A 241469-nucleotide genomic window follows, 5' to 3' on the forward strand; every position below is an offset into this window, starting at 1 on the left:
TTTTCTGACATACACACCAGTCAAAAGTTTGGACACACCTTCTCATTCATGTTTTTTCTTTATTTTTATAACTTTCTACATTGTAGATACATTCTGAAGACATCAAATGTATGAAGAAAGATATTTGGAATTATGCAGCAAAGAAAAAAAAAGATAAATAACTCTAAATATCTCTTATAGTTTCGATTCCTGAAAGTAGCCACCCTTTGCTTTGTTGACAGCACTGCAAACCCTTGGCCTTCTCTCGCTGAGCTTCATGATGTCGTCACCTGAAGTGGTCTTCACGTCACAGGTGTGCCCTGTTCACTTGTGCAATTTCTTGCCTTCTTAATGAGGTTGGGACAATCAGTTGTGTTGCGCAGCAGTCAGGTTGGTACCCAGCCGACAGTCCTATGTGACAACTGTTAGAATTCATATTATGGAAAGAACCGATCAGCTAAGTAAAGAGAAACAACAGTCCATCATTACTGTAAGAACTGAAGGTTAGTCAGTCTGGAAAATTGCTAAAACTCTGAATGGATCCCCAAGTGCAGTTACAAAAACCAACAAGCACTACGACAAAACTGGCTCACATGAGGACCGCTCCAGGAAAGGAAGACCAAGAGTCACCTCTGCTGCTGAGGATAAATTCATCTGAATCAAAGGTCTCAGAAATCACAAGTTAACATCCACTCAGATTAGAGCTCAGATAAATGCCACACAGAGTTCCAGTAGCAGACACATTTCTACATCAACTGTTCAGAGCAGACTGTATGAATCAGGCCTTTATGGTCAAATAGCTGCTAAGAAACCACAACTAAGGAAAAGCAACAAACAGAAGAGATTTGTTTGAGCCAAGAAACACAAGGAGTGGACATTAGACCAGTGGAAATCTGTGCTTTGGTCTGATGAGCCCAAATTTGAGATCTTTGGTCCACCTGCCGTGTCTTTGTGCGATGGAGAAAAGGTGAATGGATGGTCTCTACATGCATGGTTCTCACTGTGAAGCACGGCAGAGGAGGTGTGATGCTGTGGGTGTGCTTTACTGGTGACACTGTTGGGGATTTATTCAAAACTGAAGGCACACTGAACCAGCATGGCTACCACAGCATCCTGCAGCCACATGCCATCCCATCTGGTTTGCGTTTAGTTGGACCATCATTTATTTTTCAACAGGACAATGACCTCAAACACCGTCCAGGCTGTGTAAGGACTATTTGACTAACAAGGAGGGTGATGGAGTGCTGCGTCAGATGGCCTGGCCTCCACCGTCACCTGACCTAAACCCAGTGGAGATGGTTTGGGATGAGATGGACTGCAGAGTGAAGGCAAAAGGGCCAACAAGTGCTCAGCATCTCTGGGAACTCCTGCAAGACTGTTGGAAAACCATTTCAGGTGACGACCTCATGAAGCTCATCGAGAGAATGCCAAGAGTGTGCAAAGCAGTAATCAAAGCTATTTAAAAGAATCTAAAATATAAAACATGTTTTGAGTTATTTCCCACTTTTTTGTTTACTACATAATTACATATGTGTTCATTCGTAGTTTTGATGCTTCAGTAAGAATCTACAATGTAAATAGTCATGATAAAAAAAAACATTATATAAGAAGGTGTGTTCGACTGGTAGTGTATTCCTGTTGCAGGGCAACTTTGTTCACTCATGCATTATGACACCAGCAGTTGCAAAAGCCACCTGCTAAAGTGTTCAAGGATTCTTAGAGACATCTTTTGCTGAAATTGGTGGACACTGGTTTAAATTATTAATTTCAAATAATGCATGTTTATGCATCCACAACCTTTTTTTCTTGAAAGCCTTGAAGAGGTCTTTAGATCTCAATGTGACACTACACTTAATTATCAAAGAAAACACCTGATCCTAGAGGTCTGTTAGTGGCTTGAATAAGATTTGACTAACAGCTAGAAAGGGTTGATTGCATGTGTTATTTGTTTGTCAATGTCACGCTTATCTGTAAGCTGTATTACTATACAAGTACAGGTTCACAGTTCTCTCCATAATGCTCACAATTCAATGCAAAATGCCCAGTGATTGTTTGGGATTTAATTTGTCTGCATGTCCTCCCTTCCAGGTAGGTCCTCCCAATAATAGTATGACGTAAATAAAATGCTGTTGTCATGGGTGTGCTGGGTTTCAGGAAAGCAAACAAGATACTATGCTCTGGATCTTATGTAGTAGTTGGCTAATGATAGCTGAAATTAAACCCAAAGTAAATATGGGCAGGTTTCAAAGGAGCAGTTGTGAAAAGCAACCATATTCCATATCTGTATTTTGATTAAAAAAATATATATTTACTTTAATGTCTTTTCTGTTTGTCTTTAAATGAATTCAACTATTCAAATTTATAAGCTGAACTAAAACCTCCACCACCAGAATAATGGCTCTCAGCACGTTGCCAGTGGGTTTTATTCATGTCCAGAGCTAGTGTGGTGACTCACTGAGACAGTTTACAACTTAATTGAGCTTTCCCTAGCCAAATGATTCCATCTAAGCTTTTGTTTTCTGTAGTGCCATGCTGGTGGGCTGATTGGCATGCAAGTCATTGTGATGTATTCAATCCAAAAAAATGGGGGCATCATAGGATTTGGTTTATAAATAAAACACAGTTGATCAAAGATATTTGTTGGGGTATTCTTCTTGTATAACTATCATAGAATATTGCTAATGTCATTTTTGTATGCCCTGTGTGTTTGGCTCTTAGGCAAACCCCCACCCCCTTCTGTTATCCAGGTGTCTGGATAAGAGACGCACGCTCTGTGAATGTACACTGAATCTTTAACAGTCCAGCGACCAAAAAGAAACAGCCAAACTTCATTCAGCTCGGTGCTTTTACTTCTCTGTGTTTCCACCTGGGAGATTTCTGCAGCTGAGAAGACAGAGTTTTATTGCACACCAGAGTTGTTTGTTTGCATTCTCATGACTTTTTTTTTCTTTTTATTTCAGTTGACTAAAATGCTATTTCACAGTGAATTGCTTTGTTTTGTCTTGGTAAACTATTATAACCTTATTGCATACATGGAATTGCGACTATTACCTCTGTAGAGGCTCACATACAGATGCAATTGCCAGTATTCATATATCAGTACTAGTATCTTTTCTTGACATTGAATCATAGTTAAAAAGAGTTTCAAAATAAAAGTTGAATCAACATCACAAATGTTACTACAATGCTGGTTTGATGTACATCTTCACTGTCTTCGAGATATCTTTGTCAGACTTTTCTAGCAGGAGAAATTTTGATAGAATAAACAAAACAACTTAATGGGTTTGAAATGCAAACATTGGGGAGAGATAAATGATATTTGTAATGCTCTGAGATGATGGTGTGTGTTTGTTGTTGGGTAACGTGTCCGTTCTTCCTCTGAAACGCATAGTCAGCTAAGTTGAGAACACAGTTCCTTTTGTTTTTTAAGTTTCTTTCCCAAATAACCAGCATGTCAGTATTACTTAATGATTCTAATTTTTTGTTTTATGGTGTTTTGCTTTAACGCAGACTCAGCAAGGCCACAGTCAGAGCCACCATTCGGGTAATTAATCTTAGTTAAAGGAACTGAATGTGTATGCTCAGTTTCCGATTTGTAATAGCCTCATATAGCTGATGCGAGAGGAGGAAGAGTCGGGCGTGTTAGCATTCACCTGCGCCTTAATGGATGCAACAGTCAGGAAGCTGTGACCTCAGAGGTCAGTTTTTTGTTTTGTTTTTTGTTTTTTTGGTGGGGGAGCAGAAGCAGGTCAGCAGCAGTCAGGCTCTGTAAGCTGTGTTAGGCTGCTAAATGGCAAGCTGCATCACTTTTATCCCCGCTGAATGAGTGATGGACTGAGCAATGGGGCTGTCTGGTCTGTTTATGACTGACAAATGTTGTTAACCAAATAAGAATTTTGTCATACATTTTTATGGGCATATGATTAATGATGATATTAAATTATTGCCCTGCCCTAGCCTTTGTTAAACTGAATGGCCTTTCAATTCAACGTGACTCTACCTTCTTGCTGTTATTTAATTTCCTGTGGTGGGACAATTTAATTTTGAAATAATTAATCACTTGGGTTTTATTTAGCTGCTCTGACGTCATGTTTTTTTTTAAAGTTTCTATGGAGGGTGTGTAATATAAATATATACATGCACTGTTACTGACACTGACTAACGTCAGTAGACTGAATGCATCCCATTCAGAGATTATCTGTTTTTCCTACAAACAAAAATTACTTTAAGATTAAGTACAATGATAATATAAAAGCATGGTGGTTGTATAGTTTGCACTTTTAGCTCAAAGCGAGAAGGGTTCAAATCCAGGCTGTGGCCTTTCTGTTTGGAGTTTACATGTGATTCCTGTGCTTGTGTGGGTTCTCTCTGGCTTCTTCCCAAAGTCCAAACATATCCATGCATTAGGTTCATTGGGGATTCTAACACTTGGCTGTAGGTGTGAATTGGTTGGATGCACCTCACCTCTCCCCCTACATTATAAAAGACTGGATAGGCTCCTGCAACCCTGAAGTGGATAAGAGTAGAATGAATAGACATTGGTCTTGTTGTGAAATAAACACCCCCATGTTGTAAATATCACTTTACACACTAGATGAACTGTTCTTCATCTAAGTCTCTAAAAATAAAAATGTGGATATAAATCTGGTCGAAAATCTGTACCATATTTATAGATTTAAACCAGATGTAAAGTATCGATACAAATGCTGTACGTGTCTACTTTGCCTTTCCAGAGCCAGAGACAGTCCTGAGATTCAGGTAAACAGCTTTCCCAAGACTCTGAGGCATTGTTTTCTTCTCTATTCTTCTCAAATCCACCAAATCTATGCCTCTTTAATTTTTACTCAGTTTCTGCAGGAGCTTTGTGCCTGCTTACGTGGCAAGGCAAAGCAAACTGTGGTTCTAATCAGTAATACTTTCGCTCCCTTAAAGGAGGAGACAAAATACTGAAAAACATGACAGCTGACTTTGAATTGAACCACGTAAACAAGTTGTTTGCAGGGTGAGTCATGTTTAATTGAGTGAGATAAGTCTTGCTGCTCATTTGACTGTTGCTTTTTGTTGGAAACTATAGTTCTAACGTCAGCATATCAGCAGTCAGCAGGATGAATGAACGTATTCAGTTAGCTGTGTGATAACAGCTAGCTGAATACCTTCATCCAAACGAACCGTTTCATTTCTGAGAAACAGAACAGCTTCATTATTTAATTTATTAGGCATTCAGAAAAGTTACTGTGCGTGTTCACACGACAGCGGACTGTCACATGTAGAGGATTAGGCTTTGCTCAGACTGCAGCAAACCATGTAATAGAAAAGATGGTGTTTACTTTATAGAAGTCAAATTTATCGGACATATTTCAAGTCTCCATGTTTTGTTTTGTTTTTGATGCATAAGTGATAATTAATCTGCACAGTGAAAGAAGGTAGTTATAATACTCTCAAATGACATTTGATCTGGAGGTCCTCGCTTATCATTGTGCTGATTGTGAGTTCAGAGAGAAAGAGATTCAAGGCTATTGTTAAACCTGGTTATTATACTCAGGTGAGAGTGGGAGCTGATTTCTTGCAATCCAGCCTAAGCTTTCTCTACTGAAATTCACCCAAATGGTAGAAAAGGTTGCCCAAATTACCACAATCAACCGAAGATGCCTTTTGCCTAAATAAAAAGGAGGTCAGTTTTGCAGAAAAATGCCTAATCTTAGATACCTGGTCCCCAGTCTGATTTGGAGTTAAGTGCCAGGATTGTAGCTTTAGAGTATAAGACCTGCACTCCTTTGATTTTCACCACATCTTTACCACATTAAAGGGTATCTGTAAAAGATCACATCAGTTGAGTGCGGTTGCGGTTGTAGCTTCCAGCTCCTTCTAGAAGTCCTTTAGCAATGTTATTTTTCCCATGTGGGTAAACGGCTTGTAACTGTTAGGCAGTGTAGACTGGCCTTCTGTACTAGATATGTACAGTATGGAGAGTTGGAGTAGTTCCCCGCTAAGACCAGAAATGCAAAACCTTTCGACTCTTTGCTTGTCAATCCCTGAGGGAGGAAGAGAGGGACACAGCGAGTGAAAGTGAGAAAGAGTTTTGCTTCATCTGCATGGCTCTGCTCTGGCTTTCCCTCTCAACAATTAGTCATTCCTGCACTCGTCTGTCATGTCCACTAATCTCTCCCACTCCCCACTCTGTTTTGCTGCCTCTGTACCTTTCATTAAAGCGCACTCTCCACCACAGTCACCACAGTGCCTTTGGGTGACTTCTGGTTTCCTGTTTTCACTTCTGTCACACTGTTTTCTGTCCTTTTTGCCCCCCTCCCCCCAACACACACACACACACACACACACACACACACACACACACACACACACACACACACTTTGTTTCTCATCTGTGCACCCTCTTCCCCCATCTTTACCTGTCCATCACCCTCTCTGTCTCCCTCTATAATGGCTTCTTGTAGCTCATGTCTTCATGAATCCTCGGTGTCCTTGTTAGTTCTAGGTTGCCCTTGCTCTGTGGTATGTGCATGGTCCTCAGTTTTGTGTGTTCTCTGCTGCTGCCCCTAATATTACTAGACCTGTGTTATTCAAGCCCTGCAGCATACACACACACACACACACACACACACAGAGAGAGAAACACACCCGTCCTCAATCACCAAACAAACTCCTTACCATTGCAGTATGTCTCATCTTTGTACCTGCAGCATGTGAACGTAAATCTGTGTGTGTGTGTGTTGCTGTCTCTGTGAATTAGTTTTCGCTTTACACCATGTCAGGAAGAAATAATGCGTAATGCACTGTCAGCAGGTAATGGGTAAGGGAAAACGCTGTTTCCATTATCCACACACTTATAGACTCACATAAACACAAAAACAGGGGGATTTTTTTTCTCTTTTTTTGCAACTGTGTAGTAAAAAATGAAAATGCCAAATTAGCGCCATTGCAGGGGTTGCATTAAGAGAGTTTCTGCTTAAACCTCTCACCCACCCTTCTTGCTCCCCATCCCTTCATCCCTCTCACTTTTGGTTTGGCCTCTGCACTTTTATTGATCGCCTGCTTTATTAATGCTCTCCTCTAACTCTGTAGATTTGTATTCTTCATTTTTTCCTCACTTTTTTTTTCTATTTACTTTCTTCTTTGCTGAGGGTAACAAACATTATTTTACTTCCCCCTGGCTAAACCTTAATATTAGAAACAAGCCCTAGAGTGTGAAGAACAGAGCTGCACAACCAAAGCCAGTTGCAGTTTTGCCAAGCACACTGGAACACAGAAATGAAGTCCAATCACATACAGTCATCTGAAAATGTGGAGTCACAGGACTTTTTGCAGTACTGTCAAAAATTAAGTACATGTAATTATTCAGCAGCTTGCAAAACCACCTTTAGCAGCAATAACTTCACACAATCCTTTCCTGTGTGAGACTGTTGTCAGTCTCTCAGTTCATTGCAAAGGAGCTTTGGCTCATTTATACACATTTATACACAAGGTCCTTGCACAGTTTTTCACCTGCATGTTTTTTCAGCTATTCTGTCGTAGATTTGCTAATGTGTTTGGGATCACTGTCTTAATGTATGACCAAGTTTGGGTAAAGCCTTAGCTGACAGGCAGACGTCCTCACATTTGACTCTAGAATACTTTGGGATACAGAGGTCATCTTTAGGTGCCCAGCTCATCTTTACAACTCTAAACCTGCTAATTGCTATTGGTCCTTAATGTAGGTGTCGTAATTGCTGTCTGCAGACTAAACAATAAAACTTTTGTATTTGTCATTAAATAAAAATGTTCTGTTTCTAAATTACTGACTGCGTTCTACTCTGTTGTTGCCCTTATGCCTCATAGTTGTTGTGCAAAGTTCTCTCCAACCCAGGTGTTCTTTTCTGAAACCTCTGAAATTGTTTTGCTCATTTTTGCTGTTAGAGCTGTACCCTCTTAACTGTTCCCTTACACCTCTGGGTTCAGGACTAATGTTAGCTGATGAGCACAGTTACAAAAAAAGCAGCTGCAAATGTATTCGGTGGAGCCTGCAGCAGAGCAGCAGATTGTTTATCATGATTTAAAGAATGATTGTAGAGCTTTGTTACAGCTCATAGAGTCAGCTAGAGAAGAACTACTTGACTTAGAAAAAGATATCAAGAAATATTGAATGTTTGATTTTGATGTTGCTTTCTTAATTAATTCATTTTATGGCTCTGAAGATAAGAAGTGTTTGGCTGTACCACAAGCAATATTTAAATAGGCAAGAACTGCTAGTTCTTCTGTTTTCTATTAATTCTATAAAATTTAGCCTTTGTTTGAAAAATGCCTGGACATGTGACATGTTGTCTGACCAAGAAATACAAGTTTCTACCCATTTTTAATGGCCACATGAAAAGCAAGATTTAAAAAAAGAAAGTGATCATATCCCAGTAGTCGATTGTGTGTGTGTCTTTGTTCTCTCTGCACAGTGAATTGCATAGCAGGTACAAACAGCTCTCAATTTTGGACATTTTTTTTGTCCTTGAAGGGTTCATGATTTTGCAATCAGTTTTGTTCATGGTAAGTGACAGTGATAATGACAAGTAGTATACTGCCTACTTTCACGCCTCCGCACAGCTGGCCAGTCTCTGCATGAAGTGCTTTTGCTTGTCTAATTATTGGTTTTGAAAAAAAAAAAAAACCAAACAGTTTCCTATGATATTCAAATCACGTAATAGCTGCAAATCACACGTATATGTTGAAAGTGAAACAGTTACTTAGCAATGTTGTTAATCAGCTTTTACTACTCCTTTTTAAGTATCACAGTATATTCTCATAGTGCCAGATGCCTACATTCACAGACATCGTAATTCTCTTGAGACTCTTTGTTTTGAGCAATCTCTTAATCTCATACTCTTACTGAACTCAGTGCAGGTCAGGAATGTAGTGCGGAATAATTAGTGGTAATTTCTGTTTGTTTCCTTAAATAATCAAAAAATAATCTGTTTTGATATTCAGTATATTTTGATATTGTTTCATTTATTGTTTATTGTTCTGGTATTGCTTATGTACCTTATAGATACACATATATGATAGATCTTTTTTAACCTCCACAAAGTTCATTGCTTGTTACTTTTAAGCTGGACTGCTGTAGCTCCTTATTATCAGGTTACCCTAAAAACAGAGTAACTAGATTACCATCAGTGACAATAAAGACCATATTTCTCCCATCTTAGCTTCTCTTTGTTGGCTCCACAACACACATAAATTCTTTTACTTATATGTAAAATCTTGAACTCTAAGGACCTTTCATATCTTCTCCCTCATCTCTTCAATCTCATAGCAACATCCTGTCCCAGTAGAGTTCAGACTGAAGGTTTACTTGTATTTGCTAGAGTGAATGGGAGGATAAAGCCTTCAAGGTATTGGGGTCCTCAACTGGAACCAGCAGTTGGGTTTGGGACACAGACACATTTCTGGTTTTAAATTTGGCTTCCCTTTTTGATACAGGTTACAGTTAAGGCTGGATCAAGTGGCCCTGAGCCATCCCTTAGTTTTGCTGCTGTAGACTCCGGCTGCTGTGGGACAAGATCTCCTCAGATGCACTGTGCATTTCTCCTCCACTCCCCTCCACTGCATTTGTTGTCTGTAGTTTGTGACAGCACCAGGCTCAGGCTTGCCCATACAAGATTTTCTGATCAATGGAGTTTCTGCTCTAATTTGGCATTTTTGGAAAGATTTGAATTTTTCTTTGAACAATGAAAAATGATGGAATAAATATATTGCATTCAATTTTCTGGGTTCACTGTTGCAGCTTTATAGTGAACGTTCTTTTGATTATTAAATGTCTCTCTTCTGTCTCTCTTTTCCCTTTCTTTCGACCCTTTTCCTCCAGCTCCATGCTGTCCCCCCTCTATCAGGACCATGGTGGTTCGGGGTTGTGGCCTCAGACTTCATCCTGTTCCTCTTCCTCTCAGGGCCTTCACCGGCCACTACGCTGCCACCCGCCACCAATCAGCGGGAGCAGCGTGGGCCCCAACCCCACATACTATCATACTGTGTATGACGTTCAGGTGGAGCATTACAGCGAAGTGCCCTTCAGTGGTGGAGGTGACAGCTACGGGCGTCTCTCCAGCCGGGACTCCATGTCCCTCGTTACCAGCAACAATGATCCCACAGTTCCACTGATTCGCCGGAGGGGAGGACTGGTGGATCACCGGGATGTCATCTTGGCACACCAGGCGCACAAGCTGCACAACACACCACAGGCCAGGAGGAAACAATGGGAGTGAGTAAAGCTTATGTTCTGAGATCAAAATAGGTTGTGAACTGGGAGGACATTTTTCTTCGTTTAAGTTAATCTTGAACTTTTCTCAGGGTTCCTCCTGGGAAAACAATTACACTATATTTTTCAATATAAGTAATTTTCTTATGTGTCTAAAAATAATCATTTTTTTCTATCATTCTGGTGTGACAAGCTTTAAAAACCACTTTACCCATCAGTCTTGGCTGGCCTGTGTTTCACTGAATTACAAACTCAAATATGACAAAACTGAACCCAGAGCTGGGGGTTCTGTTAAAAAGAATATTTTAAGAATAGTAACTAAAATTGCTGTTCAGGACTTGTATTATTTACTTTTTTAGTGTCCAAAGGTTAAGACCTTTGACTTTTGATTGAAAATACACCTTGTTTTTTGCATTTGGCACTAATCAGCCATAATTAGCCTATTCTATCCGAGTATCATGCTGTTCACACTGTCAGTGAAGAAGGTCCTAGCTGAAAGTCCTTGACTCCTGAAAGCTGGTAACATGAACCTGACCCTTGCCACTGCTTAACTAGTTTTATATCTTTTGAATGACGCTTTGAACCGTTAACAAACAGCATGCCTACGTGGCTGCAGAACTGGCCATACTTGACTATTTTGTAACTCTGACTTTCGTAGTATGCAGTACTCAAACCGTAAGTTAATATGCCATAATTTATTATGTTGACTGGCTCAAGCATTAATTTAAGAGCCCAGTGTTTTATGTCCTGTTTCTGGGAACAAATGTAGAGCTTAAAACATAATGTACCTAATAACACTGATAGTAACTGAGGTGTGGAATCAGGTAATCAGCGTTTCCCTCTGTTCATGTCTTTCCATGCCTGCCTCCCACCCTCATCCTGCTTTCCATAGAGACATTTTTTTTAATATTCTGCACACCTGCACGTGAAAAACACAGCTTATCTATTACCTACCTAACACAGAACTCTGCACATGTTATCTAGAGAGATGGAAAATCCAGAATACATATTTACTATTCTCAGTGCTAACTGCATTAATCATATTGAGGATCTGTCTTATGAAGGTCCCAGTTCTATAATTATTTATAATTATGTGTGTGGTTAATAACTTCTGGATGGTGAAGCACTTTAATTATTTTTTCACCATGTGATTAACATTCATACAATCCTACAATCATGAAAAAGAAAATAGACTCTCTTTCAGTTCTAAGGTTTCATATATCTGGACATAATAAAAAATCATCTGGTCATTAATAGGTCATAAAATTGGGTAAATATGAGCTCAGATGAACAACAACACATGATATTGTGTATCAATCCTAAATATTTCCTAATTTCTTTATATTTTGGTGGGAAAATTGGAAATAGTTCCAGCGATATATTGAAATATGTGCAATCATAGATGGAAACAACATGCAAGGCAACAACAGTTTGCACAATTCTAATGAGTTTGAATGTCAATATAAATAGGACCACCTTTATTCTTTAACACAGTCTGAGCTCAATTAGACAAGTTTTCTTGTCATTTCTTTAAGTAATCTTCAGTTCTTCATGCTTCTTTTGATGTTGGCTACCTTCTGTTCTGTTTTCTGTCAAAATGATCCCACAGTAGTTCAATGATATTCGTGTCTTGGCTATGGGGAGTTCAGTCCATGACTGATAGTTTTCCACTGTGTGTTTTTCAGTCCAGATATGGTTTTACTGGATTGGCGGTGTAGTTGAGATCACTGTCATAGTGAAAAATGAAGCTGTTGCAAATCTGATGCTTCCTAGATGGTGTCACGTTGTAGATGGCTGTAAACACTCACTGTTGTGCCTCTCTCCTTACCTCCACTGTACACGTCGACAAAGATTTGAACCAGAAATTCCACATTAGGATTCATCACTCCATAAGACTAGTTGCCACCGATTTTTAGTCCAGCTCTTGTGTAATTTGGCATACATTAGCCTTTTCTTCCTTTTTCTCTTCCTTAAAAAAGGCTTTTTGATGTTTTCCTTCCACTGATACCATTAAAAATCAGGCTTCAATGAACAGTGATCAACTGAATGGTCAGAGACATCAATAAAGGTCCTGTGTCAGGTCTTTAGTGGATCTGTTTTCCTATTTCTTAAGGACATGTAGGTAGTTTCTTTCGGACCTTCCACTTCTTTTGTTGTCCACTTGTCCAGATTCCTCAAATTTCTAATGATGTATACTGCCACCATGGTGAGCTACACCAGCACTTTGGAAATCACCTTGTTGGTGAAAAAATACTATTTTATGCCTGTCAGACTGTCTGATCTTTGGTATTTTTTGTAGACTCAGCTAAAGAAATGTGAACAAATTATCTGTTTTTGCAACAGACTGCTAAAAACAAGCTTCCTAACAATACAGTTTAAAATTTGTTCTTTCCTAAATTGTCTGTCATGTCTGCCACAACACCAAATCATCCTTTGGGTTAGGAGGCTTTTTAATGCTTGAATGATTCATGTGTCAGTGTTAAATGACTAAACAAACAAAGAAACAACCAAAGATTTCTGGTCAGGTATCAGGACTGGACTGAAAAGGCAAGGCCTGAAAGCTCTTCAGAAAGCCTGGAGAATTATTGTTTAAGACCACTTTTTTAAAAATTAAAATAAAGTCCTTGGAAGCAACATTTAAAGAAATAAGGGGTGCCTCAAGAATTTTGCACAGTACTGGATATTATCATTTTTTATTTATTGGAAACTTAATCAAATGCAAAAGCAGGATGTGGAAATACTAAGTACACCTCACGTCTCAGCAGATTGTAGAAACCACCTTTAGCAGCAATAACTTGAAGTAATCATGAGGTTGTATTTACACTTTTCATTTTAAAACACATGATTTGATTAATGCAATTAGCGCTGACAATACTATAATAAAAAAGACGTGTAAAACCTTAGAATTTAGATATTTTACACTAAGGATAGAGAAGACTAGTAAAACTGGGAATGCATTAAATGGTCATTCGGCCAACAAGATAGAATGTAAATATCTGTTACCAGATGGACACATAGCTCTTATATACATACAATACATACATACAAACATACAAACTGAGGGGATTGTTTTTACTGTTTATGTCTGTGAAGGTTCTCAGTCATCCAGGTCATCGTAGTCAAAGGAGTTTGCAAAGAAAAGTGTCTGGACTTCTTTAAGTTGCTTGAAGACGTTTCACCTCTCATCCGAGAAGCTTCTTCAGTTCTACTAAACTTTTACTGTTTATATAGACATAAACAAATATAACTGTCTACAGTTTGAAAGGAAAGTCTTAAACAAGATATGAAGAATATCTTGTCTGTCCCAGTATAGCCTGATCATGTACCAAAACATCTAAAGATTTATTTCATATTCTTTACAAGGTTGTTCATATTAATTTTTGCATTTCTTTCTAGAAATAAATTAAGAGGTTTATGTTTATTTTATTCATGCTTTTAAAATAATAATAGAAACCAGTTATATGATTTTCGGGATCTTGGTTACACTAAATCTGGCACTTTGGCACTACAATTTTGCTACTTGTGCCATATCTCTCACTTGCAGTCACTGGCAAAAAAAAGAGTGTGCAGGTTTTACTTGCAATCAAATCCTGCAGCAGCTGATTTGACTGAGTAACACCTTCAGAGAAGAAGCAATCAGTGAAATGAAAGCAAGTGCAGTTGCCACATGTACATGCAGACTCTTTTGTCACAGTGGCTAGAACGTGTTTATGGATTGGTGAAAGGATGACACTCAAATCAGAAAAAAAGATCTTTAATGAGAATTTAGAGAGAACAAAAAGTACTGCCCAGCTGTAACATGAAATTAATCTCAATACGAGGGAAACATGGGGAAAGACATAGAAACCTAAAAACGTCAGAGGAACGACACAAATTAGATACCCACACCAGGGACAGGAGTAACAAGGCACAAGTGAGCTCAATCAAGATAATTACACGGATGGGAAAAGGAACAAGGGAGTGAAGTGAAAACACCAAATACCCATGATCGCCAGGACAAAGGAAAAGCTAAAAATACAACACAAACCAAAGATCATAGAAGTTGCAAAATTACAAAGATCTTTACCACATGGCAGATAATAATTCAAAGCAGTTACTCTAATCATTACCTGACCTGACCTTCTTACCACCCATAAGGCAAAAGTTTCCTTTTTCCATCACATGTCCTTGAGCCAGCCAAGTACTGAGATCTGTAATAGAGGCAGAGAGCGGTGACAGACAGGGTCTTATTCTGCCTTTTTGGGTTTTTTGTTTTTTTGACAGACAAACAGGCAGAACGATGGGCAGGCAGACAGCTGCTGACCCAGTTGCAGATCAGACCAGGTGTGTCAGCGAAGCCTGAGGGGGCGAAGCTGATTTTTATTAGACATGACAGGTTAAAGCCCCACTTACCCTGTCACGCAGTAGATCTGTGGATGGAAAGATTGCCGATGGGCAGGATAGATTTTGTTACCCTCTGGTGCTGTGTGTCTGTCACTCCATCTCTTTTAATGCCAGTCTCAGAGGTAGCGCACGTCTACTAGCTGATCACACCCGAATGGCAAGTAATGCAACAGGACCAACAGCTGTATCATCTCATCTATCCTCTGCCATTACTCCCCTCTAATGGTGACTGAGAGCGTGTTTACTGCTTCTGGTGCATCACCTGTCTGCTGGCTCGCTGTCTTTGGCATCAGTTCAGTTAAGTGAGTTCATTTTTGGCACAATACCGAGTTCTATGTGTTGCCAAAAAAAAAAGATAAAGTCATTCAAATGACACTCCTCAATTGAATAAAAACCAGCAACAGCAAGAGAAACAGAGAAATAGACAGAAAAATATATGTGAGCTCTGAATAGAAACAGACATGGTTGAATTTTAACACAGCTGTGTCAGTCTACAGCTGTGTTACACACACAGACCAGAAACTGCAATTCCTGGAATAGTCACTTAGTGCTGGCCCCAAAAGCCTATTGATCCCAAGGGGCAATCGTAGGGGCTGAAAGATGAATTCAGCATTCAGGCAAAAACTGTAGGGGTCAGTCCCATGTTAAAATGTCCAGCTTTACAATGTTAAAAACCACATTTAAAGCCTGATACACTTTTGATCTCTATGGATAGTTATTATAATTATTAATAAGTCATACATCTAACCAATTTTACCAACCAAGCTATTTTACCCATGTAAGGTTTATAAATATGCCACATATCTGTAATTTTTGGTCTTAATTTGCACTTTTATCAAATGTTTAGTGGACACTGATGAGCTAAATGAGCTAAATCCTGACCTATATTATGGTGACTTAAGAAAAACTTAGTGGATCAACAAAGCAGAGGGTAAAGACAAATCATGAGGCCTTAAAGCTATTCATATAGCTAAGTTTAGCTAATTATCTAATATTTATGTTTATTCATGATATGCTATTTTAATTTAATTTTTCCAGCACAATAAAGCATTGTTTTTTCTCCAAAGCCAGCTTTGAAAGTCAGCTGAGACACTGCCCTGGCCAGACCCCTCTTACTGTTGGCTGTCACTAGCACTCCGTTACTGTACATGTTTTTTTAGGCTCTGACATTGTTTAAGGTCACGGCTTGTTGAGAAAGTCTGTGGTTTGAAAACACAAGGCAAAAAGACACAAAGGCAGGGTCTGAAGGAAGAGTTGTATATTCTGACCTGTCAAGAAACACTAAAACATCAGATAAGCTTTTATTTTTGGAATAAAAAAAAATAAAAGAACCTTGACATCATTCATTTCTAAATAAACCTAAAGTATGCGTCTACCATGTCGTGGTACACATTGTGATTTAGAAATTAAAACTCAAGATAATTTTATGTCACTGGAATGAGAGGGAATTTATAAAAGAACTGACAACTGGACAGTTAAAAATTAAGATTCATCCAGCAGGAAATGTTACCTGTGTATGAACTGATTTTTCTCAAGGTGCATTCTTAGTTTAGATGGTTTGGAGATAGTACGGTGGCCCTGAGAGGCCAAATGGACTGCAACTTAAGAAGACACCAGCAATAAGAAAAACGCTGCAAAAGCACACAAAACACAACAGAAATAGGAAAAAACACAAGGGAAGTGTTTCTGGGGAGACAATAACCCGATGGACCAATTGCAGGAACCCAAAACATGGTAGGTGTGTTTTATCATGATTCATATAATACTGATGATGGATTTTTAGGCTAATAGTTAGGCTAACACACGTACCTCTCATCTTTTCTTTCCTCACAAAACCGATAGATCCTCCACTTCTTTTAAGTGTCTCCCACCGCAATTCTTAGCATATTTTGGTTCTTGCAACTGGTCCGTCGGGTTATTGTCTCCCCAGAAACACTTCCCTTCTGCTTTTGGAAATCATTTTTTTCCTATTTCCGTTGTGTTTTGTGTGCTTTTGCAGCGTTTTTCTTATTGCTGGTGTCTTCTTAAGTTGCAGTCCATTTGGCCTCTCGGGGCCACCATATTGATAGTGTATATCCTGGATGAATATACAGCTTTCAAGCAGGAGAGAAAGAGGAACCACAGACAAGGACATGCAGAAGGTCAGTGTGACAGAAAAGAGTGCTAGATATAGGGTGAGATGACCCCCAAAATGACTGCTTTTGTCACAAAGGCATTAAGACATGGACACCCATGTCAAGACTTCCAAAATCAGAACCGATCAAGATGGACATTATAAAGATATGGGACATTTAGAGTTAAGATTATGTGTAGAAGTCCCAAGAAATTTGACTTACAGTTTATTATCTTTTCGTGAGAAACAGTACACAATGAATGATTACTCAGCAGGCTGTTTGTATTTAGTCTATAACTGTGATCTAGGTGAAGATCAGACCACATATCATGAGTATTTCCTTTTCATAGCTGATGGATATGCGACAGTGAATTGGAATTCAGGTCACAGGATTCAGAGTCCAGAGTTTTAACCACTACACCAATAATCATTACTCAGAACAATCATAATTTCCTCTGATTAGCTCTCTGTCTATTAATCAGAAAACTGTTGTTATTCTGAATTTCTACGTCTTCAAGCACTCCTTGTTGGTCCTTCTAACAGGATGAGAGGGACGTGACAAAGAGTAGTCTGTAGTGTTCCTCATTAGTATAGTAGACAGGATTTCTGGCTATCATGATCAGTGTTTGATAGGGAGTGAGTTTTTGCTTTGACCATCATAAAAAGCAGACATCTAAGCAAAAGTATCCATACTGTTGTTTCGTTCACACGCATTAATCAGTAAATAGGAAAGAAAACATTTAGATGAATATGTAAAGTAATTATTAGAAAAGACCTCAACATTTAGGCTTATAGACTTATAGCACTGTATAACTTTTTCAGTCCATTTCTGCCATTTTGTTAACTTTGGAAACAAAGTTTAGAAACTTACTTACACAGATTATTATGTCTTTGAAAAACATCCTTTACACACACAACTGTTTGTTTTAATTTCATGTAGGAATATCATGTTTGTTTATCTCTTAAGAAGCAGTTTAATCGATTAATCAAACAGGCATTCAGCCCAGGAAAGTTCATTGCAGCAGCACATCTCAACATGAAAATAATATTTTTAGCAATTCTGTAACCAGAGACACCTGTGGTGCTGCATTTTCTGTAGGTGACATTAATTATGGCTAATTAAAATCATCTGCCTGCTGCTGTGTAAAGACAGCAGAGAGTTCGGGGATAACACGAGAGACTTGTCCCAAAAATGGATACAGTGAAACGTCTATCACCTATAAATCAACGTAGGGTACGTTAATAATGCAATGAGTTTTATCTCCATAGACAACTTTAACTTAGATTATCTTGATTATGTGTACTATGTGAAGCATCAGTTTAGAACAGATAAGCCTCTCTGTAGCCATGTAACCATGGTTACAGTGTTTGTATCCATTTGTTGTTTGCCAATACTTAGCTTTGCCAGATTCTGTGATTTTTCTAGTGATTTTGTGTTTAAAAGGAAATGACAACAAATGGGAGCGCTAATCCAAGTGATTTAACAGTGAAGCTCAAAGCACCAAAATTAAAGTATAATTAAGCACAGAAATGTTTCCAGCCCCGTCTCTCTCCTCCTAGATTTCTTCTCATTTCTCTTCTCTGCCTTTTCCTTAGTGGCAGCTATTTGCAGTGCCCTCACGCCAAAGCTGCAACACCATGCCAAAATCTGTCACCCCAACACCACAAACACATACTCATAAATCATTTCGTGTATGTGTGTGTGTGTGAGATGGTGTGCTCAGGTGGAACACTCTTCTTTCAGGAGCATACTAATAATCTGCCTGCATCTCGATGTAGCTGAGGCCTCGGTCACACAGGCCTAGAGACCCCTGGCCCCTGGACCCCCTCGCTAGGGGAAACGTGTATTCACCATGGTTGCTGGCAAATGGTTGCTGGAGGTTGCTGGTTGTAACTGGATGAAAATTGGTCACAAAGAGGATGCTGCACTAAAAACCTCCTTGCCATTGCTCCGATCACTTGGAAGTTGCTTCTCCTGGAAATGGACAACATTCACTTTCAATGTAAAAGCCGCTCCTTTTGAAATGTGATAGCTGCAGCACTAAGGCGTAACTTTTGCTTTGAAAATCAACGGTATCTGTTTCCGGTTTGGCATCCTCACCTTTCACAGATACACCACCTGCTTAATGAGTAGTTTGTAGATAATTTGCCATGTGCGCACAAATTAGGAAGGACTGTGGAAACCTGCTAGTAACCAAAGCAATGACACAGTTTTTTGGGAGCACCTCTTGGCCAGTTTTGCAGTTGTTACATAAGAAATGTATTAAATATCACATTACTTGCTATTCTTAAAAGTAATGCAGTACATTACTTAATTATTTGCCAGAAAAAGAAATTCATTACACTACCCATTAGATTACACTTGCTGTATTCTATCAAATTACCTGAAACAATATAAACCTATAGGCTGCAGTCCCACATACCAACACGAATCTCTATCCTAATGATGAAACAGATACAATATGAAAGCCTGACTACAAGCCTGACTGCTCATCACTGCCTTTGTTACCTGTTGAAGTTCAGGGTCTGGCTGCTGAGCTGAGGTTGGTTGATTGTAGGATGCCAGGGGGTCACTGACAGATCTCTAGGTCTGTGTCATCGAGGCTTTAAGAAGTATCTTTCATCCCAGCCGGTTCTGTTCTGTGTTGGCTCTTGCTGTTGCTCTCTCCACATTATGAGTTCTTCATATGTGCTTGGAAGCACCAGGAAGTCCCAGAACAGTGAACAGAATGAATGAAGCTTGAGCAATCAGTTTCACAGTGACAGCCAGCATCTTCTCACAACCAGTCAGGGAATACATGCTATTCCATCATGACTGGTTGTTGCCAAGGAGTAGCTGACTGGTCTCTAGTTCAATTTCCTTTTGTTCATTCACGTTTTAATGTAATTTAGAGAAGCAATTCAGCACTGAGAAAACTAGCTTAAAATTCAAGCTAGCATATGTGTGCAACATTCACAGGCAAAAACATGTAAAAAAAAATCCAGTTTGTTTAAAATCAAACTAGGGCTAAGTGAAAAAGAGCAATATGTAACAAGTTTTTATCGATTACACAACATTTTGAGTTTTATCGCTGGTTGGAGTATGCTATGGTAGTTGATCGTCATGTATGAAAGCTACAGACATACCACAGCCAAAGCACTCCTTTATCCTCGCTGCATTCATGTTGCAGATAAAAGAAGGACATAAGATATTAATTTACACCAGCGCAGATTTGGGCTTTTGGATTAGCAAAACTGAGTTGTTTGTTGCAACTAAGACAGACACAGTCACCTCCATGAGACTTCTTTAATGGCATAAAAATCAAACACATTATAACCTGAATCCTTTCAATGCCACCAGTGAGTATGATCAGGACGATAATTCCTCCAAAACATATTTGATAAAACAGCAAAGAGCAGAGGTTTGATGTTTTGGAGACGGGGTTATTTGAGGGGCAGATTGTGGATGGGTTTTATAAAGAAGGGAAAAAAGTCAGATGTACCTCCCCATCCCTGTCTCTCCTTCAGCGGCTGGCTTTCTGTTGAGTTGTATTAGTGCCAACATCAGTCAGTTTGTTACGCTGGCTTGACGACACCACTCTGCTGCCAGCTGCACTTCTGACTGGAGAGTGCACATCATTCATTTTAATTTTTACCCCTATTTTTTTCTTCTACGTCACCTTTTTCCATTCATCCATCAGTCCTTCTCTATCCAGTCTTTTGCTCCTTTTTCCTTCCTTCCCTCCCCTTTTACATTTCATCTGATTTATCACTTCTCAGTGCTCATTTATCTAACAGTTTTTTTCTATTTTTTTCCTCTCCCCTTACTATCAGTTTGTGGATTTGTGTTCTGATTTGATCTGATGTTTTTTGGTGCTCATGTGATGTCACTGAATGTCTATAAAAGACATTAATGACATTTGTCTCCAACCAAGGTTATTAAAAGTACTTTCCACAGTTCAGCAGCTACTTCTAATGAAACAAGCTGTGTGAGTTGTATTTTAATCATTACTTTAAAGCGTTTTCACAATTCAATACACTGACTGCCTGCATCCCTTTCAGTTGTAAAAAGGCCGGACAATTCCCAAGTTGGAAATTCTGATTATTTGTAAATTACTTTAGTGTTTTTCTGTGTCTCTTAAGAAGCATTTAGGACTACAGGCTACATAAAATCTCTTATTTGACCAACATCAATTTTTCACACATGTTAAATATATTAGATTTTAACAAAAGAGGGCTTAGTCCACTCACAGTTGCAAAACTTCACTTTTGCAACTGTAAAGCTGCTGCATCTGACTTAAGCTTCAGTCACACAGGTCTAGAGATCAGCTGGTAAGCCTCTGGCAACCCGAGTTGCTTGGAAAAAATGTATTTTTCCCAAGCGGTTGGTGAGTGATTACTGAAGGTTAAAGGCTGTCCCTGAACAAAATCGGTCACGAGGTTGCTGCACCAAAAACCTCATTGTGATTGCTTTGATCGTTAGCAGATTGCTACAGCTGCACATAGTTTTCATAGAAGACACCAAATACTCACCATTTATTCTGGAAGCTGTAGTGAAACTTGAAAAATTCAATTTTCTTTTATTTATACAACCACAACAGTCACCTCAAGGCGCTTATTGTAAGGTAGACCCTACAATATTACATACAGAGAAAAACCCAACAATCATATGACCCTCTATGAGCAAGCACTTTGGCAACAGTGGAAAGGAAAAACTCCCTTTTAACAGGACGAAACCTCCAGCAGAACCAGGCTCAGGAAGGGGCGGACATCTGCTGCAAGCGGTTGGGGTGAGAGAAGGAAGACAAGACAAAAGACATGCTGGGGAACAGAGCCAGAGATTAATAACAAGTGTGATTCAGTGCAGAGAGGGTGTATTAAGACATACTGAGTGAGAAAGGTGACTGAAGAAGAAATACTCAATGCATCATGGGAATCCCCCAGCAGCCTAGACCTTTTGCAGTATAACTAAGGGAGGATTCAGGGTCACCTGATCCAGCCCTAACTATATGCTTTAGCAAAAAGGAAAGCCTAATCTAAAAATTAGAGATAGTGTCTGTCTCCCGAATCCAAATTAGCAGCTGGTTCCACAGAAGAGGGGCCTGAAAACTGAAGGCTCTGCCTCCCATTCTACTTTTAAATACTCTAGAAACCAGAGAGCGAAGTGCTTTCAGACTGCCATTAAAGTGTGACACAACCCAAAACCCAAAAACTTTTGTCTTCAGAATAAAAGCTGTCTCCATTTCCAGTTTGCACACAGTGTCATCATGTCTTTACTGCGTAGTTTGCAAGTGTTTGCAGACAAGCCGGGATCTTCAGGAAAAATTACTGGCAACTACTGAAATCTGTTTGTGACCAAAGCAATCCCAAGGACATTTTGGTGCAGCACCATATACCTCTTTCTAACTAATTTCACACATCGACTAGGTGGATGCAAAGAACACACCCTGGTGGTTATCAGTCACTGACAGGTATCTGGACCTCTGTGACTGGAAGCAGTGTTATATCTTTTGTCCCTGCCTGTTCTATTCTGTGCTGATTCTTGCTACTACTTTCTCCACTTCATGCTTCCTAACAAATGCATATTCAGGGGTCAGTATGTCCCAGAACAGCAAACCAAGCTAGTTCACCAATTACTTAAATAGCTTGAATCCTTCTTTAACCATCCGCTTGTTTACTGAAAAGGTTTTCTTTTAAATCTTAAAAACGATTAAAATTAAAAATAAAAAAAACATGAAGAAATAAAAGACTAACCATAAACACCATACATAAAAGACTGCTTTAGAAATCTGAAAAGACAGTCTGGTTGTGCTACTGTACATAGTTGTTACAAACAATGAAAAATGATTGCACTCCCAGATTTCACAGCTTCGGCCTCACAAGACCTCCAGCTCACGCTGGGCATATAATCTCTAGAGCTCTCGCAGTCTACAAGCAAAACAGCATGTCTGCAGTGTAGGTAATTAACATGCTGTCACAATTACAATCTACAACTTTATTTAGATCAAACTTCTATTCATGTATTTTTTATTGTGTGTGTGTGAATTGAATCAGGTTTTCCCAAAAAGCTTCCCCTTCCCCAGGGAAAGGTTCAGTAGTGGAACGGGACTCATACATGCCTTCACCTCTCTGTCTCAGTCTGCCCCTCTCCTTCTGTTTCTGTTTATATAACCAACATCCAAACCCTCAGTGACTCACCCCACTGTCTATCCTTCACTCTACCTCGACCTGCCAATGTCCAGAGACACACGCAGCCTGAACCGCACTAGCAAGTCAGTTTGATCAAAGGGCTGATGTTCCTTTGACTGACAGCCACTCAGAAACACAAGAGGGAGTGTACTCTGGCATGAGGAGTAGGTGATGGAGTACTCAAGTGGGAAGCTGCTGCCCTCTTGTGCCCGTGGTGGTGAAGTGTGAAGTCGTTATCAGTGACGTGTGTGTTTGATTTTATGTGTCCAGAAGAATAAATCACAGCTCCTGTGTGTGTGTGTGTGTGTACGGGTTCGTACTATCCTGGAGGGGACCAAAATCTGACTTTTACTATCCTGGTGGGGACTTTCTGCACCGTGGGGACCAAAATGTGTGTGTGTGTGTGTGTGTGTGTGTGTGTGTGTGTATGTGTGTACGGGTTCGTACTATCCTGGTGGGGACCAAAATCTGACTTTTACTATCCTGGTGGGGACTTTCTGCACCGTGGGGACCAAAATCCAGGTCCCCTCGGGGTTGAAAGCAATTTTCACACTCAAAATGCGGTTTTACTGTCAGGGTTACAATTAGGTTATGGTTAGGTTTAGGGTAAGGGTTAGGGTTAGGCATTCATTTTTAATGGTTAGGGTTAGGGTAAGGGGCTAGGGAAAGCATTATGTCAATGGGATGTCCCCACGAGGATAGCAAACCAGACATGTGTGTGTGTGTGTGTGTGTGTGTGTGTGTGTGTGTGTGTGTGTGTGTGTGTGTGCGCGCGCGCGTCACGCTGACACATACTCTGACGTAGATGGGCTCCATGCCCACACAATGGATACGATTTAGGGAAGAAAAACCCTTCCAAGGGTTCAGAGCTGTTGCAGTGGGCTGTGTCTGGATGTGCTGAGGGAGGCAGCAAAGTCAGGGCTTGTGGCGACCCACTAGAGGGCTCCACTCACCCCCAATCTTGGAGGAGGGGTTCTAGAGCTCCTGTGTCGTGTGCCCCATGCCTCCATAGGCTCATGTTACAGTCGTGTGAGATTATAATTCTGACTTGAATGTGTGCACAACTTTACTGCTACTTCCAGTAGTTCTTGTGTTAGTCACAATTTTGCTCATATGAGTTAGGTCTGGTTTGCTAACAGGTGAAACCAGAGAAGTAAGTATTTAATAAAAGCTGAGTCAACTGTTAAAGTGGAATTTATTGGGCCTCTGTAGTTGTTTCTGCTAATTTGCTGAGAGGTTTCTGGGTGAGACAGTAGCTATCAGAAATGACTATTTTTTCTGACTAAAAACATGATTGTTCTTAAAAGCAGAGGTGTAACAGTGAGACTCTTTGTGCCGTATGATTGTTTAGTTCTTATGTTATAATAGTGAATACTTGAATTTTGATTAATGTTTTTTAATATCACATTTAATACAAAAGCAAACAGTACCCAGTTAAACACAAAATAATGTTCTAGTGAGTTTAAAGCTTCTTATCTCTCACAACACACCGTAGCGCAAAGTTATATGTTTACATATTTTATGCGATAAAAAAATCCAAATGTTTTCATGAAGATGAAATTCTCAGTCAAAAGTGTGAAAGCTGTCACATCACAGAAAACATGTTGACCCTGCAGCACTTTTACACATGAAAAGATGAAAAGAAAGAAGAAGAAAGATGGTGATGTAGTAAAAAGAAAGGGAGAAATACAAACGAAGGCAGCAGAGAAACCAGAGAAAAGGAAATTCATTACATGTGAAACAGAGCTGATTGCTCTCTACACTAGCAGGACCCTGTTTTTAGGTTTTTGCACCTATTTGCAAAACCTTATGCAACCACAAAGTGTCAGCAGAGGACCATCACAGTATCCATCCATGCTGAATCAACACAAACTCTCACTGCCATTCACTCTGTCATTAGATGCAAACACAGCAACTTTAGACTTCATGTACTGCAAATGCTAAAGCTGATAACACTTTTTAAAATCTTAATTATTAGCAGCTTATCATTCATGCTGTAAATGGTACAGCAGCAAAAATAAAACATAAAATAAAATAAAAGCTCCATATTTTCACCATCAGTCCAAGATAAACCAGTTCCATCAATCACATTTGGCTGCTACAATAGGAAGATTTCAGGTGTAAGATCTAAGGTTTGTAATCTGCAGCAGAGGCTTTATAGTTTTTCTGCAGAGAAAGCATGAAACCTCAGCAATTTCCTTCCCCAAATAAATAGAAGGTTTGGAAATCATTGATTCGTCCTTTATTTTAATGAGGAGAAGTCCACTGGGAGGGCGTACACGCTCTCTGAGGATTAAACAGTGCACAAGACAGCAGTTTAAACAAATATCGTCTTTCAAAACACACAGAGGAAAATACATGTACTTCACGCATTAATACACGCCGTCCTACAATATGGAAACAACAAACCGTGCCATGTGACTCCATCTGTCATGCATTTTTGATTCAAAATTTATAGTTTTTCCACAGTTGCTTTGGCTCACTTCTCACATTGTTTTTGAAGGTCTCAGCTCTGCCTTCTGTAAAAAAATAAAAAGCTGAAACTGTCACTTTATTGTTCAACTTCTCTGATCAGCCAATCACGGGGCAGCAATTTAATGCCTTTAGGCACATAGTCATGGTCAAGATGACTTGATGAAATTCAAACTGAAGGTGATTTAAGTGAGTTTGACTATGAGGCAACAGTGCTCCCCAGGAAACATGTCTGTGTGGCCACACTGTGGGTCACTTCAAGTGAACTGTGGGGATGTGTGGCCAGGGAAAACCCACAGTGGGCTTCAGAGCTCCTTTCTGTCGGCAACCCATAGTTGGCTGCTCCATAGCAATCCCATATAGGGGCCCAAAAGGACAAAACTGCTGTGGGTTCTGTGTGAGCGCATCCATTTGGGGCCCACATCAGACAAGTGTGGATTTGCCCCACTCACACAGGTGGTGTTTTTGGTTTTTTTGTTCAACATTCTGACCCAAACATCATACAAGCTGGTGGCGGTAATGGACCTTGGGGCACACCTGGGCACCACACTGTTGGGCATGCTGTGAATACACTGCAGCAATAGACCCCACTGTGGGCCTCTCTCTGTCTGGGCAGCTTTCTTACCAGTACTGGACAACTCACTGGGGGCCATGTAGATCTGCCTATAGTGACCCACCATAGTAGTTTCCATTTCTGCTAAATCCTACAGGCTGGTCCTTTAAGACAGTGGCCTGCCTCCTACGTTGTTACCTGTATAAACAACTTTCCACTTCCACTTTTTATACTATTACAGTGGTGGTGCTGTAAATCAAACTGGGGACTCAAAGGTGGAGGATTTTGGCTCTATCCCAGCAGAGGTCAGTGAGAGGATGGTTTATTTGGCTATTTCATCTGCACTGTTTCCATTAGAGCACACTCACATTTTAGCTTGTGAAAACAGGTTTGCCTTTTCAGCAATTTTTTTTGTCCACTGAGCTTTAAGTTTAGATGTACTCTCAGAATCATTGTGCTACACATAAATATTATAAAATGATATCCTCTTTGAGGTGATTTTCTTTTCTTTTCTTTTCTGCAGAGAAAAAAAAGGACCACTTTTTTTTTTCTTTTTTTTTGCTGGAAGTCTCCGCGTCTGAAATGATTATTGCAGATGCCGGGTGTGTGGGTTTTGTTGTGTCAGCCTGGATGGACAGCTACAGCCAACACAGTCAGCCTATCAATTAGCTAATAGTCTTAGTCACAGCTATCTTCCTGTAATGACACAGCCATTTCTCTGCCTGGAGAGAAGGAATTGGAGGGGGTGTGTTTAGTGTTGGGCTACTCTGCATGCAGGCATTTGGCATTTGTTTCCTTAGCAAAATTGATGAATTTGCTTTTATCTGCAATCTAAAAGAGCAAAGTGCTAATCTAAATAGGGCTTAATTATGGCTCTGTTGCTGACCTGCATTTAGTCATCTCATATGTTAAAAAAATGGCTTAGATGCTGAGTGTGAAATCTGAGATGTCAGAAGTTTTTAGAAGTTGTGTTTTGACCACAAGATAATTTGAACTAACTGGGCAGCACAGTGGTGCAGTGGTTAGCATGGTTAGCACCTCACTCAACAAGGTTCTGGGCTCAAATCTATCAGCCAGCTGGGGCCTTGCTGTGTGGAGATTTTATGCTCTTTTTGAGCCTTTGTGTCCTCTTGCCTTCATCCCACAGTTACAGCTAATATACACCCTATACATATTAGGTTCATTTGTGACTCAGTGGATAATCACACCAATCACAGCTGGGAAAAACTTCCTTTTAACAGGAAGAAACCTCCGGCAGAATGGATATTCAATATGTAAAACTTTGAGGTCAAGTTAGTAAGAGACATATAATCTTTTTGGTGACATCGCATGGATTGCCTTGTGGTTCAGTTTGTCCAGTTTTCTTTAAACTATTCAGAATTGACAATGAAACACACTTTTTTGACTTGTGTGGTTGATTTTGTTCCCCTTGAAAAGTATGTAGTAACAAGGATTTTGAAAACAGGTCCGTAGTAGAAATAGTAGCAGTTGTAGCTTTCATTACTGTGTCTCCTTACTGATTTTAAAGATCAGATGTTACTGAATTCTGTGACAGTTGAATCCAGATAAAACTGAAATCATTGACCCAAAACAAGTTTCTGTGAGTACTGGTCTGTATAAATCCATCTGTAAGACATCTTGGTGTTTTGTTTGATCGTACTCTGAATCTTGATTATCCCATTCAGTGTTGACCGGTCACGCCTTCAAAACTGAATGTTGCTGACGGTGAATGCTGAACGAATGTCGCTGTCAGTTTCACGGCCGTCTTTTAACGTATTACCAATGAAGCACTCAGATATGAACCTGTTGTTGCATTGAAAAGGTTAACAGAAAAATGACTTTGTACGGCCTCCTCAAAGAAATCCAACGCCTCGGCCGCCAGATCTGCTTTTTACAGTTGAACGACTGCCAGCTACCCTCATTTAGTGAGGGCACCTCCCTACCCTTCATGCCTCAGCTTTTTCTCAATGAAACCTTTATACTAAGGACATTCATAACACACATACATATGGCTGCATTCACTTTATGCTTGATAGATTGATGTGGTAAATGACTTTATACTTCCAGTGGCCTGCCAAGCTCGAAGCAGCTGCACTTAAGCAAGACTTTCATTATTTTTTTAAAATTATAAAAAAGATCTGCCTGTGTTCTTATATAAACATCATTACTCAGGTCGCGTTATAGTGACGAGCCAAGAGTCATGGGCAAAACTGGCTCCCAAACAACAAACAAAGCCAGCAGTTTTCCAGCATTCACTGCTTTCATTGATCACTAAGCATTTTTTCACTGCTATAGTTCATGATTCCTGCTGGTCTCTGAAGCAAACCTCCTTTTCTTGGGCAGGGGTAGCTCAGTAGGTAGAGTGGTTGCCCCATGATCGGAAAGTCAGGGGTTCAACTCCGCTGAACGGCTACCCTGAGGTACCCCTGAGCAAGGTACCGTCCCTACACACTGCTCCCCGGGCACTGCATTGGTGGCTGCCCACTGCTTCACTGGGTGAATGGGTTAAATGCAGAGGAGTAATTTCCCTACAGGGACTAACGCATTATTATTATTTTTCTTTCTGTGTTTAATGTTTGAACTCAATCGAATTATTTCCTGTTTTATTTGGTAATTATACTTTGCACTTTTGCACACTTTATTTACTTCTACTTCTTCTCATCTTTTTTCCCCTTGTTTCAAATGTGCATTTTTTACTTTTATCTGCTTCTGAACATGATAGTGCTTACCCACTATCCAAATGAACACCAGCATGTACAGAAACCAAGAGCTGAGGAGAGCCAGTTAAAGACAATTAAAGAAGACAAAAAGCAGACAGCAATGAGGACCAATGAGAAAAAAAATGGATGACAGTTTATGGAGGTATTTTAGAGTGAAGAGGAGGAAGATGTCCAAAGAGAAGGAATGGAAACGAGGTATGATAGTAAATGGGAGGAGAGGGGACATAGAGCTTAATTCAGTAGTTAGGAATGAAGGAGGAAATGAAAAAAGAGAGAAAAATGTTAGAAAGCAGGAAGAAAAAGAGTGGAGGCTAAAAAGATAAGAAAATAGAAAGATGAGGGGGAGGAATGGAGAGAAGGGAAACAGAAACACAAGGAGAAATGTGAGGATACAAGAAGGGGACAGAGGGGAGTGCAACAGAAGGAATAAATGATAAAGGAAAGATCTGGTTTACCTCTGTGTCCTGCTCTACTTACTGCAAACACACACATTTGTACTTTTCTACTTATGAGGACCACATTTTATCACAAACTATATGTGTAGGAACTACTCTACCCTTCAGCATAACCTAGGAATCACCCATTTAAAATCAAAGATTGTGAAGGGTAACTGGAAACCTGAGCAATCAGGCATTCAGACGAGTTATAAATGTGACTGCAACATTTGTTTTCTTGCATCAGATGCAACTCTGAAACTCTAATAGTTTCTAATAGCCAAACTAACAGTCCTAACCCTCTAACAGACCTCTGCATAACTAAGAACCAAATAAAATGTCCTCTTGTTCCTTGAAGCCTACACTGTGAAGGTCTCAGAGAGACAAAAGTACAAGACACACATACTGTGCAAGAGTTTCAGGAGCTAAAAATAAGCGAGCTAGCTTGTTCTTGGAGAAAACCAGACTGATTCAGTGATGTTGGCTCTTTTGGGGCCACACCATCTGTTACAGGACTCTGTGTTCTTCTTGTCGTTTCACAACTCTGGGGAAACTGTCTTAAAATGTGGGACCAATGGTACTGTATGATGGATAACAACGGAAAAATATTAGAGTCCCTGAAACCTTTACACAGTGCTTTTGATAAGGTAAAAATGGCATGGCATCATAAAGTGTATCGCTAGCCTCCTTAAGGCTGGTGCATGTGACCAAATGAGAGGATGTAAGCATCAATGGCATCACCCTTTGCTGGTCTGGATGTACAGTTCTCTTGATTGGCAGTTTCCTAAATAACAGTGCTCACTATGAGGTTTGCAGATTTGTCTTAATTTCTGAAAGGAGAGATTAGAGTGTGCGTTTCAATACTTTGAGCACCACAAACCGAGCGCCATCTGCAAACACACACATATCAGCTGTTGATGTCTGCCTTCTCTTGAAGACGCTGGAGGCAAACTGTTAGAAAATAATCTAGATGGATGAATAACACTTAAATTTGATTTCAGAGTCAAATGTCCCTTTCGCACACAGATAACAGCATACTGCTTTGGAGACATGGAAATGTAGAAATGTCGCCACACATCATGTCAGCACAGGCTACGCTCGCTGTGATTGGTCAGTCCTGTTATGCGTTTCTGGATACTTCTTCTTCTGCTCCTGTTTTATTTTTTTTAATCAGCAGGAAGAGAATGGAGAGATTCCCCACCACCAGTTTGTGTTTTGAAGGCAAAATATCAAATCAACACAGGAACAGACACGTAGGTATAACTGTGGTTTTTGTCCTGTTTGACGCACATTGAAGCTTCATTTTCTCCATCATTTAGTCAAGCTGTTGCATTCCAGCTCTACACACACTCATGGCAATATACTGAAAAAGTATCAGGCCTTTTTTTCCCCATTCAAGCCACCTCCAGATTCACAGAGCACCTGAAGCAGGACACAGGAACAGCATTTTATGTTTTTTTAATAAAAGCTCTCGTGCAAAGCTCTCAGGCTGATTTCTGGTCTCACTATTGCCACGTCATATGCATCACATCAAGTGCACCTTACTCAGAGCTGCTCATTTATCAAAAGGCAGTAATTCACGTGAATGAAATAGAATCACTGGTCAGTTATGAAACCTTTATTTCAAAACAACAAGCGTATCCAGTTATCATTAACAAAGACACGCAGGATGCAAACTGTCCATGAATCTTCTCTGTGCTCTTTCTCTTTTCTTCCTGCCCGGCAGCTCCATCTATACCACATCCATGGTCCAATATATCCACATTTTGTAAACCTTCCTTTTCACTCTTGCTGCTGCCCTTCTGTAACAAATCTGCCCAACACTCAGTTCCACCCACTTCCACCCTGACTCTCGGATTAAAAAATATAATGATGTAACGATAATTAGCAAACAGTTAAAACAATTAACTTGCCTTTAGTTAACAATAGTTATTATGGTCTGCAATTGAGAATATAACAGCAGGATGCAAAGAGCGTACCATCACACAACATAATAATCATACACACACACACAAATACACACCATATAGTGATGGTACAGTGAAAACAGGCTGTTCTTTCCCCCTCCCTCCCTGCCCTCATATCTCCTCTCCTCCTCCTTCCCACCTTCACACTATCTCACTCTGTCCCTGTTTTCCTCTTTTTCACCTTCGTCCACCTCCTTATCATACCCACTCAATCGCTCGCTTTCTCCTCTCCTCCCCTCGTCTCCATTTTGTCATTTCACTATCTCTCCTCTCTCATGTCCTATCTGGTCCTATTTCCTGCTTCCTCCATGCCTCTCCTCACCTTCCACTCACCTTCTTTTCATCTCATTTTTAGCGCCTTACTTTTGGTTTTGCCCTCCACATCTTTCCTGCTTTCTTTATGTTGCTTTTGTTTTTTCTTCTATCATATACTTTTCCCCTCTTCTATAATCTTTTCTCATACCCTCTCTCTCTTTTACCATCTTCTCTTCTGTTTTCTCCGGTTTTAATTCCCCAATCTTGACTTTCTGTCAGTTTCTCTCCTCGTTTTGTTTTCACTCTGACTCTGGAGGCATTCGATGAGTGAAGGAAAATTGTTCACAAGGGCTTCTTCTCATGGATATGCTTTTTTTTAGTGTTTTATAATTATACTTGTCTTCCTATCTGCCAGGCTTTGGTGATGACACCTATAACAACTGGAAACCATCCGGGAAGTGGAAGGTTTATTCCACCACACGGTGCCATAAATAGACTAAAACTCAGCAGAGTGCTGCAGTACTGCTCTTGAACCTACTACCCACTGAGACATGGATGATTCAGATTGTGAATAAAGTTTGAAGAACAACTAATTGGGCCCTGGTATGGGGTTTCATCCATCCACCACTGGGTCTCTGGCAGCTGCCCAGTACAAACTGTACTGCAAAAAAAATCACTTCACAGCCGCAGACTGTGTGAAAAGGATGAATGCAGCCACCATGACGTCTAACACTGGTTTGAAGCCTCAAATTTAGTGCCATTGCTGTTGCTAGCTTGGCTTCTTTGAAGCTAGCATGGGCGGTATTTCAACGATACCTTGTAAGTTGTCAGCAAATGTAGCGCTAGCTGGCTTGGTTAGCAAGCAAAATTCATACTTTTACCACAATGATAATTAAGGGGAATTTAATGTTTAAGTAAAAAGCAAACTTAAAGCAAAATACACTTATTTGAGCACATCACCATGCATACAATCTTACAATGAGCAAGATAAAACAGCACACTTTGTCAAGTATAACTTAAATTTATACTTATTTATTTATCTATTTATTTACTTTTGAGGATAAAATATTTCCTACTTGTTGGGAGATTTGGGATCGCTGTTGATATGTCAGTCCTCAACCTTCTCATGCCAACAAACATGCTCCATATAAAGGCACCAAAATATCACAGTTTCCTGACTTTTGGAGTACTAAAGCATCCCGGTGCCTTAAATCACCCTTCATAAGGTCTTCTCCATGCTCCCAACACACACCCACACAACCTGTACTCACGTTATCACCATTATCACTATTCCTTGTCCAAACATATCAAATATATTTGAGCCCAAACTGATCCCTGACCTCCTGACTGCTCCTCAGACCTGATTCTGAGATCTACTCTTACTCACTGTCACTCTCATCAAGTTCACTGTGAGGGTGTCCTGCCATAAAAATGTGTCGATTTCCTGTAGGTTGGTACAAGTTCATCTTAGTGCATGGTTTGACTACTTATATATGGCTTATATATCACTAAGCATGGTCAAAAATGTTAATAAAGAGGTTCTTCTGAGGATCCCGATCGCGCACATCTGAGTCGGACGATCAGCTAGGTATTAAATCCTCCAAGTGCCTGATAACAAATGTCTTGGAGCAAGGAAGAACCCCAAACAGTCCCCAGAACAAGAGCAGAGAACCACAGCTTTAGCTATTGCCCCCAGGAAAAGTGGCCTCACTGCAGCTTTGTCCTGAGGCAACAAACCAAAAGGATGTTGTTTTAGTAAATAAATTAAATCAAAACCCGTCTTTAAGCAGACAAATATATTTCTTTACATAGTAATGCATGAGCACATATATTTTAATATGGTTACTTCAATTTTAACATGTACAAAAATGATATCACTCCTCGTAGTAGCTGGCACCGTGGCCTTTGCAGCTTTGGTTCCTGGAAGGATCTCTCTCCACCACCACTCCAAGGGTCAAACCCTCTTCCACTCTTAAATTTATTGAACAGTGACACATGTTGTGTCATTAAATGAAATTAAATGACTGAAAACTTTTAAGAGACAGTATAATAACCAAAACTGCAATTTTCTGCCACAGAGAGTTAGGATTATTACACAGAGTTTCTCAGTGACTTTATATCAGAGGTGCCGGGAAATAGCCAATTACATGTATGCATGAAATTAGGAGTAGCTGTCTGCAGCAGACTTTGTAGTTAAGTGGATTCTTGCCGTCTCTCAGCCTCAGTCTTTCATTCTGGACTGTATAAACATGTCCCATTAGCGTGTGGTAAGATATTAAATTCACACTGAACTCTGAGCTGACCCACTTTGGTTATCTAACTCCATCCATCTACCTTTTCATCTTGCTCTGTCTTCCCCTGCTTCATCGCCTTCTGTGTTACAAAATACCTACAGTGGCTTGCAAAAGTATTCGGCCCCCTTGAACTTTCCCACATTTTTGTCACATTACAGCCACAAACATGAATCAATTTTATTGGAATTCCACGTGAAAGACCAATACAAAGTGGTGTACACGTGAGAAGTGGAACGAAAATCATACATGATTCCAAACATTTTTTACAAATAAATAACTGCAAAGTGGGGTGTGCGTAATTATTCAGCCCCCTTTGGTCTGAGTGCAGTCAGTTGCCCATAGACATTGCCTGATGAGTGCTAATGACTAAATAGAGTGCACCTGTGTGTAATCTAATGTCAGTACAAATACAGCTGCTCTGTGACGGCCTCAGAGGTTGTCTAAGAGAATATTGGGAGCAACAACACCATGAAGTCCAAAGAACACACCAGACAGGTCAGGGATAAAGTTATTGAGAAATTTAAAGCAGGCTTAGGCTACAAAAAGATTTCCCAAGCCTTGAACATCCCACGGAGCACTGTTCAAGCGATCATTCAGAAATGGAAGGAGTATGACACAACTGTAAACCTACCAAGACAAGGCCGTCCACCTAAACTCACAGGCCGAACAAGGAGAGCGCTGATCAGAAATGCAGCCAAGAGGCCCATGGTGACTCTGGACGAGCTGCAGAGATCTACAGCTCAGGTGTGGGAATCTGTCCATAGGACAACTATTAGTCGTGCACTGCATAAAGTTGGCCTTTATGGAAGAGTGGCAAGAAGAAAGCCATTGTTAACAGAAAACCATAAGAAGTCCTGTTTGCAGTTTGCCACAAGCCATGTGGGGGACACAGCAAACATGTGGAAGAAGGTGCTCTGGTCAGATGAGACCAAAATGGAACTTTTTGGCCAAAATACAAAACGCTATGTGTGGCAGAAAACTAACACTGCACATCACTCTGAACACACCATCCCCACTGTCAAATATGGTGGTGGCAGCATCATGCTCTGGGGGTGCTTCTCTTCAGCAGGGACAGGGAAGCTGGTCAGAGTTGATGGGAAGATGGATGGAGCCAAATACAGGGAAAACCTCTTGGAGTCTGCAAAAGACTTGAGACGGGGGCGGAGGTTCACCTTCCAGCAGGACAACGACCCTAAACATAAAGCCAGGGCAACAATGGAATGGTTTAACACAAAACATATCCATGTGTTAGAATGGCTCAGTCAAAGTCCAGATCTAAATCCAATCGAGAATCTGTGGCAAGATCTGAAAACTGCTGTTCACAAACGCTGTCCATCTAATCTGACTGAGCTGGAGCTGTTTTGCAAAGAAGAATGGGCAAAGATTTCAGTCTGAAGATGTGCAAAGCTGGTAGAGACATACCCTAAAAGACTGGCAGCTGGAATTGCAGCAAAAGGTGGTTCTACAAAGTATTGACTCAGGGAGCTGAATAATTACGCACACCCCACTTTTCAGTTATTTATTTGTAAAAAATGTTTGGAATCATGTATGATTTTCGTTCCACTTCTCACGTGTACACCACTTTGTATTGGTCTTTCACGTGGAATTCCAATAAAACTGATTCATGTTTGTGGCTGTAATGTGACAAAATGTGGGAAAGTTCAAGGGGGCCGAATACTTTTGCAAGCCACTGTATGTCATGGCAGATTATCAACATGTGTTTTGTCCATTTTCTTTCTTTCTGTGCCCCCATCCCTTCTCCTCTTCACTGCCCCGCTCTCCTTTCTAATGAAACAAACTCAAAAACCCTCCCTGTCGCCCAAATTGCATGGTTGCTTTTGGACATGAGCAAGATGCATGAGGGGAGAGCAGCACTGTATATTATCATTGTCCTGGATGTGTTCTTCTTCTTCTTATCAGTCAGTGTATTGGGAGTCATAATTTACTCACTCACTCGCAGCGAGGAGCAGCGGATCTCACATGACAGCCTCTTTGAAATGATTAATCGCATTTCCTCCACTTATACATCATCTAAAGTAACAGAATAAACTCAAAGAACACTGACGGGATGTTACGCGTGACGATGGACTGCAATTCCATTTCAAATGGCATGAGTTCAGGGTAAATTCTGTATTTACTCTTTCTCCAAACTATTTCTCGTCTTCACCTGTGTAGCTATGGGTGGCCATTTCTCTAATGAAGCATATTTATTGGAGTGACTTGACATTTATCCAACTTGATATTTAGCCCCTTGGTGGATATTGGACATTGTGGCCATATGGAACTGACATCCTTGACTTGCCTTTCCTTTGGCCATCACTCAGTTTCAACATATTGTGCTGCACTAAAATTAGGACTGTTTGTTTGTTTGTTTTTACCCGAAAGCTTTGTGAAAATGCAGAAGTAGTGTGTGAGTGTAAGTACAGCCTATGATTGTAGCTTATAGAACCACTTTTAGCAGCAGTGATTTAAAGCAACTGTTTTCTGTGTGACTTTATCAGACTCTCAGGTCACTGTGGAGGAGTTCTGGTCCACTGAGTCACTGAGGTTTGCAGGCTCTTCTGGTCTCACCTCAGGGTTGCAGTCACGTTGAGGTCCATTGTAACAGCTTGAGTCTTTTTTAAGCAATTCTGTTGTAGATTTGCTGGTGGATGGTATGGGGTCTTTGTGTTGATCTGCTGTGTGGTTTTCTCCTGCGCGTTGTGCATTATAAACAAGCATCTCCACTTTGGTCTCATCTGTCCAACGGACATTTTTCCAGAAATCTTGTGGTTTGTTTAGATGCAACTTTGCAAACCTAAGGCATGCTATGTTCTTTTTAGAGAGAAGATGCTTTGTCCTGGTGGGACTTCCAAACAATCCAAGTCATGAACTTCAACATTTACGATCCTAACTGAGGCCTGTTGAGTCTGAGATGCAGTTTTTGCACTTTCTCAGAGCACTGCACGGTCTTACTTTGGGGGATATGTGCTGTGAAGGGATTAGGAAACATTCAACATACTTGCTATCTCGTGAATAGTCTGTCTAGCTGTAGAATGATGGACTTTGGATTGTTTAGAAATGCCCTTATAACCCTTCCCTGATTGGTGGACAGCAACAGTTGCTTCTCTACGATCATTGTAGATGTTTTTGCTCCTTGGCTTTGTGTTGCCTGAATGCACCAAACCAGCAAACTGCCAACATTTCTGCTTTTATACAGGTGTGTTTGATTAGCAGCACCTGGTACTTATGTAAGCAGTAAGGGTGTATTTCTGGAAATGCATTTTTGATTTTTTTGATTTGATTTTTTTGAATAAATCATGACAGTGGTGTATGTTACATGTTGTTGTTCATCTGCGGTTGAATTAACCTAATTTCAAGACACGGACAAAATTAATTTCATTTTATTAGCACCTTGAGGCGAATGTTGTTGTGATTTGGTGCTATATAGATAAACTGAACTGAATTATATCCTGATAAAACCTTTGAACTCAAGGAGGGTTTGCTTTCATTTTCACGTGACTGCGTGAGTAAGGATTGATTGTTCTCATGGAATATGTTATTATATTTGAAAAGGCTTTTACATCATAAACCTGCAGTATTCAAACACCTGCCAATAAAAAATACAAAGACTTAAACAAAAATAAGCTTTAAATGTTACATTTAAAAAGACAAAGAGACAGAGATTAATGATTCTAGTATTGATTTTTTATGCCAGACATTATCTTTAACTGACAACAACCAAAGTAATAAGAATTAATACATGCCAGCAAGAAAATGAAGTAAATACAAAGAATGCAATACACAGAATATTTATTTACAGGAAAAAATGTAAGTTTAAGCATGAAAAACATAATTTTGTTTTGATCTAGTTATGAAGAAGAGTTTTTATAACTAGATTTTACAAACAAAAACAAAGACTTTTAGATTTTTAAAACCTGCCTTTGATTCAAGGTAAAACAAAAAAAAATTGCAGGTTTTTTTCTTTGTTTAACCAGATAACAGTTAAAAACAATGTTTATACTAGATAATATAAAGAGTTTTGTAAAAGTCTTTCTGTAGTTGTTTTGGAGAATATGCCCTTTGTTTTGTTAAATTAATATAATTTTATATTTTCCTTGCTGATTTCTTTTAAGACCTCTGTGTTCCCAGTATTTTGGGTTTTTTTGTTTGTTTGTTTTTTTACTCTTCAGACGTGTTTGCAGTACCTGAATCTTGTTATCATTATTTGTTTGGCATATTGCCTCCTGTCCTGCATTTGGAAGTAATGCAAAGTGAGAAACATCTTAGCTGGGTATGTTGAGCCTAACATCACAAAGGTGGCTAGATCACCATGATTACCACAAAGCCTGGTTCATGTTCACTTCAGTACTTCTTTCTTTATTCTGAACTATTCTCTCTTAAGTCAGAGAATATTTGCAAACATACTGAGCTGTGCATTGATAATAGCACTGAATGAACCGATGATGTAAAATCTCATTAGTGTAAACTGTATGCCTTACAACGACATGGGAATTGATGTGCATTCAGGTAATGATGCAGAAAATGTAGAATTATGCTCATGTTTAGTCCTGATGGTATACAAAGTCTGTTTTACACTGCATTTAATTATAAAATGTAAAAAAACGCCGCTCACAGTCAGGTCCTTCTGATCTCAGGCATCTCTTTTCTGCTGCTTTCACTCCCTCCCTCCCTTTATTTCTTTGTACTTGTCTCATAGTGCTGATTCCTAGACTGGAATGCTTACTCCACACGCCAGAGTCGGGCCCATTAGCTGAGACTAGCACACTCCTCTTCCTCCTCACTTCCATTAACCAGCCAATCAGTTAATACAGGTTGAGTCGCCATGAGAACGAGCCAAAAAAAAAGAGCAATCATCTAATTAGCTTGGACGCTACATCAGCTCTCTATATCTCTCTCTGCCTATCTTTCTGCAGAAGCCCCTACCAACGCCACACACACATACACACACATACATGCACACACACACACGCAATCACCATTCTTTCTTTCATGCACACACACTTTCACATTCACAGTAATCCAGAGCACTGAGAGCTGACATGTCCTCACACAGGCTCTTAAATTATGTAGCACCATGTGACCAAATGTTACAAAATGCTTCTCTTTATCACCTGCTTTTTCATTTTTGTTCTGTTTGGTTTTCCGTGTGTGTGTGTGTGTGTGTGTGTGTGTGTGTGTGTGTGTGTGTGTGTGTGTGTGTGTGTGTGTGTGTGTGCGTGCGCGCGTGTGTGTCCATGGTTAAGTCTGCAGAACAAAATCAGTGCAGAAGAATCCCTTTTGTTGCTTCCTGACATGCAGACATACAAGTTTGCAACAAAACAACTGTACTGCTCTGAGTTATCATCCTGTTTTATCTCTGTGTTTGGTCTCCACCACATCCTATAAGAAATATGTGGTTCCCGATGTACTAAACTTTCTCAAAGTTCTTCTGCTGGTCTCAATGTTTGTTCATAATTTGAGTGCGGCACGGCTACTATACAGTAGGAAGCAAAATAAACAGGCTTTCTGTGCTGTAGTTATTTCTTTTTAAAAGTCTGCTTATCATCTAAAACGGGATGATTTAAAAACAACGCAACAACCCAACCCTGTTGTTTCCCATCTACATGATACCCCTAATTGAGGAGATCTTTAATTCCAGAAGTACATGCCATATTTGATAGCATTTCAGAAGCTTTTCACAGCACACCAGTTTTAACTGTGTTTCAGGTTTCCTGCCAGAGTAAAAAGGCAAAGTGTACTTCAGGACTATTGTATTTCAGAATCTCCTCCAGTGGGTGAACGTGTGCAGATTATCAGTTAAAGGTCAAAGAAGGATTATTAGAAATGATGCCAATAACTGCTTTCATATGTGGATGGGTGTCTGTGTGTGACAGAGTAGGTTTCTTAGCCCTTTATCGTGTGCTGGGATGGTACTCTGAGTTCACAAATACACACAATAAATGATTAAACTAAACCTACATTCTTGCTGGTTAGAGACCCCGTTGTCACTTCTGGTTTCTCTTTTCTCTGTAAATGTTGCTTCATTTTTCAAAGCTTTCAGTATCCAGGGCAGAGGTTTGCTGATTGTGCAGGTTGTTTTTATCACCAGCCTGCCTGATGGTCCCATAACAGTGCACTCACACCTGGAAGTTTCAAGTCACAATCATTAATGATGTACTAGGATAAGAGCTGCTTTGAGGTTTTTGTCATTAAATCTATGTTTGGAAACCAAAGTTATGATACTATGGAAAAAAAAATCTAAATAATCTAATTATTTACTATACTTTAAAAAAAACAATCATTTAAATGGACCACCATGGCTATATATGAGGCATGTTACTGCATATGACACAGAGCAGCTCAAAGCAGCTGAATTCATTTACAGGCTCTGCTTTAATTTTTAAAAGTAAATGTTCTCACATTTTGGTGGGTGATAAAAAATTTTCATGTTCAGTTTGGAACCTTTTTTTTTCCATTGCCTGGCAAGTTTGGACTGCAGGCTGGCCAGTTTAGCAACTAGACTCTTTTAACACTGAGCAATGCTGGGGAAAAAAGCATGTGAGTAGGAGTGCTTCCTGCATTCAAATTAGTTTTCATTTGAGGTGCTCTTTGGAAGTGATATCAAACTCCTATTCCAAAAAAAGTTGGAAATCTCTATTACAGCGCTCATAAATCCATGTTTTATTCACAATAGAACACAGAAAACCTATCAGATGCTTAAACAGAGACATTTTATTTAAATATAATAATAATAAAACTATAAGCTGGGGATGAAAAAGAGTCTCTCAGAGAGGCAGAGTTTCTCAGAAGTAAAGATAAGCAGAGGTTCACCAAGAAGAAAGAAGAGAGGTGACGATCAGTGAGCAGCAGTATGCGTTCATGCTGTGAAAGAGAACTGTAGATATGATTTTTGCTTTGGGAGTGTTGATGGAGTAGTACAACAACAGAAGATTAAAAAAAACGTGTTTTTGTGGATCTAGAGAATAGGATAGGCTTACAGATGAGGTCAGGCAGCATTCTCTGTGGACTATGATTTTTGCAGAAGGCATTGTGATCTGCAGAAGGTGGAACAGAGTCTGTAGAGGTGGAGGTATGCTCTGAAGAGAAGAGGAATGACAAACAGTATGTGTGTGACTGAGAGGGAGACAGACGGAAAGGTGATCATGCAAAAAGAAGAAATAGTGAAGATATTAATTTATATACCGGGAACTGACCATCCAAAGTAACAAACAGTGCATAGGAGAGGGGAAGAGGAGAGTTACGGGATAGCAGTGAGACCTGCTATAATATATAATTTGAAGACAGTGGCACTGACAAAAAGACAGGAAACAGAGCTGGTACTGTTAAAGATACTATAGGCATCATGGACGAGAAGTCAGTGAGCCAGAATTGGGCGTTGAAGAAGGAGCTGCCAGGCAGGAGGTAAAAAAGAGGAAGACCTCAGAGCAGGTTGATGGATGCAGTGAAGAAAGATATGCGGAGGGTTGGATCCACTGTGATGACCTGCAAATCAAGCAGCCAAAGGAGAAGAAATATGTCATATTATAAAAGCTGACATGATTCTGTTTTTAATATGATTTCTATGTTTGATTGTGAATAAAATATGGGTTCATGAGATTGGCACATCATTGCATTCTGTTTTTATTTATATTTTACCACGTGACTACACCTGCAGCTACAGCAGTCAATGAATAGAATGAACTGCTGCTGGCTCCAGAGGCCTGACACTCAACTTTTACTTTAGTCAATGATGGAGGACATCTTTTCAGCCCAGTCTGTCTGGATTGCCATCATTTAGAATGAAAATTCCAGTCTGCATTCAAGAGAACCACTTCATATTCAGATTCAGCTGAATACAATGAATCATTTATAAAGCAGAATTGTTTGTTGTTTCTCAAGTACCTCGCTCGGACAAGTTGTCACGATGTCTGCTCCAAAGTAAATCTAATTTTAGTGTAAAACTCTCACTGCCCGCGCTCTCAGTTAATTATACCCTGTTTTCATTTTTTCTGATCAGAACGTGAACGGGCCCTGATCCTTCGCTGTTGTTTTCTCTCTACTTCTTCTCACACAGCTCTGTTGCCTTGGCCTGCTGAGTGAGATCAAAGAAAGGGCGGGGGGATAGAGAGTGAGGGGGGGTCGTCATTTCAAGGGGGAGGTGCCAGGGCTTCCTGCGGGGGTAGCCTGTGTGAACGCTCCCTGAATGACAATGCTGCGCATCAGGGCCTCAGCACGACTCCCTCAGCAGCGCGTACACACTCACCCACACACACACACACACACACTTGCCGGAGTACAGCCTGGAAAGGCTGTATGGCCATGCAGCAGCAGCAGCAATAACCGAGACATGCCAGGGTGCAGAAAGATTTAAAAAAAAGTGTCCAGCCGTAACCTTCCGCTCCGTCTGTCCTCATCGTGAATAAGTGATAGGCCAGCGTGTCATGTGTCATCTGACCCACGGCGTTGTTTCCGTGATTTCGCAAAAACACAGCCAGACTTGTCCACCAGCCCCAACCCCACCCGAGCATTTCTCCACCACCACCCACCTCTTCCCGACACACACTCTCTCGCGCGCTGTTAGTAGCCGCCAGTCTGCGGGAAGCAGATGACGAGCAAATCCAGTCATGCAGACATTATGACGTTGAAAAGGCATCTTGGAAATACTAGCATAACTCGGAGCTAGTAGCGTGGCGTGTACATACATTATATGACCTCAGGGTAAGACTGCAATCAAGCTAGAATTAAAATAAATAACTTAATCATCTTTAGGGACTATGATAAAAACACCCCCAAATGAGTTTTATGTGTAGCATTTTATTTATTCACGAGATTTATTTTTGTCTGATCCATACTTTCCCGTGAACGGCTGAACAAGTCCACCGACTCGCTGCTCCTCTTTTTACTTTGTTTCGCATTGTTTCCATTTGATTAGAACATGGCTGCATTAAACTGTAGCACCAATCATTTCTGCCTTTCTCGATAAAATAATTGGCTAGTTTTTCTTACCTAATATCACCAGTCTGTGAAAATCTCCAACTCAAGCGAGACTGCTGACACTCAGTTCCTTGCGTGCAATTTCCATATGATGACCAATCCTGCATTTGCACACACGGGAGAAAATTAAACTCCACTGTGTTGCATTCCCTTTCCTGAAGTTTGGTGAGACTTTTTTGGCTTTGTCTTTCACCGTTTGCCTTCAGAATCTTCCCCAAAATACACCATATGGCCCACTTTCAGTTCTGCGCGGACTGTTTTGTTGTTGTTGTTGTTGTTGTTGTTGTTGTTGTTGTTGTTGTTGTTGTTGTTGTTGTTGTTGTTGTTGTTGTTGTTGTTGTTGTTGTTGTTGTTGTTGTTGTTGTCGTTGTTGTTTTGTTTGTTTTTAGAAGAGATTCAGACCTCCTAATGATGGGTGGTTACCTGCCAAAGAAGCTGGTAAAGGAGACAAACAGCAAGCAGAACTTGCAAATAGTTCTCAGTATTTAACAGATGGCAGCAGGTACAGTAACTAACCCACCCTGAGCAGTAATCTCCTTCCAAAGGAGTTGGGTTGGAGTCTGGTGCTTTGTACTGTTGTTTCAGCACTTTGGACAGCGCCAATAGGCCTTTGGAAGCGTGTCAGTGCCTATTTCGGGACCAAGGATAGCATTAAAGTGCTTAAGTGACCAAACATCGTATTTTCTTTACAGACCTATAAATAAAAAATACCTTTAAAAATTACTTTGAATGGAATTCCTTCTTTTTCCTGCTCTGGAGAGGTGACAGCTTGGTTGGTTTAGCCCAAGCAAACAGATTGCTGAATCGTTTCAAAGACAACTCAGATGCCAGAGCCAGACTGACAGACGGCCTGGAGGAAGGGAGGATTGAAGGGAGATAAAAACTCTTTCAAATTGTCCTTAAAATAACTGTACGTTCACAAAAAGCAAACACTAAATTCCCAGCTCTCCCCCTGGCAATTAACATGAGAGGTATTATGCCCACAAAAAGCATAATCACGGTAGATTTTGTTGTTGTTGTTGTTGTCCGCGGAAGTCCATTCGAGTTTAAATTTATTGTTAGACTTGGCTTAGTACAGGATTACATAATTGTTTGTACAGTTGGATGGGGGTAAAAAGCAGTTGCATAAGAAATTTTTTGATAATAAAATAAATAATAATCATCCTTGTACATACTGAAAGACTCCTACTTTTATTTGCTGGGAGGCTAGACTGAAATTGTCTGGAGATAAATTCCTTGTATATGCCCCAAGCTCGTCTGTGCCCATGGCAAAACCTTGTGCTCAGCCGGGTGGGTTTGAGTAAACAGTGAACGAGGCGAATTGGACTGCGCCGTTGGTGCTTTTGACACTTGGCTACTGACAATGGAAGCCTTCCCCATGTGTAAATTCCAGTGATCCTAACATGGTGGTTTCATGATTATCATTTGTATAAGCTCGTGGGAAATCAGTCTTCCAGAAATCTGTCTTATTTTGGCCTTCCTGATTTTATCTTCACACAAGTAAAGTTTTTCACTCACTGTGCTGAAAGTTAAGGCGAGAGATGCCGTACCTAAAAGTGTCGCCCGTACTTCTCCGTCGTGCGCTATGGGGAGTGGGCTGGAGAGGGGGAGGCTCCGGGGAGGCGCCGTGCGTCGTGCGCTGCAAGGCTTGGCCTCCGATATGTGCGCGGCGCTCGGTTCCCGTTTGACTGATCAGATGCTCAGCGCGCGGCTAAACACCGACGGCTGACTGAACCCAGGAGAGCCACTGAAGCGCTCGGCTGGTCGTGTTTCTTCGTTTCCACGACTGCTCTCCACGGAAATACAGCCTCCGGACCCACTGCGCGTTGCCTCACGTCCCCCTTGGGGGTCGAGGGAGGAAAGAAGTAAAAAAAAAAATTAAAAAAAAAAAAAAGAACGATAGGGAGAGACTCCTAGAGAGAGGGAGAGAGAGAGAGAGAAAGAGAGAGAGAACAGACGCTGGGCTCTGGCTCTGCGGGGCTGACCGCTTCTCTGTGGTTCGGGGAGCCTCGAGGGCGATGCTGTTGGGCGGGGATCTTACACAGTTTCTGCCCGGTGGCGGAGGAGAAGATGCGAGCTGCAGCTACAGAACACCCGCAACGCCACCGTCGTGTTTTCAGACCAAGAATTGATGATGGTGATGATGCTGCCTCCCCCAGCGCTCTTTTTCTGCTCCTCCGGATCCCTTTCGCCCGGGATTCTTGTTCTCCCGACACTGGATTATAGATGATTGCTGTGGACACTATTTTTTTCTTTTAATTTCATCAACTCTTTTTATTTTCCGAAGCGAGGCGCAGGGAAAAGACATAAATTGGCAGTCTGAGGACCGGTGTATTTTAAAAACGTTTTATATATATATATATATATATATATTTTTTTTTTTTTTTTTTTAATAATTTTTTTTTTGCGTCTCCAAGTGCGTGCAATCACGCCCAAAATCGGCGACCGACGCCTTGGCGGTGAGGAGGAGGGGGGAGAAGAAGAAGACGGAGGAGGAGGGGGAGGAGGGATGCCGCACCGTCCATCACCAAATATCAACAAATGTCACCAGGCTCGGATTTTGGGGAAGCCCCCCTCGGCTGGCGTTTGCGTGTAACCCGAGCAGCAGTGTGGTGGCAGTGAGAGGCTGCAGCGGGACTTTCTGCCGCGACATATCAAACGTTGCAGATCTATGGCACAAAATTAAATGAATTATTAAAAATTTCATTCGTATCTATTTCTATTTTTATCACCGCCGGGAAAAAAGGAGGTGGAGGAGGACTTGGGAAGAGGGGGGGAAGACAACTGCAGATCCTGTCAAGATGCACTAGGCTGGTGAGAGAGGGGGGGAAAGACGCAGTCTCAAACTAGGATAGCCTACTTAGTGGAGATGATCGCAATATTTACTCAAACGCACAGCTATGCATCTTTATGGCGTTATTCTAGGATGATCGGTGTTTTGTTTGCCCGATGAAATGCAAGAAGCGATTCGCTCCTGGAGAGGGTTTTCCTAACCAAAAAAGATAAATAAAAATAAACACACACAAACAAACAAACAAAAAACAACATCAACAAAACACGGAATGTCTTAGAGGGAAAAACGCCGATTGTGTGACAAGAGTTTCCCTTTTTTCTCACAAATTTCTGGCCACCACTTAAAACCAATCAGGTTTTTTTTTTCTTTTTCTACAAGAGAACTGATTTTCTAGAAATTCCAGAAATACATCCCTCCGTTTCCCATTCATATTCCAAACACACGATCACAGACACCGTGCGCTCTCCCTCTCCTCTTCACCCTCCCCTCTCCTCCTCCTCCTCCCCCTCCTCCCTCCCTCTCCAATCACAAATGGAGGTATCTTCTCGGCGCTGAAGATCTGGGAAGGAGACAGAGCTAGAAGGAGAAAAGAGACTCGAGATAAGCCAGAGAAAGCCCAACTCCATTCTGCATGTGTGTTTGGAGCCGAGGCTGATGGGGTGGTGGCATGTGGAGGTGTCACTCTGAGGTTCCCCCCCAGCACCTTCCTAACCTCTGGCGTTTGGTGTCTGCAGAATGGCGCGTTTTGGAGACGAGCTACCCAACAGGTATGGAGGAGGAGGAGGAGGAGGTGGTGGTGGCGGTGGTGGCGGGGGTGCCGGCGGACAAGGGGGCCCCGGCCGTGGCGGCAGCAGGCAAGGGGGGCCCCCCGGAGCGCAGCGGATGTACAAGCAGTCGATGGCCCAGAGAGCCCGGACCATGGCCCTGTACAACCCCATACCCGTCCGGCAGAGCTGCCTAACGGTCAACCGCTCCCTCTTCCTCTTCAGCGAAGACAACGTGGTGAGGAAGTACGCCAAAAAGATCACCGAATGGCCATATCCTTTCATAGCAATGCCAAGCAGACTGCCAAGGTATCGCCGCTGTTATGTTGTGTGGTGTGGTGTGTTAGAGTGATTGGCTAGGTGTGGCCTAGTGTGGTGTGGAGTGGATTGGTGCTGAACTAGCCAATGGAGGATGGACGCCAGAGCCGGTGTGGTGATTTGCAGTACGATGTACAGTGTGTGTGTGAGTGTAATATGTGATGGTTTCCGTTTTCTCTTTGCAGTACTGTGAAGTGTTACATGCTGTGTTGATCTCCAGTATGTGCGGTGTGTGTTTTGCGGTACTTCGCAGAACACATGATTCCATCTCGTTCTCTCTTTTCGCTTTCGCTGCTGTTTCCTAACCCTGCTGGCCGCAGGCTTATCTGAGTCCACTGATGGAATGAAAGATGATGTTGATGATGATGGCGGTTGTCATGACACCGGCAGTCGCAATCATGTTGATGCTGCTGCTGATTAAGATGCATCTTGAATAGAGCATTTAGCTCAAACCTGTTACTGAACTCGTGTGTGTGTGTGTGTGTGTGTGTGTGTGTGTGTGTGTGTGTGTGTGTGTGTGTGTGTGTGTGTGTGTGTGTTTTCGGTCGTTGTAGTCAGAGCTGAGTGCTGATGTCAGCATTTTGAAGGCTTAAGCACCATGCAACCAGAAGGGAGAGGAAATGACTCTCTCCTACTCTCCCTCTCTAATTACTATTGACCATATATGGGTGGCCTATGGCTCATCCAACAGGACAGCATAGGAAAAAGCTGTAATTGTCAGGACAGGTCGGTCTGCTACTGTTGGAACACTCTCATGTAGCCCACTATTATATCTTGTGTATAAAAAAAGAAAGGAGATGAAGCATACAGTACAAGTTTGAGACTTTTTAGGTAACTGACAGGAAATGAGTGGACTGAGTCTTTTTGAAGTGGACCAGCTATGCTTTTTCTTATTTCTTACATATATTTTTCCTATAGGAGTAAAGATATCAGCACTAGCAGCATGTCCAGAGTGCCTAGCGCATGTTAGTTGGATAAGCGGTTCAGAAAGTGGATGGATGGATGCTGTAATAACGGTGGATAGTTTCAGGCAATGTGATCGGCACATGTGCAAGTATTCTCTATGAGCCAAAACCTCAAGTTTCGGACGGTCTTTGCACCCTTGGCCCTTTTTTATGTCAGAGAGAGCAGAGCATCTCTAATCTAGCACCTCTGGCTGTTATTAAATAAGCCCCGCCCACCTGCTGTTCACATCTTAGTGTTGCAAGGGCCAACTGACCAGAGCAAAATAAATAAATGAATAAATCAGCTGTGAGGGGAGTGGGAAACTGAGCTAAAAGCGCTTGTTTCAGACAGAGCTGAACTGAGGGGCTGCAGGAAGGCCTAGTATAACATAAGTAAGGACTATTTTTAAACTGTGACTCATGCAGAGCTACTCAAGTCAAAGAATAACAATTAGCAAAATGGAGCTCCTTTAAATCGAAACTGATATAGCATCAGTGACGTCACGATACAGCATTTTCAGCAGCTGCAAAGATTTTAAAGACAGAAAATAGAAACACGCATCCAGGCTGACTCACTATACTATTTTCTTTCTAACCTGGAGAGGCTTATTTTTCTTATTCACTAGTCCACCACTTGTTTTCTTAATAAAACAATAAATTATTTAAAAACAATGTTAGCTAATATTGGGGGGGGGCTCTTTGCATGTTTGAATTGCTCATAGTACGATTTTCTAGTTTCGAGTATGTTGTTACTTAGACCACCTGCCTAAATTCCATATTCAAATCATAAAATCATAGAAGAAATTTAACACTACATATAAAAACATCTTGGAGATCAGCTGATTAATTAAACTGCCAAGGCTTTTGCCTGTATTTGATAAAGCACTGCGGGAGTGAATAGGACATTCAACAAAGACCCCAAATCGTATTAGAATCAGTGATTTAGTAATTATATGGGATGTAGACCACTAATCCATACAGATGCATAAGTTATGGCTCAAACCTGTCCAGTAGTCCTGCACTGAAACAGCCTAGACACAGGGTTCATTTGAGCAAATCTTTTTTTCAACTCCTCTGTTGTTTCTCACTTTGCTGTTAGTCACTTTTAGTTGGAGGCAAGATCTGCAAATCTGCCATTTACCAGTTTTTGAAGAGGTATAGTTGGAGTTTTGGCAGTTGCTTCACTCCAAGTGTAAAATGCAGTTTAGACAGAAGGCACAGGAATGTTTTAGAAGCTTTTATGTAACATTTTTATAACATTTGTTATGCTTTTATGCAGAATTAATTTTTCTTCACTATGTTAGCATTTTAGAGACCAAATAAAATGGTTGGTTGGTTAATTCAGTGGTTCTGAAACCTCTCCTGCAGAGTTCTCATTCAGAAATGAGGTTATTTTCAATCCTCTGATCCCAACTTCCATAGACTCACTTGCAGGCACATCCTTTCCTTACTAAAACTTGTTGTGAAAGATGGGAAGTCTCTTATTTGCTTTCTCACAGTCAGTTGTTAAAATTTTGAGTAGAATTCAACCTATATAGGAATTTTAAGACTTACACCAATATTTGGTGGTTTTAAAAGCCAATATTCTGAAATATTGTCTGCTATTTTTTTTCTTTCAGACACACGAATCATAACCAGATTTCCCTAACATTTGTTATACGTACTTATTTATGTTCCCGTTTACACTTTGTTGCTATTTATGATGTTCCAAAATCACGTTGCCACCAGGGATGTTGCAGAGAAACTATATATGCAACATCAACACTCTGCACATTGCTAAAAGTAACATAAGCCTATCGATACGTCAGTCAGGCTCTGATTTTAAGGAACATGCTGAATTTTGGTCTGTCCTGTTTGTGGTTTTTTTTCTTTTTTTTGTAATTGTTTTTTGTGGTCACTACCTTTACCTGGCATTTCTTTTCCAAACTCGTCCATGCCTTAGTAGCGATGCAGAACCACGATTCATTTGTATTCAGCCCACAAGTTTGGGAACCACTTCGCAAATTAATCCATGAGAAAAAAAACACTAGTTTCTGCCCCTGTAATGAATAAGCCTTACCATAACAGCATAAAGTTCCCTTTTTTGTATTAAATGCTTTGATGGAAAGACAGTATGCGTGGAGAAATGACATCAAGTGTCAAATTTAGTCAAAGAGGCTGGCTGATGGTGGGAAAGGGTGACTTACCCCAAACACATCACCTACCTTGCCCCTAACACCACAGGTCTTTTATGGTGGCTTAGAGTATGACATCCCTCATGGGAATTCTTCCATCTAGTTTTTAGTGTTGTTTTTAATAGTTTTTGCAGTACTTTTTACAGCATGATTGTAACTGTTAGAGGGGAATTAGTGTTTTAGCTCATTTAAAAAGAAAAAAAGAAAGGAAATAGTAATTTTCATACTAACTGAGAGAATACAAAGTAACTACTCTCACAGGGCTTTACTCGCTGAGCTAGTCTATTTTTAGTAGGTAAATGATGTGAGAGCCAGGTCACATGAGAATGTGCCTGTATGAGAGAAACAATTCATTTGTGGTAGTGATGCCTGTGGTGTGTGTGGTGTCTGTGTGTGTCTGTCTGTGCGCAAGTTTTATTATCGTGCTTTTATGCTTTCAAAAAAGTCTGATCACTAATATTCTGCAACAGAAATGGTGAAAGAGCTCTTTTTCATTACAGTCTAAAATTAGACAAGTTAGAATCTGTTAAAAAAAGAAAGTGATGAGATGATGATCAGTAACACTCCCTTCACCTGTTAGCAGTTTTAATGTTGTGTACGTTTCCTATAATCTGGTCTCACACTAAGCAATTAGTGAAAATAAAATGACATATAAGATACCCAGTGGAGAGCGGTGCGTGTTCAGAGGGTGAGGGGGGAGGTAGGATTTATTAGACGAGAGAGGAAATGCTGTGTTTTGGCAGAGTGCCTTCATAAAAGTTCTTCATATTTCTGCCAAAATGTTTTGGCTGTTCTGCTGGAATGAAAACATTTTATTTATTTATTTTTAGGAAATCCATCATCCTACAAAAATAGCTGAGTTTGCTCTCACTTTACAGCTTTTGATTCACCTAATGTGTGCTGGTTTCAAGTGGAAAATGTTTTTACCATTAAATAAGGCATTTTTAATGGTGTTACTGTGAAATGAACATGGGAATCATGTCCAGGATAATGGGCAATAAAGTTTCATTCTATATCCAAAATTCTTAAAAATTGTTAAAATGCAAATTTAGAAACAGGGGGAACAAATGATAAGCAAAGGATTAAAAATATAGCTTTTAGAAATAACAGTTAATGTCCAGGCACCATGAATGGGGGCAGTACCACAGGACTCAGGACTTAGTGCGGTGGCATGGAACCTCATAGGAACAATCAGACTACATTGGTTTCCCCACAAGAATCAGCACAATAGATACTTTAGGTTTTAAAATACAACCATAATTAAAATCATACCATTAAAAAAACATATGACTTTCTTTAGCATGAAAAATTGTGAGGTTATTTCACTGATTGTAGAATTTATTTTAAGTTGTAAAAGCTAAAGTCACCTGAATCATTGGTAGATTGTTTGTTAGATATAGGGATTTAATGCATTTCTAACTACATACAGTGGCTTGCAAAAGTATTCGGCCCCCTTGAACTTTCCCACATTTTGTCACATTACAGCCACAAACATGAATCAATGTTATTGGAATTCCACGTGAAAGACCAATACAAAGTGGTGTACACGTGAGGAGTAGAACGAAAATCATACATGATTCCAAACATTTTTTACAAATAAATAACTGCAAAGTGAGGTGTACGTAATTATTCAGCCCCCTGAGTCAATACTTTGTAGAACCACCTTTTGCTGCAATTACAGCTGCCAGTCTTTTAGGTTATGTCTCTACCAGCTTTGCACATCTTCAGACTGAAATCCTTGCCCATTCTTCTTTGCAAAACAGCTCCAGCTCAGTCAGATTAGATGGACAGCGTTTGTGAACAGCAGTTTTCAGATCTTGCCACAGATTCTCGATTGGATTTAGATCTGGACTTTGACTGGGCCATTCTAACATATGGATATGTTTTGTTTTAAACCATTCCATTGTTGCCCTGGCTTTATGTTTAGGGTCGTTGTCCTGCTGGAAGGTGAACCTCCGCCCCAGTCTCAAGTCTTTTGCAGACTCCAAGAGGTTTTCTTACAAGATTGCCCTGTATTTGGCTCCATCCATCTTATTGTGGCATTGTGTTATATGGATGCTATGATGGAGGTGTAGTGTTACATACAAAAGGACTATAATTCAAGCAATCAAGGTTTTCAGCGATGAATCCCACATGGGTGGGTTTAGTTTTATAAAGAATGTTAAATATCAGGGTTAGGATTATGTAATCTCAATGTAATTTTCGATTTCTTTTGGTAACTCAGCAAAGATGTAGTTGCGATTCAAAGCTTTGCAGATGACTGCATCTTGTCACCAGGGGGCAGCATCAAAAATATGTGGAACAGCTGGCAAGAAGGGCTGATGTTTTTTGTTTGTTTGTTGGTCCTCTGGCTAAGCTTCTGTTGTGGACAAGACAGAAGTCATAACAGACAAAGAACTTCTTGTAGTGGAGTGAAACCAAGTGTTAAAAACAATACAGACTCTTCACCACAGACATTTGTCTGCAGTTCCCACATCTGCCAAGGATGCTTTTGTTTACCTGAAACAGTGAGAAACAATAGTCTTTCCATATTTAAGTCTCTAAAAATAGAAATACACCATTAAGTGAAAATTTGTTTTGACTCATGTGAAGCTATCAGCAAATGAGATCACATTTATCAATGCCAATGGCATTGATAAATGCCGTTGGCATTGATAAGTCCTGGTATGGGCCCATCATTAAGTTTCGCTAATGATTTACTAACCTACATGTCTAGGTTACCACCTTACAGTGTCCTGTCCCATTCAAGGGTGATGACAACAGTACATTTTATATGCACTTATTCACATTTTCACTAGAGGTAACTTAACTGTGCACAGGTAACAGTGCACAAATTACTCATGGGGTCGATTTCAGTGCATTTTCACCTGCTCAAGTGTGACAAATAAACATACTCATTTGAGTTTTCTGTCCAAACATGCACCATGTGGAAGCATCTTTGTCTGTTTTTACTTTATATCAGTTGATTTTTTTTTCACTGGAAAACATTTTCAAATGCAAAGAACATCCACTTCCTGATTTAAAAGTGCAGTGAGCATATCCCAGCATGCTGCCATCTGCACAGAGCCAGGCTGTGTTGGCTGGCAGGCGCTGTGGCTTCTTCCACCAGAGACCCAGAGGACTTCATTATACCTCCCTCCCTTTCCTTTGCCTGCATTTCCCCATTCCCTCTCGCCCTCCCTCCCCCTCTCTCTCTCCACACTCCTTTCATCTCCTCTTCTCCACTGCACTTCTCTGCCTGAAATCCAGTTTTAGATCTTCTGTCCTCCATCTTCTCTCTTTTTTGCCTTTTCTTTCCCATTTTATCTTTACACAGCTGTCACTCTGAGTCTAATTTAGTTTAATGTAGGGCCAATATCACCAGAGTATGCAAAAATACATATAAGTGTCATAAGTTTTTGACCCAAATGTAGCACAGACTTAACAGAATTTGTGTTTAACAGGATAAATTAAATGCAAATGAATGCATATTCAGGAGTTGGGCATCACATCAAGAAAAAACAATCAGTGTTGTGAACTCCCTTGTGCGCTGTCGTTAAACCGCCGCAGACAAAGAGGGTGCTACAAGATGATGTAATCGAATAGTGCCAGTAAACAAACCAAAACTCTGTGGGAAACATGATACAAATATGGCATTTCTGTCCTTTCATGTAATCATTTGGGGGAGTCACTGGAGACAGCACCTCCATAGATCCATCTAGTCAGATCCAGTGTTTTTATCTGTGCAGGGTGGTTTTTCAGTTTCCATCTGTTTCATTTCATTATTTTTAATCAGTACCTTTACTAAAGTGACTGGTTTGTCTGGCATCATGACACAAAACAGGAGTTTCTCTGTTGAAAAGTGATCTGTCCAATAAATGCCATAGGAGAGCTAATAATTAGCTAACAAACATCATGGACGGGATTAAAAGTATTGTTAAGTACTCCTTAAACTGTTTAGAAAAGATGGATGCGGTTTCTGGGTCTAAAAAAGTGAAGCCAGTGTAGAAGTTACAGCGTGTAAAATTTCATTTCTCGATGTCAGTAAATTAAACCCAACTGAATTGTTTTCTTACCCATCCCAATTCAAGTTCATGGTCCTAATGAGGGTAGTTGCTGTAGGACAAAAATGTTTTAGTCAGCCTAGAGAGAGAGAAAATATTAACTGTAGACTGTATTCTATAATGTCCACAGACATCTAGTGTGTTTCTTAAAGAAAACAAATATATACACAATATACTTTTACCAGATTTTTATAATGTCAACACTTAAATCAAGAAATAAAAGACAGATATTTTGTGGTATTCTATGTTTTACTGCTGAGTAAACTTAAAAACTCTGGGCAGTTATCTGCTAGTTAGGTGCTATCTGTGCTGTCAGTCCACTGCTTACTTCAGGTGTCAATGCCCAGTGAGAAGAATCCATATCTATTTACTCTGGAGGAGGCTATAAAACTTTGTCAAAGAAATCCAAAAAGAGTCAATGAGTCAGTGAATCTCACTTCTATGCGATGGCAGCAACACTGTGGTGAGTTTTTGAGGACATGCTCAACTTTCCTGTCGGTAAGTGCTGCTCTGTTAGCCTATGTTAGCCGCTAATAGCCTGTGTTAGCCGCCCCTTAACCTGTGATAGCTGATGTTAGCCTCTATTATCTGCTGTTAGCCAGTGCTAGTGAAACTTTCTTTGAAGTGGCTGTAACATTGTGGGACTCGGACATTTAGTGAATGAATTCTCATATAATGTTTGAATATAATCAAGCTGTTCATTAGAGGGAAAGTGTGATTTGTAGAACACTGAAGCATAATGTTAGCTGCAATAACTTATCTTATAACCAGCTGTTGTTATTTAGCCAGCTCATTGTCAGCTGTTTAACTTGCTGACAGTCAGGAATAAATACATGTTTGTGCAGATTTGCATGTGTTAGAGCAATGACATCAATTAAGGACATGAGGCTTGACGTGAGAATACAGAGGATAACATTTTATTAAGATACCAGTCATTTTGTTACTGCTTTGGTGAAGGGGACCCCTTGATGGATGATAAAATTTGCCTCTGAGTGTCTTGTCCTCTTCCTTTGGCATACAGGCTATGTGATCAGTCAGTGATGTCCTTCATGGCCACTGTATCTGAGATGGCAGGGCAGTATGCCGACTTCCAGAACCCGGCATCCACTCATATGTGTTTTTAATAGATTAATTCCAAGAGAACACATCCATTTGTTGGAAAACATAATTACACACTAATCAATGTATATTTGTTACAATATGCTTTTTTTCTATTAAATGAACTCAAAAAAGGACTGACTGTACCTTTAAAGTTACATTCTTTCTAATAGTCAGCAAGGAGCAACTAAGTATAAAAGAACAGCCTGGGTTCCCTTTAACCATGCCATCAGTATCCATGCCATGAGTTTCTGAGTTAACCATCTCAATTGCTATTTTAATTTTTTATTTATGATAACATATTTATCACTTTGTAATTTATGGCTTCTATTGGAGTCAGAAAGACAAAATAACAAGAAATGCCTTAGTCTGGTCCTACTTTGTGACTGACAAGTCACTACTTCAAGTGTGCACTCACAAATTTCATCGGCAAGACATGATGGCAAAAACGCATAGCTCGAGGCTTCACGTCAGGATTTCACTAACAAATGGGTGATGGGACAGTTTAAATCTAATATTAAAAAAGAAAAAGCAGAAGTGAAGTTGGGTTGGAGGAAACATATTATCTGGTAAGCCCCAGACTACGGAAGCATATAGCTGCCACCCAGGTAAAAGAAAAATAGAGCTATATCATGTTATAACGTAAAAACTTTATTGTTCTAACAATATACTTTTCATGTTTGTACAATATACCATCATGTAAGTAAAATATACTTTTCACATTTGAACAACATAATATAATGTTATTACAATATACATAACTATCACATTATAACAAAAAAAATTCACGTTCTTACAATATGAATACTATTTTGTACGAACGTGATAATTATATAATTTGAACAATAAAGTTTTCACGTTATATGTTTTAATTTTCGAACATGATATATATGTTTGCCTTAAAACATAGTGGATGACAGTGCAGATCATAGTTCGAGAAAATGGCTCGTTTATCGGAATTAGTTAAGTTCTATTTTATGCTTGGATTGAGGCATGGGGAGATTTTGTTATAACGTGATAATTATGAGTTGTGAAAAGGGCTGGCTGTAAACAAAGGTAAAGGCGCACTAGATTTACCTTGCAAAACAAATTTAGAGCTTTCTACTGAAAAGTGACTACAAAAAGTAATTATCATTATTATCTTGTTTTCATAGTGGTTTAAAGCTCAAATCATAATTGAAATTAAAACCAGATCAGTCGCTCATTTTTCAGTCCTAGATCTGGATTGGATGGCCTCCTTTTTTAATATTCAAGAAAGCAACTAATACTTTTTTTTAGCTACTGTTTGGTTTGTTACACTTTATATCACATTTAATGCTTCAGTTACACATGTTATTCCTGATATTACGACAGCCAGTGACATTTATATTGGAGTGACCCATTTAGTTTTTCCTAAACTTGGCAAGTAAGAAAATGTGTCTCTATATGTTGTCAAAGCAGCATACCATCAAACAAGGTGACAGTGTTGGAATCTCTCTCTCTCTGTCTGTCTCTCTCCCTCTCTATCTATCTTACCATCTGTCCAGGGCATTTGTTGTCTGTGTGGGTTTCACACTTTCCCAGCTGGGTCCTGGCCACACTGCCTGGTATCATGTGAGGGAAAGATATGTGGGGAGAGGTAGCAAGTGTGAGGCCTTGAGAGAGATTAAAGAAGATTAAAGAAAAGATTAAAGACAGCCCCCACCCCTCAGCTCCCCTACCTCCACCCTAACCCCCCCCCCCCCACCCCCCCCAAAAAATATAAAACAGCGATCAGTCAGTTCACCTGTTCACCATATTGTTAATGAAATATCAGAACATAGTTAAAATTGCCCCGAAGAAATCTCACGTAGATAAATAACACAATGTTCCCAAGGACTGTCTGTCTTTTTGTTGTTCAACTCTAGTTGATCAACAACTAGTGATCTAGTGATTAAACATTCATCTGAGATTGCAGTTGTCTGAATCTGTGTGTAAATGTTCGTGTGCAAACGTTTTCATCCATAGGATTCAAAAGCATATAAAATGCTTGTCTCAATCAATAATATTGTCCCAGGTGGAAGGGAAAAGTTCAAGCTGTTTCAAGCACTGTCACTTTTGCCAATCAAGACAAATAAAATATAATAATGTAGATGGATTACTGTAAAAGTGTGAAAATGAGTGAAAATACTGTCATTTATGAAATTATTATATCTCAGCTTAAAGAAAGCTAGGGTGGCTGTGGCCCAGGTGGTAGACTGCTAATTAGAAGGTCTATGGATTGATAGGCAGGTCCTCCAGCCCGCATCTCAACGTGTCCATGGAGAAGTTGCTGAACCATCAGAGTGTGTGTGTGTGTGTGTGTGTGTGTGTGTGTGTGTGTGTGTGTGGGTAAATTAGAATGTGCTATATGTAGAAAGGATGTAAATACATGGACATTTAACTTGTGTTGTTGAGACCTTAGCATCTCTACGTACTCTTTGACATGATACCAGGTTGCCATATGAGTATGCACAATCTGTAAGAAAGGGGCAAGATTTTGGGTCACTGAAGCTTTCTTGGTTCTGTTTGTAGTTCTGTTTGATTGCATTCAGGTAACCAGTAAAGAGGGATAGCATTTTATGAGGTTGGACTGTTTAGCTATTTAATTTTTTCCTTATTTATCCCCATTCATAAACCTTGACAGGCAGTTGGAGGCGGAATTGGCCTAGAGGCTAATTAAACACACGGGCTGATGGCTTCCCAAAGATCTTCTCTGACTGAGAGGTTGACAAGTTTACATCGCTACTGTGTTATTATACAGAAATAAACAGGAAGTCTGTAACATGTACACTATTTGGCTGAAATCATTTTGGTTTAACACTTACACGTGCAGAAATAAACATGATCTGCACACACACACACACACACACACACACACACACACACACGCACACTGATGCATCAGCTCGTGGTTTGGCTTCATCTTTCTGGCATGGACCAAGCAGATCTGTTCAGATCAGTCACGGGTGATGAAGGCTCGCATGGCTGTGTGTGTGTGTGTGTGTGTGTGTGTGTGTGTGTGTGTGTGTGTGTGTGTGTGTGTGTGTGTATGTGCATGTATGGGTGGGGGCAGGTGATACTGTAGCACCTGTTCAGCAGGATCACTTACCTCAGGGGGCTTTGCTGCATCCCAACACACACACACACACACACACACACACACACACACACACACACACACACACACACACACACACACACACACACACACACACACAGTCACAGTCAGTGCAGCCCAGTGGTTGGCAGGAAAAAAGCACCATTTGGGACATTCACGCTCCAGTGTGCAATCTCTCTTTCACTGTCTGCCTTTCTCTCCCTTGTTTGCCATAACACTGCCTGGTGACATAATGGCACATTTGATAATGCTGACACTATTACATTACAATAAAAAAAATAAGGTACCAAAAAGGAAATATGCTTGAACAACAAAGGGAAAAAAAAGTGTGCGTCTTTTAAGAAAAATACAAAAATGGAGCTAAAAAAAGAGAAACTTTTACTCTTGATAGCATATATAGTGCAGCCCTCCATGAAAGTTCATCTTTACTAGATACAGCATCCTGACAGACAAGCACCATAGTAATAGATGTTTTGACAGAACTCTACTCAAGATATGTGATCCTCACAGTCAATTCTCTCAATGTGTGAGTGTGAGTGTGTGTCTGTCTGGATCTCACTGTGGTGAAATGTGATGCCCCTGCTGTCCTCTCCTCAACTCTGAGTGTGGGCTCTCTCTCATATATTTGTGCGCGTGTGTGTTTACATGCATGTGTTTGATATCTGTTGCATGTCATGGACAGATGTGCACTTTAAGAAGTCAAGATATAGAAACTAAACAAAATGCAAAAAGCGAAAGAGAGACACTCAATCACTGAGTACCCTGTAGAGTGGGACAGTGGAACAGTGGGACAGTGGGCTAGAGATAAAGAGAGGGGGTTGTGTGAAGTAGGAGGAAAATGGTGAAGAGAGGAAAGAAACCAATTGAATGAGGGGAAAGAAGTGCATACAGTGATGGGTGAGAGAAGAGGAAACAACAGCAGAAGTGCAGAAAAGCAGTGACAGAAATGTGAACAAAAGGAGAAGAAAGAGTTTAGTGAAGACAAATATTACTGAGTAACACATTGACCACACTGGAAAAACAACAGCTGTGGGTTTTTCAGAGGTATTTTATATGCACTGCTTAAAAAATGAAGAGAACACTTAAATTGCACATCAGATCTTGATGAATGAAATGTTCAAGTTGAAAATCTTTACTGACATCATTGTGTAATTTTCTGAGAACAAAATCATGTAACATTGGTCTGTTGGAAACCATATCAACTCTTTTATGAGCGAATTGAAAATCCCACCCAAAAAATCTTAGATGATTACGATGTCATTGAAAGCAGACATCTCAGCTGTGCATCTGTGTCTTTGAGAACAGAAACCCAACCCAACTGCTGTTCAGACCACCGTTCTATGGGGGGCATCCAATCAGAGAAAGATTGGTGTAAAGGGAGGAAGAAGAGAGCTAAAAATGGTTGTTACAGAAACTGGATAACACAGTGGATGCACCAAGGTCCAGTATAAGATAAATAAACATTATTACAATTGTAAATCAAAATAAAATGCACAAAAGTTGTGTAATGTCACTCCTTTTATTTTGGCTTTTTGCCATTAATGAGCAGTAGAATGAGAGGAAAGTATGTAGAGTGAGTGGTGGATCAGCTGCAGTAAATAGTCTGGGTCAAAATCGAACCCAGGTATCTGCAGTGAAGTCACAGCTGTTAATGTAATCAAGACCTAAACCTTTAAGCACCAAAACTACTGGTTAGGCTTAGGAAAAAATAAATAGTTTTGCCTTTAAGTATCTCAATAGCTGATGTAAAATATCTTTTTAGAAAGTACTTTGATGCCTAAACCTAACCAAACAACAATTCATGTGAACCAAGGCCTCCATGTTGAAAGTCCTGTGCTTGATTTGTGCCACAGTGTCTCCATCTCCAGGGCTGCCTCTTTAAACTACAGTGATTGTAAATGTGAAAACACTTGTATGTTGTTCTGGAAGCGACAGGCAATCAAACTAACATGTAGGTGTGAGAATGTGCTGAACAACTGATATGATGCATTATTAGCTGAAAAACACAGAAGTTGACACGATTAATTGGAATCAATCAGATTGTTGCTGTAGTGACGGCTCAGTCCTTTCATGATCCTGTTGGAATTAAAAATTCCACTTGCTGTTTCAGCCTGGTCTCTACAAATATCTGACAAAAGAAATAAACTGCAGCTTGTATTAAGATCATTAATCAAAACCATTTCAGCTTTTCATCGAGTAACTTGGCTACAACTGATATGATCTACTGCTGGCAACTCTTGTCATTTACCACCAGTGAAAATGATGGTTGAGAAAAAAACTGCATGAAGAGAGGCTGAGAGAGGCTGAAAAAGAGAAGATAAAACAGAGGTAGACAAAAAAGATAAGTGAAGGTGGAAAGTAGGTGGCGAGTGGTAAAAAGACAAAGAAAGGGCTAGAGAAAATAGAAAGGGACAGAAATCTGGAGAAAGAAGGACAATTGGGGAGCTATAGTGTTTCCCCCCATGTTGAGTCACTGATCTACATTCAATCTGCACTATGTGAATTATTGATTGGCCTTTAGCCAGCCTGCGTGTGTGTGTGTGTGTTTTTGTGTGCGTGAGAGAGAGAAGGATGTGTTTGCTGAAAAGCACAGTGGTGTTTTCGTTTTTTGCATTTTTATTCTATTGATGCAGAACGGGGGACAGGTAGAGGTACAACGGAGCAGACTGATGGACACACCTGTGCTTGTTCGCACCCCATCTCATTCATCCATGCACACATGAAGGTGTGCATAGAACACAGAAAACATATACACACATACACATACTGACAGATGCTTAGAACAAACCAAGGAGGCAGCACTGATATATAAATACGAAGCGAGGAGCTCGCGTTGAGGGAGACTGGGACTCTTTAAGCCAACCCTCTACATGCTGTCTTCTCAGGCCAGATGAACCCAACATTACCTCGGTCTACCTCACAAGAGTGGTTTCAGTTTTTACATTTTCTGAATGTTTGGATTCAGCATTTCTTTAGTACACCTGCACAATGTCTGAACTTGCACATCAGGAAATAGATGTTATTACTAGGCAGTTTCTCAGTGTGGGTGGCGTTTCTATATTTGTAGGCTGTTTCATCTCCCGCTCTGTAGTCTGCATCTCAGGTGTCCAAATGATGTCTTAGTCATCTTCTGAAAAATCCATTATTCATTTGTTTATGGGAGGCGGTTACAATTGGCGGTTCGTTGTTGATTTGGGTAAAGTGATTACCCTGCGTTAGTGAGAAGCAGAGAGAGAGAGATGGAGGATGTAAAGAAGATGGTGTGGAGGAACTGTAAAGTGAAATAGAACATGATGTCCCTGAAAGGTTTTTCATCTGCTCCATGCATAAACCTGAGAGAAATCAATTTCCACGGCAGAAAAGGGTCACGTGGAGGGCATGTAAATCCAGATAGGGAGTAGTTGAATACTTCAGTGTTAAGGCAAAGTTTGTTGGAGCCTAGGGAAAATAATTTTTGATAATATTGTTGCTTCATATTTGTATTTTTTTCTATTTAGTTTGTTCAAGCAGTCAGACAGACTGGTATTACTGGACAGTATTATGAGTCCTGCAATATTACTTTTTAAAAAATATAAAGTACAAGTTCATGCCATTTAAGGTGTAAACAAGTCAGTTTGTGAAATTTCTTCACTTCAACTGTGAGCAATAATGTTGCAGAATGGAAGGATTTAGGAACCACGGCAACTCTGCCACAAAGTGCAGGATATAACATAAAGATACAGAGCGAGGTCGTCAAGTTAAGTGCACGCTGCTGACTCTTTATCCAGAGTTCCAAACCATTAACATCTGAATAAAAACTGTGTGCCGGTGTTCTGAGAAACCGTTGTACTTTGGCAAATCATCCTACCCGTATTACAATTTGATGGTGACTTCTGACTAAACCTAACCCTAACCATAACCATAACCATAACCATAACAAATATTTACAATGGGTAAAAAAAGAAAGAAAGAAAGAAGCAAATTTGGGTTTTGTGTTGTGTGCATGCGCAGCGTATGCACAGAAACAACGGGTAGGATCGTTTGTGAGGTAGGATGGATTCCCAGAACACCGGGAGCTTGGTAACATGGGTTTCCATGGCAAAGCAGCTCCTGTAAGTGTAATGTAAAAATTCCCAGGTATTTCTATCAATACAGTGTATATATAAATTAAGTTTCTTATAAGTAGAAGAGGATGGATGGATGGATGGATGGATGGATGGAGTTATGTCTCATTGTGTGTTATGAGCTTGTTTGTAAGAGTCTATGGGCAATCAGAACTGGTTGTTGCTGGTTACTAGTATGGCGATTAATGTTGCCTCATTCAGATTTGAATGGATCACTTGTTCTAGACATCTTTTTTAAAAGAAGCTTTTCACCCTTCTTTTTTTGGACAAACATTCATTATTATGGATGCTTGTGCACAACTTTACAATTGTTTTATTTCATGCCATTATAAACCAGCTAAATGAACCATATTGTTTTCTAATGAGTCATTTTTATGTCTGAAACATGATAGTAAGTCTAAGACGGTTATGCGACCAATAGAAAATAAGAAATAAGAACATTTTTGAGCAGTTCTCTTCTTTGCCTTCAGATTTGTGATTACTTATTGTTTTTTCCTGTCTATTGAGACGGCACACTGAATTGAGAAGTAAGCAGTTTATTTACTTTTGGCTTCAGGAGATTGTAATGGCATCTTTCAGCTGTCATTTCTGGAATTTTCTAGAATATTTATTGTGTGTGTAAAGACCAATAATGAAAAAAACTCAAAAGCATTCCACAAATGCAATATGGGTTCATGGTGTAGAAGAAGACCATCCCTCCCTCCATTCCTGCCAGTCTGCTACTAATAGTTATTTTGCCAAATTAATGAATGGTGGTGTCAGGAAATGATCACCTTAATGATTCTAATTATTGTAATTGCGCTGCAATTGAACATTATTCGAGGTTTCAGATAGATAATGGGACGAATGGTGTGCTGTGAGTTTGATATGTGAGGGCTGTGTGGGGCTGGGGGGACAGAACTACAGAGTGAGGATATTACATAAAAAGAAAAAGCACTGCCAAAGCTCTCAGCTGCTTCTCTTCCTCTTACTCCATCTCCTTTTCCTCTCCAGTCCTTCCTGCCGGTCTCCCCTCCTCCCTCTTCCTCCTCTATCTCTTCCTCCACTTACACCCCTCACGGCTCTCCTCTGTTTTGCTCTCCTCATGTCCCTCCTCCACCACACCCCTCCGACCCCTTTCCATTTTCTCTCTGGCTGCTGTCAACTGCAGTGTGGAGAGCAGATTGGAGCAGTGAGAGACAGTGAGGGATAGAGAGAGAGAAAGGGAAGAAGATATGCAGAGAGAAAGTGAGGAATGCGCAGTAAAGGGTGTGTGTGTGTGTGGATGTCTGTGTGTGTCTGTGTGTATGTGTGTGCTTTAAGAAAAAATAAATAAAAAGTAAAAAGGGAATGAAGGAGTAGTGACGGGCTCATCGTGTTTGATCTGAGCTGGTTTCCACCCTCCTGCAGCCCAGGGCACCTCTCCCCAGAAACAGGGCCAAATGTAGGCAAATGTGTGCATGTAGCCTACAGTTCACGTGGGCAAGTGTGTGCAGGTGTGATTGATGCATTCCTGTGTTCTTGGCATTTGTTTGTGTTTCCAAGTTAAAAAAACAAATTTAATGGAATAGGAGTGTGCATATGGCCTGAAACAATTTGATCTATCTATCTATCTATCTATCTATCTATCTATCTATCTATCTATCTATCTATCTATCTATCTATCTATCTATCTATCTATAAAAAGTTATCAATGCTGTGTTAGTTTTACATTGGATGTAACAGGACACAAACATTCCAATGATTCTCGATGATCCGTCTTGGGTATCAAGATGTTTTTTTGTGGCAAATGAGAAGCGAGTCATTGTTTGTTTTTGGCCAGCAGCGGTTTTTTGCCTTGGAATTCTACCATGGATGCCATTTTTGTCCAGTTGTTGAATTATGAACACTGACCAGTTCACTCCTGGGAATATTCACCACTGTTCCAAATCAATAACGTGTCTCAAAGTGGTTCACTGGAGTTCCAAAGCCTTAGAAATGTCTTTGTAGCCATCTCCACACTGATGAATGTCAGTAACTTTGTTTTTCAGCTGTTCTTGAGGTTTTTTAGATTTCTTGATTCAACACGTCTTGCAGTAATGAGGTCTGGGTGTGGTTAGTGAAATTGAACTTGGCTTTTCAACTCAGGTTGCTTTGTGCTTTGCATAAGTGTGCAGTCGTCGGAATTAGTACGTCCAAAGCTGAGGCCATGGTTTTCAGGCAGAATGAGTTTCTGATTCAACTGAAGGATGGAGGAAAAGTAAGGGATATCAGCTGATACATTTTTTGAGCATCTGCACTGATGGAGTCATTGTGCTGGTCTGCTGTGGTTAAGAGAAAACTGAGCATTGAGAGCGCTGAGAGCTGAGAATAAGATCGCATTTTCAAGTGGCGTAAATGAGCTTTCTCTGAAGAGAGTCTGAGCTCTCCCTTAGAGATAGGGTGGGAAGTGCGGTCACTTGGGATTAGCTCATAGTAGAGTCACTGCTCCTTTGTAAGAAGCCAGATGACATGGTTCAGGCCTAGGACAAGTAAGGTCATTGAAACGAATCCAACTAGAAGGAGACTCCAGTGCAGACCCGTGTGTCCTGGGTCTGCACTGGAGTCTCCTTCTAGCCTGCTTTGGAGCTCTTTGGAAGAGCTAGGAAGAGGGAGGCAAGGGCATCTATGCTAAAGTGCTGCTTCCAGAAGCAGAAAACAGACAGTTCTTTCATCACATGAATGCAATTTGAAATATTCCTTTAATGGTCATCAGAATCTTTCACTGAAATAGTTTTTTTGTTTTGTATTTTCATCACCAAGTGACCCTTAGATTAGATAACTAAAATAGGAAGAATCTTGGTTTAAGGGTTTAAATCAAATTCACATTACATTTTTTTTATTTGTCACAACCATGCACAGTACGACATGTGGTGAAATGCTTACTGCTGTGCAATGCCCGACCATTAAATCACAGTAAGAATTGACTGTAAGATTTACAGATTACTACAGAATTTACAGATTTTAACTCATAAATTTACAGTAAAAAGATTGTGCAAATAACGAATTATGAAAGAAATTATAAGAAGTGTGCAAATAGTGTGCAAATAAACAGAATGCGTGTGATGTGTGTGAGAGAGCCCAGTCCTACACCTGGTTCAGGGCCTGAATAGCCTGGGGAAAGAAGCTCCTCCTCATTCTCTCTGTTTTGGCCTTAAGGGAGTGGAAGCGCTTCCAGTGAGAAGAGTCCATTGCTGGGATGGGAGAGGTCCATCATAATATTCCTGGCTTTGGTCTTGCATCGCTTGGTGTAGATGGACAGCAGGTCAGGAAGCTCTGATTGAATGATGTATTCGGCTGAGCGCACCACACTTTGCAGATCTCGTCTGTCCTGCTTGGTGGTGTTCCCAAACCAGGTGCAGACGTTTCCCGCCAGGACGCTCTCGATGGCGCAGGAGTAGAAGTTCTTAAGTGCCCTCAGTGGCAGATGCAAGTCTCTAAGTCTTCTGAGGAAGAAGAGACGCTGGCGGTCTTTCTTAACCAGGGTGTTAATGTGACAGGACCATGACAGGTCCTGAGTGATGTGGACACCCAAGTACTGGAAACTGTCCACTCTCTCCACTGGCGTACCACTGATGATCAGGGCTCATAATTCCTCCCGCACTGATTGAAGTCTTTCTGTGAGGAAGTTGAAGATCCACTGACACAGTGATGAGCTGAGTCCTAGATCCTTCAACTTGGTGAAAAGCTTAGAGGGAATTATTGTGTGGAATGCTGAACTGTAGTCCACGAACAGCATCCTAACATAATTCCCTCTGCCAGTGTCCAGTGACTCAGGGATTTGTGGAGCAGGTGAGCTGTGGCATCGTCTGTGGAACGATTAGTCCGATATGCAAACTAAAGTGGGTCAGTGGTGGCATGAAGTGAAGAAGTGATGTGATCTCTTATCAGTCTCTCAAAAAGGCTCCATAAAAGTTTTGAAGAAAACAGTAACTTCTCCTGATGTTTTACTGCAAAAACAATAAAAGTGAGGAAAAATCTCTCCATTAACTTTTTCACGTTGATCTTTAAACTTTGGAAAATGTGGAGAAAACAAACGCAAAGGTTTTGTCATTACAGTAGGTGTTAGCATTTGTGAAATCAAAACATAGTGCCAGGCAGTGAAGCAGGCTGGCACACTGCAACATCAGCAGGCCTGCCCATCAGACTGACAACCAATCTGCCACATTAGTGTGTCATTTGGCCAAGCCAGGGGGATTGGCCCTGTCATTCTGAGAGGGTGGTCCCTTGGTTCAGCATGGCTGTCAATCAGCAGGCCCCAAGGCAAAGATGCTGAGGAGGATGAGTGGCTAACAGAGAGGAGAGTCACACTGTGTCAGAAGGGAACAAATGAATAAGTGACATGATGCTTTCTTTAAGTAGTGAGGGAGGATTTAATGGCCTCTGAGTGTTTTGGAAGGGTATAACGGTTTGCCAATATAGTGAGTGATTTGTGATTAGTTTGTGTTTTCTTTCCACAACGAACTTCAACTGTAAAACCTGAAATTCAAATCTATTTTTTATGGGTTTTAAAGAATGAACCTGTAAAGTGTAGTCTTTCTGAGTTAGGTTAGCTTGTTTTTATTGTTTGTGTGGCCCAGGATGGAGGGAACTTGGAAGGAAAAGAACTGAAGAAGCAGCAGCATGATAGCCGCACCCCACTGACAGAGGCTAATAACCTCTGAGGTCGCTCTGGGGCAAAAGAGGTCAAACAAACTGACCTTGTCTTTATTAGCTACAGCACTTCAATGTAACAACTCACTCTGCCTCTTCTCTTTTTCTGTGGATCTTCTGCTCAAACTGTTACCATTACAGGACATGAACATTATTTAAAAAAAAAAATGAAATAACAGAAAAATTAAATCTAACTGTATTTAACATCTGATTACTGTGGGCTTTAGTAAAATAATATGACAAACTTAATTTTTGTTTTTAGAGAACTGAGTTCAATTCTTCATACTATGTGACTGAAACTCTGTCACAATGTTCTTTGTAAAGGATTGTAGTTACTTTAATTGAACTGGTGGGCTGGATTGTCTCATCAGTGTCTGCACACAAAGTCACTTATCTTAGTCTATCAGCAGGCCTGCTACATTAGCTGAGGTCACAACGTCAATACCAGCCTCAGATCCCCTGGTCAAAGGTCATCTGTTTGAAACGGGGGGGATGAGACATCGATGTCATTAAGTCTTCCAGGGTACTCTCCAGTCACAAAGCTGTGGAGCGCTGGTACGGTGGAAGGGACGGAGAGGAAGAAGACTGATAGTGAAAGTGACTGAAGGTATTTATATTCATTTGCCTTTGAATTAAAAGAGCAGCGATGCATTTCTAATAAATTTACTGAAGCTGTTTTGGGAGAAAGTGCATAACATTTTGCAACACTTGAATCAGGTTACACATAACTGGGATGTAACATTTCATCTTGCACCCTGGCCCTAAATTGATTTTTCCAGACCAGAGCTATCCTATTTTTGGTTATGACGCTTAAACCCTCTTCTCTTTTACCAAGTGACATTTGTGAAAATTATAAGCAATCAGATGCAGATTTTTATAGAGACCAGTGTCTCTCCAGAAACATCCCAGAGTGTCCTTGTATGGCATTATTAATATTATTATTATTATTATTATTATTATTATTATTATTATTATTATTATTATTATTATTATTAGATGTCATTCTTTAAGTTATATAAACTGAAATGTTTCTGGAGATTGGTGGGGGGAAAACTACTTTTTTCATTTTATTACAGTGAAGAGATTATGTGTTAGGAAAAAGTGGAAAAGAGACAGAGAGGAGAGGACATAATTATAATTACAGCCTTTAATCCTCTGGATACACACATACACACACTCCTATACCCACACTGGGCAAGCTTTTAATTAACTATTTGGCGACAGGGGACTCTGGTATTGGGCTAATTATTTGAACCACACATCCCTGCACTTGTCTTCTCCTCTTAAATGCTTCCAGAGAGGCAGACAGGTATTTTTTTGAATTTTTTTTTTACTCTGAGCTCACCTGGTAATTGAAAGGTTTTGTGTGTAGATCAGTATGCCCTGAAATCCCTTGAAGCTGAAGTCAAAATCATCGGGGACAACGAGCGAGCTAAAGTTAGGCTTCTTTTCTGCTGCAGACTTATCCACAGTGTAATAAGGATTTAGTGTAAAAGGAGGACAAGGAGGCAGAATAACCGGCTCTCGTCTCCTTATTAAAGGTTTTAAAGGCTCCCCGACTTTATCTGTGGACACAATTCAGCTCAGTTTTAACACAGTCATATTCTAAGAGGGATTGTGTTTGCCGCTGGAGTTTACAACAGAAACACAATGTGAAACATGGTAGAACACAATGAACAGACAATAAACAGACAATCCCAGGCAAAATGTTCAGTGTTACTGCCTTTACTCATCTATTATCTGTTACTATATTTTTCATTAAATATTTTGACAAAATTGAGTGGAAACATGAAAATATACAACTTCCTGAATAATAAATAGTATTAGTCTGCAAATGTGTTTTTAATAGCTGGATTAATATACCAAGCTTGTGCTGTATTTTGTTAGTCCTGTATATCAGTGTTTCCAGACCTTCTTTTAATAGCCTAGATTTGTGCTTTCTTTATTGAGCCCTACTTATTTTTTTCCCTTTTGCTTTTCAGTTCACTAACCAATGTGATTTAATAGAATGTCTACTGAATCAAATGCACGCCACTCGCTAACAGTTTTATGCATTAATATTATATACAGAAAATTAAGCCATATACAGATGGCCGTTTAAACCTTTGTTAGTAAAAGACTAAAGCTGTGTTAAATGATTTTTGAAACAAACTCTCAGAAACACCTCTGTTGCATGCCTTTCTGTTTACACATTGTATCCTTTCTAAGCGTTAATTGTCAGGGTTAATTATATTGTTTGGAATGTTTTTTGCTCTCAGACACATCTATAAATGTGCTGTTGCTCAGTTTAACACTACTGGAATACACCAAATAAACAAATAAATAACTCATCTTCTGTCACTGCGTATCCATACAGAGCAGTACTGTGTTTGAAAAGGTAGAAACCTGTGACTAACTCTTTGTGTACTAAGTAATGTAACCATTGAATGTATAAACACACTGGCTTCTTAAATATTGCTGTGATAGGGTTCCAGTGTAACATTCACATTGATTTGCTTTGCACGATGACTGTGACTTCACTACATCTCTGTAGCATTTATACCAGCACTTGATTTATGCTTTAGCTGGAAATTTACACTATAGCTACATCAAAACCACAAACCCCCCCGAAACCCAACGCCGTAACCTGTGGCATAACCTGACATGCACCTCCGAGGAACTATGACTACACGACAGCTTGACGCAGTCCGCAGCTATTGTGATTGACCTGTTGAGTGCCAGCGATTCCAGCGACAGAATAATTGTCATCATCTCAGTAAAAGGAATGATAATAATAGCGTCAATATAAGGATTCACAAATGTCAGCAAATTCCTGGAGGAACATTCCTGAGAGTATTTGAGGTATAAGTATGTGAGGAAATGTTCACAGGAGTGGAAAAGCTTGAAAGACAAAAATTTTTGTTCCCAAACCAAACTATACGCAAAAAAAATGATGGGGAAAAAAGATCCAGTATTTTATTTCTTTCTATCATGGCTGGCACTGCATATAAAACATCGGGACAAGACCACATGATAATTAGTACATAACGCACCAGCACAAGCATAAATGCTGGTAACTAAGTTGGCTGCTGACTTAGGTTATGCAACAGAGGGTCTACAAAGATTAAATGTATAAGTCTAAATCAGGCCTTAGTGCACGAGTGCACTGCAGTATTCTCCTGAATAATAGGTTCTGGGGCAAACTGCAAGGAGGTGTTTGGTTCAGCACTGTGTAACTGTTAATAAACTATTTCAACTAGAGACAGCAAGCAATCGCCTGCAACTGCTTACCAATCAGTCTAGGAGTATACATTTTCCCCTAGCGACAAGTGGTTGCCAGGGAACCGGTTGCAGACCGATCTCTAGGATTGTGTGACTTGGGCCTTACATGTTGCTAGGCAAGGGCCATGAAGACATTCAGTTGCGCAATAAATATAATAAATTAAAAATGACATCCCGTACTTCTTTTACTTAAAAAAGTATAAATGTGTCACATTAAGTCATTACTATGCTGTGGATTTGATGTTTTGTGAGATGGCAGGGGCTGACTAGCTGGAAGTAATGTTTACCTTGTTCACAGGTTTAAATAGAAATATTTCATAGCCGATACTGCTCACACCACATCTCTCTGTACTGTATACAGTTACACGAATGCCTCTTTGGACTGTTCACTGATGGTGATCAGCTGACCTTAAAAGCACTGTTAGAAATTGTTTAAGTAATCTGACTAGAATAAGAATTCATCACGTTTGTGTGACGATTGCGTGATGTTAGATCAAGAACAAATGTGATTCCAGTCTAGTAAGCATCAAATATCTGTGTCCATCAGTGTATGTGGATAAGTGTCTGTGGGAGGATTTGTTACACGTCTGACTGTGAGTGTGCATAAATGTGTCTGTGTAGGTGTGTGTATGCATATGTGTGTGCGTGTGCATTAGCGTGTTTCCATGCATGTGTGCGTGTTTGCCAGTGGAAGCAGCAGTCAGGTGGATGCAGTCTGTTTCTAAATCAAATCTCTATGTGATTCACTGGGTTGATGAGTCACCACAGCAGCACGAGCTCAACCAGCCTTGTCTTCCAGTACATCCCCTCAACCGCACACACAGTTAGTACTCTGTGTATCCTGTTCTATGTTTGTTCCCAGCTGTACATTTTTTCATGTGTACTCGCTTGTGTGTCTGGTTGAGTCTACACCTGTATGCGCGTGTGTGTAACTGTGCTAAATAATGAGATAGTGCTCTATTCTGCGCATGCAATTTGGTGACTAATGTAGAAGCTGCTGATGTCATGTGTTTGCTTCTCCTCATTTCCTGGACATTCATGATTTATCAGCCAATCACCTTGGGCACACAAAGACAGACGCAAAGACATATGCATGTGTGCACTCATTATCCATACACCAGTGAAATGGTGCTGGTGGTAAAATGTACCGGACATAAGCTGATGATGTGATGCTGCAAGTTGCTTTTATTCAACGAACCATGAGTAATAAGGAAGGGCAGAAAGTGGAGTGGTGTGTGGAGAAGTGGGATAGTGTGTGGTTCGAGGATGCAGTGTACAAGAGCGACTGAGAAGGTGTGAAATTAAACTAGTAACAGTAGTAGTTGTACTACTGGAGCCGTGCAGTAGCATGCAGCCTCTGTATCAGCAGACAGCCGAGCTAAATGCATCAATCAGAGTATAATATATACATGGAACCTCCAGTAAGCAGTTTACACATGGAGCTTTCTTGAATGTGCATCAAAAGTAAGCGTGTAATGGAAGAATTTTCAGGGACATACACTTCGTCATTTTCCCTACTCATGACTACTTGGATAAATAAAGTTTTAATAAAATTCAAAAAATTTAAAAAACAAACAAAAAGGAATTCAGAGCAACCACAACAGTGAAAAGAAGATTGTCATTTCCTTCCACTGCAATTAGAGTTTGGCAGCATCGTTCTGTACAGGTGGGGAGGCCCTAGCATAGAACCAGGCAGGCATCAGAGGCAGATGATATGATTTTGCAACAAGAAAGCAGAAGCTGGGTTGCAAAGAGGGTTGCAGGGGAACAGCACCATTCCAATTAGATGATTAGAAGATGTCAGTTGAGCCTTCAACTGATATAGGCTGACTTCAAGATCAGCTCATCTTCTGGGATTGTGGCTTGGTTTAACTTCATAGCCTGCTTGAGCTGACGCTATGCTCGATTTGTTGCACTGTTTCATTTTTATTCTGCAGTGTAGTCATTCAAGACCATGATCTCTGTAGTGCACATAATATGGAGAAAAATAGATGTGCAAAGTAAAAAACGCGCTTGTAATTGTGTGTAGCTCTTATGGGAAGTTAGTCTGAGGAGTAATAGCCATTACACTGCCTGTGTAGACACTTTCTGTAAGACACCCTAGAACAGATATATAGAACTTAAAATAGTTAAAATGGTTTCTAAAGTTCAACTTTCATTACATTACTGCTAACCATTTTCTAAGATTATAAAGGAAACATTTTAGTTGCTACAAAGGTTTCTTGAGACTTTTTAACAAATATCTCACCAAAAAGCACTTGATATTCAATGACTCTAAAAAGGCATTTTTATTTATTTATTTATAAATGAATTATTCCTACTGTATAATCTTTGTAAAGGTTATCACACTACACCTAAAATATATACACATTAGGGAAAGGGAATTAGGAAAACATCAGGGAAAGACTGTTGGAAGTATACAAGGAAGCATGTTAGACACTTGTACACAAGCCAATCTCAGCTGTTAAAGGAGAATTAAGCTGCCATTATACCCGCCGCACCGTCATAACACAGATCCAGCCATTTATACCTGTCGTTAAGGTGCAAGAAACCGCTGCAGATTTCTTCTAAATGATAGATGTTGCCACTAATATACACACTGATAAAGAGAAGAAATAAAAACTGGAAACTAAGACTTTGTCGAGCATATTTTTGCAAAGTTCCTTCCACAAACTGAACTTTTCAAACAGTTGTAACATCTCCCTCTGTGTGTTGGTATATCTCTGAGCTTCTGTGCAGGATTAATAAAACTTCGGTAAAAACCGACACAATCATACACTTGTGTCCTCCACCCAGCTGCGACAGCCACGGCACAACGCGCCAAGTTAAATTAAGAGGTGCACGACCAGCCGAAGCACCACAAAGATTGTGTCTCGGGACACAATGATGTGATGTAAAAAAGGTCGTGAGACACCCGCAACACAAGTAATGCGGCAAGCATAGAAATGGCCTTATGTGGCCATCCAACAGCAGAAATTTCAAATCTGGCATTGGATAGAATGGATTCCTTTCTTTTGTCAGATTGACTCTATCTTGAAAGTAAGCCTTGCTGGGGCTGATGTCGTAAGAGAAAGTGGCATCCACCACACCATGGTGTATGAAAAGATAAGTGGCATGTTCATCAAGCAAGCATGTCATATGTGGATCACATTTTAAGCCTTCATATCTTTTCAATTATACATCTTTTAATTGCCAGTTCGGCACAAATTATGGGCTGTTAAACTAGCCATGAAGATCAGAGAGTAGTTGGATTTTGTAAACTGATGACAGCAGACATGATCATTTTTTTAGAGAACGGCAGCTAGGCTACAAATGACACCGTGGTGGTTTTTCCATGTATTTCTGCCCTCGTAGAGAACATCATCTTCTGTAGTATTTATATAAAATCTTACAGCAGGTATGAGTGCATATTTATGTCTGTATGTGAGTGTCCACAGGTGTGGAGCAAGTGACAGTGAAGGAAGGGCTGTTGAATGATTTGTGGCGAAGGTGAACGTTGTGTATTTGTGTGAGGCTGTAAGTGTGTGTGAGAAAGAGAAGAGAGACTAGTCGCTCATCGCTTCTCCTGACAGGTTTATGACTGCTGAGCTTGCAGGACGCTCTTTACACATCAGATCTGTATGTGTGTGCGCATGAGTACTTTATGTGCCTGTGTGTGTGTGTGTGTGTGTGTGTGTGTGTGTGTGTGTGTGTGTGTGTGTGTGTGTGTGTGTGTGTTTTTCACTGGCTTTGACCCTGCCCAGTCTACATGTAGGTCTGATGGAGGACAAAAGCTCAATTTTAATCTATATTTTACATGATTCATGAAAGGAGGCAGTAGTTAGCGAACTGTTTTACAATCTCAGGAAGGAGGTGGATGCACAATAGATTTTCTCCACTTGCTCTTATAAACACTTGGAGATTCATTCTATGACAAGATGGTGGTAGAAAAGTGAGAGCTTTTTTTTTAAACCTGCCATAGCCTATATATTAATAATCTATCATAAGCTATACTAGCATCATGTGTTCTTTCACTTCCTGTTACATTCTTTTCAATGCCTGAAACACACTCATAGCACTTAAAGCAACAAAGGCGGAGCAAACCTATCTATAATTTGCCATTATATTATTCTCAAATTCTTGCTAACCTTACAGAGAACCAGCAAATAAAGATCTTTTGCATCTCTGGCATGGGTCTGGACACCACTCCCCGTGAAATATATAATCCTGTAACAATGTATGCAGTGCCTGCCCTTTTAAACAACCACATATATTTCATGTTTGAGCATGCACTCTATTGTTGGTACTGACTGCGCTTCAACTGGCTGGCAATGGAGCTTTGTTAGTGTGCACATTCATCACTTGAAAGGTTTATGAAGCAGCGTTGTCAGGATTATGTCAAGAATATGGAGTGGTCATGTGATCAAAAGATCAGTATTTCTGCAGTGTTCATTTTGTATGTAAAATTGGTACCAAGTGCTTCATTGTGTGATGCAGAGGCCTCCTGACCAAGTATACCAGTTGAGAATGTATTGTTTCCCACACATAGATATTTAGTGCTCTGAGATATCGCAAATTTTGGTATCAATCTGATACCAAGTAAATACAGGACCAGTATTGCAATGCCAGTACTTAACTGGCACCTGCTTTTCTTTTAAAGGCAACTTATGCTGGGGAGAGCAGTGTGTCATGACTTCATCAATCTGAAAATTGTGACCACATTTTAATGACCACTAAATCATGCCTTTTAGCTTTTTGTGTATTTTGAAACTTTGGGTTTTGTCTCAGAATCACTTTGGGTCAGCGTCTGTTGTGTAAATGTACTATAGGCTATAAATAAAACAGTTAACACATAAAGGACCAGACATTTTTCATGATGCATATTTGAGGGATATTTTTTCAATGTTGGCATCCATTGAAAACAACAATGCAATTGATTTAGCAGTGGATAATCCCCTCACTTCTGTTTTGAAAGTTCAGTTGCTGACATGCGAATGGTTCCTGTCCCTCCATCTAAGGTTTCCCTTACATTAGGTTAGGTTAGATTGCTGATATCACTGAGCTATAGTGAATCTCTTGTCCTGTGGTTGGATGAACTCCGTCTCCACTGTCTTGGTCTGCATCTGGCGACTGTAATCCTTGTTCTGGTTTGGGAGCTTCTGCTAGCTGTAAGGCCAATGCAAGCAGAACCTCAACCTCCAACAGGCTGCTGTGAGGCTGAGCTCACCAAGGGAGCAGAGCAAAACAGGGACTCAAGTTACATACATGAGATCAGGAATTTACTGAATAGGGTAGCTGATTATTGCTCCATTACAAAGTATTAAATGATATTATTTATTTGTGTATGTAAAACAGCATGACTGCTCTTCCTTTAGTGCACAAATGCTCGTGCAAGGGCACATGTACAAGCACTCTCTGCTTAACTACTGCCACAAATGTACTCTATTGGAAACACTAAAGTGAGAATGTGTATTTGTCTGACTGCAGAGCTAATGGAAAGGGACAATGAACCTTCTCCAATAGCCTAGCAATAGACAGGAACACCAGCAGTGGCCATGGTAACCACAGCCAGAGATGGCAATGGCTGTATTCATAGCTAACGCAGTGCTGATGCTAATTTCAGTGTGACTTCATCACGTGAATGCCTTTAAGGTGGATATGTTCTGCTCCTTTGGGGTTTTTCTTGCTGCTGAAATATCTGGTGCTGCCATTTAGACAGTCCATTGGTATTTTCTTGCTGGAACCAACAGTTTAGCTGGTGGCTCAGTGAGCATGCTCAGGGCTCTCGCTCTCACACATACACACACGTTTATGCACACATACTGCAGCTGCTTCAGCAGAAGTAAAATGGAGAGGCTACATGTAGCAGTGTGTGTGTGTGTGTGTGTGTGTGTCTGTCTGCTGACAGTAACCTACTTTTATGGAGCCCACTCACTCAGAATGATAAAAATACTGCAATTCTTCCTCCTCCATTTTCTTTTTCCTTTCAATCTATCTTTAACTCCATCTCCTCTTTCCTCCTCTCTCCATCCTCCGTCCCATCACTCCTTCCAAGTCTCCTTTTTTCTAATCCCTCTTCTTTTTCCTGTATCACATTTTTTATCTCCATCTTAGTCTAGGTCTTTCAGTCTCTTTGCACATTTCACCCTCATATTTTTCACTTCCCTTTCTCCTTAACTCTAAGGAAAGGAAGCAAAAGATGGAAAGAAAGGAGGCAATGTAGGTAGAACCGCGTCTTCTGGCGCTAGTCATCAAGATTAAAAGGGAAAAGATAGAGACCTTAAATCAGACAGGATGGTGTGAGACTGAGAGGGAGGGAGGATTAAGAGAGGATGATGGTGGAGAGATGTGATCCTTTTGGCTAGGAAAAAAAAGAAAAGGGGTAGGGAGTGGAGAGCTGCAAGTTGGTTTTTTTTTAATTAAACGTAAATGATGGACTCTAGGTTGTTGGACGCTATATGTTGATGCTGAGTCTAAACTACTATTTAACACTGATGAAAGGAAGTTAAATTGTAGCTAAAATTTCAGAAGAAAATTAAAACTAGAAAAAACAACAATGGAATGCTTGGTTGTTGATTTGTAGCTTCTTACGCCTATAAATTGAACCAATACACTAGAACAACGAAACCCTCCAGTCACTCATTTCAGTGTTCTTGTTCCATTTAAATCCTCACTAGAGCATTGTTAAAACTGCTGTAACCAATGCCAACCAGTGGGTTTTGTGTGCTTCTTAGCTTTTTATTGCACATTGTTGGATTGTTAAAGCTGCATCATAATTTTGGTGGAAATGCTTAAATGGCCTAAAAAATGTTTTTGCTTAGTAGAACAAATGGCTAAAAAGAAAAGTCACATGAAAGTGTTTTTGTCCTCTGCAGCCTGTAAATTTACAAGCCACTACATTTAATAATTCAGAAGATGACTAGATTGTTAAAATAGAACAGGACTCCAGATGATGGTTGACCTACAAAAGAAGCCGCTCAAGCAAACACACCTGCCAACGTTACAATCGTCAAAGAAAGTCGGACTGCTTCTTCCGAGTCTCGTATTGCAAATAGTTTTGTTTTGTTTTTTTAAAAAAGATCAACTGATTTAGCTTTTAAAATTAGCTTTGAAAAGTGTCATCTACTTTTTTTCTTGATTTTCATCAGTCGATACATTTGTTTTCTTTCATTAAATTATTGGCCGCTTTCGTTTAATTCCCATGGCAATAATTAAAATCAAATCTACTCTAATCTAATCTAGCATAATCTAATGTAGTTTCCGTTTCTGTTTGTGTGAGTAAACTAAACAGAGGAGAAATCTGATTGAAGATGATTTCACTGGATTAAGATCATATTTGAGTGTGCGCTGTTGTGACATTTTGTCATTTTAAAGTGGTGTTTTCAACCAGAAGCCCAACTAAAGCAACAATCAGAGCTGGATCAGCAGTTGTGTGTGCTATAAGATCTCTATGCGTGTGTGTGTGTGTGTGTCACAGTTCTCGCTCCCTGGAGAGGAGACTCTTTCCTTCAGTTGCATCATGGGAGATGCTGCAAGTGTAACTGTGTGTTTGTTTGTGAATGTGGTCTGTGTGAATAATTTGTGTGTTTATGCATGCTTGCGTGCGTGTGACATTTTATTTGTGTGTGTGGTTCACATTCTGTGTGGAAACGGTGGGTACAATGGCTCCGCTTGGGCCAGAAAGAAACGAGAGAGTGACGGGCAGCAGACGTCGTCTGTGAGCGTGTGCGAGAGGCTGCAGAGAGCGAGAATCTATGCAGTTCTCATTACCAGCCTGCAAAGTGGCACAGCATATATTCTGCAAAGAAAAAAATCCAAAAAGGCACACACACACACAAACAAACACACACACAGACACACACACAAGCTTCTTCCACAAATCAAAAAGAGCTAGGGTCAGGCGAGAGAGAGAGAGAGAGACGCACCCTTTTATCTTTCACATGTCTATATATAGCGATTCATGGTGGAGAAGAGTGGAGCAGCATGGGAGGGAGGGGACGTTGAGGTAGAGGAGGAGAGGATGGAGAGAAGGCAAGATGGCTGAATTAGAGTGGAGCATAAGGAAAGAAATAGAGTGATTTTTTTTTCGTGTGTGTATCTGTGTGTGTGATTTAAAAGAGGAAAAGGAGGAGAATGCTTTCAACCTGCTGGTACCATCCTCAGGGAACAGAGACAAGGAAAAGTCAGGTGGGGGGACAGACACACAAGGAAAGTGAGAGGCCTGCCGGTAAAACTGGACTTCAGTGGAAAATCTGCAGGGTAGAGCGAACCAAATAAATAAATCATAGTAAGGCAGGCAGGGAGCTGAGGTCACTATTGTAGTGGCAGACTGGATGATCACCACAAACATACCACAGCTCCCCCCATCACCACCATGACACTCTCTGTGGTATTTTAATATTTTTGATTTAGCTTTTGCTAGTGGTGCAACGGATGAAAAAACTCACGGTTCAGATCGGATCACGGTTTTAAGTCACGGATCGGATCAATTTTCGGATCAGCAAAAAAAGAAAAAAGACAAGAAAAATTTAACTCGTCATTTATTTATTTAAGTATTTTTTGCCCATTAAAAACATTCAACTCAAGACTCATTCCACACAATTATGTAAAAACAAATTAAGGTGCAATATACCACTCCGCTGTAATATAATGAGGGGTCATGGTCACGTAGCTTTACGTTGCCCTGGAGGTCCACCCATCTGTAGGTAGGGCAACAGAAGATGCCTGTGACAGTTCAGCCATAACTTTAGACTTTTCCTGCTCATACATGCTTGGAACGATCTTGTCACTGAAGTGGATGTGCAACGGGATATCATAGCATGGCCCAAACACGTTCATTATATGTTTAAACTCCTTGTTTTGCACATGTCTGTAGCTTTTGTAATAGCTTTAGCCCGGTCCGATTGGGCAGCAAAGGGCTGCTTAAATGCCACTAACTCCTCTGCTCCTCCACTTGGTCTGCTAGTGCTGGCCATGACTATCGCTTGACAGACTGACCACGCACACCATACACATACTTTTTTTTTTCTTTTTCAAATCTTCAGATCACGTGAGTGCCGAGAAGTGGGATCGGTTCAGATCATGGATCAACAGTGATCCCTTGGACCACTAGCTTTCCCCATTTAAGATTTTTGGATTGGCTTGTGGTTTTGTGAAATTAGAGCAAAAAGACGACAGCAATCTCCTTGCAACAAATACAAATTGGTTGCATTGAAGTTTTTGGAATTTTGCAACTGATTGCCGCAGCAATGACTAGCTCTTCTCCCAGTGGTTGAGTGTTTAACACCCTCAACTTCTGGGAGGCCACTTTTGTGGTAGAAGTCAACCTGTCTCCAATCAATCACAGTCAACTCACATTGACCTCTGTCACAAAGATCAGGACATGTTTGCAAATAGTTTCCGTCTAATTTCTAAACGTAGACATGTTGAAATCAATCTGAGTTGCTCTGCACCAGTGGGCACAATTATGTGCTATGTATCTCTCTTCAATAGGAGACTCGACTCAAATATTCCAACTTGCTGTACTTTGGTTACGCTGTAAAATATAAAAGGTTGCTGAGGATTTTGTCATGTTTCACTGAATCTCTGTTTCAACTCCATGACTGACTGGACTCTGAATGTAAGTAGCTAATGTGAATTCTTGTTTAATGTGAATTTCTGTGTATGTATACAGCAAAAGTCTCTTCAAAGATAGCTACTGACTGCGAGTGGTTGTAGACATTGCCCCCATCTCAGTCTCATTTAACAAGCACTTATTTATGTGCTCTGGTGATACCTACCTAAGTGTTTTTACAGTGTCCTTTTAGGCTCTTGGATTTATGTGTTCTCTAATTTTCACTTTGCCTCCCTGCAATTTCGCCTGCAAGTTGCATTCAGGTTCACTCCACTTGAAAAATGTGAAAAAAGTGCAGAAGAGACTCTTTTGACCTTAAGTAGAGTTAAAAATTAGAAGATGTGTGTCTTTGCATGAAATTGTTAAATGCTCTTTATAAACTCTAAAGTGTTTTTCAAGGAGGATGGAGAGAGACAACGTGAGAGAGAGAGAGAGAGAGAGTGCTTGCGTCACTCCCATAAAGGAACTGACTCTTGCTGAGTTGGGTGCTACACTGTTTCATTTATTTGATAAAGCTTCATTTGGTGTGATTTAAAATCTCCCCCTCATCAGGCTCGGCTCCCCTAAAGCACAGCCTCAGCCTCAGCGCCACGCCAAAATGCCTCATCAGCTGAAAACACACACAGCCTCCCCGCGCGCATGGGTGTGGGCATGTGTGTGTGTCTGTGTGTGTGTACAATGCAAGCTGGTACTCTGGGACATTTTTCACTGGATGACTGAGACGGAGGAATTTAAATAGGTGTGGGCGGTTTTATGGAGGTTTGGGGTCGTGGTGTGTGGACAGATGAAGAATTTTGAGCAGGTTAATAGTTTATTGTCTACATGGACAAATTTCTTTACTACAGTGGGTACATGCATCCATCACGTAGCTGTGAAGGTTCCTTTTCAAAAGCATAATGCGAGTTTGTGTATGTAAAACAGTAACTGTGACCAGATTGCATGTATCGCCAACTTTTTGTGGAGTCAGCCACCATGACCTATAGTGACAGGGTGTAACAAATGTCGGGGAAATAAGTTTTTTGTTTTTTGTGTGTGAAAAAGAAAAATATCAGCTGATTTATCAGAGTATCACACTTTTAACCTTCTTATAAATTAAAAGAAAATATAAAAGATGTTATGTTATTTTTGCCACATCCAGCAAAAAAATGACACTGATAATGCAGCGGTCTAAAAAACTCACAAAATTTGTTTTAAATACAATACATTTGGTATTACAGAGTTAAAAATCCTGTTTTTGTCAGCCTTTAAATTAACCAGAACTGGTTAGTGGTCTTTGGATGTAAAACATATGCCATAAAATGACTAATGTGATATTTATCTCATTAGGGCCCAGTTGTCAGGTTGAGTGAAGGAATTTAAAACAACTTAAAACTTTTCATTAAATTATAATGTCAATAAAACTGGGAGATACTTTTCCATAATTTAGCAACAATAATCTAAATGTCTCATCAAATTGTCTACAGTGTTTTGTGCACATAAACTTAGACATAGTCGTAGGTCATCAGGGTATATTACCGGCTGTACAAGTGTATTTAGAAATGTGTGTTTGGGGGATAGTTACCTTTAAGAAGTTCAACGATTCTTTAGGGGTTAACAATCCGCTCATTCTTATTTTGAAAGACCTTTGCTGCAGGTGAGATAGTCCAGACCACTTCCTGTCTGATGTTTTCCTACCAGCACACTTACCGTGGCTGGGCTGTTGATTTCATGGCCCTTAGCATCGTTAACCTTACACTTACAATTTCTTTCTAACTTTTCACTGAATTTATTTATGACATTGTTATTATATGATTTTTGTTCTAATGTAGCAACGAGATGGCTATTGTAAACTTCATTGATTACTTCTATTGTGATTGTTTTCTGCAAACTTATTTCATAAAGTTTTTTATGTAATTTGTTTGTTTGGTAATTGAAGAGACACACTGACGGTAATACAACTGCTCAATCTATGGCTCTTTTTTTAAAATGACTTAAATTATTAATGAACTATCCAAATTGTTGCCTTTTTTCTGCAAATTGTCTGCAGTACCTGCCAGTCCTCTTTGTGTCTGTTGCCTAACAGTTTGCTGAGAGCTTGTACTGTACAAAAATCCAGCCTTCACTGCCTAAGAGTGCTACAGTAGTAGCTACTATTGCTGCAGCTTTTGTTATACCCACACTGCAATTGCATTGTGAGTATAGTAAAAGCTCCTACTGTAGTAGCAGTATTAGGGAATAATGCATACTATATTACAGCAGCAGGACAACATGATATATTCAGATTGTGTAGGTTTAGAAATGCTAAAGAAACCTTTTTTGCAATAACTGTGTGCGTGTGGGTGTGTGGGTGTGCACGCGCGGTCAGTGTATTTGGCAGGGTAGAGCTTGTTTGTGGCCATCAGAAAGCCATTTTAATTAACAAGAGAGGAGCACACACACTCATTTTTGCAGTGCTCACCAATAATACCCTTGCCAGAAATTTCAGCTCCTTAATTGCTTCCGATTCACCTCTTTTTTTTCTCAAAAGATGAATAGAGTGATGTGTCAGACAGAAAGAGGTAAAGTAAGACAAAAACAAGGAATGGTAACATTTGGAGGAGACTAAGGAAAGAAGGACATGGAAAGAGAAACATTGAGGATAAAATGAAAAACACACAGAAACAGAAAGAAAGAAAGATCTGAAGGAATGGGAGGAAATGAAAGAGAAAGACACACACACACAGGCAGAGTGTTACCTCCTGCTTTCAGCAGGTTGTTAGGCCAGCAGAGTGTGTGTCTGCTGAATAATAGATGGTGTGGCAGGCTAGCATGTAGTCGTCAAGCACATACACATGCACTCTCTGCACTGAATTAGATTATTGAAATGAAATACATTTTAAGGTTATCCTAAAAGTGAAGGAATAACTTAAATATGAAGTAACCATGTTAAAACACTTACACACTGTGAAGTGCTGTAAATCCTGCACTTAGATTAACAAAAAGCTCTTTTCTACAGATATGGAACCAGTTCTGCCTTCAGCACCTTTAATAACCAGAGTAGTCATTTGAGTGGTTAGGACGTCATGGCAGGCAGAATCTGTGGGGTACATCTGGACATCGTCTGGTTTTAACATCACGCTCCAACTCTGCAACTCTTTTTTGCTTTTTTGTTTCAACACCTGTGAGCAGAACTGTTTCTGCATTAGATACTGGCCTCTCCTTTGTGATATAGTGGCAAAAGTGGTCTCTCACATGGCGCACCAAGCACAGCAAAGAAACACAAAGTGAAAGCGCAGTGTTCCTGTGACAGGGGAGCGAAATGTTGCAAAGCAGTAGGATACCATCCATACATTTTGGTTTTCTAGGCCTAAGATAAGGTAAAGTTAAATGAAAAGTGGTTAAACCTATTTAACAAGTGTCTAGGTTTGTGACAGCTGAAAGGATGATTGGTACTGATATGGTTTATACTGCCACACACACAAAAAAAATCTTTGGTGGAAGAATCTGAATCCGTCTCTACATTCTCCATCTGTCTTTCCAGTAGCGCTGCCGTTCTCCGCTGTAATTTGGCCAGTGGACTATTATTAAATTGACTACTCATATGATGTTTTCCATGTAGAAGAGAGAGATTTATGGACTATTGCTGGTGATATTATTTTCATTTTTGCATCATATAATTAGAACTATGACCAAGAAGAATGCAGCTCCTCTACTGCTAAATAGTGCTCCCGGAGGCTAATAATATAATAGGTGTGAACCCCTTAAAGAGCCATAGTGGGTGTTTTGTCTTTGACCAATATAGCTTTGTTTAAATTACAGCCAGCATACCAGTTCATCAGGTGTACTGCCTACCACTACTACCACAGCTACCCAGTGGTTAAATAACTGAACATCTGGCCAAAGCACTTTTTCACCAGTAATAAGATTCGACTTTGGAAATGAAGCTAGAGTTGTAGTCTCCCTCTTACCGCTGCACCTTTCACAAGTATAGGTGTGTGTGTTGTGTCAGCCAGCCAGCATGTGCCATGGAGTTCAGCGCCGTCTTGTTAGTGTGTACTCCGTAGACCGACCTGTCTCATCCTCTCACGTCAGCCGTTCGCCTCTTATCCTTCACACACACACACACACACTCGCACACTGATGCACAGAGGCTGTCCTGCAGGCCATAGTGTCGGTGTCAGTGTTGCATCTGGTAAACACGACAATGGGCGCATACTAGCGCACGCACGGAGAGACAGACACACACATGCAAGCTAACAGGATAATGACTGGACAATTAGGCACAGGCTTGATCTGTCTAGATGTATCCAGTCATCTTAGCCCCTCCAGCAGCCATTACTCAGGCATGGACACACACACACACACACACAAAGCGCAACACATTCAAACACACTTGACTGGATGGAGCACTGTAAAAAGCTGGCTGCTCCACCAGGCAACCTTTGTGAGTCAGGCTGTGTGTGTGTGTGTGTGTGTGTGTGTGTGTGTGTGTGTGTGTGTGTGTGTGTGTGTTGTGGTGGGAGTTGGAATTTAACTCCCATGTACTGCTGTAATAAAGTGACTGTTTTCGGTTTGAATTTCATAATGTCAGTCACTGTTTCTTTGGCGTTTTCTTCTGCAGAAACAAAACTGTGCAACGTGGTGTGCTGACAAAGCAAATCAATCTTCCCTCGGGCTTTATTGGTTTTCTCTTTCGGCAAACTGATGGGTCTGAGTTTGAAAATGGAATATCGAGAATCGTACACGGAAGTACTGCAGTATTCGCGAGGCATACGCAATATTATTTGGCTTTTTTTTGTTGTTGTCTCGCGTTTATTGCTGTTCTGTAAAATTAAAGGTTGTTGAAGGTAAAGTTCAAGGTGGTCACACTAGGGTTGTCTTGTTTAAATAAAGTTTAAGTACAATAAATAATATAATCACAGTGTAATGCGCTGCAGTGGCACGTATAAAGGCATGGTAAAATCAACATTAACTGAAGTTCATGTCCAGTTAAGTGTATTTACAAAGACGGTAAACAAGCAGATGAGTCACACGGTGCTTTACAGAAATGGTAACAGACACAGAAAAATGGACACAAACAAAGGGAAAAAGCTACACTGAAGAAAAGCCCTGCTTTCTATACGATATGTAGCAAAATTCCTATGTATTTGTATTTGTACTTTATTTATCATAATGTTTTAAACTGTCTTGAGCGCCATCTCCCCTTTTATTGTCATTGCTGTTCTTGTTATTAGTCTTTATTCATTTGAATTATTGCTCCCATCTTTATATTTATTTCTAAATGTTCTTAAATACTACATCTTCTGTTGTAGTATTTAAGGACATTGCAAGACCAAAGAATTCTACTTGTTTTACTTGTTCCAATAAAGCACTGAGATTTGCAGATTTACATTTCCTTGGCTGTGTGACATTACAAAGAATAGTAAATATGTAAACAGACATTCAGAGCAACAGAAAGAAAAATGTCACCTGGCAGGCTGGACTTCTTTTCAAATCCATTGTAAAAATGTTTGCAAGTGTCAGTGGCTGTATCTTTGTGGTGTGAATGGTTGCAGTGTTGTGTACTGTATATGAGGTGCATGCTTCTTCCTGGTGCTATTGGCTTTAACCCCAGCTGTACTCCATTTGAATGGATGATTCTCACCACCATCATTGCAAACTGCATCGTCCTGGCTCTGGAACAGCACCTTCCCGATGGAGACAAGACGCCTCTGTCCGAACGACTGGTAACGCACATTTTACACACACACACACACACACACACACACACACACACACACACACACACACACACATTTAAATGTGGTTCATGTACATGTGCAACATATGCATACATATTCAGTGTGCGCACAGATGGAAATACATACACATGGAGACCGTTGAGGTACACTGGACACACTGATACCAAATATGCGAGAGCTCACTCACACAGGCTAAAAAAAGAAAAGAAAAACAGTACATTCTCATCATTTTTATCACATCATTATTTCTGATGTGATCAGGCCTGTGAATTGAACTTTGGAGCAAACTGGTACATTTCTAACCATGTTGGCTGATATTGTTCTCAGCGCTTCATAGGTTTACACCGATCAAGTATAACATTATGACTTCCTGCCTAATATTGTTTTGGTCCCTTTTGCTGCCAAAGCAGCCCTGACCCGTCAAGGCATGGACTCCACATGACCCTTGAAGGTGTGCTGTGGTACCTGCACCAAGATCTTAGCAACAGATATTTTAAGTCCTTTAAGATGCAAGAAGGGGCCTCCATGGATCAGACTTCTTTGTCCAGCACATCCCACGAATTTAGATCTAGCGAATTTGGAGGCCAAGTCAATACCTCAAATTCGTTGTTACACTCCTCAAACCATTCCTGAAGCATTTTTGGCAAGGTGCATTGTCCTGTTGAACGAGGGCACAGCTATCAGGGAATATCTTTCCCATGAAAGGGTGTACATGGTCTGCAACAATGCTTAGGTAGGTGGTATGTGTCAAAGTAACGTCCATATGGATGACAGGGCCCAGCATGCACAGCAGCCTCTGCTGGCTTGACATCTTACCAGGTAAGCAACACACACCCGGCCATCCATGTGATTTAAAAGACAAAATGATTAATCAGACCAGGCCACCTTCTTCCATTGCTCTGTGGCCCAGTTCTAATCTTTGGTGGTGCTTTCGTCAGTGGATAGGTGTCTGCATATGCAGCCCCATACACAACAAACTGTGATGCTCTGTGTATTCTGACACCGTTCTGTCAGGACCGGCATTCACTTTTTGGGGCAATTTGAACTACAGTAGCTAATCTGTTGTATCTGACAACACTGGCATTCACGTCCCACATGCATCAATGAGTCTTGGCCACCCATGAGCCTGTTGCTGGTTCACCACTGTTCCTTCCTTGGACTTACTGACCACTGCAGACCAGGAGCAGCCTGCAAGAGCTACAGTTTTGGAGACGCTCTAACCCAGTCTAGCCATCACAGTTTGGCCCTTTTCAAACTGGCTCAAATCCTTATGCTTGCCCATTTTCCTGTTTCTAAGCTCTCCTCAGCTTTGAGGACCACATATTCACTTACTCCCTGATATATCCCACCACTAACAGATGGCATGATGAAGAGATAATCTCTGTTATTCACTTTACCTAACAGCAGGGATAATGTTATGCCCGATTTGTGTAAAGAATTTTTAGGCTGCCATTAAAAACAAAAACCCTAAAGAAAAAATCTCTCTGACCCTTTTTCTCTCTTACATTTCACTTTTCTATCTGCTCTTCCCTTCTCTTTGTGTTTCTACTCACATAACTACCCATAACTTCACTTTTTATATTATATTATATATTATATATATATATATATATATATACACATATATATATATATATATATATGTGTATATATATATATATATATATATATATATATATATACACATATATATATATATATATATATATATATATATATATATATATATATATATTTTTTTTTTTTTTTTTTTTTTTTTTTTTTTTTTTTTTTTTTTCCCCTTTCCATCCGTTTCCTCTCCCCTGCAGGAGGAGACAGAGCCCTACTTCATAGCCATCTTCTGTTTCGAGTCTGGAATAAAGATCCTGGCTCTCGGTTTTGCGTTACATAAGGGCTCCTACCTGAGGAACGGCTGGAACGTCATGGACTTTGTAGTTGTCCTCACCGGGTGAGTCCACAGCTCTCATTTTAGTTTTGGATTTATTTTAGCGATGTTCTTCTAAGTGGGGTTAAGATTAGGTTTTATTTTCTTGTCTGTGTTTGTGCCTGTTTGTGTTTGTATAAGTGGTTCCTAATGTGTACATGCTTTTGGACACTGAAATGTGTAGGCTGGGTTTCCATGGCTACCCATTTCACTCGAGTTCCAAGTTTGGTGGGGTAATCGCATGGTGAGGCTTTGTTAAAATTTGTTCCTCTGGAGTGAATAATTTGGGATATTTGTGTGGGGATTCATACATCTGTAATTAGCCTAAAGTGGACATTTGTCCTGCTGTAATTCTCCTTTCAGTTTAATTTCTGCTTGGGCATTTATCACAAACATTTCAGCTTTAAAAAAACAGCAGTGGGTCCACATAACGACACTAGTGTCAGCCAATTTCTCTTCATTTTCTAACCTGATGGCCGAGTTTTTACAGTTAGGACAGAAAATGTTGAAATATTGTCTCTGCCAAGCGTTATAACTGAATTGCCAGGTTGTTACATTCAGCTTCCATCTTGAGTCTGACACTCCTCTGCTCTAACTGATTTCATTCGGGCAGGAATTCGATTTTCCCAAATCAATCACTAGAGACCAATATATGCTCTTAAATCTCTTAAGGTTCACCACGTTTTTCCATTTATGTATTGTAGCCATTCCTCAGGAGTGCCAGAATAAACAGTCGTGCATCATTAGATAATTGCTTTAGTCATACCCATGGCGCTGACTGACTAGTCATTGATCCTTCTGCAGCGGTCAATGAACAGATTGTTCCTCAGCTGAGAAACTGGAGTTTCATGTCACAGTGCGAGATGAATCAGTCCGCCCAGTCAGACGGAATATGTCAAAGGTCTGGACCTAGACAGGTTTCTGCAAAAGGAAGCTGTGAGCAGCTCATTTAACTCCATTGGAGTACACAGAAAATGCATTTTTTTTTATGGATAGTCAAACTCAAGGAGAACTAGAACCAATGACATGCCAGCTTACTACCTGACTTGGACTTAATTGTAAGCTGTTCATATGACTGCGTATTTTAGTGTCCTGCAATGGTATGCATGTTTAATAGGGGACCCAAATGGAGGCAAACAAAAGATATCAAAGAGGGTCCGTCACACTTACCTCTAGCTCCATATTGTTATTCTTGGACTCTATGAATGGAGTCATTCTGTATGGTTTATAGTTTATGGTTCAAAAGAATACTATTTGATTTTATAATGGGTCTTCGAGCAGCCCTTCAGTTCATCTTCTCTCCACAACAAGATGTTTTAGCTTTTTTCCAAATTCCCTTAAAGAAACTTTCTTCTGATTTGATGCCCCTCCCCCCAAAAAAGATTCAGACATGTGAGTGGGTGGACCTTGTTTGCTCATAGCCAGAGCTCAGTGCCTGAGATGACCATATTTGGGATATTCTATGACATCATAAATATCCAAGAGTAAAGAAGCCTGAATACTGGCTCTTAACCACGGATGACAAAAACACAAGGCGAGGCACAAGGAGACAAACTTTGAACAAGGTAGAGCAGGAGCTGGTAAAGAGACTATCAGACTAAGTAATGAGGGGTATAAGTACAGAAGGAGTTAACAAAGTGAAATCATAAATTGTTGAGCAGACAAAGGTGGGAAATTAAACAACAGAAGTTTACCACAATGAAACAGGATGTGTCTAAAGCCACAGTTACAGCTAATGTGGTGGTTAGTAGTCCCTCAATCTGTGACATCAACACAGTCCCATTAACCATTTATACTGGCACTTGAGGTGTGCTGGACTCACTGCAGTCTTCTAAATAAAACAACAAAACAAAAACCACTGTATCGGTGCTAGTATGGGAATAGATGTTGAAATAGGAAACACCAATCACAGTATTTTTTTTACATAACATCTCATCTTTACTGACTGTAACATGTCAGAATCTCTGCTCCTGCAGCAATATATCATTGAAATGCCAGTGAACATAGCCCTGTCTCCAACCCAGCTGCATTGTCTTTACATATATGCCGGCAGGTGGCATGAGTAGTCATGTGGTTGCTGTGTGATCTAAATATGGCTGCCTAAACCATAGTGGGTGGGTGGGGGGTACAGATGATAACAAGATGTAGAGAGGAGAAATAGGCAAATAACAGATACGCATATACATACACACACTTATTTCAGTGATAGTGTAACAATATTACAGACAACACATCATCAATAAAATTATTGATGAATCCTTACTCAGTCGGTTTGTGTGTTTGCATCAAGCAGCTTGACTTTGTGTCTTTTCTAATCTCAAACACACTCGCATAGACTCAGCAGAGGTCTGGTTTGACAAGGTGTGTGTGTGTGTGTGTGTTTGTGATCAGGGCCACTCCTCCTCAGTTACTCTTCCTTTAATGAGGACACATATACACATACACGTACACAGGCTGGATCAGAGAGTCCCTGCAGGGAGCGGCAACCAGGGCAAAGTGAAATGTCACTTCTGCAAGAGATGGGGGAGCTGGTTTGTTGTTATGGCAATAGCCAACAGAGGGGTAGCATAGTTTTCTGCATCCTTCTTTCTCTTTTCTTCTACTATTCCATCTCTATTTAGTTAGCTGAAAGCGCTAGCTGCTGAAGCTAAAACAAAAAGTAGAGAAAATCCCAGCTGGATTTAACTAGAGCTTTAAACTGGTGGCCTTTTACTGCTTGAGGTAGTGTTGTTAGCCCTTCCGCTTTACCCCCATCATCATGTCACTCAGCTTTACAAGATGTTAACTGATGCCATGGGAGCTAAACAGGCAAGCATAAATCGCAGCCAGTCCTCAAGTAAGGTGTGTTCACATGTAGTGATGTTTTTATCACCTCTGCTACCACATAGCGTCTCCAGAGAACTGATGACAAGCCACGCACAATGCAACACTTTTTCAGAAAGTAGCATACTGTAGTTTCTTTTGTTTATCTTTGGCAGATCACAACCAAACTGTCCTGCTGTAGAGCACCGTATTAGAGGTCTCTGGGTTTGTAAGAGAATGGAAATACAGGTCCCATCTAATGTTCTTGCCTCTGCTGAATTATTTTTACCCCTGTTGAAAATAATTCAGCAGGGGTATTTTCCACCCCTGGTGGAAAAATCACTTGGGGAGAAATTTCTCCCCAAGTGATTTTTCCAGAGTGTGAGCAACAATAACATCACAAATGGACTTTCACTGACTTTCCATTGACAGTTAAGCTCAAATGGCAAATGGGAGCTACCTTGAGCCATACCTAACTTTTCATTATGCCACTGAGCACCAATAGATTTTCCCACCATGGAAATTGCAGCTAGATGATTGAAAGAAAACAACAAATGTTCATATTTTACAGCACCATCAAAATCCTAGAAATATAATTACTGAGTCTTAGTGTTAACCAGATACCTGATAGTCATCATCAGTCAGTTATTTCCCCATGAAGGTGATAAGTAAAAGATGGACATCATGCAGGGCTGCTACTTATGACATTCTGCTAAGCCTTGATATGAAGATCATTTCAGTAGTACTGTACTGTATTGATGGCTTATTGGCTTTGCCACTGATGGCGAAGCTTTACAGAAGAGCAACCACCCTGGTAACTTTCATTTAAAGCATGAGTCACAAGTTAGAACTTTTTGTCTGGGATGATCTAAAAAACAGTAAAAGGCAGGAGTCATTTTAAGATACAGTCTAATTATTTACTTTGTGTAGTTGTTGTTGTTGTTGTTTTTCAAATTCCAAAAGCTTGCTGTTTGTCACAGTATATGGACTAGGGGTTGCTTCCTTCCGTGTTCAGTCTTTCATGAAAGATTTGCACAGATGAACCCTCCACAGAGGTCTGTCACTAAAATAGATAATTTTGTTAGTGTGCCAAGGATCCATCCATCCATCCATTTGATACTGCTTATCCAGGCCCAGTTCACAGGGGCAGCAGGCTAAGCAGAGAAGCCCAGACCTCCCTCTCCCCAGCCACCTCTTCCAGCTGATTCAGGGAAGCAGTGAAGCATTCCTAGGTGGAGAGACATAATCTCTCCAGCATGTCCTGAGTCTGCCCCAGGGTATCCTCCTAATAGGCCATACCCAGAACACCTAACCCAGGAGGCACCTTGGCAGCATCCTAATCAGATGTTCGAACCACCTCAACTGTCTCCTTTTGATGTGCAGGGAGTAGCAGCTCTACTCTGAGTTCCTTCCTAATAACTGAACGTCTCACCCTATCGCTAAGGCTGAGTCCAGCCAACCTTCAGAGAAAACAAATTTCTCTTGCCTTTATCCACAATAGTATTCTTTTGGTCATTACCCAAACCATGTGACCATAGGTAGGGGTAGGGACATAGATCGACCGGTAAATCACCAGCTTTTCTTATATGATCAGCTCTCGCTTCACCATGACAGACTGGTACAGTGTCAGCATCATTCCAGATGCTGCACTAATCCAACTGTCAATCACCCAATCACCTTGCCCCTCATTTGTGAACAAGACTCCGAGATACATGGAGTCCTCCACTTTGGTCAGCAACAGCAACTCATCCCTGACCCGGAGTGGGGGACTCCACATTTTCCAGCTGAGGATCATGGCCTTGGACAGATTCTCATTCCTGCTGCTTCACGCTTGGCTGCAAAGCACTCCAGTGTAAGCTGAAAGCCACCATCTGATGAAGCCAACAGAACTATGTTATCTGCAAAAATCAGAGACAAAATCCTTAGGCCACTAAAGTGGAAGCCTTCTGCCATCTGGCTGCACCTATAAATGAACACAATTTAGTCTTACTATGGCCAGCAATATAGATCGGAAACACCACCCCAGTCTGCCAGTCCAAAGGCACCATGTCATTGTTATGTTGCTGAGGTGTGTCAACCAAGACAGCTCTACAACATCCATAACTTTAAAGAATTCAGGGCAAACCTCATCCACCCCTACCACCAAAGGGTTGTTGAAATACCTCAGTGACCTCAACCCAAGTGATGGATGGGTCGTGCCAGTCGTCCCCAGAGTCTGCTTCCTCTACTAAAGCAGAATCAGTGCAGTTGTGGAGAATTGTGGAGATCCTTGCTCCTTCCACCAGAGTCACCTGACAGTTTGCTAGATTCTCTTGTTCTGTGGTCTCAATGCCCTCCCACACATGTTTTTACTTCAGCTACTGCCATACCCGCACTCTGCTCGACCTGTCAGTACCTGTAAGTCCCACAAAATAGCCAAGCTGATAGGACTCCTTCAGCTTGATGGCTCCCTTCACCTCCAATGTCTACCATTTGGTTCAGAAATTACCACTGCAACAGGCATCAACCACCTTGCAGCCAAAGCCGTCATGATAAATATTTAGGTTAAGTTTCAAGCCTGGTCAAACTGTTTTTTAGGGGTTTTTTTCATTTTGTTTTCACAAATCACAACCTGATCGCAGGTGACATCAGTAGCTTCAGTAATTTGTGAAAACACCTTTTAATATGCTAAGAGGCTAAATATTTTAACAAATGTAAAGTTGTAGCACTAAGTGGGTGGGGAACAACACAATGTAAAAGCAAGGGATTTTTTGGTTTGTTTTGGATTATTTTGAATTGTTGTCACGTTAGTGAAATGAGCAATTCGAGATGCAGACATAGAGCAATCTTGTGCCTGCCTATCTTTTAATGTGATTGCATACATTCAGAATTGTGTTGTGTTGAAAGTGATACATAAATGAGCTGTCTCCCACTGAGAAAGACTGCTGTTCCATTTATGAAAAGGTTACCAGGGTGCCCATTCAGACATGAAGCTGACACATTCAGATGTCTCAGATTAATCAAAAGAAGGGTTTTACTTTAAAATTAAAATCATTAGCTGAGTATGCTCATATTGGCTATTTACATCCAAGTGCCATCTCACATCATAACGGAGCCAACAGTTAGTGCTTCATAGCTGCCATGTTTACATTCAACTTTAAATACAGCTTTAAACTGCAGTCACTGAAATTCAACACGTCCTGCAGCATTCTGCATGGATGGATGGATAGATGCAGTAAATGGATAGATGTAGATATGGGTAGAGCGAGAGAAGCAGAGTGAGCCCTCTGAGAGCAATGAAGCCCCTTGCCAGAGTAGCAGTAGAGTACTACTGCAGCTAGAGAGCAGAGGGAGGGAAAAAGGAGGAGGAGGTGGAAGTAGAAGACACGTGACATTGTTTCTCTATTCCCTTGGGCTCTGGATAACAGGACAGAAAAAGAATACAAGATGGGCTTGGCTGTTAAAGAAGGCGTGAGAAGGATGGAGAGCAGAGAAGAGTTTAGAGCAAGAGGAGGGAGACCACAGGAAGCAAGGAAAAGTGATGGCTGGGGGGACAGCGGCGGTGAAAGAGATGTATGGAGAATGAGAGAGAGGTTTGGAAGAGGAATGGGAGGAGGAGGGAAGTCAAAGATGGAGATGGAACAAGGGGGGAGGGGGGAGAGAGAGAGAGGGAAATGAGAAATGCCAAGAGGAGCGCGCTGAGAGAGGGAATGAATGTGTGTGTGTAAGCGCTGCAGTAACCTGCTTTTCCCTGCTCCCTACGATCAATCACTCGCCACAGCCTATATAACACACTCTGCTTGTAGCTTATGGTGCATACACACACATAGACACTGTATGTAGACACACACAATTACGCACAATTACTATGCTTGGCCTATATTGCCAAGTGTAATCATACTTCAAGCCACTACGTATATTTTACTCTGAAATCAACCTTCTGTAGTCTTCCTATGTGTGAACGCTATATCTGTGCCATTTGAGGGTTAAGATGTGGTCTTCCCTTTTGTACAGTGTAGCAGTGCTGCCTCAGTAGCTCTGACCACTGTCTTATTTGCAATTTATTGCAAAACACATACATTTGTCATTGAATCACAAGTAATACACCGCAGCAAAGTCTTAAATTTCTATTTTCTCTAGCTACTGGTCACCACCTGGTTTCTAGGCCTGTGTGACTGAGGCCTGATACTACCATTGCTGATATCTGGACAAACAAAGATGCCAGTGAGATATCAAAGAAATCACATGTCTGTGATCAAAAATAACATCAGATCTACAAGAGGATCTACAAGGTTTTACAATGTTTAACACAGCACCATGCACCTCTTTGTGACTGATTTCCCCAACCGCTAAAAGCCACCTACAACCACTGACCAACCAGTTGGGGAATACTAATTTTTCCCTAGCAACTGATAGTTGCCAGGTAGTCATTAAGCAGCCTCCTGGCTGATCTGACTGGTCTTAGATGAACTAAGATTAAATGTCCTATTCTGTGAATATTGATATTTAAGAATATAGATGCATATCGAATATTATCCATCCATCCATTTTCTTCCGCTTATCCGGGGCCGGGTCGCAGGGGCAGGAGCCCAAGCAGAGAAGCCCAGACCTCCCTCTCCCCAGCCACCTCCTCCAGCTTATCCGGGGGAACACCAAGGCGTTCCCAGGCCAGCCGAGAGATATAATCTCTCCAGCGTGTCCTGGGTGTGCCCCGGGGCCTCCTCCCAGTGGGACATGCCCGGAAAACCTCGCCCAGGAGGCATCCTTGTCAGATGCCCGAACCACCTCAAATAGCTCCTTTCGATGTGGAGGAGCAACGGCTCTACTCTGAGCCCCTCCCGAATGGCCGAACTTCTCACCCTATCTCTAAGGGAGAGGCCAGCCACCCTTCGGAGGAAACCCATTCCGCCGCTTGTATTCGCGATCTCATTCTTTCGGTCACCACCCACAGCTCGTGACCATAGGTGAGGGTAAGGGTGTAGATCGACCGGTAAATTGAGAGCTTCTCTTTTACTCTCAGCTCTCTCTTCACCACAACAGACGTCAAGACCCCGAGATACTTAAATTCCTCCACTTGGGGCACGGTCTCGTCCCTGACCCGGAGTGGGCACTCCACCCTTTTCCGGCTGAGGACCATGGCCTCAGATTTGGAAGTGTTGAATATTGAATATTATATTTGACAAAAGTAATCATTAAAAGAAAAATCAAAGTGTCTGTATGCTGTATTGGACAGTTGTTTTCAGTCATTCAGGTGAGGTTACTTTTCCTTACATAAGAAACCTCACCTCAGTACATGTAAGTCTCTCACAGATAGCAGTTCCCCTTTATGCATGAATTACAGTGGTCCCTCGCTATAACGCGGTTCACTTTTCGATGATTTTTTTTTGTGCAATTTTACATGCTTTTTTTTTTTTTTACAGCGCATTGTGTTCTGCATCCTGATTGGCTGTAGACCACTGTCAATCAATCTCATGCCGTGTCTCCTGTACAGTACAGAATGCATCCAACTGGTCAAATTTACATAAATCTTCGATCGCTAGCAGTGTGACTCTGAAGTGCTGCACTGTATGTTTGTAAGTTTTCTTCCCAATAAACACAACAATGTCGACAAAACGTTTTGCACCATCAAAGGCACCTGTGGGTGAAGTGTGAAAATGTTCATGCATGTCTGAGAAAAGTATATAAAGTGTGTAGTGAGGGATTTTACAGCCTTAAAACATCTATAATAATTGTAAAAAATAAAGTTGGCTACTTCGTGGATTTCACCTATCGCGGGTTATTTTTGGAACGTAACTCCCACGATAAATGAGGGAACACTGTACATGAAGAATATTCATATTCTTGTCTAAAATAAAGCATGTATATCACTATAAATACACAAAATGTAAATACAGTAAACCATATAAACTACTAAATGTCTAAAAGTGTCTCTCATGGTGCCCAGAAGATGAACCCTGTCCATTTTACATCATTTTCTTCACTTTTTCTTGCCAGGCCAATATTGAAATTTTGCTGGAAAGATAACTAGTAAGTTGTTCTTACGTTATGGCGGTTACCTTCACTGTGCAGTGGCCAGTATTTTTGGCTTTAATAAATCCAGCTCATCCAACAATGCAATATTAACTCATGTAACACACAGTGCAGCATCTGGGGTACACAAAAAAGGCTTCAGACTTTTAGTTTAGTTTCGATTTTTAGTGTTACTACTGTCACTCTCTTTCTTTCTCACTTTTTATCTCCTCTATTGGTTTCTGGGAGAGTGTGTGCTTGTGCTGTGTGAGTCGTGACTGAGAAGGCTTCTGCCACTGTGTCGTGAAGTGTGTGTGTCTGCCTGTGTGCATGCACGTGTGCTGACTTCATTCTTGGCGAACACACTGGTGAGACAGATACTTGATGAGGACAAGAATTAATGAGAGGAAGAAAAAGAGGAGCAGGAGCACACACACACACACACACACAGTGACTAGTGTATTTAGTATTCAAGGATGACAGTCCATTGATTTTTAGTACTGTGACGTCACAAAGTAATTTAATCATTTATAGTAGAGTCTGGGCCAGTCAGTCAATGAGAGGACACCATATATGCCCCTGTGATTCTCCTAATGGATGGTCACAGAGACAATGTTAAATATAAACCTCGCTCATTCTTCAGCCAGGTATATTTTTTGGCATGTGAAGTCTCATTGGCTTTCATTATAAAGCAAAGTTATTGTTAAGGATTTATCTTTTATTAAAATGCATACCTCATAGCTTATACCTCTTTCTACAAGGACAGGGCACCAACTCTAGAACTAGCTGGCATTCCCACTGATAAAACAACTGGCACTGGTACTTCACAAAAGGGACAAAACTTGACACCACTTCTGTAGCCATGGAAGCGGCTAGCATAAGAAAACAACATTTTCTTTCGTTTCTTTTTCCTACAGAACCTCTTTCTCTAATTTGTTGCAGTTTTGGCTGGATTTAGAAAAACACTAAGAACTAGAACTAGAATCTGATGTTGCAGCAGCACAGGTACTAATACCTGGTTTACAGTGTACTAGTGACAGTTGTAGATATCAGCGTGGTAGTGAATCGGTTGTTCGCAGTTGCTGTACAGATCTTTTACATTCTGTTGCTGTCTAGTGCCACCTGAGGCATTGTTAAGCAGTTGTGGAATAACTGGTAATGTCTTGTTCATGTTTGTGGTCTTGCTGGTTCTTTAACTTTACCACAAAGAAGACACAAACCGTAATATGCAAAGAACTTATTTGCACCAAAATGAAGCGATTGGGTGATGACAAAGACAAAACTGTCCCCTGTTTGTGATTCTCAGCTGCTCAACTGTGCTTCTTTGATCTTTGTTTGAATGATGTGAACTTCTTTCTCTTCTTTGTGAAGTCAGCTATGGCCATTCCCTTTCCTGGTTAAGCAGTACCCAGTCAACTAGGCATTTGTTAAATTCCCATAATCCTTTTCTCTGTCAGAGAAATAGACAAATAGACGCCAGTGCAGAAATTCACAATCATGCTAATGATGCTATACTGTTATCATGACATACAGTACAGTACATCTACAGTGTAAACATATGATTAAAACCATAAAAAGATAGACTGCACAAAATAGACATGAATATTTTGAAAAAACACATCACATCTCAATGGTGTAAAAATCGTGCATTACCTGACCCATATCTATATTGTTATGGGTCAGGTAATGCAATGAAAGGATGCCACATCATATGATTGACCTACAAAAGGCTGAATTCAAAGACAGAAGTGATGAAATGAGCAGCAAACTAGTCCATTTTGCCAAAATTTTATTGCAGGAACTGAAAATGGTACTCAGTACTTTGTATGACCTCCACGTGTTTGATGTCTGACAACATCGGGGCATTCTCCTAATGAGATGACGGATGGTGTCCTGGGGGATCTCCTTCCAGATATGGACCAGAGAATCACTGAGCTCCTGGAGAGTATGAGATGCAATCTGGCGGTGTCAGATGGACTGAAACGCATTGCCTATTGGATTTAGGTCAGGCAAGTGTGCGGGCTAGTCAATGGTATCAATTCATTTATCATCCAGCAATTGCCTGCATTGTTACCAGGGTGAACCCAGGACCCAGAGCACCAGTGTAGAGTTTGACAGTGGGTCCAAGGACTTCATCCTGATGCCTAATGTCAGGGTGCTGTTGCCTAGCCTGTAGGTGTCTGTGTGTCCCCAGACCATCACTGACCTACCACCAAACCATACATGCTGAACGATGTTACAGGCAGCATGACATTCTCCACGGCTTCTCCAGACTCTTTCACGTCTGTCACATGTGCTCAGGGTGAACCTGTTCTTATCTGTGAAAAGCACGGGGTGCCAGTGGTGGAGCTGCCAATCAAGCTCCGCTGTGCCAGGCAGTGAGCACAGAGGCCCACTAGAGGATGTAAGTCGCTCAAGCCACCCTCATGAAGTCTGTTTCTGATTGTTTTGTTGGAGACATTAACAACAGTGGCCTACTGGTGGTCATTTTGTAGCTCTGGCAGTGCTCATCCTGTTCCTCCTTGGTTCTGGTCTCCGTCCTGCTGATGTGTTAAGGACCTTTTATTGCCCTTTCCAGCTCTCCTCTATGGAATCTCCTCCATGCTCTTGAGACTGTGCTGGGAGACAACAGACCTTCTGGCAATGGCACTGTGGTGTGATTGAGACATGGCGGGTCCACAGAGTGTTGTTTTGAGCCATTTTATTTACCGCGGCTGCAGCTCACAAGCTACCAGCCGCATATGCAAAACACCACAATACCCAACAACCCCTGCTTCCCTGTGTTTTTAACACGGCGGGCGTGATTGCGGATGCCGTCCGCACGGCACCGCCGACCACGCCTCAACACAGGGACCCATTGATGTGCCATTTTGAAGGAGCTGAACTACCTGTGCAACCTATGTAGGATCCAAGTATCACCTCATGTTACCAGCAGTGACACTGACCCTAACCAAATGCAAAATTAGTGAAAGGAAGTCAGAAAAGATGAGAAGGGAGAAAATCTCAGTGTCCTCCACCTGTGAAACCATTTCTGTTTTGGGGGCTGTCTCATTGTTACCCCATTGTTACCCCTAGTGCAGCTGTTGTTAACTTTATGAACATCAAAACAGCTGAAACTGATTAACAATCCCCTCTGCTACTTAATTGACCAGATCAATACCCCCACAAGTTTAACTGACTTGATGCTATGCTGGATGTTCCTTTATTTATTTATTTTTCTTTTTTGAGCAGTGTATGTTGGATCTACAAATCACTGAAAAGGCTACGTGCTGCTCTTGAATACAGACTGTAAGCTTTGTGATATATGTCCCTGCTGTTAAAGCTCCCAATTTAGCATACCATACTTAAGATTAAAACCGTCTTTCTCTTTCTCATAAAAATGTGCAAGAACACACTGTACATTTGAGAAATAGAATCTGAGAGGTTTGGAGCATTTCTCCCCATCTTAGTAGGAAAGGATGCTCTATTGAGTCACTGGTGTATTTGGCAGTGACACCAAATTACCTCAGAACCCAAGACGGAGAGTAACAGAAAACTCTGACTCACTGCAGGGAAAACTGAGCTCACTTTTGTGTCAGAAACAGGACAGATGAGATGAAACCGGTTTTCATAAAAATGGTTCTCGGCCGTATCGACTCAGGCCCTACGAATTATGAATAGCTACTTCTGTGTGCATGTAATGCTGGCTAACTTTGATGTGAAGCATGCCACATTACAGTAACATTACAGCAGCAAATCAAAATGTAATCAGATATTAAGAAGCGGTACACAGGGGTGTCACAGTGGGTACAGAACAACTGCATTAACAACTGAGAGAGGAATTTAAGTCCAAGAAGGAGAGAAAAACGAGGTCAGAGATGGAGCACGTACTTTTTGAAAGTTGTCTTGTTGCCACCACTTCCATTATCATTATTGGTCTGCAGTCATTTACAGGCTCATCTCTCCCCTATACGTTCTCCCATACCCTCAAGCACTGTCCGCTGCAGGTTATCTGCCGCAACCCACAGAACAAGAAGGACAAAAAATAGATGTAAGGTTGTACAGTGATTGTAGTGGCCACATGTCTGATGATACTCACTCAGCTGTTCTTGTTCAAAAGTAATGGCATTCAGTTACATTATGAGCTTGACTGTATTCACTGGAAAAACAGCAGCATTGGCTTCTGGTTTAAAGCAATAAATAAACCAATATTGAAGTAGGTGGAAGAAAATAGGGTGGACAGGTGGTTCTTAAGGGACGCGCTATTGGGGTGCAGAAACAATCTTATTTTAAGTGCCACTCTGGAGAGCAGTTTTGGGTCTGCCTTCTTGGTAAATGCACAATAGAGCTGTATTAAAATCTGTTTTTGTGGTTTGAGGAAAACACTACTGATCAGCCTGCCATTTACCATACAACTGCACAATGAAGTAGTCTTTCAAACAAAGCTGCTGCTTCAGTGTGCAGTGCTTTGTGTTCACCCACACACCCTCGTGAACAAAAATAGAGTTACAGACAGAAACACACACCCACAGACACACAATGTGAGGGCAACAGAGTGTTAAAGGTAAGCCAGTAATTGTCGTTTATCATACCCACAGAGTTAACAAGCATCTCTGTCCTGAATTCTTTAGCCTAAAGTGTCCTTTTCCAACATATGCAATCACTGTCTCTGACCGCTAATCACATTGAGATTTTCTCCATCACAGGATCAAGTATTTTCACCTTTTAGGTGACCTCTTTTGGCAATCGTTCTCACACCTTAGCAGCAATTTGTGTACAGTAATTCTTAACAGCGCGTTTTTTATCATTTCCTTACTCTGATGTGATTTAATCATACCAAAATTGAAAGGTTCTTCTTTATTTTCATGACTATTTACATTGTAGATTCTCAGTGAAGGCATCAAAACTATGACTGAACTCATATGGAATCATGTAGTAAACAAAGTGTGAAATAACTCAAAACATCTTTTATATTTTAGATTCTTCTTTGCTTTGATTACTGCTTTGCACACTCTTGGCATTCTCTCGATGAGCTTCATGAGGTCGTCACCTGAAATGGTTTTCCAACAGTCTTGAAGGAGTTCGCAGAGACGCTGAGCACTTGTTGGCCCTTTTGCCTTCACTCTGCGGTTCATTTCTTCCAAAATCGTCTGGATTGGCTTTAGGTCAGGTGACTGTAGAGGCCAGGCCATCTGGTGCAGCACTCCATCACTTTCCTTCTTGGTCAAGTAGCCCTTACACAGCCTGGAGGTGTGTTTGGGGTCATTGCCCTGTTGGAAAATAAATCATGGTCCAACTAAACATGAACCAGATGGGATGGCATGTGGCTGCAGGATGCTGTGGTAGCCATGCTGGTTCAGTGTTCCTTGAGTTTTGAATAAATCCCCAACATGTCACCAGCAAAGCACACTCACACCATCACACCTCCTTCTCCATGCTTCTTGGTGGGAACCATGCATGTATAGACCGTCCATTCACCTTTTCTGCATCACACAAAGACACAGGTGGAACCAAAGATCTCAAATTTGGGCCCATCAGACCAAAGCACACATTTCCACTGGTCTAATGTCCACTCCTTGTGTTTCTTGGGTCAAGCAAATCTCTTCTGCTTGTTGCTTTTCCTTAGATTTCTTAGCAGTTTTTTGACCATAAAGGACTGATTCACACAGTCTCCTCTGAACAGCTGATGTGGCTGCTACTGGAACTGTGTGGCATTTATTTGGGCTCTAATCTGAGTGGCTGTTAACTTGCGATTTCTGAGGCTGGTGATTCAGATGAATTTATCCTGAGCAGCAGAGGTGACTCTTGGTCTTCCTTTCCTGGGGCGGTCCTCGTGCTAGCCAGTTTTGTTGTAGCACTTGATTTTTTGCAACTGCACTTGTGGACACAATCAAAGTTTTAGCAATTTTCTGGACTGACTGACCTTCAGTTCTTAAAGTAATGATGGACTGTTGTTTCCCTTTGCTTAGCTGGTTCTTACCATGATATGAATTCTAACAGTTGTTAAACACGGCTGTCAGCTGTGTACCAACTTGCAGTTGCCTCTGATCTCCACTGCTGCTTCAAAATGATAACCCTTCAACTTGAACTTTATTTTGGACTAGACTGGCCAATTGTAGGGCAATAACCAGAGATGGATTAGGGTGAGTGGTGAATAACGATTGTGTTGTGCTGGAAATCAGACTAATGGCTTTTTGAACAGCTAATGTTATCCTCACTAAAAGCTGTCAGCTGCACAGCTAGCTTAAACATTGTATTCTCAAAGAAACAGAAAGTTTTTTGTATTTGACAGAATTTGATGTAAGTTTCAAAAACTGAACGCTCTTCCTCAGATGTCCTACAGTAGAACTTCATGTTAGTTGTCTAACCTTCTGGGATGACTCCACGTGCACAACCTAGTGAATGTTCAAAATTCAAGGGACATGCTCCCCGTAGGACTTCTGGGTGCTATCTGGGCAACTGTCATTGGATCTAGTTCGGGATCCTAGCCAGCGACGCAGTTTTGCACCTCTGTACTTTGTTTATGCATTGGCAGTGTCATATTGTCATATTGTCATTTTGAGTGGATAATTTTCTGGTTTTGTCTGACAGACTTGCTGCAAAACTGTGATACTTTCTTTGTTTCTTTGCAACTTGGTTACAACCCATCCTTTCACACTGTATATAGTCATGCAAATGCAATGATATTGATGAACCTTGATGGATGGAGTGAATTACAGTCAGTCAATTCACAGTGGGCAGCATAATTATACATGTTGGGAATTTTGGCTGCAAAAACTCCAGAAATCAAACATGCTGTAAACACAAACGTTCAAGAACATTACATGCACACAAGTGTCCAACAACACACTGAAAGGAAAGACACACGCTAACAAGGACAGAGAAGTCCAAACGTCATGTCCTTGTAAAGTCCAGCAGTCATGCTGGCAAGAGACGGAGGAACAGGTGGGCAAATCAGCCGGTCCGGCAGAGATCGAGGGAACAAGGGAGAGAGGTGAATGGAAAAACCGAAGATTAGAGCCATGGGAAAGATTGTGTGAGGAGGAGAGAGGCAACAGACATGTCTCAATATAATTAAAGGACAGAGGAATGAAATGAGGGTTGCAGAAGAACTGACAACCAGTGACTCTACTTGACAATTAGATTACACAGAAAATTAGAAAATCTGGAAATACAACATATCAGAAAGTTAAACTTCTAGTGACACAACTACTCCTGGAAATGGAAGCACCTTTTGTACCTACTAAAGAAAATATTCTGCAAATGTTCCCAGTATTCATTAAAAGAATACTGCCCACTGATATAAGAAAATTGCCTTATCTCCTAATTACTTGAAAACCAGCCATTAAGTTGGCCAGACGGGTCAGAAAAGCACAGCATACATTTTAATAAAACACACAGGTGACCAGGGGAAAGAATGATTCATTCCTCTTTATGACCTCCTTAATTTGTCCTTTTCCTTCCTATATACATGAAGTTAAAGTAGAAAAAAGGAAGAGAGAGGAGAAAAAAAACTGAAGAGAACAGAGGAAAGGTGGTGGGAAGGAGTGAGTTTGGGTGGGGATAGAAGGAGGGACAGAGAGTCCATCAGCTGAGTGTTAGTAGTCTGCTGAGATCAGCAATAACGCTAGAGTGAGAAAATTAACCGAGGGAAAGCGAGAGGAAGGGGGTGATGAGGGTGGAGAATGTGGTGAGAATGAGTGCTTCTGTCCTGCTGCTGCCAATGAAAGCTTCAACTTTGAGGAGACGGAGAGAGGAGTGGACAAAAAACAGAGAAGAATGAAATGAGTAAAAAACAAACCAGTTGTTTGATTGAAAAAAGAAATACTGTACTGCATCATGACTGTTCCACAAACAAATTTTAAATGAACAACACGTTACAAAACATGTTCAATCAACTCATTGTTTATTCTTCATTATCTGTTGGAATTCATTGGAAGCACTGGCTAACCCTTAGGTTGTAATGCAGCATTATTATTGTATATTGTGATATTGCTTCTGCTTACAAAAAGCTTGTGTCCATTCAGCCAATCTGGATTGTATTTTCCTAAAAATGAGGCCACATTTCTAGCTTCTAAACATAAAGTAATTGCAGAAAACTAATTAATTAGGAACAACCAGAGCACAAGTTATTGTTTGTCCCTAAAAGTAGACTGAGGAAATGTATTATTTGTAATAATGCATTTGGCCCACATACAGTACTGTGCAAAAACTTTAGGATAGTTAAGATGTTTGGCTTCATGCTATCATAATCCCGTTAGGTAGGAATCATGATGATCATGACAGCACCACCAATCACTTCAGCCGAAAACATTGAATCATTCTGGGTTTACATGAAGTCATTGAAACAACTAAGATGGCTTTAATTCACAGAAGAACTGAGGAAAACTCTCTGACATGTTGCCTTTTTAAAGAATCTTTCTTTACTACTAAATACATTAGAAAAGCTTTTAAAAGAAAAACAAAGGATTAGCGCTGTGCTGTATCTAAGTTTAGATTAGTATCAATGAAAGCAGCATTTATTGGATTTATAAGACACATGATGCAATTTGAATATCTGTTACATTAGGTTCAAACACATCCCTTAAATATGTATATGTGTATATTGTCCACTACATGTGTGCATATGTGTGGAGGGTTTAATGGTTGAGGGCTCAGTGGGAGACACTAAGGGGACAGGAGTTCACACTGTGATGACACATGGCACTCCTACACTATTTCCACACAAGGCACACATGGGCTATGTGCAATTCAGTTACATAGACATACACATGCACAGCTAATGCACGTGTGACTGGCTGGAACCTGTCCAAGGCTCTTTCATGTTGTCTGTGTGTGTTTAAACACGCAGCACACGTGCTTTTGCACACAGACCATGTTGTGTATACGCTGATAACATTTAACATTGTATGCTTCTACATACAGATAACTGTATGAGCAGTATACAGCAGCATGTGATGTGCAAACATTCATTTAACATTCAGTAAAACTGTGCAGTGTGGTCAACACATTTCAGAAGGCACAACCTTTATTTTGAAGGCAGTCTCCATTTCCAGTTTGTGTTGCACTTTTCAGCTTCACTATTGACATTTCTCAATACTCAAGTCTGCACTTGCATTCTTGGTAGTTCGTATTTCACATGGCAGTCTGGACTCAAGCTGCTTATTGGATAAAAAAAAAAATCAGGTCTGATGTTAGAATGCTTTTATTTTTATTTTAGTTGACACCCAAAACAGTAGACAGCTGGTGTTTGGGAAAAAAAACGAATAAATGTTAAAAACACAAGTTAATCATTTCTGGAGCAGTCTTCAGGATGTCCACGTATCAACATGCTGCTCCAGATGTTTCTGCTCTTTCCTTTTGGATTAAAATATCTTTAATGTTAGATTTGATTCAGAATAAGCCATTAAAATAAGAACAGCACATTTGTACATCAGGGAATTAAGTGAGACATTCAATTCCAAATATACTGACAGCTCTCCAGTGAGACATTAAAGTTAAATAAAACAATGCAGTTATGAAACTTAACTTTAACCTCAGCCTAACTGATTTGCTCAGGAACAAATAAAACACTAAAATAAGCCAAACAAACCGTTAGAAATTATCTTTATAAATCATATTTCGTGTTTAATCTCTACTGAGTGGCAAAAACACACGAGGTTTTTGAAAACGATGAGCCTTAACCTCCCCATCATCTCTGGAAACCTCGGAGCACTTTCACAAATAGGCAATAAATCGAGCAGATATTTGAAGTTTACACATCTACATTCTTCCCTGAAAATATTTAAAATATATATTTTTGTGTCACAGAAACAGTAATATTTAAAACTTTACTTACAGTTTTAGCTGCTCTCTTCCATTATTTCTTCTTTTGAGTTTCGGATGAAATGCATTCTGGGATACTTGGCTTCACCAAGTCCACGCAAGTCACCACCAATGAACACTTAATAGAATGAGTGACTGGGGCAACTGGCTAATGGACTAATCAATTGCAAGGATGTTTTTTAATGTTTTTTGTTTTTTTAACCTGCGACCGTTGGTTACAAACTGGTTGCCAACTCGTCTCTGCCTCTATGACTTTTGATCCTAAACTTCCACTGGTCCAAAATGGCAGACAAGTTAGGATCATTTTTTAATTATTCAGTTAAAATAAGCTTGGTTGTTATTGTAATAACTTATCATATTCATCTTTTTTAATTACTGTATGATTTCATTCTGTAGAACTCAGCTAATCAGGTACTGCTTTGTACTGATGCAAAGTTTGGCATGGCAGGCTGTGGCAGGTCACTTTTGGAACCAGCCTCAAGTAGCCATTAAAGGAACTGAAGTTTTTGGCATGTCCGTGTTACAGTAGCTTAATTTTAATGTGAATCACATTATTTTATGTGTGCAACTTACAGTTATATCTCAGCCCAATCGAGAAGTAAACACAGGGACACACATACTAGACTGTTGATATGGCAACTACCACTTTAGGTTATCACGCCCCATTTGCTAGCTAACTACTTGCCTAGCTAAATTCTTAAGAGGGTGGATCCAATTAAAACAGTAGAAACCACACAGAGAACCTCTGTATAAGTACAACTAAGGTCTTATTTTTTAAAGTTTGGTAATTAGATGTCTTTTGTAAAAACCTCACAGAAAGTCCTGTGCCCAAACTGCAGCTTGGGGTTTTGCCAGTTCTGGCCAAGACTGGTACACCTCCAAGGTAATTAGCAAAGGCTTTAAATCAACTGCAAGACCTATAAGTAACCATTAGAAATTCTAAAATACGGGTATTGCACAAAATATCAGAAGTAATGGATGTATGGATAATCTTTTCTATTTTATCTCACGGAAATAATAGTTGCTTCTTAGCTGTGTCTAACAAAAAGGTTAAGAACTGTTGACAGGAAGACCAATTAGTGAAATCAAGATCCAAGTCTACAAAGAGGCTTAGCTGGTTTTCATTTGCATAAATAATAACATCTATGTTATGTGTGCGTGTGTGGGATGTCTGATGTTTGTACAATACAGCAATTTCAGAATAAACCAGAAGCAGAGAAAGTGGATCATCCGTTCTACCTGGGCTTCATTCATCACTGTCATCTGATCATGCATTGTGTATGCACACACACGTGTCTGATATGTGTGTCTATGTTTCCATGCAGTAAAACAATGCGCCGGTAAGCATCAGTCTGCATGCAAAGAAGCTGCTCTTGTATTGTGTGCTGTGTTCCTGTCAGCAGGCTCAGGATCTGCGGTTAGAACGGGGGAGCTGCAGGGGCAGCAGGGTAGGTGAGGATTATGTGTGTAAGTGTATGTGGGTGGGAGATGCGGGTGTTTGGAGGGGTTGGAAAATCAATCGCTGGGAGACCCACTTCCCATCCCCGTTTCTGCGGCAATGCCAAGATTCCATCAATGAGCATGGGCTGCGTTTCCCTGGCAACGCTTATGAATGAGAGCAGGTCGGTAACTGTGGAGACTAAGCGAAGAGAGGAATTGCCAGTTGCCATGGCAATGCCATGAACAGGGATAGACCGAGCAGAGTGAAGGTGGCGAGTGACCTCTGAGATCTTAATCAGTGCCATCAATCATCATCATCAAAGCGCTGTTCCTCTGCGGGACAGCAGCAAACAGAAGCCTCATGTTGCAGCAGGTCTTGGACCTTGATTTGATACTTTGATACTTAGGCTAGTTCGCATGTTATTCTCTGAACAGTGCCAGTGAATTGTAAAGAAATTTGGGGATATGAATTCAATCTTTAACATGCAAAAACAAGTTATAATTACATGATTAAAATAATGTTGAAACAACAGCACACCAGGCTTACAATACTTATACAGGACATTCCAGTTATTCTGTAAACCTGCTGCCATCAAAATAATGACTAAACGCTGGAAGGGATACTCGTGACGTTTAGTGTTTATCATATTTGCGTCCACCTTTTATGAAAGGTGCGTGTAGCTACTGTTCATTTGAAAAGGCCTATTTTGAAAGCTCAATTTAAGCACCCTACAGGGTGTTTTTTAAGCTAAAGGTGAGGATATTTAGATAAAAGGGTGGAGTGGTAAGTTATCACGTGACCGTAGAGCTTGGTTAGGTGCATCTTTAGATTCTGTAGGTGCACTGCATAGAATCAGTGCTACGTAAATGATTACTAAAATACTTTTAAATGATTTTTTAATTATTAAACTAAAGCACAGACTTGATAGAAATAACAATACACAGGCGACATTAACAATAAAAACATGAATGAGAGGTCTAATTCAGCGATTTGAGTTAAATAAGGTGAAGGCTAGCAGATAGTGATTAATCTGATTACAATTAAAACAGGCAAATTGTTAAACCTGTCCAAAGATCTGACTAATGTTTGGACCTAGGCCATTGTTTAACACTTCATTCATTTGCATCTGTTACACAGATGTATTGTGTTTTTTTACGTCCTATCATTTCTATCATATATTGTACAAGACAATAGAGTTCAGGTGAACTTAGGTAAAGCTAACACACTGTTAGCATATGTAATTGTATATATGTGTGTGTGTATGCATGTGTGAGTGCAGTGTGCATCTTTGCAGGTTGATAGCTAGGTGTTTCCCAGCAGTGAGATCCTCTGTCATCACTGTCCAAACACCTCCTCCCTCTGCAGCTGAAACACTCCCTGTCTTTCCCTCTGGAGTCTCTTCAGCTCTCTCTTTGGGGGTTCATTGACTCTCTGCTTGTCTCTACTGCTGAATCTCACACTTTTGACGCACAGGACTATCACTCTTTTTCAATCCGCTCACTCTATCTCACACTTACTCTCTCTTAAGGGATACCTCGTCTCCCTCTTCCCAGTCTGTATTTCATTAGGGAGCGTCTAGTTTAAGATAAATCTCCCTTGTAATACCCTGTGTTTGTAGCCTATATTCCCAGTTTATTTGAATTAATTTGGATTTTAGGGCAATAGAGATATAGAGCTTGTTTCTTTAAGCCTAATTAAGGGCCATGACCTTTTTTTCTTTTTCTTTTTTTTAGTGGAGAGCTTTTTTTTTTTCTTTTTGTATGCTACTAAGTGTAATCCATGTCTGAGAAAACATACTAATTGTGTATGGTTATTAGCATTTAAACAAATTCAGAGACAGAAATATATCAGTTAGCATTAGCAAACAATACCAAAATGCCAACGTGCCACAGGCTTCACTGAGGAACTAGTTAAATCACGTTTTAATCCCAATCTTGACTAAAGAATAAATCTAACGTCAAAGACGCCAACCTAGTTTAGGTATATGCAATGGACCCTACTGTTGGTGGTCCATTCAGGTGCTATTCTTTTATTATTTTGAGTATTGGATGTAACTTTTTCTTCAAAATTTTTTGGGTTTTAGTCCTATCTTTGCATTCACCTACTAAAGATTTTAATAACTGTCTTGACTATTAAAATATTCAGATTTTCAATCGTAAATTAATATTGTGGCATCAAAGCTTTGTTTAACTGGTGACTTTTTTCATGAAAGATTTAAGCAAAAGTTGTGATACTAATTAAAAAGATCATAATGGTCGTGTATAACATGAGAAATCATAAATGATTACACAGCCTTCTGATCCTCACGTTTTCCTCCTCTCCTTCAACTTAACTCTTAGGGATTTGTCACCCATAGCTGTTCCTCTGTCTTCTCGCAATCTTCCATGCACTTCGCTTTCCACTTCATCTATCCATCACCATCACAACCAGCAGCATACTCTCTGCTCCCTCTACTGGCCACATCAATACACTGTGGGCAGGTTCATCCTTTGACAGTGGCGACTGCATCCTCAGTGTTTGAATTGTCTTCAAAAGCAGTAGATGCCGTCTCACATGAATGAATTTTGGAGCTCTAGATTCACCTTAAATTGATTGTCACAGGAGAAAAAAAGTGGGACAAAAATAAACAGAGGGTGAAAGGCAAGGCAATAAATGACAGACACAGAGAGACGGAACAGCAGAAAAGTCAGATTAATGATATCAAAACAGACCCTTTGTTCTCTTACCTCATCCATTTGTTTATCCAGGCATAAACCCAACTGCCCAGAAAAATGTCCCCTAAGCTTTAATGCTCCAAGTGAGTAAGTAGTTTGTGCAGGCCAAAAAGAAAACTATATGATCATAAAACCAACAGAAAGTCATCCACAATAGATTAAATCATGAAAAACAGAGCTTCCAACAAACCTATTCAGTGGATGTGGTGTATGTCAGGTTTACAGTGTTATATAATATCATGCTGTGGGAAAGTGTATGAGAAAAATGAATTAAGCAAGGCAGAAAAAAGGGATAACGGAAGTTCAGTTACACTGATTAAAATGATCTGGTTTAAATTCATTTAGGTTACTGAACAGTTCACAGTCCTACAATTAAACTACCTAACTATCTCAGTCTAGACTCCCTTAAACGAGCTGCTCTGAGCTGTTCGTTTTCACTAGAACCTCCTCGTGATGTTCTCATCGAGAACATTTGTTCATTTATTTTTGACAAAATCTGTTTTGTCCATGAAACTCCTTGATAATGTTTAAGTATGCTTTAAAAGTAGATGTTAACTGATTAAACCGCCACTAGCAGCAGCCATGAAGCGTGTGCACATTCCTAAAGCAATTGTTCTGATCACCTGTAGTTAAACATCAGCTCAAGCCACCGGTAAACGTCATGCTGTTTCACTTGCTTCATGTCCTGAGTGCTGTCATGAATGCGGTGATTGAAGACTGAAGCCGTTTGCTTATTTTGCTGAGGTCAGGTATTTTCAAATCTGCAGCATTGCCTTTAGCTGTGGCAGTTAAAAAGCCATTGAGAGAATGAGGGGATTGGCTGCTGTTCCTGTGTCTGTTAATAAATGACCTCTTACTGGAATTAGCAACCAACCTGTGGAGAAGCGGAGGAGGGAGTGAGATGAAGAAGGTAGTGGCTGGAACAGGAAAAGCAATGGATGGATGGATGGCAGGGTGGCAGATGCCAACATTTAACAAGTTTTAGATTTGATTTGTGCAGCCCTTTTGTCATTGTTTCAGTCTACTTCCTGTTTCTTAGAAAGGGTGGTACGACTGACTGCTAAATGCTACTCCTATTGTTAAATCTCATGCCTTTCTCACACATGGTTAAAAAAAATACAATACTGCTTTTTTTTTTCTAATTTAGGGCATACATTTATCAGGCACATAAAGATGGGACAAAATAGCATGTAAGGCCCCCATTTCCACATAGTACTGATAGGTGGGGTTAGGTTTGCGTGTGATTTGCAAAAGTTGTGCTGTTCTAATGATAGGCACAATCTGTTCATTTCAACATGGCATGCATAGTCTTCCAAGAGTCGTGCAGTTAAGCACAAGTAGGCAAATTGAGAGATGATATTCAGCTGCAAGTCATTTACTAACAGGACAGGCACGGCTCATTAATTGTAATCAGAAAACCATATAAATGTGTATGCTAAACGTGGGCAGTGTGGCAGACAGAGTCATAAAAATAGAAACAGGGTTCAGTAACTGACAGGTGCCCAAAGTAGGACTGTAAACTGTGCTACAATATTTTGACATCACGCTGTGTTCTTGTATTAAGACAACTTACATCTCGTCCATCTTCAGAACAAACCGTAAATGTCTGACTGACAAAGGTTCATTTCTATACTCTCAGACTGGTTGTGTTAACACTACCACCACAACTTTACTATGGTGGATTTGTTTAGGAAAAAAATAAAGTAAATTAAATTTAAAAAATATGCAGGTTTTTTTGTATCTGTGATCTATATCTCATGTTTTGAGTTTGTGTAGGTCAACCACTACAAACAGCAATGTATTAGAGCACAGCTCGTGAGATCACAGTGAAAACCGTATGAGCTGTCCATGGTCCTGAAATTATAACAGTTTCCTTTAAATGTAATCTTTAAAAATGTAAAGTTATTAATGTATATGCATTGATCAGATGATTAAATGAAAAATAGGCCGCTATTAGGAATTCACGTGCTGATGTTCATGTATGGCCTGATTATTTTCAGGATAAGGTCCGATTTCATCATCATGATCCCCCTGTTCTCTCTTTTCTTCTGTGATTTCATTCTGAATGTCTTTGCACAGGCTGTGAAATCATGGCCCATATATGAAATAATGGAAACATTAGTGAATCAGTTTGTGACAAATACAAGAGGGTCAGAACCACCAAACCCACCAACCACAGTTTGTGTTAGCAAATCCGGTCCACAGTGTCATGTATTATGGTGCTATAGGAAAGCTTGCTTACAACTACGGGCCATGTAAAAGCTGACTTATGAGAAAGCGGCTAATAAATGAGTCCAGATATGAATTATGAGGTTTTTTTCAGTGGTCAAAGGATAGTCATACAAATGCACAAAAATGCCAGCTAGTGAATGAGAATGATGCTGAGGCTGTGTGACAGCTGGGCTTCTCTTTCTTGTCATTGGTAGCTAATGTGTGGACAGTTACAGTAAGCAAATCACTTCAAAGTATCCTTGTTTGAACTAACTGAGCTTTAAAGAAGAAAGTGAAACTTTTTAGCATCAGATGTCTGCCTATGCAGTGCGCTCCTTCCCTCTATCTCACTCCTCTTCCTCAGTACATCCCCTGTCTACACCCCCACACTTCCTCCCTCCCCCTCCTATAGGACCTACCCTGCCTTCCGCCTACGTTCAAGACAGGTTGGAAAATTCCATGCTCCATCTCCAGCTGACTTTGTGCCAGAGCTCGCTCTCTCACTCACACACACACACCTACACATTAAAGACACACAGAGCAGTCAGAACAGATACAGAATGTGTCAGCAGTTTCCAACAGCAAACATATTGTTACTGAAGTAACACATCACACACATAGATATTGGTTTAAGGTGAACATATAGTTGTCCTTATGTTTTCTGATCGTTATTTTCGCTTTCAACTGAGATGTTTTCTGTTATTTAGCCCTTAGCCTAGCATTGATGGGTAAAATAGTTGAAGTACCTTGTCAGTATAGCACAACAGAGCACAACAACACATCGTAACTGCATCTTTAAATTTCACTACAAAGCTGAATCAACACCTCTGTGAATATTCAGAATGCAAAATTGGTTTTGAGACCTGCACAAAGAGAGGATTCATTGAAGGACAGCTGCCTTGAGCAGAACTGGTTTAAGCTAGGTGTACCTAATAAAGTGGTGAGAGTGTAAATGATAGTGTTGACTGCTTTCAGAGACGATCTCATGTATTTTGTTTCTTTCTCTGTAGTATTTTGTCGTCAGTGGGGTCTACGTTTGACCTGAGGACACTGCGAGCTGTCAGGGTGCTGCGACCCTTAAAACTGGTGTCTGGAATTCCAAGTAAGTGTTTTTGTTTCTATGCTAATTTCAGATCCTTCCATACAAACCATGTCACATTCAAGTCCAATGAATAAAATCTGAACAAATCTGAATTTTACTGCAAGTTGCAATTTTTTTTGATATTCTGTATATTCTTTGACATTACCAAGTGGTTGCCAATTGAGGAGCTACTAGACAAGCTAACCTCACTGCTCTTAATTTACTGACTGACATTTAACAACATCGACCTTACATTTATCACTTAGTAGCATACTGTCTACTATATTTTTGATTTGTTCTAAAAAGCACCCAAGCTATTCCATGTCTATTATTTATTTGCTTGTCTTGCACTGAATCCTCCAGGCCTGCAGGTGGTGCTCAAGTCCATTATGAAGGCTATGATCCCCCTGCTGCAGATTGGTCTCCTCTTATTTGTGGCCATCCTCATGTTTGCCATCATTGGCCTGGAGTTTTACATGGGACAGTTCCACAAGACTTGCTATGATGATGTTACAAGTAAGTAGAAAGTGGTAAAAAAAACAATGTGGGGTGAGCCTTTGTGATTTGTTCCAACAGAAAGGGTGGTGGCCCCATCCCATTTCAGGTGTACCATAGGGCTTCTGTTCATTAGGAAAATAACAAATAAATAATAAAATGAATGATGGAGGCTTTGGTTTTTTGTGTCCTGGTATTTTGCTGTATGCTATCCTTGTGGCTTATTTTAATACTTGAATAGGACAGGACCGGGTTCATAGACTCAAAATACATGAGTGTGTGTATGTGTAACTCACTGAAAAAAGTGTGTTACTTTGTCAGAATTTGTTAGCCTCTTGAACAGATGAACACAGCCAGTCACTACATTTTTTTTCTTTCTGACACCCAAAATGAGGTTATTTAGTTATTTTATAGTGAAGCTGTATCTTTCTCTCTGTGATCAGATGAGACTGCAGATGACAGGCCGTGTGGTACTGCATCGCCATCCCGGCTGTGCGCCAATGGCACGCACTGTGGGGAAGAGTGGATTGGACCCAACTACGGGATCACCCAGTTCGACAATATTCTGTTCGCCGTGCTCACCGTCTTCCAGTGCATCACCATGGAGGGATGGACAAACATGCTGTACCACGTATGTCTGACTAGCCACCCGAGACCCTTTTTCTTTTAACTGAGCATCAGGCGATTGGGGAGCACCATCATGCTTTCACTGTGGAAAGCAGTTACCTGTACCCATTGGCTTGTGCTCTACAGTTTTGAGTGCATCACCACTTCAACCGCATATTGCACTAGTACATAGATTGCGTCAGTGCATTGCACCAACACTAATATTTACTAATTAGTGATACCATAAATAAAATCCTCTAGGCATAATGAAAATTTGCTGAAATTTGACCTTTGACTAAACCATGTTATTTGTCAGATAAATGCATTAAAAAGGCTCCAAAGTATTAACATAGAAGCCGATAGAGACTGACTCACTTTTAAGCCTCTGGTCATTCAAGGAACTGCAGTTTGAGGTTTAAATTTGGTGAAAGCAGTAAAGTGATTTTTACTCTTTTTTGTATTTAAGCACACTGGACTTGCTACATTTATCTAAATGAAGCGTAAAGTATTTAAAGATCTTTTGCCATTTATTTGCCCAAAAGACATATCCCGTATACTCTGTCATTATCTCTTTGACTTCCTTTATCCATCATCTGTCCTTTTCCTGCTTTTGGAGCTGCTCTCTTTTTCTTCTCCTCCGCTCACTATTCTGGTCCGTCTTGCTCTATATTTAACATCTTTTCTGATGGATGGAGGCTGACTTCCACTCTCTCATGAGCAGTTGGGAGGAAACCAATGAAAATTTAATAGAGGATGGACTGAGCATTGTAGCAGCAGTACAAAATCCAGTGCATAGATGCAGCTCTCCAACAGTGGATTATAGTTTATTAGCTCATTGTTTATCAAAAAGAAATACGATATCCTCCAGCAACTGGTTTCATGTTATTGTCAGTTGAGTGAAAGAAGTAAGTCACACAGTGTCTGAGGATTACAGGGAGACCCAAAAACCTTTGAACATACTTTCTAAATGTTTTGTAGTTTTGCCTCCGTACACCACCCACAGTGGATTTTAAATTAAACAGTCAGCATGTGAGTAAAGTGTTGGCTTTCATTTTAGAAAAAAAATGAAAATAAAATTTACTCTTTACGTGTAAAGACATTTTCTATACAGTCCTCTGTTTTCAGAGGTTCAAAAGTAATGGGACAAACAAACATTTTTAAAATATTAGAATAGTTTATAATACTCGGAGGACAATCGTTTCCACTTTACTTTCAATTGCTGCTTGTTTGTGGCTCTCGCTGCCTTCAGTTTTAACTTTAGTAACTGAAAAGCATACATTGTTGCAGTGATGCCCAAACTGTGGTGTTGAGCATTGAAGGTAGTTCAGGTGCAATTTTTCTGTATGAATTTATTCATTTATATGAAAAGTGAATTATAGCTGGTAATAGGAGGGGGTTAGTTTGAGATATTACTTTGACCTACATTTACTGTTCTTGCATCAAAGTTCTGGTAATAACACTTTGTATATGACTGGGTTGCATTAGCAATTTATAGACAACAGCCTGTGTTGTTTAGGTTTCTTGAATAAAATTTTAAGGAAGTGCATCACTTCTTCTTGTATTTTGATTAGAGTGAAGATTGGGTGGGATTTTCTGAGTGGGATGTTTTAAGTGGGCCACAGCACTCTTGACTTTTGGAATGACTGCTCTGTTAGATTCTATCTATGAGATACATCTAATCTATTAGATCAGATTGGGGTCAGATCAGTGATTTAACTACTGAAGAATACCCCTTTCTTTGCCTTGAGAAGCTTTAGCGTTGGTTTAGAAGTGGTCATTATCCATCTGTGTGTTTTGCAGCATCTGACTGAGTTTAAGCAAAGAGTTTAGCCTCCAATATTTCAAAATTCATGTGCTACTTGTATGAGCAGTCACACTGGCGTTGTGGTTACATAAATGCCCACGCCACCATGTTTGACAGATGATGTGGTGCACTTTTTCTTCTCTCTTCTCATCATTCTGGTACATGTTAACCTTGATTTCATCTCTCCGAAGCATTCCACAAAAATGAACAAAGGAATCAAATCTGACAGTTGTGTGCTAGAGTGACTAAAGTGTTGAAAGGCTTATTAGAACAAACATAGTTGACATTCTCTGCAGAAGAAAAGCAAAGGAAAGTTTAAAAACCAACAGTGCATGACCGATGTGTGGCCGTGTGTTTCTTGCAGAGTAACGATGTAAGTGGCAGTTACTTTAATTGGATGTACTACGTCCCCCTCATCATCATCGGCTCCTTCTTCATGCTCAACCTGGTGCTGGGTGTACTCTCAGGGTAAAAGCCTGCCATTTGTCTTACAAAAACAATTGAGCTTTGTTTTTGTTTTTCCCACAATAATTTATGTTTTGCACTTTCGTTCCATGAATAGTAAAAAAAATAAATGACAAATGTTCCCACAGTGAATTTGCCAAAGAGAGGGAGCGAGTGGAGAACAGGAGCGAGTTCCTCAAGCTAAGGAGACAGCAGCAGATTGAGAGGGAGCTCAACGGATACCTTGAGTGGATCTGTAAAGCAGGTCAGTGCGCACTCGCATTCACCACAATGCTGACACATGCTGCTCAAGCTCCTTCTAGAGAATTAAAAAAAACACACACACACAACCAAATCCTGATATAATGCTCGAAAATGTCATTTCATTGAATTCTACAGAGGAGGTGATTCTGGCTGAGGAAGATGCTACAGGGAACTTTGATGGTAACTAAACTTCATTTGTTGTGTTAATGTTTTTATATGACAATGAGAAAGGCACTGCCCATAGAGTATAAATAAAGGTACATCAAATAAAAGTCTAGTACAATTTTTTTTTATCTTAAATGCTTTAGCGGTTTTTAGAGCTGCTCATTTAAATGTGCAAATAAATGTGGGATTTAGCGCGGTACAGCAGCAAGTGACAGATTCTGTGGGAAGGGTGAGAGAGTGACATCTGAGAGACAGATTGAAGACGAGACAATTCGTTTCTCTCTCTCTAGGTTCGAGGCGTAGGCCAACCATCAAAACCAAAAACAACAAGACAGAGCTGCTGAACCCTGAGGAAGGAGAGGACAACATTGGAGATGCAGTAGGTAAGACAAACACAGGGATGAAGAGGTGGCACGCAAAGGACGAATAAGGACCAAGAACAGAGTCGTGTTTTGAATTCTACACTATCTTTATCATTGTAAAGATAGAGGAAACTGAACTGGAGATATAAATCTGTTAAATCTTAAATATAGACTCTTATGTCTCCCTTATATCTCCTTCGTCCCCGTTTTCTCCTTCTTCTTCTTAGGTTTTGCACGTTCCAGCATAAAGAGCGGTAAGGATGGCTCCAATTACAGCAAGAAAGAGCGACGGATGCGATTCTTCATCCGTAAGATAGTGAAGACGCAGGCTTTCTACTGGATAGTGCTCTTTCTGGTGGGCCTCAACACCATCTGTGTGGCCGTGGTGCACTACGACCAGCCTGAGATGCTCACTGACTTTCTCTGTGAGTAAAAGCCAGAGACTGTACAGAAAAGATGGATGCACTGTGATGACAAATACTTGTTTGTGGACCCCAATTTTTAAGTTTTGATACTAGATGCCCTCTGTATAAAGGTACATTCATGGATTCTATATACACATCACACACACACAGGTGGCTGCTAATTACTGCTAGCATTTTAATAAATTAACACAGGAATTTCCCTCACTAGTTCAGTTTGCCTTTATATTTTGCTAGAGCCAGATTTTCTGATTATTTTTTAAAGTGCTCTTGAGAAATAATTCAATGTTTTTCTTTGGACATTGGCTGCTTTTTCTCTTTGTTTTCAGTATAGTGTTTTTTAAGTGACCATTTTCATGTTTTTCTGTTTGTTGAGCACCTAAGTCAAATAATCCAATGTTGTGTTTTCAAATAACACATACCTTAGCAAAGAGCTAATTTTAAATTGTATCTGAAAGCACGTTTTTACTAGCAGCCTGTCGCAAAAATACATAATTTGTTCCAATTTCTTTAATATATGAAAAAATGTCAAAGATAACAAAGTTTAACAGGCATAAAGTAGTATTTTTGTACATAAAATAGTATTTTTGTATCAACAAGGTGATTCCCAACGAGCTATTAGTTTACAACTTGGGGTATCTCGGCATGGTGTGCAGTGTCCTTGAAAAATTTGAGGAAATCGGATGAAAGTAGAAGTGCTTGAAGTAAAAACAAAACTCATCTATGGTAAATGAATAGTATCTGAAAGTTGTGGCAAAAGTCCAGCAAAGACTTGACACAGGACCTAAGAGATGCCCTTAAGTTGATCCATCCATTGTTTGAGGAAGCGTAATCAGAAATGGTCTCAGTGGAAGGCTGTCCATCAAGAAGCCTTTCTTAAGGAAGAGAAACGGGAAGAGAAGGCTCAGGTATCATCATCGTTGTCATCTTTATTTATAAAGCACTTTAAAACAACCACAGCTGACGCAAAACGCTGTACATTGGAACTGAATAATAATAATTAGGTAAACCTAATTACACAAGAACTGCATTGAATATCAGGGCCAACAGTTCTCACAGAGTGATGAATCAAAATCTTTAGCTGAAATCACGATCAGTATGTTCAGAGGAGGTCAGGTGTTGACTTTCAAGCTCAAGTCTGTTTTTGGTTTATATACCCAGGTTTATGTTTGCATATGCTTCAATAAATTACTGCACATATTTCCCATTTCCCTAGTAAAATACAAACAAAAGGTGGCTCAAAACTACAAAACTACAGCCGGGATGGCGAACAATATAGAATGTACTCTATTTTTTCATATGTTAAATGCCTTTATGCTGTGAGTCATGTAACTTAAAAAGAAAATACTACCCCAGCTCTTTATCATGTGTTATTGTGTGAGCAGCATGTTAAATGCTAATGATTAAGAATTATTACGATTAAAAACAGGAGAAATTAAAACTAGTGATTACTTCAGTATTTATATACTACTTTATATACTAATGCTGCATGTTTTATTTGGGTCACAGGAATGTCTGTTTGGCACTGATGTGCATTAACAGTACACCATGTGCAGGGACCGTTGGTGGACTACATGCAAATAAGAGTACAGGATGCAAAATGCAACACTAAGGCAAACATCTGACACTACGTGTGATGTGCTTCACTGTTTCCAGTTTAATCTCCACCGCTGCCCACTCTCACCTCGTCCCAACCTGAGTCATCTTTTTTACACTTCAGATCTACCGTTTCCTCCTACACATGCAAACAAGCCTTTACAAATTTAACTACACCAAACAGCAGAAACAGAGTATGTTCTCTATTTCTCAAGCGTTATCCCCATTCTGTAGTTACACGTATCCTTGATCTGCACTATCATGCTCAGAAGAGTTTTGTTTGCTGAGTTCCACTTGACACACGTTGTGTAACTCTTTAGTTTTAGTTGCTGGCTTGCTGCTGCTGATGTGACCACACACATAAATACTTACTTATACATGTGTACACACAGGCCGTGATGGAGTCAGCTTGTTGTCCCTGGCTGGTGTCCAGCTGCATTAGCATACAAAGTTGTAGTTGCTGATGAAGTCCCTTCATCACCACAATCTCATACAACACTTGCTAGTGGCTTGCACCTCTATTATCATTCACTCAACTGAGTCTTTCTCTCACTCTGTCATCCTCCCATCTTGTTTTCACTACTACCTTCTACATCTTTTTACCTGATTTTGATTTTTGTCTTTTTTATCTCATTAGGTTTTTCTCTCCGTGGCCTCACTTTCTTTCGTTTTCGCCTTCCTTTCTCCACATCCTTATGTCGCCCTCTTGTTCTAACGCACATTCCTCGCCTTCTGTTTCTAACAAAATCCCTTCTCTTTGCTTCATTGGTGCCCCAAATCATTCTTTTCTCCTTTGTTCTCTCTCCAGTCTATGCAGAGTTTGTCTTCCTCGGTTTGTTCATGTCTGAGATGCTGATCAAGATGTACGGTCTGGGCATCCAGCCCTACTTCCACTCCTCATTCAACTGCTTCGACTGTGTGGTGAGTGCACAAACTCACACACTAAAACTAAGTGCAAAAAAAAAAATGTACTGATTATAAAATCCAACACTGCATTTAATCTCTCACTGAATGTATTAGTGTGTTGGTCTGCTTCTGTAGTAAGTTTTGTTTTTATTGGGGTTTTTTCTTATCAGTGTATTAATTCCTCAGCAAATGTGATCAGAAGCAAAGACTCTAACTCCAACACAGAGAAATTTCAATTTATTTATTTATTTTACAGGGGATCCATGTTTTTTTGAAAAAAAAACCCCACCCCAAAACATTATTGTTATTATTAAAACAGGATAATGACCTATAATGATGATGATAATATGATGACCTGGATGATTGAGAACCTTCACAGACATACATACTGTATCTAAAGTGTTAAACCTTTATCATGTTAAAAAACTGAAATGTGCTGTTGAAATTCCACTTTTTTCTCTTAAATTAAGCCATCTCAGGGATTAAATGTTTAGTGATAGGTATTAGTAAACATGGGTGTTTTCTCTGTTTTGTGATCATTCAAAAACTAAAAGTGCAAAATGTGCCTGGTCAAATTTCTTTTAAAGTTATAACCTATGACTCCTTTTTAGCTACAGTCTAATACTAGACTAATCTTCTTCTTATGACTTCTTCTTTATAAAAGTAATGTTTGCTGACAAAACCAGTGGTCCCCTGGAAAGGACCCGACAATTCAAAGTAAAATAATAATAAAGAAAAATATGCATTTACCTCAGCTTCTTGGATAACTAAGCAGCATCCTAATAATGTCTATGGTATAAACAACGGTTCCAAGTTCATGGGGTTTTTTTAACTTTCAATCTGTCAGCTTGTGCCTTGGCAGAGGAAAAATTCTGTTTTCGGGGCTTCAGAGATTTTTTTTGATAAATAAATACAAACGTAAACTTCTAATAGCTGCTGATTGAACTCAGCGGTGCTGACTGTATTGAATTGTGTGTGCATGCAGGTAATAGTCGGCAGTATCTTCGAGGTTGTGTGGGCCACCATAAAACCAGGCACATCCTTCGGGATCAGCGTGTTACGAGCTCTGCGATTGCTCCGCATCTTTAAAGTCACAAAGTAAGTGTCTCTCGCTCTTTCTCTGACTTCTCTTAGACTTGCATGTTCTTCCATCAGTACACAAATGAGACGATGATGATAATGAAGCACATGATAAGAGGCCGAGCTCATGGTACTGGTACGATTGTAATGAAAGAGGGTTGGATGGTTTTACTAGTGCACATCATTCTATGTGGGACACCTGTTAGTTACTTTTGACCGACATCTGGAGAAGCTCAGGGGTGGTAAAAACAGGAGGGTATACATGAAAAGGAGCAAAACAGCTCAGACACAATTTCATGTTAAAATATCAAATTAACAAAATAAAGGCTGAATTCAGCTTAAAAACATGTACCTGTTCAGTTAAGTGAATATGAAGTTCATGTAATCACCATCTCCTTTTATAACAGAGACCCTTAAGTCTCAGAGTTTACGTAAATGGTTTCGATCCTCTTCTTTATCACTGCCCTCTTTCCTATCCTCCTCTCTCTTTTCTTCTATTGCTTACTTTTTTTGTTGTCTCATTTATCCTCATCATGTGTCCTTCTTCTTGCACATGTCCTCCTTTTCCTCAGGTACTGGGCACCCCTTCGAAACCTGGTGGTTTCTCTGCTGAACTCCATGAAGTCCATCGTCAGCTTGCTGTTCCTCCTCTTCCTCTTCATCGTGGTCTTTGCCTTGTTGGGGATGCAGCTGTTTGGAGGACAGTCAGTATCACCACTAACTTAAAAAGAAGCTCAACTGCCAGTATTAAATTTGAGCATCTATTTTTTTACTGTACATTTTCCTTTCTTCTCCTTAGATTTAACTTTGACGACGGAACGCCTCCTACTAACTTTGACACTTTTGCTGCAGCAATCATGACAGTGTTTCAGGTGGGGAAGAAAGCTTTATGCGTGGTTTCTTAGAGAACGAAGCAAATATTAAAATGAGAGTAACTCTGTTTTCCAGACACATTTCTACACTTCACATGACTGAATATTAACAAAGCCTATTGTTGTGCTGTCATCAGTCTTGTTCAGTTCTGACTGCAGGTCCAATGTTTCTGTGTTGTCTTGCAGTGATTTAGAAAGCTATCTTTTGTTAGGAGCAGTTTTTGCTTTATTTTCTTTGAGTGACTTTGTCAGAGCTGTGTCACTCAAATGTACCAGCTGTATGTGTGTATCAGAGTGTGTAGAGGTATCTAAAGGGCTGAGGGCATTTAAAGTAACACAACTTCATTTCTAATTAGGGATATCTGATATTTGGATTGGACAGTGGTCTGGTGATTGGACAATGTATGTGTGGCTGATAAATTCAACTTACTTGTTGTTTACTACAAAGCACATCAACAGCAGATTAAGTATGACAGTTAACGTAGCATGGAGGAATTTCACAGCAAAGCCACTGCAGCTTGGAGACGTTGCAGTCCAGCAACTCCCAAAACCTTTTAACTAGAAATGGTGTTCAAGTGAGTTGACGCAAAAAAACCACCAGAATACGTAAAATCTCTGTGAATATTTTGTGTGTCGTGTATTTCGTTGAACTCCTGTGTTCTAAAGGCAGCCATTCACACCAACTGTGTAATTTTGCTGAAAGAATCTGCGACATTTCTTTTTTCTAACCAAGCTCCAGTTTTCCAGTTTTTCAGATCTGAATAAACAGATCTGACCAATCAGATTATTGCATTTCGCAATACGTGCACTTGTAGCTCAAAACGCGCAGTACTGAATATAGTAAAATAATACAGTTTTTAGCTCAGACACACATCTAGATGCTGCTCTGGGTCAATCAGATGTCCGAAATTATTTCTCTGGAAATATCGAGCGAAATATGTGCAAACCATGAAGTTCTCCCAGCTGCTGTGTTCTTTTTATTATGTGATTTTTGAGGATGAATATTCCACAAAAATGCAACACATTCAGTGCTCATATACATTACACCACAAGCTCGGATCCAAATGTTATTGGTTACGTTATTATTACTGCTTGATTACTTATTGTTAACAGATAAGTGGTCAAGCAGTGAAGTGACTAAAGACTTTCACAGCAAACTCACTTCTTTTATATCAGACCAATGAAACTAAAACTCTCTCGACAGATCCTGACAGGAGAGGACTGGAATGAGGTGATGTACTATGGCATTGAGTCCCAGGGTGGAGTGAAAGACAAGGGGATGATCTTCTCCATCTTCTTTATTGTCCTGACACTCTTTGGCAACTGTATCCTGCCTTCACGCTTACCTGTGCATGTACTCAAATGTGCTGTATACATGTACAGTATCTATATATACTAAGAAAAGTTATACAGATGCATATATTTTGTCATATACATAAAATTCAACTTGTTTTGCTTCCTCTGTCATTTGCTTATCTACAACACGTCGTATCTTTTTTGTCTCCACTTGGTTTTCATGAAAAACACTCAGCTTCCTCTCAGCATTTCTCCCTAACCTCTGCCACCACAGACACTCTGCTTAACGTCTTCTTGGCCATCGCTGTTGACAATCTGGCCAATGCCCAGGAGCTTACAAAGGTACAGGTCTACGTGTTATGCTGTGTGTTACCCAGCTGTTGTGGTTAGCTAAAGCACTTGCAAGCATAATGATCTTCCTGACAGCTTTCACTGTGAGAATGCTTTGGGCCAGTTTATCGAAATATACACTGCTGATAAAAATTAAACAAACACTTTTTAATCAGAGTATAACATCAAGTTATACTCAGTTATCTATCCTTTTGTTCCTAACACATTACCAGTCCATATTAATATAGATATTCACTGAGACCTGATGTGTTTTCGGAATGTTCCTTAATTTATTTTTATTTATTTTTTTGTGCAGTGTAGTATCCTAAAACTTATTTTTGTGTATTTCACTTTTATATGTCAAAAACACTTGCTGCACTTGTAGGCACAGCAAGTGATACGTTTCCAGTGTTCTAAATTGACCTCATGGAAACCTCTCATCTTGTTGCCAGCTGCAGTAAACTTAGTTCTTGGTTGCCAACTATAGTACAGCTGGCAGTCATTTCAGGTTTTTTGCTAGATTGACAAGAAGACACCTTCAAGCAGCATAAAGTCACTGAAGAGGGAAGAATTGTTTTCGTCTCCAGTGTTGGTGGGAGTTCATTTTGCTCTACCTCTATCAGTATTTACACTAAAAATTTAGACCAGATTACTGTTCTTCTTTAACAGGATGAAGAAGAACAGGAAGAGGCAGCCAATCAGAAGACAGCACTACAGAAGGCAAAGGAGGTGGCAGAGGTCAGCCCTCTGTCAGCTGCCAACCTGTCTATTGCTGCGTGAGTTGACACATTTACACAGATAACCCTCAAAGACGTGAGTACATTCAAAACACTGCACATAAAATCCATCATGTGGCTGCAGTGACAAAGAGGCACAATCCCACGTGCAATGTTTTGTTTTTGTTTTTTTCTTCCAGGACTGTCTTTCGTAACATTTATGATTGGCAGGCATTCATTTGCACACAACACACACACACAGTCACCATCACACTCTCACTGTTCTCTAAAACACGATAAAGCGATTGTTCTGAGAGTGAAAGGAACAGATTCAGGGCTTTGTGAAGGGAAGAAGAGCGAGAGGCGGACAGTCTGTAGAATCTTCTCCTGGCAGCAGAAACACTGACAATAGTATACACGAGAATGTTGCTCAAAGAAACTCACTGCTCCTTTGGAAGTCACTAGACTTTTTAGTCGCTGTGGCTAACTGAGCCTGTGCTGAGAAGATTTGGTGCTGGTAAATTTGTGTTGGAGAGATGGTCCTCAGTCACAGGTGAAGATAATTCCTCACAACATGGTCTAATTAAGTGTTTCAAAATTTCTGAAAAAAAAATCCAATCTAATTTTATTTGTTGTTTTCAGTAATAATAAGGCAAGTAAGATGCATTTCTTTTATTCAAACCAGTATCAGCCAAACTGCAAAGCTCTTACCTAAACAGTCTACATGGATAAATAAGAACATACCTAAAGTCATACATATAACTGGATTTTCCCTTTAAGGATGAACCGTTTTTACATTACTGCTACTGATGTGTGACTAAATTTCAGTGGTAAATTTCAGTGGGTTTGTCCTCAAGTGTCTAATCCTTCTTTTCCTTTTTCTTTCTCACTTACTCATTACCATCTCTTTCCCCATAACACCTCTGACAACAATACAATGACACCAATTTCCTTGCTTATTCATTCATTCATTCACATCTTCACTTTATCTCCACCTCGTCCTCCTGCCTTACCTGAAATCACTCACATCTGCCTTTCTTTTATTTTACTACACCCTCTTGTGTTTCCCCTCCATCGTCGCCGTAACTAAAACTCCTTTTCTCCTGCCTAACATCCCCTAATTTCCCCCAACAGTAAGGAGCAGCAAAAGAACCACACGAAGGGAAATAAGTCGGTGTGGGAGCAGAGAACAAGTGAGATTCGCCGACAGAACCTAATGACGAGCCGCGAGGCGCTCTACAATGAGCTGGAGCAGGATGACTGGAAGGTGGGAGCGGAGGGAGAAGAGGTGAGGCGTTTCCCCCCCTAAGAAAAAACCACATATACACATATATATACAGTCTACTCCTGATATATATGGTAAATATTTGTTGTAATGTGTGTAAAGCAATCTGTAACCACCTTAAAGGGTTATTAACACCACTTCTTTTTGAATGGATGACTCTTGGAGGACACACATGTATTAACATGTAACATGTAATTTGTGTTTAGTGACATTGAAAATCATTATTGTAAGGTCAAAAACATTGTATCAGAACGTTTATGTCCATTGTTCTCCAAGAGTTGGAGCTCCTGCTCAATTGCAATTAATTTTAAAGCTAATCTATAATTCTGAGATTGAGTTTATCTTAACCCTCTTAGGTCTAAGTCATCATTGGTTATAACCCCAACAACTGCTCCAAACCTTATGCATGTGTGCCTTTTTTTGTCCCCTGATTACCAAGATTTTGGAAAACAGCTTAAAAAGAATTACATATTCTGATTGCATAGAGTTAGGGTTATGGTTGCCACTGATGATGACTTAGACCTTAGATGGGTATTGAATGTAAAGTCTATTTAAGATCAGTAAACTTTATCTCACAGTAATATCCAATGTCCAGTCAATGTGACAGTCATTGCTTGGTGTCTTGATGCATGCTCAATCATCTAGGTAAGGAAATCCCAAAAAGTTGATTCTGTTCATCTGGACGTTGCATTTTCGTCCAGCTGAAAATGTCAAGATGAACAGGATCAACTTTTTGGGAGTCATTGCTCAGTGTTTGTCTTCTTTTCCATAATTAGATTTCATATATAAAACTGATAACTGCTGTGTATTCTGGGTCATAACGTAATCTACATGTTTTGATGCCAGAGTGTAATATCCCTTTAAGCCTGTGAAGGAGTGTTATTTTTGCAATGCTATATGGGACGGCTTGAAGCTGCGTGCTTGGGAGCAATGCAATATTAAAGTGGGGCATGCAGAGAAAGCAGTGGACTCAAAACTGGAATGGGGCAAAGTGCAAATCAGTAGTTGGCTGGATATGACTCAGCAAGCTGTATGTTCACAGCTGGTTCTGTTTTAGCATTTTGTGGCTTTACAAATTAAAAAAAAATGTTTAAAAACTTGTTCACATGGAGCCAAAAATGGTGGGCTGTTTGCTGAACTGTGTATCTGTGGCCCAGGGGAGGGAATGGGACCGGCACGAGTGCTGTAAATCCTGCTTGTTTATTTCTGGGTTAACATATGTATATATAAAATATGATACCAAAGAAGGTTAAAATACTCCGGACTATATTTGATTTGCCAGCTTAGAAGCAATTGCTACTGCAACCCAAAATACATGAAAAGCTGATGTATTTTGCTTGGCTTGATGAGCATTTGCTTCTTTAAAACAGCAATTTAAAAAGTTTCAAGCATGCATGGATGGCAGTGTCATTGCTGTGGTTTTATTCTAGAGCAGCTGTTTTCTTTCCATTTGCAGTATTGGTTTTTTTATTCATTATTACACGATTTACTGTCTTTTAGTAATATACTGTCTATTTGAAATACACAACCATGGAAAACAACCACTAATGTTTAAATTTGCTACTTGCTATGTGAAAAAAAATTCCAAAGGACAATTTAGATTTAAAAGATATACATCTTAACATAAATGATCACCTAGACAAGAGATTCATGCTTGCAAATGATAAACTGCTAACAAGAAACATGCTGAAAGATTTTAAGTCAGTCTCTAGGATTCAATTAAATTCAAGTAAATGTATTTGATTGAAATGTATTATAAGTGGTGTACTGAGACCTGCTTAGAAAAACATTATCATACATGGCTAGCTACTCCAGGGCTAAAATTTGGCTGATGTTTGCATATAACCTCGTAATGTCATCTGCTACCCTGTCACCCTAACTCAGGCGTCTTACCCACGGAAAGGACGTGGTGACATGAAAACCCACTTGGACAGGCCGTTGGTGGTGAACCCACAGGACAACCGCAATAATAACACCAACAAGACCCAACCTGGAGAACTGCCACTTGACCAGGAGTACCGGCGCCAGGACATAGATCACTGCCGCCGTGCCGCCCACTGCTATCACTACAACCGCGATCACCATCAGAAACCCTTTGGGCCAGACAGCAGAGAGACAAGCCAGCTATCAGAGACCCGTATGGAGCACGGCTTCAGCTGCACATCTCTGGGTAACGTGGAGGCGAGCGTAGAGGGTCGTCCAGGGGAGGAGAGGCACAGCCACCGGAGCCATCGGGGCCATCGGCACCGGAACAGGGAAGGCCGTGAAGCTCGCAGTGTTTCCCCCCACCAGAGTGAGGCAGGAGAAGGACATAATGAGCACAGGAGGGCCAGGCAGCACCGCAGGGCAGCAAGAGAAGGAGAGGAAGGCAGGCGACACCAATCCAGGGGGACAGAAGGAGAGGGGGGGAAAATCATGGAAGGAGAAGGGCGGAGAGCAAGACGACATCGACATGGCAACCATGATAAGAGCAAAGGGCATTGCAGAAGGTAAGGAAAGTCTCGAATTAAATCCTGTCAGTCATTAATACTCAGTATAGGTTGTTGTACTGGTGAATACATTGGTTAGAAATGACCTAACAACCAAAATTATTGCAAACGTTTTCAATGAACTTGCCATCGCTGTGCCTTTGAAGTAGTCACTTCCATCTTACATACAGTCTTAGATGGCTAATGGCTACAACCTACAGCCATTAAAGATAATATTTAAAATGCTGTCTGTGAATGTAGTCTCCTCAGTCCAGCTGTCACCACATAACTTTATGATAGTTAAGAGTTAAAGACCTGAGATAGAATGATTAAAGACTAGTGAGGACACCATTGATTGAAGTTCATTTGTGTTATTCACACAACTGCAGACATTTCAAATCCATTTAAAATCTGATTGTCGAATCTAAACAATATAAGTATTAAGCAGCACAATTAGCCATCAAAACTTTGGTAAAGTAACATGAGTAATCTAAAATTTTGTAGGTTCTAGTTAAAATCACACAATTATCACACAGCGTATATACAGTGGTCCCTCGTTTATCAGTTACGTAGTTACCTTCTAAAAATAACCTGCGATAAGTGAAATCCCTGAAGTAGCCAGCTTTATTTTTTAGATGTTTTAAGGCTGTAAAACCCCTCACTACACACTTTATACACTTTTTTCAGACAGGCATGAACATATTCACGCTTTTCTCTCTTGTTTAAACACTCTTAAAGTCCAAACCCTTGTAGAAAAATAAGTCCAGTATTATAGAATAAAACCAAAGTCACCCGCGGTTGCCTTTGACGGTGCAAAACATTTCATCGACATTGTTGTGTTTGTTGGGGAGAAAACTTGCAAACATACAGTACAGCACTTCAGAGTCACGCTGCTAGCGATCAAAGATTTATGTAAATTTGACAAGCTGAACGCAATCTGTACTGTACAGGAGACACGGCACGGGTCTACAGCCAATCAGGATGCAGAACACAATGAGCTGTAAAAAAAAAAAAAAAGCATGCAAAATTGCACAAAAAATAATCCACAGTGAGGCCTTCAGAGGTGAACCGCGTTATAGCGAGGGACCACTGTATGTAGTTAATTTATTTATTGTACACTGAAAAAAATGAAATAAAAGGTTAAAGTTACTTCGTAGTTTGATGATCTTTAATCAGTTATGTAACTAAAACTTGTAAAAGTGGTCAATTAGTTTAACTCACCTGGTCAGTTTGTTCAGTATGACTTTAGTGATTTGCTCTATTCAATAGCCTGCAGTCCTGTTCATATTATATACAAAACGTAATGCAAAATGAAAGAAGACATTCATTTGTTTTATTAGATTTACTGTTCTGTAATGTAATTCCCGGAACAAGTAAAAGTACAAACGTGTTCACGCTAGATGTCCTTCTTAATATTTTTACCCAGCTCTTTGGGACTGATTTTAGTTGTGGGTTAAATGAGAGAGCGATTAGTAGAATCAAACACCAGAAAGGTAGTATTTACTGCATGAAGTCCAAGTTGCTGTTTTGCTATGAGGGTCCCTGGTGCCAAAAAGCTGACTCAAAGTGCTGAGAGGTCATCGTCTGTCAATGTTGTAACATCCTCCATGAACATGGTGTAGGACAGATGAGGGTGTGACCTCATCTCCCAGAGCAGTTGTCATTCACTAACAAACAGATCCATTTAAAATCTAAAATTCAACCAAATTGTTCACTGATTAAATCTACTGCACACTTAGTTGATCAGAGCTCCATTTCATCGCAGTGTTCCTTAACATTCTTCATATATCTGCGTTGCACATTTTAAGACAGTGAACATCTAGGCTAAATGTCCTTGAACAGTGCAAAGCTATAAATGCAAATTGCAGTGGGAAAAAAAACAGGCCCGGCTTGTGTCTTTGTAACCAATCAGAGAGCTCCTTACATTGCTACACATGGCTAATTTGCATTGCATTGTCTACAAGGATCAAAGGAGTTAGGGAAATTTTAAGTGAAATAGCTAATACAATAGTTAATCTATTAGCTAATTTCACAGCTAATTCCATAGTTACTCCCATTGCTAATTTTGTAGCTAATCCCAAAGAAAGCAGGAAAAGGAAATGCAGTGAAGACATGGAATGGAAAAGAAATGGAAATGCCATTTTAAATGTTAGTTCTGAATTTAGAATTTTGTAAAGACTGTTTATTGAGAGTTTAAGACTTTTAAATTAAAACTACCAGGCTATGTATTACAACTATATAAAGACACATATCAAGTGCATCATAGGATTTTGGCCTTGGTAGAGAATCTGCCCTTCTGTGTGTTCTGCATTGCTCTTGTGACATCTCCCCCATCTCTTTTTCCTTCATCAGGGAACACCACAGTACTGGACCAAGCCTCTCTACCACCCGTCCTATACAGCAGTATAATGAGGACCTGGACAACTTCCGCAACAACAGCAAGCTGGCCAATGCCCACGAGCACCCTTACGCCGTACCACCAGATCACCCTGACCATCCTGACCATGTCAATAACCTGCTCAACTGCCGCGATGCTGATACCCACACGCTGCTTCACAGCATGGACAGCTTGATTCTCACTAGCATGGTTAAACCTGACTACACAGCCATAGAAATGCCCCCTGTCTACCCTTACCCCTCGACCAACGCCATCTTACAAGGTGAATCTTGGAGGCTCATATGACTATAAAACTAAAGATGGCTTTTTGGGGTCTATAATTGGTTTGATAGGCATCTTCTAGTTTAGACAAAGAGACATTAATGCAGTACAAACTGTACTTCTGACTGGTAGTACTGACTTTAAAGTTAGAGGACTCTTCGAGAAACACGTCAAAGATACTTTTAAAAATGTATAAAAGAGTGTTTTGTTTTGTTTTTTATGGGTCAGATTGCAAAAACATTATACTCTAAAATATTATTTATTTTTGATTCCATTATACCTTCATGGTATTTCAGAGTATATTTTAACAATAAAATGTAGAGCTAATGCATTAATACAGTTTTAAAACTACTTTTAAATATATTTGTATTTCAGTGCTCTCTTCTCTTGCTGCTCTAGCCTGCAGTACTTTCTCTTCATGCTGGATTTGGGAGCTAAATTCCCCAGTTTCTCTTTTTCTGTCCTTTCATCAGCACAGTGTAGATGGAGATGTACACAGTGCTACATAGGACATGGTGTATGTAGTGGACAGTAACGAAAAACCTTTCTGGCAGGTACCCTACTATAATAATATGCACTCCTTACGCTCCAATAATGCCTGATAATTTTTGCTGCAGCAGCTACCTGCGTTTACTGAAAGGACATAGGATTGTGGACAATGTGGTCAATAAACTGCATTTGTATACACTTAGATATGGCAATAGACAAGTGTCTGGCCTCCACCTTTTTTATTAACACTAAACTGCATGGATGCAGTTTTATTTTTACCTTATACCAAACGTTCACAGTCACCATTGCTTCCAGGCTGCTGCCTGTTCAACCAATAAAGAGCGCCCTCCAGTGGTCCCTCATGAGCAGCTCACTACAATACTGCACCCCAGTCTAACTTTTTTTATCAGTTTAATTTTTTTTTTTTTAAACATGCTTTTGACTGTACTATAATACTGTGTATAATATCACTGCAGTGACACCTAAATTAAAATTGTTGGCTTTCCTCTTGAACTTAGGTTAACAACAGTGCAATATCAGTCTTTATGTGTCAAACGTTATCTCGTTGTGTCTGTCGATTCTGAGTTCTCCCTGTTTTCTTTGCTGGATTTGCTTAGTGAACAAGAACGCCAACACCGACCAGAAGAAGAGTGAGGAGAAGAAAGAGGAGGAGAGCGAGGGCGGAGATGAAGATGGCCCCAAACCCATGCCTCCTTATAGCTCTTGCTTCATATTGTCCACCACTAACCCGTGAGTATATACTCTAAGTGTGTGTGTGTCTGTGTTTATACACACACACAAGCTCCAAGCTTTGTACCATGCTATTTTCTAGAATATGGAGAAGGTATTGTAAAGGAAAGTTTTTCTTTACAGCCTAAGACATATTTCATATTTAATGTGTTGTGGGGTTTTTTGTTTTTTATTTCTTAACATGCACACGCGTCTGTGTGTCTGCGCCAGGTTTCGGAAGTGCTGTCACTACATCCTGACTCTGAAGTATTTTGAGTTCACCATCCTTAGTGTCATCGCTATGAGCAGCATCGCTCTTGCTGCAGAGGACCCTGTCAACCCTAAGTCACCGCAAAACGATGTGAGACACGACTATGTGTTTGTGTTTTTCTGTCTGCATCGTTCTTCTTTTTTGATGGGATGTCTACAACAGATATAAAAATGAAGATTTTGAGAACTTTTAGCAAGATCTGGGAATAGTATATGGTTCTAAAGTAAAGTTATTAGTTGTTAATAAATCCTGTCAGTGAAGAGGTCAGCAGTCTTGATATAAATAGCTTGTGCTAGGGCTAGAAGGATTTGGCTACAGCTAAATTGTTCATAATACATATTAATCATAGGTATCACATCATCCTAATTAATATTTCCTTTTTACATACCTATTGATAACACCCACATGTGATAACAAGGAGTGATTGCAAGGCAGATATTTAGCAGTTTTGCAACCGACAGTTCATATCCGGCACACAAGATTTCCTGTTCCATCGGACTCGATGGATTTGCTTGCATCCAACCAAAGCTTACTCAAACAGGATTGGTCGGTAGCAATGCAAACCAGAAAGCTTCTATTACCAATGTAGGCCCTTGGCTATAGATCACATGCAAATATCTCTTTGTGGAAAACCCAAAAAGCCGATTCTGTTCATCAACCCAGGTTTCCCCAACCTTATAAACAGTACGTTTGCATAATGACTGAAACTAACACCACCAATAAAAATAAGCTGTGAGGTCAATTTTTTGATCATTAACCATGATGATTTTTGATCATCGTCACTGGTGCTAGTCATAGTCATTATGTAAATGGAGGGTTGGGAAAACCTGCTGTCAGCTGAGACTGAAGAAGTCACCTGGGTGAGTGACGAAACGTTTCTCCCACTGAAAACGCTACATCACGATGAACAGAATCAACTTTTTGGGATTTCCATAAAGACGTATTTCCTTACCTGGATGACTGATCGTGCATCAACACATCTCTTTATGGAGATTGGATATTTAGTAGCTTTTTTTTCTCTGTTATTACATTAAATCAAGATTTAGAGAATGTGGAGGATAGGTTAACACCGAAAAGAAATATTATGACAAAAGAGAAAAAATTATGAATAATCTCACTCACAGCAAGTGGATTTTGTGATTGAGCTGTTTGAAAATGGAAACCTAAAATAGGTTTAGAACTAGGATTATTGTCTTTCTAGTGTGTACTTTTTTTTCTTTGCTAATCTCTCCTCCGTTTGTCGCATCTTTTCTCACTCTGATTCATCTGCTCTCTCTAATATGTTAATTTATCTCATGGTGTTGTGTCCCTCCGCAGGTGCTGCGTAATTTTGACTACGTTTTCACAGCAGTCTTCACATTTGAAATGTTGATCAAGGTAACAAAGTATCACAGTGCGACTGTGTGTGACTCTCTATTTTGAGCCCTTTTTTTGTGCAGTTGTATGAGGCGTCCTTTGTATGTGTGTGTGTTTCTGTATCTGTTAAGGCCAGCGTGCTTTAGAGGGTAAAGTCTGTGTGCCTGTGTCCCTGTGTATGTGTGTATATGAGTATATATCATGCTGAGCACACTCCTTGTCTTCCAGATGGTGGTGCTGGGCTTGTTTCTCCACGAGGGATCCTACTTCCGTGACTTGTGGAACATTCTGGACTTTATAGTGGTTAGTGGTGCTCTGGTGGCCTTCGCCTTCACGTAAGTTCCCCTCCCCATCCTCCTCTTCATCTACTCCACTATCCTTCCACACCCACACACACATTTAACCATTGACAGAAAGACCTTTGTCAGTCAGCCGTGTACGTCCAATACACTAGGCGAGGCCCGGCTTTCACCCTCCTGTTGTCTCAGTCTGCTCTGCTTCAGAGCTCATCATCCCCTCTTGTCCAGTATCCCCTTCACTCTGTTCCCGTTTCTCCTTCTGTCCATCTTTTTTCCCAGTCTTTTCTGTTTTCTGTAGGTCGCCTCCTTTCCATTTTCATCTCTATTTCTGTATTGGTCGCCATCACATGTGTCATCATATCAGCAGGTCTTTCTCGATGTTCAGTCGCCACCTTCATCTTGACAACTGACAGCGATCCATAACTAAAATGTATCCCTGATATTTCACACTTAAAAGATCATCACCATCTTTTATTTAAAGAGGCTTTTTGTTATACTGTCGTCTTCATTTCAACCACTATAACAGTTTCCCAAATCATTTCCCACACAACTGTCTATAAACTATAAAGTGCAACCTGCTCCTTATCAACATTTTCTCCTCCCAAATCTTCCTTGCTCCCGATCCCTTTTTTCCCTGTTTGCCAATCCATGCCACTCTGATTTCCTTCTAACCAGGCCGTGAGTCATCTCTTTCTTCCTTCCTTCCCTTTTCTTGCATCCCACTCCCTGACTTAGATCCCCCAAGCCCTGCTTACCAACACTCCCCCCAGGTCCTCTTCAGCCCATGTCGCTGCTGATGCCTTCTCGTCCTAGCAAACACCTTTCAACTCCCTCTCTCATATCAGCACCTCCTCCTCTCTATATTCACCTACCCGTTTTCTCAGTGTCATCACCTACACCTCTGTTGTTCCTAACATATGGCAGAGAGAGTAACCTAGCAAGGGAGTGCTGTACTGCTCTCTATGATCTTAGTTGGCCTCTCCGTACTGAACCACAGCCCCTGGGTGTATGCCATGAGAACTCCCACAGGAAAAGTAGGGAGATCATCAAAATTAGTAAGATTCATCCTCTGTCAGCCATGAATGTCAGTTTTTGAGATATCTAAGGGTGGACTACAGAGGAACATTATTAGGAACTAAGTAATAATACTAGAATGTGCTATATATTTAAAATACATTTGGCACAAAGATACAGTGGAAGAAATGTAAGAAAATCTGATGGTACTCAATTTAGAAATGAACACCATCAGATTAAATGCGGATTTATTCAACGTTATTGAAATAGTGCAAAGTTGCTCGTCGTATGGTTCACGTCCGGCTGTAGAGTACTCTTGCTTTGAATTTTCATGCTGTATGTTAAGAAGAGGTGTTGCCCATTGCTCCCTAACTTGCCGTTAATCCCACAAACCACAACCTCCAATCTTTGTTGAGTACAACTCCTATTATCCGCTCCTGATTATTCAGATTCCACCAAATGCACCATTCAGGCTTCCACTCTCCAAAACCCATTGTATCCAACATCCTCCACCTCGTCATTCTTCCCCATGCCCCTGTCCGGAGGTCAAAATTGGTCATTCCGTGGGGGTGAGGGCGCCCCAGACACCTTTAACCCTTTAATTGCCCAGGCTCTACATCCGCCACTTGGAAGAACACTTGTCCCAGGAAGGACTCATCTCCTCAGCGTCCCTCCTTACCTCTCTTTTGCCAGCACACACTCAAATGTACACACATACTCCTCCACCATTCTGACCATGTTAATGAAACTGGAGGCACAGGTATTTAACTCTCCTTTTTCTGCACGACCCAGGAAAGTACATGGGAGGGTAATAAGCAAGGCATGCTGGGGCAGGGTGTAGTGGATGGAATGATTTATTAGAAGTTATTGCGATGGATACAGCTGAAGGGATCATTTGTGTGTTTGTGTTTGGTAGAAAATAAAAACATGCATTCTCCTCAGCTCTCTGGATGCCCATTGCATGTCTTACTTAGTGTCTACATGAACACTTGCTGTGATGGACAGTAGACAGCATCACTAAGAGCTATGTTCATGATGTTTTAAGCAAAGAATTATCTCCTAAATATGGCATCTGTATCTGAGCAAATAGCTACTGTAAGGGAGTGTTCAGATTAAATATGAAGCGTGTTTTAGAGACAGCACCACTGCATGAAAACTTAAGGGGTAAGAAATCGGAATGTGACATGAAGTGAAAATTTGTTTTTGTTATTTTTTTATTTCAGAAAATCACAACAGCAATCCAACCATTTTTTTTTGTTATGAAGAACATTTTTTAAAACAGGTTATATGAAGAAAAAAAATAACTTAAGGAGAAAAGAAAATTTACTCATTTCTTTACTGCAGAGGTATCGAAAATAGTATCAATTATTAAACTGGGTATTGGTATTAAATCTGAAATTCTAGCATCCTGACAACCATAAAATGATGGCATGAGCTATACTTGAGAGTACTAAAGCTTTTTTGTTTTATCAAATTATTATTTTGTGGATTTAGGTTATCGATACAGATTACACAGATTAGACAGATCAAGTGCATTGTTAGATTAAGTCTCATGCTAGCTGTTACCATATCCTTCGATTCTTTGATTAATTCTTGAAACTTAATCACATTTGATCTTAATGCCAAAACTTGTGACACAGAATATACCAAATATTATATTCATGATATAAGGCCAGAAAGTAGAATTGTCACCCAATGTGAACAATTACTTGCTTCTTTTCTAAATCATCACAAAATCAGCTCAGCTCAACTGTGTACAATCATTCATACATAACAATCAGCCACAAAATTTAACGAGCTAATAGGTGAAGTGAATAAGGTAGGAAAGAACTGCCCAGAAGTGTGTCTGTAAGAAGCCAGAAGCATTGATCTGGCTTCCAAATTCCCAACAAACCAACAAAAGATCCATAGCTAACAAACATCCCCGGCTCCCTGAAGTCCCCTATCCTTCCCTTATTTTAGGAGGACAAAGAAAGGGCAACATAGTATTAGTTATGGTGTAGCTGAAGGGTGAATGAACACATATGCACTGGTCAGTATTTGAGTAGATGTTAGCTGACCAGGGAAGCTGCAGATGCAGGCAAATACAGCATAGAGAAAATAGGGTATCAAATTTAAGGCAATACTGTACAAATTGAACTTGTCACACTGTTGGTGAAGCACTGCAGCTATGGTATATTACAGGTATTGTTCAAAACAAAAGGTGTACCCAGTTAATTTTTAAAGATTTTAACAAAAAATAATATTAATAGTAATAAAAATAGTAACTTTTTTATACCTAATTGATTATAAGGTCTTAATTGGTTTTACCTTTAAAAGCACCAATCCAGCACCACTTATAGTACCCGGGTTTTAGATTATTTTGGTTAGGCAAGGATAATGTCAAACACACACAAGTATAAATAGCAAAATATATAAATAGTAAAAGGTGACAATTTTCCACCACTTTAGAAAGAAACGCAAACTGTCCAATTGTTTCAGATGGACGATAAATTTGTAATGGCAAGTTAAAAATCAGTCCACTGCTGCACCCTCCCCAGCATGACTCGCCACTGAAAAGAAGATGCCTCCTGCCCCCCTGCACTGGTGTTCCTCCCCTCTCCTCTCCACTTCTTTACGGCTGCCTCCTCCCCTTATTTACTTCTTGAATCACCCTTCCCGTTTCTCTTTAGGATGCTCTCGCACCATTGCCCCTCACACCTTCGCCTCCTCTCTCCGCCCTCTTTGTAGTTTTCTCCTTTGCCTCCCCAATCCTACCATCTGCTTCAGGGCTGAGCTACCAGACATTTTTACTTAAGGGGGCGAAGGCTTCACTCCCACCTGTGTAATTCCACTTTGACGCATGACATTCTTTAAAAGCAGGTACATCACAGAACCATTGTACAGAGGGTTTTTTAGCATGGTCGCAGTACAATGGCTTCGTATTTTTATGGGTTTTGAACACAACAACCACGCTTTTGGCACCTTTCATTCTCCAAAATAAATGCTGAATGATACAGTGTCATTAGTGAAATTTGCATGCACTCACAGTACACTGTGAAAGTGTCTTTCCTCTCCCGTTGACGGTGTGTGTGTATGGGACAGTACACACAAATCCTGGTTTCTTGAGTGTCCGCTCGTGATGGATGTCCTGTGTATATCTGTGCGCTCTAACGTGTCAAGAAAACCTGGAACCGGCCACTTGGAAAGATTTAACGCCTTTCTCTTCTCCTGTGTAGATGTGCATGCAAAGCAAGCTTTGATAAAATCCTGCTAGATTTGATTGCAGATCTAATGAGGGCAATTTGTGCTGTAGGCCTGGTCTAATTGATCATTATGGTGTGATAAGATAAGAATTGGTGTAAATGGATGCAGCAATTGAGTTTCCTCCTCCAGCCGTGAAGGTAATTCTTCATAGAGATGGTAGCACAGCAGGCCGCAGCAAAAGACAGCCAGGAGGGAGGGAAGATTTGCACGTCTAGAGTCTCAGCAGGGGGCCTGATTCACAGAAGTGCTCTTATTATAGCTGCAGAGCTCAATGAGGTACCTGAGAGTAAAGCAGCGCTGATGGAATAAAAGGTACATTGCTGCAACGTAAGGAGGCACGAAGAGGCTCAACAAAACTATATTATTATATTTTATTTTAAAATGTAAATCTTTTACATTATATGTCATGTTACAGAATCTACTCTCAAGAGTTGTAGTATTATTTAATAAATTACACAGCCCCTGTTTTTATTGGATTCGATTGGTTTGTCAAGCATGAGCCAAAATGTTCTAAAAAATATAAAAGCATTACATTATGTGCTTATATTATATTAGCATAATATATTACTATGATCCCAGACTGCTTCAATGAAGTCGATGTCTGAATTCAGATTCATGACTCCATAAGGCGTGTCGCCGCTGATTTTCAGTCCAGTTCTTGTGTAATTTAGCATACCTCAGCCTTTTCTCCCTGTTTCCATGTCAAACTGTGTTATCTTTGGCTTTTTTAGTAGCTTCAGCTACAGAAATGTGAACAAATGATTTTAAAATTGTGTAGCCACAACACTGGTTTATTCCTTGAGTTAGGTGCTGTTTTTATCTGTGAATAACTCATAGTCAGTGTTAAGTGGTTTTACAAAGAAACAACACAAACCCCAAAACGTTCCTCTGAGAAAGGTCAGGTACAAGGACTGGACTTAAAATCGAGTATTAAAAAAGGAGCCGATGTTAAATAAAAACTTTATGAATTCTTCAGAAAGCCTGGAAAGTTATTTCTTAAGACCACTTGATAAACAGTTAAGTATAAAATGTGAGGGAATGTATTTACCATGAATCATGTATAATTTTTTAAGGGAATATCTACATAAAGCGATACAGCCCATTTTAAAAGACTCATTCCAGCACTGTTCCAGTGTGTTCCCTGGACAAAAACATAGCTCAGGAAGCTAAGAAAAGGAGCTCAGTTAAACAGAAAATATTAAGCTAAATCAAGTAAAGCAGCTTAAGTATAAATATCAGTACAATCCTTTCAAAGGACCAATGATTAGAAATCATTTTTCAGTTTGGCCAGCACTGAAAACTGTTGTGCTGATTTAAAAAAAATAAAAAGAACACTTGCTAGTTGGTTTGGAGAATATGTGTTTGATTATTGTCTCAAAATGACAAAAAATGAAAAATATGAAAGTATTATTTTTTCAATGGAGTGAACGGTATGGCCCAAAAAGTATGAAAAGTTTTCATGTGACAGCCTGTAGTGCGTCCTTCACAGAACACCACCAGGTTTTCTCAAAGGAGTAGTACACCCTGTTGCAAACTTTCTTTTTAAATCTTTTTTTAAACTAGAAATTGTTTTTTTTTTCAAGGTGAAAATTTAAGACTGTAATTAAGCCAGCATTGCCTAATGCTACAGAGCCCCAACGAGCCAAATGTAAAGTGGTTTTTGGCTCAATAAATATTCAGATCAATAATCATTTTAATATAATAAGCTTACATTAGGGTTGGACACATGGATAAGAAAATAGATGGATGGAATTTGGATTAGGTAATGCGATGTGTTGCTGGAAAAACAGAGTGGTGGTTACTGAAAATGGGCTTCTGTATACCTATGTACATATTCCATTAAGAATCATAAGTAATATATGATTAGTGATTCCTTTAGTCATTAAGTATAGTGTATTTCTGATAAGTTACACTAAACTTTTGAGTGATATTCTAGCTGACAGGTATTTCGGTATCCCACTCAGTGTTTTTTATGGAGACAAGAGGTGGGCATGGAAAGGAATAATCTGTGTGCATGCGTGTGTGTGTTGATGGGTGGAGGGTGTGTATTTGTAATCGGGTATGCAGATATGCCCATCTTGCTGTCCTTTTTTGTCTGTCTCTCATGTGAATGTATTTTTTCCTGTTTCTACCAAACCCCCTCTCTCTTGTGTCTGTCTTTGTTGGCCTCTTTGTGTATGTGTGTGTATCTGTGTGTGCGCGTGTGCTTGTGTCTTTCTATGTCTTTTTTCCCTTCCCTCCCCCTCTTCCTTTCTTTCTCGTCTTCTTTCTCTGTCTTTCTTTCTGTCGCTGTCCCTGACTCTTGCTGTCTCCATCTTCGGGGAAACTCAACAGGAGCGTCAGCGGGTAAAGTCCTTCCTCTGTCCTGCTCTATCCTGCTGTCTTCTTTTCTCCACCACCGGGTCAAATTGGCTTCTCTCTCTTTCTTTCTTTACTGTTCTTGTCATCCATACTCATTCTCGCCGTATCATTTCCACTTGTTCTCGTTTCCACCGCTGTGTCCACAAACCACAGGAAACCATCTAAACACCTCAGTAGATTTGACGTAAAGGCTTTGATTTGTAGCTCACTTTTTAACTGAAAAAAGCTCTAATACCTTGTTTAATGAACGCACGACTTAAAATTACCAGAACAATAGTATCAAAGTGACACCCCACCCACACTGTCGTTTTGTAAGCTCTTTCTAAAGGAGGCTATAAACCTTTTCTGCGCATGTGTGTGTGTCCCTCCCTGTTATTGGCCTGTATTCTAACCTAATTTCCTAGAATTTATGTTTTTGTTTTGGCTAAATTGCAACAGCAAATGTTTTTTGTTTTTTTTACTTTAGACATAGCCATCATGATGTCATCCGTAGCGTTTTGAATTTGCACTTTGAAGCCTTGATATGTCATTCTCCAAAATCTTGTTTTTTAGTCCCAGAAGTGACCAAATTTAGACAAAAGCATGGAGTGTAATTCTATTAAATAAGGCTATGAAATTTTCATTACAAGGTACATCTACAAACCATATGACAGGAATGTCAAACTCATTTTACATCATGTGCCACATGGAGCCCGCTTTCATCTCAAGTAGACCGGACTGATGAAACTCTTCCTGTTAGTGTAAATAAGTTGAATCCCTAAGATATCTTAATATAAAAAACTAAGTGCATGACTCTTTGGGCTTAAATTGTAAGAAATAAATGTGCAAAATGACATAAAAACCTCTGGTGGCTCATTGGCCAGACTGTTCTGTAATTATAAATCAGAAAGATTTTGTTAATTCACAGAAAATAGCCTTTTTTAACTGTGGAAACATATAAAAATAATATATAAAACTTAACTTTCTATACTAGTGAAAAAAATGGGTGTATATCCTAGAAACACTGATACCTGCTGGAATTTCACCCAAAACAATTTTTTTTGTAACAGGGTGCAACCATAAATACTCAGCTCAACAGTTAGACGTTTTAGCACGTAACTCACTTTAGGAGCCAGCCCCAAGTGGTGGGTTAAGGAACTGCAGAGCCTAACCAATAAATTAAGTCTATAAAAGATGCATGGAGCTACCATTACACCGGCCATTGTTTTGAAGCCTCAAGATGAGCCTTTTTGCCATCAGCAGGAAAGCCTGTAGAGCGATCAGTAGTCCTTCTGTAGGACTAGAAGTCTTTTGCGTCCTGCTGGCCTTCAGATTAAATGTCACATTGGCTTTTCTTTTTTTTTTCACCTGATCGAGGCAGAGTTGTGTAGAGCGTAAACAAGAAATCCATGACTAGTTGTCACATTAATAGTTGTGACTAATAAATAACTATACATAAAAAATGTTAGGAAAATCTGTTTGTGCTTCATGTGCCTGAAATAAATTAAGAATATCGGCCAATATATTGGCTTTTGAACACACCAAATATTGGTATCAGTATCTGAAAATCAGTAAAACTCGAGTTCTTGGCTCTTCAGTGTTGTCTTCATTTTGTTCTGCCAGTTTCTAAAAAGAATACCAGATGATTTTTTTTTAATGTGGTTTTGCAAAATTTGCAACTCCCACGGGAAAACTTATTGTTCTATACCTTACAAACACCACTGCCAAGCTTCTGAGCAAGTGCATTCTGTGGCTCTTACACATCTGTTGGTCAGGAAAACCCATTGTGTTGAGTCTGGTATCTTTTGTTTTGTCACCCAGAAAACGTAGAATATTCGCAAGACTCTACTGGTGTGGTTGTGTTGCTACACAGATGAAGGTGAAATACAGGCTATTACTATAGATGTGCCTTTGGGCTAAATTAGGCAACTTTCTATGAATAGATAATGTCGTAGATAATCCCACATTGAAATGCAAGACAATAAGTATTTTGTGATATTTTTACATGAGAAACGTCGGCCTCAAGACTTTATAGTCCTTCACAGATCACAGGCGTTTAACTATATTTAACTTTATTTCGCTTTCCTTTCTGTCATACATCATTTTACTTGGCAGAATACCAAAAACATTTAATCATATGTCAGTCATTAAATTAAAAGGACTGTTGCCTTTGCTATTATGCTAGTGTGCATGTGTGAGATCTTGTGCGCGTCTGTATGTGCAGGGATATTGTTAATTCCCAAAACCTTTGGCCTTACTTGGCTTTACTCTAATACTCTAAGCTGCCTGGATAGAGTCAACTTCAAAAGGGGGAATTCCTATTGATTATCGATTTAGTCCCGCTCTCTCACACACACGCACCTACACAAACCCTGTTGTGCAGACACGAAGAACTGCCAAGGCTCCGACTCAATCAATCAGCAAAGAATTGAATTGTCTTATGTTTTCTGTCACAGGAACTGAGTTCATAGTTAAAGAGCTCCTTCTTGATGGACGACCTCTTTTCTGCACTGGCTTGGCAAGCCTCCAGTGCCTCCGGCCTCTGGTTTTTGTCACCCAAAGTGGCCCATCCACTTACTGTTAAGATCAACTGAGCTATTTAGTTCCTTGACACCTCAATTTTTTCTTCACTGATATTGGTATATGGGTACACAAATCACAAATAAATATTTAGCTATGGATTTCAGGCGTAAAGCAAGCATTTAAAAACACAGGACTGAGAACGCTTGACTTTCAGCCCAAGATAATTTCCTCTGGTCACTTTCATGGCTCATTTAACACTCCTGGTGTTTGCTTGTGTTACGACATGTGATATTGTGTTCTGCTAGCAACGTCACATGTCCAAAGTGTCTCACATAGCCTCTGTCTACTGCCCTCGTCTCTTTCAAGAAATCCAAAACATGACAGCTGATTTTAACAAAAAGGAAGCTATGTGAAACGTATCGGAGTCAGTCCATTAAACTTTAACAAATTCAGGATTATATCAAAAATAATCCTAGCCATGTAATACTTAAAGTTCACGTTTCATGCTGCCAAATCGAAACATCCATTTCTCCTGGAGAACCTAACAGCGCATGACTGAAAAAGAAAGAAAGAGGTTTGGCTGGGCACTCTGCCGGGAGATGCCTGTCAGTATGGAATGAGTGAATGTCTTGTTGTGTGATAGTGAAGATTTTAACAAAAGGTCGTGATGCTGCTCGATGTCCATGAAACCAAACGGTCAGACAACCGAACACGTTCTCTCCCACCGGTTTCATGTTTGACGTGCAGTTCAAAGTTTCTCTTTTCCTGCAGAAGAAGCGACTGTCCGCACAAATGTTATGTGTGTATGATTTTTATACAAGGCCGTATCATATGTTTTTGTTTTAGTTTTCCACACAGAAGTTATGTTTAAAAGATAAATTAAAGTTAATGGAAATGTCCCTCACCCCACCTCATCCCTTTATGAAATATAATTGTTGAATAATTTCAAAGGATTTGGTGAGAGCTCTTTGTTTCATCCCATCAGTTCTCCACTTGGTGCTGAGATTATTTTCTAACATTGTTTTTTTTTTTTTTCATTCCTTGGATCAACTCTAGGGGGAATAACAAAAGTAAAGACATCAGTACAATCAAATCCCTTCGTGTGCTGAGGGTGCTGCGACCTCTTAAGACCATCAAACGTCTCCCCAAGTTAAAGGTAGAGCCATTTGCCCATCACTTTTATTTTCCCAGGTGACATTATACTCACTGAATACTCACTGAATTCCTCCACTGTGACAAAATTGATGAAAATGTTTCCAAAAGAGGGAAAAACAACATCTGTCAGGGGATCATAATCTTACAGGTTGTAAACTAGCTGAAATTTGTTACCCCAAAGTGCAAAAACACTGTGATGATTTACAGACTTCCTGGTTTTAATTAACTATAGTTAATCACCCTTAACCGTGGGGCACATGGCTCCCCTGAGCCCGGTTCCTGGTTCTTGTTAAAAGGGACTTTTTCCTTCCCACTGTTGCCAAGTACTTGCTCATACGGGGTCATTTGATTGTTGGAATTTTCTGTCTATTACTGTATCATCTTTATCTTACAATATAAAACCACTTCAAAACTGTTGTTTTGATTTGGCGCTATCTAAATACAAACAAGTTTAATTAAATTTTAAAAATCTTCTCTAAAAGTTGTCTCTGCCATCTCCTAAGAAGTTTCAGACGGCTTCATTACATTTGTAAATGTCTCCATCTCTGCCCTGCAGGCTGTCTTCGACTGCGTGGTCAACTCTCTGAAGAATGTGTTGAACATCCTGATTGTCTACATGCTCTTTATGTTCATCTTTGCTGTGGTGGCCGTTCAGCTCTTCAAAGGTCGCTTCTTCCATTGCACAGATGAATCCAAGGAGTTTGAGCGCGACTGCAGGTGGGTTCAGATGTTCTCTGTGGAGTCGATCTTTGGTTACCAAGAAATAAAAGTTACAGTCTGAACGACTTTTCAGTCTGTAGACTGAAAATGTTTTATGGCTATACTGCCCCCTAGAGGAGTTTGCTCGGCATTATAATAAATTCTACTTTTTTCAATAGGAAAATGCCATTAATGAACACTGGGCCAACCAACCAACTTATTATTATGTCAAATATAAACAAAGCAGAAATTTACCTTTAAGTATGAGTATACATATAGCTATGGTGCTTTTTTGAACTTACATTTTTACATATTGGCTGATGTTTTTCATGTGTTTGTATTATTTAAAAAAACATGTTGTGCCATCTCACCAGGGGCGAGTACTTGGTATATGAGAAAGATGAAGTTAAAGCTGAAAAGCGGGAGTGGAAGAAGTACGATTTCCACTACGACAACGTGGCTTGGGCCTTGCTCACCCTCTTCACCGTCTCAACTGGAGAGGGTTGGCCACAGTGAGTGGATTACAAACACACACAGAAACCCACACACAAATAATAAACTCATTTTTTGATCAAATTTGTTACTGCTATACAAATTTTACTTTGTGACAGCGAGAGTTTTACTTCAGCACACAAAAAGTTTGTTTTCTCTTAAGCAACGATTGTTAATATATGAAGTTCCTCTTGGTGAGTTTTGGTGCTGCTGTATGTAAATAAAATGTAAAACTGAACTGAATGAGTGAAACTGAGCCACCGGGGATGATAATATATGTTTCAGTACATTTTTATTTAGCCTTTTTCCTCCATCTCTCCCTTTTTTTAGGGTGTTGAAGCACTCAGTGGACTCCACCTATGAGAATCAGGGCCCGAGCCCAGGTTACAGGATGGAAATGTCCATCTTTTACGTGGTGTACTTCGTTGTCTTCCCCTTCTTCTTTGTAAACATCTTTGTGGCTCTCATCATCATCACCTTCCAGGAACAGGGGGATAAGATGATGGAGGACTACAGCTTAGAAAAAAATGAGGTGTGGAGAGAGATTAAAGTTGCTTTGTGCTTTTTCAGATGTCTTGTGCCAAAGTAAATTAACCGTAACACGCCTCCCCTGTCTTCTCCTCATCCAGCGAGCCTGTATAGATTTTGCCATCAATGCCAGGCCTCTGACTCGCCACATGCCAAAGAACAAACTGAGCTTCCAGTATCGTATGTGGCAGTTTGTGGTATCTCCGCCCTTCGAGTACAGCATCATGGCTCTAATCGCGCTCAACACCATCGTCCTCATGATGAAGGTAGAAGTCGCCCTCTGAGTGAAGTATAATGCATCATATGTCACTAATGCCGTTCTCATTGCTTTCCTGTCTATGTGTGTGTCTGCAGTTCGAAGGTGCATCGATGGTCTACAATAATGTCCTGAAGAACCTCAACATTGTGTTTACCACCTTCTTTTTCTTGGAATCAGTGCTCAAGATCATAGCATTCGGCCCTCTGGTGAGACTTTAAATGAAAACGACCTGCATACAAAAACACACTTTCCTTATGTAGGCTGACCCAGTCTATATGCACCAATGTTTCATCCTATTATTCATTAATAAAGCAGCTTATTTTGGGAGACAGATCTAGATCATGTTTTTCTGGAAAAACCTAGAGTGCACCGTGTGGAGCAGTAGTCACGCTAGCAGCCTCCTTTCACCCTGTCTCTACTGTAACATCAGCACTATTGGATCGGGGCTCCTTACCTCCTTCTGGCTTCAGGTTGTGAAAGATGCAGATCTTTAAACATCTCTCGTTTTGTTGTCTTTCTTACCTGACAGAATTACTTCAGAGATGCCTGGAACATTTTTGATTTTGTGTCTGTCCTTGGAAGCATCACTGACATATTAGTGACAGAATTTGGGGTAAGTGCTGTACGGTGTTTGGACCAAATGAACAATAAAGAATGATTTGTCGAATATAAAAGAGGCTCAGAGGAAAAGCCAGCTTTTTTGCACATGTGGTGACTGGCCTTTGGAGACGTCTGTGAAGTCCTTAAAATGAGGCAATCACTACTCAAGGCCTCACTGGCCTGTATTAAAGCAATTAATTCATGAGATATTAAATATTTTTAGATGCAAGAGATATTCAATATTAAGGCTTAAGCAAGACTATGAGGAATCCTTCCATAAATCTTGCTTAGCCTTCTTAAGTCTTCAGTCCATCATAGATAAATAATACCTTCGGACTGATTTTTGGACTTGTCAGAGATCATTTATTAAAAGTAATCTGGATCAATAGGTTGCCACCCAAAAAAGTGTCCTCACATTATGTAGATGCACATTTGCAAAAGTGGGACTTAAAGAAAAAAAGGCAGTCGCTGGCCGCTCCTCCTATTATGGAAGCTACGGTAGATGGTGAACATTGTATCACGGTGCAACTGTTGTTTCTAGTTCATTTTGAACCTGTCTTCAGTGAGCAGTCTCTCGATGTTACCTGTGAGTCTGTTGGTACTTGTATTTGTAATAGTATGTACATATGAGTTCATATAAGTGTGGATATGAGACCAGTACTTCAGTAGATGTTTCAGCCTCTCTTCACTGTCCAGCTGTTGTATCATTTGTGCTTGGTGTTTTTTGAATTTGGCATCAGGCTTTCTTATACTAAGTCTTCCTCTCATTCACACTGACTAGATTAGCAGTAACTGTGCTAAGTACTGCCATCTAGCAGTGTTTGCAGATGATTAAAAACACCCTCTGGCCGTGTTGGAGGGGCCACATTTGCATGACCGCTGTGTGAACAGGCCTTAATTGACACCTATGCTGCTTTAAACAGTGAACTGATTGTTTCAGACAGCTGATTGATTTTTTGTCAGGATGCTGCCAGGTGGTAGCAGTTGAACTGCTGCTAACACTTACTTTTGTGGTGACTTTTCAAACATAGCCAAAAACAGCTTTTGCTTAAAGTTAACTGAGCTGGCTGTATATTTACAAAAAGAAAAAAAAACCAATAAGATTATTATTTTTCTCTTTAACACCTTGGTTTGCTTTGTGTCTGGTTCATTGTTAAAGATTTGACATATCTGCTAAACAGAAGGGCACGAAACACCAGTCAACTCAAGAGGATCCCAGACATTTTTAAGTTAATGACTAAACACTAATGTATGTAGAGGTCGATTCATTTATTCCTAGTTTTAGGATCTGGACAAATAATAACACTTCAAGCAAATATCCGGATTCTTCTGTTTAGTGTTTTAAAAGGAAGCTGTTGTTTCTTATTTTCTTTCTTTTGTACAACACCAATACCAAAAAAGTTGGGACACTGTGTAACATGTAAATAAAAGCAGGGTGCAATGTTTCGCAAATCTCACAAACCCATATTCTAGCTGCTCGAGAGTCCTGGGTCTGGTTTGTCATAGTTTCATCTTGCACCCATGTTTTAGTCACAGCCTTTGCTCAGCTGCTGTACAAACCTGTTTGCAAGGAGCAGGAAATTAGAGTTCTTGTAGCTTATCTCTGTCAGTGAGGGCTTGAATAAGTTGTGAATCATGCACACCTACTCCACTAGTGTCAAAGAATAAAAAATATGGAGCAGCAAATTGCCTTTGACTTCAAATAAATGAACTTTGGTTAATGAAAGCTGGAAAAGAAGAGAGGCTGAACTTACTCTTTCCCAAATGAACTGCTGTTGTCTTGAAGTGTTTCACTGCTTTTGTGATGACGCCCATATTGATTCTGTCTTCCTCTTCTATCTCTTCACATGCTTTCTTTAAACCTCTCTACTTTGTTGGCGCCCTACGCCCCTCCCACTCCCTCCTCCTCTGATAAAATCCATCCAATCAAAATGCACTATGAAATCCTTCATCGTGTTCTCCATCCATGCTGCACCATGACATGTGGTGGTGGTCCTGTGATGATGATGATGATGATGGTGATGGTGTGTGTTCCATGTCCAAATAAAACACACAACCAACACCCGCCAACCCACCCACTTACCTTCTCCCCTCCTCCCCCAAAAAATATCTTTCACCCACTCATATTTTACTACAAATGAAAACAAAAATCCTCCCCATTCCTTTTTCTACATATTGGCATATGTAGAATCCGGTTGGTTTGTAATTTATCTCTCAAAAACTTTCTCCTGCATCTTCATTGACTGTGCACACCCTCGATTCATTTGTTGCTCCCCAGTCACCTGCTCTCTCATGGCCAGTCTTAACCCTGAACCCAGTGCATGCGCTTTCTGGATGTTGGACTTTTAAACTCTCTGAACTTCCTGGTCACAGTACTTCACTCATCCGTGGACTGATTGTAAAATAGTTCAGGTGGCTCCTGGGACTAAATTCTGAAGCCAGTTTTCTTCATTGATCTGTGAGGTCAATGGACATTTGTCCTCCAAAAAATTAAAGGAACACTTTAAAAACATATCAGATCTAGGTGGGGTGGGGGTGGGGGGGCATGCTGGATATCTACACTTATAAGGACTAATGTGTTAGGGGGGGAAAAGGATACCACATTAATATATGGAAATGAAAATTATCAGGCTAAAGAGGGTTGAATTAAAAGACACTATAAAAATAAATAATGAGGCACGCTAGTCTATTTTAGTCAATTTTGCCAAAATTTTATTGCAGCAGCTCGAAATAGTACTCAGTAGTTTGTTTGGCCCCCACATGCTTGTATCCATGCCTGACAATGGTGGGGCTTGCTCCTAATAACAAAATGTCCTGGGGGATCTTCTCCCAGATCTGGACCATCACAAGATAGCGACCAGGTCTGCGACCACTAATCACAGTCAGTTCGAAGCAAGTTAGGTGAGTCAAGATGGACTCAGTCAACTATCATTTTATGATTAAATGAGGTCACGTTAGCAAATTCATGCAGACTATTTTTAATAATACACCATGAAAATCACAAATCTGTTAATATCTACATACAGTGCTGTAAAAACATATTTGCCCCCTTCTTGATTTCTTATTTTTTGCATATTGGTCCCACTTAAATATTTCAGATCATCAAACTAATTTTTATATTATACAAAAATATAAAATGCAGCTTTTAAATGATTATTTCATTTACTAAGGGAAAAACATTATTCAAACCTATCCTGCCCTGTAAAAAAACGAATTACCCCACTAAACCACACTAGACGCATTATTTCTGTATTATTACAAATAGATTACATGTATTTGCTAACTTGACCCCAATAAATAGTGAAAAATGATTGCACAGTGACTCCATCCTATTACCGTTCTGTTACCATCTTGATGCACCAAAGTTGCTCCAAAAACAGCAGCTGACCATCAGTCTAGTAACCATTTTACAGGCAACAAGCTCATAGCGCATGGCCACCGTGTCATTACACCTGGTCCAAGATTACCAGGTGTTATCTTTTATATACAGTCTATAGATTCATCCATAAAATTTCCAGTAGTTTGGTAAATTTCTTGCCAGGGTTACTGATTAAGAACGCGAGGTGGACAGTTTAAAAAAAATATTACTTACAAGGCAAAGCCAAACTTTTTTATATTTGAATTCTGTAGTTTGAGATGTCTGCGTTCCTCACAAGAATGCATCACACACAAATGTATCAGAGTATTAAACCTTCAAATACAGTTAAAAGTAGAATCTGCACCAGTGGCCCTCTCTGGACTGCATGTCGGCCAGCTCCTTTCTCCTAAAGTATGCTGCCTGAACTGAGGCTGCTCTCTGGTCCTTCTCCCACGCCACTCCTCTATACCACTTCTTCCTCATCCTCCTCTTTTTGCCTTGCCTTTGAACGACAAAATGCCAGAGCCTCACCAGAGTTTGGCTGTTGTGTGTGAAATATTTTCTCTGTGTGACATGCCAAAAAAAGCAGAAATAGGCTCAGTACAAATTCCCAAGGGCATTGGCAAAGATCCCAGCAGTAAGAATCACATATTTTACATTTAACTTATCAGTTGTTTTCAAAAGGGAACAAAAAATACCAAAATCTTTAGGACATACAGGCATCTATATCTTAATGTCACTCTAAATTAAGGTTTGTCAAATACTGATTGGTTGTTCTCCTCTAGAGACAACAGAGAGCAACCTAGCATCCTCTAGATGGGAGCAAACTCAAGCCATGCTCTGTTAGGGTTTGTCATTATGTGTGTGCGTGTGGTTGTGGTTGACAGGCACATTGCACTATGCTCCATCTGATGTGGCCTGCTTGCCCCCACCCTCCCCAGAGATCAGTGCATTTTGTTCTCTTAAAAAAAACTGTTTTGTTGTATCAGATTGGATGATGACCTTTAAACTCTTAAAACTCTTCTTCTTCTTTTTTTTCCTTCCTCCTTTTTTCCTTTCTCTCTTTTTTCCCCTTCAGCCTTTTTACTGAGAGCCGTTATGTTTGCTGTTGCATTCATTTAGTTGGTTTTGACTTCCCTTCTCTCTTTTTCTTTGTCCTCTCTTTCTTCAAGTGTTGATTTTGGTTTTTCTGTTTGTTAGAGGAATGCTGTGCAGGTGCGGCATACTCAGTGAAACTCACTGTGTTCTCCCTTTGTGCTCTAGAATAATGCCTTCAGTTTGAGCTTCCTGAGGCTCTTCAGAGCAGCTCGCCTTATAAAGCTGCTGAGACAGGGAGAGACCATTCGCATCTTGCTGTGGACCTTCGTCCAGTCCTTCAAGGTATTCAGTCAATAAATGACACAATCAAAAGGTATGCACATGTCACAATACACTTAATGGGACTAAAAAGTGTTTCCTATCTGCCATGCTAGGCTTTGCCATACGTGTGCCTGCTTATTGCCATGCTGTTCTTCATCTATGCCATCATTGGCATGCAGGTGAGTACTGCTTACAGAGTCCTGAGATTTTTACATTTGATGGGTTGGGACAGTTAAATGCTTCAGCAACAGTGTGAACAACACAGAATCTGTTCACAAAGGGTAGAAGTGTCTATCCTGTATCCAAAGGTTTACTTACATTACACATCACAGAAGTGCAAGTAAGATAAAAAGAGGTTAAATTAAAGATCTTCTTGTGCAGTCACAGTACGTCTCATAAAACATGTCACATACATGCCTCAGAACCGCTAAGGGAACACTCCATCATCACAGTGTGACACAAGTCAGTTAAACTTCAGGGATATCAGGCTGTCCACAACTCTAAATTGGAGTGGAATAAAATGAATGGATGGAACCACCAAAAATATTGTTGCATCATAATTAACTAGACAGATTCATATAGCTGACGTTTGACTTTGTGTTTAACTGTGATGACCAAGTGTTCCTTTAAGTTTTTTAAACATCATAGTATAAATTGTACTGTAAAGTATACATACTAATCTCAAGTCAAAGGCAGGGTGAGGTAATGAGCTACTTTAAGCTTCAAAAAGTCATCACAAGGGTTTCATTATAGGTTTTGTATATAGAAGTAAAATCTGCAAAATAAGCTGGCAAATAAATACTGCAGTACAATATTAAAAATGCAAGGTGTGATCAAAATGTTTGCTGTAAGGTTGTCTCCTTCCAGCGGTGCTGCTGTTTCTGGATGCCACTGTGGGAGTGTCACTTTTGCATCTACTTTTTTGGGTCGAAATCGTCACATCTCAACTTAAATTTGCTTTTGAGAAAGAGGATGAAGTTGCAAGGGGGGAAATCAAAAATCTCCTGCCTTTTTAAAGTGCTGTATACCAGTGCGGCTCTGGACATTACAGTAGAAATCTGCACTGACATTCTGACCCGGTAGGATGAATTAACAGTGCACAGCCCCATGCATGTTGAACAAGCATGCATATTGTTGTACTTCTAACCTGAAGAGATCCAATCCAAATGAAGCAGGATCCTTGGAGTCTGTCCACAGATGCAACAGATGATAACAAAGGGAGGATCATCCAAATTAAGCCTTGTTTATTTTTTGTTTGTTTATTTGTTTCCTTTTAAGGGTTTAGTCATAATGCAATACATATGAATAAAGAAAATGTTTTTAAAAATGGAAATATTTAGTAGGAATAAAACTTAAACGACGAAAATGATGTACAAATTGACAATTAAAAGTCGAGTGCTTCAGAATATCTATTGTTGATGTGTTAATGTGCTGAAAACGCTGCAACAAGGCAGTTCCTGTTGTAACGACGTTGCCTAAACTTCTTGATTTTTCCTTGTTTCACTGCTGTTTGTGTGTAGTTGTTTGGGAACTTAAAACTAACTGAGGATGATGGAATCAATGAGCACAATAACTTCAGAACCTTCTTCATGGCCCTAATGCTGCTGTTCAGGTAAGACTTTACTTCCTCTCTTCTTCTCCTGTTGACGCTCAGTCTTTTTCTCCTTAGAAGCAGAAGGACAGTAGCACTGATGTGCTATTGTATATGTTATCATATCTTCTATATTAATAATCTTCTATGTTCATATCAAGTCGTGTACAACTTCTTCTTTTTTTAATGTCTCTCATAGGAGTGCTACGGGTGAAGCGTGGCAAGAGATCATGTTGGCTTGCCTGGATAGGAAGGAGTGTGATCCTGAATCAGGGAATGATAAAAAAGAATGTGGCAGCACCTTCGCTTACACATACTTTGTCTCCTTTATCTTCTTGTGCTCTTTTCTGGTGAGAAAACCCACCGAATACACTTTTACGCAGTTGATCAAAATATGGGTAATAGAGCAGGTCGTCTACCAATCACAAGGTCGGTGGCTGCTTCAGTCGATGCGTCAAAGCATTCTTGGGCTAAATACTGAAACCCGAAAAACTCCTATGCGTCCATCAGAGTGTGAATGTTAGTTCAAAGTGCTTAGGTATAGATAAAAGCATTGTATGAATGTGTTTGATTAGGTGAAATTTGTACTAGAAAGTGCTTTAAGTAGGGCAAGAAGGCCACTATGTAAGCATTTCAGTCCATTCCACTCCACCGCCACTTTGTTAGGTACACCTATTCAACTGCTTGATAAAGCAAATATCTAATCAACTAATCAAATCACAGCGATTGAATACATTTAGGCATTCAGACGTGGTCAAGAAAATCTGCTTAATGTGTCAGACGTGTGACACTTTGTTTTTGCCAGATTGGCTGGACGGGGTATTTCAGAAACCTCTGATCTACCGTGATTTCCCCATGCAGCCATCTCTAAGATATATAGAGAATGGTCAGAAAATGAGAAAATATTCAGTGCGTTGCAGTTCTCTGGGTACAAATGCCTTGCTGATGTCAGACATCAGAGGAGAATGAGTATCTGTGAGTGTACAATACTTCAAATCTTTGAAGCAGAAGGCCACAACAAGTACCACTCCTGTCAACAGAAAACAGGAAACTGAGGCTGAGGCTATAACAGGCTCAACAGAAGTGAATAAAATGTTGCCTGGACTGTTGATTTCTGCTGTAACAATAAAATGGAACATGAAAGCATGGATCCATCCTGCCTCGTATCACCAGCCACTTTGCTGCTTCCTGCAGCATAACATGCTCAGATCATCTCAAACTGGTTTCTTGAAATGAAACCAGTACATAAATGGCCTCCGCATTCCTCAAGCATACGCTAGAAATAGAGATTTGTTTAATGAATGTGCAGCTGATAGATCTGCAGCAACTGTGTGATGCTGTTGTGTCAATATGGACCAAAATGTCTGAAGAATATTTCCAGCACCTTGTTGAATCTGTGCCAGATCTGAAGGCAAAACATGGGTCCAGCCCAGGGCTAACATGTACCTAATAAAGTGGCCAGTGAGGGTATGTTATTGTCTGAAGAAATTTTTTACATCACTGTGTTTGCGGCATACTTGTTCCAGATGCTGAATCTGTTTGTGGCTGTCATCATGGACAATTTTGAGTACCTGACTAGAGACTCTTCCATCCTGGGGCCTCATCACCTGGATGAGTATGTAAGGATATGGGCCGAGTACGACCCTGCCGCCTGGTGAGTGACACACAGGTGGACTCAAATCCACACAAAAATACAACTAAAACACACACTGCACACTGTTGGAAAGTTTTCTGATAAAAGACATTAAAGATCATGGCAGCTAGATTTTACAGCGATATACTGTTATTTTACTGTGTACCTACACTAAGCTCCAAAAATGGCATCTTAGTGTAAAAAAACCCTTATAGTACTGTATTATATTAAAGTCTTACAAAATAATACTGTCAACTTTTTGAATACCATTGTACTGTTACCATTATAATGCTTCCAGGGTAACGTCCACATAAACAGGGGTGCACATAAGTGGTCCGCAGGTGCGCATTCTCTGTCAAAATAAAAGAAACGCACCAGATAAGAAGTTGCAACGGGCGTTTGCGTACATAAGATTTTCTGGAGGAGGACAGACATTTGTTTAGAACTCTTAAAGATGTCGAAGAAGCAAGCTCCTTTAAGGAATTACTTTGGTGTTCCTCCACCTCCAAAGAAATGTCAGAAGGAGTCCGAACCACAAAAGAAGCGCGTATTCTCGGAAAAGTGGTTGCAGGAGGTGAGCTGGCTTCAAACAAATGATGAACGCACAGAGATGTGGTGCAGAATATACCGTGAAAATCCCACTCTAGCGGAAAAAAACAGTGCCTTTTATATGTACGCAAACGCGCGTTGCAACTTCTTATCTGATGCACAACAGCGAATGCGCACCTGCGGACCACTTATGTGCACCCCTGCATATAAACTTTATTTCTGTAAAATGTAACTACATTAATTAGTTTTATTTTCTTTATTTATTTTTCTTTATAATAACCTTATTCCAACCCCCTCACCACATTGTACAGTCATGGAAATGCTCAGTATTCCACATTTACTGCACCCTGAAGCCTGACATGATGCTGCAGTAGTCTCAGTCTTGACAGTTCATTGCTAGATAAGCCTTAGCACTGTTCTTGGCCACACAAGTACTAGAAACAACATCACATTTTCACAACAACTGAAGTAGAAACACAAAATAGCTGAGATAATCAAGATAAAACACGATAAATATTTGAAGCAGCCAACAAAAAAACTCTATTGTACCATAAAAATGCTTGTTTTTATATTTTGTACCGCTCTCTGTGGCCACATACAGCCCATTTTGATGTTAAGTGGGTCGCCCCAGTGAAACAGTTCAGCTACAAGTTTAATATCTGAGATGTCTACATAGAAGAAAAGAAACATGCAAACACAACAATATTTCTCAGTTTTTCCACATGATAAAAAAACATGTTGCTGTAGTAAATGAAAGCAATCTTTCAGCATGACTCTTGCGCTTAACCTGTAAGAAATAAATATGAGTTACGAGAACGTAATAAAATTCATCTGAAAGTCCATAATTTATGCCTCCTTCACATTTTCCAAAGCTGTCCAGTGGGTCAGATTGGTGTGTTTGCCAGGCCAATTCTGGCCCCCGGGCCTTATGTTTGACACCCCTGATACACAAATGTATAAATAGTCTTTTGCTGAATGTAAAGTAACATCTTAACCCTTGACTTTCTCTCCTGCCCTGAAATGGGTAAAGACTGGTGTCGTGCCGATGTCTTATCCGAGAAGCGTGCAGATCAAATGGGATCTACAACGTGTGATGATAGTTCAGAGTGGGACAGTTAAGGCTGGCCTGCTTGAGCATTTTCCAACCATCTATTTCTCTTTTTCCTCTCTCTCTCTCATAACTTTAAATGCCTTCTCTTCCAAAGTTGAGATGAATGTGACCCTCCCTTCTCCCCTGTGAATTTTGAGCGTGCATGCTAAAGATGAAGTTTTTTTCTGAATCTTTCTGCTTTTTTTTCTTTCTCTTCTTTCTGCTCCCTTTGTATTTCTTTTCTCTCACTCTGTATTTTGTGTGTTCCCTCACCTAACCTCCCCTCCTTGTATTTTTCTTGCAGCGGGCGCATACATTATAAGGATATGTACAGTTTATTGCGAGTTATCTCCCCTCCTCTGGGCCTTGGCAAGAAGTGCCCACATAGGGTGGCCTGCAAGGTTTGGACCAAACCCCTAAAGCACAAACTTAAACGCAACCTGCTCGCCTTTAAGAGACTGGAATGAATGTTGCTCTCTATCACTCTTAAAACCAATTTTTTCTTACTTCAATTTTTTGATTTCCATTGGTTTGAGTTTTCTTTTCGGGTTTGCTTTAAGCTCATTTCACCATTTAACCATTTTTTTGGTGGGGGGGGTTCTGTTGTATATGCATTCTGACATGACAATGAGAATGTTTGGGACAATGCAGAAATGCACACACACACACTCACTCTCTTGTACACACTCACACACACACACACACTGATACCAGTGTGTGAAGCATGAGGTGGTGCACTGCACTCGCTATTGTCTTCTGACTGAAAGCTGGGGAAAATTACACTGACATGTTTACTTTGAATTCAGGATTGTGTAAACATTAGACTTTAGACTCCAGTCAGCCATTGTGTTTTATTTCTGCTTGCTGTCTAATTTTGCCTGGGCAGAAAATGGTTGAGCAATGTGCATTGTTCTTGTTTGAGTTGGGGTTCGGGTGCGGGAGGCAGGGGTTATTACAGAGCCATACAAAGAGAGTTTGGTCTGAGCTTAACAGCCAGTGTTTTCCAGCCATGTGTCACAGGAAGTCAAAAGTGTGCAGACTTTGATTGTACTCCCTGAAGCAGCTCATTCAGGTGACAGACACTAGTTAAACTAGCAAGTACGAGCTCTTGTTGCTAGCTGAAATGAAAAGCTGCTACATCTTTAACTTCCATGGCACATGTTTGGGAACAGCTGTCCTAACCTGTTTGTAATGTTACATTTTAAAGCCACTATGTGTAGTCTTTTGTGCATTTATACTGATAGATTACTCATACAAAAATGGAATATATTTCTTTAAAATAGATCGCAGAAACACTAAAACATTGTGTTTTATGTCACTAGGAAAAAATCGCCATAGTTCAGCCAAAATCTGTATATAAAAGATGCACAAAACCACCAAGTCTTGTTATTACGCCTCAATTTTAGAAATATGGCCATCTAGGCTTTTGGAAATCATTGCTGCATTATAACCTAGTGTTAACAAGGTGTGACCAAACATTATATGGCTATATTACATACACAAATACCTGCCCATTAACAGTAATTCCACAAAGCAAAACTGGAGCCAGGACCGCTTAGAAAGTTTTATGTACAATTAGTCATATAGCAAATCTAACCCTAAACCCGTACTTTGAAGAAAGGCAAAACAGACTCTTTTTGATATATTTTTCATTGTCTAGCCTTAGCGTTATGGTCATCATCAATGATGACTCTAGAAGGTTAAAAGTGTGCCACCAAATCTACAAACACTTCACTTCAGCAACTCCAACTAGTTTATCATAACTTGGTCTGTATCTCTAGAAATGTAGCAGCATGTCATATCAGCGCAGGTCACAAGGCTGTGAATGGCCCATTCTGATCAGCATTTGTTTATATGGATTTCCAGTTACTAATTTCTTTGTAACTGGAATTTAATTTGGTGATTGAGAATGGAAGAGAGGAAACTTCACTGCCACCTGGTGTTGGTGGTAAAATCGCAGAGCACGGGGATAAATGCTAACAGCATTGGTTACTTGTATAGTGTGTATGGTAGGCTCTACATTTATTCAAAGTCGAAGTATAAACTAAGATGGATTTTCTGAATAATGGACTGGAGTCAGTCTCAAGTGTCCAGTTGAGGAATTGCAGTTTTTCTTCACTTCCTTATTGGGTTGTCCTTGTAGCACAAAAGGTTGTTTCAGATATAATGATTGAAAGGGGGTTTTTTTTTGAGTAGCTTCTTTTCTAAACCCCTCTTAACTTGTATGGACTATCAAACCAGTACACGTAGTGGCTTTAAAAATTAGACACACCAAAACCAGTATTTAGCCTGTTACATTACCTTTATATAAAATGCACCCTGTACTTTTAGCACAGTAATATCGAAGTTAAACGTACTTTTGCAATACTTTTCCTAAAGCTAAAAGGACTAGCTACTATTAACTATTTTCATAAGACAACAAATCAGCTATCAAACGACCTCCTATAGTTCTTTAAGTATAATTTTCATGTAAAATCAATCTGCAGGAGTTGGGTAACTGTTATCTGAAGTACTGTGATGAGATGGCCAAACTTGCTCTGTTTGTGGCTCTGGTGTGTGGGGGACAAAAAAGGAAAGGGGCAGGGTGTGTGTGTGGTTTGGGGCGAGGACTCTTGACATTAAAAAATAGTCTTGTGTCCACCAGGTACCTCTTAGTAACTGCTTGTGTCGGCAGAGGTTCGTGGGAAGATTTGTTAGTCATACCGTTTACATTTGCTTTTTGAAGCTACTGCTAAGTAGCCAGCTGAAGTGAAATTACAATTTATTTTTAATTCACATTATAGTATTTAACAGTTAAAAAACCCAAACAATCTGCATCGGGCTGCAGATATGTATGTTCACAATGTTACACCTTTCCATCTGTTAAGTTGTTCTTGTCCTCTATTGACTTAGTTATATTTGACTTGTGAGACTCTAATATGTCTGTAGTAGAGACCTGTTGTATACAGGGTGTATCGGAAGAACCACCCAATTTCAAAAGGCTATATTTGTTTAAGTAATAGACATAGAATTTTGCAGTAAAGTTTTAAATACATGGCTGAATATAAAGTTTTACTTACAAAACATACGATGTTCACAAGTGCTCGATGTGTCTCCCTCCGGATGCATAACATACATCCGTATGATAATCAAACTCATCCTATACTTTTGCAAGCATGTCTGGAGGCATGGCAGCCTCTAGCAATCACGCAAAACTCTCAAATCCACTCTTTCTAACAGTACGTCTTTTGATTATTACTGCTGAACAGCTGCGAAATTGAAGTACTTTGAAATTGAATGGTTCTTTTTGAGGTGCTTTGTACCCTTCAGTAGATATTACACTTCATTCAACCTAAACTAATAGGTACAAGCTATCTGGACAGGCTAATTCTGAGTTGCATTTTATTGTATTAAAAACAACTGATGGTTCTCAAACAACCAAAACTTTTTGAATACCTTCTACTTAGCTGCTACCCTTGTTGTAAATGTGTCGTGACCTTTCCCATCTTGAGGGAGGGCTCCCCTGAACATCTAAAGGCACAGCTGTGAGTGGAGGTTCCTGGTGGAGACTAAGCCTCAATAATGGACTGCATTGACTTGTCACTGTGACTCACTCCGATCTCTGCAGCGGTGCTTTCTTTGCCTGCTAGAAGCCCCGCTGCCAGTTCTATCCGAGCGGCGAAAGAGGGCACCGACTTTTAACGAAAAAAAATACCCACTCAAATCCCCTTTTCGACTCGCATAGAACGGTATCTTAATAGCAAGTAACTAAACTAAATAACACCTCCTCCAACCCTCCCCTTCCCTAACCTTTCTCCCTGCCTTCCTCCCTTCCCTCCTCTTCTCTCCATTAACGTTACAATATATCAAACTAGAAGCCACGTAACACACCCCCTCTTTCTCTCTCGTTCTCTTTCCTTCTCTTTTTCTCTCACCACAGCAACCACATATCCACAGTGATCAAAACAATAACCTCTGTGTATTTGTTTCCCCCCCTCTTCCTTTCCTTTGTCGGTTTCTTTTTATTTCTCCTCATGTCTCCCCTGAACACACCTCTGTCTGTCTGTCTCCGTCCTTCCCTCTTAATCCTCCTCTTCCTCCCTCCCCCCATTGTTTTTCTTTCTTACGTTTTTACGTCGTCCGTCTTTGTTTTGTCTGGTGTGGGTGTGTTGGCGTATGGGGTGTTGGATGCATGTGCATATATGGTGCACGTGTGTGTGTTTGTGTGTGCGTGTGTGTATGTGTGTTCGTGGCCACTCCAGCGGCCGGATCAGTTACACAGACATGTATCAGATGCTAAGACACATGTGTCCGCCGCTAGGCCTCGGGAAGAGGTGTCCCGCCCGGGTCGCCTATAAGGTAGACTCGCCCCCCACCTTACCCCTCCACCCCCCTCAGCCACCACCCTCACCTCCTCCTCTCCCTCCCCTCTCCCACCATTCTTTTCTTCCTCCTTTTCCCCATCCATAAAGTCTCCGTTCTTCAGCCTCCCCATCGCTGGGGAAGAGAACCTCTTCTCTTTCATTTGCTCAAGCCTCCCTGTCCCTTTTCCTCCTCCTCCTTCTTACCCACTCTCCTCCACGTCCCTCCCTTCTTCCCTCCCTCCTCCCAGCGGTGTTCTCCTCATTGTCTGTTAGTGGTGGTTGTGGTGGTGGTGAGCGCTGTCCTCTCTTTTTTCTCTCCGACCGCGGGGATGGAGGGATGGGCTTTTGTCGTGAAGTGCAGTGATAGTGGATTGGTAGTCAGTCCTCTTTCTTTGATTTCCTCCCGTCAAGCCACAGGAGTAAGGGAACGGAGGAGGCTTTGCCAGTCCTTCTGCAACCTGCACGGACGCAAGCAAAACACAGTTAAAGCACAGGTGTGACTTAGAAAGTAAGAAAACTTTCAGATGTCCATGTATTTTTAGATTGGTGTAAGTAAGTCCACTAAATATTAAATGACTACTTTCAGTTTTCATTTCTTTATAGCCTATTTTGTTCTGAAATATTCAAACTTAAGAAAAAAAATTGTTTTAAAATATATACTTCTTCTTAATCTACATTTATTCATTATTTATTACAGTTTGCATTTTAAAATTATGTCCTATAAAATGCTTATAGAAATTTTTAGTGCAGTGAAATTATGCTTGAAAAATTGTGAAAAATATATAATTTCCACACGCCATTGATTTACTTCAGGAATCATATACAAGCAACACTTAAATTGAGATAATTTTATTAAGGGTTTTATTCATGCAGTGCAATATTTGCTTACGATGCGGGTACAGAAGGACCGGCAGGGGTTTCTGTCTTCAAACCTCTGTGCCTCTTATTCCTGTGGATGGCTCTATTATTCTGTGTATTATGTAATACACACGCACACACACATTACCATACACATATACAATGCTAACACAAACATGTTCTGGCCCTTGTAGTTTTTTTTCCTCATTTTTCAAGATGATTTTTTGACATTCAAGCATCTCTGGCTTCTTTGTTCCTCAGACCACCAGTGTAGAGATTTGGATTGAGCATTTCAACATTCATTGTCTCTTCGTCTTATTGTCTGCTCTCTCTTTACACCTCAGTTGAGTCCTTCTCAACCTGTCCTGGCTGTCCTTCTTCTTATTGCCATCCAGATTCACTAAAACACTGTTGACAAGATGGTTTGGTGCTTTTTGTGCTTCAACCAGGAGGGAAGTGATTTCTCTGATTATTTATTTTTTTAAATGACATCAAATTAAGCTTTTTTTTTAATTAAAATCAGGAAATATGTAACTTACACCTAGAAATTCAGCAACAGCTCAAAGGGTTTTGTGGTTAGCAGTACTCGCTGTATCTGTCGGCAATTATTAGGAGCCAAAATTCACCTTTCACAGAAAATTCATTTCAATTTTTTATTCAGTTTTATTCAATTTATTTGTTGCGAGGACTGAGAAGGAGGGAGACGAAACAAAGCTACTCACAAGTGAGTAGGTTGTAAAATACACTACTGGAAAATTATTAATAATGACTGTGTTCCCTTTTTGGTGAACCACACTATAGTTATTGAAATGTTATACTCTTTAAAAATAGTAATATTTATGGTCACGGTCTTCTTTGTAGGGTTGGCGTGAAAGGATCTAATCTCTAACATGTGATGGTGTTGGTTGAAAAAGAAATTAGAAACATGCTGCTTACCTGAAGCAGGAGCTCAAAAATAGTAGCTCAGAAAGTCGGGAATCGATAGCTACAGTGTATCCAGAAAGTACTGACAGTACTTCACTATTTCCAGCTTTTGTAATGTTACAACTTTATTCCAAAATGGTTTAAATGTCTTTTATTACCTCAAAATTCTACTTTACTTGAAATTTTTGCAAAGTTATTACAAATATGTTAATTATTTGAAGAATTCACAGCAAAAAAAAATGTCCCTTAAAATTATTTCCCAAGAGACAACAGTCACTAATTCACGCAAATACTTAATGAATTGGCCAACTCTGTTTAGCCAGCACCAAATTAGATCTGCCTGACAGATCCTGTAATGAGCTACACCTGATATGACTCCTAAAGTCAATTATCTGTATGTGCAGTAGATCCACTTATCTCCAAATATCTGTGTGTACAGTAGCTTCCCATTTATTATATGTGGTGAGTGAAAAGCAGTAATTTTAACAATTATTAGAAAAACTCCAGCGTTACTCATTTCTGTTGAATCTGGATGTCAGTAATCTTTGTACTATCCATTTGCCTCTCTCATTCTTCCTTTTCCTCTGTTTTCCTCTTCTCTCCACTGGCTTTTGACCTTCTGCCTGCCAGCTATCCTTTCCCTCACATTCTTCTGTCTTTCTACTTCTACATCCACTTGTCTGTCACCAATTAGGAGCCATCTTCACTCCTTCATTACATCCCTCTGTCAAGCCCACTCTGTCTCCACTTTACCTCTCCTTCCTGTTCTTTCTCTTGGTTTCCTCTCCAGTATGTCAAACTGTCTTGGCACTAGCACCCATCACATACTTCAGCCATCAGAACCTTCCAGTATTCATTTACACAAATCCGACAAAAAGAAGTCAATTAAAGAACCTTGTGATATGAGAAACAGTTAATGAATAAAGAGGGGAAGGTTTACATTGCTCTTAATATTTAGGCAAAGTTCTCGATCTTCACTTTAGTGGACACAAAGCCCTTTACTCAAAGTAAAAAAAGAAAAAGCTGTTAAATGTGTATTGCTACGACAGATTGTCTCTTTTGAACTGACCTCTGTCAGTGTTGTTTTTAGTCTTCGTCTTTATCTTTTGTCGTGTTCTGTAATTTTCAGCCTCTCTTTTCTCTTTTCTATCTACACACACACTCTCAGTTCTCCTCTCAGTTTAAATCACACTGACTCACGTTCTCTTGATTCCTCTTTTACTCTTTCAGTGTTTTCACAACCCTCCTCTCCCTGCTCATTCTCACCTTTACCTTTTTATCTGTAACTACATCTCATGACCAAGCTTAGAGTTGCCTAGTTTAGCCCGACTAACTGTTATCCCTGCCATGTGTCCCCTTTGATACGCCCCGGTCCCCTTACCCTACAGCTCTATTACCACAAAGTCTGGTTGGTCCAAAACCAAAAAAATAAATAAAATAAACAGAAAAAACAGAACTTCAATCATCTGTTTTTTAAACTTCTATATGATTTTTTTCTTCTTTCAGGGAATGCCACAACTCTAATCCTCTCTAACTCTTACACCCCCTTAAGACACTGCACCCGTCTGGCATTGAGAGAGATCTTGACTTGATACGAAGTAACACCTCGCTGTCCAATTTGACTTTAGGGCAGCCATGAATGTAAAAAGTAGAAGGAGAAAACAAAAGAAGAATCCAAAAAGTGTGAAATTACCTGTCAATCAGTAGGATCAATCCGATTGGATTGAGGATACTCTCTTTGCGCGGATGCACGGCTGCTTGTATTGTAAAAGTGGGTTTTAAGGGAAGTCATGGGGAGTAGTGGGCTGGGTTAGGTGGGAAGAGTTTGGGCTTAGATAGTGGGAGTGAAGTAAATGCATGTTGCATGCTGTGTCCGAGTTTGTTGGATTTTTCTATGGGGTGTTGCATGAAATCCTCTTTGTCGCATGGCTATGGGCGACATCAAGCCTGCCTGCCTGTTGCCTGTCGAGCGCTGTGGATGTTGGCCGATGCCCTTTGCCTGCTGCACACTTGGCTTTGGGCATGCCCGACACTTGCACACACTCAGGAACACAAGAGCACGTACACAACTCCACCGCCATCGTACTACCGTGCTTGCCATCGTGAGTGCCCAACGCTCATGTTCGTAGGTAAATCTGATGGATGTTAACTGGTCAAGATAGGAACGGCAAGCGACCCCAGCTGGCCTAGCTTGTTCAGTTCTATCTGCAGGTTTCTCCATTGGTTTTACCTGGTATAGACATTTAAAGACAGGGAACCTCTTTAGAGGTAGGGGGAGCTCTATAGCAGTTGCCTCAGTTAAACAAAACCACAGCAGTCTCCTGAAAAATAGCAGAATTACACCAGTGATACTGTTATTGTTCTTCAGTCAACTTATTTTGTCTCTAAAGGACTCCAATTAAGCACTCTTAATTGGAGTCTGTGCAAATAATTGTGTGTAAGTGGGAGGGAAGGGATGATTGTTGGGGTAGGGTGGGGTGGGGTGGGGGGGGGGGGGGGGGGGTCGGGTCTGTGTATGTCTACTGTTATATCTATCTATATGTGTGTAACAACAGAGATGTGTAAATGCACCCATGCATTCACACATTTAGGGAACATGGGCACAGGTTGGGTCGGAGGCCATTTCGGCTCCGATTGTTCTTCCTTGTGGTTCTCAGCTCTCACAGTTGCTTAGCAGCAGATGGCCCTCATTGGATATAGCTGTGCTGTTTCGTAGAGTATCACTGGAAAAAAAAGAAACAGGAGACACTGGAACTCGACTATTCAACATTCTGTCATCACGTAAATGCTCTTGCACTTGCCAATGCAAAAAATTAGCAAAGCTGTGCAACAGACCTAACCCACGAATTCTCAAGAGTCACTCTATATGGCACACGTTTATCAGAGGATTCACGGACTCTACACCCAGGCATCTGTGCCTTAATTCTAATCTCTCTCAGGGAATATTGACTAAAACCTGGACAAATCCGGTCCAGCTGGAATTGGCTGTAGTCTATGGAGCTCTCTCAACCCTGCCCCCAACCCCTCATCCCCTCCCCTTCCTGGAGGTTCAGGCACACCACAGTTCAGCAGGGACACATCCCTTTCTCATCCTCTCATCCCTGACTGGCTTTCCACAGAGGCTGCTGCGCATGGATCTACCGGTTGCTGATGACAACACAGTGCATTTTAACTCCACGCTCATGGCTCTGATAAGGACAGCACTGGACATAAAGATTGCTAAGGGTATGGTATGAAGTACTGTGACACTTTGAGTCTCTTTCTTCACAGTTTCTGTCTCTTTCTCTTGAGAAGTATGTTTTAGATTATTGTAGCAAATATGACAAATTGCTAACAAATTACTTTTGTGTTTTTGGGTGAATGTTTGGATGCCTGAATGGATAAATATATTTCTTTTGGGATTTCATGCCATTGTGCCTCTCTTTTGGTCGGTACCTTGCTCTTTTTGTGTCTGGGGGCTCTTCACATGTGGTCGGACGTCTCCATGTGTCTACAAATGTTCAATGTGTGTGCATGGACGCTTTTGGTACATGCTACCCAGGTGGTGCAGATAAGCACCAGATGGATGCGGAGCTTAGAAAGGAGATGATGGCTATCTGGCCCAACCTATCGCAGAAGACACTGGACTTGCTGGTTACCCCTCACAAGGGTAAGTTGTAGGAAAACAGCACAAAGTGGTGTGTGTGTGTGTCTGATCACCAACTCACCAAGAGGAAAGCTTCTACCAGCCAGTGTCATTCACTGCTTTGCATCTCCTGATCAGGGAACAACAACAAAAACGCACACATTAACAGTACTTACACACATGCATACATTTACAAATGTAAATTCTTTGCAAATGTTGCTCCAATACTTTGGGCCAGAGCAAAATAGTACATGCATAAAACCAGACTAATATCATCAATTGGGCGGTAAATTTAGATGGATGATGCCTCTTTGTCACACCGTGTCATTTGTGTTCAGGGTCAGTCATTTAATGAATCCAAATCCAGTTAACTTTACACTTCAGAAGTTTTCAAAGTTACTTCAAAGCCTTCACTGTACATGAGGTTGGGTCAAAATTTAGCACTTAATCAATTTGAATAATTTTAACTCCAGGTCCAGGAGAGAATAATTTGTGGCACTAAATCAATTGGTAACTGGGAAGTTTTACTTGCTTTCTGATCATTCACTGGGGAAAACTTCAAAATTGTGCATTTTGGATAAACTTGGTTAAAATGTTAACACAAAAGGTCTCCTTTTTACCTCCTTGTAGGATTCTGTGTACATTTTCTACAGGACGACCAAAGTAAAAGTGTTGAACTATAATGACTAGCTCCACGTTTGGCAAAACCCAAAAATTAGTATGTCATCAACAACACCTCATACCAGCTGTAAAGCACGGTGGTGGAGTGATGATTTGGGATTGTTTTACAGCAATGGGACCTGGGCCCCTTGCACTCATTCAGTCCACCATGAACTCATTCAAATGTGAGGCCGTGTCTCCCACAGCTAAAGCTTGGCCCAACATACAGCAGGTCAGTGATTCCAAGCACAGAAACAAATCTACAATAGAATGGATGAAAAAGAAAAAGATCAAGGTGCTGCAATGAAGTCCAGACTGCAACCTGATTAAAATGCTGTGGAGAGTTAAATGAATGCCTGCAGACTTCAGTGAACAAAAGCAACAGTGGGCCAAAATTCCTCCACAACAATGTGAAAAACTGATTACTTGTACTTAGTCCTTATGTTTTGGTATCAGGCTCAGCTTCTAGCTGTAACTCCTGTGTCAATGTAATCTGCTAATATAGCTTATGGCTCTGAAATGGAGGAGCATCATTAGTGCTCACATGTTCCATAATATAGTCTGGGCATATCACATTGATCGGATAAATTTAGTCCTGAAGATGGCTTTTGTTGTAAGTTGAATACGCAGAGGGTATCTTGTTAAGTTCTCATAAAGACATGAGGGCTCAAATTCAGCAAACTAAGGGACCAACGTTTTGACCCACCCTCATGTAGTTGAAAAAGTGTTTATAGTAAAGTAAAATTTGATATGCCTTCACTAACTATACTAAAGTGATTGTACATAAAAAAGGTGGGAACTTTATTCAGCTTTGATTAATTTTAAATGGAATTACCCTTTAGATAACATGTACAGATACAGCATACCATACTTACATTCACATGGGCACACAGACGCATCACATAAGTGTAGAAACAGCAGGACACAAACCCACACCATCAAACTATCCACCCATTCAGTCATTCCTGTTATCAGGAGGTGCCTACTATAGAAGATCCTCTATAGAAGTCTTTTCACTACAGGAAGACTTTAGGATTAAAACTTTATACAAATGTAATGAATGTAAAGCCTGATTGGTTAAAAATAAGTTTATGAAAATGCATATAGTGCATGTTTACTTCTTAGTACTTTGACCTAATGCATGGCATTGATTGAGATATAAGATATGTGTGGTCATATCTTATCACACATTAATATCAGTTTTAATGCTCGAAGACTTTTAGCCACGCCACTTTGAAAAGGGTGCCACAAGTATGCGGTGTAATCTAGTAATTCACAGTGTTCACAGACAGTTGAAACAAAGCTCAATATTTTTCTGATTTTAAATATTTATGTGTTTCACCCAAACTCTGGGGATACGTATCCGGAGTTTTTGGAAAAAAATTGAGCTCCTTTTTTTCTCAGGGATCACTTGGCTGTGGTGTCCACGTTTCTTAATGAGGTGGCTGCCTAGTCCTTAATCTATAAGGAATTTCTTTTCCTTGTATGAAAAGATGATAGTGAAATAATAAGAGCATGTCCTTCGAAAAGATATAAGAACAGCATCTGCCTGTGAAAAGACTACCAGCTTTGTTACTGTACTGTGTTGTGATATTGTATATGTCTGTAGTACACCAGCAAGTGAGCTTAACCCTGTTTCAGCTAAGGCTTCATTCGGGAATGTTTGCACAGTGGTTACTGATATTCTTCAAAAAAACAAAAAAATGTATTCGTTTGTTGAATGTTAAGTATTTTGATGAAGTAATACAGGTTCTTATTTGCCCTTAGAAAGTGCAATATACATTTTTTTTGAAAACATGACAAGCTACAGTTGCAGTGTTCATAAGCAAGATATCATTTAAGAACCGCCAGAAATGCTCCTTTAACATTTAAAGGTATTTGCTATGTGAACTTTCAGACTGTGTGCTTGCTCATAAATTTCTCCCAAGAATTCATTTGTTTTCATATTTGCCAGGATGGCTTTGTTCTGGGATCCTCCCACCCTGTAAAACGCATATGTGGAAATCCTAAGGTGGGAAGAACGCCAGTAAAATCCAGAGCAGACATCACTGATAACAAACATGACATTGATTAAGTCATAATGGAATGAAATGGAGAAGCTGGTGTGGAGGTGGGTTGCAAATCGGCTTGCAGTGGCAGCAGTAACTGTGTGCAGACTGAAGCAGTTTAAATAAATTTGCGCTAATGATCAGATGTGGTCCCTATTCTCCCAACAAGAGCTCAAACTGTCCCACTGACATCCTGAAATGCATGAAAGCGGTCATGATACAACTCTTGGCTCAAACCATGAAATTGTCCCTGCTGCTGCCTTCTTGAGAAATTTGGATGAACCCAAAAACAAGAATCTCTGTTAATTTCTTTTTTTTTTTTTTGTTTAAAAACGTCATCGCTTGATGATACGGGGACGTGCCCATCAGTCTAGAACAGGGGAAATCTGGGCTCATCAGACCACATTACCTTCTTCTATTGGTCCAGAGTCAAGTGTTTATGCTTCCTAGCAAAACCCAAACTTTTCCAGTTGCCTAAATGGTTGGTAAACCTTTAATTTATTTTATTTATATATTTGATTTATTTATCCACATACCAAAACTGCTGAAACTAAAGTTTTTCTTTGCTCAGAAGTATCAGTAACCTCTGATCAAATATTCTCGGCTTGTACCTCTGTCAGCTAAAGCTAGGAGCGCCTCAGCTCAGAAAAAGCAAATGCTGAGTATTTTGTTGACGTTACAGTTTTATTTATTTTTTAATGCTAAGCTAATATCTCCAGCTGCTGGTGGATTATGCATGTTGTGTATTTCTCTGTCAGTGTTTGTGTCTTGTCCCCCACTCCCATCCCTCCCCCATGGCTCAGGGTCCCATCACACTCGGGTCTAATCTTGCAGGGTAACTTGTCATTTTCTCAGCAGCCACAGACTTGACGGTGGGCAAAATCTACGCTGCCATGATGATCATGGAGTACTACCGGCAGAGCAAGACGAAAAAGCTGCAGGCCCTGCGAGAGGAACAGGTAGACTCCAAGCCAGAGAAATATTCCAAATACCGAAAGACTTTTTTCTTTTTGTGTTCCTCCTCCTGGTCGTCTTTTGTTTGCCGTTCTTCTGCCAGATATGGATTTAAAAGAATAAGAAACATGTCTTATACATTTAAATCCTGTGCTGACTCCCAGCTACACTTCTGAACACAGCTTACCTCCCTCTTGCCCTGTACCGTCTCTTTTTTTTAGCATGCTTCTAAAAATCTGCATACTTTTTCTAGTACCTTCTTGCTTTCTTGGCTAACCAAGAGACCAAGGAGCCTATTGTTTTACAAAGCTTGCTAAAAGGGTTATTTTATATAATTTTTTCCAGACAGTTAGCAACTTGACCCTCCCCCACACTTTCACTTGTTTTGTTGTTTTTTTTCATGGATAATTTGAGCATGGTAAGGAGGATAAAGCATAACCAAAGGTTAAACTAAGGATTTTGTTGCTTGTAATCTTCTGAACAGTGATGATGATGATGATGATACCACATGGCCTTACCTTTGTTCCTTGTCAGTGCTCGTCCCCTTGTGTCAATGAATGCCTTTAAGATGCACTCGCTTGTGTGGAAACATCTCTCCACTTGTGCAATCGCTCCTAGATTTGCCCATGAAATGGTGTCAGGCTTATTCTTACTGACTCAGATGCATGTCTTGTCTCCAGATTTCCATTTTGTCGAATGAAGGAGTGCATTGGTGAATGGAGAGTATGTTGTTCCTTTCTCTTACCAACACTACATCATGTCAAAAACAGCGTGTGTCCTGAATGCAGCTATCCCATCGGACTGAATGGACAGTTCGACACCAGCTCTCTCAACATCAGCAGTGCACGATGACTTTAACCATCTCGTCATCTCTACTTTCCTGCTTCCTGCTTTCCTCTTTTCTGCTGCAGTCTTTGTTTTCATATTATCGTGCTGCTTTGAAGGAAGAATCCACCCAAAATCTTCACGTGTATATTTAGAGAAGTCTTTTTTTTCTGTAGCATCAGGTTTGGATACCCAGTAGGGTTGGGCATTTGGTTTCACTTTTCAGTCATCCTATCATCCCCCTGCGGCATTACCCATAGCATTGCCACTGGGATCCTGCCATTAAAGTAACACTATCCACCCTCTGTAATGTGCAATGTGTGGCCAATGCACACACAATAAAGGCACACAAGTGAAAAAGAAACACACGCGCCAGAAGTTATTTTTTCACATCCAGGATGACGGAACATTTTCACATTTACATAGAACGCTGATTTCTTCAGCAAACAATAATTAGTGAACAGAACTGCCTGGATGTGGCTTTTCAGATTTAAGTGCTCCCTAGTGAAAGCTGCTTTCCTTAGTTTCTGAGCCAACAAGCCCACTTTTGGTTAACCCTCTAAGGCAGAGGTATAGAACTCCAGGCCTCTAGAGCCGGTGTCCTGCAGGTTTTAGATGTGTCCTTGATCCAACACAGCTGATTTAAATGGCTAAATTATCTCCTCAACATGTCTTGAAGTTCTCCAGAGGCCTGGTAATGAACTAATCATTTGATTCAGGTGTTTTGACCCAGAGTGAGATGTAAAACCTGCAGGACACCCGCACTCGAGGCCTGTACAATGAAAATGTGTGATCTTTGGGCTTTTGCAAAATGTTCTCCAAAGTCTTGAGGGTTTTTTTCTTCAAAACATATGGTTAATGGTTAAGGTTACTTAACGTCAGTGATAACTTTGACCTCATCTAGATGCTGTACCTGTTGATCTATGTTCCCACCCTCACTTATGGCCACAAGCTGTGGTTAGTGACCCTAAAGAATACGGTTGCACACACATGCAGAGTACAGGTGCTGCTCCTCCACATTGAAAGGAGGCAGTTGAGGCAGAATGCTTCCTGATGGGTCCTTGGTGAGGTGTTCGGGTCGTGACAGCTTCCTGTTGTTGCTCAGACCCCAAATCAGAGAGAGAAAATAAATAAAATTGACAAATATTTATTTTAGACCTAAAATGACTAATAAGAGAATCTAAGGGTGGCTCCTTTCTTTAACAACTCATCTGTTTACCTCTTTGCCTCCATTCCTTCCTGCTGTGCACATGTCAAGTGTGAAATGTCTTACTCATTGTTTGTTATCGTTGTCTGTCAGTATTTTGTTGTTTTGTCTTTGTTGGCTACTTTGTTTCCTTACCATGGATGTTGTCTGATGTCCCTTGTGCCCATCCTCCATGCCATCTGTGTCCTTCTGTCTTCTATTTATCCTTCCAGGAAGCTAGAGACTTTGACCTGTCAAGCTCTCCCTATTTGGTCAATCCAGGTTGATTGTCACCACGTTTCTCTAACCGAGACCCATTCTCTTCAGCCTGAGTTTCTTTGAATCTGCCTGCTCCCTTCTCTGTCTGCGGGGACGTTGAGGGAAGATTCCTGAGACCAGTGTCTCCCTGTGTAATCATTCTATAATGGGAGCATTCATTCATACACACACAACTGCAGAAACATACTCAGTTGGAGCCAGAGGTGTTCAGTGTTTCTCTCTTTGTCATTATCCTATCCATCTAAACATTTCTACCATGAGTTTTGTCAGGATCCATCAGTGGCTCTGGTGCCAGAACAAAACTGTTCAGAGACAAACTTAAACTGTTTTTCTCCTTGACACTGGAAAAGACAGTTGGACAGGATCAAAAACCTTCTGGCTTTTTTTTAAGTGATATCTTTGTGACTTCATTCGTGAGAACAAACAGAAGTCATATCGGTTGTCTCTGTGTCTGACACAATCAGTATGACGCGTGTCCTGTGGCGAGCTTAGATAATGTCAGCATTTTTAAGCAGCTAACCAAAGCTGACCATTATTAATGGTGCACATTGTAGCCAGACTTCCTGTCCAACAGATCAGCCTGATATGTCTGAAGAGGTTTGAATTTGTTTCTGAGCAGCTCTTCAGTCATTTATCCTCCGGCCTTTAGCTTCCAGACCATGGAGGGACATGACATGGGCTCTCACAGTCATGAACCATCAATGCTAAGCCACTCCAGAGAGGACTCTGTTGAAACAGGATCTCCTGAGAGTAAAACGGCTTGACCTTTGACCCGTCTGATGGAAGCAGAAGTTGCTTTTTAATACTACTGGTTTAGGATCAGATTACTACTTCTCTTGAAATGGCATGTTACTCAAAACAACTTGGCAGATCAGTATATGATTTTTGAGTAAAATGTCTCTATATAGATATATTTTGTGAGTATGAGAACCTGGTCCAAGACCTGAGATTTAAGAGCAATCTTACCTCAAGGTAAAAGCTCCCCTCTGACACGGATCTGAGATCAGTTTTGCTACCCTGAATATCAGAGTTAACAGTGTCACTTTAACACTTTCTGGGTAGCAAGCAGACTCCAGATCAAGTAGTCTTTGGGGAAACTTTACCTTGGATACCCACAGCCATGTGCTTGCTGATGGCGCCCCCGTGTGGGTGCATGCTGCGAGTGCATCCTGTGTTTGTGTCCTGTGTCTGCCCCCCTGAGTGTGCCTGATGCAAGCCTGCAGGCCATGTCGTGTATCTCACACAGAACCGAACGCCATTAATGTTTCAGCGCATGGAGCCGCCCTCTGAGGGAGGCGGCACGGACGGCCAGGGAGGCCAGGGCCAGAACGGCCTCTCCAGCACGCAGCTAGACAACATCAACAGCATGTGAGTAGAAAACGGGGAAACCCATACGCACTGCAATGAGGCGCTTCAGATAGAAACGTCCAGTACAAATACATTACGCATACTGTCGCATGCACACTGTACATCAATTCAAAAAATCTGTTTGTTTTTTTTATTTTCCCCCCTTTTTTGTGCCAGTTCCATTCCAGCTAATGCCTTTAAAACTGATTGTGAGCTATAGTGAGCTGAAAGGAAAGGTTTGAAAGTAAAAACAAGCAAAATGTGCTTTTTTTCTTTCTTTTTTTTCTGACCAGACCTTTTACAGCTGCTTATGCCTTATCACAGTGAAAGTCACACTGGAAAAAGTTCTTTTGTACATTTTTCACTATAATATTTTAGGAGCCAAAATTTAGAATATAAGGCATCATGTGACTTCTTGAAGGTTATCAAAACTCTTATTTAGTTTGGTCTCCTTATTTAAACTTTGAAAGATATTGATTATAAAACATGCCACAGTTAGGATGCTCCAAAGTTTGCTGGAATTTTGATAACTTTATTATTATTCTCTTATTAAAGACTTATTAAAGTCTTTGCAGAGAAAGACGGTCCCACTAGCTCGCACCAGCTCATCCACAGCACCACAGCTGAATTTCATGCTTCTCTTTTTTTTAATCATATCATCACATCAAACCAAATAATATACTGATGTTTTACTGTGAATGAGAAGTTTGAGGTAAAGAAACCCTAATCCTTAAAACAAACCTCTGACAAATATGCACTGTGATCTCTGTAACATAGTTATTTTTCAGTTAATTATGATATTAGTTTTTCCTCAAGTGTAGATAAAAATGTAATTTTGTTTTCATTTTCATTTCCAAACCCTGGATTTTAAATTTAGTGTAAACATAAATCTTGAGGGTACAGAAAAAGTACAAGCACTGTTTATCAAGACATGAGTATAAGCAACAATATGATAATTATAGTATCTGTAATCATGTTACCACGCTAAGATTAAAATTAAGATTGAAGTACAGCTGCTGTTTAGACGGACTCTCAATAGTAGCCGACATAATGATCCCACTCTAAATTAATTCCTTGGTCTTCTGGAAATTCGGTGTTGTTGCATTAAGGATTACTGAAAAATTACAGTATCCCTAAACTTTCAATAATATTCATATTTATGTTTGTGTGTGTGTGTGGGTGCCAGACCTCCTGAGGGTGGCATGACTGAGAGCCAGTCATGGGTGACGGCCAAAGCCCAGGAAATGTTCCAAAAGACGGGTAACTGGAGCCCGGACAGACCCTACCCCGACGACCTCCACGACAACCGTCACAACCCCCAGGTATAATGACACCGAACATGCATGTTGTCACCGTGATAACATCAGTCTAAACCCAACCAGTCCCTCCTTCCACAGTGGTCTAGTAATATCTGTGGACATAATAGAGAAGGATACATGTAACTATAAGACTGCATCTAATTATCTGGAGGGAAGAAACTGCAATCCCAACTCAACAATCTACTTCTGCAGGGTTTTTCAGCTTGTGTAGCTACTCAGTGACCCTACTTGCTATGACGTTTTTCTAAAGCATCTAACATGTAAAACTTCCTGCTAAATAAATACAGTTCAAAACATTTTAGAGGGTTTTCTCCACTTCAGTGTCCGCTGCTAATTCAAAGCTGAAACGATCTTATATTAACCTGTAAAAATGTTCAGAGCTCTACATTGTAAAGTGAAAAGCACAGCTTTCTAAAGAGAGCAGTTAAAGACAGGTAAGGTGTGTCACTACCCTCCTGGTTTCCTTTGCTCCTTGGCGAGCATTTTATTTAGAAATGTCTTTTTGTAATTATATCTAAGCACACAAGTGGATGGATAGGCATCTAAGCCATGGAAGACACCTTTACAGAACTGGACTTTAAAAAAAAACAACGTATTAGCACTTAATCAGCTCCTTCATTCCTGCCGTTTCGATGTTGCTGCTGTTACTCCGCAGGCACAACAGCAGTCTTTTTCTTTTTCCAGATGTGCCCACTTTTCTTCTTTTGCTCTCTTTCTCCATCTTCCTCCTCCTAATCCATGTTCCCCCTGCCTTATTCTCTCAGTCTGACCATCTTCCTCTCCCTTGAGTTTTCCTGTTTCCTCTCCAACCTCCTCTCGAGTCAGTGGCTTGAAGTTGACAGATGTGTTTTGTGACGTACACCTTTTCTTCCCCACTATTCCTTTACTTCCGCTTGTCTGTTGGGGTGCTCCTACTCCCCAGTGCCTCGTCTCCCTTCTGAATCCCATGACTGCTGCACAAAGACGAAATGTGAATTACAAGTTGTGTAAGTTGGCTGTTGAGCTCTTGAGAGGCTCCAGTTTTCAGAGGGTTGGCAACTTGATACTAAAATAGTTTTCCAGTGGTTCCAAGAAGTATTTCCTTGTTGGATTTTGGATCTAAATATATTATGGTTATGTGGTTTTATAGTTTATAAGCTGACCTAATCCATCCCCACACTAAATTTATGCAGCTTGTTGCATAAATTGTCCTATTATCGTCCTGCAATTGAAAAAAAAGAAAACTAATATCATATGAATAATCCTATCCTTGTAACTCATTAACATCATGTCATGCCCCTCGCTCGATTCGTCAGTGAGTCTCCCCCTCAGCAGACAGTGGTCACGCCCCCTCTCATTGTGTTTTACAGACGGTAGAGATGAGGGAGATGGGGCGGGACGGGTACTCCGACACTGAGCCCTATCACCCAATGGATGGGCATGGGCGGACCCTCTCCATGCCCCGCCTCTCGGCAGACAACCAAGTGAGCACCTTCATCTCACCATCACTCACTGTCATCCTCACTCTCTCACATTATGCCTGACAGCTGAAGTGAATTGGAAAAGCTTCTCTCTGCATCCTAAAACAAATAAAGAGGAACGAGTCTGACATCATCTAAAACCTTCTCGTTCGAATAATCATTTTTCATATTTCTTAAAGCATTTCAGGTAACTCTGGGTCTCTGAATGAGACGTGCCACTTAGGATGCAATGTCAGGGCAGGAGACTGCTGTAAATTCACTTCCCTCTGTCTCGTTTCCCTTCCATCCTCTTTTTCCACCCATCCTCTAACCAGCACTGCCTCCCTTTCACCCTTCACTCCTCCAGCAGCTGACCCATCACTGCTCATCTCCAAGCTCCATCTCTGAGCAGCACTGCAGAATGTAAAACTGGGTCTGAAGGCTGGATCAGTGTCCTAGATATGTATATTAATATACATCTAGAAGACCTGTGTGTAGAGAATATTTAACCCCTCCCCTGTCACTGCTAGCCGCTCCATTTCCACTGAATCCTTGGTGTGTCTGTCCCGTGTGAACTGTGGCCAGAGTCACTCTTCAGCTGCGAAATAAATAAAACTCAGTGTCTGCAACACTTAAAGGGAAACAAAGCACACGGTTGTTGACGTGAAAGTTACACATAAAGTGGGTCATCCGTTCATTATATTGGGGCATGACTGACAGGATAAAGAGCGTGATCTCAGCTACCCACGCTGTCACTGAAGTGAAGCTGTGGCGTGTATGATGATGGGTGCACGCATGTAAGGCATGCCTTTTTTTTTTTTAACTGACAAAACTTTGGCAAAAAAAAAGATTCGATACATCTGCAGATCAGGTTTGTGTATCCTCACTTAACTGTGGCACACAAATCCATTCAAACAGAGAGCTTTTCCAGCACTCCACAGTCGGAGGTGTGTTAGCTAAACCTGTCACGCCAAGGCAGGTGTTGCAATAGTTCAGTAAGGATCTAATTAAATAACGTAATAAATCTGCTTTTTACTTTAAAGAAGGATTATTGAAATTAATCAAACATTTCAGCACATGTCACATACAGCGCTTGTGGACGTACGTACTTGCTTTGAAGCCTCTGGCTGCAGTTACACACACACCAACACATTCATGTCCACAGCATTTCACTGCATCACGTCATGTTGCTCTCACTTTGGTATGTTGGTTCCTTCATAAGGCTTTTCTGTCCGAGCAGTTGGAGTAAATAGCAGGATTGTGTATATAATAAAAAATCAGCTTATACCTTTTTACTTATGTTTTTGTGGAAGCACTTATTAAATGTAACGTTACAGTAAAGCTAACACTTATCACCTTACCCTCACATTGTTGTACAGTTATCCAATGTTAGGAAAACAGAGTCAGCAAACAAATGTTTAACAAGGTTATATGGACCATAGCTGTGATTTATTGTACTGTATTGTCTTAGATGCTTATATTGTTTAGTATCTGCGCACTAGTATGCACTCATTAAAGCAAACACTGCCTGACCCAGGTCTGTTACCTATACATTTGAACATTGCTAAGTCTTCAACTCTAAAAAAATAGAGTTGAGGTTTAGTGTAGTTTAATATGACGCTGCTTTGAAATGAAAAATGTCTCTATAATCGTAAAGTATCCAGAAACTACGGAAAGCTAGCTCGTTCTGTAGAAAATATCCTGTACGTGTATCTGTGAGTGTGTATCTGTGTTTAAGCGTGTGTGTTGTGCAAACAGTATACATGTGCGTCTGTACACTGTTACTTACTGTATTCTAACACTGCTCTGCCTTCCAGAGTGCTCGTGCTATTTCGGTAAGTGTGTGTGTGTAAGAGTGTGTGTGTGTGTGTGTGTGTGTGTGTGTGTGTGTGTGTGTGTGTAAGAGTGTGTGTGTGTGTGTGTGTGGGGGGGGATGTCCTCTGTCTCCTCTTGCTCGCCCGCAGATCTCTTGGCTCTGATGCGTGCTGCGCGCTGGACATCCTGAAATTAACTGAACTCTCTCTTTCTCTCTTTCTCCTGTCTCTGCACCCCAACTCCTCCTTCATTTCTTCCTTTATATCATTTTATTGTATTTCATTTTTCATCCTCCTGTGTTTTTGTCCGACATCCTCATCTGTCCTCTTCAAAAAACAAATCCTCTCTTTCTCTCCTCCACAAATCACTGTCTTATCCTGTTATCGATTTCTCTCTCTCCATCCTTTTTTCTCCTCGGGTCCTGGTGGCTATGCTACGTCGGGCCTGTGCTCTGTGTGCGTGTGTGTGTACGTGCGTGTGCGTGCTACACTGCTCTGCTATACGTTATCATCTCTGTGTTCGCCTGCTCTGCAGCGGAGGAGACACAGGCCTCGCGGAAATAACCTCAGTGTATGTACCTCTTGCTCTATCTCCATCTGCCCTCTCCCCCGCTCGTTTCCTCTGTCTCTCTCTGCCGGTCTGTCTTTCCAAACTGGATCTGCAGCAGATTGTAGTTTTGCTGGTCATTTCGCCCCACATCAGGTGCCATATGGGTGGAGCTGAACAGCAGTGAAGCAGTTCGACTCGCCATTCGGTGTCAAAGAAACTGCCCCTGCCCTGGTATTCAGGGCAGTTTGCATTTCCAAATCCTTTTCATTTTAGCAAAATTTTCAGCACTCTGTGTGGCCGACATTTGTTCTTCAACAGCCATTCAGAGTGTTCACGGGCCATGATTGAGTTTTCAATCAAACACTGAGATGGAACCAAGTGGGTCAGTCGGTTGAATGGAAATTCAAAACCTCTTTGCTTCTGCTCATTCACCAAATATTCCAGTGTTTCCAGAGTGGCCAGTTGCACACTCAAGTGTTCTGAGCAAAGGGTATTTATCTCTTGGACAGAAACTCAGCGACTTTCCCAATTTTCGGATAAATCAAACGTCTATCTAGTTTTCAAAAGCCACCATTTTCAGTGCTGTGCAACACTTTTGTGTTCATGTCTGTAGACACAATATGAAAGTCAGCATCAAGCAGGAATTTTATGTCTTTTTAAAAGAAATCTCTGTGTTGTCTGCATATAGTTTTTTGTGGTAATGGGTTGTGTTCTCCTTCATTGATGCACCTTTAGAAAAAGTCAACCTCTGTATTACATTAATGCAGTGAACCCCACCCATCTGGCACTCGAGCCTCTTTGATTCAGCTTTGACCTAATTGTCACTGTTCAGATCTACTTTGATCAGGCCTTCTCCTCTGTCTTCCTCTTCTGTCAGCTTTTCTTTGAGCTATCTGAGTCTCTCTTTTTCTTCTTCCTTTTTCTCTCTCGAGTTTGCTCATGTTGAGCTCACTCTGCGCTCCATTGTTTTCACTCCCTGTGAGAGTTTCACAGGGGTTCAGCTCGTACGCAGCGTCTGTGTGTGCTCGTCTGTGTGTGTCTATTACCTGTGCATTTGAATCCTTTGCATCACTGCAGACCGGGTCAACAGTGTATGATGAAAAGCATGCACTGCCCTGATATGTGACTGTTGGCCAGTACCGGGGATAGGCAGGGTGCCGGCATGTCATTACTCATGCATGACGTGGCAAAGTCTCACTGTGGATGCGAGAGAAAGTGGTGTGCCAATGAGGCAAGGCGTTGCTTTAGTCAAAGCCTGATGTTCAGTAGCATAAAAGGTGGCATGAAAGGCAGAGTGTGATGCTCATGATGTAGCTGCGTTGTGTTCAGCACCTTACATTAAGTTTCAAAATTAACAGTATAACTAGGGATGAAACAAAAATGAAAAACTGAAAAAAACCTGCCTGATGAGGCGTTAATGGACTAGTTTACTGAGAGCTTGGATGTCTACAAGAGTGTGAGTCAATTGCTCTCAAAAGGTATACAATAAGACCACAAAACTAAAAACCAGGGAAGACTAGTCAAATCTGGCAAGTCGGGTCGGTAGTGACTAAATATTGTTATTCTAGCCAAAAAAGTACCATCTCACAAAGACACACTCCAGTGCTGATTGTTCTCAGTCAGAATTTTCAGAACATTCCCTAAAACTCTGTTTTGACAGTCTGACTCTTAGGACATATTCTTGGGGAACAACCTTTTAAATTAAAAAAAAAAAAAAAAAAGACAGATGTACTCCTGATCATGCTCCTCACCTAATGTGCCGTCTTCAGATTTGGACACAGCTGGACTCTTCCACTCAAAAGTTCTGTTTGGTCTCTGGATTATAGCCAGAAATCTTGCTCTCACGAAGGGTGGAGCTCCTCTACGTCGAGGGTGGGTCAGTTTGACACAGAGTTTGATCCTCTCTGTGAAACTTGAAGATCCATGTTGAAAATACTGAAAGTGGCAGCAGGTAAAGTTTCCGCGATTTATGGGTGTAGCAATGCAACTTTTTGATATTAGCTTTGGCCTTTGTAGTGTCCAAATAATGGGAGAAAAAGAATATAACTTTGTAAATTTCTAATGGTTTTTAATGATATTTATTTATTCTTCAATAAACCATTACTTTACAAAATGCTGTTTTGTCGAACTCATCAACTTAAAATGGAGAAATGAGGCTTTTTGTCAAAATAAACTATTCGAAGTCCGACGCAAGTTTTTCTGTGCGCCTGTGTGTGTGTGTGTGTGTGTGTGTGTGTATAGGTGGATTAAGGATGTACACATTTCTATACTGCCAGCTACTCAGAGAACATGCATGGCTTGTGTACAGACTGCTGTCTGTAAGTCGTGACATTCGTCTCAGGGCGGAGAATCCTCCTGTGTTTGTCTTTGTCTGGCCTGCTGCTTGCAGACTGACCTGCTTTATCATCGAGTTAATGTGAGACTTTGTGGGAGTTCACAGTGTGGGCAGGGTCTTTTTCCTGATCAGAGAAGCCTGACAATGAACCCAGCAGGAAAATCATGTAGAACTGGTCCCAGTATATATGTTGTAGGTCAGCGGTCCCCAACCTTTTTTGCGCCACGGACCGGTTTATGCCCGACAATATTTTCACGGACCGGCCTTTAAGGTGTCGCGGATAAATACAACAAAATAAAACTAGTACCGGTACCGAAAAAAAGAAGATTTATTCATAACACACGTGAAAAGACCCAGGAAAACCGAGTTAACGATAAAAACGATAACAAAATAACGCTGAAAACTGATAAAAACCCTGAAAACCATACATTTCACACCTGAGCCTCAACTCTCGCGGCCCGGTACCAAACGACTCACGGACCGGTACCGGTCCGAGGCCCGGGGGTTGGGGACCGCTGTTGTAGGTCACATTTCAGCTGTGAGTAGATGAGCCTTCATAGTGAGCAGGAAGTAAATCACATCACCAGCTCACTTTTGATATTTTTTTTTATTATTTTGTTTATTCAAACAGACAGTGGACAGTGAAACATTTTGTCTTATAGTTGTTTTTTTTTAGTATAGGATTTTCCTGTTGAGTTCTTGAAGAGCTTTTGCTCTGGCTCAGAGCGCCTAGAATGATGGATTGTCTTATCCGCATAGTGTCCATATTTGATTTATATTCGATCATACTTAGAAAGTATGCATGTACTGAGAAACAAGATCAGTCTTTGAATAAGATGTAACCCTTGGTGCTCTATTGTTAGATTGGCGTAATGTTTTCCTCCCACACCATCTTTGTATCATTCTCATTAATGATGAGGACTAAGACTCTCCTTACCATATGTTTCATACCTCTGGCATGACATTTATGTCATCCAGCTAATTATAATATGCCAGTTTGAAAAGCAAAAGTTACATAAAATCTGTTCTTTTTCCATTCATGGCTATAAATATATACACATTTTTTAAGAAATGCCAAGTAATGTGGAATTTTCAGCTTTGCATTTTGTGTTTTTAATTATAAATCAAACCATAAAAAGACTGTCTGGTATCTCAACCCGAGTTTCATGTAAATGAAATATGGCTGCTGTGGGGAAAAGCGCAATATAGCTCCTCTGTGCATGTGAGGCATGGTTTCTAAAGCTCAACCTCATGCTTGTTCTCTGTCGCTACCCTTTTCTCCTCTCCCTGTGAGTTCCCTGTTTATATCTGTGCGTTTCATATCACCATATTTTGGTGAAGAGGCATGGTGTCACATGTTGTTTCATACTTAGACTTAATACTAAGGGATTTCAGGTCCTTTCCTTCAAGTTACATGAATGCTAATGCCGTTAGCTGGGGTCAGATTAGGCTATTCAGAAATCATATTTAGATCTGTATAGGTCACCACACACTACAGCACACAAGCCAAATATTCATATTATCAAATCAAACTGCACCTTCTGAAATCCTGAATTGCTGTCTTGTTCTGAACCACGACGCATCCAAATCAAGAGTTGGCATTGGATCATAAAGCACTTATACGCCCAATACTGTAATGTTATATACTCAGCAAAAGTCACTGAAGTGACTGGTGTCCTTCTCAGACATGAGGACGGACTCCACTCCAGCAGTCCAAGGCCTTAAATCTCACTTCTTTTTATCTTTCTCTCCCCTACCTTATGATTTCTCTATCTGCCTCTATCTCCCTCTTCTGTATTTTCTTCTACTCTGCCTCCTTTGTCCTCGCAGACCATTACTGACACAAGTCCGATGCGTCGCTCCACGTCCAGCCTAGTTCACGGGCGTACAGGCAGGGGCGTGAGGCTGGACGACTACTCGCTGGAGAGGGTGGTGTCTGAGGAGGGGAGACATGGAGGACGCAGGCACAGGGACAGAAGCCACCGCACCTCGCAGCGCTCCCTGACCAGATACACCGACGCAGACACGGGTGAGTAACTCAGAATGGTTATTTCCTTTGAAATCAGACCAACATCTGCACCAGTGTTCAGTTCACCAAAGAAAGATGAGCCATAAATCTCAGTGTGAGAGCAGTGCGTCGTCTGCGTACAGATGGTGTGGCTAAGCTGACTGGTGTTTTGATTGGGGAAAATGGGGCTTGGAAATAAGTAGACAAAATCATAAGACTTCACGGTTAAATTGGAAAATATGTTATTGTCATTTCATTCAAGCACAGGTTGTGCTTTGGAAGAAAGGAGTTTTCTCATGTCACCAAGTCTCTTTACACGAATGACACAAGGAGAAACTTGAGTCTTGCTAACAGGCTACCATTTGTATTAGTATGTGGCATTTTATGCTAAACTATACTACATCATAGATGGTTTAGCTGAAAAATAACACTAAGAAATTTCAACCTCACATGCTAAACTTTAGCATGTTAGCCATGTTAGCATAAGAAACGTTTGTTTGACCAGTAGACTGAATAAAAAAATACCCATTGGTTTGTGATTATGAGAAATCAATTATTATTTAAGGCTGTCACTGATGTAACAATATTTGTTAGTAACATTAGCTTGGTTAGCAAGATGTATCCAGAGACTAGGTGCTTATTAATGTTGAAATACAAATAATGTATTAGAATATCTACTCAAAAAAATTGTAACACAGACTTCTTGTAATATATATGCTAGTACACATAACCACAATTGCAAAATAAGTGAGTTAAAAATGCTACAAAAGACACATAAGCAGTCAAAGTCCAGTTCAGCTAAGCTAGCTGCCTATCACTTAGAATAATACTTTAAGACTCACGGCAACTTTAATATAGTTGTGGTAGAGGGGAAGTAGCTATAGAAATCAAAAGTGGGTTTTTTTGTACCAGGCTATAAACATGCTTATTCCTTCTCTAAAGTTAAGGACTGGAAGGTCACAGGAATTGATTTAGATTCAAATGGATATTTTAAAATTAAACATTAGCCTCAAGTTCGATGTTGTTTTCATCTAACTTATTACGTTTAAGGACCAAAACATGTCCAAAAATTTATTGCAACTGTGTGCAGTGGATTTGTAATCTTGCTGCCTTTGACTTCAACAAGGGTGACCATGTCTGCAACTACCTGCCATCTTCAAATTAACATTTTTGCATCAGAAAGCTGTTGCCTTCTACATACACAGAAATTCACATTAACTGCTTACATTCAGAGCCAAACCTCATAGATTTGAAACAGAAATTGAGAAATTCTTTCACAAATAGTGACCTAGTTGCTAGGTCCATTATTGGGCAATGGTTTAATTGCAAATTGACTCAGCAACCTTGCTTTTATAAAGGAATAGAACAGAAATACAACCAGCTGAGTCTCCTATTGCAAAGGTCATGTGACAGATGTGTTTTGCTCATGATTGCGATACGTTGGCACTGCATTTATGCATTAGATGGTAATGGTTTACAAACCTTCACCAATCAGTGGTTCTAGTTAGTCCTAGAAGGACCATAATTGTTTGGAGACAGGTTGTCTCCCACCATGCAACCTGTATAATCACCTCGTGATCGAAAGTGGTCACTGAGCAATTCAGAGTAAAGCCCAATGAACCTCTGGGTGACCAGATGGTGACTGCAACTACTTGCAATTGGTTTCCAACAAAATAGTACCTTGATAGTACCTTTTAAGATTGCAACATATGGAAATTTAGAAACTTCTATATATAGTACTGCGTGCAGTGTTGTTTGCAGCTAGGTCAAGAGTAATTCAGCAGCAGTTACTCCATTTACCTAAGTCAACATACATTTACAGATCATCATATTCACAAATATTAGTGCAATTCAAATCTTGGCACAAAGAAGTCCTTGAAAAGAACATTGCACAAGCAGACAGCCCACTTCATCATTAATTGCGAGTCCAAATTGCATGCTTCAGCTGTAAAACTAGTGCAACAACGCTGACAGAGTTAACCTCTAAAACCCTTTTATAATTGAAGAGCTCTCTAATCTAATGGAGAATCCTCTGCTCTGCCACATCGACTCTGGAGTGGAGATGTTCTGCATTTGACTGCACAACTGGAGTGGATTTTCTTCTTGCATGTTTTTGCAGTTTTAAGAATTTTAGCTTTACAGTAAACATGGAAAGTTTATCGTGTTAATCAAGTGGATAAAGGCTTCTTGAGAATTAAGAATATCTTTGAGTAGAATTTTTGTTAATATGTTCTCAAGGATAATAAAATTATTGGTTTAAATGTAAACGGAGACGTCTCTTTGCCAGGCCTGGGCACAGACCTCAGCACCACCACACAGTCAGGTGATCTGCCACCCAAGGAGCGCGAGCGGGACCGTGGCCGGACCAAGGACCGTCATCACCACCATCACCATCACCATCATCACGGCTCTATGGACAAGGAGCGGTACGGCCACGACCGCCACGACTACTCCCACAGGCATCCCCACGACCGTCACTGGTCCCGGTCACCCAGCGAGGGGCCTGACGGACGAGGTCACAGACAGGTGGGCTCCAAAAGCACAGATTATTGTCAAGGTTCAGCTGTTTAATTTCCTTATAGAATGTCTCATCCGGAGCATTTTGGATTGTTTGAGATTTTCTCTATTTCTGCATAAGCACGAGACACTTTCTCTTGAGCTTCAGTTCACAGACAGATGACTTGATCTGTTGATTTTTATTTTGGTGGAATTAAAAGGACATCAGAAATGGCCTAATACGTGATCCTGTCAGCACCCGGTTTTACAGATAGGATAAGGTCCTTATGCTAGAATGCAGTAGGGCTGTTCGATATAACGATATATATCGGATGACGATATAAAAACGTCTATCATTTCCTATTACGCTATCGTTTGTTTCGTGGTGTCGTAAAATAAACTGTTTACAGCAATATTTTTTCACCGTTTTGATGGTCACTGTAGCGGCTATATTAATTTCTTAAAGTTCTCTCTTTCTCTTATATTTAATATAACCACACTACGGACGGACAAGCGCCTGTTTTTACGTGTTGTCGTTAGCAACAATGATGGTAAAACCATCGCGTGGCTCTGCTGTCCGCTTATTTGTTTTCCCACGTAAACCTTTCACAATAAAGCTCAAGATCCTGTTGAGACTTTTCAAAATAAAGAATCACGTGAAAGAGTATGCGGAGAGTTTACGGATGAGAAGCAAAAAAGAGCCGTCAGGTGCTAAAAAAATAAACCTTAGACTCAAACTTTCAAAGAAAATGGTGGCCGTTACAACTTATGTCTAAAAATGTATAGTTTCATGCATCGGTTAAAACACTCGAATCCAGGTAAAGGACGCCCAGCTGGAAACACTTCACGCAAGTTGCCCGAGATTCACAGAATTTACATAAAATGTTACATTTTTGTGATTTGTATCGTTGTCAGGACGATAAATGTCTTATATCGGGATATGAGATTTTGGTCATCGCACAGCCCTAGAATGCAGTAATGTCGGGATGGCCTTTTACTGCTTAAAAGTTACCCAGTCTTCTTTTGTGAGCTCCCAGCCTATCCCTTTGGCCGACCACTCCTGGGGAGGATAATAGTGGTCCTGAAATTCATTCTTTAAAGACAGTGTGTCTAACTGTGGGTTGATGAAATCCAATATCTTCAGAAATAGTTCTGTAACATTTCCAGCCTAATGAACATCAACAACTCACCCTCTTTTGCCCTGAATGATGTACTTCTGCAAATACTTTGAGAGGATCAGTTTAAAAAAAATTATTAATGGCTAACAGGTTCAGGTACTATTTATTGACAGCCAAGTAACATTGGGAAGAGTCAAAGTAGAATACTTCACATTTGCAGGATCTGTTTTTAGGGCTGATATTAAAAACAAAGTTTTAATTTCATTTTTGCAGAAATATAGAAAATTCCAAAGAGTACACAAAGTCTCAAGCACCAGTGTAAACATGCAATTATAGTATGGTATGACCTGTTTTTGTCTTAAATCTATATTTTTATGTACTTGGATCTTCTTATTATGACTTGAGGACAGTAGTTAATCATTTCACATATATTGTGACCCTTAATCTCCAGTAAGAGTTCACAAAAGGTTATTTCCACACTTCTATTTATGGATATCAATCTCTCTTTTTTCTGTTATGCTTTTTTTTCTTTGTCACCATTTCTCTGTCCATTTTTCTTCAATGTGACATGTGGCTTCTTGATGTCAATTTTTTGCTTCATCACTATGTTTTTGGATGATTTTTAATGGTGTCTATCTATCCATCTTTCTATCCATCTATCTCTCTTTCTTTCTGTCTATCTATCTCACCTCCATTCTGCTCTATTCTGGTCTCTGTTGTTATTGTTGTGGTGCGTTTTGATTTTCCTTGTTTACATTTTGCTGTAGGGCAGTAGTTCGGTGAGCGGCAGCCCGGTTCCCTCTACCTCGGGGACCAGCACTCCAAGGAGAGGCCGCCGCCAGTTGCCTCAGACCCCTGCAGTCCCACGCCCACATGTCACCTACTCCCCCGCGGTCCGCAAGCCCGGCTATGGCCCCCCAGGGCCAGGTCGCCTGCGTTCACCCTCTCCACGACACTTCTCCCCTCCAGACCATGACAGAGGCTACCACCACCGACCCCCGTCACGCCACGCCTCTCCCCACCACGGGGGCTCTTCATCCCGGCATGGTTCGCCACGCTCCCCTAGGCACCAGTCCCCGCGCTCGCCCCTCCACGGCTCACCCAGGTCGCCTCACCGAAGCCGCTGGAGCGGGCCTCCACCCGGGGACAGCCTGGAGGGTGACGGGCCTTTCTACGAGAGAGATTATGAGTATGAGCGTCACCACGAGCCTCCCGCCTACGAGCAGAGCCTCTCCCACGGCAACCCTCACCCACATGGAGGAAATCCTCACCCACACCCACGTTCACCTAGGACTGCCCGCCACGGGCCTCCTCCACCCCCTCAACCGCATCCACGCAGGGTACCCAATGGTTACCGCTCATCCTCACCTTCCCCACACCGACGGGGACCACCAGGGGTGCCGCCCCACCCACACCACCGGCCTGCCCATGCCAGAGGGCCCCGCAAGGGCCTGCATGAACCTTATAGTGAGACGGATGAGGATGACTGGTGCTAGCAACCATAAAGAGCTTGGGATATGGCAGGAGAGGAGAAGAAGAACAGCAGTCTCCAGTGCTCTGGCCTTGGATATGTAGACTAAAAGAAAAAACAAACAAAAACAAAAAACAAAACAGAGTGGTGGGAGGGGTTGGATACCCTCAAAACCCTCTACCTTCAGCTCTCAGACTATGAATGAGTGGAAGGGGTGGAGGGGAGGGGGGGGGGGCAGCAGAAAAGCCTTTTACACATTTTGTGTAATACTCAAATGAGTGACAGAGCAGCATATGGGTAAAAAAGAAAAAGGGACCGCCAAGGCCTGGACACAGTTTACCTCTGCCTCTTTCAATCTCAGAACTACACTTCCCAGAATCAGCCTTGATCATCAAGACCTGGCTGCAGGAGGAAAAGAGAGGTGTGGGAGTGCAAGCAAGGGAGGAGCACGAGTTTATTAAAGTGCTATGTTATGAGGCCTAAAAGCACTTCTCTCAGACTGATGCCTGATTGCTTAGATTTGCTAGACGTGTGCTATTTGTCACTGGCCAGACTGCTACTGTAAAAGCCTGAAAATGAGCTGGAACACAGAGTCCGCCGCTTAGACTCTGCTCCTAGACTGATATGTTTAAAGATACATCAATTAATAAAAAGCCAGGACCCCCCAACCCTTACATGCCAAGCTATGCCTCCAGAAAATCAAACTTGAACAATGAAGAACACAGTGAAACTTTACATGACAAACACTGAAAAGAAAAAAAAGGGAGAACAACCACTTTATCTAGAACCTTTTTCCTGTCCAACTGACAGAACCAGGAAGCTCCGCCTATACTGCAAAAACCAGCCAATCACAGCGCTGGCTGATATTTGATGAGTTTTATCATCTCTGTTTACTGTTAAGGACTCGCATAGTGCTGATGGAACTGATGTGACATCACTTCCTGTCCAGCAGATGGTGGTGATAGGAGTAGTAGTAGTAGTAATAGTGGTGGCAGGGGGGAGAGCCACAGTGTGGGCTCACTTCCTGTTCACTTGCACTTGTGGGCTGGGCTCAGGTAACTAGAGAAAGGGAGTCGGACACTTTGTCAAGCCCCTTCCCTCTCTGTTACTCAACAGAGGATGACCCGACAGGAAATGACATCACACAGTTGAATAGGGCGGAGGAGAGGAAAGGAGGGATGGGAAAAAAAGACTAATTTCTTCAGTATTTCTTCTGTCGTTTACTTCTTGTTCTTCTTAGGACATTGGAGCTTGGTTCTTCTGTTGCATTCGCTCAGCCTCCTTTGATCTTTTTCAGAGCTCAAAATTTGATGGAAACCTGCATGACTGATTAAATACATACTAGAGAGGAAATCTAACTGGTGTGGGTGGGACCTGGGGGGCTTTGTAGGAAACTTTGCATTTAGGTTTACAAAAGAAGCTCCCTTCTTTCCAGCTCTTTCTTTCTCTCTCAGATCTCAGCAGAAATGTTGTTTTGTGGTTTCTTTGTACCTGAAACAGGTTTTGACAGTTGGGTATTTTATTTGTCTCCGTTTCTGCCCAAAGCTCTGTTACTGCAACCTGTTAGAAGACAAGGAGCACCTTAAAGTTTCCGTCTGCACTTGAGAAACAAGAGGGAGAAAGGGCATGGAGAAGCGAACCTCTAACACACTTTATTTATTATTGTTAATGATGACACTTTTATGAATAATGATATCAATGTCAATGCAAAACGATGGTGACAATGATGATGATAATGGTGATGATTGGTTGAATTGTTGCTGTAGATTTGTTGTCATGTTATTTGGAGTTATGCTGTGTATGCTATGTTCATCCTGTTTACATCCATTATGTTATTATTCCCCCGTTCAATGATGTTTATCGGGTTCCTGATGCCTTGCTGCAATGTTTCAAGTCAACTGCGGCTTGGGAACTCTTCCTGAGCAGCATTGTGTGCTATAATGCAAATCTTTAAAGACACACTTTTTTCTCTCTGGAATGGTGGATTTGGAGGTCAGATGGACTCTCAGTTATCTGACCTGAAGTGGTTCAAACGGGGTCAGAACTCTGTCAAGCCAACCCAAAGATCAGTAATTTAGGTTCAGAGTGAGAGGTAGGACAATTTATTGAGAGCCGTGAAAACTTTGTCTTCTCTTCACGCTTAAGAGGTGCTCAGAAAAGGTCATTTTACTGAGTTAAAAGTTCTACTGAGATTGAATTCTCCCACTTGCTGCCAAAAAAAAGCTTTTCAATCTGTTGGGCTCTGTAGTTTTGTAGTGAGAACAGCACAGTATTAGTGGTACAGTGTTGGTGTCGGTCAGTATTTTTGCCACCAGGGGGCAGTGATAAACATATTATGTTATTGGCCCTACCTTCCCTGTCTACAGGACAGTCTCTGAGCCACATCCTAGTTTCAAGATCAGGAGTCAAAGCTGATCTTTACCTTATATCTTTGCAAGATATATATGTTAAGTCCTTGTGTTTTGCAGGAAACATGGATGCAGCCCGAGAGACAATATCTGTTTGTCAGTCCGCCCTTCCGCTTGCTTGTCTGCGCCAATGCTGACCATCCACCCCACCCTACAACCCCTTCTCTCAGGTCTGGCTAACCAGAGTCAACTAGTCACCCCAGTTCAGTCACATAAGGTTGTAGCAAACCATTCCCTGCCAAAGCCAACCTCAGTATCCACCGACCTTCTTTTCCCTGATTTATCCTTCTTTTGCTGTCCATTTGCTTTGACGTCTGTTCTTTCAGCTTGGTAGAGAGTGATGCTGAAGGTTCAGGACAGAAACACTTAGGACTAATAATATTTCATCCTTATTGTTATGAGGGATAACACTTATTGAATATTCAATAACTCTAGGACAAAATGATAAAGTATAGATAAATATAGTTGATTACCTACAGATAAACCTAGATATGATATCGTAGATGTAGTTATAGACAACAGAGTATAATTAGAGTTTCAGATAAATATTTATTTTGCATACCGATCATGCTCACAAAGAAGTCAAAGAATCGAGCTACTCTTAAAACCTCGCGCTGTTTGCAAAAGCCAGAAAACAAACCCCAGTCCACGTGTTGACTCTATGCAGACCTCATAGGCATCCTCATCATATTACTTCAAAAAGGTGAACCCACGACACAGTGGTACTGTAAAACAGGCCGAGGAAACGGGAACATGCAGATCTGAGAAAATGTGAACACTGGCACCGATGTTTTTTTTCCCAGACGTCACATGACATCACACCCCCACAGTTCATGTACCTCTGTAGCTGTCTTTTTCCCTCCCTCCTCCTGATGATGAATCCCTTTTTTCCCTCCACAAATTTCTATTCTCTCCAAAAGATGTGTTGCCTCCAGACCTAGTAGTTGAGCATTGCGTAGGAAAGATGTGGATTGGGGGGTTGGTTGTTTTTTGTTAACTGTTCATTTGCTTGGTGGGCATGAAGGGGCGCATAACACGAAACCCCCTTTCTGTCCTCACCTACAATCAAGAGGTTATGGCAGGTGGGGAATGTTCTCCCAAAGCCCCCTACAGAGCCACAGTGCCTTCTGTATCCGAGTCAAATTTGTCATGCCCCATCTTGTCCATCGCTCACCCCCCTCAACCCTTAACCCACTGTAGTAGATGAGATCATCCACACTACGCCTTAAAAGTTGAGTCCCACTGGCGCCCATGCTAGCATAGAAATGGGGAGAGTGGTGACTTTAAAACTGGGCCACAGTGAGTGAGGAAACAGTCAAAAGGCTAGACTCGAAGCAGGAAAGCCACATCGCATCCAGAATGGGACGGACGAGTTTAAAACTCCCATTCAGACATACAGATTTTTGTAAAAGTTGCCAAAATCCTAAGAGATCCACACAGTTGGAATCAAAGCCTTGAGGTTTTGGCCTCTACAGACTAAAATGACCATCATTTCAGGATCCTGCTAACTGGCTAGCCCTCTTGGCTATGGTGTGGCACCATCTCGTGTCCATCCCGGAGATGTCCTGGGTCCAGTTTCAGGCGGTGTAGTGAGAGTTTTACAGAGGTGCACGGCAGTTTGCTTACTTCTCAGGTCCCTCTAGAGTTAGGTAGCTAGATAGAAAACATAACAAAGAGTCAGCTACACGACAACACGCAGGCGTCAGATTGAGTTATTGTATGGTTTTACCTGGTGTGGTGTCAGAGGTTGGAACGGTAACCCCACCTTTCTGCTTTCACTAGCACATTATACACCAACTCCTCTCCGTCAACAGCCTGCCGACGCACCGACACGCCACACTGTTGACAGGCAGGCATTAAAAAGCCACCTCCATTTTGGCTCCATGACACCACTCGCTTGTCCAGAATTGTAACAGCAGATCCAAAATGGCCGACACACAACACTGCCCTTTTGTGAAAGCATGTTGTGTGTGAGCATTTCCAAAAACAAACACCATTCTCTTTGAACATAAAAGATCAGTGAGCATTTGATCTTTATTAGTTTTTGTGGGTGTTTCTCTTTGTTTTGCACGGGATTGGGGAGGGAGGGGAGGGTCTGCAAGGTTTTTTGCTCAGTCATCACTTCTCTCCACATCTCCTTCGCATCTTCACCTCTGGCTTCTGTCACCTTTCTAAACGTGTGACTAATCATTTCTGGATTTTCTTCTTCCTTCTGGGATAAAGGAAAACCGAACAGATGCACCAACCCATCCGCTCAGTTGGCTGTGAAATTGTGTCAGCGGGTCAGTCGTGAGGCAACGTTTCGAAAAAACAGAAATAAGGGCTCTCTTTTTAAAAAAAGAAGAAGAAGAAGAAACAGTACACCGTGGGTTTTAATGTACAGTAGTGCTGCCAAAAGTTGTGCTTATGTAGCTGAAGCCACTCTGTGGTCTCCCCTTTGTACAGCACTAAATGTGTGCATGCGTGTGTGTGTGTGTAAGGGGGGGTCAAGAGCAAGGCAGGGGAGGGACGGGTGGGAGGGGCAGAAGGCAATTTCTTAGAGGTTTTGGTGACTTCAGGGGATGGAGGGGGGAGTTTTGGGGAGGGAAGGGCAGGGAGCAGCAGCAGCAGAGGTCATAGAGATGTTTTACACAATTTCACAATGGCACTGGACCACTTTTCAGGCTCATCTTCATCCTCAGAAGCCATGTTTTCCACCGTCAACCCATCCACGCTTTGTCCCGCTGTGAGGGAGGCGGGGCTACTGCTGCCATAAGGAGACATTTCCTCTGTTTGTGATGTCTGTGACAGTGTGTGAGTGTATATGACTGAGCAGGTGTTTCGAGTGGCGTCCAAGTGTGTTTAGTGCTGAAATCGATTTGTGTGATTAATCAGTAAGCCTTGTCATTATTATACATATACGTATCAGGTTTGTCACGATACTAGAATTTAAAAGTCAATACTGATGCCATGGAAAATCCTCAGAACCAATGTCAATACCACAGGGAAAAGCGAGAGAGAACTGAGTGGAATATTTTAAAAAAGAAATATCAACAGCAAAAGTACTTTTAAGTTGTGCGAACTTGTGCAAAAAATACAACATTGTTGTTCAGAGTTATGAGCGTTATCTCCTTCAGCTGTTGAGTTGTCTGCTAGTGTGTGAAGTTGTGTGTCAGCTGGGGGAGGCCAACACGGCACCGCTGGTATCAATACTGTTCCAAATGAATATCTGATTGACTAATAGCTGATCCCAGTATGTTCTTTTTGTTTGCTTCCTTTTTTCTAATAAAAATCACTTCAAGCTTTTAAGATTTTTGGCAATGGCTTAAGAGTTCCTGTTAAAGTGCAGGTTTGTTGTAATGTGGATTACAAGCATTGAAAACACATTTGCCCATTAGTGTTCATTAATGAGCCCTGTCTTCTTTATTTGAAAAGAAGAAAATAACAGTCAAATTTGGTTCAAGTTAAATAAGTGACAATCTAAGTAAGTCTAAAGTAGTAAATGGTTTTTGAAGGTTGCGTTGGCTGTCTCTATAATCGACTAATCGTTTCAGCACTAACTGTGTGTGTGTGTGTGTGTGTGTGTGTGTGTGTGTGTACATGTGAGAAGATACGGGACTGGGTTTGCATGCATTCGTCAGTTTATTAGTGTGTGTGTGTGTGAGTGTGTGAGTGTGTGTGTGTCCTGGCACCATCGGCTACAGAAGGTAATCCTCAGTGCCTTACACTGTACGGGACACTAAGATGATTTCTTCATCTGAGATATTCACAGTGCACACACATTACGTTTTAACGTCCTCATTGCCCATTGGTAAGGATGGTGTGGAGGGTGTGTGTGTGCGTGTTTGTATTTGTAAGGGGTGGGTGGGGATGGGGTGGGGCTCGGTAGATCATCATGTCATATGTGTCACCCATCGTCTCCCTCTCTCTCCGATGCCATCTAATGTGTATATTGCCTCTGTAATTCTTGTGTATACAATCCATAAAGTTTGTGAAAAACTCACTGTGTTCATCAGATCTCCATTCATTCTACACTCGTGTCGCTTCTCTTCTCCCTCCGTCCCCTCGCCCTCCCTCATCATGTCATACCACCCGTGAACGCAAGGTGGTGGGATTGAGCTTTCACAGTCATCGCTCATTGTGAAACGCCCGTGTGGATCGGTTGAGTGAGTTCATGGTTGTGTGCGCATTTTTGGTTTGGAGGCGTCTGTCTGCCGCGTGTGCGCCGTGCTCAGTTCCACGTGGAGCCTGGCAGGTGTTGGGGCTGAATTTATTCACTTAGATGAATAATTTGTAACTCGGATAAGCTCATCTGATCAGCAGTGAGAAAAGAAACCATTCTCAGTGATCAGTTTCTCACCTCAAGGAAACAGAAGAACGGCAAATACAGCCCGGCAAACCCTTACTTTGTATGTTAGCGGATTAAACTGCATTTAATCGATAATCTCTTTAGCAGATAAGGTCTTTACATTTACACTGAAGGAGGGAGTTATTAATGCAAAAGCATGACACCTGCCTGGTTCCCTAATCCAATCAGTAAATCGATTCTTCAAACACAGGTGAAATGCCTCTTGCTGTAGCCGCTGCAACCCTCAAGCAAGGCTCACCACTGTTTCCATCCATGTCCTTCATTCTTCCCCTCACCATCTCCGTCCTCTCTGTTTGTTTGCATCGCCATCAGCCCACCAGAGAAGAGTTGCCTCCAGAAGATTTGATTTCTTTTTTGCTTTTTGCTATCAACGTCAGACACTGCAGGCTGATAGATCCCAAAACTGGACTGTTTTCTAGGTTTGAAAATACTGTTAAATATGTTTTTGTGAAGAAGACTCTGAATCCCTTTAACCAACTTAGGGAACATTAGTGATGCAGCAAACGAGCTATTACGTCATGTTCAAGCCACTAGAGATGTTTAATCTGCTGCTTTGTGACAGTTAGGCAACAGCTGGTGGAACAGTCACACCAGGCCAAACAGAAGGAGTTAAAGGTTTCAGAGTGACCTTCTCCAGTTACACAACCCTCCATCAACTGTTAAAAAACAAAGGGTTCAATCTGACTTCAAGGGATCCAAATACCAGCCGATTAAAAAGCTTTGTCAGCGCTGAGATGCAAAGCTGGGAATCTCTCTGGAGCAGCCACCAGCCATCCATCGCCACGCACGCCATCCGACCCTCGACCCAGTAGAACAAAAACCAGTGCCACAGTAGAAAACCATACAGCAAGTCGGGGTGGAAAAAAAAAGATAAAAATATAATCATACATGGCAATTTAAGATAAAAGAGAAGTATTTAATTACAGATTTGCATGTGCAATGTGCATGCCACTATGTTGGGTAACAAGTCAACTTCAGGAATTAAAAAAAATATATTAAATATAAAGAAAAAGTATATATATGTAAAATATATATATATAGATAGATAGATGTTTTTAAGAGCAATGTGTTTCTTTTTTCTTCTATTTTTAAAAACAAAAATAAAAAAAAAACAAATAAAAAAACGGAAAAACAAAATCATGCTAACAAAAAAATGGAAATGACTTTGATGATAAAATCAAAGAATGTTTGTTTCTTATATTTGCCAGTTATTTCACGGGGAGGGAGGGGGGGTATCCATGGGGTAAGAAGGATAGATAACACTTAAACTAACATTACAAGAAAAAAGAGAGAGAAAAAAGATTTTAAAAAGGGGGGAGAAGGAATACTAAACTTTTCCTCGATAATAAACAATCCCTTTGAGAGTAAAGAGCTGCCTGAACCTGAATCTGGTGATGTTATTCCCGTTTATGAATTCCCTTCTTTCTCTCTTCCTCTCTTTCTCACTTTCTCTGACCATCTCTTTCTCTCCCTCTGTTTCTTTCTCTATCTCTGCTGTTTCTACCAGTGCATTTTGTAATTTCAAACAGAACTCTTCCTAAAGAACCTGAATAAACCAGAGAGAATGCATTCTAACCATCCTCCTGTCTGCTTCATTGATGCCACACACCGTGACACCTCTGACAAATCAGATTACACATAATCTAATCACATCTAGTTGGTGTGATAACAGATGTGAAATAGCTTGTTTTAGCTCCACAAAGAACTGTAGGTGGACTCAGTGAAATCAATACAAGACTGAACAAACTCTCATTGCAATTCATCACATGGAAAATGCATGTAAATAGATTTTGGTTGTTTGTGAGAAGAGAAGCTTATTGTGATGTTCTGCAAACTTGAACGCAAATCCAAATGCTACAGTCACAAACTGGAAATAAAGGATGGCCATTACTTACATTTTAATCTGCAGTATTTCTAATGGCCTGCAGGGTGCCTCTCTTCTTGTGATAAAATAAAAGTAAGTCAGCTTGCAAAGAAGTCTGTAAAAAAAAAAACTTTTCTGCCTTCCCTGAATCATGATTGCAATAAATACTTTCCGGATGAGTTCATAGTGTCTGCTAGTTAAAAGTCTTGATAAATATTTGTGCCACTTCTATTTATTTATTTATTCTTGTTGCTAGCTGCTGTAGACTACGCCTAGCCTTGCCCAGACATCCTTCCGAAACACTTGCCTGCCTTCTTTTACGTTGTCATCTCAAAGTGAATTGTTAAAATCTCAGTAAGACAAGAAAAAATTACCCATCTGTCTACGAGGAGGTGCTGGTACCATATGACCAATGAAAAACATGAGCAGGCGTGCCGGGAGCAGAGTCATTTACACTGCTCAAAAACCAAAAAAAAAAAAGCTGTTGTCACTTTGATTTTCAGGTTGTCTTTCCATTCAGCCCCCTGTAGCTCAATACTTTTCATTTCCATCAAATGATGTGGGATCCAAAGACATTACCCAGTCCATATAGGAATAGATATCTAGCATGATTCTTTTTCTTACTGAGAGCTTGCTCTCCGTTAACTTTTTCTTTAAATTTACCTTCTACTGAGGACTTAGACGTCATTGATTCTAATTATGAAAAAACAAAACCAAAAACACCAAATAAATGAGGCACGTGATAGCTCAGGGTTAAACCTTTAGCTTCCTGATACCGAGAAGAACAACAGATGAATTACTCTGTCCGTGCGAGAGTTTTCTGAGCTTTCAGGACGTATGTTGTACAGGAGAACAACTGGAATGCTGTTCTCCTGCACGATCACGTGTAACAGGAGTAAATAAATTGTGTGGTGATTTAAATACGGGGACAGTGAGCACTGTAACCAGTGGCTCTTCTTCTTGTACTGTTTCATTACTAAACCAAATTATGGATGACAGAACAATGTTTTAGAAAAGTCAGTACAACAATTTTAAACAATTATAAACATTTTTAAGCCATTTATGTTAGTTTATACCAGCTGTCTACTTTATTCAAGGTGTCACAGCAAGAAGACAGACAACAGAAATCACAAGATCAGAGCAACTTGGTATGGCAGAGTAATACAGAATACGTGAATAATACAGTGTTACACACTAACAGGATGACAGCAGACACACATGCTCACAGTGAAACAACAGGAATGATGTGGTGAAACTTTTACTTAATCTGCATTTAGTTTAAAAGCAACAAACAGTATCAGGGAAACTAAGTTTGTGGGATTTATTTACGCTCGCACGACTTATATTTTCACACAGGACCACATAGCTTTGGATAGCTTTTCTCCCTTGAGAAATGAAATCCTCACTTAAAACTGTGTTTTGTATTAAGTGTAATGATAGAAATGGTTTGATGAACTGAAACACTTAAGTGGAAGAAAGATACAAAAAAATAAGAAAAATTGAAGGAGGAAAAATCTTTCTCACAGCAAAAATTACTTTGAACATTCAGGTCTACATTGTGGTCCTTTATAATCTAAGCAGCTATAAATGTAAGTGTTAATATAATGATTATAATCTTTTCATGCTGTTAGCTATGAAATGACCCAAATACAGACACTTGGAATCAAACTATAATCTAACAAAAGGCGAGCTGTTTATTTGTGGCTGGGAGAAAGTACAAAACAAAAGGCCGATCCACACTGAGGCAAAACTAACTAGAACTGAACTGGGAAAAACTAAATGCTAAACACAAGAGACAAAGAACAAAACCTGAAGTTGAAAAAAACATGAAAGTGAATAAAGGCAGACAGAGGACATATATACTTAGAAGAGTAACAAGGGAAGTGGAAACACATGGGGAACACAGCTGACACAAATGAATGATGATACAGGGGAAGCAAAACTAAACACACTGAACATGGAAACACAAGACTGTAAAAATAAAACAGGAAACATAATGAGATGAAGACTGTGACAACACGAGCTTGACAATATGACTTGGAAAACACAGACATGAAACACATAACAGTCTGGGGAGAAGGACTGATACACTAGAGGAACATGATACGGATAAAGGGAAACGAGGCACAGACGTAACTAAAAATCACACATAAAGGACAAGAGACTTACACAGGAAAATTACACATAAACAAGGGAGCATGGATGAAACCAAACCTAACTAAGACACACTAATAATAACACTAGAACTTACCATTACATCATAAGAAATCAGACATATATAATAAACTCAAAATGCTGGGTCACAGCCCCAACGCCCTGGCAAAAAACAGGTCATTTAGCCCATTGTCAGGGGGTTCCTAGGCAACTTCATGGCATATTATTATTCATTGAAATCATTACAATATATCGTGTAAAATTCAACTTTTCCAGATATAAATTAGTCGTTACTCTCTTGAATATGTTATAGGTGCATAAATGCTACAAATAAGTCAGTTTAGCCTGTTGGTAGGTGATTGCTAGGCACCATGATCTGATATCGATAAGAACCTTCAGAGATCTGTGAAGCACCCCTGTACCAGTTTTGGCTGCGCAGATCCTGATCATACGTGAGGAGTTTCCGGACAAACAAACAAACAAACAGGCAGATTTATTGCACAATATTAGAAATTTACAAATGAGTTTTGCAATTGCTAAACAATTAAACTGCAATGATTCAACAGCATTTGTCATCCAAATTCTATCTCTTAATGAGTCATTCTTTTCAGATTCTCTTTTTTCTCTATATTAGCTTCATTTCACTTTAGAACCTGAAGAGGGCTTGATTTACTACCATCTCATCCTAGATATAGACCTCACTGCTGTCACTTTAATCACTATCAGTGTGATAATATATACGTCACTGAGATGTTCCTGAGTATCTCCTGCAAACTAGATCCCTGAATGGATGAGCGAGTTAGTGAATGAAAAAGTGGTCCATGTATGCAGCCAGCTCATCACAGGTGTGATTACCCTGAAAAAAAAAAAGCTGCCTCTCTTTCTATTTAGGAATTTGAAGCATGTTGAAATCAAACGCCCCCTCACTGAGCGTCCCCAGAGTGCCTCCCTCCTGTTCCTCCTCCCACTCTCTGTCTACGTCTGGCACTACGTCACTGATGGCAGCCGTGGAAGACACACAAACATACACACGCACCTACATGTTTGCACACATGCAGCCTTTGCTGTGTCCTACGCTCCCCTCCTCCCCACGGAGTCACGTTTTATTGACATCCCTCCTCCCTTCGTCTCTCTGAATGCCTCTTCCTGGAGCCATCCTTCTTCTCACATCTATCCTTCCTCCTCCTCTCTGTCTGCCTGCGTCTCCACTCACATGGATGTCTTCCACCTCCTCCCACACACACACACACACACACTCATACTCACTGGGTGGCACTTGACAGATACCCAAATAGACTAAAAACATGAGAAGATTTGTGTCTTAATTAGATTTTTATGAAAAGATACAATGATCTGTGGGCTTTAAGGACACTTAAAGCATACCCACAGGCCATTAGCCTGCCTACTGCATCAAACACACACACACACACACACACAGTCACACAAGGCCAGATACATTAGAGCGCTTTGTCCTTCTCCTGCAGTCTTAAAATAGACTCCTCCTACACAATGTGTTGCCCGTCGGCATCATTTCCCATCTCTGCCAGCTCTGCTGCTGCCAGACGTGCACGCGCACACACACACACACACACAAACACACACAGGCTATCTTACTCATTCATGCTCATAGTTAGCAGTTCCTCTGCTTTAATGAAACATATCAGTCAGCACTAATAGAGCGGGATATCATGTGTTCACAGCCTTTTAACATGGACTCATGGAGCAATCACATGCACAGAGCCGCAACTCCTAACTACTTCCTCCTCTTTCTCCTCTCTGGAGAAGCCCAAGGCCACTCACTAACCACATTTTGACAGAGCGGGACTCCCTGTTCAAAGAACTTTCTTCAGTTTGTTCAACAGGGGGGTTTTGGAGGACAATGAAGTATTTAAAAATCATGACAAGTTTTGGGAAGGTAATTTCCCCCAAAAAATCCTGTCTATGAATTACTCATATGGCTCATATGATCTCTTAATTGCTTGATGCTTCACCCTTTCGTTGCAGAAACATTAAAAAAAATCAAGAAAAAAAAAGCTGAGGCCAGATAAACTTTTATTTCCTGCCAATTACGTGGGCTTCTGTTAAAAATGACCTGTGGACAGTTGTTTCTTCACCAGTAATGAGAATGCAGCATAAGGCGTGGGGCGTAGGTGGTGCTAATTCTACCATCAGGTGTAATGAAACATTGCACAAGTAGAGTGTGCAATTAAAGTGGTAGCTATGAGAGGAAATGGCCATTCATGTTTGTTTCATTTGTTTATTTGAGAAAAAGACAGCTGATGTTTTTGCATGTTGCTGCGTTTGTCATGTTTCCACCATCATTTTCATTTGCACTTTGTTACTTCCATGATCTGCCAGTCCAGCAAATCCCAGTGGCGCTCTGTTTGACTGACATCTGGTGATTTTGTGTAATTTTCAAGAAATCGGTTTGGATTTATTTGAGTTGTGTGACATCATGCTGGAGGATCTTTACAGTGTGGTCATAAAGGGATGGACATGGTCAGCAGTAACACTCAGATACTTTGATGTTTAAATGAAGACTAAAGAGTCCAAGGTGTGCCAGAAAATGTCCCCCAGACCATTATAGCAGCCTGAGCTTTAGTGTGGAGGACCCAAACGCAGACATATGGAAGCAAGGTTTCACAAAAAGCAAACCATTTATTAGACAAGGGAAGTAAAACCAAAAGCAAAACACAAGTCACCAGAATAAAGTAGGAAATGTGAAAGCAGATTATCTTGACCGTGTGTCAATGCCTACATTCACTGAGTTGCTACCATGAGACTGGCTAATTAGATATTTGTGTTAACCAACAGTTTAACAGGTGTACCTGATAAATTAGCAAGATAATGCATATCTTATGCTGATTTTGTGACTATAACTGTAACCGGAAACTGTAGCAGCTAGTTATACTACTATACCTCAGTCATTATGTGACAAATAACGTGCCCTCCTGTGCACTTAATTGTACTAACAGACCTTCTGAGATGTCTGTAGCCTGTGACTGTATGATGTGCTAAGTGGGCTGCGTGACTGTCATGAAATCATTAATGTGTTAATGTGGTGATGGCGAATGTTTTATTTTGAGATAACAGAGACTGTCAGTTGCAATTCTATCCCGCTCTGTGTCCCGCTAATGTTTGCACATGCATTGTTTTAATATGTCTATAGCTAATGTGCTTATATAAATGAATGACTCCCACACTGTCAGATACATTAATTGAAACCATCTAAGCAGTGTAATGCAGCGCTATAATGTGTAGAATATCTGTATTTACGCACATGTACACGATCACACAGGTTGTCTCCCACCATCACAGGCAGCGCAGCGTCATTGGACGCATGCATACATCCTGTGACATTTCCTGCGCTGTTCTTTTTTTAGCTCCGAGCTGTTACAGCTCTACGTCATGCCTCTGTCTGGCCTCTGCACTCTGCATTTTAATCAGGCAGCTTCTTACATGGCTTTCACAAGGCAGCACTGATCCAGGGAATCCATCATATCTCTTTGCTTTGCTGCTGTAGCAACAGCATGATATGTTAGAGCTGTGTTTACCTCATTCATTTTAAGAACTAGGCCTGGAGATATTCTCTTATTATTCTTACCATCAAAATATAATCAATTAACAGTCCACAGAATGAACTGATCCTTTAAATGATCATTGGAAATAAAGCCAAAAATAGCTCTTTGCATGAAGGTCCAGTTGATGCACTATAAACACACAGTCTATTGTTTAATTTGTCCAGGTCTCGGTTACACAACTGCTCTGCCGGAAATGCTCACTAGAACAGCAAGCGAGGATTAATCTGCAGCTGAAAATAGTCCCCAACAAATGTACTGTTGTTTACTCCTGCATGAGTCATGGTTGCTAAAAATAGGTTCCAACTCTCATAGACAGTGTTTAGAAACGTTTAACTTTATATTCATGTATTTGAGGTATTTTAGAAATCTAATATTAACGCTGTATCATTGTTATATCTTCAGTCGAAAATCAGCGAGAGCTTAGAGTTGAAAACTGATACATAATATGACTAAACTGAACTGGCATTAAATTTCTCCTGATATTACCTATAGAATGTTTAATAAATAAATAAAATAGTTACCTATAACATTCCATTAGCGTCAGCTTTAATTTATGTTTATTGCAACGCACTACATGATGCCATAAAGTCTTATCCTTTAATATACATATTAGCATGCTAATATATAGATATGCTGTATAGGTCTCCATTTATAAGACTGAAGCTTATTCAAACAAAATTTAATTGAGTTTAGTGAAATTTTTATGTAATTAAATGAAAGTTTGAAAAAAAGTTAAATGTTGCTGGGACCTAGCAATGCTAATATACTCACATAGCAAGCCTGGTCTGGCCCAGCACTGCTGGCTGACTGGTAAGTGGTATGTCATCCAGATACGGGCCAGGCCTGGCGTAGATGGCACTGTTTATGTGATGGCATGCCACATCTGGCCTGATTGTGGTTTGGTGTATGTGGCCCAGGCTCATAGAAAACAGGTCTGGCTCGGATCCGGCATCAAGCTGGCACTTCTGACTGACTGGTGTCATGGCAGGGTGTATGTCAACCAGATGTGGGCCAGGTCTGGCAATGATGGCAATATTTATGTTCCTATTTTCCTATTTTAGTTTGAAGACCCAAATTCCATGTTGCAATACTATACTGCTATGGTAGCCAACGTCTCAAATGCAGGTTTGACAGGTTTGTGAGTGTACACTTTATCCAAAACCTAGTGAGGGTTTACTCATATTTACCACTGGGTGGCTGTAGCTCAGAATGTGGCCTGTTGTATAGAGCACTTTGTGGAATCTGGGAGAGTAGAAAAGCGCTATGTAAGAATCAGTCTATTCACTGTCTGAACAGAGTTTTGTTATGTTACTTTTGCACTATTATGTTCCGGCACATGTTGTTATTACATGGCTTGATTAAGGTACACATCAGGCTGACATTTGGGGCCAGAGCTGAAACTGTTCTGGGCCAGCACAGGGCCAGCAGTGTGTCTGCAACTGGCCTTGTGCTGGCCCATGTATGGGCCACCTCTGGTAAACCAGAGCTGGGCCACCAAAGGGCCATCATTCTTTGCGGTATGCAGGCCATGTGTAAGCACATTGTGTGGGCCAGATCCGGGCCACACCAATTTTGCTATGTGGATAGGAAAGGGGACATTAAAGCTTGGCTGCTCTGTAAATCAAAGTGTTACTTTGTTTGACAGCTAGCTAAAAGGCTATTTAGCCCTTGATTGCTAGCAGCAAAAGTTCTCCTTCTCAGGGACAAATTGAAAGAGCAAAAATAGAAGAAAAAGAACCAACATCTTCGCAGGCCTAGTGAGAGAAAAAAGGGACAACAAGAATTTGTTCTAAATAGTTTGCTGATTAAAGAAAGGTAAGATCCTTTATGACTAGAGAGAAGATTTTCTGGATAAACCAGACTTACCTAAGCAGACAGCTAATGCTAATCATTGGCTAACTCACCCTGATCAGTCACCTCCATGTTTGACAGTTAGTTTAATCTTCCGACCAGGCTGTGCAACAGTTTCCTAACTCAAAGTTGAGAAAGCATGTTAGAGTCATTTTATATAATCAAAGAACTCAATTGTTTTGTATCTCTATGTATGATGTGTGTGATATGTATCCCTCATGTTGGATAATTCATCTCTAACAGACAAACCTGTTAAAAGCCTAACTGGTAAACGTCTTGATGCATTCTCAATCATCAAGGATCAATGTATAAATCAAGGATTTATACATCGAGGAAACCAAACAACCTCTGTCGAAGCGGATGGCACAACACAGAAGAGCTACCTCGTCAGGCCAGGACTCTGCAGTCTATTTACACCTACAGGCCAGTGGATACTCTTTCAAGGATGAGGATGTACACATCTTGGACAGGGAGGAACGCTGGTTTGAGTGCGGAGTCAAGGAGGCCATTTACGTGAAAAGGGAAAGACCATCTCTGAATCGAGGAGGGGGCCCAAGGGTACATCTTTCGCCATCTTACAATGCTGTGATTGCAGCCATTCCCCAACTCTCTGTGAATGGTACTCATGGCCATTGATCAGTGGTCTTTGATCAGTGGGTTTTGGTCAGTGGTTGTTGATCAATGGTCATGAGAATTTGCATAATTATGATTAAGGAACTGACCTCCCAGCCCATTGTTCCTTCAGTGGGCTGGTTTCAGTCATTATGCAAATACACTGTTTATAAGATTGGGGAAACCTGCAGTCAGCTGAGACTGAAGAAGTCACTTGGATGAGTGACGAAACGTTTCTTCCACAAAACGCTACATCCAGATGAACAGATTCAACTTTTGGAGACCTAACTGGTAAAGTGAACATTCACTCATTGGACAATTCATTAGTTACACTCAGCTTGTACCAGGTTGGAACCTGCTTTGCTTTAGTTCATGGATTCAACAAGAAGCCGGTGTTGAGCCTGTATGAACTGCAGCTTCAGTTTCCTGACAGGAGTGCCATCGGGTGTCATCTGCAGCTGTAGCCCAGCCACTTCAAGGTTTGATGTGTTGTCCATTCAGAGATGCTCTTCTGTATATCTTGGTCATAACAAGTGATTATTTGAGTTATTTTTGGTGTCCTATCAGCTCAAAGCAGTCAGGCAATTCTCCTCTGACGTCTGACATGAACCAGGCATTTTCGCCCAGAGAAACCAAAACTGTACCACCTTCAAAGTCACTTAATTCATCAGAGTAGCAATAAACTAGCTTTAAAGACTAAAGGTTTAAACTGAATCTCTCTCAGTATCAGGTTTTGATTTTGTATGATAAACCGTGATTTAACTGTGCTTGATTTTTTTCGCTATAGGTTAAGAAGACTTCCTCTATTACTGTTAAGTGCATCAACATAATACAGTAATTCATTGAATTCAATTCAAGCTAAAACCTCTAAACATCCTGACTTAGGTCTTGAACACTAATAGGATTATAAAGCATTATCAGCTGTAGTCCAGGACTTCCACTCACGGTCAAGTCAGACACTAAGAAACGAGCAGGACGTAATTATAAGGAACAGAAAATTGATGTTGATGGTCCTTAGATTGAGCCCAGTTTATTACCTTTTGAAGTGCTGGGTTTTTTAGAAACAGGCGGTACATTTGTGTACCAGCTTTTCTTGCAGAGGCACACTGAAAGGAAAGAGACAAAAAACTAAAAACACACTCCTGCAGATTCACTTAAAAGGAAGATTTGCACCTCTGACTCCATTAAGGCACCTCTCAGAACAGCGTAAAGGTAACACATAAGCCTGCAAATTTGTAAGACAAATGGCGTGTGAGGTGAAAATTCGATTTAGTTTGATGGAAGTGCTTATTTCAGGCTTCTATTTTTTGTTGTTGTTATTAAATGTGTGTAATGCTGTTTGATTGGAGCACACGAACTGTCCAAGGACATGTTATATTCTTCTTTAAGTGGCTAAAGTAGGACACTGTGTACCACAGCTGTTGTACGCAGCTGTGGAAAACGTGGTGCGTTCAGGTGCACAGCCTCTGAGTAGAAGGTTTTTCTCTTGTCTAAAAAGTGAAGTTGCAGGTATTAGAGGACCAATCTGGACTGTGGGGGTGGCGGGGTGGTGTGTGAAGAGTTAATGTGAGCCTCCATCAAAACTAAAGAGTGGGCAAGCTTTTTCCTGCCTCATACCACGCGGTATGATGAAACTATGACAAGGATTGAGAAATATGATGATTGATCAGTTACTCAGTGCCTCAGTTAGTCAGCAGTGAAAAATGTGGCTGACTGGCATGACATGTAAAATTTTGGCGGGTATTTATGACAGTCAGAGAGCTAAGACCACACCTCTGTGGGGGGTTTTCATGGAACTTCACTCACCCAATAAGTGGCATTGTTTTAGCCCGTGAACCAATTATATTGTGTTTTAAATTACACAAAGCGCGTTAAGTCGTTGTTTCACATGGCGATAAATACCATTACACACTGGAATTCACTCTGGCAGCATAATTATTGCCACTTAAAGAAGGATTTATACATGAAAGCGCAGAAAGCGTACACATGTAGGCTTTACTACGTATGGTTTGACCCAGATGTGGAAGCTGTTGTTGGCAGATCAGGGTCACTGTGATAAAACCCTTATCCGAGAGCTTATACAAGCATGCATATCTGGTGGCAAAAACTCTTATAGTGTGATACTTAAGCTGCTGAGCTCTTTTGAAGGAAAACAACTGTGATAACTGTAAATATGAATTATTAGAAACCAGTGGGTCTGAAACTGAAGGTCCAAATTCTACCACAGAGGAGTGGTCACCACTTAATTAAGGACGAACACAGATCTTTATATATTTTAAAGACTTTTCTTATTTTGTCCTTTTGTTTCGTGAAATCTTTTCAGCTATTAAAAAACAAACTTCAAATCACTCTGGATGATCTTAAGACATCTTGTGGCATCACAAATAGACGCTCCTTCTTTTTAAGCGGTGGAAGATAAGAGAGATAAAAATGATTCCTCCATGTTTTTGATTTTGGATCTACTTGTGTTGAGCAGTTTAATGTGATTCACAGTTTGCAATATTAGATGTGTTTTTTACTGCACCCTTTCAGTTCATCCTCTGATTGAAACAAGCCATTTCAGCTCCATTACCCTTGCCTTTGTGCTAACTCTTTCTTCAGATTGGATGGACTATGCAAACAAAAGGCCAGAGCTGTGTGCTCGGGTGGCCAAATGAAGGATACTGCTTCTCCTCAACATCATAAGCGTAAACTCTTGGCTCACAGGGACTACTTTTATATATGCTCAGAAAAATGATTTGAAACTATACCCATGTTTAATATGAGCACACTCCATTGTAGCACTATATTTATCGCAGAAAAATAAGAACAGTTCCTTTTAGTCCAAATCCGCTCACAAGAAAATTGCTGAAAGCAAATCGATCATTTCATTCATTTTTGAGGTGACCCTAGGTCCTTTCTGTTTAGACTAACTCATAACCGGGACGGCTGAAAGTAGCATGCTGCAGTCCTAAAATAATAACGATAATAAGAGCACTGAAATTATAAGTATACATTATAACACCCTTACATTAATAACAGTATTTTCTATATAGTGATTTAATTTTCTTTGTTCTTTTTACACATTCTTTAAGAGGTTTGTAGTACAAAAATCGCTTATCATTTGAGGAACATAGCCAGAATCAGACAAATATTGTCAAGCAACACTGCAGAGGTTCTTGTCCATGCATTTGTGTCTCGGGCCCTCGCTCTCCCGGGAAGAGTGATAGATGTCCCGGGCAGACCTCATGACCAGGGAGAGTAGGAGGCTCCGGTGAAGTCTCAGTCCTCCTCTCTGGGTCCTGGAGGCGTACAGCTCTACTTTCTGGGCTACCAAAGAAAAGTTTTAGAGGTCTACAGATGGTGCAAAATGCAGCTGCTCACATTTTAACAAGAACTGGGAAATTTGAGCACCTGTACTGAGATCACTTCATTGGATACCTTGTCAGGTTCAAGCAGATTTTAAGGTACCTTTATACCTCTCCGACCTTTTACACCTTTATGTTCCATCTCGTGCTCTACGATCTCAGGACTCTGGCCTTCTGAAGGTTCATAGAGCCAGAAAAAAGAGAACTGGAGAGCGTGCTTTTTCTTTTCGTGCCCCGTTTCTGTGGAACAGCCTCCCTCAAGATATTAGGCAGGCATGCTCTGTGGAGGTTTTTAAAACTAAGTTGAAGATGCATTTGTTCACCCTATCTTACATGTCTTAATTCTATGGCTTTTAGTTTTTAAATTTTTACTGTTTTTAACTTGTATTGTGTTTTTTAATTGTATTGCTATGTATCGCTTTTATTTTATTTATCTCTTTAGTTTCAAATAGTTGTACAGCACTTTGTTTGAAAGCGCTTTATAAATAAAGTTATTATTATTATTATTATTAAAAAAACACATTTTGGGTTCAACTTGAAAGAGAAGTAGATGTGAAATGCAAAAGTGAAGTCAGAGGTCAAAAGTGGTGATATGTAGAACCCCCTTATATCATTCCCTATATGTTGTCAGTACAAACAATGGCATTATGAAACATAGTTTTAAACAGCTCTATATAGCATTATTATCGCTTTGACCTTGAGACCAATCTATTGATCTTGAAGGAGAGGTCAGAGGTCAAATGTGGCAGATATTGTAAACCTTAATGTGGTACTTTGAATATCTTGATAAAACACGCCACACTTCATTCACCACACACAAATCATAGTTTCTAAGTGATAAGGTTATAAAGGTTTTTGTCAGTTTTCAACCAATAAATCATGGAGTTGACCTTCAAGACCTCGGTGGATGTAAGGTAAACTTTAACGGATTGTTAACATGACCCCACTCGACACCCCTCATGAGAATTCACTCAAAAACTTTTGAGTAATTGTGTTTACAGACAAAAAGAATGACACACGGATCTAATGTTTTAAGCTTACAGTGTTCACAAACCTCATGTGGTTCCAGACTTAGCGGCTCTCTGGTAAGAGTGATAACGTTGACAGCAGTGGAAAAAGTTAGACAACTCTACCTTCGAATTACTTTCGTTTTTTCCAACGAATGAACTCTTCACACTTCAGGATGACATCAGGCTGAAGGTCAAAATCTTTTTCTACTTCACCTTTTCCTCAGCACCTTTATAATAAATGTTCACAGTCATGTTAGTGGTCTCCATTGTTCTGCACTGTGGCTCATGTGTAATAAAGGAATGCCATGATCAGACTTCCAGGAACCTTGTTTTTCTTCACTGCTGACTTCACTGTGTACTAAATGTGGCTGCAACTATAATCAAACCCATGAACTCATCGCAATTGGTTTTTCAGCAAACATTCCACATACTGTGTCCGAGTCTTGTCAACAGGATATTTGTCACACTGAAGAGTTACTCCAGTCTTTTACAAACAGCCTGGCTTATTTATAGCTCTGCCTCTCACACTTTGTTGCAGCAGTGTTGCCATCCTCTCCTAAATTAGAACAGCGTGTGACCCATAAGTGGCAAAAATAATGGTAATGATTTGCCAGAACTACTAAATAACAGCTAAGCTGAGGAGTAAAAATTATAATTTTTCAGTATTTGGGGTCAGGGGGAGTTGTAATTGTGCGAGCTGTGTAAGTTCTTCTTTCATTTTTAATTCCTCTTCACCTCAGGTTCTGCTTCAATATGCGGTAAATGAGGAGGAAGTAGACGTGGGTGAAGGGTAATGTTAAAGGTGACAGGGACCTTACATGATAATGAGGATGATGACTGCGCAACCGGAACAACCTGATCAGAGTCGCCTCCGTCGTTGAGTTTCAGGGTGTAGTTACACTCGAGGCAGCTGGCAGGAAGTTAATGATGAAGAAACCCTCAGGTTCTAAACACCACCTGCTGCTGTGTGCATTATTCAGCAGCGGCGTTTGGCCCCAGCTGCGATGTTGCGTAACACTTCTAATACCCCCTCACCGAATCGGTGTCAGGTCATGTTGGAAGGATGTGATTCAGAATTCTGTCATAATCCACAGGAAGTGGTACAACCAGCGAAGCTGTTCATTTGTGTGTGCGTGTGTTTGTATGTGTCTTAGTGTAAGCACGAGATTAGTGACAGCAAGCCAGACTGGCGCTGGGCTGTACCATCCTCCTCCTGTTTTAAAGGACTGACCCTCTAAACTGTGGCCTAATGTTGACTAGCAGACCTTTTGATCTGAAAAGGAGTTTTGTTTGTGTGTGTGTGTGTGTGTGTGTGTGTGTGTGTGTGTGTGTGTGTGTGTGTGTGTGTGTGTGTGTGTGTGTGTGTGTGTGTGTTTGAAACTTTAAACGTCAGTCTATTAGAACAAAGATTTCAGGACAACTCATTAACCTTTCTACATGTTTATTAGAAATATTTACAACATTAATTCAGTCACATGAATTAAAGAGCAGCTTTGAATGTGAGGTAACATCATTTCACAGACGAGACGTGAACAAGGTGGTTTCAATGACATTAAAACACACACAGTTTAAATTAATGGGCTTCCAACCCCGCGTGGACAGCCATGTGAACACAGTATGTAGGACAGTCCCCCAAGCAGTAGTATCGATTTATCAAAGTCCACAGCAGCAGCAGCTGAACGTGCATGTAAATGTGTGCGCAGCAGTGTGTCTGCCTCAACTGTCCTTCCTCTTAACAGTGTTTCAGTGTGATATCCGGGTGTAAAGGCCGGAAATTCCCTGAAGTCCCGGTTTTGTGTGTATGTGTGTGTGTACTGGTTTATGGTCAACTGTTAACCACTTCACTTCTTCTCTGTCTGACTCAAGTCTCTTTCTGCTGATTCACACATACACACACTTTGAGTCAGCAGCAGTCACTTGTTTGGACTCATTAAACTGAAGGTGAATCACCAGGAAACAAAAAGCAACACAACCAGTTCCCCTTCGGGTTCTTCCTCAAACTTTCCGCCGTCTCTCTTGCCGGCCCGCTTCTTCTCCTTGTGTGCTTTGTTGTTCTCTGTGGGGGCTTTACAAGCCCGACAGGCACACTGTGATTGACCGGAGAGCTCGGACCAGTGCCCCGGTAATCCCACTGTCCCGGGACTGCTGATGTAGGTCAGCTCCGCGGTGCGCAAAGGGATCACAGCGCCCTTATAGGTTAACGAGGAGTAGAGAATCACTCCGCTCTAAAGTCCCCATAGGAGGCTATTTTCTCCCTCCATCTGTTCAGAAGGCAGGTATAACCCGATTTAGAGACAAAGTGGTCAGGGACTCCCCGGCGCGACAGCTGCCGAGTGGGACCTCATACCTCTCTTCCCCGGGCTCCAGCCTCGCCCTCTTACTCGGGAGGAAGTCAGGCGCCGCCGACGCCTTCCCTCGGCGTTTCCTGGACTGCTTGGCAGGGCTTAAGTTCTCTTTGTCCTCTATGATTTCGCTATCACACCCGTCCTCCGTGTTGTCCGGCTCCTCTGGGGCCGTTTCGGTTGAGTTAAGTACCGGCTGGGGTTCTGGCTGAGGCTCTGGTAGCCGGGTTTGTTCCCCTGGGCTGGAGCTGGTGTCCATCGGCTCCTCCGGAGCTGACTGCGCCCCGCTCGGGCCCTCGCTCTCCCGGGAAGAGTGATAGATGTCCCGGGCAGACCTCATGACCAGGGAGAGTAGGAGGCTCCGGTGAAGTCTCAGTCCTCCTCTCTGGGTCCTGGAGGCGTACAGCTTGCTTATAGACACGGCCAGGATCCGCCTGGCTTCGATGTTCACTTCCATTGCTGTTGTGGCACTCATTGTTTTTCTGTGCGTAATTGCGCACCGTTGTTTTGGCACTTTAACCAAAGGCGAAAGGCTGAGTTTAACTTTAGTTTCTAGCTTGTATTCTATCTTAGCTCAGACTTCGTCTCTTCTCCGTTTGTTGTCATCTGAGAAATGAGAGCGTGTGAGTAGCAGGGTGGTGTTTTATTTCCTCTCTGACGTAATGTGGACTTCATTCCTCTGTAAGTGACAAACAGGCGCCGCCCACACCTGATGTAGCTGTAGCAGCAGCGCGCGCACACACACACACACACACACCATCTGTTCTGTCTACCATTCCTTCCTCACAGTTTTGTCTTGTATTACTTGGATATCTTTCCCTTAGCTGTAAAACTTGAATGGCGCTTTGGTTTCTAGTAACATATTTTCTTTTTATCATTTTCAAACTTTTCCATAAAACATTTAAAATATGTCAAACATGGTCTCAATGTTTGATGCATATTTTATTCAAAAATATTTCTTAGACATTTTTATTTTAAAATACTACAAATTCTAAATCACTGTAGGCTTAAATCGCCCTTTACTATCTATCTATCTATCTATCTATCTATCTATCTATCTATCTATCTATCTATCTAAAAAAAACTTGCTCGTGGCAACTTTACGAGCAGAGGTTTGAAACATGAGAGGCTATTGAGCACATCAGATGTCAGATGTGCTGCCCGGTGTTTAAGGAAGTTTTTGAATGTAAAGTACCTTTAAAAATAATAAATGAAGAATGGTAATTGAGCAGCGTGAGATTAACCGCTGTTTACATTCGGGTAAAAACCCAGGCAGCAATTCGAAGAACTGACGTGGGAAAAGGAAGTGTGTTCAGTTTCTCGTGAGTTTTGGCTCCTCCTCTATATCACACACAAACACACAGAGCAGCGTACTCATGACTTCAGAGGACATTCCGTTGACTTACATGACTAGCCGTACTGTAACCATAACTAGCCCAGAGTGCTTGTTGTCTAAACTTAGCCCCAGTCCCAAACTTAAACCTTCAGATCTGACCAACTTGTTGTGTGTTTGTCACTCTAGCATAGAGACGCTCTATAACTAGCTTAGGTCCCCACAACAAGAGTAACGCCTGGACCACACACTCAAGCGCTCGCCGCGTCATTCACTCACACGTTCTGCCTCCATATATGGCTCATCCGGTAGCCTGGGAACGCGCACAGTGGAAAAGCCGTGACGCGAACGCGCAACCGCAGCCCTTCCTCCCCACGGTCCTCTCTCTCTCTGTGTGCCCGGGCACAGCGGTGGTGGCGTCATCTGTACTCCATATATGGAGTTATCACCGGTGTAAATAAGGTTACTTAGCAGCTGTACGACCGAAGTCAAACGGCAGGAGCCTTTCTGTCCGTGCTGCTTTCAAGTAACATTGGAAATATGTTATCTTAGCCTAACAGCACAGAAAAGCCTCAGATTCTGCAGGGAGAAATGCGTAATAGAAGTCTTTCCAGAGAGCAAACGGATGTGCACGCACTTTTATCAATCAGTTTGTTATTTATCTCTCCCTTTATTTGGTAGGGACAATGACCGCTGATCAAAAGGTGAAGGAAAAAGGCATAAAAGCTACAACGAGATATTTCTTCCATTCAGATTGCAGCATCAGATAAGTCAGCATGACAAAAGTAAATATTTTCACTTAGCCTACTTGTGTCATAAACCTGAGGTTTTTTTTTCTCTACAGAAACGCTTAAATGCAAATTCTGGGTATTTAGTAAAGGTCAGTTTAAGGTTAATACGTCGGAATGATGGACTGTATATAAAAGATGGACACAGCTTTGTGACATTATCAATTTATTTGTAAATTTGTGTTTTAAACTAAACTTGAACTAAAAAGCAGAAAAATTAATTTCTTATACTTTGAAGCATCTCACTGTAATTTGAAAATAATTGTTTGTGTGTGTGTGTGTGTGTGTGTGTGTGGAGGGGTGTGTGGGGGAGGACAAAAACAGTAAAGCAATCAAACAAAATGAACTCATAGACCTGAAATCAGGCAAATTCCATAACTTAGTACAACTATAGTTATGCCCTCACGTCAGGCACTCATTTTAATTTTTTTTTACGCCCACACGTAACTCTGCCTGTCACACAACTGCAAGTCAGTGCAGTATAATCATTGGCGCGGCGTGACAATTACACTCGTTATCACTAACACTGGTAATCGCCACCCTCAAGTGCTGTAAAACATGCAAGCGGTAACCATGGAAACCTTTCCCATCACTGCTTTTCCTTCCCTGATGACGTGGACATGGCACCAGAAACACAAACAATATATTGGATACAGCTTGCACTGCATGCACTGTCTTCTTTGTTATTCCAACTATAAAATTTGCTGGACGTGTAAAAGAATAGGGGCAATAAAGTGGGCTGCAATAGCTACAATATATTTTTATGACTTTGCCAACAAAACATTGTTGTTTTAGCTGGTTGCTTTACATTTGATAGATTTTACTTTACACTTGGGTAAAAGAATAGAATTAGAAGATCACAAAGATGTTATCAGAGATCGCTTTAAATGTTCAGGAAAGCAAATAATCAAAGTTTATTGCTACTTGCAAGAATGCCCCCTTTTTTTCTTTCTTTCAACAATCACGTAAGTTTTTGGTCTGAATCAGTAAAAATTGTAAAAAATAAACTGATTTGTTGTTAGCAGTTTGGGTTTTTTTTGTTTTTTTTATAATCACATTTTACTCCTAGTATGCACGTTTAATGAGCCGCTCTATAAGCTGAGCAGATCTTAAGCAAAGAAAACAACCAAACATGACTTCACTTGAGGTCTGTGGATCCGTCGCTATGGTGACAATGTTATGTGAGATTATACTTACGCTGCCTCTGCCTAAGGCCAAATGTGAAGCGGGGAGTGTGAGCTGGTGTGTGTGTGTGTGTGTGTGTGTGTGTGTGTGTGTGTGTGTGTGTGTGTGTGTGTGCGCAGCAGACTAGAGGGCGGGGCCCGCTTTTTCACTGTGCAGTAATTCTTTGTATAGGATACAGTAAACAGTGGTTGGTAGTGCTGGGAGATGACCTAGTTGGCAAAGCAGACTACAGGTGGAAAGCATAGAAACAGTTGCTACAATGAACATTATATAATGGCTGAGATTTTATTAACATATGCCTACATTTTAAAGCGCCATAGCTGCTATCATCTATTTTTTTAAGGACGGTTGTTAATGCTCTTCAGTAGGATATCCACAGTCAAGGGAAAGAGAAAGTACACCCTATTTTAATTCCAAAGTTTTACCTATCACGACAATAAAAAATAATTTAGTCCTTCCCAAATTTAAAAAAAAAAAATAGATAAATACAACCTTAGATAAACAACAGTGCATGACACATATTACACCACATCGTCATCTGACAAAAGCTGAACCAAAATGTGGAAGCAGTGTGTGAAAATCTAAGAAAAATACAAGTACACCCCATGACTCAATAGCTGTTAGAAGCATTTTTAGCAGCAATAATTTGAAGCATTTGTTTTCTGCATGACTTTATCACACTCACACATTGTTGTGGAGGGATTTTGGCCCGCTCTTCTTGACAGTGTTGCTTCAGTTCATTGACAGTTGCAGGCATTCATATTTGCACAACTCTTTTAAGGTCCCACCGTAGCATTTCAGTCAGGCTGTTTTCTGTTGTAGATTTGCTGGTGTTCTCGAGATCATTGCCATGTTGTATGACCCAGTTTTTTCCAACGTTTGCTGTCAGACAGATGTGACACTACAATACTTTGGTAAACAGAGGAGTTTGCTGTTGACTCAGTGACTGCAAGGCGTCCAAGTTCTGTGGTTGCAGAATAGGTCTAAATCACCCCTCCTCCACTTTGCTTGACAGTGGAGGTGTTTATACTGATCTGCTGTGTTTAGTTTCCAGCAAACATTGCCCTGTGTATTATGGCTAAACATCTCCACTTCAGTCTTGTCTGTCCACAGGACATTGATCCAGAAGTCTTGTGATTTGTTCAGCTTTGCAAACCAAGCTGCCGTGGTTTTTTTTTTTTTTTTTTAGAGAGAAGAGTCTTTCTCCTGGCAACCCTTCCAAACAAGCCATACTGGTTCAGTCTTTGTCTAAATGTGCTGTCGTGAACTTCAATGTTTCGCATACCGGCTGAGGCCTGTAGAGTCTGAGATGTAGCTCTTGGGATTTTTGCAGTTTCTCTTAGCATTGCTTGGTCAGACTTTGGAGTATATTTGCTTAGACCACCACTCCTGCGGAGATTGACAGCTGTCTTCAATCTTTGAATAATCTTTCTCACTGTAGAATGACAGACTTCATTTTGTCTGAAAATGCCCCATAACCCATCCCAAGCTGATGGGCAGCAACAATTGCTTCTTTAATTCCATCGTAGAGGTTTTTCCTCCTCGGCATTGTGTTATCACACACCCAAATGCTCCAGATCAGCAAACTTTCAAAACCTCTGCTTTTTCTTAGTTGCTCACACTTGCTGATGATCAGTTTGTCTGTCTGTCTTTACCTGATTTTAAGACCTGCTGAGAAACCTGCTCTACCTGCTGTAAATCCAAAAGCACACACACACTCTCTACTTATTAGGTTGCAGCTTTACAAACTCTATTTTTATTTGAGTGCAACTTTGATTGAACATTTCCTCCGGGTAAACAAAGTAATTACTTTAGGAAAAGATACATATAAATCTTATAAAGTTTGTATCTGTCTTGTGTGAAACTTGTATGAAAAGCATACAAGAGTGAAAACAGATATAAGATCCCTTGAAAAATTCTATAAATGAAACTTGTATGTTTTGGATACTTACTAAAACAATATATGAAAGTAATGAGAAAGTGGCCACTTTCACGAGTAAATCATATAAGCCTTATATGATTCACTATATGAAGTAGGCCACATCTTATGCAAGTCTTTTATAAGTTTTTTCTATTTCTTTTCCATATGGGAAGCAGAAAATAAATCTGAATTGATTCTTATACTCACATGCAACAGTCGTACACTCAGGTGTTTCCTTTTTCCAGTCCCAGCATCTCTGTTGTGAACTGCTTTTGGCTGTTTCAGTAGGAAAGCTTCTATAGATTAGCACATCTCCTTCTGAGCTACACATTTCTTGTGAGACTCACATGTACTGTCACTTCCCATCATGCGCTTCCCATGAGACACTGAAAACAACACACACAAAATAAAAAAAATAAAGCAAAACACACAGTTATAAGTACTCTTGCAGTCTTCTGTGTAACCGCACTTCCTTTTCTTTGTGCTAGTGTTCGTAATAATGCAACAAAATCTGCAATAATACCTGCTTTCTCACGAGCCAGTGGATAAATGGCAGACGTTTAGACAGCTGTCAGTCCTGCAGTATTAGCTTTGAAAAGCAGATGCAGTTTCTCAATAGAGCTGATTTACACTTGGCTCTAATTCTTGACAGAGGATGAACTGTGTGATAACCAAGCAATCATTTTTTACTTTTTATTTTTGTTCATTTTGTAACCAAAAACTGCAAACACCCTGTGGTTCCAGCATCCTTGACTTTAAATCAGTGCCTCGTCAAAAACAAGTGGTTTAAATAAATCACCTCGGTCTGCGAGGAAGGGCGAACGCACTTATCAGCAGCAGGAAGTTGCATTAGGTCATTCTTACTGGGAGCACTTAAAGGCACCACAAAGGAATGGGTCAGACTTCTATATTTAGACTCGCTTCTCTGACTGTTTTCTCCTGCTTGTTGACTCTGAGCCAGTTTCCTTTTTTATACCGGCATGATTTGGTTGAGTTCAGATCTTGTTTTGTTCCGGCAAAGAAGATTTTCCTGCTACATCACGGTGTTAGGGTAAAATGAGTCAAGGTTTCCGTCAAAGGCAGATCTGCCTTCAGCTGAGCTGGACAGTACTGAAGCAACGGCGACAGATCGAGTGACAGAACGACTGGAATTTGTAAGAATCAGAAACGTGTCCTCGTATCAGTTTTTTATCAAAGGGGTTTTTGAAGGTATTTTCCTCTTATTCAAACAGAACGTCGAAGGATGGTGGACATGAAACTGTACAGACTACAACTAGTTTTAAAGCATATTTGTGAAACGTTTGTGACTGTGTTGTATTGTATAATCACTAACTGTGTGGCAGGGGCTCAAACATTTGTCTGCCTAATGATGGTCCAGAAATGTGTTTACATATGACGCACACATAAACAAAGAGCAGGGCTTCTAAATGCAACAGAGGGAGACAGTTTTCCAAATGATGAAAATGAAAGCTTTTTGGATAATAAAGGCATTCAAACTTTGATTCTTCTTTCTTGTGTGCGTGTGTTTACATGTGCAATGGTTACCCTCTCTATTTGTTTGTGGAATTTGTAAATCTAGATAAGCAAGTTTTTATGACATCACATTTATGACACGCTAACTGAAAGCCTGGGATAGTACCGGCTATGCCAACACAACAGCGGCACTTTAAATCATCTTGTGACTTGTGTGTAAATGTTGACTCGGTGTTATTACCCCTCAAAAACTTGGGGTCACTTACAAAAACCCCTGGTTTTAAAAGAGAAGATCTTTACCTAATATGATGTGAAACTGGTCAGAAATATTGTAGATGATGAGTAGTTATTACTGGAATCAGAATCAGTGATCGTATTCCATTGAAATTCTGTTGAAAAATGTGTTTATGATCCTCGGTGGAATATCTATGTGTACATAAGCCCGTTGTCTACAACCACTCCTGTGTTCCAGTGACACATAGCTGATGACCTCCCACAGCTAGTGGGAGGTCATCAAGTTAAAAGGCATACTGATAATCAGAAAACCCCCTTTTCCAACTATGTAAGCATGACTAAAAAATGTTGCTGATTAAAGATACAATTACTTGTATCTTTAAGCTTCGACGTTTGTGCAATTGATTGCAGTCGCAAAATGAACGATAAGAAGAGACTTTTTTCTGACCTTTCAGAATCAAATCAAATCTTCAAAACAAAGAAATGAAGTCTATTCCACAAGGGGGAAAAATAAGATTTCATACTACAGTTTCATCTAGACGAGAACAGGATGCCTCACTGGCCCTTATTAAATGACACCCAGAAGAGCCAGGTTTCAGTGTTCAGACACTTGACTGGGCAAATTTACTCCTGGTTTGATCAGCTTGGTAGTTTTCAGCTGTACTAAAATAAGAGTTTAGTCTTTTAAATAAGAACTCATGGTGACTGTGACATACACTGTCACAGTCACCATGAGTTCAATAAGGTGTTGCAAACATTCCTCACAGATTTCGGTGCGTATCAACACGATAGCATCACACAGTTTGTCAGATTTGCAGATTTGTCATTGGCAAGCCGACAATGATGGGAATCAGCCGTGCCGCCACATTCCAAACGTGCTCCATTGGACTGAGAGAACCTGGAACAGAAGACGGGATATTTATAGCTATAGCTGTGAATTTTCTCAGGACAGGATGGGAGGAATTGGGGGGGGGGGGGGGGTGCAGGATGACGACAGGAAGGAAGGAAGGAAGGAAGGAGCTGGGCAGGACAGGGTGGGCTTGAGAAAAGCCCACAGGAATAGAGACGAATGGGTGGGACAGGACGGAGGCATGCAAACACGGCTGTAGAGGATTTGCTGAGCATGCTTTTTTTCTCTCCCCTAGCAACACCCTGCTATTATCCCTTTTTTTTCCTTTACCATTTTCATGGATCGTCTCAAATTAATTTCTAATAGGACCTCCATAGTGTCCAATGACACATCAGCGTAGGTCAGATTTCCACACTGAGGTTGGCAAAAGCACTTTCCATGAAACTGTTGTCATCATCAGATGGACTTTGCCCCTGTTGCTCACAGAATTTTCCATTACCTTTTCCAAATCTGCAGTACATGGTCTGCACTTTATACTTGAATCAATCAAATAATATATACTATGTCCAGCTCCCATACCTGTTTTATCTACCTGTTTGTTTATAACTGTTTTATTCTCGTCCTTTGTGTTTATGCTTGTGACGAAGTCCCAGCAAATAGTGGCTCGGACAGCGCCTGCATAGCTGTTACTGGGCTGAGTTATATAACTACCATACACCCCCATTCTCCACCTCCCCTCCCCTATTGTCTTTTTTACGTCTGTGCGCTACCAGTGACGTGCGCATGCGCTAGGTGTGAAGAGGAAGGAAACAACATGTCGATAGAAGACCCATTTTTCGTTGTGAAGGGGTGAGAAATGAAAACTAAATGAGACGTGAAAGCTCGCGTCGTTATAAACTAACTACAGCTTTTAGCACGTTGAGCGTTAGTTACGCGGGGGTGTTGCTATTTTTCCCCTCAAAGCAAAGTTATATCAGAGAAGTTAGCCCAGCGGCTAGCTCTAGCTAGTTAGCATTAGTGCTACGGTAGCAGCTGCGCAGAGGGGCTCAGTGAGTTTGTTTTTTTTTAATCAGAGCGACGCACTCACCACTCACTGAAATCCGTTTCTACCCACACCCCACTTGGAAAACACCGGGCCAGCTGTGAGACTGGCTGTGGTCAGGCACTTTAAAGTCGTTGCGAAGTTAGGAAGCATGGGAACTGGGGTTTGTTTTGGTTAACCGAGGGGCGTAGCTGCAGTGCCCAGTTCGGAAAACACCCCTGTACTTTAAATGATTAAAGGGCGAAGTCAACTGGCTATAATTTTCCGTGCTGATAATGTTCCTGTTGTGTGTTTTTGTTCAGGGAGGTGCAGAAGGCCCTGTCTCGAGCTCGGGGCCTGTTTGATAGATGGGAGGAGCTGTTGCAGGAGGGGACACAGGTGAGCCTCATGGGCTGACTCACGTGGTACAAACATGCTGCCAGGATGGCACACAACTTATCAGGGTCATCAGGCGTTCATTATAGTTTTAAATATTGTAATTGGAAATAATCCCGCGTTTATCGAGTTATCATTGCATCTACATAATTGCTGTTTGTGTGAGGTTTATTTTCTTACAGTGTTTTTAATAGGATGTGTATACTGTCCAAAGTTTTGCAGGGCCTTAAGGTATCTTGGACACTTAAGTATTTCATAGAAATTAAGGGGAACTGGTATGCACATGTCCAATTTTTTTCCTTCAATGTTTGGACAAGTATTGCATTAAAATAACCTTTAAACCCCTGCCTTTAACCCACTTTATTTCTGCGGATGAGAAATTTTTTTTCTAGAATTCTGAGAAAAATGTCAGAATTTTGGTCTCATTGGGATCCTGATGTTCATCCAGTACCCATAGGTGGGCAGGCAGGGAGGCATTCAGTTTTTATGAAGTGTAGACCTTAAGGTGCATTTGAATAGCTAAAGCTGTATCCCCTAAAAATCAAACAGCTTTGTGTTTTATCTGAAGCAATTCACCATCCTTATTATTACTCATTCTTATTGATTCGACTATAAAATGTTTCCTCTGTTTTTGTTTTTTTAAAGTTTTCTCAAAGTAGTAGGGTTTTTTTGGGGTTTTTTTTTTTAGCATTTTAAATGTAATTTTAACTAGAATCTGCAGGCACTACAACAGTCGTCCTCAAACTCTTTGTGCACAAGGCAGACTGAACAAAAGTTCAACCACAGTGTTTCTGTTTTATCTTCAGCTAAACTACTATATTACTATTCATCCATCCGGGTTATATAAGACACTTTAACCCAATCAAACAAATATACCTGGTGACTAAGTGTTAGATCCTGTGCTCTTTAAAAGTAGGCAAAGCGTCTCTATGGGAGGATATTCCAAGTTCCTGTTTAGCTTGTTTGGCACTGTGTAAGCATTACTTAAGTCGCCTCAGCAAATGAAACACTGTAGTAATATAGTAAATAATAAATGCTATTCGTTAATTTTTATGCAGTTATAGTGAAAATGTTTGGTTGACAATAAATATAAAGCCATACCTGGAGTGGGCACACCATTTGGGAACCACTGGGATTAAAAAAAAGAAGTCTCCAGCCACAGTTATAAGAAGACTGAATATTATCCAACTTGCAAAACATCTGTTGATGATACAAATATGTAAAATGTTTTTTAGGGATGTCTCTAACATTTATACTCAATGCATTTCTTTTAATGTACTGCCCCAGGCAGTGGATGTAATTTAAGATTAAGTCGCGTCATTCAGTGTGAAATGTGTTTAAAAAGTATTTGCAGGTTTATTTTGAGTTTCCGTTTGTTTGTTTCAGGTGAGTCGAGATGAACTAGACTGGAGCGCCAACGAACTGAGAAACTGTCTGAGGGCCATAGACTGGGACCTAGAGGACCTCAGTGAAACCATCAGTATCCTTAAAGCATGAACAAATGGCTTCCCAATGCCCCACAATGCCACTGTCATCACATGATGAGCAGTATTTTTAAAACAAACAGGCTCTTTGTGCACACTGTGTTCCTGTTTTCTTCCTATTTATTCAGATTGATCTCCTAAACTGGAACCATTTTAGTTACATAATAATTTACCATAGAAGTATTTAAAAAGTCGCTGTCAGCACTTAGGAACATATCAGAAAACACTGCTGATGGAAAAGAAGAGAAGGCAAGCTTTTATTAAATGCCTGAACGTCTTGTGGGGGTCTTTGTCATCACTGATGGAGACGGATTAATAAGTGTGAAATGAATCCAGAGAGTCAAGAGGTTGTCAGAATACCTGAAATTTAATGCAAAATACCTGGTCAACACCATAACACAAGTCCTTCTAGAAGCAGGTGTAATTGCACAGCAGTCATACCAAAACTGTCTCTAGACAGTGGTCACCTGAACATTCATGTATGAATCAGCCGTCACATCTGATTTTGGTGCCATCTTTGCATTTGTGAAATTCTCCACAAGGTTTCCGTTAAGAACCATGTATCACTCTTGTAAGAGGTGTAGCACTGATTGAGCCGTTTTGTTGGTGGATCCTTGACTGGTTCAGGCATCGTGGAGTCAAATCCAGGGAAGTTCAGACTGGGTGATAATGAACTTCAGGAGAGGAAAGATTTTGTGGAGCGAACCAGGAAGTCTGTCCAGGTAACTTCAACCTGAATTCATTTTTTTCCTGTTTCCACACTCTTATATATTCAGACATCAAGTCCTGTGGTCTTTGTTTGTTGTTTTTTGTTGTGTGCTCAATAAACATTTGTGAATGACATGAATAAAACATTGCAGATGACAAATTGTAGATGAAACAGCATAGTCGTCCTCTTCTTAATTTATAGCAGAGCTATTTGATACGGTTGCTTTAGGTCTCAAAGGTGTACATGATAAAGTGATATCTGCTTAAATATGATAATCTAATTTTGTCAAAAATCACTCTGTATTTACCCTTGAATACAAAACATTTAGTATCCAACATGTTACACTGCTCACAAAAATGAAAGGAACACTTTAATCAGAGTACAGCATCAAGTCATTTAAACTTGTGGGGTATTGATCTGGTCAGTTAAGTAGCAGCGGGGTTGTTAATCAGTTTCAGCTGCTTTGATGTTCATGAAGTTAACAACAGCTGCACTAGAGGGGCAGCAATGAGACAACCCCCAAAACAGGAATGGTATCACAGGTGGAGGACACTGAGATTTTTTTTAAACAGTTTTACATTTGGCTATGGTGAGTGTCATTACTGGAAGTATGAGGTGAGCCTGGACACTGCAGAGGTTGCACAGGTAGTTCAGCTCCTCCAGGATGGTACATCAATACGTGCCATTGCCAGACGTTCTGCTGTCTCCCAGCACAGTTTCACGAACATGGTGGAGATTCCAGGAAACAGGCAGTTACCCTAGGAGAGTTGGACAGGAATGTAGAAGGTCCGTAACACATTAGCAGAACCAGTATCTGCTCCTTTGTGCAAGGAGGGACAGGATTATCACTGCCAGAGCTACCAATGACCTCCCACAGGTTACTGGTGTGAATATCTCTGACCAAACAATCATGAGGGTGGTCTGGTGCAGGATGTGGTCTAGTGGGTCCTGTGCTCTCTGCCCGGCACTGTGGAGCCTGATTGGCATTTGCCCTAAAAGACCAGAACTGGCAACTCCACCACTGGCACCCTGAGTACATGTGACAAACGTGAAAGAGTCTGGAGAAGCCAAGGAGAACGTTACGCTGCCTGTAACGTCGTTCCGCATGATCGGTTTGCTGGTGGCTTAGTGATGGTTTGTCAGAACGTCTTGGAATTCAGCCCTTTGAAGGTTGATCATTTTTATTTCCATCAAACGATGGCACGTCCTTTCATTCTTAACATGATACCCAGTATCAGTATAAATCCACATCCAGCAAGTTTTTTCTTTTTCGTTGGGATCTGATGTGTTTTAAGTGTTCCTTTAATTTTTTTTGGAGCAATGTACTTTACTGTCCAAATTTACAAAAACAGTTCTTCAGTATAATGTGAGAAAAAGGTGGACATTAGCTGTCTCTGATTATTACAAGTAAGTAAATGTTTGTAATCTCAGTGTATTGTTCACTCTTGCCTAAACATAAAGCCCTTATCTAAATGAAAATGAGAAACTAGATTTACCAGTATTTTCTTTGCTTTTGATGACTCATTAGTTGTGCTCTAATCTTCTGCATCATATTTACACACAAACACAGTATGACTAACAAACACTTATTATTTTGAACACACTGAGTAATCATTCACAGTGGGGTTTTTCCAAAAACTACTTGGCATCAGGTGATCTAGACCTTATCTCATAAATGGTTCAGAAGTCGTAGCACTCCCAGATCCATCAGAAGCCTTTTTCAAAAGAATATTTTTCATCTAGTATTATAATAATAATTAAAAAACAAGCTATTAACTTCTTATTTGATTTTAATTAACAAGCTTTAGCCGTATGCTGAGGGTATAATGTTTTATTTTGAAATTGGTTTCCAGTAGCTACAAGTGTTCTTGATGGAGCACAGACAGCTGCTTCCCTGGAAGGCCTCCGCTGTGTCTTTGCAGCTCCAGTGTTACCAATAAAGTAGAGGCAAAGTCAAACATTAGTCAAAGCAGCAGCTCCCAAAGCTGAGCCACACTTATTTATTCATTTTCCCTGTTTCTATTGTAACCACATACACAGTTTATTTCTACCTGTCGACATATTTAACCGCGCTGCAGCTGTTGAGCTCCTGACTTTTAATGAATTTAAATCTGTGTCCAAGCTGTAGGCACAATGGAAAACATGAGTCAGTTTTTAACACGACTTAACGGCAAAGGTGGCATTCTTAAAATAGGCCTGGAGAACTGAGTCACCGGAGCCAAACAGAAGAGCTCCGCTGTGAAGGAACAAAAGACTTTCTGACATTTCGATTTGCCTGACAGCGATTCTGGAGCAGCACAGAAAATCTCATTAATGAACATGTCTGCACTGAGGCAGCCTTTAAAAGGATTTTTCTGCTGCTATTGGGACAAATTGTGAAATGAGAGGTGTAATTATTTGTGTTTTGCTTTTTGTGTGTGTGTCTGTGTAGGAGATGAAGGATCAGTTGTCCAGCCCTTCCGCTGTGGCTCAGGCAGAGAAGAAGAACAGACAGGTTGGTGAAGATTTAAACATAAAACAAAACACACACTGTGTACACATAACATATATATATATCTACACTACTGGGTAAAATGCAATTTGAGGTACAGGGTCTGAATTGTGGAACTCCAAATTAACGTACTTCGACATCTACACCATCTGTTTTCACCTGTCGTGCACAGGACCAGGTAAAAATCTGGTCCTGTAATCTGAGCTACACTTCCCTAGAAATATGACTAAGCTATTGTGATTGTCTGAAACCTACATTGCATTTCCGTTTACTTTCTCACCTCAGTTTTTACATCTCAGCCGTAAAAGGCTGATGGGGTATTGTCACCCTGCTGGGTGAGCAGGCGCTTGGCCTGAACTCCCAGGTTTGAGAATACAATAACTCGAGAACGAGGTGATGTAGGATTTTGAACTTCATGTCATAGGTGCAGCTACTAAAAATCTCAGATAAGTTTAAATCTCAGTGACCAGGACCTCAAGGTCAAAGGTCAACTTCTCCAAAAAATCTTTTGAACTCAATCAAATGTGAAAAATGTCACCTAGGATTTTTAAATTAATTTCATAGGTGCATTTACTAAAAGTTTCCACAATTTGTCTTTTTAGTAATATAAGACTGAAGTTTCTTACGCTGATGTGAGGCGTCTGTGCTGTCAGTGTGTAAAAATGGTTTTTTTTAGTATGAAATTCCATTTTTCTGCTTCCTTCTTCTGGTCCTGCTGTTTTTTCTTACTGTTTTTCTTTCTGTTCTATGAGTTTCTTAAACTTTGCAAACAGGATGAACAGGCACACACAGGAAACAAAATTTGCCAGTGTCCAAATATCACAAATGTACTGGTTTTACATGTGTGCTAATTCTTTGAAGAAAGTAAGAAGGTTTCTATGAACCTGGTAGTAAATGAAGTCCACTGCTAACTTTGGCTGCTGGAGCTTCATATTTATTTTCAATAACCTTGGAGTGTGTTTTATGAGAGAGAGGACCTGACCCTTCACTTCAGTTTATTATGTTCTTTATGCTTATTCATTCAACACGAGCCGCACCTTACATAACTCACAAACGAGCCTCGCTGTAGTTCACATGGACACCGTTATCATAGAGGATTTCTTGTTTTTGTTCTATTGACGATAAGGCACGAGCTATATTAATGGAGCACAATGCTACTGCAAAAGTTGCTCTACATTAGCTGAGAAATCCTCACTTTTGTTGTAACTTTAAAACAACACATTTCAAAGAGCCGTTTGTTGTTGTCCCTATTCAGGATTTTTTGGTCTTTGCTTCGTAAAGCGCTGACAGACAGATCAGTTTCCATCTGCCACAGAAAAGAAATAACTGCACCATCTTGTGTTTTGAAAAACTGTCAAACTCCTATTGTTCCAACAATAATTCTCCTCTGGAAACTCCTACAGCACACAGACACACAAATATACACGTACACTCCCAATTTTCTGCAAAGGCTGAGTCTCGTGTCTGTGTTTATCCAGGCTCTGCTGACTTCATCGGGCCAGGACAGGTCAACAGGACTGGAGGCTCATCTGGTGTCTGCAAACTCCAGATACATCCAGGAGCAGCAGGAGCAACAGCAGGTAAGAGACCAGCTGAAACTGAACAGATGTAGAGCCAAAAAAAGAGGAAAGCAAAAGCTTCAGATGGGGGAAACGTGAGAAGAAAAAAGGGAAGGGACTAAAGGAGATATTGTTGTGTGACAAATGATTACATGTAAAACGAGGATTCATGAAAAGTCCCGTCAGAATATTTTGTTTGTTTGTCATGTGGCAGATGACAGGAAAGCTTTAATCAAAGGATCACATAGAAGGAGTGAAAAATAAGCTCGTCAGTGAAGGATTGCTGCTGCAGTGTAGCAGTGAGGTGAAGGAGACGTGCTGCAAAGTATCACACTGAGTGAAGTGAAAGAAGTATGAGCTGTGGGTTTCTACTTCCTGCTACTTCCTGCGGTGATGACAGTGTGCGATCACACATCCTGTGTCAAGTTGTGGTATTTAGTAAGAAATAGTGTTTGTTCATGTCTTTTTTTTAATGAAAGAAAAGTTTGACCTTTGTGTTTCATTACCTCAGCGAGGATGTGGTCTGCTCTGCGTTGACATCACTGCGGGGGGTTTGTAGCAGTGTATGATTTGGTTCAATGATATGATGATATGATTTAGTGGCACTTTTTTTCTTTAAACTGTTAGTGTAGAGATTCTGAAAAGAAGTACCCTCGATAAAAACTGTTCACTGAGACACAAAAAACATGTTTTTTTGTTTTTTAAAGGGTCAGATTTACTAAGCAGGGAAATAGAATTTCAATAATTCACAATACTGTAATTCTGTACCAGGAGTGGGTCAGAAGCAATGAGTGACTGAGGCTGAACCAGTGTGTGTGTTTGGTTTTAAGCTGGTATTTCTGTCTGGAAACAGCATGACATCCAGACCAAAGAGAGGCAGCGGAAAAGAATCAGTCAGTTCTGACACAAGAGTGAATCTTGTTGGGGGCTGCGTCTTGGAGGTTGGGGCAGTTGTTCTCTCAATGAATCCTGAGAGCTCATATGTCCAAAGACATTCATTTAAATGTGGTATAGAACAGAAAATGCAATACATGAAAGAAAAAAATAGTAATGATTTGTGATGTTTCAGAGCTCTGTGTTCTCGCTGCGGGTGGAAAACGTGCAAATGGAGGTTCTTTGGCTCTCTCTGCGATTTTCATTCCTCAGAAATGTGATTTAAAACACAGCAAACTATAAAAAGTAACTAAACTTTACCAGGAACACATTCATGGCCTGTATGTCTTTCTTGTGTCCCCACAAGTGTGGGCGTCTACATCTAAGAAGGCTAGGATTAGGTTCAGGTTAGTTGAAAGATTATGGAAAATCTTCAGTAAAGAGATGTAAGTCTGTCCTTTGAAGTGATGGGTGCGTGTATGTGTGTGTGTGTAGTTGATCATGCAGGAGCAGGATGAGCAGCTGGAGTTGGTGTCGGGCAGTATCAGAGTCCTCAAAGACATGTCTGGACGGATCGGAGACGAGCTCGATGAGCAGGCCGTGTGAGTACACATGCACACCTTTGAGAGCTTTTCCTCGGTTGGCTGAAAAAACACAATAACACATAAAGGTGTGTCCCAGTCATCATATGCTCTCTTTTTTAGATGCCTTAAAAAAATGTCACATGTGTGACCGCTGATTTAGGACTGAACACTGAACGCATCCGTTGCCCCACAGCGTTTACATCCATGTTAAGCAACACTTCAGGATTGTGGGTTTTGAAAAATTAGGTCTTCATGGGTGCTTGCAGTCACATAGGGCTTCCCCCTCCCACACACCTGACAGTCTAAACCAGGTTCAGGTTTTTGTTTGATGTACTCGATCTAAATCCTGACTGGATTACAGGCTGGGGTGTGTCCAACATCACCGAAAAGCACCTCTTCCACTAAACTTTTTACAGCTTTGTCCATTTATATAATAATGTGCTATCAAAAGCCTGCTGTAACTCCCTGTAATGAATCCAAATGTTTTAAAAAAATCGCCAAAATTTGTTGAAACTACAAATGACTTGAGCCGCAGTCCAGTTTGATCAAGACCAAGGTCAAATCTTTTGGTCTTGATCTTTCTCAAAAGCCTGTCGTTTTGCCTCAAATTAAGGTGATATGACTTTTAATCACAAAGGCAACTTTTCATTGATCTTCTTATAATCTCGTCCACATCCCTGCAACAGCCAGGCCTTTGTGAGGTCACAATGTGCAGACGCTGATGTTAAAGTTCTCGCGGTATCGCTCGTTTTGTTTTTAGGATGTTGGGGGATTTTGGAGATGAGATGGACCAGACATCGTCCCGCATGGACTCTGTGCTGAAGAAGCTGGAGAAAGTGTCTCACATGACCAGCAGTGAGTTTACACACAAGCAGTTATATTTTCTACATTCACAGAAAATTTACCTTCAATTAATTTAGTTAAAGTGACACTGCCTGATTTATGAATTAAATCAGTCAGTGTGGGCTGTGAGAAGTGCATTTTAACTGTGAGTCTGTAGACCCTGAAACATTGCTCTCAAAGTTTAGCCTGTGTGCCAGTTCCAGTTTCTGCACTGCTGTTTAGCTCATTTAGCCATACATCAAGACCAGAGGAGCATTTCTCATTCATTTCATCTCCCCTGTTCTGTCTGTTGTAGCAGACTAAACTGTGAGGAACACAGCTTGTGTCAAAAAAAGTGACAGCAACCACAGCAGTGTTTTTTAAAAACAGAAATGAAATGAAGAAACAGGAAGGGGAAACGCTAAAAGGCCAAAACATTTCCTGTGTGACCCTCAGTCATATGCTGGGTACTTGAATCAGCTCTCAATCATCAGTCGTAGTCCAATCAGACACAAAGTTTCTTCCAAAAAAGAGCGGTGTGTTTACTGTAATATTTTATGCTGCCTAAAGGTCGTTTTAAGCTCTGTGACACTGTAGCGCAATGATGTCCTGTGCTGTGTCCGTCAGGTCGGAGACAGTGGTGTGCCATCGGTGTCCTGGTCGCCATCCTAATCGTGGTCCTCATCCTCTTCTTCGCACTCTGACATAAGCAGTCTATGACCTCTCGACCCCGTTCACAGACTCCTCCCTGTCTGGATGGCTGGACGGTTACAGAGCCCCTCCCATCACTCCCTTTCTTCGTGCTGAGGGGAAGCTGGTGATCTGCAGGCTATAGAGAGGATGGATCCTCCACTCCACTGCAGCCATTCTAGTGGGGAGGGCGCTGCTGGTCTCTCAGCAGCACAGTTTAGCACGGGGAGGCGGGGGGGGACCCTGGTGGTATTATGTCTTTTATTTTGATGCATTTTGGTTATCATTGGAGTTAAAGGTACTCGGGGAGGACTGCTCCTGTTGGGTTAAAATCACAAATCTGCAAAAGTTTGCTTCATTTTAAGCCAACAGCAGTAGCATGGGGGAGGATTTTCAGTGTTGCCTTAAATCTATTTTTATACCATGTTGAAATGTGCAGTTTGTTTGTGTGCCTAGATGTAAATCATGCTGGGAACTTACTCCTTACTAGCAGTAATCAGCATCGGGCAGGTGTGCAGGTTTTCCCTCCACTCCAACACAACAGCAGCTCACTCCACTGATGAAGAGTTTAGTAAAAACTGCGGCTGAGCTGTGTGTGTGTGTGTGTGTGGGGGGGGGGGGGGGGGGGGGGGGGGGATCTTATGGATCCTGGTTTTGCCTGTCAGATTCATTCCGAGTCTCTTTTACTCAGCAGACATAAATGATTCATTTCCTGCTCTGATAGTGATCTGCCTCAGAGAGGCAAAGGCCACCTTCCTTCGCACCCCCGCAGACATTTGAGCACACGATTGGCTAAGGCTTTGTTACCCTCACTGGGTGAAGAGAGAAAACCTTGGCTTCAAGCGAATGGCTCTGCCTCTCTTTTTTTATTGAAAAGCTTCAGCTAATGAGCAGAGGAATAGTTGCTGGGCAGGATGTCCCCACACAGCCTAGATTTAGGCTTAGAGCTCCCTCTGCTGGAGCCTGAGGCTCATTTCTATTCTTTTGTGTCACGTCAGGCAGCACTACCCACACTGAGGTGTGTTGCAGCGCTGTGTAAATGCTTCAACTTGCTTTTTGTGTGTAAATGGAAATTATTCTTGTACAAAGCATCTGATTTTTAATCCTGTGTGATCCAGATATCTTCACTCAAGCTTTAATCACCCAGTTACAGAGAACATGAACTCTTTGTTTTGTAGGTCAGAGGTCAGGTGCCTTTGCCTGTTGCAGGAGTGGGTAAGGCTGAAAGCACCTTTACTGCCAGAGCTTTGTGTAAGTTAATGTGAGCTCTTGTCCCAGCTTCTTGTCCCAGAAGGGCAAGTAGCTCAAAAACCGGGAAACGTGTCAGTCTGAAACAACACGGAGGCGTATGAATGTAAAGGCACAAGAAGGGCTTTGAACAGAGAGCTTCCTTTTACTGTTTCAGTTAAACCTGGGAATTGTTTTTACATGATTAGAATGTAACGGCACATCAGACACGTGCTTGACAAGTTTCATGTAGTGATGGTGCTGAATTGATTGCAAAGCTGATTGTGCAATTACAGCACACAGTGTGTTGGTCATTGTTAACTAATCTGATCTGTGCAAATTGAAGTATTAGATGATCACTCCCACCGATCCTGGTTTTTAAAGCTGGGTTAGGTGATATGGTTTTGGTTCATTACTCCAAAATAACTGTACAGCATATTATAACTTGCAGGTAGTCAGAGAAGAGACTGGATCCGTGCACGTCCTGTAGTTGTGTTTTGTGCCATCAGGACACACGGGGGTAGAGAAGTGAGGAAAGGGACACGAGGAATGAAATCTTCTGTGTTGAAAGTGGAATGTGGTGGACTTCTGTGAGATTACTGGATTTAAGCAGGGGACTTGGAAGAAAAGGGTGTGAGTCCTGTGTGAAGCCACAACTCAATGTTGTCTTGTTTTTAACCCAAATGAAGCGCACACACACCTGTGTGCCTCTGGTGGGAGGGGCTTCTGCCCAATGCAGCTTTAATGGTACTAGCAGTAGAATATTTCAGATTATAATAACTGCAGTTAACATCAGTGCTGACCTCCATCTAGCACACATTTACACTAATCAGCCACAATATTAGGACCCCCTCCCTAATATCACATAGACCCCCTTGTGCTGTCAAATCAGCTCTGACTCATCGTGGCATGGACACAGGGAGTCTGGGGGATTAGGATCTGGGGAGATTGAGCTCTAAGTCACTTTTTGTTGCCTTCTCAGAGTATCAAAAGGTGGATGGCACGAGTTAAAATATCAGCCACACGAGCAGCATGGCTAAAGGTTTAAACACGATTACGTCAGTGGTTTTTACTAACCTTTGGTTTAAAACTGCTAATGAAAGTAAATATTCAAAGTGCCAAAGGTCACATTTGTATTTATTCTGTGTGAATGACCAGCTATTACAACGAGTATGTTTTGGATTTTTGGATGTAAATGTGTAAAATACAGTACTGGTAGCCATCGTGTCCTCTTTTTCACACATGATGTTTGAGTATGTCATTGTGTTTTTACTGCCTCTGCTAAAAAGAAAAAAAAGGGCAACATTGGTGACAAAGTGTAAACTTTTCCTGTCATATACACTATATATGAAGAACAAGTGAAGGGAAAAAACAAACTGCATAAAGTGAATCACACAATTGTTCTGTTACTGGCATCCAGAGATTTTTTTTTTTAATTGCTGATTGTGGTTTTAAGTTTCATTAAACTTGAAATGACCGAATAACATCCTGAGTGTTTATCTTCTTTGAGGCGCTCACTCGGCGTCTCGGCTGTGTGTCTCGAGGACGGCAGTTTGGCTTCCCTCTTGTGATTTGTTCCTCTGATAAAAGCTTTCACTGGATTGCAGATGTTTGAGTTTTAATTGAGAAGCACTTTGCAAAATGGAAACATCCCTGTGTGTTATTCTGAGAGCCACACAGCCATCATTATGTAAAATTACATTTACTTTAACTGCGAGGAGCGCGCTGCTACTCCCCGGAGGCTCTGTGAACTGCACACATCTCTTAAAATAGGCAGTCGGGAGACCGACACGTTCGTGCGTGTTTCAGACGTCCTGTGAAACTGGGAGAGGAGCTGATGGGTTTTATTAAAGTCAAGCTGAAGCTGCTCAAACTGTGAGCACATTTTTCTGTGACAAATGCTAAGCCACCTTTCAAGATGGTGTTATTTATCAATTGGGAGAGCTTACATTTAAAAAAACACAGGAAATGGGACACTTCAATGTTAGGGAGAAAAATATTAATTGTGCCTGTTCTTTCCACTATAAGAAGTGCATGTCCATCTCATTTGTATAAGTGCGGCTCCAGATGCTTTTCCACCAGCCTGCAATATTAAACATACAATAGCACTATTGCTATTTATCATTGTATTTCCATGACAACGAGTAATAAAAAGCATTGCCCCTCATGTTTGTGTATTTCGGGGGGGGTGCAGCTGCTTACCTGTGCACACAAAGGCCTCCTCCCACTTCAGATGCATCCTGGGGACTCTGCAGTTGCTGCTAAGATTGTTTATTTGAATTCATGTTTATTTTCAAAAGGCAGCCGTGGAGCCTGCCTAAACTTGGCTAAGAAATAAGGAGGAAAAGCCCTATGTTCATAAAATGTGTGCAAACAACTGAATTTTGTTGGAGAATAAGGTGTGGAGCATTTCTGTGGCGTAATGAGTTTAGTTTAGGGTTTATTTAAGACGTGTGGTAATAAAGTTGACCCCTTGGACTGCGTTCAAACCTCCACCCCACAACTTGAATTTCATTTTCAGACGAGTACAGCGAAGTCCAGAAAACTTATGTCTGTCCAGTTTGCTCCATGCCTGCTCAACTAAATGCAGCTGAAGCGAAGTGCATCGACTCTTCCCCTTGAGAGGCCTCACAGTGTTACAGAACACCTCTGTGACAGTTTTAATTTAGCCACTGCACAAGTGTGTGGATCTGCTGAGGGATAGAACAGCTGTGAAGGCTGTGTTCTCTGAAGAAAGAAGTGGTTTGCACATCTGTGGGCACACATCACACATCAAAGAGTGCAGATTCACTCACAGTTATTTTTCCTCCTCCTTCAGTTGACCACAGGGGGGCGCCATAGGCAGTCACATGATTGTGTGTGTTTTATTTGCCTGCTGCTTAAAAGTCCAGTGTAAAACTGACTTCATTAGCAGTTTTGGGAAAATAAATTATTGTATGTTTCACTACCCAATGGCAGCACATCTTCAGCTGTGTCTGGGAAACTATTTATTCATTTCAGTTTCATTTAAAGACAACAGTAAGAAGTAAAATGCAGCAGAAAAACAGTAAATAATCATGGATGTTGACCTCTGGTAGAGCAAGTTGTGATGTCATAAACTGTAGGTTTTACATCTGCACCTTATTACTGTCGCTGTTAGCATGCCCAGACTAGCATTTAGTTCAAAACGACCACTTTTACAGATGCACTCTCTCACATTATCTGTGATTGTATGCTAAGAGTCTCTCACAAAACCCAGTACTCACATTATATTACTAATAAGTATTTACTTGATGGAGCATATTTCTGTTAGTTCACTACCTAAGACTGCAAGCTTCTGCTTTTATTTCTTATTTCTAACCAAATGTAACCTCTTGAGCTGAGTGCAGATTTCTGTCTGCAGTTCCTCTCATGACCACTTGAGGCTCCCCAGTGACGCTCATTATATAAATTAAAGTTTACATCCTGGTACAAAAAAAAAGGTTTTAGTCTCTAAAGCTAATTTCAAATCTCATATTATGAGTAAAAGATGAGGTTTTTATTTGTATATAACTCACCTGTTTGGATTTTATTAAGGCAGAAAGTAACTGGTACCTGTGATTGACAGGTAAGCTACTACAGGCAGCTCAAGCTAGCTGCCAGCCTCACCTCTGCTATTTAAAGCCACCAACTGAACCTCTTGACCATTTTTGTAGGAGTCCTTGAAAAGAAGTCTGTGCTTCACTTTTGGTTATTGAGGTTTTATTATTTTAGCAGTCTGTTACTTGTGTTTGAAATCCAGAACTGTTTGGATTAGCTGATAACTTGGCACTCCACTCAAATCATTCCCTGCTTTATCTGTTTTACTCTAAATAAGTAATAATTTACCAAATAAACATACTGTAATGAGTAGGACCACAATAATGTTTACTGAGGGTTGAGAAGTGATGGCATGCGCACATTGCTCAAGAGTTGGCCACCATATTGGATGTGATACAGCCACGGCTGTGTCAAGGAAATGTGTCTCTCCTGACTGGTTGGCAGTGGTTCCTGGAGGTTTTTAGCTGTTGGAAAGGAGGCCCTGCACAAAAACTTTCAAGTCACTCCTTGGTTTCCTAGCTGATTGCATGTAGTTTTTCATGTTTAACTGCAAATACTGGCTAACTATTAGCCTAGTAGTAGTAAACCGTTAATTAGTAACAGTAAAAGTGAAAAATAAACCTTCTCCATTTTCGGTGTGCATTTCAGTTTCACTAGCCAGTGTTTGCAGAAAAGTCCATCCCTTCCATACTATGACTGCAGCAATATGCTAGCAGCCAAAGCATTCACAAGGAGGTTTTTGCCACCTGGTTGGGGGCATACACGTTTTTCCTTAGCAGCGCATGGCTGCCATGTTGTTTGACCAGTCTGTATGCCTCTTTAGCAATCATTTTCCCAGCAGCTGCCATCAACATCTGCCAACCACTCACAACCAACTGGAGAATACTAATTTTTCCTTCATGACTGGCGGTGGCCAGATGGTCATGGACCAGTCCATAACCCCTGCGTGACAGAAGCCTTATTCGCTGGTAGGATCACTACCACCATGACTGTCACGCATTCAAAACGGCAGACAAATTAGTCATGTGGTAAATAAGGTAATTACATTACTTTAAAAGGGACATACACAAGTGGCGCTCCCTGCTGACCGTTTAAAAGATTGCAGGTTTAAGGTACTTAATTTCAGACCCATGTGAATATGATAAACATGAGACATGCATATACAGTAGTGGTCACACTGAATGAGGTCACATGTTTTTAAAGTAGCCACCTTTGTGGAATTTGATGCTTTTCAGATGGTGATGCATTTTGGACAAATGTAAAGCGCAGCAAATAAAGACACAACGCCGCTGTAAGGTCAGTCCTGTTTGTTACAAACCTTTTATTAAGATATTCAGATTTCTTCCTCATTTTTAATCAGTCTGGTTTCTTTTTCTCTTTACAGTAGTTAATGTGCAATTATCTTTATTACTGGGTCACAGTTAGGAATTCACAAAGTTATTGGCACTTGGAACACATGAGGGAAACACTGGCATGTACAAGGAGAGCAGGGTGGGGGGTGGGGGCTGATTCGAGGGAGCATCTGGGCAATCATTTGTATGGAGTTCAGGGGGAAGAGGGGGCAGGGCTTGGGTTAAGGTCTGTGGGGAGAGGTGTGTGTGTGTGGTGGGGTGAGGTTGGGTATTTTTCTTTGACATCAGTAGATGCTACTGCATTGTTTTCGTTATTTTTATATATTTATATATATTTTTTTAAACTTCCAAAAGCTGTCATTTCACTTTTCCTTTTTTTTCTGGGCTATGAAGAATAATAAAGAATAATACCTCATGCTGCGAGTGCACATCTAACAATCAAACTTTGATAGTGCTTCTATGTCATAATGTACAGTTTATATATTTATATATTTATAGTGGAAGAAAAAAAAGGAGAAAAGAAAGATCTGCAGACTGTTTTCACCCAACAACACCAGAGACAAGAAATAAAACTTAAAAACAAAAAAAAAAAGTCATTCACGGTTGCTATGATCATATGTAAGCCCCGCCCCCGTTTCTGAAGCATGATTCTGAGGTAAGACTGTGTTGACATGGACTCCCAGCTTGTGTCCCGTTTCTGTAAAAACCCTGCACTGTATGCATTCAAATGGCCCGAGAGCGCTCTGCTGAGGCTCCTGGGTTTGTTCCTGAAAAACAAAAAAAGTATGTACCTGCTTTGTAACGGCAGCCACAGCAGTTCAGAAGCTGCTCGCAGCACTGAGATATCTGTGGGGATTAAGGTCTGCTATGGCTGAGAGCTCCCGAGGTAAACTGGTACTTTTTCTTTTTTTTTTCTCTTTTTTTTGAAAAACTGCATCAGCGACACGAAGACGCACGCACGCACACGTGTCCTGCAGCACCTCCAGAGAGTGTGCAGGTGCGGGTGCGAGCTTCGGCATCTCAGAGGTTTGCCTGTTTTGTATTCATGTATACATATACAGTATATATATAGATATTTATGCATCTGTGAGCATGTGTGTTGTCTCTGGTGTGTGGGGATTTGGGGAAAGAGAAGAGTAAATGTTTCTGATAGACGACTACAGACCAGCAGACAGCAGGAAAAAGACTCACGCAGCTCAAGGACCGTATCGGAGGTCGGGAGAGGGGGTGAGAGAGGTCAGGTCCGCTACGCCGAGGAAGAAGTGGAGGAAAGCTGGCTGAGCAGAGGGATGGAAGGCGAGAGACAAACCAAGAGGCTTCACTTCAGGATTACAATCTTGTATCGTCTTGCGTCCACTTCCTGTTCACTATTCTCAAGTTTGGCCCGTTTTTAACCACACAACAAAAGTGTCGACAGTCTCAGCAGGGCCCCTACACAGGAAAAATCCACCCTCGATTTCTACAACTTCGACTTATCAAGTGTTCAGACATCCTCTGTCTTTTGCGGGGTTTTTGGCCTTTTGTCCATCAGTTTTTGTTTTCCTTTCTGGAATATGTTATGGCTTTGTACTTTGGTTTTGTGAGTCTATAATCCATACAGTTTAGAAAGAAAACTGCTCTTCAGCATTAAACCTGCACTAGTGCAAATTTGTTCAAATAGTGACAAACCATCAGAGAATTATCTCCCTGCTGGGAAGTAACTTATTTAATACTCTACTTTTAAACTATTGAGCTTCTATGTTTTATTCTTGCACCACAAAACACTTCTTCACATTTACACTAACAGGTGCACTCAAAACTGAAAACGAGTAGAGACACCAAACATTTGGTAGCCAAGCGGAGGATATGTTGTTAGCACAGATAATGATGCTAGGGCTAGCTAGCTAGCGAACAGTAGCTAGCTTTTTTTCCCACGAGCTTTAACATTTAACGTTAACATCACATGTGCAATGTTAATGCCCTGTTTGGTATTTATGTGTAATAGTCCTGACTGTAAAAGAATTTGGTCGTTAGCATCATTAGTGCAGATACTGACAATTGTGCTAGCTAGCTAAACAGTACTTTTTTTACTTTAATGCATTAATGCCTCGTTTAATTTTATGACTGTTAAATTGTTACAGTGACTGTAAAATAATATCATTTTTCAGCATTTCAACTATTTGTAAATATCTTTTTAAAAATATTCGACATATCATGGCAGCTGCAGTGAAACACTGGAATCATCATTTTTGCTAACAGCTCAGACACAGGCTTCGTTTAGCAGTTATAAAGCCAAAATTTTCAAACAGTAGACCAAAACCAAAGCTAAGAAAGTTGGCACAAGGGAGGATTTTTCCTTTCGTATTTTGACCGCACATCAAAAATTTGTTGAACAAAAAGTGAATACAAGTGTCAAAAAGATAATACAGTGTCCATGCATCAGATAAACTGGATGGAATTTTTAGCCCAAAAAGACACTCGAGTACATCTGAAAAAAATCACTTTCTTAAAAAGTTCTTAATAATTTGAATACATATAATTGGTTTTACTTTCAAGCTCAAAACTCTCGATTGACCCTGAACCAGTAAACCATCAAATTCTTGTTGTACGATCGTTCCTCTATTGGTGATTTCTTTTGTTCATTTCCACTTCCATATACGTGTAGGAACCCTGTTTGAATCAGCAAGACCAGACTTCACCCTTTGTTGGTAACCCTCACCCAACTCCCACCCACCCATCTACCTACCCGCCTCCGTTCCATTGCAATCCATTCCCACATGGGTGAAGGATGATCATCATTTTTACACTTTACAAGAGAAAATAAACATACAAAATAAAAAGGGAAGTACAAAAATGTAAAAACAATTCAAATAAGCCCCCCCAACCCACCCCAAAAACCAAAACCAAACAAAACTCACATTACATCTACAATTGTCAACCTTACATCAACAAACGTCCCTCTTCTGATGCCGACATCCAAACCACAGACAGGAAGTGACACGGTGAGTGTGCTCGGAAAGGTGCAGAGGGCTTTGGCTCTCCTTAACAATTGAGCTCTTGCCCAAAGGTGCTTTTCTTTTCTATTTTTAAGGGGAAAAAAGATGACTCCACTTTCTCCATGTCACTTTTGTTCCTCGCTGTGGATCGGACGCCAAGACAGAGATCAGGAATGAAAAACATGTGGAGTGACTCGTGGATGGAGGATGGAAGCAGGAAAACGGCTGCAGTGCTCTTTTCTTTTGGAAGTCATGTCGGCAACATTTCAATCTGCTGACAGCTTTTATTTGGCATCGCGGACATTTTGGCAGGTTTGAATTGGATTTGTAAAATGAGCAGCAGTAGCCTCCGGCAGGCCTGCTGTTAAGGTGCTCGGATAAAAACAGTGATCGAGACTCTTTAATTACAATCATAGCTTTTGTGGGATCACTGTTTCTTGGGATCCTGCCACCTGGTGGTTTTGGCACTTACTGCAGCTTCTGAGCCCCCCCTCACCAATTCTCTGAAGCTGCAGTAGCTGTAATTAGCCCCCAGGTGGCGTTTTAAAGAGGAAAAAAAACATTCAAGCAACAATAGCTTATTCTTTGTGGAAAAGCTGGTCCTAGAACCAGGTCAAGTAAACTTACTTTGGGTCGATTTGTGGTGTAAGTTTATGCAGGCTTGGCAAAGACTCTGATCTGAATTATGCAAAGACAACAGAGAATAAGATTTCATCCATGAAAGGACCGTTTTTTTAAACAGACATTCAGACGCATTGCCTTAAAATGATGTGAGCCCGCCACAGTTTTGTTTGCCTCAGCTCTCCATCCATTTTTCAGTCCGTCCTGATCATGTCCCGACAACGGCTGCAGTACAGTAAAAAACAAACATCTGGTCCAGCATTACACCGCCTCTCCAACCCTCCCCGCCCACAGCACCTCAATCATACAACAATCGCAATGCAAAAATATGTGGTTCTCTTTCTCTAAACTATTTTACAGCTAACCAGCTTTGACTCTTTTTTAACACAACTTGGCAACTCTACATACAGGTGTTAATGTCTTATTAGTAGCATCTCCTTTAAAAATAACTTTCAAAAACTACAGTACGCTTGCTCGAATGTAAAAAAAAAAAAACAACGACAAAAAAAACCCAAAACAAACACGATGAAAAAAAACCTGTAAAACTCAAACAACCAAACTTTTAGCACTTTTCTCTGGCCCCGCTCAACCTCGAGTTAGAAAACTGTGCTCAGGCATAGCTGCCCTACAAAGGGGCAAAAACTGCAACCTGCCATGACTTTAAAAGGTCAAAGGTGACAGATGAGCTTTAAATCTTATATGCCAAAGAAAAACAACAATAATAAAAAAAGATATTCTGTGATATACAGCCTATCATACTAGGACGCCCGAGGCTTACTGTTCAGGTTCATACAGTTTTTTTCTCTTTGCACGTTTAAGAGTGTTCAAAACGTCTGTCTCCTCTCTTCTCTCCGTAGCACTCGGCTACTTGCTTGTAACATTCCCTCCAAAACGAAGAGTAAATAAAACAGATATGAATAAAAATATCCCTTAGCTGTGCTCACTGGAAGTACGCCAACTTTACAGGAACTGTGAAGTTCTGGACCGATACCCAATAACCCATTCAGATATTTTTTTCCTACTGTTAATGTTTTTTTTTAATTATTTCAATCTTTGTGCCAAAAATCATTATAAAACATAACTGCCTTCTTTTAGAGCCTTTCAGCTCTTCAGTGTCTTTTTGAACATCTTATCAACGGAAATTAATCTGACAACAAATAAACATCGATCACTGATATCTGTACCTGCTGTTACCAGTCAACAGGGTTGATATCAACCATTATTTGTATATTTTAGAGCATCCATATGAATCTATCTTGAGAATCCTGGTTATGAAAGCCAACTCGAGCCTCTATGCACCCAGCTGACTACCCAAACCTCGAGATAACCAGGTCAAGCACCATCAGACAGCAGAAACTCCATCAAAAAGCTTCCCTCTAATCACGACTCCTGCACTTTGTTCTCCTGCCTGCCTCTGGAAAATTTAAGACATGCAGACTGTGTGTTAAAACAACGCTGTAGGCTAACGGCTGCCTCAGTAACTCTGAAGTGATGTATTTCCCAGGCCAGTGCTTGGTAATTTCCAATCACCTCCTGTTGTGGTCTTTTCATTTCCTGTAATCCTGCTCTATCTAGTTTATCACTTCTCTGCGGACGCCTGGCAGCAAGTTGAAGGGAAATGCTAGCAGGGACTATGTATTCACATCATGTTGGATTTCTTTGTTTCAGAGAGGTTCAAGACAGCCTGGACTTCACTGTCAGTTCACTTCTCTGCGTTTTGGTCCATTTTTAAGGCTAATGTAAGGAGCTGTTCTTTACATGCCTAACCTTTTACCACCATTTACTT

General features: G+C 40.6%; 3 protein-coding genes across 3 annotated transcripts; 2 read left to right on the top strand and 1 right to left on the bottom strand.

Annotated features, from left to right (window-relative positions):
- The first annotated feature begins 84990 nt into the window (after positions 1 to 84990).
- Positions 84991 to 188201, top strand: cacna1ab (calcium channel, voltage-dependent, P/Q type, alpha 1A subunit, b). Its single transcript, XM_063475783.1, has 47 exons — positions 84991 to 85091; positions 86915 to 87054; positions 113001 to 113092; positions 113435 to 113587; positions 114010 to 114197; positions 116341 to 116444; positions 116570 to 116685; positions 116820 to 116864; positions 117140 to 117232; positions 117439 to 117636; positions 120038 to 120150; positions 121121 to 121233; positions 121788 to 121919; positions 122015 to 122087; positions 123292 to 123412; positions 123658 to 123725; positions 124383 to 124489; positions 125564 to 125717; positions 127599 to 128203; positions 130535 to 130842; positions 131948 to 132080; positions 132291 to 132420; positions 133648 to 133707; positions 133915 to 134021; positions 144165 to 144264; positions 144820 to 144980; positions 145337 to 145474; positions 145785 to 145986; positions 146084 to 146248; positions 146337 to 146447; positions 146771 to 146854; positions 151463 to 151579; positions 151672 to 151737; positions 153079 to 153170; positions 153349 to 153499; positions 154676 to 154803; positions 156726 to 156822; positions 165666 to 165771; positions 166088 to 166195; positions 169735 to 169838; positions 173394 to 173491; positions 174657 to 174792; positions 176139 to 176252; positions 178578 to 178613; positions 182758 to 182956; positions 185223 to 185461; positions 187317 to 188201. The coding sequence occupies exons 1-47, from the start codon at positions 84999 to 85001 to the stop codon at positions 188043 to 188045; spliced, it is 6927 nt and encodes a 2308-aa protein (XP_063331853.1). The 5' UTR covers positions 84991 to 84998; the 3' UTR covers positions 188046 to 188201.
- Positions 188202 to 210619: 22418 nt separating this feature from the next.
- Positions 210620 to 212172, bottom strand: ier2b (immediate early response 2b). The gene has a single exon (XM_063475112.1). It carries the CDS (start codon positions 212010 to 212012, stop codon positions 211461 to 211463), a length of 552 nt encoding a protein of 183 aa, XP_063331182.1. The 5' UTR covers positions 212013 to 212172; the 3' UTR covers positions 210620 to 211460.
- A 7921-nt stretch (positions 212173 to 220093) lies between these two features.
- LOC134628940 (syntaxin-10) lies at positions 220094 to 230561 on the top strand. The gene is made up of 9 exons (XM_063475784.1): positions 220094 to 220170; positions 220666 to 220741; positions 222125 to 222218; positions 222850 to 222944; positions 225363 to 225425; positions 226901 to 227002; positions 228350 to 228456; positions 229199 to 229293; positions 229888 to 230561. The coding sequence occupies exons 1-9, from the start codon at positions 220136 to 220138 to the stop codon at positions 229962 to 229964; spliced, it is 744 nt and encodes a 247-aa protein (XP_063331854.1). The 5' UTR covers positions 220094 to 220135; the 3' UTR covers positions 229965 to 230561.
- Positions 230562 to 241469: the final 10908 nt, after the last annotated feature.

This window comes from Pelmatolapia mariae, linkage group LG6 (genome assembly GCF_036321145.2).
Source record: "Pelmatolapia mariae isolate MD_Pm_ZW linkage group LG6, Pm_UMD_F_2, whole genome shotgun sequence".
Taxonomy (NCBI): Eukaryota; Metazoa; Chordata; class Actinopteri; order Cichliformes; family Cichlidae; genus Pelmatolapia; species Pelmatolapia mariae.

Coding starts and splice junctions, on each gene's coding strand:
- cacna1ab (XM_063475783.1), top strand. CDS start 84,999: ATGATTCTCACCACCATCATTGCAAACTGCATCGTCCTGGCTCTGGAA. Junction 128,204..130,534: donor AGCAAAGGGCATTGCAGAAG/GTAAGGAAAGTC, acceptor TTCCTTCATCAG/GGAACACCACAGTACTGGAC. Junction 166,196..169,734: donor GCTGGTTACCCCTCACAAGG/GTAAGTTGTAGG, acceptor TCATTTTCTCAG/CAGCCACAGACTTGACGGTG.
- ier2b (XM_063475112.1), bottom strand. CDS start 212,012: ATGAGTGCCACAACAGCAATGGAAGTGAACATCGAAGCCAGGCGGATC.
- LOC134628940 (XM_063475784.1), top strand. CDS start 220,136: ATGTCGATAGAAGACCCATTTTTCGTTGTGAAGGG. Junction 227,003..228,349: donor AGCAGCAGGAGCAACAGCAG/GTAAGAGACCAG, acceptor GTGTGTGTGTAG/TTGATCATGCAGGAGCAGGA. Junction 228,457..229,198: donor GAGCTCGATGAGCAGGCCGT/GTGAGTACACAT, acceptor TTTTGTTTTTAG/GATGTTGGGGGATTTTGGAG.